Consider the following 288,358-nt stretch of genomic DNA (forward strand, 5'->3'; position numbering starts at 1 on the left):
TCCTGGTTGCTTGACTTACTTTTTAAACAGTTGAAATTTTACGAGTCTTTGTATTTGCCCCCTGTTTTACATTGGCCTAACTTAATCATATTTTAGCGCGAGTGTTTTTGCTGCATTGGGACCCTGATTTTCCTTTGTAGCCTATCTTTTGTTTTACCTTCTTGAATTCTCTGTCCAAATGCCGGTCCGATTCACAGTGCTGCGACCTCCACCATGAGTAAGGCAAGGAGGCAGTTCCTGCATCCACCCCCGTTGGAACTAGGAACAAACCCTATGCTGTAGGCACCTATTTGATCCAGACCAGCCAACTGGCCTCCACAAGGAGGGTAGTTGCTGTGGCCTATTATGACCTGGAACTATGGATAATCACTGTTGCTGCTTCAATATCTTTCCATTGTGTACCAAGAATCTCTCTCATTCTTGACACCTGCCATTGGTATATGTTGGAAGGATTCACAAGTTGTTACCTGTTTGACTGAGATATGAATGCACCTTCCTTGACCAAGAAGTTCTGGAGTGGGACTTGAACTCAGAGCTTCTGACTCAGAGACAGAATCACTACCACTACACCACATGAGCCTCTTTTAGCCGGTGTACTTAGTTTGTTGTGCTGTAATATCTATGTAATTCTGTGTATTCACTTTTATCATTCTTCCCTTCAACCACCGATCTAACCTATTCTTGAATGTTGACTTGGTCTGTGCTTCAAATATTACTTTGTTCCATACCCTCACAATGTCCCTTTTCTTTTAAAACGAAGTTCATCTGACCATCTGTTTTAAATCTCTTTCATTTAATCTTTTATGTATATTGCCTTATTCTAGACCCCTCTGACTAGAAAGTCTGCTTCATATACCTTGCAACAACTCTTCATAAATTCAAATACTCTTGCCTAAACTTTCCTCTAATTTGCAGCCTCAACTGCAACTACTGTGACTTTACCAAGATTTTGCACAGATATTGGGCGGGATTCTCCGACCCCCCCGCCGCGTCGGAGAATCGCCGGGGGCCGGTGGGAATCCCGCCCCTGCCTCCCTCCAAATTCTCCCGCACCCCCCCCAAAGATTGCCCCGGCATGAGTCGTGCTGTCTGCCTCGGAGAATGGCGGGGTCCAGTGTAACTCAATGGGCCCCGGGGCTCCATGAATTCTCAGGCCCGCGATGGGCCGAGGCCCCGCACGTTCGTTGCCAGACCCACCGGCGTAAATTAGAGTAGGTCCCTTACCGGCGGGACCTGGCGGCTCGGGCGGGATCCAGGGTTCTTGGAGGGGGGGGGGATGCGAGGGGATCAGGCCCTGGGAGGTGCGGGCGGGCCTGTGCCGTGGGGGCACTCTATCCTTCTGCACTGGAGGCTGTGGTCTTCCTGGTGCGGAAGCGAATCCCTCTGCGCATGCGCGGGGCTGACCCCAGCACGCGCTGGCGCTCCCACGTATGTGCTGACTCGCACCAGCCGGCGAGGCCCATCGGCGGCGGTTGGCGTGGCACCAAGCCCCTTTCCCACCGGCCGGTGGGGCACAAACCACTCCAGGGTGGGCCTAGCCCCTGAAGGTGAGGAGGATTCCGCACCTTTGGGGCAGCCTGATGCCGGAGCCACTCCGTCCTGCTGGGACCCCCCCCCCGCCCCGCCGGGTAAAGGTGAACCCGCCCATTCACTTTAATATCTATGCCCTCCCTCTTGCTGACTGAGAAAGACAAAACAATAAGCGAAGACAATTTCCATGTGACAAATGAGAGGGCTCTGTTAAAATATAACTACTTTTCATCATCTAGTTTTGAAAAATGTCTCTGCACTGAAAATAATCTGGCTTTCACTGGGGAAGTACTCACGATGGCATGATTGAAATCAGAAACCCTGTGCATGGGCAAATCTGTTTGAGCATTTACTGGAGCTGTTACATTTCAGTATTCCAGCAGTTGGATCTCAAGCAAGTCAGTGTTTATGAGTATGGCCGTCAATTCAAAGCTAGCAATATTGTGAAGACGCTGAGGGTGGGATTCTCTGGCTGTGTTTGCCTGGCGACCGGAGAATCCTGCCCGAAGTCAATGGAATTTTCCATTGTTGCCGTCTTGCCCATGGCATTCTTGCGACAGGTGGGGTGGAAGAATCCAGCCCTGAATATATCACACTTAGTTTTCATCAATGCAGATTCATGCAATTGAGGAATGAGACAGCACAAAAGGAGATCACTCATTCCATTGTTACCTAGGTTACCTCTTTGAAAGAATTATTCAATTATCCACTACCCTGTTCCTTTTCATATAATTCTGCAATATTTTCCCCTAAAGTATTTATCCAACTTTTTTTTTAAAGCTACTAACCGGCTTCCACCACTCATTCCATAACTCACTGAATATTCTTTCCTCGTGTCACCTAGGATTCCTTTTGCTTATTATCCTATTTTTGTGCCACTTGGCTACTTGTCCTGCCATTGGAAACTTCTCCTCATTTACTCTCTTAAAGCATGATTTTGAGCAACTGTATTAAGTCACTCCTTGTCTTCCCCAGTCTAAGAAGCACAATCACAGATTCCCTAGTCTCATTATGTTGGGCTGATAGTATTCCCGTGTGCTTTAGTCTTGACATCTTTCCTCAAGGGTGGATGTTCAAAATTGTCCAAAATGGTGCAGCTAGGGTCTAAATGCTGTGCTTAGCATAGTTTCCTTGCTTTTGCACTCTGTGCTTCTATTCGGAAAAATCAATGCACCTTTTTATCAGCCATCCTAACTTGCCTTGCCACCTTCAAAGATTTTTTATGCACACACCCTCCCACGTTTTTCTGTCCCCGCACCTCTTTTAAAACTGTACAATCTAATTTCTACTGCTTGCCTCCTCTTCCTGCAAAAATGAATCACTTCGCACTTCTCTGCATTAAATTTTATCTGTCATGCGCTTGCCCATTTTATCAGTATCTCTGTGTCCGTCCGAAACTTGTTGCTATCCTCCATTGCTTACTGAGTTTCACATCATTTGCAAACTTTGGAAATTGCGCCCCGTAAATCCAAGTCTGCTCATCAACATAAGTTGGAAAGAACAGTAATATGCCGCAAAACTGTTAATAGGAGAATTATGAAGTAAAATATGATGCTGAACCACATAAGGAGATGTTGGGTAAGATGGCTTTGCAAAGTGATATATTGTGAGGAGTGCCTTAAAGGAGGAAAGTGAGGTAGAAAGACAGAGAGGGAATTCCAGAGCTGAAGGCCTAGGCAACTGAAGGTGTGATGGAGTGATTATAATTGGGAACCCTCTAGAGGCCAGAATTGCTGAAGTGCAGGTATTTCTGAGGGTGTGGAGCTGGAAGAGATTACAGATATAAAGGGGTGGAAGGGGTTGTGGCCATGGAGGGATTTGAAAAGAAGGATGAGAATTTTAAAACAAGTATGTTGCTTAACTGGGGGCCAATGTAAGTCATGAGCACAGGGGTGATAGATGGACAAGTTTTTGTATGAGTTAAGACACGAGCAGCAGATATTTAGATGACATCAAGTTTGCGGAAGGCAGAATGTGGAAGACCATCCAGGAGTGCATGGGATAATTGAATCTAGAAGTAACAAAGGTATGGAGGGGGTGGGTGTGGGGTGGGGGGGGGGGGGGTGTAAGGCAGCAGATGAGCTGAAACATGGAAAAACCATAAACATTATGCCTTCTGGAAATCTAAATATAGTACATCAACTAATTCCCCTTTAACTGCATCACCCATTATTTCTTCAAAGATCTCCAATAAGTTGGTTAAATATGCTTTCTTCTCAGAAAACCACATTGACTCTGCCTGAGTACCTTAAGGATTTTAAGTGCCCTGCTATAACGGGCGGTATTCTCCACTCCCGGGCCTAAGTGCCTGCGCCATCGTAAACGGCGTCACGTTTCACGACGGCGTGAACAGGTCCCAGGCACGATCTATTCTGGCCCCCACAGGGTGCCAGCATGGCACTGGAGTGATTCACACCACTCCAGCGTCCCTACGTGGAGCCGCGCCAACCCGCGCATGTGCAGTTGGGCCGTGCCATCTTGCGCATGCGCGGGAAACTTCTTATGCGCGCCCCCCCCTCACCAACATGGCGCCGGTGTTCTGGGGCCGGCCGCAGAAGGAGATAGGCCCGGGGGGGAGAGACTGGCCAGACCCCATCGGAGCCCCCCCCCCCCTCCCGGTGAAGGAGCCCCCCCTCTCCTCCCCCACAGCGTTCCTGCACAGTTCCCGCCGGTAGCGACCAGGGGTGGACAGTACCGGCGGGAACCTGTCATGTCGGAGCGGCCGCTCGGTCCATCCAGGCCGGAGAATTGCCGCTTGCCGTTTGCAGCGATTCTCCGAGCGGCCCGGCGCGATTCAGGTTTTGGGGGGGGTGGGAGAATCGTGTGCGGGTGTCGGGGCAGCGTGGCACGATTCGCACGACGCACCGGTGATTCTCCCACCCGGCATGCGGAGGGAGAATACCGCCCAACATCTTCAATAATAGCTTCTATCATTTTCCCCATGACAATCTTATGGAGCCTTCCCTGCATCTAGGGAATTTTGGAAAATTAAAACCTTTGCATCAACCATCTCCTTTAAGACCCTAGGATGAAGTCTATTAGGACTAGGAGACTTGTCAGCCCACATCTCTAACAATTCATTCAGTACCACTTGCTTGGTGATTGGAATTTGCCTGAGTTCCTTCTTCCTTTCCTTTTCCTGATTCAGAATTACTTCAGGTCTAGACAAGAAAGCAGAAGCCAAACAGGTCCAATAGCCAACAATATACTTGTTCAACAAGAATCAATGAATCCTCTGCAAAATTTGATGAAGTTTAAATATCATTTGACACCTATTTTAATTTGAGCAGGAACAAGATCGTCGGAGGAGCTAAGTTTAACAAACATGTTCTACTGTCGAGGGAACCTGTTGACTTCTTCATTAATAAGCTGAACAGAATGGCTGAAGGCTGTGACGACAGTGACCTGAAATCAGAACTAATCTGGGGCAGACAATACCCTCTCAGAAATCCTTCAAGCTAAAGGAAGATTTGACCCTTGAAAAGACCATTCATATTGTCAGGCAATCTGAAATCTGTTTGCAGGACAGATCCATCTTTTTTTAAATTGAGAGTACGCAATTCTTTTTTTCCAATTAAGGGGCAATTTAGCGTGGCCCATCCACTTACCCTGTAGAGAGCCACAAGGAGAATGTGCAAACTCCAAATAGACAGTGACCCGTGGCCTGGGTCCTCGGTGATGTGAGGCTATCTATGCTGTACAGATCCATCTTAAGTGGTGAAAGCAAGCCATGGTACACAGCAGTCCCTTCTGTCCAGCTAACAAAACAACAAGAGGAGCAGCGACGCTCCAGGCCAAGAGATGCAATACCCTAACTGATCATTAGAGGGTGGACGACCACATCAGCTCTGTGGAGCCAAGCGACCCAACAGGTGTGATAAATGTCTACAAATCTCAACATTAATTGCAACCATGTAGAACACTTCACAAAGTTATGCCAAGGTAAAACAACCATATGTACAGATGATTGCAAGATGATTTATGAGGTTGAGGTAGCACACCAAGTGGAAACACAACCATGCTTCCTAGGTGAGGTCAAAGTTCAGGGATTTTTGTTCTCAATCATGGACTTCTCGGTTAATCACAAACTTTAAATTGGACACGGGAGCAAGTGTTAGGTCCTTTCGGATAAGGGCCCTGGACTGAGAGGCCTCTGGCTATGAGTGACACCCTTCTCCCTCCACACTCTACAGGCCCGGAGGAATCCAACTTCGGGTTATAGGTATGATTCATCCATAACTAGTCTTTTCCCTTCTGAACAAAACTTACTGTGTTGACCTGAACTTTCTTAAAACAGCCGAATATGTCTGAACAATGATGATGCCAGTTCCCATGAGCTCCAACAGAAAAGATACTCTTGACTGGGACTTCAGCTCAGAATTGTCTTCACTCTTTGCAGAGCCAGTTTGTCCATTTTCTTTGCAGGTGCCAGAAACTCCTTGTTGGTCAGAGCAACCAACCACTCAGATGGTTACCATGACACCTTTAGTGGAAGCCAGCGAAGAGATGAACTAGCAGTAAGAACAGCCTCAACCTTTGACTCTGACATTTGTTGCTAAGATACTTCCATGCACAGACATTACAACTTCTGGCTTGCATGACCATTAGTCAGGTGATGCTTGAACAGTGAAGCAGCCATCGAAAAACCACAGTACATCTCCATGAGGCAGAAAATGTCATTGCACAGAAAGTTAAATTGCAAGATGAGCTTGCATCGATAAGTCACACTAGCACAATAGGAAGAGACACCTTGCATCCCAATGTACATCTTGGTGAACCGCATGTGGAAGGAAAACAGAATGAGCATTATAAGCAAGCAGTGAGTTCATTCTTCCCATAAGAAATTGAATAAATTGGTAACAACAGATGAGGACTTGAGAAGGAGTAATTAAACTCCTAAGAACGAAATAAGAAAGTTACGTCCAACTAAGCAAGCCACAGTCAAAGCAACCACCTGTCGTCAAATTTTGCCAAGTGCAACAGAGTCTACGACGCTTCCAACTGCTTTAAAGACAAGATCTGAAAGAATTTGAAAGCCTCTAGACTGCTTGAACCTGCAAACACAGAGACTAGGGGGGGGGGGGGGGGGGGGGGAGGGGGGGGGGGGAGGGGGGGGGGGGGGAAGGAAGGGAGAAGGGTAGTAGAAGTAATGTAAATATGTTGGGTCAACAGGAATGCATTGTAAACACGTTGGATAAGGATTTGGGTGGAAATGCAATATAAGGATTCAGCATAGAAGAGTTAATGTGGGACTGGGTACAGTACCGCCCACAGTGTGATGTTAAGGAACACATGACCCAACTTTAGAGGGCAGTCTTGACTGGACAGAAATATATGTAGATGCAGGCATGGAGCCATCTCCTCGGTTAGACCTTTTACTGTACACAGTTACTACCAGTTAATAACCATTTACTATTAAACTATACAAAACTCAGAACCTCTTCAAGAGACATATAGATCCACACAAAACATCTTACAACACTCCTGAGCTCTCATCAAATTCTCCTCACAAGCACTGCAACGATTTGCAGACTTGACAATACTCATGTTGTTTAAGCATCTTTTGATGATATCTCACCTGTCTTCAAACAGATTATGTACCCATCAAATAAACTCCATCTCCTGATTCCACACCACCCCACATTCCAGGTTATTCATTCCCCTCACTTGTGGCTCAAGTGTCATTGAATACAGTAAGAAAAATGACTTTTGCAAAACAAAGACAACTTTTATTTCAGTTAGTCCAACTTGAAAAAGGGAAAACAATGATGTCGACAAAATATCAGCTGTGACTGGCCAGTATGAAAGAAGGTCTTGGGAAAATACATCTACAGTGAATAATATCGTAACTGATTACTATTGATTAATTATTTTATTTAAACAAAGCATAACAACACTTAATTTTAAATTAAGGCCTACAAAGTAACTTTACAAATATTCAAAAGGCGTAAAATCAAGAGCAAAGCATAAATAAAGTACAAAATTGCAAAGGTTTGTGTCTTTGCTTTGTTTGGCCACTCAGGCTGTTTAATGATTCACCCATACATGTTCTCACTAAGCTGTTCTTGTCTATCACCATTGTGATCTGTGATGGGAATAGCACATATGTAGTTCGGAAAATGGGATTATTTAAAGATCCGGCTTTTGGTCACCAAGATGGGTAGTTTGACTTGGGAAGTTTCCAGATTTGCTGGACCCGTCTTGGTAAAAAGTGTCCCAAATGCACTATTTGTGTTCTGGGGATAGGGTGTGTTGGACACTGGCTTGTTGATTCCAGAGCATAGGCGTCCAGAGGGGCATGTGAGTACAAAGTGGGTTGGTTAGAAGGCCTGCCTTGGTTCTCTGGGATTTCTTCCCAGTTGTTTTAGAAGTTGTTAGGCCATATAGCCCTCAACCCTCACACTCCATCAACCCCTCTTACCACCATGTCATCTCAATGCTAATTCATGCCACCAAAACCGCCATAGCTTCTCATACCCTCACACTTAATGCTAATTCATGCTTCACACCCAGCCCCCATGCCCCCTCATACCCTCCATGCCAGCTCCATTGCCACTCACCCAGTGTCCACCATAGACAGACCTCAGGAGCCATGTGGACATGAAAAAAAACCTAATCTAATACAGCTCTCACTCCTAAACACTTGCACACTTGACAGTGAAAAAAGACTGATTCATAGAACCTATTCAAAGCTTTTTTAAATCTCGTGAAGTTGTTAATTTCTTTCAGAAACAAACCAACTTCTATTCAAACCCCACATCAAGGACAGCTAAGCTTTTAAACTGTTGATAAAACTATGGACTCAGAACCCTCCTGTTACACGCAGAAATAACATTAATTTAAACACCCTGATTTCTCCTATCGCTGCCGTGTGTGAAGAAAAAGGTGTTTGTAATTCTGATTTCTCCCATTATAAGTGATGGAGTATTTTCCCCATCTCTTCAATTTGGAGTTTTCCAAACCTCTATTAAGATAATTGTTGAGATAATTGGGGCCTTTGAAGCTCAGTCAAGCATTCTTAATGACATAATAATAGCCCTTGGGGAAATTTCAACAAAGAATTTTATTGAAACTTCTCGACCAGATGCTATTTTCTTTCCCTCTTATTTATATTTGTCATGAGATGTGGGCATCGCTGGCTGGGCCACATTTATTGCCCATCCCTAATTGTCCTTAAGAAGGTGGTTGTGAGTTGCCTTCTTGAACCTCTGCAATGCAAGTGGTGTAGGTACATCCAAGGTGCTGTTAGAGAGGGAGTTCCAGAATTTTGACCCAGTGACAGTGAAGGAATGGTGATATATTCCAAGTCAGAATGGTATATGGCTGGGAAGGGAACTTGCAGGTGGCAGTATTCCCCTGTATCTGCTCCCCTTGTCCTTATTAGAAGGTTGTGGGTTTGGAATGTGCTGTTTAAGGAGTCTTTGTGGGTTCCTGCAGTGCATCTTGTAGATAGTACATTGCTGCCACTGGTGGTGAGAGTGAAGGTTGCTTTTTTCTTGATGGTGTTGAACTTCTTGTTTGTTGTTGGAGTTCCACTTATCCAGGCAAGTGGAGAGTATCACATCACATTCCTCATTTGTGCCTTGTAGATAGTGGACATGGGGAAGGGGTTATCAGGAGGTTAGTTATTTGCTGCAGGGTTCCTAACCTTTGACCTGCTTTTCTAGCCACAGTATTTCTAAGGCTAGTCCAGTTAAGTTTCTGGTCAATGGTAACCCCCAGGATGTTGACAGGGAGGGATTCAGCAATGCTAATTTTATTGAATGTCCAGGAGTGATGGTTAGATTCTCTCTTGTTGGAAATGGTCATTATCTGGTACTTGTGTGGCAAGAATGTCACTTGCCATTTGTCAATCCAAACCTGGATATTGTCTAATTCTTGTTGCATTTAGACATGGACAGTTTCAGTATCTATGGACCCACGAATTATGAAATGATCAGCAAACATCCCCACTTCTGACCCTATGATGGAAGGAAGGGTATTGATGGAGCAATAGAAGATGGTTGAGCCTAGGACATTACCCTGAGGACCTCTTGTAGCCATGTCCTGCAACAGAGATGATTAAACCAGGCCTGCCAATTAAAGCAGTCCAGCTCAGTTTTTAAAAACTTTTTGTTTTATTAAAGTTCAAAGACTGAGGCATTTAAAGAATTTCATTTCATGACAATTATACAGATCTCACCCACCCTCAAAGAGCATTTACATCTACTCCATCAATGTATGACTCCCACAAGGCAGGATAAAGCCTTTGTAACATTAAAACTAGGCAGCATGAGAAATCCATTATTCTGCAGGGAATGTGTGGGTTTGTCATGATGGAACAGCGACAACAACAGTCATGTGCTAGAAACACTTGGTAGAAAGTGGGAATAATCTGTACACAAGAGAGATGTACTTACCTCCTAGCTTGTCAGGAATATAATGTAAATAAAGTAGTTCTGAAGAAAGCTACCTGTATCAGACCTCAGTCACTCATCTGGAGTGGGAAACCTCTCAGTGTAGATTAGGCCACAAATTAAACCACAAAACAGCAAACAGGATCCTGACAGGCTGCCCTATCAGCATCAGCAGCGCCTACCTCTCCAGGTGGAGCAGCCGGCTGTCCTCGGCTGCAGGTTGTTGATTGGGCCTCCAGCCTCAAGATCCTGACCACTGTCCTTGATTGCACAGCAAGCTTTGTAGCAGCCAATTAGGTGACCATTTCCTGGAAGGTTGCAGTGGGTGCATTGAGCTCATGGGCAGGCTGCAGATTCGCTTATGGGCCTGATGTCAGGGTCCCCTTGTCCACCAGAATATTCAGTCCAATGTTTCAGGTCGATGACCTTTCATCAGAACCTTTGTTACATCCAATGTTTTACATCCCACTCTTGCCTTGTGGGATCAGTAAGCGTTCCTGCTTTTTAAGATTATAAATTGACTCCTGCTAGAAAATGTATTTGTGTGGATAATTGTGAGGAGGGAATAGGGCTCAGCTGTTATGCTCTTTATGCTTGTATAACGTGCCAACACCCACAGTATAGCCGCTCAGACAAGGTTCGTGAGGGCTGCCTATGCCCATTCAACAACATCCCAGGAAGAAGCAGAGCGTTCAGCAAAGGGTGGCATTGAACTTGTTATAAATTTTGCCTTGTGACACTGTTTACCAACAGCTGCCATGATCTAATATATGACAAATAGTTGGTGTCTAGTCCCGTGTACCACCACACTGTCAGAAAACAAGCTGCCAACTCATCAGTTTACCAGTGAAAACATCACAGCTGCTTGGAGCCTGACAGCAAATGCGATAGAAAAACTGAAATGATAATTCACCCAATAGAATGAAAATATACAAGCTCTCAGAAGCCTTATCAAGTCTTCAATATGATTACATTGAAACAATTTAGATGTCAAGTGGGATTCTCATTTGTCATACTGTTTTGGTTTTATCTCTGGGGTCAGTTTGAAGCCACTCCGGATTTCTCAGGTTAGTGCTCGATTCTGTAATGGGAAGACAGAGGGACTCTTTGAGCTGAAGGGCCTTTGTCATCTAACATTATCTGATAATGGTGTGGAGGTGCTGGAGTTGGACTGGGGTGAGCACAGTAAGAAGTCTTACAACACCAGGTTAAAGTCCAACAGGTTTGTTTCTAACACTAGCTTTCGGAGCATTGCTCCTTCTTCAGGTGATTATTATCTGATAAAGTTTCTGCTTTGTTTTTATCTTTAGAATGCAGTAAGATTCACAATGTAGATTAAGAAACTAAGGAAAAGTCAATATTGCCATAAGAGCAGAATACTTTACAAATTAAAAAATCTGTGGGAATATTCAAGAATGTGATTTTTTAAATAATATTGATGTTTGCATTCAGAGGTGTGTCACATTAAATTAGTTACTAACTGAAGTTACGTTTTCTGGTCAAGGAATTCTCCAAACAGCAAAAGAGGCTCGTCATGCACACATTTTGTGTTAATGCAGTGTATCACTTGGGTGTGAACTGGGAGTATCTTATATTTTTGGAAATGTGTACAGGTGTCACAGTTGTGCATGATCCTGTCCACTTTCTGTTTTCAAATATGCACACTTTCTGGTGACTGGGGAGTGATTTATATCTTTGGATAAAAGAAATATGTCAGGATATCAGGGTGGCACGGTGGCACAGTGGTTAGCACTGCTGCCTCACATTGGCAAGTTTCAATTCCGGCCTTGGGTGACTGTGGAGATTGTCACTGGAGTTTGCACTTTCTCTCCGTGTCTGCGTGGGGTTCCACCGGGTGCTCGGGTTTCCCCCACAGTCCAAAGATGTGCAGGTTAGGTGGATCGGCCATGATGAATTGCCCTTAAGTGTCCAAACGCTAGGTGGGGTAATGGGGATAGGGTGGGAGGTATGGGCCTAAGTAGGGTTCTCTTTCAGAGGGTCGGTGCAGGTTCGATGGGCTGAATGGCCTCCTTCTGCACTGTAGGGATTCTATGATTTTCTCTTTCTACCAGCCCATAATTCTCCGCCAAGTTCTTTATATGAAAGGAGATGTTTGGAGAAGTGGAAAATCCCAAGCAATGGGTGAAAACACTGACTGAGGTTCTTTCCTAGATAGTACTCCTGGGACACAGGAGGCAATACTAGCAATACCTGTCATCGTTGCTGAGATCAGCGATGGGGAAATTTAACCTTAAATCCTTTAGATTTGAGTCCACTTCCCCACTCCAGAACTCCATCCGTACCCACCCGCATACAATTCATTGATCTTACTTTCTATTTTTCAACATTAGAAACTCATTACTTGACGACCAATGTTTATTTCCACCCAAAGCACGAAACGGAAACCTCCTTTCACATCTCTCCCTAGTCTGCAGTGATGACTTGAGAATCTGACACTAAATACCGCGGGCAATGTTTTAAAAAAATTAAATCATATGACATGCACATCACTGGAAAGGCCAGAATTTATGGCCCATTCCTGACTAGACTTGTCACCTTCTTCAGCTGCTTTATTCTGCGTGATGTGCTTATTCCCACAGGTACAGCTAGGGAAGGTGACACTGAAGAATTGACAATGTATGTCCAGGTAGGATGTTGTGTGGCTTAGAGCGGAGCTCTAATGTGTGGTGTTCACATGTGCCTGTTGTTCTTGTCCTGGTTGATAGATTTTGTGGGTCTGAAAGGTGCAGCTGAAGGAGCCTTGGCAAATTGCCACAGTGTGTCTTGTAGGTGGTGCACAGTGCAGCCATTGTTTACAGTGGTGGAGGTAGTGATGCTGGGCAGGCCCTGCAGATTTTCGAGGCATATTTCAGAGCTACTATATACAAATACAGTGAGTCAGTGAAGATTTTAATCAGAAATGGAAAATGCTGAACAATCTCAGGTGGTCTGACAGCACTCTGTGGGGATGGGTTGGGGGAACTTATTTTAAATGCAGATTGGGGTGCCCTTTAAAAATGGTGCCCGCATCTCTGTGGTGCCTCCCTACTGGTTCTATCAGTCCCCATTGCACCAGAGTGACAACATAAGCCAAGTATTTTATAGAGACAAGGGAATGTCATTCTATGGATATTTTCTGTGCACTAAGTGCCAGAAAATCTGGGGCCAGATTCTCTGTTTCTGAGTCTAAGTGCTGACGGCAACGGAGAATTCGTGGAGTTTTACGTCAGAAAAACCAGTGCCACACCTGCACCAATTCTGCTACCGGTGAGGGGCTAGCACCGGCACCGCGTGGAACACCATTGAAACCCACGGAAAACGGTGCGGGAATCGCTGGGTTCGTGATGGACACTTGCAGGGCTGACAAGCTGCAACCACGCTTAAACATTACAGCCCCTCCCCCCCCCCCCCCCCCCCCCCCCCCCCCACACACACTGATCAGGAGCTGAAAAGATAGGACAGGTTGTGCTGGAGCGCCCATACAGCTGATGGGTCAGCTGCAGTCAGAGGGTACCCAGGGGGATGCCTTGGGGGGGGGGGTCACCTATATGTCCAAGCACACCAGGTTTAAAGCAGGCGGTCAGTGGCATGCACAGCCGCATGTCTGCCTTGTCGGTTGTGGTAATAATGTTGCGTACCCGTCCACCCCGACCACACAGCCTATCTCCTGGCCACCCCCGGCTACTTCCCCCAGCCCTGGCAGAAGCCCCCCCCGGCCAGCGGCATGGCTGTCAGCAATGTATGACGATGCTGGACACTGTCCGTATACCCTCTCTCTCTTTCTCACACCAGGTTCAAGATTTGTTAGAGCACAGGTGGACCGTGCCATCTGGAACTCGGCCCATTGGAGGAGGAGAATCGCGGGTGGGCCCACTAATGATATGCTAACGGTGTTTCAACTGTGCGCGCCGTGCGTCGCATCGACGCCTTTTTCAAAGAGGAACATCGCGATTCGGTGTCAAACCAGCGCCTGCCGTGATTTCGCCATCGGGAGCTATTCTCCACCTGATCGCAAGGCCCAATATTGGCGTCAGCCAACGGAGAATCCTGCCCCAGGTCTGAAAACTCAATTGTGTTCCTGGCGAGAAACACGCCGGTTTTCAGCCAGAGCCTCTGTGGTGATCTACCACTTTATATATATGTGTGTGCTTGCATTAGGGGATGTACGACAGTACCTGTATTACAGGTTTTCCGGTAAGCCCCTGCCGGCTAGCTCCGCCCACAGGGAGCAGTATAAATATTCATAAGTTTCCCTGAGATGCCATTCTACAGCTGCAGCCGAAGGAATAGCATCTCACTGTAATAAAGCCTCTCTTGTACCGATTCGAGTCTTTGTGTGCAATTGTTAGCGCCACAATTTATTACAGTGAGATTTTCCAACATCATGGACATCAGAATTAAGCCCGATCGCCTGCTGCTGGATCCGCAGTCGCCGCAAGCCAGGAAAGACTTTAACCACTGGCTGGCAGTTTTCGAGGCCTACATAACCTCAGCGGACTCTACACCATCGGAGGCTCGGAAGGTACAATTCAGGATTCAGGACGCGCCTAACTACGCCCGGGCCATGGAACTTCTCAAAGAGAATTACGCCCAGTCGACGAACACTCTGTTTGCGAGACATGTACTCGCCACTCGCGTTCAGCAACCGGGTGAGTCGATTGAGGACTTCTGGCGGGTCCTTATCCCTCTAGTACGGGACTGCGACTGCCAGGCCGTCTCGGCCATGGAACATTCGAATCTCCTCATACCCGCCTTTGTGACGGGTATTGCATCGGACCCCATCCGGCAACGAATGCTGGAAGGGGATGCTCTCGACCTTGCGGCAACAAAGACTTTAGCGCTCTCAATGACAGCCGCTTCCCGCAATGTGCAATCCTACCCCGCCCGCCGCATGGCCCATCCATCCTACCCCTCGTGGACCCCGCAACCGACCCCCCCGACTGGGGCCGTTCCCGCGCAGTTTGCCTGCATTGCTTGCCGCACTGTGCACCCTGGGGGTCCCCGCTGCTACTTTTGCGGTCAGCAGAAGCACCCCCGCCAGCGCTGCCCGGCACGCACCGCAACCTGCAAATCCTGTGGCAAGAAAGGCCACTTTGCAGCGGTGTGTCCGGCCCGCGCAGTTGCCGCTATCGCGCCCGAACTCTCCACCTCGCCTCAGCCGATCGTGCAATGGGCCCTGCCGTCCGCTGCTCCTGGGCCACGTGCGATCAGTGGGCGCCGCCATCTTCCTTCCCCGACTCCAAGTGCGATCAGTGGGCGCCGCCATCTTTCGCCGCCCCCGCCATGTGTGCACCATGGGTGCCGCCATCTTCATCCACCGACTCCATGTGCGTTCCATGGTCGCCGCCATCTTGCCCCGCCCCCACAACATTTGCTCAATGGTTGCCGCCATCTTGCCCCGCCCCCGTAACATGCGCTGCATGGGCGCTGCCATCTTCTTCCCCGCAGGTACTTTGGATGCCGCCATTCTGTCCTCCCCTCGGAACTGGACCACGGGATCCGGGTCGCTCCCGCTACTCATCGGACTCGTCAGACTCTTCGGTCGATCGCCCGCTACTCGCCTCCATGATGCTCGACCAATCCAGTCCTCGCAACCTGGCCATCGCTTCTACGACGGTGCTTATCAACGGCCACACGATCTCCTGCCTCATCGACTCTGGGAGCACGGACAGTTTCATCCATCCGGACACGATAAGGCGCTGCTCCCTCGCGGTCCATCCCGCCAACCAGTGGGTCTCCCTGGCCTCCGGATCCCACTCTGTCCCGATCCGGGGCTTCTGTCTGGTCAAACTCACTGTACAGGGTGTTGAATTCAACCGTTTCTGCCTGTACGTTCTCCCCAACCTCTGTGCGACACTTTTACTGGGCCTGGACTTCCAATGTAGAGCCTCACCCTCAAATTCGGCGGACCCCTACCTCCCTCACCGTTTGCGGCTTCACGACCCTCAAGGTTGACCCTCCCTCCCTCTTTGCCAATCTGACTGCAGATTGCAAGCCCGTCGCCACCAGGAGCAGACGGTACAGCACCCAGGACAAGGCCTTCATCAGGTCCGAAGTCCAGCGGCTGCTTCGGGAGGGTATTATCGAGGCCAGCAACAGCCCCTGGAGAGCCGAAGTGCTGGTGGTTAAAACTGGGGAGAAACACAGGATGGTCGTGGACTACAGCCAAACCATCAACCGGTCCACGCAGCTCGACGCTTACCCCCTCCCTCGCATATCTGATATGGTCAATCAGATTGCACAAAACCGGGTCTTCTCAACAATTGACCTGAAATCCGCCTACCACCAGATCCCCATCTGTAAATCGGACCGTCCATACACTGCCTTCGAGGCGGACGGTCGACTCTATCAATTTCTTAGGGTTCCCTTCGGCATCACTAACGGGGTCTCAGTATTTCAGCGGGAAATGGACCGAATGGTTGACCGGTACGGACTGCGGGCCACATTTCTGTACTTAGACAATGTCACCATCTGCGGCCATGACCAGCAGGACCATGACGCCAGCCTTGCAAAATTTCTCCACACCGCATCTCTCCTCAACCTCACTTATAACAAGGAGAAGTCCAAAATGGACTACTGGGGCCCGATCCCGACCGCATGCGCCCCCTCATGGAACTCCTCCTCCCCCACTGCCCCAAGGCTCTCAAACGATGCCTAGGGTTCTTTTCTTACTACGCCCAGTGGGTCCCACAATACGCGGACAAGGCCCGCCCACTGATCCAGTCCACACAATTTCCCCTCACAGCCGAGGCACAACAGGCCTTCGCTCGTATTCGCTCAGACATAGCCAAGGCCGGGATGCACGCAGTAGACGAGACACTGCCCTTCCAAGTAGAGAGCGACGCTTCAGATGTCGCCCTTGCCGCCACTCTAAACCAGACTGGCAGACCCGTGGCATTCTTTTCCTGCATCCTCCATGCCTCCGAAATCCGACATTCCTCTGTTGAAAAGGAGGCCCAGGCAATCGTTGAAGTGGTGCGGCACTGGAGGCATTACCTGGCCTGCAGGAGATTCACTCTCCTCACTGACCAACGGTCGGTAGCCTTCATGTTTAACAACACGCAGCGGGGCAAGATCAAAAACGACTAAATCTTGCGGTGGAGAATCGAGTTCTCCACCTATAATTACGAGATCCTGTATCGCCCCGGCAAGCTCAACGATCGCCAGACTCCCTCTCCTGAGGTACATGTGCCAGCGCACAAGTGAACCAGCTCCGTGCCTTGCACGAGAGCCTTTGCCATCCGGGGGTCACTCGGTTGTACCATCTGGTCAAAGCCCGCAATCTGCCCTACTCCGTCAAGGAAGTACGGACAGTTACCATAGACTGCCAGGTCTGTGCGGTGTGCAAGCCGCACTTCTACCGGCCAGACCGCCCCTTTGAACGCCTCAGCGTGGATTTCAAAGGGCCCCTCCCCTCCACTGACCGCAACACCTACATCCTTAGTGTGGTCGATGAATTCTCTAGGTTCCCCTTCGCCATCCCATGCCCGGATATGACGTCTGCCACCGTCATCAAGGCCCTTGATTCCACATTCGCTCTGTTCGGTTTCCCCGACTATATCCATAGTGACAGGGGATCCTCATTCATGAGCGATGAGCTGCGTCAGTTCCTGCTCAGCAGGGGTATCGCCTCCAGCAGGACGACCAGCTACAACACCCGGGGAAACGGGCAGGTAGAGAGGGAGAACGGGAGAGTATGGAGGGCCGTCCAGCTGGCCCTCTGGTCCAGGAATCTCCCAGCCGCTCGCTGTCAGCAGGTCCTCCCTGACGAGCTCCATTCCATTCGGTCACTGCTGTGCACCGCAACTAACAGTACACCCCATGAACGTCTTTTTGCCTTCCCTAGGAAGTCTACATCCGGGGTGTCGCTCCCGACTTGGCTCGCAGCTCCAGGGCCGGTCCTTCTTCGTAGGCATGTCAGACTCCACAAGGCAGACTCTCTGGTGGACAAGGTACGCCTGCTCCACGCGAACCCTCAATATGCCTACGTGGAGTTCCCCGATGGCCGCCAGGATACAGTTTCGCTCAGGGACCTGGCTCCCTCGGGTGCCGACCCCATGCCCACACTCTTCCCTACCCACGCGCCACCCTCCTTTTCCCCGGCGCCCCCGACTTCAGCCCCACCAGGTCCATCCCTCGTTCCCCTGCCCACACTAGATGACATGGAAGATTTTGGCTCACTCCCGGAGTCATCCAGCCACTGGCCAGCACCAATACCGCCAGCACCAACAGCGCCAGCACCTACGCCCTCGACGCCGATACCGCCTGTGCAGACGTCGCCACCACTGCTGCGTCGCTCACAATGGAACGTCCGACCGCCAGTCCGACTCAACCTGTGATGGGCACCGGGTTGCCCGATGGACACTTGGTTCTTTTTTTTCCCCCCTCTGTAATTAGATCATGTTTATGTATTATAGTTTCACTTCACCCCCGCCGGACTCATTTTTACAGGGGGTGAATGTGGTGATCTACCACTGTATATATGTGTGTGCTTGCATTAGGGGATGTACGACAGTACCTGTATTACAGGTTTTCTGGTAAGCCCCTGCCGGCTAGCTCCGCCCACAGGGAGCAGTATAAATATTCATAAGTTTCCCTTAGATGCCATTCTACACCTGCAGCCGAAGGAATAGCATCTCACTGTAATAAAGCCTCTCTTGTACCGATTCGAGTCTTTGTGTACAATTGTTAGCGCCACAGCCTCTAATAAATTTTGCGAAAATTCCATCTGCCAAATTTAGTGTCCACACCTACTACGCTTCTGCCACTGATGGGAGTGGAAAATTTGACCCAAAGCATTTGGGGAAAGAACTAGCAGATAGCCCTGGCACAGGGACGGGTTGGATGTGCCTCCAACACTAACAGTTCTATAATTATATAAAACTCAGCCTCTCAAAAAGAGGGGAAAGATAGGTGGAAATCAGAAAGAAAATAGCCGGCCTGAGCAAGTATCAGGTTGTGGTTTTGTGGCAATCGATGGCATGCAGAGGAGACAAATCAGAGTATAAATGTCCATTGTATCCAAGCGCGTGTTTGCTTGGGAACATTACATGCCAGCTGCAGCTGCTGGGGAAATGAAAAAACAAACATTGTGTGGAGAATGACGAGAGCTTTCTCCAGTGGACTGCTGGTTTCCATGGAAACACTGTGAACGTGCTTCCCACTCATCTGATATTTCCATATCCCGTTCAGATTTTAAAAAATTACTATTTTGCAGATCAGAAAAATAATTCAGGGCCGAGGGAGTAGAAAATTTAAAATGCAACACTAGTTAAGTACACATTCGTTAAAATTCATAGCTTTTTTCTTGAAAGGCCATCATTTATCATTCAGTTCCTTTAAATAGAATGTTTTTTTTACATTGGTAAAAAACAGGTTCCTCAATAGCTAAAAGGAAAGAATAGATTGTTTTGGGTGGAGATTATTTCTGCTGAGGAATCACATCCAAAACAATAACCTATCTTTTCTCTTTTAGATGTCATCTCTTCTGCTGAGCGTTTCCAAAATGTTCTGTTTTTATTTCAGATTTGCTGCATTAGTGGTCTTTAGATTTGATCTGTTCAGCGTTTAAGTAAAATTAATTTACACAAGAATATTGTAAATCAGGATGTTTTTTTTCAAAAATCTCTCTCCCTTCTATTAACTTTATTACCACAGGCTACGACGACTTATCATTGCTTATGTAAGAGAATATCTCCGAGTAATTCAGAAGCTGCGAGTTAAACACTGAGCAGGAATTCAATTGTAGAGGAGGCCTGGTTGGAAAGGCAGGCTTTGTGAGAGGGTTAGAGAGAGCATTTCAATTGGAACGGGCATATTGGTTGAAATATAATCCTCTGATTGAACTCAAGCAGCAATGTGGTTTCAGAGGAGCAGAGGGAATGAGCTGGGAAGCTTGGTTATAAATGACCCTGTAGTTAAGGTGGGGCAAGTCTATTGAGGGGCTGGATTCTCTGTTTTTGGGACTATGTCCCCACGCTGTCATAAAAACGATGGACTTGCATGCCAGAAAAACTGGCATGAAAGGGCCACATATTCCGAGCCCTGCAGATAGCTGGCAGGGACCCAACGTAAAACTGGCAGCTTTTGCTGCATTTACGGGCCCCCACACTTCCAGACGGAGGTCGCGCATGTGCACGAAGGCGGCCTCCAGCGGCCTCGCCATGCTCCATGGCGGACTCAGATCGCGGAGCAGGACACTAAAAATAAATCCCCCGATTGGGGCGCGCCCCTGACCCTGACCACCTGCCCGAACTTTGCCCGGACGCATATAAAACCCCCCCTCCCCTCCGATCGGTCCGCCCCCGGGCAGGGTGGCCGCGGAGTGAGTCCGCAGCAGCCACGCTAGTATCCCGACCGGCAGGATCATATTAGATCCACGGCATTGGAACTCCGGTCAGTCGGGGGCGGAGAATGGCGGGGCAGGCCACCAGCAATGGCCACACGTAGGTGTTTTGTGGCGCAGTATGCTCTCCGTGTTCGCCGCTTTTCGAGGCCTGGAGAATCGGGGAACCCACGCCAGTCCCGATTTTGTGCATAGAAATGAATTCTCCGCCCCAGCGCCGGCCGCGAAAGGCTGGCAGTGGCAAAGTGCCAGGCTGGCATTTTCTTGTGGCGGCCATTGGGCCAGGGTGCGCCCTGCGAGTGAGAGGTGGGGTGCGGGGGGGGGGGGGGGGGGGGGGTGCCTGAGGACACCCCTCTTGGTGATGTGGGGCGGGTATGGGGGTTGAGAGATCAGACGGCATTTACAAATGGTATTCCGATCTCTTCCTGTACTGTGGTGTTCTGGCGAGTGGAGCGGAGCAGGAAACGGGACTACATGTGGCCTAGGCGGGGCGTCCCCTACTGAGGTATTGAACTGAAACAAAGACCCGAGAGATAGTCAATTTTTCTCGGCACTGCAAGTGCCAGGAAATAACCGGCTAAATGCGTTTGTCATGGGACTCTGTTCCAATTTAGTTAGATGGCGCCCACAGACACCAAAAATGGCTGAGCATGACTAGTCAATGATAGGAATAGCTGGAAGGGGTTTCTCTAAGGAACAATGGAACCCCTCCCTGTGCTTTCAGACAAGGCACTTGTACAATCATCCAAAGCCTGGTTCAACCTCTCGTAAGGAAGGACAAAAGCCATAATGGCCCTCCCATCTCCAAGACCCTGGGTATAATGGCCCTCCAATCTCCAAGACCCTGGGTATAATGGCCCTCCAATCTCCAAGACCCTGGGTATAATGGCCCTCCAATCTCCAAGACCCTGGGTATAATGGCCCTCCAATCTCCAAGACCCTGTGTATAATGGCCCTCCAATCTCCAAGACCCTGGGTATAATGGCCTTCCCATCTCCAAGACCCTGGGTAAAATGCATGGTACATTTTGGTCCTCTTGGAATACCCATGCATGTGGGCAGCACTGTAGCACCATGGTTAGCACTGTTGCTTCACAGCTCCAGGGTCCCATGTTCGATTCCCGGCTAGGGTCACTATCTGTGTGAGGACTGCACGTTCTGCCCGTGTCTGCGTGGGTTTCCGCCGGGTGCTCCGGTTTCTTCCCACAAGTCCTGAAAGACATGCTGTCAGGTGAATTGGACATTCTGAATTCTCCCTCTGTGTACCTGAACAGGCGCCAGAATGTGGCGACCAGGAGCTTTTCACAATAACCTCATTGCAGTGTTATTGTATGCCTACTTGTGACAATAAAGATGATTATTATTATTAAAAGCCTGCTTGTTCCAGCCTGTGCTGTTCTGTCTGTCTGTCGGTCAGCCTGGGTGTTGAGAAAAATAGATGAATGTTTGCCACACAGAAATGTTGCATAAACATCTAAAACGGACTCTCTTTCTGTGAAAGTCGATAAGCCACCAGAAGGATGTCAGTTGGAAAAGAACTGAAATCTGTACCAAATTACCGAACAACAGCTCACCTGAACCAAAGATTGGCAGCAGATACCAACTATACTGTAAACAATTGTAACAGCCGCAATGCGCCATCATCTACTCCGCACAACTGAAAAACTGTTATGTATAACTTCAAAACATATATTTACTTACTAATGGATGCAATTCGTATCCTTAATCCATAGACTTTAGGTGCGCATGTTTTACCATCCCCCCCCCCTACCATTAATAGTTAATAAATTTACAATGTCGGAACTCAAGAAAGCTCGGTCAATGTGGCTGCTTTTGAACATAACTATTGGGCCTGGAAAAGTTATCCAAGGGAAAGCAAACCTTGTTATATTAAACGTTGTTGTTATCAGCAGAGGGTGAGTTGAATAAAGACATGGAGCCCCCCCCCTCCCCCCGGATTGGTGACATTTAGGGGGTATCCTAGTCGGACGGTGACAAATTGAGGTGACTCACCCGGATTAATAACTTTTGGGGAACACCACCCTGGGGCTGGTCATAACAGGATGAAAGTTGGCAAGTTGAACATTTGAGAAATCAATCCTCAGCATGATGAAGGCACGGATGTTTGTTTCAACACTCTGGCCGTTCGCTGGTGGCGGGATTCTCTGGTCCCGCCCACAGCGCACCCCCGCACACAGGAGAATGTGTGCCTGGGATGGCTTCAATGGGAATTCCCATTGAGAACTATGGGAGTAGAGAATCCCGCTGTCACAAACAGCGCGCTGCCTCCCATTGCCGAGAAACACAGGGTCAGAGAATCTCACTCATTGTGTCTGAGAGACCGAGGGGATGGGGGGATGGGGGATGGGGAGGGGGGGGGGGGGGGGGTAGCAGTTGGCATGGCAAGGCCTGTCAAGAATGTGTCTTTTAAAAATTATTTTACTGGCTGTCTGGATGTGGGCATCACTGGCTAGGCCAACAATGTTCCACATTCCTGATTGCCCTTGAGAAGATGGTAATGAGATAATCAATTGAACTGTTGCAGTCCAGGTGTTCTAAGTACACCCACAGTACTGTTAGGAATGGAGTTCCAGATGCTTTAGAAGGGACCGGCATTAATTCTACTTTTTCGGCCCATCTGCCTTGCATGCAGGCAGTAAGGTTTTTATTAAAGCCAAGGTTTCAGAGAGGATTCGGTGAGCCCTACTGCATCACCTAATGTCATCAGGGAGACCATTTTGGCAAGAAGATATGGGCGCGATTCAATGGGAACATTTTTCTGAGGTTTCCAAAGATCGACATTTACACCAGCATTGGATTGGATTGGATCTGTTTGTTGTCACGTGTACCGAGGTAAGTGAAAATATTTTTCTGCGTGCAGCTCAAACAGATCATTTAGTTCATGAAAAGAAAAATAAAGAAAATATGTAACAGGGCAACACAATGTACACAATGTAACTAGACACCAGCATCGGGTGAACCATACAGGACTGTAGTATTAATCAGGTCAGTCCATAACGGGAGTCTGGTAACAGCGGGGAAGAAGCTGTTTGATGCACTATCAATTACGACGAGATGAGAGTAGAGTGTAATCGAGGCTTTATTACTCAGAGATGTGTAGCCTCCTGCAGCTGCTGCCGAAATGGCTGCAGCTCGGTGAGCATACACATTTATACTCTGCCTACTGGGTGGAGCCAGCAGGCAGGGATCTGTACCTGTAATACAGGAGCCTTACCGTATTACATCTCATATGCGATATATACAACACTGTTTTTGATTCTGTTTTTGTGTGTTCTCAGAATTATGTATCTCCAGCCTGCTGGAAGAAATTGAAGAGTGAGTAAGCTGGGTGGGAGGTTCTTTGACTATGCTGCCCTCGTTCCCAAGGCAGCAGGAGGTGTAGACAGAGTCAATGGATGGGAGGTGGGTTTCTGTGATGGACTGGGCGGTGTTCACGACTCTATGAAGTTTCTTACAGTCTTGGGCCAAACAGTTGCCATACCAGGCTGTGATGCAGTCAGATAGGATGCTTTCTATAGTGCGTCTGTAAAAGTTGGTAAGAGTCAGTGTGGACATGCCAAATTTCCTTAGCTTCCCAAGGAAGTATAGACGCTGTTGTGCTTTCTTGGTGGTAGCATTGACGTTGGTGGACCAGGTCAGATTTTTGGTGATGTGCACACCTAGGAATTTGAAGCTGTCAGCCATCTCCACCTCGGTCCCGTTGATGCTGACAGGGGCGTGTACAGTACTTTGCTTCCTGAAGTCAATGACCAGCTCTTTAGTTTTGTTGGCTTTGAGGAAGAGATTTTTGCCTACACCACTCCACTAGGTTCTCTATCTCCCTCCTGTATTCTGACTCATTATTGTTCGAGATCTGACCCACAATGGTCGTGTCGTCAGCAAACGTGTAGATGGAGTTGGAAACAAAATTTGCCATGCAGTCGTGTGTGAATAGTGAATGTAGTAGGGGGCTAAGTGTGCAGTCTTGCGGGGCCCTGGATTTAAGACTATTGTGGAGGAGGTGTTGTTTATTCTTACTGATTGTGGTCTATGGGTCAGAAAGTCGAGGATGCAGAGGAGCCAAGTCCTAGGTTTTGGAGCTTTGATATGAGCTTGGCTGGGATTATGGTGTTGAAGGCGAAGCTGTAGTCAATAAATACGAGGCTGATGCAAGAGTCGTTGTTGTTGAGATGCTCCACGGCTGAATGTATGACCAGGGAGATGGCGTTTGCTGTGGACCGGTTACGGCGGAATGCGAATCGCAGTGGACCCAGCAACCCTAGGAGTATGGAGTGACGTAGTTCATGACGAAGCTCTTGAAGCACTTCATTACGATCGATGTCAGAGCCACCAGACAGTAATCATTGAGGCAAGTTGCCTGGTTCTTCTTTGGCACCGGTATGATGGTGGTCTTCTTGAAGTGGGTGCGGACCTCGGAACGAAGTAGGGACAGCTTTAAGATGTCTGCGAACACATTTGCGCAGACTCTGAGTGCATGGCCAGGGACCCCGTCTGGACTCGTCGCCTTCCGAGGGTTCACTTTCAGGAAGGCCAATCTGATTTCGGAAGCTGTGACGATGGGTATGGGTGTATCTGGGTCTGCTGGGGCACTCGACAGCGGATTGATGGTTTCCTGCTCGAACCGAGCATAGAATGCACTGAGTTCATCGGGGAGGGGTGCGCTGCTGTCGGAGATACTGCTCGTCTTCGCTTTGTAGTATATTAGATAAAGGAATTCTGGGATTCATAAATGTGAAAATATTGGATCAGGCATTTCTGTTTAGATTCAAAAGAATGTTCTTTAAATTTTTTCTTTCCAAACTCAAGGAAAAGAGGGGAATCTGTCAATGTACTATTAATCACCGCGTATGCGCGTATACCTTGCTAAGATTGCTAGTTAAACCTGTAGCATTGATTATCCTGCAAACAATAGACAACTGGAACACTTTGGTGTGAGAGCTTGTTGTGAGTTAGTAGCTATGAGGCAGTGTCCTGCGAGACACCTGCTTGAACCTAAAAGACCAGACTGGGTTGATTATTTCACTGTGCAGCCCCTGGTTGTAAGTAACAATACCCACAATAAATTTTAAAAATGGTGAGTTACTTGTGGCAGAATTTCTAGCCTCAAACCTGCTCCTGGAACCATAGTATTTATATGACTGGTCCAATTGAGTTTATGGAAAATGGTAACCCCCAAGATGTTGATATTGGGGGATTCTGCGATGGTAATGCCGTTGAATGTCAAGGGAGGTGATTAGATTCTCTATTGTTGCAGATGGTGATTGCCTGGCACTTGTGTAGATTGAAGTTTATTTGCTATTTATCAGCTCAAGCCTGAATATTGTCCTGGTTTTTTAATAATAATCTTTATTGTCCCAAGTAGGCTTACATTAACACTGCAATGAAATTACTGTAAAAATCCCCTAGTTGCCACATTCTGGCGCCTGTTCGGGTAAACAGAAGGAGAATTCAGAATGTCCAATTCACATAACAGCATGACTGTCAGGGCTTGTGGGAAGAAACTGGAGCACCTAGAGGAAACCCACGCAGACACGGGGAGAACATACAGACTCCGCACAGACAGTGACCCAAGCCGGGAATCGAACCTGGGACCCTGGCGCTGTGAAGCCACAGTGACCACTGCATTACTGTGCCACCCATCTATCTCTTCTAATAGAAGTTGGCAGATCTTCTGAGTTTTTCAAGTGTCCTTTGTTCTCGTTTCAGATTCCAGCATCTGCAGTATTTTCCTTATTATAATGTTGACTGATTTATGCAAAATAGTGGTGTTTTACAGCATGCTTTGTTCACAGCATCAAGGATAGGACTATCTTATCTCTCAGTCTTTCAGTAATCTTTTTTCTTTCTCCAGGCTACCTTCTGAAGATTCTGCAGAACCACACGGTTCATGCTTGTGACAGGGATCGCCTCTCCGTAAGCTGTCCGCCTCAGACATCCATTAGCATTCTGTCGGCTTTCTATGGTCGCCGTGTTCCCAGTGAACACTTGTGTCCGAGTACAAGAAATACTTCCGCTGAAAGCATTAATTGTGCTGCCCTAACTGCTATACCGGTGGGTAATGTAACTTCATGCAGGTTAAAAAAGCAAATTAATTGTTTGAGACGCAATTTCTAAATTTGTGGAAGACAACAAATTGGTAGGATTGTCAATTCTGTACTAGACTGAAAGAAGACGCGAATACACTTGTAGAATAGGAATATAATTGGCAACTGAATGTCAACAGTTGTTTGAGGTATTACAGTTTGGCAAGTACTTGGAAAGCGGATAGTGTATGATAAGGTTAATTGAGGAAAAATGGGAGAACACTTGAATGGTGCAGTACTGTACATCTCAAAATCTGAACATCTTGCTATATTGCCCTCTCTGGGGAGGTGTAAATAAAGTTAGTTCAATAATGGCTGCCTGCTGCGAGTCAGCGTAATCATTTCTCATGCAATACACAACAGAACGATAATGAAGAGATAGGATAGATATTTTTGCACTTCATTACTGATGTTAAGGACTGAAGAATATTGTGACTCACTTGTCGAAACTCCTGTTGATTCTGAGGAGGTATGAGTGATTTGAAAGATTTCTCCATGTGTGCACATTTGTACACAGTAAGTCAGCATGGTATGTAATGGGGAAATGATGGTACTGGAGGTATATTTATGTATATTGGGGAGAATTCAGCCCTAAGAAAGAGAAACAGTGTTATTATAAAGTTTACATATTTGCCTGAAAGGAAATAAAATAAGGATAAAGTAAATGTTGTCCTCAACGTGATGGAGCCACATGATGTTGTTTGTAACCAAGGTTGTCTGAGAGACCCCAGTTCGATGGAATATGCTGAAGCAAATGAAATTCTCGATTGATGTTATGGTGCAACTGATAATGAGGTTGCTCAGAATTGCATTCTATGAAAGGAAGCAGTTGCCAAGTGACACTACGGCAGGTATATTCTTGAATTTAAAAAAAACTCTCTTGGCACTGTGGGTATGGCCTGAACCTGGAAAACAAACATTGCAGTAGGAATGTAGGAGGCCTGGAGGACCATAAAATCCAAGCTGGCTTTTTGAGTAAAGGCAATAAGTTGATGTGGAAGGAGGCCTGCAGTGAGGGTACAGTTATGGAAATGGCAGAAATTGCTAGTTGCAAATTGCAAGGGGTTCTTTACCTGAGCTGGCAGGGAGATTCACTGGTTTTCAGTGAGATCCCGGCCATGATAGTAAAATTCACCATCTGAGTCAAAGATTTAGATGCTACCATTGCCATGGTAGCCACCAACCATTTAATATTTGTGATAGAATTAGCTGAGGTGAGATGAGAGGAGGACAATTAACTGGATCATAAGCAATGGCCTGGACTGGCTGGGCTGGTTTCTGTGTCATACATTCTATGGAATCTATGTAAATCTATGCAAACCAATCACCTGGATACAACTTAGCTCTCTCAGTTGCTGCATTAAACTGTAGCAGTGGCAAGTTGCTATTTACTGTTATGACGTCCTGGACTAGTACATGGTCAATTCCAGCCCCCCATTTAACCCATAGTTGCAACATAATTGAATTATCCAATAATTCTTAGAAAAACACCCAAAGTCTTTGGCCAAGCCCAATAACTACAGTCACCGGGGCGAAATTCTCCGACCCCCAACAGGGTCGGAGAATCGCCTGGGGCCGCCGAAAATCCCGCCCCCGCCATGGCAGAGATTCTCTGCCACCCGGGAATTGGCGGGGGTGGGAATCACGCCACTCCGATCGGCAACGCCCCTGCGGCGATTCTCCGGCCCGCGATGGGCCGAAGTCCCGCCGCTGGGAGGCCTCTCCCGCTGCCAAGGTTTGAAGCACCTCTGGTGGCGGCGGGATCAGCGCCGCGAGCGGGCCCCCGGGGTCCTGGGGGAGCGCAGGGCGATCAGACCCCGGGGGGTACGCTCAGAGGATGGGCCCGTGTCCTGGGGGGCACTCTTTCTCCTCCGCCGCCGCCACGGTCTCCGCCATGGTGGAAGCGGAAGAGAAACCCACAGAGCGCATGCGCCGGTGGTGACGTCAGCGGCAGCTGGCCGCTGACGTCACCGCCGGCGCATGCGCCAACTGGCGACAGCCTTTCGGCCAGCCCCGCTGCCGGGTGCGGGCCTGAAAGGCCGCTGGCGCCGGTGTTTGCGCCAGTCGGCGTGGTGCCAACCGCTCCGGCGTGGGGCTAGCCCCCAAAGGTGCAGAGAAGTCCCCACCTTTGGGGAGGCCCGACTCCGGAGTGGTTGGCACCACTCCCCTACGCTGGGACCCCCGTCCCGCCGGGTAGGGGAGAATCCCGCCCCTGGTTTGTAAATTTTAACACAATTAAGTTTTTATTAATAACAGTAACTATGATATATGCGGAAAATGCAACATGTTGACTATTATCTAATTCCTAACCCCCCCTTCCACTTAAACTCATCCCACCCTCTACACACTCATAAGACAGACAAACACAGGGGGGTGTAAGAAAAAAAAATGAATAATGAAAGTAAAAGATGAGGGTCTCGTTTCTCCATCCCTGGGACACCCGGAATGCATTCCCAATGCAATGGAGAATCGGACATTGGAGGAAAATCAAAATAAATGCAGATGGGTTTTATTGACCCACTTGCAGATATTTAGCAGATCTGGTGCCCTATGCTCTGCCCTCCCACTTTTTGCAGGTACCCGCGGTCGGGAATCAGGTGAGCAAGGTTCACTTGTGGTTTCGGCAATTATGGACCTGATATGGCGGACCTCGCAGTGGGCCAAATGGGCCCCTTGGCCCACTACGAGATCCACCCACCAGAACCACTCGAGCCCAGCACCCCATCACTGCAAATCAACTCCCAACATATTCTTCCCCCCCCTCCCCCGCCCCCACCCACACACACACTGTACAGCAGCCTGAAGCCCCGGATTGCCTGGGTTCTGTCTCCCTAGGAGCTCTGTGATATAGAAACAACTCACAGGAGCCTCACTGAGAGGGAGAATCCCCAGTGGGTCCTGCGATAGGGAGACTCACTACAGGGACCTCATAATAGGGGACCCCACCCATCAAAGGATGCCCAGCCTAAAGGTACCCTCTGTGCCCCCCCCCCACCCCCCCCACCAAGAAAATCAAACCTTGGCGGCGGGAGAGGCCTCCCAGCGGCGGGACTTCCCTGACTGGAAGCTGGAGAGCAATCCAGACAGGAGCAGTGGGAATTATAGCTATAATACTTACCTTGCAGCTCCATTCCTCAAAGGAGAGTAGCTGTGCCTGTGTCTGGTTCGCACAGATCCACCGTCTGCAACCCATTCATGGCTTTCAAGTAGTGGTTTGTGATTGACAGCTTGTAAAATTGATCTGCAGCTTTGATCCATTCATATCCTCTCATGACTCAGTGGCCTTTGGGATAAAACCCCAATGTTTGTAAACATTTACCACATCAAAGAGAGGTAAGTGCAGTGAAATCACACCCCTGAGTGATTGGAATGCATTCAGTGCACTTTCATTTCTGGAGAGCACACAGCATTTCTGGAGAGAGAGAGAGAAGAGTAGGAGAGCAGGTACTCACAGTTCTTTCATCCTTAAGTGTCCAGGACCAACTGGGCTCTCCTTGGATCTCTGGAAATCATCCCACTCAGGCAGGATCTAATCACCACCGCCTGATACCAGGCAGAATACAGCCCTTTGCCAATTCACTGGCCACCAGCCAACCAAGCGTACCAAGCCCACCCTCCCCCTCAACCCCTCCCCCCGCTCACATCTCTTGGGTGCTGAAAAGTTTTTGTTCTGTTGTGCAAAGCCCAGTGTAACTATGTTGTGACTTTCAAGTTCCTCATATCCACGGCTTAGCTCAAAGATATATGTCCATGAAGTATCCATGGGCAAAAATTATAAGAGCAAAAATACAGAAAGGGGGGAATAAGGAAATAAGCAGGAAGGACCCTTCCATTACACAGTAGAGAGGACCTTGTTCTAATATCTAATCTTTAAAAAGGCCAGGTTTGATTGTTGATAGGAGCCATACCCCAAATAAATAGCAGTTAATGGAGCAATTATTCCGCTTGTTAGTCCATGACAATTTGAGACCCTCGATCTGACAAATTCAGATGCTGACCCATCCCACAAGGAGATGGTCGTGGTGGTGGGATGGAAGAGAACAGCTAGGGAGGGTATTATGTGTCGAAGGTTGAGCATAGAATGGAACCCACCTGTAGTATTTTTAAGGAGCCCTTTTCCCTTGGCTCCAAAAATGTGCACAGAATCACCTTTAACCTTTTCTTTAGTGAAGTCCTTGGCCTTTGGTTCCACCTCTTATCAAGGCTATGAGTACACAAATGTACTGTGGCAAAAATACAGGCAGCAGGATGCCCCTTGCTGTGGGGTTTAGGAGATATTTATATCTACTGAAATTGTTTCAGCAATCTTTAGCCAGTACTGAATAAACAGCTAATGCTTCAGAGATTTTTGCTGTGAGGGCTATTATATTAAAATACATTTTTGTTATGCATTGACTCAACTGCAACAAATTGCTGAGAGATTACATGTGCAGAATGCCACTGGGGGTTCCAGGCACAAACATAGAAACATATCATTCACTCATCTCTTGCTTCATCTGGGGCCTGCCTGGGATAAATGAGGAAATGTTATTTGCCCTATTGGCAGTTTAGGCCATCACGATCAGATTTGTTTCCTCATGCACACTGCCTATTTGTTGTTTTTACAGAAAGTATTTGATGAATGTCAGGACCAGAGCTCCTGCCAGTTTTCCGTCAACAGTCGCATCTTTGGTCTTGACCCCTGTCCTGGGACCAACAAATATCTGATTGTTTCATTTAAATGTAAACCTGGTAAGTACAAAGCCAGACAGTGACTTTTAGCTCTGATCTCACACAGCTTTATCCCAGCTCCTGGTGCCGCCATATTTACATTGCATCAGGGACCAGGCTTTTTTTTTCCACAAAATGTGCTGCTATCATAAAATGTTAGCAAGCATATTGTTTGAACATCAGAGAGTCTTGATTTCAAGTGCTATTATCCTTATTCGACCTTTAAGAATATTCCCTCGCAGTTTAATTCGCTATACCTATTGGCCTGGAATTTCTGGAAAGGTTCTTCCCTTATCATTGGGAACTCTGGAGAAATTATTTCAATGGAAATTCTACCGCATCATGTGCACATCCAGTAAAAGAGTCTCCCTTAAATCTAAGGATCAATTTTGCCGTCGGCACTGCTGAGACCCAGTTCTACCTCATTCTTCCCCCAACCCTCCCCCTCTTGTGACCTTTCAATCCTCCAAGTCCTGCCAGACACTGCTTGTATAACATCAAGGATGGGATTTTCCCGCCCTTCCTGTCAGTGCGATATCCCAGTTCCTCTGTATGTCGCCCCCGGAACAGGTTCTCCAGCGGTAGGACAGGTGAGCCATACAAAATGCCATAGTCCTTGGCAGGACTAGTCTCACCTGCAGCCAATGGCGAGCCCCCTCTGCCACTGGAAAGCATGTGGCAGAGGGGCTGAAAAATTGTGGCCCCAAATCTTTGGTGAGACATAATTTCCTTCACCTTAACATTGGGAAAAACAAAACCATTGCCTGTGGCCTCTGCCACAAAGTCTGCTTCTTTGCTTCTGACTCCATTCTTACCCAGCTGCTCTCTCAGACTGACATGTAGTGTTGTAATATAACTTTAAATCCCATATCTGATCCAATAGCCAGACTACTTCCCTCCACCTGTGAAGCATTATCTTCCCAATGCAGCCATCCCTCCTGGGGGTGGGGGTGGGGGGGGGGGGGGGGGGGGGGGGGGGTGGGGGGAGGGGTGGGGGGGGGGGGAGGGGTGGGGGGGTTGCTGATGCTGTGAGTCAGCAGTGCTGAACAATGTGCCAACATGTCGTGCTTCACCACTTCTAGCACATTCTTTAACAATCTCAGTCCTTCTCTTTGGAACTCTCTCCATAAACCCATCTCCCAACTTTTAAAAATGTGATTAAAACCCACCACTTTGTCCAAATTTTTGGGTCATTTTTAATAATGTTAATTAAAATTTAAATGTTTGGATAACGTGGTTTATATTTCATTTCTTTTCCTTCTTTGAAGGGTTGCACCACAATCTCACAAGGCAGTTTTATACAGTCCAGGGTCCCATAAAAATGTGTTTTTCCTGCTCTTTACTCACCTGCCCCCTACCTGGCTGTGATGGGGTGGGGGCTTAGTGAGGCTCACTTGAGCTAAGGGGCTGGATTTTCTGGTCGCCGACGCTGAAATCGTGTTCAGCGATCGGCCGGAGAATGACAGTTCCCGACCAAATGGGGGGCAGCGCTGCTTTCCCAATGCGGTGCCCCCTCCAAAGCACGCCGCGCCATGTATCGACGGCCTCAGGACAATGCCTGAGACCTGCCCCTGATGCACCGCCCCGACCAGCTGTGTTCCCGATGGCGTCGATTGTGTGTGGTCTCATCTGTCGGGAACTCAACGTGGTGGCTGCAGACTCAGTCCAGTGCTGCCACAGTCAGGGGAGGGCTGATCTGCGGGCAGAGGGGGACTCTATTTGGGGCTGGGGGCACTGTGGGGGGGGGGGGTCCGGGGTAGATAAGCTGGCCAAAAGGGGGGCACTATTTTATGGGCCGGGTCCACGGGCAGCCTCTGCCATGTAGCACGCACGGCCGCTGCCATGCGCATGTGTGGCCATGGACCCGGCAATTCTTCGGGCCATAATGGCAGCTAGAGCTGGGTGCTTTACACTGCTGGCATGCTTTCCCCGGGCAAAACGGAGAATTGGTGGCCATTTGACACCATTTTGTCACCGTTCCCAGGCTGGCGTGGGGACATAGCCCTAGAATGGAGAATCCAGCCCAAGGCCTTTAATTGACCAATAAATGGTCACTAAGAGCCACTACATGCCTGGCTGAAATTTTCAGGCTGGTGGGAGGTGGTCAGGGGAGCGCAGGGAGCTTCAGCATGTGTGGTGAATCACAGTCCGTGTAATTTACTCTGTTATTATATATGATTGACTGTGTCTATGTAAGCTCGACATACGAGCAGTTGCGCGGCTCTGCCCATAGGGGGAGATGAGGAGTTTGTAGTGGGCTCCACCCGTGTCTCCGCCCATGGCTCCTCCCACTAACCGGAAGTATCAAGCTTGGCAGTCGTGAGCTTGCCTGCCAGTTCATCTCGTCACAGGCAGGCTCTGTTGAAAGACTATTAAAACCACTGTTCACTTCCAACTACGTGTCGTGTGAATTGATGGTCACATCAATTTAATAGTCTTTGGAAACAAGAAGAGATCAATGAAACAACTATGGAATCAGCCCTCAAACCTGACCAACTAGAACTCGACCCGCAGGCTGCAGAGGCAAGAAAAATCTTTCAGCACTGGCTCAGATGTTTCAAGGCCTACCTGGCCGAATCAAGTACTGCTGAAACTACAGAGGAGCAGAAACTCAGCCTACTGCACGCAAGGGTGAGCCACCGTATATCTTCTCAACTCAATAGTACCAACTCGTATACGGGGGCCCTAGCCATGCTAGATCGAATGTACGTGAGGCCCATCAACGAGGTCTATGCGCGCCATATTTTTATGACCCGCCGCCAGCGCCCCGCTGAGCCGTTGGAAGAATTCCTGCGGGAGTTAAAGACTTTAGCTCAGGACTGTAATAACCAGGCTGTTTCAGCCAAACAGCACATGGAACTTGCCATTAGAGATGTGTATGTGGCAGGCCTCAGATCGAATTATGTGCGCCAGCAGTTGCTAGAAAAAGGGGCCCAGAACTTAGAGGACACAGTTGAACTAGCTACCACTATGGAGGTCTCATTCCGCAGCCTCACCTCGTTCCCCGCGGACCAAGCGACCCCATCCTGGGCCCCCGACCAGCGACTGCCCCTGGCCTGCGCCGCGCGGCCACCCAGCCATCACGCAGCCCCAGTATGCTGTTTGTGCGGACAGCCCCAGCACTCATGGCAGCACTGGCCGGCCCGCAACGCGACCTGCCGCAACTGCGGTCGCAAAGGACAGTATGCCCGGGTCTGCCTGGTGAAGAAACCCCCCTCTCCAAACTCTGCTGCAGCCCAAAGCACTCGCTTCCAAAACTCACAGGCCTGCAGGCCCCAAAATGCTGCAGCCTGTATGTCGACTCCGCCCCCACCCGACGTGTGCGACTCATGGGGGCGGCCATCTTGGCAATCCTCCTCCATGCGGCCGGCCATGTGCGACTCATTGGGGCGGCCATCTTGGGATCCATCCTCTTCAAACTCTGAAACTCACCTCGACGACTACGAACTCAGAGGGCAGTCATCACAGGGCCAGTCCAGCACAGCTGATCGAGCCGCCGACTACCCGCAACTCAGCGCGGTCATGCTAGTCGCGTCCAAAGCACCTCCGCAACTCAATGATGACCGTTAAAATCAACGGGTACAGGACGCTGTGCCTCTTCGACTCCAGGAGCACCGAGAGCTTCGTACACCCAGAACTGGTAAGGCGCTGTTCGCTCCCTATTTTTCCTGCACGGCAAACTATCTCCCTCGCTTCGGGCTCCCACTCTGTTCACCTCCAAGGGCACACCGTCGCGACCCTAACGATCCAGCTGTATGTGCTCCCTGAACTCTGCGCCCCACTCCTACTGGGACTCGATTTCCAGTGCAACCTGAAAAGCCTCACACTCAGCTTCGGCGGGCCCTTGCCCCCACTCACTATTTGCAGCCTCGCCACTCTAAAAATCGACCCCCCTCCACTCTTTGCCAATCTCCCGCTGGACTGCAAACCCGTAGCACTCGCAGCAGGTGATACAGCCTGCAGGACAGGGTGTTTATCAGAACCGAGGTCCATTGGCTTCTACGTGAGGGGATCATAGAGGCCAGTAACAGTCCCTGGAGAGCTCAGGTGGTGGTCGTCAAGACCGGGGAAAAACTCCGAATGGTAGTGGACTATAGCCAGACCATTAATCGGTTCACGATCCTTGTCGCGTATCCACTCTCAAAATTGCAGACATAGTGAATCAGATCGCCCATTATAAAGTCTTCTCCACGGTGGATCTGAAGTCTGCATGCCACCAGCTCCCAATCCGCCCGGAAGACCGCTACTTCACGGCATTTGAGGCCGACGGCCGCCTCTTCCACTTCCTCCGGGTTCCCTTTGGCGTCATTAATAGGGTCTCGGTGTTCCAACGAGCAATAGACCGAATGGTGGACCATTACGGGCTGCGGGCCACGTTTCCGTACCTGGATAACGTCACCATCTGTGGCCACGACCAGCAGGACCACAACGCTAACCTCGATCGATTTCTCCAGACGGCCCAGAAGCTCAACCTCACGTATAACACGGAGAAATGCGTTTTCCGCACGACCAGACAAGCCATCCTCGGCTATGTCGTGGAGAACGGAGTCCTGGGCCCCGACCCGGACCGTATGCCCCCTCTTAGAACTCCCTCTCCCTCATTGTCCCATTCACCTCAAAAGGTGCCTGGGATTTTTCTCTTATTATGCCCAGTGGGTCCCTCAGTATGCGGACAAAGCCCGCCCACTATTTAAGGCCACACTCTTCCCTCTATTGGATGAGGCTCGTCAGGCCTTCACTCATATCAAGGAGGACATCGCCAAAGTGGCCATGCGGGCGGTGGATGAATCCGTCCCTTTCCAGGTAGAGAGCGATACCTCAGAGGTAGCTCTCGCAGCCACACTAAACCAGGCAGGGAGACCAGTCGCCTTTTTCTCCCGAACCCTCTCCGCTTCGGAACTTCGACACTCCTCAGTCGAAAAGGAAGCACAAGCCATCGTGGAAGCTATACGTCACTGGAGGCACTACCTCGCAGGTAGGAGGTTCACCCTCATCACCGACCATAGATCGGTTGCCTTTATGTTTGACAACTCTCAAAGGGACAAAATCAAAAATGATAAGATCCTACGGTGGAGGGTCGAACTCTCCATCTACAAGTGCGACATTATGTACCGACCGGGGAAGCTCAACGAGCCCCCAGATGCCCTGTCCCGCGGCACGTGCGCCAGCGCGCAGGATGACCACCTGAAAGCCATCCACAATGACCTCTGCCACCCGGGGGTCACCCGGCTCGCCCACTACGTCAAAGCCCAAAATCTGCCTTTCTCCACTGAGGAGGTAAAAGCCATCACCAGGGATTGCCCGATCTGTGCGGAGTACAAACCGCACTTCTGTAGATCAGACAGGGCCCACCTGGTCAAGGCCTCCCGGCCCTTCGAACGCCTCACTATCGATTTCAAAGGGCCACTTCCCTCGACCAATAGGAATGTGTACTTCCTGAACGTCATCGACGAGTTCTCTCGCTTTTCCTTTGCTATCCCGTGCCCCGATATGACCTCCCACACAGTCATTAGGGCCCTGCATAGTACCTTCACCCTGTTTGGTTTCCCCAGCTACGTACACAGTGACAGGGGTTCGTCCTTTATGAGCGATGAGCTGCGTCAGTACCTGCTCGAAAAGGGCATTGCCTCGAGCAGGACTACCAGCTACAACGCCAGGGGGAACGGGCAGGTGGAGAGGGAGAATGCAAAGGTCTGGAAGACCGTCCTACTGACCCTCCGGTCCAGGAAGCTCCCGACCTCCCATTGGCAGGAAGTCCTCCCCGACGCGCTCCATGCTATTACGTCCCTCCTATGTACGGCCACCAACCAGACCCCTCATGTGCGGCTATTTGTTTTCTCCAGGGGCACTACCACGGGGGCTTCGCTCCCAGTATGGTTGAAGACACCGGGCCCGGTTCTCCTCTGGAAGCATGTCCGGACTCACAAAACTGACCCACTCGTAGAGAGAGTGCTCCTGCTCCATTTGAACCCACACTACGCATTTATAGAGTACCCTGACGGCCGTCAGGCACTGTTTCCCTCCGGGACCTGGTGCCTGCAGGATCCAACTCCGACACTACCTCCGCTGAGATACCCCTCGCACTATACCCCTCCCAATCCCCAGTGCCAGGCGCCCCCATGCCTGCAGTTTCGCTGCCGGTGCTCCGCGCACCCGCGCCCTTGGGTTTCCGGTGCTCCCCGTCACCAGTCGAACCAGTCGGATACGAAGCTCTGACCGAATCACCCCTGGAGTCCGCCATCGTACCCTCACCGACCGCCACCACCCAGCCACCAGAAGAGGCTGCAACTCCGGTGCTTCATCGATCCCAGAGGACGACGGCTGCCGGATCGATTTAATTTGTGATTTATAACCTGTAAATTGTAACTTGTAACTCGTAATTTGGATTTTGTAGACACATCACCCCAGCTGGACTCAATTTTTTACAGGGGTTGAATGTGGTGAATCACAGTCCGTGTAATTCACACTGTTATTAGATATGATTTACTGTGTCTATGTAAGCTCGGTATATGAGCAGTTGAGCGGCTCTGCCCCTAGGGGGAGATGAGGAGTTTGTACTGGGCTCCACCCGTGGCTCCGCCCATGGCTCCTCCCACTAACCGGAAGTATCAAGCTTGGCAGTCGTGAGCCTGCCTGCCAGTTCATCTCGTCACAGGCAGGCTCTGTTGAAAGACTATTAAAACCACTGTTCACTTCCAACCACGTGTCGTGTGAATTGATGGTCACATCAGCAGGTTGGCTTGCTTGGGCTTAGAGTGGAATTGTTGTGGTGCCACCCTCTTTCCTGATTTCTAACCCCTGCCCCGCCTTCCACTCATGGGTGCCTCCTCTATTCCTGATCTTTGAAACCCATCCCCCCCACCCTGGTGAGTGCAGACTGAAGAAGGGATGGAGCCAGGATCCCAGAGTACAGACTGAAAAAGGGATGGAGCCTGAAGCCATGAAGAGGGAGCAGCAGCAGGCAGAAGAAGCAGGAGCCCTGGAATTTTGAGCTGTGCAGTAGTAGGACGAAGAACCACTTGGAGCAGCCCAAAGTCTCTGGAGATCTGGGGAGAAGAATTGAATCAGATACATATTTGTAGAGACTAAAGAAGACCGTCTGGACGGCAGAGAACCCCCCTTTTCTCATCTCCACCCTCCTCCACCTTGGAAACCCTGAGGTGAGGTACCCCGAGACACCCTTTGTGGTATGAATAGTGAGTTGTGGGTTTCAAGCAGATGAAGGCTGTAATAATAAGAGTACCACAACTATGGTGGCTCCCAGCCTTGTTTGTTTGCTGTGATCACCACCATCATTTCTGCCAGAGCCGAGTCAAACCTGCTTCCACTGATCTCGAACCAGCTCTGATACATGGCTGATTAGAGACCAGAGTTGAGCTCTCAACATGTGTCTAGGGCCATGATCGGTCCATTATAAAATGTTCTCTAAGTGAATCTTTTTTATCTGATGCTGGTAGAATAAAGGATAACAGGGTTGAACTTCCATACGTTCCATGTACTTAAATCCCTTGTTGAATTTTGATGAGGGAAGTCTGATTCTATAATGCAGGCAACCCAACCTCTTGTGTAGTACTCAGTGTCATGATGGATGAGATGGAAAAGCATTTGGCTGAGATGGAGCAGATAGTAGAAAAACAGTAACTAGATCTGCCCATGAGGGAGGCTGAAGCAGCTCCTGTTTCTTTGGGAGCACAGACTTTGTAGGAGGAAGTAGAGACCAGAAAGGGGTTGTCAATTTGTCTTCCCTTAACCTAGTCAAAGAAGGATGAAGTATCCATTTACAGATATTCTTTTACCAACTGATTGAAAGTTGGATATGGAAGGAGGCTGGTAATATCAAATAGTCGTTTGAGCAAAGACTGGATGGAAGATGCCCAGATGGTCATGGCATTCAAGGGCATCAATGAGACCGAGCAGATGGTGTTCTTGATGGAGCATCTATTTAAGGTCATGGGGAAAGATCAGAACACTAAGGCCAGGAAGGAGGCCACCATCAGGCAGGTGACTGTCGGCACTGATGGAAGTGTAAATATCATGGAGAGACAAGAGGAGCAGATTGTTACACAGCAAATTCTGATCCAATCTTTGCTGCCCTGTCTCCAAAGCAAGCTTCAAGGTCCATCATGTCAAAGGGATACTTCCAAGAGGTGCTGGAACTGCAATGGTGCTGGACAGTTTAAATGAGATTTCCCCAGCAACTTCAGACCTCCCATCCAACAGGACTACACACCCCATCCACTGCAAATGTATTCCTTCTCTCACACCAGGGGCGGCATTCTCCCCTACCTGGCGTGACGGAGGGTCCCGGAATAGGGGAGTGGCACCAACCACTCAGGGGTCGGGCCTCCCCAAAGGTGAGGAATTCTCCCCACCTTTGGGGGCCAGCCCCGCGCCGGAGCGGTTGGCACCAGAAGACTGGCGCTAAAAACCGGCGCCCCCGGCAGCGGGGCTGGCCAAAAGGCTTGCGCTGGTCGGCGCATGTGCCGGCAGTGACGTCACTGCCCCCACCCCCCCCCCAGGACCCTGGGGCCCGCTCGCGCCACTGATCTCGCCATTCCAGAGGTGGTTCAAACCTCGACGGCGGGAGAGGCCTCCCAGCGGCGGGACTTCGGCCCATCCGGGCCGGAGAATCACCGCAGGGGCCTCTTCGATCGGAGTGGCGTGATTCCCGCCCCCGCCAATTCCCGGGTGGCAGAGAATCTCTGCCACGGCGGGGGTGGGATTTTCGGCGGACCCAGGCGATTCTCCGACCCTGCTGGGGGTCGGAGAATTTCGCCCCAGATGTGAAACTAGGCAAACTTTCTACCGAGAGCTAGGGGAGGACGAGATTATTTTGGGAAGAGGCTCAGTTTACAAACAGGAACTTGTCCAACAGTTGATATGAGTCAAATTGACATATGAGCAGAAGTATTGACCATTACCAATCACTTCTTCAGGAAGCACTTAACTGAAGAGTGCGGCTGGTAGACATTTCCCCTTCACCCAAAGAAATCTCTGCTTTGCAAGGGATGGACATCCCATATCACACTATGTTGAGCTTTCCACCTCTGTCTTCAGCCACACCTTCTGCAACCTAGGGATTCTGGAGGTCTACGACCTAACGGATACTCTCATAGAGGTGTGGAAGTTGAGGATACCTGTTGAGTTAGGATCAATTGTTCTTCCCTTGGAAAGCATTTATGGTGAAGTACATGGATCATGTTAGGAGCTTGGCAGGAGGACCAAGGATTCTCAACCTTCCTTCATGCCCACCTGAGAACCACCCGAGTAGCTGAAAATCAAGTTTATTATTTTACCGCCCACACCATCACAATCCTTGAAGGATCATGCTAGGCATCACCAACTGGTGTAAAACTAAATACTCAATGACTCATGCTATCTTATGAAGGAATGCAAACAGGTGCTGAAGGACTAGAAAAGGATCAGTGTTGGACATAGCGTTGACTACAAAGGCCATGAATTCCCAAAGCCTTTGCAGTGTTTTTCTGGAGGGCTTTCTGTCCCCCCGCCAAGGGAAATGGCCATTTCACCTGTCCACCTGCTGCATCAAGTCCTCCAGTGCTGCATTAGAGTGTCTTGGAGCATGCTCTCTGCCCTGTTTCACCATATGCACATACTTGCAGACCACACACTTTTCTCAACCGCTTCCCACATTTAATTAATTAATCTTTATTATTGTCACAAGTAGGCTTACATTAACACTGCAATGAAGTAACTGTGAAAAGCCCGTAGTCGTCACACTTTGGCGCCTGTTCAGGTAGACAGTGGGAGAATTCAGAATGTCGAATTCACCTGACAGCATGTCATTTGGGACTTGTGGGAGGAAACCGGAGCACCCGGAAGAAACTCATACAGACACTGGGAGAACGTGCAGACTCCACACAGACAGTGACCCAAGCTGGGAATTGAACCTGGGACCATGGTGCTGTGAAGCAACAGTTATCCTGCTGCCCTTGCTGCAGTCAGATTGCATCTTCCCTTTAAGAGGTGCAGACTGCCTTAAGTGGTGCTAGCCTCATGTGAACTTGGGCCCACTGCTGAACTGCACATCCACTCAACCATATATTTCACTCTGCGCTACGCTACATGCTACTGTCATTTAAATTACCAGGCAGCACGAAGTTTGGATTGTAAGAAATCACTCATCCTAAATCCCAGTCCTATACTGTATTCTACTCTAATCCCATTGTTCCCCCTTTGTTACAGATGGACATAGAAGCAAACTTGCATGTGAGAATGAGGAACTACTACTCCAGTGTCAGAACCAAACCATCCTTGTCATTTATGCTGCAAGGTTTGGACGAGTCCTCCATGGGAATATGGAATGCCCCTCAGTAAACAACACTACGCCAGATATTGGTGAGTATAACCAGGGACTCCAAGTGCTCAATGCTTCCAGCACTTTGTTTTACTTTCAGGTTTCCAATATCTGCAGTATGTTTGTTTTTATTCCCATTCTGCTGTCACACAGGCACTTTCTGGCAAAGGTTACTGACCACCCGGAGCAAGAATCCTTCTGTTTATTCCCTCTTTTCCTTAGCCCTATTACCACCCTTACTGAGATCAGCCAACTCAGAACATTTTGGGTACTGAGATCTGAAATCTGTTTGGTCCATGTACCTCAGTGTTACACCAAGTGACATAGCTCACCGAGTGAATGAGCAGTTCACAGCTTTACTAACTGAGGACTGCTTTTAAACTTAATTATACTTTTTCTAACAGTGTACAATTGTTTTTTCATTTTTTCCCCTTATAACTGCTGCTCTGAAATCAGGAGAATGAAATAGGTGTTAAATGTAAGTGGTACTGGCACAGTGGTTAACACTGTTGCCTCTCCGTGCCAGGGACTGATTCAATTCCAGCCTTGGTGACTGTGCGGAGTTTGCAAGTTCTCTCACTGTCTCTGAGGGCTTCCTCCGGGTCCTCCAGTATCCTCCCACACTCCAAAGATGTGCAGGTGGCGGCGGCGGCGGGGGGGGGGAGGGGGGGGGGGGGGAGTTGGCCTAGGTAGGGTGCCCTTTCGAAGGGTGCAGACTCGATTGGCCGAATCGCCTCCTTTAGCATTGTAGGTATTCTGTGGAAATGGTGAAATAGTACAGTCATTCTAAAAGTGTAAAAGGTTTAACAAACGTGACTTAAGACGGTGTTCGGTGAGAATGAGAGAACTCTTTAGAATTCACATTGCAGTAAGTTTGTTGGTTAATTCTGTATCATAAGGCTGAATCTTACACCCCGTCCCCACCCAGTATTTCATATCACCCTCCCAACCCCAAGGTAAAAATGTCAGATAATCAAGAACCCACTTTAAACAAGGCCACCCTGCCCCAGGGCAATAACACCGTTTGGGTGGCATGAAGGAGATGAGACGGGACTTTCACTCCTCAGTGGGTGGAATCACCACTCTCAAGCGTTGTCAGTCAATCTGATTGGTCAGCAGCTCTGGCAGTCCCAGCAGTGCCTGAATGCAGGAATGGACGCTGTTGGGGCTGCATGCAATCCCACCATTGGAGAGAACATGGCCACTTTGGAGAGGTAAGTCAGGGGTTTTCAAGGGGAAGGATTGGAAAGCCCAAGGAGGGAGACTCATTTTGAGGGGCACGGGGCATCTTCCGAAAGGACATATCCCCCTGCCTTTTAAGCAGCTCGTGGTTTTTTTAAAAAATGGCCTGCACTCTTACCCACCAGCCCACACCAACTATTATCTGGGTTAATTGACTCGGTTATGCTATTTTGTGTGAACAATAAATCCAGAAATTAGCCCTAAGTTTGCCTTTCCTTGCTGTCGTGTTTTCATTTGAAGTAGTGTTCTGGATTTACCTTTTAACCTTTTAAACTGTTTCATACCTTATATTTAGGAAATCCTTCTAAAGTAAGCCTTTTCAAGACAGAGAGGTACAAGTCTATACTGGGGCAGGATGACAGACAATAAGCCAACTGATTATCTAATGTCCAGTACAGGATGAGCAGAAATAACAATTAAATATTGGGAAGACAGCGTGTTTCCCAGTCCCCTAATTACCGACACCATTTCTCTCCTAGCTGCCAACTGTCAGGCTAAACCAAATTGTTAGCAGTCTTGGTAACATATTTGATCCCAAGATGAACGCCTGACCAAATATCGGAGTTATCATGATGACCACATATTTTCACTTCCATAACATTGTCCGATTTACACCATAAGACATAGGAGCAGAATTAGGCCATTTGGCCCATCGAGTTTGCTCCACCATTCAATCATGGCTGATATTTTTCATCCCCATTCTCCTGCCTTCTCCCCATAACCCCTGATCCCCTTATTAATCAAGAACCTAGCTATCTCTGTCTTAAAGACACTCAAGTCATTTGGCCTCCACAGCCTTCTGCAGCAAAGAATTCCACATATTCACCACACTTTGGCTGAAGAAATTCCTCCTCATCTCTGCTTTAAAGGATCGTCTCTTTAGTCTGAGATTGTGTCCTCTGGTTCTAGTTTTTCCTACAAGTGGAAATGTCCTCTCTACGTCCACTCTATCCAGGCCTTGCAGTATCCTGTAATTTTCAATAAGATCCCCCTCATCCTTCTAAACTCTGAGTACAGACCCAGAGTTCTCAACCGTTCCTCATACGACAAACTCTTCATTCCAGGGATCATTCTTGTGAACCTCCTTTGGACTCTTTCCAAGGCCAGTACATCCTTCCTTAGAAATGGGGCCCAACACTGCTCCCAATACTCCAAATGGGATCTGACCAGAGCCTTATTCAGCCTCAGAGGTACATCCCTGATCTTGTATTCTAGCCTTGTTGACTTCTCCCTTGCCTTCGATCATCTGCTGCTGAAAACATAATTTGTGCTTTTGTTACTTCTAGATTTGGCTCTTCCAACATAATCCTGGCGACCCTCCCATCTTCTACCCCATGTAACCTGCTCAGGTTTCCTCCGGGTGCTCCGGTTTCCTCCCATATGTCCCGAAAGATGTACTTGTTAGGTGAATTGGACATTCTGAATTCTCCCTCTGTGTACCTAAACAGGTGCCGGAGTGTGGCGACTAGGGAATTTTCACAGTAACTTCATTGCAGTGTTACTGTAAGCCTACTTGTGACAATAATAAAGAATATATTGTAAACCTGGACCATCTAAAACTTTGTGTCCTGACTCACACCAAATCCCGTTCCTCTATCGCCCCTGTCTTACTGACTTTTATTGGTTACCGGACAGTGTCGAGATTTTAAAATTCTCATCCTTGTCTGTCCATGGGCACACCCTTCCTTATCTCTGCTCTCCTCCACCTCCACGAACATCCAAGATATCTGAACTCCTTTAATTTTGACCTCTTGAGCATCATGATTTTAATTACTCCCCTCCTGGTGGCTGTAATTTCAGCTACCTAGGCCCTAACAATGGAACCCCCTGTCTAAACCTCAACTCTCCCTCCCTCTTTTTCCTCCAATCAGACACTCCTCAAAACCTTCCTTTTTGATCAAGGTTTTGGTTATCCAACCAAATATTTCCTTAAGTGGTTCGGTCATATTTTGTTTCACAATACACTTGTGAAGCACCTTGGGGTTTTCTATTTATGTTAAAGGTGCTATATGAATAGAAATTGTAGTGCCATTACAACAATAAACCAGATTAAGGAATAGCAAAAAAAATAATTAGCCAGGAGTCACGTAGCTGATTATCCACTGACCTATGCTGCAAAGCCCTCTTGTGCAGATGTTGGTTAAGGTTAGGATAGGGCAGCACAATGGCGCAGTGGGTTAGCACTGCAGCCTCACAGCGCCGAGGTCCCAGGTTTATGGCTCTGGGTCACTGTCCGTGTGGAGTTTGCATATTCTCCCCCTGTTGCGCGGGTTTTGCCCCCACAACCCAAAAAGGTGTGCAAGCTAGGTGGGATGGCCACACTAAATTGCCTCTTAATTGTAAAAAAAAATGAAATGCGTACTCTAAATTTAAAAAAAAAAGGTTGGGATAAGAAAACTGAAGCATTTGTGTCTTTAGTCTTGCTTGGTATTGATTTCTTTGAGTCATAGTGCATGAGGAATTTTAAAACAGCTTCATTCCGGGAAATTATAGCCCAGCATAAATGACATAATGATGAAGAAACCAGTCTGGAGGAAGCTTGCTTCAAGCAGAAAACAAACAACATACTCTAGGGGCATGATTTAACCACCGCATTGCGCCTGGCATGGATCTGGGCACGCCGGGTCAATAGCGGGAAAGGCCAAAGTTGAGAATCGTGCCGGGTGCAAACCATTTTGTAATTCACTCAGCTCGCTCCCGATGGCAAGTTCCGGTTCTCGCCCAAAAATGAAAATATCATCAGCCCTCATTTGCATTCATTTCAATCTCATTAGCGAGATTGAAGCCGAATGCAGTGGCCTCCCGGGAATTTCCCGACTCCCCAGTGAGAAATCCTGCGGGCGTTATTTAGTATTCCTTTTCAAAAATGTGAAGCTGGTGCGATGGCTTCTGAGGTGAGTTGCCATTTCCATATCCATATGCAGCTCAAGGGCACCATAGCTGATGGCCCAATGCTCGCCCCAGGGGGTTGAAGTATTCTAGGTCGGGAGTCGTCCCTGAGCCGGGGTGGGGGGGGCAGTGTGAGGGACTTTGCATCTGTGAGGCCTTCAAGCTATCTTTAAATATTGAGGAGACCCATAACAGGGGCAAATACAGCTGCAGCTTGTCAGTCCTACCAAACACTTTCAGGACAGAGCCCCGCTGTGGCTTTTATCTTGAAAGTCAATTTTACCCCCTTTGACTGTGAGGAGCCTCTAGCATCACAGCCGGAGGCTATTTCAAATGACAAATTAGGCTTGTTAGTTGTGAGAGCACTTCACAGCTACAGGCTGTGTTTGCTCAGTACTCCTGTTGGTGGGTGCAAATGCCTGGAGGCTGCTGTTGTTGTTCTTTTCTTTTTTTTTGGAGGGAAAGAAGGACCATTTTTCTAAGATACATGGGTCCTGGAACATGGGGTTCAGGGGACAAGGCAATTTGATTTGAATCAAGAAGGCGCTGCGGAACCTAGCGCATGTCTTTGATCCAAATGGGCCACCAGATGTTGCCATTAAAGAAATGCTTTTGCAGATTGCTGACGCTTTTGTTGCTGGTGTGGTGAGTGCTGCATGTAACTGGCACATCACCGCGGGGCAAACACGCTAGAACTCAAGGATGTTCAACTGCACCTTGAGTGCCAGTGGAATATGTGGATGCCAGGATTTGGTTCCTGGCTGTGTGGGAGGGCCTACACAGTTGTGGCTGCTGGATGGAGAACGGCGCTGATACGTGGAACAAGTCATACATTGATATTCTGTCTGCTGCCCTTGAGATACGCCAGTATAAGGAGGGGGATATTTGGAAGAACTGGAGACCGCCGTTGTCTCCATGGTGGCAGGCCCTGGAGTGGCCTCCTGCACTTCCTCCTCCATCATGCCCGTAGGACCCTGGGGGGCACCATGGGATGGAGGGAGAGCTGGACTAAGCTCCAGAGGCGTCTGAATTATCTGGTTCTGCCAGTCCTGGAGGCTCCCCATTGTCTGCACCATGATGTCAATACCTTTTGAACTGCAGAACACAGACTTTTCAGCATCCAAGAGATTGGTGGGACTCAGTTCGATTGGTTGGCTGGTGGTCAAAGAATTAGCCAAGGCTGTATTTCTATCCGGTAACAGGCAGTTATTGGATCCTGCCCGAGTGGGATGATTTTCAAAGAGCCAGGAGAAGAACAGTTGGAGACCTGGACACTTAGAGGAGGACCTGCTCTCTCTCTCTCGTGTTTTCTCCAGAAAAGCTGCTGTATTTCTGAAACTGCAGAGACCTGAATGAATCTATAGTGAAAACCATTACAGACTGGAACCCGAGAACCTTGAACTGAAAGCCTAGATTGAAGAAAGGTGCTAGAAACAACCATATGGAGCAAAGACCCTTATCTTTTTATATTCATTATTATTTTTAATCCCCCTTCTCCCCCCCTTTGTCTGTCTTGTGTGGGTGTGTAGAGGGTGGGGTGAGTTTACGTGGGGAGTAGGAATTAAATAGTTAACCTGTTGTATTTGCTGCATATTTGATTATAGTTACTGTCATTAATAAACTTAATTGTTTTTAAATTTACAAACCTGGTGACTGTTGTTATTGGACAGCTAAGGGCCAAAGACTTTGGGTGTTTTTCTCAGAAATATTTCTTTCTTTCAATTATGTTGTGAATCCTGGTTAAGTGGGGCTGAAATTGACCGCACACCAGCCCAGGGGGACGTAACACCTGCGAGACAATGGACATATGGTCAGTGAAAGGGAGGGATCATTTTGTCTGGCATGAACAACTCACTTGGGGCAGGTCATCTGGGTGAAGGGGCAGTGGATCCTCACCTTTGTGGCACAGGCCTATCTTGCTGTCAGTGTCTGCTCTCTCCTGGGAAAACTCTGTGATTTCCAGCGTCTGTTCCTCATAGGGGGTGAGGACTTGGATCTCTGGCATCCTGCCCCCCTTCCTCTGTCTTTGCCTTTTCTTGCTTATTATGGGATATCTTTTCCTGAGTGGAAAAATAAAGTGCATTGTGAGCCATACACTTGATTGGTCAAGGTGGTCTATAGTAGGTGGCATATAGTAGGGGACATGAAGGGGTTGTGCTGGTGTGTGCCGAAGGGTGCTGAGGAACAAGCATGAAGATAGGATGTGGGGACAATCTGGAATGTCAGCCAGTGATTTGGGCGGGGTTGGGGAGGGTTTGAAAAGTGGAGAGAGTGGTGGTAACATACCCTAGAAGGTCATTAGTCTTCTTCCAATATTGGACGGACGTCCTCCTGGTCATGCTGCCTGCACTGACAGCCACTGTCTCCCAGGTGGCAATGCTGACCCTGCTGCTGGTCCTCCAACCTTCTCGGGGGAATAGGGTGGCCCACCTCTCATCCATAGCATCGAAGCCTGCCAAGCTGGCATCCTCAAAGTGAGGAGCCGGTCTGCGTGCTGCCATGCTTGTGTGTTAACTGGGAGTGAGTGGTGAGGGAGTGTTTAAAAGCAGCTCCCGCGTGTTAGCAGCGAGAACTGAGGTGCAAGTCAGTCAAATCAGATGGCAAGCGAGCTAGTAATGGCGCGAGCACATGGGGACTCATTTTTGGCACTGTGCCGTTGAACATGAACAAAAGAACAAAGAAAAGTACAGCACAGGAACAGGCCCTTCGGCCCTCCAAGCCTGCACCAACCATGCTGCCCATCTAAACTAAACTCTTCTACACTTCCAGGGTCCGTATCCCTCTATTCCCATGTATTTGTCAAGATGCTCCTTAAACGTCACCATCATCCCTGCTTCCACCACCTCCTCTGGCAGCGAGTTCCAGGCACCCACAACCCTCTGTGTAAAAAAAACTAATGGGCCATGATTTCACAAAAATGGCCATCAAGAAACACCCCGGCAAACGCGCCTTGAAATTTTTCTGTTGAATTGTGGTGATTCAAGCATGAAGTTGGTATATAAGTTGACCTTTGGTAACCGCAGAAAAATAGGTATTAGTTTCTTTGCAGAGTGGAGAAGTAACAGTTGGTCTGAATGGTCACCATTTTAAACATGCAAAGAGCAGACCTGTTTTGAACTCCAGCATTTCACTTGCAGCCCATATTGCCTGCTCTTAGAATTAGAATTGCTGCAGTGCAGAAGGAGGCCATTCAGTCCATCGAGTCTGCACTGACCCTCACCCTACCTATGCCTACTCTCCCGGCCTATCCCCGTAACCCCACCTAACCATCACACCGCCAGACACTAAGGGGCAATTTAGCATGGCCAATCCAACTAACCTGTATATTTTCCAACTATGGGAGGAAACCAGAGCACCCGGAGGAAATCCTCGCAGACACAGGGAGAACGTACCAACTCCGCACAGACAGTGACCCAAGGCCGGAATTAATCCTGGGGCACTGGCGCTGTGAGTCAGCACTGCTAACCGCCATGCCATCCCAAGCCTTGACCCAAGGCCGGAATTGAACCAGGGGCCCTGGTGCTGTGAGTCAACAGAGCTAACCACCATGCCACCCCAAGCCTTGCTCACTCCCTTGCATAAGGTGCCAGATAGTAAAACATGTATTTTGTGAGGTGCACAATCAAGGCTAATTACTAGAGTAGAGGACGTCATAGCCGAAAAGGGTGGGGGTGGCTGATTGATGTACTGAGTATATGCAAAAACATAATTTTTGGGGCTGGGAAAATGGGGTCGGAAGTATGCCAGGTCGATGTTTACACTGCAATTTATAGTAATTGAAACAACCCTTCTGTTTGAGTTGTTCACAGTACATGTTTGACGCAACAGAATGATGTGTGTATTTACAAAGCTCTGATAACAATTTTTAGTGGTGCTCATTAGCCTGCATTTTCACATCAATGACTGTTCCCTGAACTTCAAAGGCACCCTGAACTTCTGAAAAGCTACCGAATGAAACCCAGTAACTAACATAATCAAGAGAGTCGTTTTTCTTTTTGTTATTCTAGGTAAGTTATTAAACTTTGCAGGAAATCAAGGTAAGCATAGACAGGCAGGACCACAGGAAGTGAAGTTTTCATTTGTGAAAGTAGTTTGAAAGGGGAAAGATAAAAATATTGAGAGTAAAATGATCTAAAATTATCACTGCAAAATTGATCTTCACTATACAATAAACTGCCAATATTTACTGCTTAATATAGACATATGGAGTTATTTAGGGTAAGTAGTGCAGGTGCATGGTTGCACAGTGGTTAGCACTGTTGCTTCACAGCGTCAGGTCCTAGGATCGATTCCCGGCTTGGGTCACTGTGTGTGTACAGGAGTCTGTTCTCCCTATGTCTGCGTGGATTTCCTCCGGGTGCTCCGGTTTCCTCCCACAAGTCTCGAAAGACGTGCTGTTCGGTGAATTGGACATTCTGAATTCTCCCTCTTCTGTACCCGAACAGGCGCCGGAATGTGGGGACACGGGGATTTTCACAGTAACTGCATTGCAGTATTAATGTAAGCCTGTTTGTGACAATAAAGATTATTATATAGTTGGCTCTTACGAAATGCCTTGGCAAGAGAACAGAGGAGGGGCGGAGATAAGTAATTGTGAAGAAATTAGATAGTGCCATGTTTTGATTAACTTCCATTCCTTCCAGAGTGCTTATCACCTACAGCTTTGAGACAAATGTCATCGAGGTGCCATGGCAAACCTAATTGTTCGGTCATTGCCAGTGTTGTGAATTTCGGTGATCCCTGTTTCCCAGGAGTCCGCAAACAGCTCCAAGTATCATACACGTGTGGTAAGAAATTTAGAGACTTATAAATAATACTCGCAAAACAGATAAATAAAAACCATTTGTGTAATTATTTATTTTTTTAAATTTCAGTTCCAAAAAAGCTGTTTGAAGAAGCTGGACAAGGTGCTGTGAAGCCATTCTTAATATCCGATTATACACATGGTACAAATTCTAACATTTGACTTTCTTTATACAATTGAATAAATGGAATGCTTTGCACGATATTTAGTTACTGAAAAATGGTGGTGCTACATAATAGTATTTATTTTTCAATAGTTTTGTTACACTTGAAGAGTGACCCAACAAACAAATAGTTCTTGTTGCAAATAATTTTCCATCTCCAAAGCAGAGGAAACAAATAACTTGCATCAAACATAATAATTTCTGAAAGCTATTTGTCATTGAGCCATACGGGGGATGGGATCATTTAAATTATTGTGCGGGAAGATTGCAGTTGATAGCGAATTGGTAGCCTGTTTTACACTTTTTCTCTTTGGAAAAGAAAATAGAATATATACATTTTTCACTTGACGGCAATTAAAATTCTTCTGATTTCTGCCACAAAGGTACGGGTTCAACTTGACAATTAAATGATCTTTCTAAAGTCAATAGCAAGATGCTAGTTAACTTCGCTGGCCTGTACGTGGGAGGGGGAAATTTGGCTAGGTTTCTCAGACCGGATTGCTGCCCAATGATCACAACTACAAGGTGTTCATGTGGAGATGGTGGATAGGAGAGGATTGAGATCAACGCAATGCCTTTTATTTAAGATTGCATGGTCTGCAGTACTCACTATTTTAAAAGAAATCCAATTAAGGGGCAATTTAACGTGGCCAATCCACCTACCCTGCACATCTTTGAGTTGTGGAGGTGAGACCCACGCAAACAAGGGGAAAATGTGCAAACGACACGGGCAGTGACCCAGGACCGGGATCGAACCCAGGTCCTCACGCCGTGAGGCTGCAGTGGTAACCACTGTGCCAACATGCCGCCCCAGTCCTTACTATTATGGTCACATGAAGATAAACTGCTCGAGCAAAGCACTACAGGAATGCTGATGTTTCATTCCAGTAAAGAAGTGGAAAGAATTGGAACAAATATAAAAACATGTCGAGGAGCTCATGTACAGCTAATTTCAGCAGTTGGCATTGTCACAGCCCACTGAAGAATGAGCACTGGGTCAGAGACTGGAGGGCTGCTTCAAATTGTATCCTGGGCAGAAGCAGCACCTTTATGTAGGGAATAGAAAAGAGCATAAGAACAAATGTAATTGTGATTATAAATATATAAACTGTCTATTAGAAAATTTGAAAGTAAAAATATATACTGATGCGATCTGTAGAAATGGAAATGATGTCTCAATTCAATTAATTCTTCAAAATTACCCATATGAACAGTAGGGCACAACTACTTACAAAATCCATATACAATTCATTTGTCTGCTTTGTTAAAGGAAATAACGAACACATGTATTTTAATCCATTTCATTCTGTGCACAAACGTGCTAACCTAACATTGCAGAGCATAATTCCAAGTCCATACACATTGTTTTAATCTTTTTCATCCTGAAATTGGTTGAGACAACACTCTTCAGAGAATCCATTGGGCAGCACAGTACTGAACAGTGGAGATGGTCAGTTTTGAAAGCACTGAGTTAGTTTGTACTTATTTGCTGCAGGTGGTTGGTATAATGGCCCAAGAATATCCATGCTTTATGCCAAAGATGTCGCGATTGTTAGCCGTTCTCTGGCCACTCTTGCCCACATTAGGGGTATGTTTCTCTGTGCTGCTAATGAGCTTTAATTATGCTTTAAAATGAAAAAGACTAAATTCATTTGATAAATGGTCAAATTTTTCAGTAATTTGACAATATTCATTTTACCGCTAACATTCTTCTTATTTCCATCTATATTTTGATCTATTGTTTCTAGGTTATTGACAGCAATTCCAATTGTTTTAATATTCCCTTCAAAAAATGTGCCAATAAAGGTATTTTTTGTAAGAGAAAATGTTTCAAGCAACTAACTTGATTGTAATTTGAATGGGCCAGTCTTTCTTTTTTGCATCGTTCCAAGACTTAATGATATTATTTGAATATCCATGCCCAAGATTCCATTGACAGACCAAAAGTATAGTAATAATGGCTAAAAGTAACAATTCTTTCCAATGCTGCCATGTTTGCCCAAATCTAATCCAAATAAAGTTCAGGATAGAGGTGGGACAGGGGGTGAGATCCTAGCTGGGTTTTAATATTTTCTTTGTCATCGAAGCAAACTAATTGAAAGCATTAATAACTAACATCATTACATTGTTTGTGAGCAAAGATAAATATGCTTGAGCCTGAGTTTTTGCAGACAATGGGGGTGGGGTGGGGGAAGGGAAGGGGAGTTGGGGCGAGGAGGAAGTCAGTTTTTATTCCAGAATCTGGGAGGAAGAGCTTTCCCTTTGGTTTAGCTGAATTTAAAGCTGGACCTGATTAAAATGTTTTGTTTTTTCCTGGCCACGGTACCAGCTTAGTCAGGAAGTAAAGAGGAGAAAGAAAAATCAAAGGCTGGTGGGGTGAAGCCAATCAGAGACCAGAGTTTGGGGGTGCGGGAGGTGGTGCAAAAAGATAAGATAGGCTGGACAGGTGTGGTTTTCACCAGGATCACAGAGGAGGGTGTGGGAAGATACTGGTGGGAGATTATGGCTCAGGGGGCATTATGGCTTGGCATGGTGGAGTCTGGGGTATTAGTTTGCTACATCGGGAGTTTGGGGGGTGGGCTGGAATAGCCAGACCTGAGGTGGGAGGTGAACACAGGTTAACTTGGTGGGTCAGGAGGAAGTGTCACTTCCTCCAATGGCACTGGAAAGGCACTAATCTGCCGTACAACAGTCCTTGCCTCTTCATTGCTAAGATCCAAGAAACCTGAACCTGAAATGGAGGTAATGATGGAGATATGCACCCTGATTAAAATTTTAACTGGCCAACCTGCCTCTTGGGAATAGGTTGGTTGCCAACCTCCCAAAAACATCTGTGAAAAGTGGAAGTGACAGAGTTCAAGGCTGTTTGAGTTAATGTTTGAGATTGTTAACATTCCACCCAAACCCACCTGTTTTGGGAGTTTGAAATTTCCCCCTTGTCTTCTGCTTTACATTTCAGGAAGGCCATTCAAAAGCTAGCTGGGTGGCATCTCTGTTTACAGATTATATACAAAGGTTTGATTTTTCCCCCTTAATCTGTTTCACCTCAGGTCTCCCGGAGAAAGCAGCCCTGTTCTTTGTTTCGGGCGTATGCTCTGGCTTAGTATTCATCCTCTGTGCTTTTGGATTTCACGTGTTGGTGAGACAAGATATTAGGAAGCTCCTTAGCGAGCTGCAAGACAATCAAGAAAGTGAAAATGGGCGTACCAAGATTTCAGATGATGAGGATGATGCCTCTTCTGATGCTTCATTCCGACGGCTGACGCAACAGTACCGGGCCTCGGACAATATCTTCAGCCCAGAGGTGACAGCTGTGATGGTAGACAGAGTAGAGCAGAAAGAACAAGGGGACAGGGAAATGTGGCTGAATAAGGAGTCTAGTCCCTATGCAATCCAGAACCTGAATCAGCATCCAAGATGAATGGTCAGAGTAATAAATATTTATGTAGAGTCATGAAGTAGTAAGTTAAAGGATAATGGTGACATCAACTTGAAGCTTGAGTAGATTGAGAAGTGCAGGAGTGAGTAGTGATAGTATATGAAAAACATAAACTTCTTGCACATCCTGTTGAATGTAGCAGGAAAAAATGTATGGAAACCAGATATGACTTCTACAATGAAGCTGGGCGCCAACCAATGGGTTACCCTTTTCTGCGATTTCACTTTATTTGCTTTCTTAGCTCATACATTCAGCAATTTTTTCTATTATTCTTTCTCCTTCGGACTGTTTTCTTTCTTCCTTGGATTTCTCACTGCTGCAGTAGGAGTTGCCAACACTGGTTAATAAATTGGTGCCCAAAAGAAAATGAAAGCAAACATTTTATTTCATTGCTGCAATGTTTTTCACCCAGGATGCATCCTTCAGCTGCTTCCAGGAGGTTCATCTTTAATTTCTAGATTCCATCCCACTTCCTGTCACCTGTCTTGAGGCTGAAACAGTCTCTTCATAACCTGGTGCCTGAGACGAGCTTCCGACCACATACCCGCTCCATCGCAGGCCGCCTATTTCTACTTCTGTAATTTTGCCTGACCCTACACCTGTCTCAGCTCGTCTGTTGCTGGGTTCCTCAGCCATGGCTTAGTTACCTCTAGACTTGGTTATTTGAATACACACCAAGGGGAGGCTTTCCATTTTCTAGCCTCCAAAAACTGGAGCCCATCCAAGACGCTGCCTGTATCTTAACTCCAAAACTCTGCCCCCCATCATGCCTGTGCTCGTGGACCTACATTGAATCCTTAAGCAGCCTTTCCATTTTAAAATCGCTCCAAGGTCTCACACCTCCCCCTATCTGTAACCTCCTCTTGTCACAATCCTCTGTGCTCATCTCATTCTGGCCTCTAGTATCCCCGATTTCAATAATTTCACTACTGGTAGCCATGCCTTCAGATGCCTAGGTCCTAAGCTACGGAATTCCTTCCCTAAACTCACCAAGTCTCAACTTCTCTTCTTTTTTTTAAACAGGCTCCCTAAAACCTACCACTTTGACTTTGGCCAACTGCCCTAATATGGTGGTGCAGTGTCCAATTTTGCTTTATAATGCTCTAGTAAAATACCTTGTGATGTTTTGCTATGTTGAAGGCACAATGTACATATAAGTTGTTCTCAAATCTCTCCATGGTCTTGCCCCTTCCTTTATCCGGTTCTCGCCCGACAACCACACTCCTTAACCCCACCCCTGAAGTATCTGTGCTCCTTGAATTCTGGTCTCTAATGTAGACCCAATTATAATTGCACCACTTTTGGCAGCCATGCATTCCGCTAGCAAGGCCTTAAAACTCTGGAAATCCCCTTTTCAAATTCTCCACCATTCCAACTCGCTTTCCACCTTAAATCTCTTTGACCAAGCTTTGCTCCTTGACCTAATACCACTTTGTGGCTTAGTGTCAAATTTCCTTTTATAATGCTCTCGCAAAGCACCTTGGAACATGTTACTGTGCTAAAGATCCTACAAGTATAGATGTTGTTGCTGTTGGGTACTTCAGGACAACCTTGGAATGTTGGCATCCTTATTCCAGAATCAAGATAATTAATTGTACTTATAAAAGTTTATTCCATTGCTTCTCGGCCTTTTGGCTGAGATCACGTGGCAGATTAAGCCCAAGATGAGCTGCAATAGCTTTTCTTGTTAGCTTGGGTCGGTGTGTCTCCCTTATGGAGACCATGAATTGGCTTCAATTTGAATTGGTTTTTGGAGCAAGCAATGAGATGGATTAAGAGCCCTGTCCACTCTGCGCATTGGTTTTGTAACTTTTAAGGATGGGATAAAAATGTAATTAAAAATAAGCTTTATTCCAAATATAAAACTTCCAATATCCAGCAGATATTTCCTGATGTTCCTCTTTAATTGGAAATCACGATTAGCTCACTCTCCGATTGGGAAACAGGGCCAATAAAATGCTTTCACTTTGTGGTATCTCTCCCTGCCAGTGGTGTTGTCTAACTTTGTGAATAAAGCAGGAAGCAGATGGAATTGAGAAGTTGAAATGCATTATGGGGGATTACCAAGAAGCTAATATTACTCATTTTACAGCATTTAGATATCACAATCTGCATGATGCACTGAACTGTAAACTACTGAAGAATGAAAAATACCACAGGTGTAGCTCGCCTGATGCCGTGCAGCTTTAACACACTTTGCAACAGAAAATGTCCAACGTCAAGCTGAAATCTCTTAGCATGGCAAACTGTGCGGTGTAACACAAGAAATAAATGTAAATCATGTAATTTTTGTTATCGCAATAATGCAATTACTGCCATAATTCTGTTTTAGGCAGCTATTCAAAATTGACCCAAATGAATGGCATATGACACTAACACACAAATGCTTAATGCGTTCTTCTGAAAGATTTCTCTGTTGTTTCAATTGTGTTGTCAACCTTGTAAAAATGAACAAATTGTGGCATCTAAAAATAGTGGAATTTAGATGAATGTTCTAATTACCAATTTGTTAATAGCTTCCAGGTGTGTCAATTTATGACCAGAGCTGCTCCATCTGGTGGTTATTGTGAATGGTGCAGTTTCATTTTTCTGCATCAGGGTTATGAACTAAAGTAATTTTCCTAGACAGGTTCCAAAAGGAACCAAGTCATAGAGGCATCAGGAATCTGAGGTTTCTAAAGCGTTTTTGAACTGCTAAAATATAGGCCGATTTATTTGGTAAAATCTTCCTTCTGGCACAGTAACTTCATTGCAGTGTTAATGTAAGCCTACTTGTGACAATAATAATAATTATTATTCTTGCGAAATAAACAAATGCCAGTTACCACCTTTTAAAATTGTGATGTAGGGGTTTCATGTCATTAGCCATTCTGTACTTATTCAATGATATAGTAATTTAATGTGTTCTAAAAATAAAATTAAATCCTTATATTGCATCATTAATGTTCACTATTGGTTGGTTATACTATAATAGCGGGGGCAATTCTCCCAAAAAATGATTAAGGGCACGATCTGCTGGCCATGTCGCACCCCAATGGGAGAACAATGTGGCAGGTAGAGGCCGGGTGAAACCTCCTGTGGGTTTCCCGACAGCCACGATACCTCACAGGATCTACCCAAGTCCCGCGAGGCGTTGGGTACAGGAACCCACCCACACTCTGTGGGACCAAGTCACGCTGTAAGTAGGCCTTAAACCTACTGGAGGCCTACTTATCCCGTATCCACCAGGCTCCCGGGATCTATTGCCCTCCCCAGGGAGGCTGCAGCCTGGCGGCGTTCAGTACTGGCCACACAAACATCAACTAGGCAGAACGATAGGCCATCGAAAGCTCCTGGGTGGCCACGGATTGTGCAGGGTGGCCCGCTGGCCCTCCCCCTGGAACATTGGCACCGCCATGATGCCTGGCTGATCCCAAGCTGGCAGAAGCACTGCTAGGTGCCAGGGCCCGAGGGGGAACATGCCCATGAAAGGAGGATGGGAGGGTGGAATTAAGGGCAGGCAAGAAGGGGCCTCTGGGAAGTTGGGGTGCCCTGGGGGCTGAAGAGAGTGCCCTCAGGGACCACATGCAGGACGTCCTCACTTGGTGGGTGTGGGGTATTGCCCATGGGTGAGGGGTGTGGGGGCTCAAGTTCACTTGGTCATCGGGGTACCCGTTAAAAATTCCAGCCCGATCCCAGTGTTCAGCCCCACAGTGATGAAAAAATTATTTGGGCTAAACAGGTGAGAAACTCCCCAGGACACAGAAAAGTGATGAAGTGTTGTTAGATAGAGATAGGAAGCTTGCTGGCAGAGTTGGCGGGAAACTTGCAGCAAGCTCAGCACCAATGTATTTAGGGGGTTGAATTCTCCACGGCGCTCCAGATTTCTGGTTCAGCACACCAGCGGGATACTCCTTTTCGCCGGCTGGTCAATGGGATTTCTCATTGTGGGGCAGCCCCATGCTATGGGGAAATGCCCGGGCTGCCGGCAAGACGGAGAATTCCGCCGGCGGAGATTCCAGCCCCGGGTCTTTGTTAAATTTCACCCCAAGTGTCATTTTGGGCAAGTTTGGCAGGTGATTCCTGTCGGGATAAGCAAATCACATGTTTGGGATTTGATTTATTGAACGTGCTGCTATTGACGCGACTGCCAAAATCCAACTCGCAAGATTTTGAAATCTTCTCACTCATTTGGCATCAGGAATGCGTACTTTCTCATCCTGCTTACAACCTCAACCTGTATTCCTCAAAAAGATTATTTTGTTAATACCAGGGATGTGGTGGAAGAAACACAAGAATGTAAACACGTCAGGATAAAATAATCCTAATTTGTGTATACTTGCTGTATATTGGAGGCTGGTTTCGCTCAGTTGGCTGGACAGCTGTTTCGTGATGCAGAGCAAGATCAACACCGTGGGTTCAATTCCTGTATTGGCTGAGGCCCCGCCTTCTCAACCGTGTCCCTTGCCTGAGGTGTGGTGATCCTCAGGTTAAATCACCATCAGTCAGCGCTCTCTTCCCGCCCCCCTCCTCCCGCAAAGGGAAAGTAATCTATGGTCAGCTGGGACTATGGCGACTTTACTTTTATACTTGCTGTGTGCAAAGCTGTAGGAATATCCTTTCTCCCATATGCCTGTGAGACATGGACTACTTACTCCAGATACAGATTGTGGTTGGATAGGTTCCATATGAACTAAATTCGTAACACCAGATCAAATGAGTGGGCCAGGTGCCCAACATTGAGGTACTTCAAAAACCAGAAATGTCTGTAATTGAAGCACTCCTGATCAGTGACGAGCTTAGATGGAGTGGACATATAGTATGTATAACTGACAATAAAATTCCTAAGGTGGCCAGGTAATCACAATGTAAATTTGGACACCGCTTTATAGGTGGGCCATGATTGAGGTTTAAGGACGCATTGAAGGTAAATCTCAGGAAATGTGGCATGTTTACCAGGCTGGAAGAAAAATGCATAAGAAAGAATTGCTTGGAGAGCAATATCAAGGACTGGTGTTTCTTTTGAACAAAAGAATACAGGCAGCTAACGACAAAATACAAACTAGAAAGACTGGGCAGTTCTGGCAAATTGAAACAGCTTATGCCCGCTCAGACTGTAGAAAGGAATGCAGATTGGAGGCGAGATTCGAGATTCAACAGAAAAGTATCATTTTGGGTGAATTTGGCGGGGTGTTCCCTGACTGTCGGGTTGTTGAGATCGCGCCCATATTCAATGGCACTTGTGCCAAAAATGAGCCTCCAAGTGAGTCTTGCCATTACTGACTGTCTCGCCGTCTGATTCGCGCTCCAGCGTCTTGAGCTAACAAGGGGAAATTGCTTTTAAATGCTCCCTTACCACTCTCTCCCAGTCAACACATGGCAGTGCGCAGACCTGATCCTTGCTTGGAGATGCCGAGCTGGCCAGGCTTCTCGACGCTATTGATGCAAAATGAGACATCTTGTTCCCCCCTGAGGGGGTTGGAGGCCCAGCAGCAGGGTCAGTAATGGTGCCTGGGAAGCAGCAGCAATGGCTGTCAGTGCAGGCAGCATGACCAAGAGGGCCGCCATCCAATGCCGGAAGACCAACGACCTCCACTGATTTACAAAGTTGCCATCTCTCTCCTGGCAACAGTTCCGCCATCCTCCCTCAAATTCCCAAACACCCCCCACCCCCACACAGATCACTGGCTGACACCTCACACCCACCCCACACCGATCTTCGTGCTTGTTCCTCAGACCCCCCGGCACCCACCAGCACAACTCCTTCGTATCCAGGTGCGGTGCCCACATGGCACCTGTTATAGGCCCATCAGGCATGAGGCTCACAATGCCGTGATATTCAGGAGGGGGTGTCAGGTACATTCCAGTGACTACATAGCCGATTGGAGGAGTCCCAAAGGCTTTGGTTGCAGGCGATGTTACCGAACATGCGTGGTATTGAGGCCAACACTGCTAGGGTAGGGACTGCAGTGGAATGCTTGGAAGGTGGCATCTACATCTTGAGTGATGCCCAAGGGATTGCTCGGTGTGTGCTGACCATGGCTGAGGGCCTCTACATCATGTCACAGACACAGATGGACATCGCTGAGGGCATCAACACCATGGTGTAGACAATGGGGAGCCGCCAGGGCTGGCCTGGCCAGATGACACAGAGGCCTCTGGAGCTCACTGCAACTGCCCCTCCATCCCATGGAGACCTCCAGGGCCCTACAGGCACTCAGGGAGGAGGAATTGCTGGAGGCCAGCCCATGACCTTCCACCAAGGAGACGGTGGCAGTCCTCAATTCTCCTGAATACCCTCTCCTGACACTGGTGCATCTCAAGGGCAGACCAGGGTAGCACAGCGACGCCAGTGACACCCGTGAGTCGACCGGGACCTCCGACTCCAGGCCTTGCAGAGGACGTTCGCCAAGGGTATCGAAAGCCATAGAACACGGAAAGCAACAGGCTGCTTCCATCTCTGATGTGCATCCTGGGGACACACCTCTACCATGAAAGGTCAAGAAATTTGAGCAACACTCTGGGCACTTGAGGGGGGTGGGGGCACAATCTGTAGCTAGTGAGAATGGAAATGTAATTGTTTCACAATTAATACATGTTTCACCTGATACATGTGAAGCCTCTTGTCACATTAGACTTCATGGCGAGCCTGCCTGCACCACCACCCCCTGTTGCCCTCTGGTTTGGGGGAGGGATAATGGTTGAGTGGAAGGACATAGACTCGTCCTCTGTGAATCTGGTGAAGATGATAGCCTCCCTGATTATCCGGGCGTGCTGGACCATTGTCTGTCCTCCACCGTTCGACTGCTCCTACGGCTCCTCCCTAGGCTTGTCCTCCAGCCCCTCCTGATCCGCCTCCTCCTCAGATGAGGCCACATGTCCCTCTTCCTCAACCTCCAGCATGTTGCCCTGCTGCTGTGCCAGGGCACAGCAGACCACCATAAAAAGGGAGAACCTCTGGGGATGTACTGCAGGACACCACCAGAGTGGCCTAGGCATCCAACTGCATTTTGAGCAGTCTGATGCACCGTTCAATGACAACATGGTGACAGCATGGGCCATATTATATTGGGTCTCGGCCTCAGACTCTACACTCGCTTTATCAGCCAGAATCTCAGTGGGTAACCCTTGTCCCCCAAGAGCCAACCTGTCATCCTGGGCTGGTCCTTGAAGACACCGGAAACCTCCGAGTGTCCCAGGATGTAGCTGTCCTATACCACTCCCAGGGTGGCATGCATGATATGGAGGTGAGGTTGTACACAATCTGAGCATTCAGGGAGTGGAAGCCCTTCTGTTAATAAAGGGCATGCCTTGATGCCTCGTACATGCAAGGCGACATGTGTGCCATCTATTGCCCCCTTGACCTGGGGCATCCCAGCGGTGGCAGAGAATCCGACATCTTGGCCGGTGTGGTCCAGATTGAAGGTGATGTAGTTGGATCCCTGGGTATAGAGGGCATCCATGACCTCGCAGATGTACCTGTGGGTTATAGCTTGAGAAATAATAATATTCTTTATTAGTGTCACAAGTAGGCTTACATTACCATTGCAATGAAGTTACTGTGAAAATTCCCTAGTCTTCACATGCCTGCGCCTGTTCGGATACACTGAGGGAGAATTCAGAATGTCCATTTCATCTAACAAGCACGTCTTTCGGGACTTGTAGAAGGAAACCGGAGCACCCAGAGGAAACCCACGCAGACACTGGGAGAACATGCAGATTTTGCACAGACAGTGACCCAAGCCGGGAATCGAACCTGGGTCCCTAGCGCTGTGAAGCAACAATGCTGCTCGCACAGGTCCCCGTTTGAGCCTTGGAATGAGCTGCTTGCATAAAAGTTCAGGGTTGCGGTGACCTTAATAGATAGAATTTACAGTGCTGAAGGAGGCCATTCGGCCCATCAAGTCTGCACAGGCTCTTGGAAAGAGCACCCTACCCTATCCCCATAACCCAGTAACCCCACCCAACACTAAGGGCAATTTTGGACACTAAGGACAATTTATCATGGCCAAGCCACCGAACCTGCACATCTTTGGACTGTGGAAGGAAACTGGAGCACCCGGAGGAAACCCACGCACACACGGGGAGGATATGCAGACTCCGCACAGACAGTGACCCAAGCCGGAATCGAACCTGGGACCCTGGAGCTGTGAAGCAATTATGCTATCCACAATGCTACCGTGCTGTCTTGGGACCAGGTGAGCTCTTACTCCACAGGGTACTAAATCTGCGAGGGTATGGCTCAGGTGCCGCACTGTCTCTCTGCTGAGATGGAAGTCTCCTGCGGCACATGCTGATCGTCATCACGTCGAAAGACCAGCGATGTCTGTACACCGTGGACCATCACTGGCCTCCCCCTCTGGGTTTCTCCTCAGCCTGATGGGCGGCTGGATCTGCAGGATGTGTGGCAACTCCCTTCACATGGGGTGACCCCAGAACTCTGCAGGGAACATTAGGCAGGCTATGCTCCAGTGCCCTCCCCCTTAGGTTTTGATCACAAGAGGACCCCCAATGCTGAAGCCCGATTCTTTAGTGTTTGATTGTTGGTAGCTGTCTCTGTAGTGCTGATGCTCCGAGAGTTCAGGCACAATGTTCAGACTTCAAAGTTTCCTTGAAATCTAATCATCCTCGGAGGCATGGCACGTGTACCGTTGAGTAGGAACTTCAGAGCCGAGAATATTTTGTTTACTAATGGTCAATGGTAACAAAGATTTGAAAATCAACGACGTAACATTCCACATATCACACTAACCATTAAACAAGGAAACACAACAGTCCATATTTGTACCGATACAAAGCTATAACAGCTCATTTTCACAAAGAAAACAAACTTACGGTATTACCCCTCACAGGTTCCTCAATAGAAACAGAGAACAAGTCTGAGAATGTGTTATCATATCCAGAGCTTTGTCGTAGGAATGATCTGTCCTCAATGTGTTACTTGTTCCACATATCAATGCCACTGCCCATCCAGGAACCTCAGCTGTGCAGGCCCTCCCGCCTGGCCCAATCTCACCAGAACTAAATCCCAGCATCCACACATTCCATTGGCACTCAAGGTGCAGTTGGCTTCCGGCGTATTTAACCTGAGGTGACGTGCCAGTTACATGCAGCATTCACCAAACCAGCAACAAAAGCATCAGCAATCTGCATAAAGCATTTCTTTAATGGCATTTTCAGATGGCCCATATGGAACAAAGTCGTGCAAGAGGTCCCACAGCTGCTTCATGCTTCAAACTGGATTGCCTTCTGGACTCATACGTTCCCAAGGGCCGGTGCAGACTCAATGGGCAGAATGGCCTCCTTCTGCACTGTAGGGGTTCTATAAATACTCATTTACTACAGTCCTCAAGTTATTATACAGCCTCTTTGCATCCTTCCATGGCAACAGTATCAAAATATAATGAACTAAAGCAATTGCAGTTGAATATTCTCGTTATATAATGCACAGTGTTGCTTAGGTTGAAAAGAAAAGGAATTAAGCAATTTTGAACAATTCTGAATTTGAATTTTGACATTGTCTGGATTATAACATAACGGGCAGAAGTACCTTTTGTTGCTGACAAATGTATTTGATGCCTTCAGAACGCATACGGTCCAAATGTAGAACTAATGCATCATTTTTAATCAAAATTCTGGCCAAACGTAAAAACTTTACATTAATTAGCTCCAGGTAATCTCGATGCAATTTTACAGGCCAATTTTAGAGAGAATTATTTAGGATACTTAAAATTTCCCTCCCTCAGGAGTTTAAAAAGCAAATCTCTATAAAACACAAAAGAGCTAACTAACCGTTTAAGTATCAGGTCAGGTGATTTGTTGCATCAATTACTTCCTTCCAGTCACAGATGAGCATCTTTATTGCCTCCACAATTGTTCTGACACAGAATTCCAGTAACTAAGTAGGAAATAGTACTACACGTAGCATTATATAGACAGTTTCAGGACCCGTTTGCAGAAATTGTGGAATTACAAGTTCTACAAAACTTATTAGGAAGAAATTATAGTCAAACGTGTTCGTCTTTTTCTTTTGTGTCCTCTAAAACTTGAATAATTTTATCATTTTGTTATGACAAGATACTGAACTGCATATAGAATGTATGCATTTTAATTAAAAACAAAGAAAAATCATGTTCACTCTGAGGCCACAGGAACTGGGTAAATTTCATGAAACAAAAAATTAACTTTTTGTATTATGAAGAGTGTTACATATGGTCATGAATATTCCACGGTACAATTAACATTTAGGGAGTAATTGTGGGTCATTTGTTACAGGCCCGACAAGAACAAAGAAAATTACAGCACAGGAACAGGCCCTTCGGCCCTCCCAGCCTGCGCCAATCCAGATCCTTTATCTAAACCTGTCTCCTATTTTCCAAGGTCTACTTCCCTCTGTTGCCGCCCGTTCATATACCTGTGTAGATGCCTCTTAAATGATGCTATCGTGCCCGCCTCTACCACCTCTGCTGGTAAAGCGTTCCAGGCACCCACCACCCTCTGCGTAAAAAACTTTCCACGCACATCTCCCTTAAACTTTCCCCCTCTCACCTTGAAATCGTGACCCCTTGTAACTGATACCCCCACTCTTGGAAAAAGCGTGTTGCTATCCACCCTGTCCAAACCTCTCATAATTTTGTAGACCTCAATCAGGTCCCCCCTCAACCTCCGTCTTTCCAACAAAAACAATCCTAATCTACTCAACCTTTCTTCATAGCTAGCACCCTCCATACCAGGCAACATCCTAGTGAACCTCCTCTCCAAAGCATCCACATCCTTCTGGTAATGTGGCGACCAGAACTGCACGAGTATTCCAAATGTGGCCTAACCAAAGTCCTATACAACTGTAACATGACCTGCCTACTCTTGTACTCAATACCCCGTCCGATGAAGGCAAGCATGCCTTCTTGACCACTCTATCAACCTGCGTTGCCACCTTCAGGGTACAATGGACCTGAACTCCCAGATCTCTCTGTACATCAATTTTCCCCAGGACCCTTCCATTGACCATATAGTCCGCTCTTGAATTTGATCTTCCAAAATGCATCACCTCACATTTGCCTGGATTGAACTCCATCTGCCATTTCTCTGCCCAACTCTTCAATCTATCTATATTTTGTTGTATTCTCTGACAGTCCTCCTCACTATCTGCAACTCCACCAATCTTAGTATTTAATTTGGAAGGGAACCATAAAATTTGAACTGCTCCAGGTTTCAGTAGTAGAGATTTTAACACTACTGCAGACCAATGACCGTAATATTCTCTGCGTGGCATTCACCGGTAGATAGCCACTCCATAGTGACCTAACCGCTTGACATGTTTGTCCATAGATCTTTGAAGGCAGAAGGGCAGGTTAATAGGGTAGTGAAAAAGGCATATGGGGCACTTGCCTTTGTCAATCGAGGCATAGATTGCAAAAGCAGGGAGGTCATGTTGGAGTTTTATCGAACTTTGGTAAGACCACAGTTGGAGTACTGTGTGCAATTCTGGTCGCCACATTATAGGAAGGATGTAATTGTACTGGAGAGGGTGCAAAGGTGATTCACCAGGATGTTGCCTGGGATGGAACATTTAGGTTATGAAGAGAGGGTGGGTAAGTTTGGGTTGTCACTGGAGCAGAGAAGACTGAGGGGTGACCTGATTGAGGTGTACGTGATTATGAGACACATGGACAGGGTGGAAAGGGAACAGCTGTTTCCCTTAGTTGAAGGGTCAGTTCTGAGGAAACACGAGTTCAAGGGCAGAAGGTTTAGAGGGGATTTGAAAGAAAACATTTTTACCCAGAGGATGGTGACGGTCTGGAATACACTGTCTGAGAGGGTGATAGAGGCAGGTTGCCTCACATCCTTTAAAAAGTCTCTGGATGAGCATTTGGCGTGTCATAACATTCAGGCTATTAGACAAGTGCTGGCAAATGTGATTAGGTAGGCAGGTCAGGTATTTTTCATGCGTCGGTGCAGACTCACTGGGCCGAAGACCCTCTTCTGCGCTGTATAATTCTGTGAAATCTAAAGCCTCTGTCTAACCTGACCTTCTTGACTGAAGCAGGGTGAGACTGAAACAGCGAAGCAGTTCAGGGGCCCAAGCAGCAAAGTGTAAAGGAGTGGAGCGAAGGGATGGGGGAGGGTGGCAGCGGCCTCTGGGAGGCCAGGGGTGTGGGGCTTGGTTTAGGTTTTTAAAAATAATTACTCTAAAGTTAGAAAAGTGTTTTCCCTTCAACACTTTCAGAGTAACTCGGAGTGAAAAATTAGCAGAACCATCTGAAGTTAGCAATTTAAATCGCTTTGTTGGATGGTTTCCAGCCCTGGGCAATTGTCGAGGGGTTTAGCCTTTCTTGACAATTGCCAGGGAAACCCTTATGTGGGAACTTCCAAGAGTGATTCCTCAGCGCATCTTTGGGTACCCCACAAATGCAACACTGGGGAACCGGAAGTTATGGCCCATAATATATATTCTATATCTGGCATTATTGGAATAGGCTTGCTCCAGTGTGAAAGTTAATTTGTTTAGTATGGTCGACGAAGAGAAGTTTAATTAACTTTTGATGTCTTAAAGTTGCTTTTCACTCTTTGGAGTAGCCTGAATTGAGCCAGATGTCAGCTACAGGCAATATAGTCTTGCTATGCTTTGAGGCTACAGATGCGGGTCTATCAGTTGTCTCTCTTTTATGAAATCATCTCACGCATTAGCCTTCAGTGGAGAAAGTAAATTGCTCCCACAAGACCATCTCATGCTGGGAGCCACTTTTGCCAGTCCTCCCTGCTCTCACTCTCCTTTCCCGCAGTCATGTTTAATTCCTAGAGGAAGCCCTTTCAAGTCACCCAAGTCTGAAAGCAACACTTGTTTCTGCCCAAGATTTTAAATGACCAAAAATAATTTCAGCACCAGTCAGACCACTCCATGCTGTTCGTTTTCAGGCAAATATAGGAACATTTGAAAAATTTCACCAACGTTCACCAGCATGCTAAAGAAATGATCAAAGAGTGAACCCAAGTTTTCATGATTCATTTAAATAATTGGTGGGGGGGGGTGGGGCAGGGATCCATTCTGTTTATTAACATTCAGCTGTGCAAAATTAAGATGGAGCACTGGTTGGAATGTGCAGTTTGAAAATGGCAGTATTAAGGCACATATTCACATAATGAGCTGCCATGTTGCCATCAGTCATTAGGTGTGCATATCCAAATCTCTTTATTGCATTGGTACCCTGTGAACTCCATCTTGGGCCCAGCTCTTGACTATTAGGTGGTCAGGTAGCACATAAAAACAGGCACTAAAAAGCCCAATGTTCTCCATTCCCCAGTTTCTTTAATCTGATAAACTTGGTTGGTGAAAATATTAGCTTGAAAGCTGATTTTCTTTGTATGTGAATGACTTTGAATGGTATAAAACAAGTGAGGAAAACTTCAAAAAACAATTATTTTCTCCCTCCATTGGGATGAATGTTGGAATTCCAGATATATATTGTATTATATGCATTTAGTGCAGTGAGGCCTAAAAGCCTGGGTTAGTGTGTGTATGAGTGCCTAACTGCTGCAATAATTGTTAAAAAGTCCTAGTTTAAAAGACGGACACTTTGGCTACAAAGGGACAGCATCATAAAAGTTTGGCTAATTAATTTTGTTTATATGAAGAAGGTTCCCTGAGGAGTAGATATTTAGAGACATTGTATTCATCTTTAGTACGATGATGTAGTTAATGGGAGGAGCCTAGGGTTGAAGCAGTCAGTTTTATAGTACAGTGCAGAAGGAGGCCATTCGGCCCATCTACTCTGCACCGACCCACTTAAGCCCTCACTTCCACCCTATCCCCGTAATCCAATAACCCCATCTCACCTTTTTGGACACTAAGGGCAATTTGGCAAGGCCAATCCACCTAATATACACGTCTTCGGACTGTGGGAGGAAACCGGAGCACCCGGAGGAAAGCCATGCAGACATGGGGAGAACGTGCAGAGTCCACACAGTGACCCAGTGGGGAATCGAACCTGGGACTCTGGCGCTGTGAGGCCACAGTGCTATCCACTGTGCTACCATGCTGCCCAGGTGTGAGTAGAGTTTTGATCTGTGAGCAGATTAGCAGTTTCTGGAGTTTCAGTTAAGTTAAAGTTCTGACTGTGGACAGACGGGCGGTTTCTCTCAAAACATTTTAGTTAAAAAGATGTTGCCTGTGAACAGAACATCAGTTTCTGAAAAGGCTGGTATGTTAAACAGTAGCTGACACAGGCAAGAGTCTGCAGCTGGTACCTGAAGGATCTCTCTTTCTCAAAGTGTCTTTATCCAAGACATCTCTTTATAGCAAGTATTCCCGAATCTGCTAACTGTATTTAAACGTGGAGTTTGACCCAAGATGGATTTTGCTTGAGTGGAGATAAAATATAGCAGTTAGGATTTAGTGTTTCATTGTCATCGTTAAGCATTGTTTAACTGGTAATTATAAGCTATTTTCTTTATGATGTTAAAATTAGTAATAGGTGCTAGTAATAAAGTTTGTCTTAATACACCATATCCCTATTTGTGCATGAAATCACTCCTGGAGCGAAATATCATTTCCTCACAATCTTACAAACTAAGTAAAATATTGGGGTTTCTGTCTGGAATTCTAGCAACTGTTGGGGTCTGGTCCAGGATCAGAATACCATAATTGAAAGGAAAGGGTTTATTTTACAATTTAGTAGGAAAATGGAACCTGTAAATGTAGCGGAGGTTTCATTGTTTGAATCAGCTCAAGTTAACCAAAGTGACCCTCACCACATATCCTTTCCAATCAACATAATTCACACATCGATTTATTTTTATTCTTAAGGTGCATTCAGTGCAAGATGCTTTGGTACGATGAGAGAAAGAATTACATTTATATAATTATTTTCACAATGTCTCAATGTGCCCCACAGCGACTGATTGCCATGTTGGAAATGCAGCAGCTCAGCTGCACGCAGCCTCCCACAAACAACAATGTAATAACAATAATCTGTTTTTTGTGAAATTGATTAAGGGATTATTGGGCAGGACACCAGGGATAACTCGCCTGCTCTTCTTTGAGATTGTGCCATGGGATCTTTTACATCCATCTATGCAGGCAGACAGGGCCTCTGCTTCAGGTCTCACCCGAAAGGTGGCATCTTGGCCTCGCAATGCTCCCTTAGTGCTGCATTGGAATGTCAGCCTTGATTTGTCTGGTCATGCCCTGGACTGGGATTTGAACTGTGAACACAGAGCTATACATGGCATAAAGGAAAGTATCATCTCATGGATGAGTGCCGAAAAATGAAATTGAAGCTGTTCAGTAAGATACAGTGGAATTGCATATAACATTTCAGTAAATTTGAAAACCAAATTTGAAACAGTGTTTATTAAACATCATGCAACTGACTAATAACTAGGACTTATTCCATTTACAGTAAGACAGACTGAACAGTGCTCTACACGACAACTTAGACAAAGTTCTGAAGCTCGCCTGGAAAGTGATGTTCAGTATGAGAGTCGTAAAGCTCATTGCCAAGATGTAGGTTTGGCCCTCTACCCTGTTCAGTGCTAAGCTGAGCAGAAGCTGCAGTACCTCTCTACAACAGGATGGGAAAATGGACACCCAGCTTGCCTTTTCAATTGCACAGATATGGGTTCTTGAATGAACTTAAAGTTGCAACTTTAACTTAAATAAAAGCAATCGATTTCAGATTTCCAGGACCCGCAGTAAAAAGTGAAAGTGCGGGAAATACTCAGCAGGTCTGGCAGTTTCAGTCAAATGTTACTCTTCTTCAGAACTGGAGAAGGATAGAAATGTGATGGATCTCATGGCATTGAAAAGGAGGGAGGGGAAGGAAGAACAAAGATCTCCTGGAACACCGCTTACCAGCCTATTGGCTAAGATCAAGTGTAGTATCTGCTCTGCCTTTTGGCTCAGATCTTGTGGGGACCATGAATTGGATTCAATTTGAATTTGTATTGGTTTTTGGAGCAGGCAAGGAGCTGGATTAGGGGTTGGCCCTGGCTTTGTAACTCAGAAAAAGTAATTTAAAAAGATGTCCTTGAACAACAGGTAAAAGGAGGAGTGGTTGCAGTAAAGAAACAAAGGGCAGACTTCTCCAAAAAAAATGATCAAAGTGCCTTTTCAGGTGGGAAATGCGGTGAGAATCCGGCTGACAGTTCCAGCACGATTCCTGTCACAATCCACCCACATGTATTCATATGTTTAGAGCCTGGGGAGACTGTCACTGAATTCTGCCACACTTCAAATTTCTTTTTGGAGTGGGAACCTAAAAACGCTGGGAAAACAGACTCCTCCAATCTCAAAGTTATGTTGATCGTACACCACCCCTGCTCCTCCCCCAACGGACATTGTGACCAACCGTAAGGATGGGCAACACCCCCAATCCTTGGCCCTTGGAGGCAAGCCCTTCAACACCGCAAAGGCATGAGGATAACCTGGAACTTCCCCCCCCCCGCCCCACCCAACATCCTCTCAAAGCGAGTGATATCCCGTAATGAGGTCGCCTAAGGCCGCAGCCCTTCTGACCCTGTCCCTTGCCAGTATCAACTTGGCAGTACCACCATGGCAGTGCCGACAGATTGGTATTGGCAGGGTGCAATGTCAGGGCACAACCTAGCCATATCGCATACCACCTGGGAGCTTTAATGGACTCAGAGCCCCCCGGCATGACCATCATGACTGGTTTCAGTTTTTGGAAACCAGTAGTGATTCCCGCTGGCCTTACACTGTGCCGGTGATTCCGGCAGCCAGGAGACTCCAGCAAAACCTGGAAATGCATATTTAACTAGTTTAAATAGTGCAAGTCTGGTTTACGCTCAGTAAGGGCATGAATCAGATTGCATCCAGTGCCAGGAGCATCTTGCTCCGTTCGACACTCGAGGTGCAAACCCTATTTAGGGGCTCTCCTGCTATTCCCGAAGAATAGCGGGAGGTACGTTGGCCGCAATAGAACATAGAACAGTACAGCACAGAACAGGCCCTTCGGCCCTCGATGTTGTGCCGAGCCATGATCACCCCACTCAAACCCACGTATCCACCCTATACCCGTAACCCAACAACCCCTCCCCCGCCCCCCAACCTTACTTTTTAGGACACTACGGGCAATTTAGCATGGCCAATCCACCTAACCCGCACATCTTTGGACTGTGGGAGGAAACCGGAGCACCCGGAGGAAACCCACGCACACACGGGGAGGACGTGCAGACTCCGCACAGACAGTGACCCAGCCGGGAATCGAACCTGGGACCCTGGAGCTGTGAAGCATTTATGCTAACCACCATGCTACCGTGCTGCACATTACCGTGCAATGTGGGGGGAGAATCGCGCCCAAAGTATTAGAGTTTGAATCTTAATTTTCATGATTTGACTTTTGGACGGAGTTGTTCATTTTTCTTGTATTTACATTCACTCTGAACAAATCCTTCCTTCCTTCACTTCATATTTGATTTGAAACATTTAACAGTTTCTCTCGCCATAGATGCTGCCAGACCTGCCAAGTCTGCATCACTTTCTATTTTTATTGCAATTTTAACTTATTGAGGGAGAGAACATGACAAAGGCAATCTGCTTCAGCAATGAGCGGTAAGTGCCAAGTTGACCAAGTGCTACCCCGAAACTTGGCTGTGTAATCATTTTAATTGTGTCTCAATTAATTAGTTTTGTAGGTTGAAGCAAGCCCTCTGCAAATACCATGCGAGATACTACAATACGCACACATAATACAAAGCTTAGTTTGTTGTTGCCATTCAATTTTTGGATGACTAATAATTATGCCAAGTTCAAAATACACTGTCACTTCCATCCACAGAAGATAATTCAGCTATTTTACCCAGCTTTTGTCCTGCATCTGCTTTATAGATAATTTAGTCACCTCAAGGGCGAGTCAATAGACTCTTTAAAAATTTTCTTCTTAAACTTAAAGCAGAAAATTATTAACATTTTTATAAAACATTATGTTAAAATAAGCTTGGCACTTCTAAGGTATTAATTTCTAGGAAGTCCCAGTATCGTAAGAGCAATGATTGGAGTTTGTTTTAATCAACAGCTGAGATTACTGTACCTATGTAATAGAAGTCACCAAACTATTTGAACTTGACAATGTAATGTGCATTTAATATGGATTGCAAGCTTGCTCCTTTTACTGTTGAGATAAAATGGATTTTAAGATAGCTCCATATTTATAGCTTATATAAAAGGAAAACTAATATCTACAAATGGAGTTCAATAAACAATCTAACATGGAATACGATGGAGCGGTGACTGATTGCTATTGCAAATGCACAATACAGTATAAGGGAATGTTTGCACAGTTAAAGCACAGCATCAAATCATTACTACTTCTAGATGGGTCATTAGTACGAATAAATATATTAAACTTTAACGTGTTTAAAAAAATCTGATCATAAATACAGAGCATTAAAAACACAATTTAAAAGATTTTCTCTGTACTGAATATCAGAACTGAACACAGGCCCCATTTTTGTTACTCAAAGTAGTATCAAGAATGGGTCAGGGCGATGTTTAGCAATACAATTAACAAGCAGAAACACTTGCATCAACTGTAATATCATTCAATATTATTACAATCCAATTCTCATGAGAAACAATTTAACAGTAAATATTTTAGATACATCAGAATGTAACAATTACTGTATATTACTTTGTACCATTTGAAAAATGACATTGTTGGAATTTGCTGTACTTCATTTTCATTTGCCAAATTAATTGTCTGCATAATTAACATAAGAAAGGCTGCATCTTGTCGATGTCACACAAAAACTTCTGGATAGTGAATATTCATAATAGTTGCAGTTCAACACACCTACTGATTCACAATTTGATAAGTAAGGAGGCTTAAGCTGAAGGAGCAAAGGGGTCATACCAAATGCACCAAAAGGCCCAAATAACAGAAACAAAAACTATATATTTTAAATAAATGACAAATGATGCTATCTGGATATAGATTTAAATTGATTTTAATTGGAAAATTTAACCATAGGATAAGGAAATAACCTAGCGATTGAAATATACATTGTAGTGTATTACAGAACAATTGTGAATCATAGATTTGCATCTAAGTACCTGCCCTCTGCACCAATGACATTGAACACTTTTTGTAAGTGGTCTTTTTGATTAGGCCCATCTTTTAGTTTTGCGAGTCTGTTGAGTTACACCTGACACTACAGTGATAAAAAACAGAAAAGATAAAACCTTCAAACAACAGATCAAGACATTGCAATAGTTCAATGCACTCAAGGGCAGGAATTTAAAGGACTTCAATTTAATTCCTGGTTTTAACGGTTATCAATTGTTTTAATTTACCATGGCCAGCAATGGCTGGCAGAAAATATCAGCCCAAAGTTCACTCATTAATGCTTCTGATTTACTTGGTTATAGTGAATTTGGAAATTGAGCCACTTGATTATATTTAATTTTAACTGGTGTGTTAATCTGGACTGATTAACTGACTTGCACCTTTCAACTCAGAGTCAAGCCAAATTGTATGAAAAGTTAAAGTTAATTTGTACAAATGTAGTTTACTATTCATTTCATCGACATAATGCATTGATTGGAAAACAAGGACATTGAAATCCAACACAAAGGTTTGTAGTGTTGATATTCTCAGTGGAGTTACTCCTTACCGAATGTGGAGATTGAACACAAGGTGTCTCTACATACATTTTCAAACATTGCATGTGAAGTGGGAGGGTTTTGTATTTGAAAAAATGATTTTTGCACCTTACTCAGGAGAATACATTATATTGAAAGTATTCTCGGCTACACATAAATTCTTCTTTAAAGGACACACTGCCATAGATTTTTAAATATATGTACACATGCTCATCTCCCCATGGCTGGGATCTGGCAACAATACATCAGCCTAAGTTGATTATCACATGGCTTTTTACGAGTGATTGAATGATACATGGATCCAACCTACAACTATCCCAGTTGAATAAAAACATCGAGTACCATTTGTTTAACATTGTTTCTCTGATCGAAGGACAGAGTTTTCTATGGCACTGCAATATTACTTTGATTGGCAAACAGGTTGTATGTGTCTGGAAGGTGAGCTAAAAATGGACCAAACAGGTATTCAATCAGGTTGAATTAAATACAAATTCCACATCCATTAGATTAGGAGTTCAGTGGTCTATAACTGGTTTGGAATCAAATATTACATTGGCACTATTGCTCATTCCCTCTTGCATGACAAATTAGGCTTTTATGTCATCATATAGAAATTACAATGCACAGCTGCACTGTTACCTTAAGGGTAAAGCGTATGCTATTTGTATCACAAATTGAATCTTCAATAAATAGGAAAAATTACATATAAACCTTGTTCTGTCCTTTCTTGAATAGCATTTTGCAAAACACGTGTATGGGTTATCTATATGATCTTGGTAGACAGCTTGTATAGTTGGAGGTCAAAATTATTTTGAAGGGCATCTAAAATGTTGGCAATTTTATAAGACTTTATGCATTAACCGTAATATTTCAGACAACGTTTTGATATATTAACTTTGTATCTCTAAAAATCAACCCATTATTTTATCCTTACCCTAATTTAATCCATTATCTCCATCTAGCCTTCTTGGACTTGAAATCTATGCTAATATCTTGCCAAAATAACAATCTCTTATCCCTTCGTGCAGCAGGACATAATGGAACTGAATTTTATCTTGTAGATAAAAGTCTCACACCAATTGTGGGAACTGAAGCACTCAATAGGAGTAAGTAACTGTTTGTGCTCAGTTATTGCTGTTTTAACTATTTTCTGTTCACATGCTATAATTACGACTGAGTACTGTGTTTCAAAGATGGAGGCAACTATGGCCTTTATATGTTGTGATATAGCAATTTATTCCTTGTTCAATCTAAGGCAGCCTCCCTTGCTCACTGCAGCCCTAGTCACCTTGGACTACATAAAAGATTCTCACTCTAACTTCCATTACCGGGGAGTAAACACAGATGTTTAGATAAAATGCTGGAAATAAATGACAGTAATTGCTAATAAAAATTCAGGTTGACAAGAGGTTATGGGAAATTACTGGAAATGTGAAAGGTTATGCTGGGTCACTATGTGACAAGCATTCTAAACTACTTGTTGAGAAAGGATCAAGGAGCTACCTTCATTCACTCAGATCAATACTGAAATGCATTGAACAAAAAACAGGTTTCATCATCTGTATCATTCGATCACCATTTTAACACAACTAATACAGCTACTGTCACAGTGCAGTGAAGATGTTATCAGAAGTATGCCCGACATTTAGTCATTGTCTCCACTTATCAGGAAACCATAGATGAAATCCACAGCACGTTGTCGATCGTTCTGGGTTTGCCGTCCAATTAAGTTTGGTGGTGGCCTCAACAGGAGACTTGCAAAGAGGGTAGCTGTGGATTACAGGCGAACAAACAATTATATAATATGCTTGTAGTGAAATGCCAATGCCTTCAACGTAATTTTTATCACTTATGTAAAAATGTTGGTCTTCAAACGTGTGTTTAATGACTGAGTTATGGAAGGCAAACTAATAATTAGATTTGCATGTCAGAACACTTGCCCAAGTCAATTTTGTAAATATAGAATAGACGGATCATAGAATCCCTACAGTGCAGAAGGAGGCCATTTGGCCCATCGAGTCTGCACCCACCTCTGAAAGAGCATTCTACCTAGGCCCAGTCCCCTTGCCTATCCCGTAACCACACCTAATCTGCACATTCCTGGACACTAAGGAGTAATTTTAGCATGGCCAATCCACCTAACCTACACATCTTTGGACTGTGGGAGGAAACCGGAGCACCCTGAGGAAACCCAGGCAGATACGGAAAGTGTAATCTCCACACAGAGAATCACCTGGAATTGAACCCAGGTCCCTGGCGCTGTGAGGCAGCAGTGCTAACCACAGTGCCGCATGCCACCTCATATATTTGGGAATCCCAGATAGCCTGGAGACAGATTTTGTTGGGCTGGTGGAATTCGGAACCGTCGAGTAGGGGTGTGGGTGAGCAATTTGGCAGAGTTCCTGCACTTAGAGAAGTTCAAGTTCGCCCTTAGTGGGGCAGAGGAGAGGTTCACTTTGAGGTATAAGCAGTTCACTGACTTGTTTAAGGAGTATTGAGTCGTCAGCGGGGGGGGTCTGTTCCGGTTGGGTTAAAAGTTAAAAGTTAAATAAAGGGGGGCAGTGGATAGAGTGGGGGGGGGGGGGGGGGGGGGGGGGAGCAGTGTGTGTGTAAGGATGTTTAGGTTGTTTGTTGTTCCGCAGTTGTTTTTTGTGTTGTTTCTTCTTTGTTATATATATATTTGAAAATGCCTCCAATAAAATGTTTTTCAAAAAATACATATATTTGGGCAAAGCAGACATAATTCAAATTTGGAAGTCTTGTAAATGCTCACTTGGTTTAGATTATCCTCAACTGAAACAGGCAGTGGAAGCAAACTAAAAGACTTGGTGTATCAAAACAAATAGCCACCAATGTCCCACTGGCATCCTTCCATCTGTGAGGAATGATGGGAATGCAGCTTCGGTACTTTGGTGTGGTCAGATGAGATCATCTGCTTTGCTTCTTTTGATGGCTGAACAAGATGATTCTAGAAAAGCAAATTCTGCCACAAATGCAACACAGGAAAATTTCCCCCTTGCTGGTGGAGTGGTATGATCTCTGCTGACGCGTTGTTTGCAGTGCTTTGGAGCTTTTGAAATCCAGGTCGTTGTGAAGGTGAATTCCTGCACACAGATGGTGTTGCCATTTGCATTGATCAACAGCTAGAGTTTCTCACTTTCCATGACTTAACTGTCAGAGTTAACAGCAAAAACCACTGGATGTATATGGTTTACTTTTGTTAGCCTGAATTTTCTCCCTACTTTTGCTTAAAGTAGTTACCCTTGCTAGGGGTTGTTTCCACAGCTGCTAACAACCCTGCCAGCAGTTATTCTTCACGTTTGAACTTTGTTAGAGTGTCTATAAGAAAGTGGGATGGATGTGGAGATATGTTTATGAATACAATACAAATATAGCAAAATATTAAATGAAATTAAAAACACAAAATAGTGGCTTCTGCAGAGGGGATATGTAGGCTTGCTTACAAAGCAAAAGGATATGACAGCATTACAAGACAGCTATTTAGGTAATTATACTCAAAGGACAGAGTGTACACAAATCAGAAAAAACAACTAGGGTCAAAAAGAGAAAAAATGATATCAAGATAAAATTAATGGTTCTTTACTTAAATGCATGCAGCATTTGGCACAAAATAAATGAATTAATGGAACAAATTGAGGTTAGTGGGCATGATCTTATAACCATTACAGAGACTTGGGGTACGAATCTCAGGCCACGTTGGGCTCTTGCTTGAGCACAACGCAAGGTGAATGCCGGGAAAACCCTCCACCGAGCCTCCTTGCCTCCCGGGGCTCTCCGATGCCTTGCGAGATATCAGATTCGGAAACCCACCCCAAATTGGCATGATTGAATGATGCTCGCGGGGGAACCAATGGCCTTCTTCGATTCACCAGCCTCGCCAGGGAGGCTGCAGCCGGGCGCCGATCAGTGATGGCCCAAACAAATGTAGACGAGGCAGAACGGCACCCGAGGGGGGGGGGGGGGGGGGTGATTAAGGTAAGTGCAGGGTTGTTCCCTGGCCCTTCCCCTGGAACATGGGCACCTTGGTACTGCTACTGCCCAGCTGACACCATGGCACTGACACCCTGGCACTGCCCAGGTGTCCAGATGACACAGCCAAGCCAACAGGAGCACTGCCTGTATGCCAGGGTGGGAGTGCAAGGGTGCCAGGGTGGCACTACCAAGGTCTAGGGGGCACAAGGGTCCATACCCATTAAATAAGGATGGAGGTTGGTTTGAAGGGTGGAGTGCAGGGCAGGTAAGTAGGGGCCTTTGGGAAGTTGGGTATCCCTAAGATGGGTGGGTGCCCTGGAAGGGAGGGGGATGCTATAAGGGGGCTTGCGGGGGCCTGAAGAGAGGGGGCCCCTGGGACCCCATAGTGGGGTGTCCTCACTTGATGGGTGTGGGGTAGTGCCCATGTGTGAGGGGGGTGACATTGCCCATGGGTGGGGGGTGTGGGGGACTCACAAGCTCACTTAGAGATCTGGGCACTCTTTCAGAATGGCGGCCCAATTTCTGAATTTAGCTCCCCAGTGCTAAAAATATTTCTGTGGCTTAATCAGGTGAGAAACTCCCCAGGGCCCAAAAAAGTCATTAAGTGTCATTGAGTAGCAGTGGGGAACGCGCAGGGAGAGCCGGCAAAAAACTCCCTGAAAAAGCCGCCACAAATGAACTTGGAAATGTTTTGGGAGAATTGAGCCCTTGGTTACAGACAGGGAGTTCAAAACTGGGATTTAAATATTCAGAGGTATGTGACTTTTCTCAAGGAGATGCAGGATGGAAAGGGTGGTGGGGTAGCTTTGTTAATATGAGATGGAATGAGTATAATAGCAAGAAATGATCTTGGATCAGAAGATGTAGAATCCATATGGGTGGGGGTAAGCATAGAATTTACAGTGCAGAAGGAGGCCATTGGCCCATCGACTCTGCACAGGTTCTTGGAAAGAGCACCCTACTTAACCCCTTCACCTCACCAGTAACCCCACCTAACCTTTTGGACATTAAGGGGCAATTTATCATGGGCAACCCACCTAACCTGCACATCTTTGGACTGTGTAAGGAAACCGGAGCACCCGGAGGAAACCTACGCAGACACGGGGAGAAAGTGCAAACTCCACACAGACAGTAAGAAATAACAAGAGGAAGAAGACACTGGTTGGAGTAATCTATAGGCCCCAAAACAGTGGCTATACTGTAGAATGGAGAATAAATCAGGAGATAATAAAGGCATATAAAACAGGCAGTCCTTTAATCATGGGTGGCATAAATTCTTCATGTAGAGTGGGAAAATTAAACTGGCTTGGCAGGCTTTTTCGGATTTGGTAATGAGGAGGTTTAGTAAATAATCTCAGGGGTGACATGGTGGTACACTGCTGCCTCACGGGTCGAGAACCCGGGTTTGACCACGGGCTTAGGTCACTGTCCATGTGGAGTTTGCACATTCTCTCCGTGTCTGTGTGGGTCTCACCCCACAACCCAATGATGTGCTGGGTAGGTGGATTGGGCACGCGAAATCGCCCCTTAATTTCAAACAAAAAGAATTGGGCATTTTAAATTTATTTAAAAAAGTAAACCATCTCAGAGTATCCCCCAGGAAGCAGTGACCATAACATGGTAGAATTTAACATTCAATTTAAGTGTGAGAAAACCGGGTCAAAAATAACTGTGCTTTACACTTAAATATAGAGGAATGAGAGCAGAGTTGGCTGGAGCAGATTGGGAGAGGAGATTAATTGGAAAGATAGTTGATCAACAATGGCAGGCATTTCTGAAAATAGTTCATGATTCACAACAAAAATTCATTCCAGCGAGAAGGAAGAATTCTAGGAAGGGGATAAATCAACCAACGTTAATTAAAGTGAAGAAGAGTTTGAACTGAAAGAAAAACATACAACGTGGCAAAGATTAGTGGTAAGCCAAAGGTTTGGGAACGTTTTAAAAACCAACAAAAGGTGAGCAAATAAAAAAAATAAAGAGGGAGGAGATAGTAATATATAAATGGACAGCAAGAGCTTCTTTAAATATATAAAAAGAGAGAGGCCAAAGTGAACATAGACCCCTTAGAGATTGAGAATGGGGAAATAACAGGGAACCAGAAAATGGCAGAGGAGTTAAACAAATGCTTTGCGTGAGTCTTCATGGTGGAAGATGATGTGTTGGGTAAGCTGGGTCTACGAGGACTGCGTGTGCTGCAGTAGTGAGAGAGACAGGCTTCCAACGCTTGAAGGAATGCAACTCGATTTTATTGAACACTTAACTATAATACATGCTTTAACTGTGGGTTGACACTATGCTGACTTGACTGGAGACCTGAGGCTAACCTGACCAGACTATCTTACTACCACATGGTGTTTGTTCTAGTTGCTGCTCACGAGCTCTGACTGTCTCAGAGGCTAGATCCCGAGAGAGCGAGAAAACTAGTGCCCTCTGGCTTTATAGTGGTCGTGTCCTGTCTGGTGATTGGCTGCTGTGATCTGTGTGTTCACTGTTCATCCTGTGTGTCAATCACTGCCTGTCTGCACACCATCATATACCTGGATGTAGATTACGACATCTCCCCCCTTTTTTATTTTTATGTGTTCAGGTCAATAAATAGTGAGTATGTGTACAGGAGCCTGACTATATACAGAATCTGCTAACTTATTTACATGGGAAGGTGTCTAGTGCAGATAGAGGGCAGATAACACATGATAAAAAAAATGTACAGATGTGTAAATGATGAGATAACAAGGTAATGCAACATTCAGTCTATAAATTCAGCCTCTGTGGCAGGCGACGAATTCTGGTTGACCGCCTCAAGGGTGGGTCAGGGGACACCTGCACTTGAATGGGCGGAGCTGCCTCCAATGTAGCGGTCGGTAGAATAACTGGCAGATCGGTGATCTCGTGGAAGGGCGTGTCCTGAGGAACCAGTGTGCGAGGCGGGACATCACGGTTAGGTGGCGGGCGTGGAAGTCTACGCAGTGCCTGCCTATTACGCCGAAGGAGCCATCAGGCATGCAAATGAGGAACGATCTCGGGGCCATTTGCTTGACCACCACAGTAGTGGTGGACCAGGCACCGTCAGGTAGCTGAACACGAACTTGGTCAGCAGGGACCAGGTCGGGGAGATCTGTGGCATGGGCGTCGTACGCCGACTTGAATTGGGCCAGAGGCTGCTGCATCCTCTGTAGGACTGGGAAGTTGTCAAGGTCCGGAATGTGGATAGCCAGCACCGTCGTTCGCAGTGTGCGGTTCATGAGGAGCTGCGCTGGGGACAGCCCAGTAGACAAAGGAGACGCCCTGGAGGGTAAAAGCGCCAGATTGAAATCAGAACCCGAGTCAGCAGCTTTGCACAACAGTCTTTTAACGATGTGGACCCCTTTTTCAGCCTTCCCATTCGACTGGGGGTAGTGGGGGCTGGATGTGACGTGCCGAAAGTTGTACAGCCGGGCAAAATCTGTCCACTCCTGGCTGAAGAAGCAGGGGCCGTTGTCACTCATCAATGGCAGATGGAATGTAAATGTCGGAAAATGTGAAATTATGCACTTTGGTGGAAAGAATAAATGAGCTGAACATTATTTAAATGGAGAAAGACTGCAGAAAACTGCAGCGCAGAGGGATTTGGGGGTCCTCGTGCAAAAATCACAAAAAGCTAGTCAGCAGGTGACTGGGGAGGTAAATGGAATTTTGGTCTTTATTTCAAAGGGAATGCAGTATAAAAATAGGGAAGCCCTGCTAAAACTATACAAGGCACTAGTCAGACCACAGCTAGAAATCTGTGAATAGTTTTGGCCCCCTTATCTATGGAAATATAGATTGGCATTGGAGGCAGCCCAGAGAAGGTTCACCCCATTGATCCCAGGTACAGAGGGATTTTCTTGTGAGGAAAGGTTGAGGAGATTGGGCCTTTACTCATTCGAGTTTATAAGAATGAGCGGTGACCATATTAAGACATACAGGACTTTCAGGGGGCTTGACAGGGTAAACGCTGAGAGGATGTTTCCTCTTGTGGGAGAATATAAGACCAGAGGACAAAATCTCAGAGTAAGGGGTCACCCATTTAAGACAGGGATGAGGGCGAATTTCTTCTCTCAGGAGGGTATTGAATCTGTGGCATTCTTTAACTGTAGAGTGCTGTAGAGGCTGGGTCCTCAAGTATATTCAAGGCTGGGCAAGACAGTGTGGAATGTTCTGTCCTTTGGAGGAGCCCCACCTCCTGTTTCAGGTGCATGGCACTATTTCGAAGAACAACAGGAAGTTATCTCGGGTGCCCTGGCTAATATTTATCCCTCAATCAACATAATTAAAAAAGATTATCTGATCATTCTCATGCTGAAGTTTTTGGGAGCTTGCTGTGCACAAATTGGACGACACATTTCCTACATAAAACAATGACTATACTTCAAAAGTATTTAAGTTCTTGTGAGGCGCTTTTGGATGCTGTGATGGTCAAATGGTGCTATATAATTGCAAGTCTTTCATTTATTTTTAAGTTTGTGACAGTATTCAAATCATTACATTTTGATACAGTACTTCTAGAACCATAGAATTCCTACAGTGCAGAAGGAAGCCATTCAGCCCACTGAACCCCCACCGACCTTCTGAAAGAGCAACCTACCCCATAACTTCACCTAACCTCTTTGGACATTAAGGATCAACTTAGCGTGGCCAATCCACCTAACCTGCACATCTTTGGCCTGTGGGTGGAAACCGGAGCACCATGGGGAGAAAGTGTAAACTGCATACAGACAGTCACGCAAAGCTGGAATTGAACCTGGGTCCCTGGCCTGGATTCCAGAAAACAATAATATGTTATGTTGGAAAGGGCTGTTTTTAAATATACTTGGCATAATTCTTTCTGGCTAGAATTCACTCATAGGTGGTTAGTAGCTTGTTTGATTAGCAGTTCAACTGGTCAACTCTTGGATATGAAGAGCTGCGAGAGGGGGGATCAGAAGTTACACTTTGGTCTTACAGCCCAGCTGAGAAAAGGAAGCCACTGTCTGGGACAATCTGAGGTCTGGTAAAGATTCCATACTTACAAAGAGGAAATTATGTTCTTAGGTACATGGCTGACTGTCCTGGTCCACTCACATTGATGCAACAGTCAAGAAAGTCCATCATCTCTACTTTCTACGGAAGCTAAAGAAATTCGGCAGGTCTGCTCGACTCTCACAAACTTCTACAGATGCGCCATAGAGGGCATCCTATCCGGCTGGATCACAGCTTGGTATGGCAACTGTTCGGCCCAAAATTGCAAGAAACTGCAGAGTGGTGAACTCATCCCAGCGCATCACACAAGCTTGCCACCCTCCCATTGATTCTGTCTACACCTCCTGCTGTCTCATGAAAACAGACAGCATTGTCAGAGATCCTTCACATCCAGGCCTTGCACTCTTCCAGATGCTTCCATCAGGCAGAAGATACAGAAGTTTGAAGAATCGCACATCCAAACATAGGGACAGTTTTATCCCCACAGCTACTGGACTCCCCAACAACTCTCCCTCGGGCTGATCTGTTCCCTGTAAGAACACTATTCATGATGCCCTATGCGGTTCTTACTCATGTATTTGCTTTGTTTGGCCCTTGTTCCGCACTGCAACCAATCAATATTTGTCGATGTACTTAGTGGATTATTCTTTTTGTCGACTGTGTAAATACTGTGTACGTCCCTTGGCCACAGAAAAATACATTTCACTGTACTTTGGTCCATGTGACAATAAATCAATCAACTAAATTTAGAAAGAAGGATGATCAGGAAAAAAAGACTTTACCCCACCAACAAGGACAGTATGGTAGGCAGTATTTTTGGATTTACGCCAGATACTATGAATTAAGTTGTACTGATTGTAATGGTTACTTTCTTCATTAACATGGACAAAATTAAATAAATAAGTTTCTTGATTTAGATTTGGTTTTGTCTCACTAAAGTATTCATAAGACCATGTTTATTAAACCTGGAGACATGCATGTCTCCCATGCATGCATGGTGACACCCATTCACAAAATGAGAGGTTTTCCTTGTTACTATCTCAAGCCCGTTATTATATTAGAAAATAAAGATTAGCACATGATCATAAGGTACACAAATCCACAAATGAATCAGAGAGAAATTTATATTGCCAACTAATCCGTTTTGATGATATTAGTTGACTAACGAATGTTGGCCAGAGTGTAGGGCGAACTCCCTAATTTCCAACAAAAAACAGTGGCACAATATGTTTTCTTGCATTCACCCTAAACATCCAGGTTACATCAGTTTACTGTTGCACTTGACAGTACCACACTGACGTGTTGTCCAAGATTATTTAATCAATTCCTCGAGTGTGGTTTGAACCTTTGGCCTCTTAAATCTCTAGAGGCAGGAATAGCACCAGTTCAAGGCATTATTCAGGAGATCAAAGTTATTTTTAACATCAGGTGTTGGCAAAAAACAGTCAATAGCACATTGGCCACCCATGATAAGACCCTGCCTGATTTTCTTTTCCATAATTATAAAAGCAAAATTAGGCAGACAGTATTTGCTTGGCCAATCTACAATTACTTGCTTTCCATCACTGCCAGAAGTTAAAACTGCCTCTCAAGTTCCATATTATGACATTACATAGATTAGGGAAGAATTTGTTTTCTATAAATAATGCAACATTAGTTACAGAACTGGCCTGCTGGAAATCTTCCAGGTTTTGTATCAAATTATATAATAATAATCTTTATTAGTGTCACAAGTAGGATTACATTAACACTGCAATGACGTTACTGTGAAAATCCCCTAGTCGCCACACTCCGGCGCTTGTTCGGGTACACAGAGGGAGAATTCAGAATGTCCAATTCACTTAACAAACACATCTTTCGGGACTTGTGGGAGGAAACCGGAGCGCCCGGAGGAAACCCACGCAGACACGGGGAGAACGTGCAGACTCCGCAGACAGTGATCCAAGCCGGAGATCGAACCCCGGTCCCTGCTGCTGTGAAGGAACAGTGCTAACCACTGTGCTACCATGCCGTCCATATTGCCAAATTGTCAAAAAGATACTTTGAATAAATTATAATACACCAAGATATCAGAGCTGTAATTCTCGAAAGAAAGAATGTACAAATTGTGCTTGATCATTTTCAGTCTTATTAAAATATGTTAACAAGATCAGAGTAAATAATGCAATTTAACACATCAGCAATCTCACTCAGATGTACAGGGCCATGCTGCAGCTGAGAAAGAAGGTTTTAGGACCTGGAAAGAGTGTTCCATAATTTCTTACCTAGCATCTTAGCATCAAGCTTGTTGTCTTCACTATGCTTTAATAATTCCCGCAGAAATGCCATTAAGTATTTAAACACATTTCTGTGACAGCGTGGCAATTGGTCTATCAACTGGAGAAAAAGCAAATTTTTATGTAAATTCAAAGACTTAAAAAATCATTACCACAATAACTTGATATTAAACATTTAATGTGGCACACAGTGTAAAAGTCTACAACAATTAAAAATGGCCATTAAAAAAATCTAATTCTCCAATAAATCCTACTTGTCGGGAGTCTGGGATTCAGATAAATTTGCACTAAATATACAGAGGTTCAGGGTTAATATTTCTCTGCACCATGTATGGACAAACGACAACTTTATTTATGCAGTGCGATTAATTTGGCAAGAGGTCCTAAGGCACTCAACAAAGCACTTAACTGACTTTGATGTGGTCCAAGAGCTGTCAATCATAGCTAGATGTTCACAAACATTGTAGTTAGTTTCACGCAAAAAATCCACTCAAATGTGAAGAGAAATGAGATTAAACAATCTAGTGTGTGTGTGCGCGTGCGCGGCGCACACACGTTGTTAATTACAGCCTAATAAAATCAATTTCATATGGATACGAATGAAAACCTTGAAGATCAAAGATCAGAGTGGGTTTAAACCCAGCTGATGTGGTTTTCTTTTTCCAGGAATCAACCGGTGCTGCTTCCTCTGACTGAGCCAGCAGTTGTATTGCACAGCTGAGTTTTAAAGCTGTTAATTTTTCACTGTTTCTATATGGACTGCTCTCTAGCTTCCAAGCAGGGGGGTCTCTGCATTGGGGGTCTCTGCATTGGGGGGGGGGGGGGGGGGGATCCAGGCAGGGTGGGGGAGATCTTTCTGATGAAGGGGGAGGAGTTACTTTCTGGTGGGTGTCTCTTATTGGTGGGGTTCTCTTATTGGGCGAGGGTCTCTTTTGAGGGGTTTGTCGTGGGGATCTCTGTAATGGTGGGGTTTAAGGTATGGGTCTCTGTAAAGGGAGGCTCTGGTGGGGGTCTCTGCAATGGGGCGTTATGGGCAGCACGGTAGCATTGTGGATAGCATAATTGCTTCACAGCTCCAGGGTCCTAGGTTCAATTCCGGCTTGGGTCACTGTCTGTGCGGAGTCTGCACAATTCCCCGTGTGTGCGTGGGTTTCCTCCGGGTGCTCCGGTTTCCTCCCACAGTCCAAAGATGTGCAGGTTAGGTGGATTGCCCTTAGTGTCCAAAATTTCCCTTAGTGTCCAAAATTTCCCTTAGTGTCCAAAATTGCCCTTCGTGTTGTGTGGGGTTATTGGTTTATGGGGATAGGGTGTTGACCTTGGGTAGGGTGCTCTTTCCAATGCCGTTGCAGACTTGATGGGCCGAATGGCCTCCTTCTGCACTGTAAATTCTATGTGGGGATCTCTGTAATAGAGTGGTTATGGTGGGATCTCTGCAATGGGGGGTTCTGGTGGGGATCTCTGTAATGGGGGGGTATGGTGGGATCTCTGCAATGGGGGGTTATGGTGGGGATCTCTGTAATAGGGGGGTTATGGTGGGGATCTCTGTAATGGGGGGTTATGGTGGGATCTCTGCAATGGGGGTTATGGTGGGGATCTCTGTAATGGGGGATCTCTGTAATGGGGGGTTATGGTGGGATCTCTGTAATGGGGGTTATGGTGGGATCTCTGTAATGGGGGGTTATGGTGGGATCTTTGTAATGGGGGGTTATGGTGGGATCTTTGTAATGGGGGGTTATGGTGAAATCTCTGTAATGGGGGGTTATGGTGGGATCTCTGCAATGTGGGGTTATGGTGGGGATCTCTGTAATGGGAGGGGGTATGGTGGGATCTCTGTAATGGGGGTTATGGTGGGATCTCTGCAATGTGGGGTTATGGTGGGGATCTCTGTAATGGGAGGGGGTATGGTGGGATCTCTGTAATGGGCGTTATGGTGGGATCTCTGCAATGCGGGTTATGGTGGGGATCTCTGTAATGGGGGATCTCTGTAATGGTGGGGATCTTTGTAATGGGGGTTATGGTGGGATCTCTGCAATGGGGGGGGGGTTATGGTGGGATCTCTGTAATAGGGCGTTATGGTGTGATCTCTGCAATGCGGGTTATGGTGGGGATCTCTGTAATGGGGGATCTCTGTAATGGTGGGTTATGGTGGGGATCTCTGTAGTGGGGGTTATGGTGGGATCTCTGCAATGGGGGGGGGGTTATGGTGGGATCTCTGTAATGGGGAGTTATGGTGGGATCTCTGTAATGGGGAGTTATGGTGGGGATCTCTGTAATGGGGGATCTCTGTAATGGTGGGTTATGGTGGGGATCTCTGTAATGGGGGTTATGGTGGGATCTCTGCAATGGGGGGTTATGGTGGGATCTCTGTAATGGGGAGTTATGGTGGGATCTCTGTAATGGGGAGTTATGGTGGGGATCTCTGTAATGGGGGTTATGGTGGGATCTTTGCAATGGGGGGGGTATGGTGGGGATCTCTGTAATGGGGGTTATAAGAACATGAGAACTAGGAGCAGGAGTAGGCCATCTAGCCCCTCGAGCCTGCTCCGCCATTCAATTAGATCATGGCTGATCTTTTGTGGACTCAGCTCTACTTTCCGGCCCGAACACCATAACCCTTAATCCCTTTATTCTTCAAAAAACTATCTATCTTTACCTTAAAAACATGTAATGAAGGAGCCTCAACTGCTTCACTGGGCAAGGAATGCCATAGGTTCACAACCCTTTGGGTGAAGAAGTTCCTCCTAAACTCAGTCCTAAATCTACTTCCCCTTATTTTGAGGCTATGTCCCCTAGTTCTGCTGTCACCCGCCAGTGGAAACAACCTGCCCGCATCTATCCTATCTATTCCCTTCATAATTTTAAATGTTTCTATAAGATCCCCCCTCATCCTTCTAAATTCCAACGAGTACAGTCCCAGTCTACTCAACCTCTCCTCATAATCCAACCCCTTCAGCTCTGGGATTAACCTAGTGACTCTCCTCTGCACACCCTCCAGCGCCAGTACGTCCTTTCTCAAGTAAGGAGACCAAAACTGAACACAATACTCCAGGTGTGGCCGCACTAACACCTTATACAATTGCAACATAACCTCCCTAGTCTTAAACTCCATCCCTCTAGCAATGAAGGACAAAATTCCATTTGCCTTCTTAATCACCTGTTGCACTTGTAAACCAACCTTCTGTGACTCATGCACTAGCACACCCAAGTCTCTCTGAACAGCGGCATGCTTTAATATTTTATCGTTTAAATAATAATCCCGTTTGCTGTTATTCCTACCAAAATAGATAACCTCACATTTGTCAACATTGTATTCCATCTGCCAGACCCTAGCCCATTCACTTAACCTATCCAAATCCCTCTGCAGACTTCCAGTATCCTCTGCACTTTTCGCTTTACCACTCATCTTAGTGTCATCTGCAAACTTGGACACATTGCCCTTGGTCCCCAACTCCAAATCATCTATGTAAATTGTGAACAATTGTGGGCCCAACACGGATCCCTGAGGGACACCACTAGCTACTGATTGCCAACCAGAGAAACACCCATTTATCCCAACTCTTTGCTTTCTATTAATTAACCAATCCTCTATCCATGCTACTACTTTACCCTTAATGCCATACATCTTTATCTTATGCAGCAACCTTTTGTGTGGCACCTTGTCAAAGGCTTTCTGGAAATCCAGATATACCACATCCATCGGCTCCCCGTTATCTACTGCACTGGTAATGTCCTCAAAAAATTCCAATAAATTAGTTAGGCATGACCTGCCCTTTACGAACCCATGCTGCGTCTGCCCAATGGGACAATTTCTATCCAGATGCCTCGCAATTTCTGCCTTGATGATAGATTCCAGCATCTTCCCTACTACCGAAGTTAAGCTCACTGGCCTATAATTTCCTGCTTTCTGCCTACCTCCTTTTTTAAACAGTGGCGTCACGTTTTCTAATTTCCAATCCACCGGGACCACCCCAGAGTCTAGTGAATTTTGGTAAATTATCACTAGTGCATCTGCAATTTCCCTAGCCATCTCTTTTAGCACTCTGGGATGCATTCCATCAGGGCCAGGAGACTTGTCTATCTTTAGCCCCATTAGCTTGCCCATCACTCCCTCCTTAGTGATAACAATAGTGGGGATCTCTGTAATGGGGGGTTATGGTGGGGTCTCTGTAATGGGGGGTTATGGTGGGGTCTCTGCAATGGGGGGGTTATGGTGGGGATCTCTGTAATGGGGGGTTATGGTGGGGATCTCTGTAATGGGTCGTCTCTGGACGGGGCTCAGCCGTCGTACCTCACTATTGAGCTGCCTGCTCAAAATGGTGGGCAACGGAATCACATACAATCTCCACAATCATAAATTTGCATTGCAAGGGATAATGAATCGCCTCCGATTTGCACTCGTGCAACATACAGATCGATTGGGAGACTATGGACGGGTTTACTGGCTGTTCACGCTGGTGGGATATTCCCATAACGGCGCACAGACCACCTCCACCACCGAAAGACACACAGCGGGTTGTTCGGTAAATCCCGCCCAGTTCTCCCGCCAAGGCAGAATTGCAACCGATTTACGTTCCCCTTGGGAGTGCAAATCGGGAAACAAGTCCATATCCCTTGCCATTAAAATTTATTGGACCTGTTTGTTGGACTTTAACCTGGTGTTGTAAGACTTCTTACGGTGCTCACCCCAGTCCAGCGCCGGCATCTCCATATCATTAAAATTTATGCATGGTGAGGAATATGAAGGATTCCAGAGGGAATCCCACTATCAGGCAGCCATTCTGAGCGGGCAGCCCAATATCCGCATATCATTTGCTGGGAACAATACTGAAAGGGATTGGGAAAGAAATAATCTTGGTGCTATTGTGCACAGACTGCTGAATGTTCATGATAAATGAGGAGAAACTGTACCTAAAAGTGACAAAGGTAAGGTTGTTTAATAGAATCATTCATACAAATCAAAGGATTCCATTTGACACTGCATAGTTCACTGGTCAGACCACATCTAAAATATTGTGCCCAGTTTTAGTTCCCTCTCACATTGCGCGTAATATGGTGGCCCTTAACAAGAGCAGAGTAGGGAGTGCTACAAAAGTGATTCTTAGCTTGAAGAGCTACTCAAATATGTTCAAGCACCTCAATCTATTTTCTTTAGAGCAGTGTATGTTAAGAGCTGACCGAACAGAAGTCTGTAAAATAATTAAAGGCTTAGATACACTCCCTATGGATAGCATTAGGATCCTGGACAAGAACCAAACTATTTTCAATTAGTAAAACTGTGAGGAAATGTTATTGCATCGCAGGAGTGATAACACTGCCAATAGGTATGTTTTATGTTCAAACAAACCTGAATTTAATCACAGAATTAACCACATTAGCAACAAAGAAATTGCTTGACAGCAGTTCTTAAGTAAAAGAAGAAACCTTAACTTACATCCTAAACCTGACACTACATTCCAATTAAACAAACCAATATATATTAAATACCACTCATTAATAAAGTTAACAACTTTAAAGTTAACATGCTTTTCTCTGTACAGAATCTTTGAAGAGAGAATCTTTCAGCACCAAACTGAAACACCTCTGTTCAGATTAGAGTTTGAGGACCTTCTGACTCTTCAGACAGACCTGGATCCTCCCATAAATACATCACCTGTACCTAAAGCAGAAGGCAATCTTTTGTCTCTGCTTACAACATGTCCCTTGACTTGTTTAGCCAGGACCAAACATAATACCCCTCATAAACTATCTACATCCCAGGGGTTCTTCAAACCTAACAATATTCCATTAGCTAGCTATGTGTAAACATGTAAATGGTTTCAAGATCTATTAGCACAAAACTTCACCTGCAAATCAAAGATTACCTTACGACATCTTAATCATTGCTTTAGCAGCCATACTGTCTGTATGCATCTTAACCCAGGTTTTAATAACATTACTGCAAAAAATATAAAATATGACAATTTCTTGCATTCATCATAATAGATTATTTCAGTTTAACAGATGGGTAGGGCTAGGGAACACAATTTTAAACTACGCAAGAGGAGAACTGGCATGATGTTTGACTTTTTTCTTTCTCCAGGGAATTGAGAGCAACTGGAATATTTTGCCATTGATTGCTGACACTCAGGACTCTTCAGGCGGGAGCTGGGCCAGTCCCCTATAAGAGCAGAGATCAAACCATATAGAAGTAACTCGATATGTTAGTCCGATCTAGTTAATTGTCTTAACTAGATTGCTTATCTATTTACTTTTACTAATGCCCAATTTTTCGGGTTTCCTTTGCCTCTCCCAGGAGATTATATGGCTGAGAATCTGGGTGTGATAGGGAAAGAATATTTAATCATGAATGTCTAGCCATGTAGGGTGAGATAGACTTGATAAATCAGCTGTTTTTTTCTGGGCTGTCATTTTCATGCTTGTAAAGTCTGGTTACATTGCAGGCTGCACTTTCTCTTTGAACAGTAACATTTTCTATGCTACTCAAACCTATCATCTTGTAGGTGATGAAATGTGACTCATCTTACTGTACTTGGGGCCAATCTCCCTGAAGTTGAACGCTTCATTCAACAAGCAGCTGAGATGCAGCTTACAACTGAGGTTTCCTCAATATATTTTAGTTTCTGTCACAAAGTATTAATCTCAACATCCAGGAACAACAGAATATAAAGAAGGACCATGGCCTTTGGAGATGTGCTTATAAGTAGGTTATGCAAGACCCAGGATTTATAAATAATCGTTCATCTGAATTTTACACCGCGTGGTCTGGAGGAAAGAACTCCCAACGATAGCAACGATAGTTCCCTAGTCCGGAACCACCTAAAAGACACGCTACATCGGGTCTAGCTGGGATTTCTAATGATTGACTCAGAATTCTAACCTTCCTGATAAAATCAAGCCCCAGAGGATTTGGCATCTATGCAACATCTTGAAATGAGTCAGCATTCTGTATATCTGGATATAGAGAAAGCTGTAGCATGGGAAATCTGCCACTATGGCCAAGTTCCTTTTGAAATGAGTGTTACGGCACTAGTTATAAACTAAGACTGATGTTGATTATTGATTTGTCAATGATAATGTTACTTTTCTTAACTTATTATTCTACTTTACTTTCCACACAAAATCTCCAATGATGCAAGTTTATTCCAAACCACACAGCTGCAAATTGTGCTTCTGTGAATTACTTGGGCCACACTGATCCAAAGGTAAAGGCGCCATATAAATGAAGCCTAGAACAAAAGATATCTGTACAAATTATGAATTGTGATTAAGCAATTGTGATCACATTTTATATACAGTATCATAATAGTCACACAAAACAATTATAAAGCTGTAACTCTTACATGTCTACAGCTGCGACTATCAGATGCAATTTCTAGACAGCGAAGATGTAGCTCATAACATATCACAGGCTCTGGGAGGGCTTCAAGGAAGATGAGTAAAGCTTCAGCCACTGAATGGTTACTGCCAGCTAGTATACAAAAGTCAGGAAATATAAACAGCACTGATTGGGCTTGACTTGAGTACCTAATAGTAGAGACAAATTTGGCTTTGCACAGAACACCTAAATGATTTGCATCTGATGTCGAAATAATTGGGATTGTTATAAATCTGCACTTTTATAAAAATGAGGGAGCATTGAGTTCAAGGTAAATGATGAAGGTGTGACAAGTGAAATATAGCCTCCTAAAACTCTCAATTGAGTGAACACAACATCCAGCAGCCTTTCATCCAAAATTGGTCAGCTTTTTCTATTGAATATTTTACTGAAATCATTATCAAACAAATGATGTGCAGAAAAATGAATCACGTAGCCTCTTTTGGAATCCTTTTTCCCCCTCTCATCCCAAAAACGTTAGGAGAGGTTATAGGGATAGGGTGGAGGTGTGGGCTTAAGTGGGGTGCTCTTTCCAAGGGCCGGTGCAGGCTTGATGAGCCGAATGGCCTCCTTCTGCACTGTAAATTCTATGATTCCCTGCATCAAATACTAATTTGAAGGCAGGTTCCTATACTTTACAATGCTGCTAAAAGGATTACCACCATAGGCGCATAAGAGCAACTTGGTTCCCTTACATAAAACACAAATAAGATGGACAACTCCGTGACAATGAGGTTACAGCTGAGAAGTTTTTTTAAAAAAAAGAGTACCCAATTCATTTATTCTAATTAAGGGGCAATTTAGAGAGGCCAATCCACCTACCTTGCACATTTTTGGGTTTTGGGGGCGAAACCCACGCAAACACAGGAAGAATGTGCAAACTCCACACAGACAGTGACCCAGAGCCGGGATCGACCTGGGACCTCGGCGCCATGAGGCCACAGTGCTAACCCTCTGCGCCACTGTGCTGCCCTACAGCAGTGAAGTTATGTCCTCCAACTCTATAACACCACACATCTGCCTACTCAAAAGTCTTAAATCTTGAGATAACGACTCTCATCAGTGGCAAAAGGGTTTATGATGACCTTGTTTTGAGTGGGCAGGGTAGGGGGATTATGAGCGGTGGGGGGGGGGGGGGGGGGGGAGGGGGGCACGACGATTTAGAAAGAGAATAGAATAAAAGATTTCCAATGAACAAAGAAGCCACAGAACTGCAGTAATCATTAGTATGGATTCCTTAACTTCTACTGAGTACTTTCTGAAAATCATCAGCACTTGATTTTCTATTTAAAAAACAGCTTCTCTTGGACATAAGGTGGCCAAAGGTTTAAACTCATTTATCCATAATGATCATTCTCCATTAATCTAACTTTCATCCCTTTCATTAGAGACTGACATACATTTTAGTTTTTATAGCAACAGTGCCTGTAAAATAATACTCATATCCCCCAAATGAATAAAAAAAAACACTTGACCCCAGGGAAGTTATGAATGCCCTGGACATTAAGGCAGCATCTGACAAGAGTATGGTATCAGGGAGACCTAGATAAAAATGGGAATCATGGGGAAAACTTTCGACTGATTGGAGTCATACCTAGCACAAAACAAGATTGGAGCCAATCATCTCAATTCCAGGATATTGCTGCAGGGGTTCCTCAGGGTAGTGTCCTAGGCCCTTAAGCTGCTTCATCGACCTTCCCACCATTGTAAGGTCAGACATGGGAATGTTCACTGATGACTCAGTGCCATTTGGGACTCCTCAGATACTGAAGCAGTACCAATATGCAGCAAGACCCGAACAACATTTAGGCTTGAGCTGATAGGTGGCAGGTAACTTTATATCATACACGTAAGGCAATGATAATCTCCAACAAAAGAGAATAGAACCATTTCCCCATGATATTCAACAGTATTACCATCACTGATTCCCCCACTATCAACATCTTGAATTTTGCCATTGACCAAAAACTGAACTGGAAAAGTCATATAATAATAATGCAACTCATCCTGACTCCCCAAAGCATGTCCACCTTCTACAAGGCACAAGTCAGGAGTGTGATGGAAAACTCTCACTTGCCTGGAAGAGTGTGGCTTCAACACCACTCAAAAAGTTCTACATCATCCAGAACAATGTGGCATGTTTGGTAGGTACCCATCCTACATCACTCCCTCCATTACTGACATTGGCAGCAGTGAGAACTACACACAAAACGCACTGTAGCCACCTTCAACAGCACCTTGCAAACCTGCAACCTCTACCACCAAAAGGGCAAGGATAACAGACACTTGGAAACCCCATAATCTAGAAGTTGCCCTCCAATGCGCACAGCATTCCGTCTTGGGAACTATATCGCCGTTCCTTCACTGTAGCAGGATCAAAATTCTGCAACTTCCTCCCCTGCAGCACTATGGATGCAGATGCACCAGAAGGACTACAGCTGTGCAAGGCAGCAGCTCACCACCATTTTCTCCAGCGACTTTTGGATGGACAACAAAAGCTAGCCTTGCCAGCAACGTCCACACCCCAATGAAGAATAAAACAAAACTTGACTCTGCCTCCATGTTGTTGTGTAAAGGATACGAATGGTTTGTGGAATGCTCGTGTCCAAGCAGTCAAAGATCTGTTGAAGTTCCTCCTGTGTACCAGGTGTCTGGAACAGGTCCTCCTATCAAAACATCAAAAAGTTAATGAAAACTTAAGTTATCTGCACTGGTGAAAACTCACATTTCAAACTCATCTGCTTGGTTTTCTATACAATGCTCTAGAAATTTGAGGATGCTCATTTTGAGGAATGCAAATCAAAAGTGCTACACAGATGAACATCTAGGCCCAGTCTGCATGTCTCATTGCTACAAGCTCGGCAGGTAGCACTAAGAAGAAAGGCCAGTGAGCTTGTTGCATCAGGAAGGCATATAGTCGAGGAGGTTCAAGGTACAACTATGTGTAGCTCGTAATTCATCAGGAGGAAAGGTAAATGGTGGGGGGTGGGGGGCAGGGAAGTGGCATTCATTTGTTTCTGAAATTGGTTTCTTTTAACTCCTGGATGTGTTCATATTGGGACAATATCAGGTTTCACTGTGAAAGCCTTAATTGTCTTATAGCCTAGCCTAGCAACATTGCTTAGATCTGATATTAAGAATGACTAGAACACCGAATCATATCCCAGCAACAGTCAACAACTTCAGGGAAGGAAGGGGAGACAAATGCAAAAAATAATTAAAAGAAAATTATTCGAGGATCATGAAAACTCTGTTGGAAAGGCTACAGAAAGACCAACTTAATCCTAATGCATCCAAAACATAGCATCATTATTATTGTTTTGCAAAATCGCAAAAGCTCTGATAGAATTCCTTTCATTATCCAGAATTAGCATTTAATTAACCATTTTCTTTGTGTATCACAAGATGCAAACTAAAAGCTCACAAAGCTTTGCCTATAGTCATGACTCCCAACTGCACTTCACTATTGTTTGAGATATGATAGATGAATTGTTAGGAGTGAAAACTTACAGGTTGAACGGATGGAAAAAAATTTGTATCACCTACCTGTCGACTTGCATTTTTAAAGAGATGATCCACCAACAACCAAATTTCTTTCGGAATCTGTAGAGGTTTATTGTCAGTTGTTATATTATCCATCGAGACGAGCTCAAAACGAGATTTCTCCTAGTCAACACAGTAAAGAATTTGGAAAATTCAGGGTCAGCTGCTGGAAAGCGACAAGTCCTTAGTCATTTCTGACTGGTACAGCCCATTCAAATCCAGACTGGGATTTAGGTTTTAGTTGATTAAGTACGACAACAGGACTTTGCATCATTTTAAAATCTTTTATAGTTATAAAATTGATATTCATCATGAAAATCAAAGGTTTTACAAAAAAGTTTGAATTGTGACTTATTTGTTTTTTAAAACAAAAATAACTAGATTTTCTTTTCCAAAAAGCCCTACAGAAGTTCGAAGTTCTAAGAGATACTGGTGCGCTATGGCCTAATGCTATGTTCAGAAATTACGTTAGTCCTCTAGTTATCATTAAAAAAGGCTTGAACTCGGGAAAACTGTCACTTTTTAAAATTCCAAGAGTTATTAGAAAATTATATGTTTGATTACATTATGCCACAAGGAATGCAGTGATGATGACTTTACACCAAGCTTACTTCTAGCTTACTTCTTGATCAGTAACATATTCATTTATTAACAATGCATGGATGCACTATTTTCCTGCTTGCACATGGTTATCTGGGTGCCAGTTGCCAGGGGAGCAATGCTTTAAACTGAGTTGTGGGAAAGAAAGAAATGCAGGGAGGGGAGAGAACGACAAAAACTATCGAGGGAACTGAAGAGTGGGAGGAGTGCCTGGAAGAAGAGTTGGGCTCAGATTGAACTCCCCAGTAGTAGAAATGTTAAATTCAGATCCATTCTTTTTGACTATGTCTTGAAGTGCTGGAACTTTCTTACATCTTCAATTTTAAGTTTTTAATTCGTGAAAAAAATTCTAGAAATAATTTGGATTAAATTTTATTCAAATGTAGGTAAAATTAGGAATAAAAAATAATCCACATTTTGTTGGAAATTAGAAAAAATAAATCACTTACATGGTTGAAAAGTGGGCATTCCATCAGTACTCATCTCAATGTGCTTGCTGTATGTGTGAATATGTAAAGGATTTCCACTAGCACTCTTAATGGATCTTAATTACCCATTTGCATCCATTTAGCAGGCCCGGCACCTGGGATTCTCTGGTCCCCATGGTCGGGAATCACGTGGGCGCAGATCACTTGCGGTCTCTAGCAGCATGGCCCAGGCATGGTGGACCTCACGGTGGGCCAAGGGGGTACCTCCCGAGGGGAGTTGCCCTCAAAGTCCATGCAAGGGCCAACTCCCCTGCACAGTGCACTACCTGCCCATCGCTCTCTACCAGGACAGCCCCTCACCCCCCCCCCCCCCCCTCCAATCCACTCCCCCCAACACTCACCTCAGGGAACCCCCATTAACAGGAAGACCCCTCCAGGGACACCTGCAATGGAGGAACCCCCCTCCCCAGTGATCCCAGACTACAGGGCGGGGGGGGGGGGCTCTCCGACAGACCATTCCCCATAGACAGCAGGCCATCCTAGATTGGGTATTGTACAATTAGAGGATTCATTAGCAACATTGTGGTGCGTGATCCTTTAGGAGAGTGACCACAATGTGGTAGAATTCTTCATTAAGGTGAAGGTGACACAGTTAAGTCTGAGACTAGGATTGTGAACTAAAGAAAGTTAACTTTGATGGTATGAGACGTGGTTTGGCTAGGATAAGCTGGAAAAGGATACTTAAGGGGTTGACAGTGGATAGGCAATGGCAGACGTTTAAAGAACACATGGATGACCTTCAACAATTGTACGTCCCTGTCTGGGGCATGAGTTAGATGGGGAAGGTGGCTCAACTAAATGGGTCCTTTTCAGAGTGGAAGGCAGCTGTTCACAATATACATTAATGATTTGGCCGAAGGAACTGCATGCAATATCTTCAAATTTGCAGGTGACACGGAGCTGGTGGCAGTGTGTGCTGTGAGGAAGATGCAAAGATGCTGCAGGGCAACTTGGACAGGCTGGTTGAATAGGCAAATACTTGGCAAATGCAATATAAAGTGGGTAAATGTGAGCTCATCCTCTTTGGTGGCAAAAACAGGAAGGCAGATTATTATCTGAATGGTAGCAGTTTTGGAAAAGGGGAAGTGCCTGGGTGTCATGGTGGAACAGTCAGTGAAGGATTGTATGCAGGTACAGCAGGCACTGAGGAAAACTAATGGCATGCTGGCCTTCAGAGTGAGAGGATTTGAGTATAAGAGTAGGGATGTTTTGTTGCAGTTATGCGGAGCCTTGGTGAGGCCACACCTTAGGTATTGTGTGCAATTTTGTTCTCCTAGTTTGAGGAGGGACATTCTTGCTATTGAGGGTGTCCAGCGAAGGTTCACCAGACCAATGCCCAGGATGGCAGGACTGACATGAAGAAAGACTGGATCGACTGGGCTTGTACTCACTGGAGTTTAGAAGAATGAGAGGGGATCTCATAGAAGCATAAAATCCTGTGGGAGTGAACAGGCTAGTCGTGCGAAGAATGTTCCCAATGTTGGGGACATCCAGAACTAGGGGTCACAGCCTAAGAATAAGGAGTAAGCCATTCAGGACTGAGATGACGAAGAACTTCTTCTCTCAGAGAGTTGTGGACTTGTGGAATTCTCTACCACAGAAAGCTGTTGGGGACAGTTTGTTCGATATATTCCAGAGCGAACTGCACGTGGACCCTGCAGCGAAAGTGATCAAGGAGTATGGAGAGAAAACGGGAGTGGGATTCTGAATTTGCATAATCAGCAATGATGATACTGAATGGTGGTGCAGACTCAAAGGCCGAATGGCCTCCTCCCGCACCTATTTTCTATGTTTCTACGAGGAGACTCCTGTCCGGAAGCTAGAGAGCAGTCCAGATAGCGCCAGTGTAAACAGATTACAGCTGTAACACTTATTTGGAGGCTCCACATGTCCTTCTTTGAAGGAGAACAATTGTGTCCTGTGTTTTAACCCCACAGATCCATTAGCTGCAAGCCATTCAAAACTTGCTAGTAGTGGGTTATGATTGACTTCCACAAACCAGCTTCAGCTTTGCTTCATTCATATCCCTTCATGGATCTGTGGTGACAAATACTAACCACATCAAAGGGAGATAAGTGCATGGTAAGCACTAAGTGCATTCGAATCACTCAAACGTGTGATTGCAACGCACTTACCTCTCATCAACGTGGTCAATGTTTGTGAACGTTGAGGTTCAATGCCTATAGAGTCACTGATCCTGGGGGTGTTTAGAGGTCTCCCTATTACATGGATTCCTGGGGGGGGGGGGGGGGGGGGGAGTGGGTCTCCCTATTACAGAGGTCCTGTAGGGGGGGGGGAGATGCCGGGCTGACGGGATCACCCCCATACTTGGGGGGAGAGGGTACCTAGACAATCTGAGGGTGAGGGGGCTGCTTTGCGTTGCTGGAGTTGGTTGGGAGGGGGGTTCAGGGCTTATTTGCGGTGAGGGGAGTGGATGGCTGCGGTACATTGCTATCGGGCTGCCTGCTCGAAATGGTGGCCCAATAGTGGTATTCCCTTGGGAATCCCGTGTATTCATCGGCAGCAATACATTTGCAAGGGATACGGAATTGCTTCCCAATTTGTATCCTAGGGGGATCGTAAATGGGTGCAATTCTCCTCTGGTGGGAGAACATACGGCAGGATTCTCCGTTGCCTGACTCCGAAATCGTATTTGGCAATCGGGCGGAGAAACCCCGCTTGCGACCGAATTGGGGTGGCCACCATTTTTCAGGTGCTCCGCCCCCTCCAAATCGGCATCATCGAGGCGCGCACCGCATGCCGTTGTGATGGATTCAGTGTGTCGGTTTGAGGTCCTCCCCCAATGCTCCGCTCCCGATCGGCTGAGTTCATAAACCCGGCATGGCGGCTGCGGACGCCGTCCAGCGCTGCCTCAGACGGGCAGGAGCTGTGATGCTGGGGGGGGGGGGGGGGGGGTTCAGCGAGTGCTGGGGGTACTGGTGGGGCGGGGGGGCGTCCAGGGGGTGGTGAGGGGGTGTCCAAGGGGCATTATTTGGCAGGCCAGTCGCCATGTTGTACAGCGCAACGGCTGCAGGTCATCACTGTGCGCATGCGCAGCCATGGACTCGGCAATTCTCCGGCTGTTTTTGTTCGGAACGTCGGGACTTTTACGTGGCGTGGCCCTCCATCGGGTGCAGCATTGGTGCGGGGGCGCCGTAGACTTTTCATTGTAAAACTAGACACTTCCTCCTGACATAGCCGGAAAATAAGAGAACCCAGCCCATAATCTCCCAAATGGAGAATCCACCCCCTGATATTTAAGCATGCCAATAAGTCTTTTTTTGTTATGTATAAATGAATTGGGTGTTGGAATACAGAATAAAATGTCAAAAGGTGCCAATGATACCACACTCGGGTGAATGGCAAACAAGGGAGGATGATACTAATTGACTGCAACAGGACATAGATTGGCTAGCAGAAGGGCAGACAAGTGGCAGGCAGAAATTAATACAACAGTGTTTGAGGTGATGCATTTTGGTAAAACAGAGGGAGTGCACCAATGGGTGCACGTGCACTGATCTTTGAAGGTAGAACATGTTGAGTGAGTGGTTAACAAAGCAGATGGAATCTGGGGCTTCATAAACAGAGGTATTCAGTTTACAGTCTAATTATGCTGAGCCTTTATAAATCTTTGGCAAGGCCACAACTAGGGTAGTGCAACCAATTCTGGTTGATGTATTTTGGGAAGGATGTGAGGGCCCTCGAGAGGTGCAGAGGAGATTAGCCAGAATGGTTCCAAGGGTGTGAGATTTTAGCCACAAGATTAAGTTTGAGAAGCTGGGGGTTTTCTCGTGAAGCTGGGAGCAAAGGGAATTGAGGGGCGATTTTACAAGATGATCACAGCTTTGGATAAGGTAGACAAAGAAAAACTATTCCCATTAGCTGATGGTAGAAGGAGTAGGGGGCACCAATTTAAGGTTTTGGGCAAAAGATGCAGGGAGAACTTCTTTTAATGCAGCAAGTGGTACTGACCTGGAACTTGCTGCTCAAGAGGGTGATGGTAGCAGAGATAATCAATGATATCAAAAGAAAATTGGATATTCACTTGAAGTAGATAAACTTGCACGCTTGTGGGGACAGAGCAGGAGAATGGGACTGACTGGATCACTCCATGGAGAGCATGCATGGACTCAATTGGCCGAATGGTCTCTGTGCCATATTCTACGACTTAGAACACGAGTGCTGTGAAAATTTAAACTGTGTATTTTACAATCTTTTTTATACCCCATCTACTTACATAAGCTTTAATCTGGAACCAGCAGTTAGAGTTTTTCAATTTAATATTTATCCATCGATTCTTTATAAAGTTTTCTATTTTTACTTACACCCCTTTTCCCCTAGAATAATGCCCTTTGAGATACCTTAGCAGGAGGCCACATCATTGCAAACAGGAATGTTTAATCAGATTGGTATGAAAGTAGATTTGCATCATGATGAAAGCAATTTAATGCCATATGCTATGCAAAGTCCTGCAAATCTCAACACTTAACAGTATATGTGGAACAATTGGCTGATTGAGTATTGTAATACTGCAGAGTCTCTGAAGGAGTAAAAATGTTCGTGTGAAGGCAAACATATCACTTGGTTCACCAGCTTACAGATACTTCAGACAATGAATTAGTTTTAGTTTAATAATAGCAAAATTAATCCATAAATATGTTAGTTGATAACAGGGTCAGATTTGAAATGTAGAAGTTAGTCAGCCTTCCTTGGAATTCTTAAGATTCCAGTATTATAGTTTAAAAATCACACAGAAAAAATTTGTGCCATGTTAAGTATCTGTGGGTCATTTTGTAACAACTGGTGGATTACATTCACTAGAAATGCTCCCGAAATATATTTTGACAGGCATCAATATTGCACCATTTTATTTTGTATTAAGGTGATGCATAGGAAGCTTCTTGTCTGGGCCAAAGGCTCTCTATTTTCTTATCCAAGACCATGGCTTTATGCTGAGTTAGCTCGTTTCAGCCATGGCATCCGTTGGGACAGTGCAATTAGTTTCAATGTCCTAGGGATATGATGGAGTGGGAGAAAATAATTCAACCAGGGTGTTCAACCCTTCTTGCTCTTCGGTGGTTCCTGTGCACATAGTTTAGGAAAGAATAGAATTGGACTCAGATGGGGTGCTCAGCAAGGTCAAACAGCCAGTTGCCAGATACTGTGCCGGCTCATAACTGAATGGTCATTTCATTGAGATACCAATACCCAAGCAACCGCCTCCGAGGAGGAGGAGAAAACTTCCAGAGCCCCTTTACCATCCACCAGTTACTTGAGTACTTAAGCCAACAGTAAAAAAAAAAACTTCCTTTACCGGTATTTCTGACCCAATGCTATCTTATTAAAAAAATCATTATCCAGGGGTGTAGGGAATAGCGTTAGACCAAGTGTAATGGAATAATTCAATAGAATTGGAAATAAAACATGACATTTTCTGGTTTATCTGGTTCAGTAATACACCAGTGACTTTATACCCAAGGCCACTGGGGAAACTCAGAACAATTCTAACTTTCAAAATCTGTGAAATATTTAAAAAGGATTAGATGTAGTCAACCAGTATTAGTCTAACACTTTCCAAATGTACCATTACCTTCAGTAACATGTGGTCATCATCCTGAACATGGCACAAGAGACAGAAAGAGAAAAAAAAGCATCAGCCAGAGAAAGATTTCTGAAAAATATCATGTGCAGATTCAACAGAACTGAGATAAGTGTAATAATAATTACTTCTTTCCCTTGGAGTGTTGTTCACGACTTTTAAAATATGCACATTTAAAAAACCCTACTTCAGAAGTGAACCTGAGAAAGTACAATTCAGCAACTGGGAAATGCGTGTATTTTTGAAAAGCTTCTGTGTTTGAGAATAAAACATTCTTAAGTCAGGTAGAGGATAGGAAGATTCAGGATAAAGTTCCCTTTATTCAGTTCTAAAAACATAATTCAGCTGCAATTTCAAAAGAACTCCCTATTGCTGCTGTGTGGCATTTTGCACTATTGAACACCAACCATCCTTAGCCCAAAGTGACACTAAATTAGTGCAAAAAGACAAGCTTTATATTTTATACTTTCTGGCACTAATCAAGTCAAGGGATATGAATGTTAGGGAATTGAACATCCTCCATTTTAGGAAAAGGGTGTTAACAGCTCATACTTTAAGGTCAGACATAGCACATTAGACTCTGTAAATATCTCCAAAGTCTATCAAAGTTGTACCAGAGCAACGTATTCCTATTTCCCACAACAACTACCTTGTACACCCCCACCCACCATGGAGTGGGATTTCCAAATTAATATCAATTCATTTTGTGTAGTTTTATGACGTGGATCGATATTTCCTCATCTGATTTCATGTGAGGTCTTTGCAAAAAGCAGACATTAATTCTGGCTAGATTTGATTACAGAGGTGAAAAGCTGGTGTTTAAACCAACACAATATCTGACTGGAGGCTAAAACATCATTGCTAAGAAATGATAACTTTCAATAGTTCCTAAATGACAAACTGGGATAAACATGACTTTAGTGGCTCCTGGAGAAGGTAGAGCAGAAAGAAAAATTCCTGAGGCAAACATTCCAGCATAAAAATTAACACTGCCACATACAGTGCCACATATGAGAGATGTATGGGTTTTAAACACAAAATAAACAATAAAAATGCCATATGAATAAGCCATCCACCTAAACATTATTCTCTTGGTCTGAAATTAGCTTCTCCATTAATAGTACTCTCCACTATTGATCCTCTGAAGGTGCACAACACACCTAACACAAAAAAAGAGTGGCGGATAGTTTTGCAGAAATTGCGGGGAGATTCTCTGACCTCCCTGCAGTGTGCTTCTTGCTGGCGGGAAAACGACCAGCTATTGGCAGATGGTGGGATCTGGTCCCGCCACTGTCAATGGGATTTCTCATTGAATCCACCCCCTACCGCCGCGAAGCCCACGTCAGGGGTGCGCCATCAGCGGGACCAGATGTTCCTGCTGGCACCATTTCTTTTAACTTGCGCAGTTGTTTACCATTCAGATCATCAGACATTAAAATAAGGGGTTAAAATTTTCCAGGGCATGCTTCATGTGCTTTTTCATTGTGTGTCTCTGCTCTACACACATAAACAGATCATTATTTGGAGGTAACTAAAAAGCAGTGGAAACACCATTGCTTCGATCAGAACAAAAGTTCAACATTAGTTTGTTAGTAACAACTAAAGGCCAACTATTCGGTGCTTTTTCTAGCATACCCATTTCTTCATAGCAAATACCACATGCATGGGTCTAAATCTTTCACTCTATAAATAGAGCCACGTTGAATCAATGAAGAGAATGTATTCATATCAGCCACATTTCCCTAGGGTAGCAAAGGTTTTTTGTTTTTCATAGCTGTCAGTGTTGTCAAACTGAAAGAAAATTATAATCAGATTGAAGGAAAAAAAAATCAAATCGCAGGACTATGAGAGTAGGAAAATGGTGCAAATGTGATAGCCCTTTCAAAGAGCCAGCATGGGCATGATGGGTTGAAGGGTCTATTTCTTCGCTGCATCATTGTCTGATAAAGAAATGTAACTTTGGTCACTCAGTTTAAATCAGGACAGGAGAAGAGGGATGGAGTGCACAATAAGGATTTGCAAGGAGCAATGTCCAAAACAGTAATAATGTATATTTTATTTTAACATTAATTTAAATTCTTACCAGATCTATAAGCTTGGTGATGGGCACTTCTCTAATTGGCTTCTTCATTCGACACAGTGATTCAAGTGATGTACCAAAACAACTCGGCAAGTAGTTCCCACCAATTGTTAGGAAATAATCCTTCCCCCGATCCAGATGCAAAACCAAGATGTCCTCAATTTTATCCTCAGCTGAGTTTAATAATGTCACAGAGTCCTTGCTAACATAAACTTCAAGTGATATTTCAACAGACTCATCTGAAAGAGAACATTCACAAGTATTCAGAAACCCTTCTTAAAAGGAGAGTTAGATAAACTCATAGCTACTTGTATTTATATGATACTTTCAAAAGAGAAGTCCCAATTCACAATTAAACTAAGTCAGGGAATAGCCTGGAGTGAGAAATCAGAAAAGATGACAGAATTTACTTGCAATGCGGAGTTTTACTAGGTGGAGAAAAGTGGAAGAATTGAAAGAATCACTGCAAGGAGTTCTCTTGTGCAAAGGTGGGACTTGAAAGGGGAAATAGCACCAAGGTCAAAAGCAGAGAGCCGAAGGGTACAAGAGAAGAAACAAGAAAGCAACACATCTACACAATTTACACACCTCAGGACATCTGAAAATGCTTCAAATCCAATAAAGTACTTGGAGAGAAGGTGGCTGAGAGGGGATATGACGGAGATGTTCAAAATCATGAGGGGGCTGGACAGAGTAGATAGGGAGAAACTGTTCCCCCTCATAAAAGGTTCAAGAACAAGAGGAGCAGAGATTTAAGGTGTTTTGCAAAAAAGCAAATGTGACGTGAGAAAAAACTTTTCACAGAACGAGTGGTTTGGGTCTGGAATTCATTGCCAGTAAAATGTGGTAGAGGCACGTTCAATTGAGGCATTCAAGAGGGCATTAGATGATTACCTGAATAGAAACAATATACCTGTATAGGGGCATGGGGAAAAGGCTGGGGAATGGCACCAAGCCATAATGCTCATTTGGAGAGCCCGTACAGACATGATGGGCCAAATGGCCCCTTTCTGTGCCATAACAATTCTGTGAAGTACAGTCAGTGTGCAACATAGATAAACACAGCAGCCAATTTGCAGACTTATGATTCCACAGGCAGCAAAAGGAATAAATGTCTGCCAGGTCACTGGAGAATGTGCCTGCTCTTTCAATATTACTATTGGGTCTTTTATATCTATCCTCTTTAATGTCTTAACTAAGAAAATGTATCTAGAATAGTACAGCATTCTCTCGGCACAACAAATGTGTTCAAGTCTATGAAGTGGGGGTTAAACCACAACCTTCAACCTTAAGAGGCAAGAGTTTGATCACTTGATCAAGGTTGAGAAGGGATACAAGTATGTGAGAGGGTTATAGGGGAGCTATTTTGATTTAAGTTTTCTATAATTCCAAATGATAAAATTGTCACCGTTTATTTTAATGGACCACATATTTACTGGTGTTCTCTCTTTAAAGGATTGTAATGACTGCTGTAGGGCATGGTTTTCCTAATTCACAATTCTATTGATCTACTATAAATAGGATCATTTTATATTACAAAAGTTTTAATTAAATTCCTCCAACTTTCAGTTTAACCCAACCTTTGCACTGGGTAAGGAAACTGAAGGATCACTTGATGGGTTTCCTCCTGGCCCTGCACATCTGCCAATCTAGGTACAGAATGCTATAGCTTTAGTGCTCTGTGCTTTTGAACAGTCGGAAGCTCTCACCCATTATTTTCTCCTATAATGTTCTTTAGCAATCTTTAGTTGCATTTTATATCCCTGTATCTTTAAATATTCATGATTTTATTTTTAAGGATTCTTCTAACCACTTTAGCAAACTATATTGATTGGCAAAGGCAAGAAATTTAGGGACTGCGGCTTAATACTGGACAACATAAGGATAAATTTGAGTTTACTAACAAAATAGTTTGGCAAGTCAACCAGGAGGACATCGGAGGAAATCAGTCTTGAGGTAAAAGATTTGTACGGTATTACCATTTCTGATGTAGTGACAGAAATCGGCAATGGTAAAAACGAGCAGGCTTAGTGACGGATAGAATATGGGATTGATCAGGCAGGGCAATCAGTATAGGAAGGGGAATGAAGTTGGAGTTACGAATATAGACTTTTGCTGATGAGACACTTTGGGCAGAATTCTCTGTTAATGGGGCTATCTCCCCACGCCCGTGGGAAAAAGGGCGCGAATCACTGGACTTTCCTGGAGAAAGTCCACAGTGATTCACTTTTTCAAGGGGGCTTGCGGGGCCCCGGAATACTCCACGCAGCTTCCGATATGGGGCCCTGCACTTCAGGCCACTGGTCCACGCATGCGCGCGGTGGCCCCGCACAACATGGCGGACTCACCCAGCAAGCCAGCCCCAACTATATAGGTACCCCCTCCCGCCGATCGGTGGCCCTCGAACAGACCCCTGGCCGTCCTGGAGGCCCCACCTCACACCAGGGCGGCGATGGACTCTACTGCAGCCGCCACTCCGAGTGTCCGCCAGGTGGAACCATGAGTGAACCACGCCAGCAGGAACTCGACCAGTTGCTTGTGTCTTTCAATGGCCCCTTACGGGCGCTGCGTCGATCGCGCGTATGCGACTAGCGATGATCCTCCGGTCCACGGAGAATCATGGGAAGGCATTGAACCCGATTGCGGGTCTGATGCCTCATTCCCCGCGCCAAGCGCAATTTCAGCGCAGAGGCTCGAAGAATCCTGCCCTTTGTTTTCCCAGTGCTCGAATGGAGAAAGCTTCTGGATTTGATTTCTAAGTATTCCTGAATCATATTATTTTTGACCTTAGCTTTGATGGCACAAAGCCTGCCAGCTCCAAAGTGCTTAATTGCTCTCCTGACCTGCTGTGCTTCTCCACCAGAAAACTATCCTTTACTGTATAAGCAAATTTGTATTTCATATCTCCCTTCTATTGGTCTCTGGCCTAACCATTCAATTTCAAAGATGTTAACATTTTCCATAATTAACACATAACAAACTTCCACAGCGGTCTTTGTCTGCAAACTTACCTTTGACTAGTGGTCCTTTAAGTTAATTAATAGTTGTTAGGTTCTATTCACATTAAGGGAGATACCCCTGTCAAGTGCTTATAATACTGATGGTCAAGAGATTGTGGGTCTGCAGTTCTTGATTTTCCATTTATTAATTTACATGTTAAGCAGCTCTTCTCCTCAAATGGTACCTGAATGAGGAAATTAGTCCTATTATTTTGTCCTCATCTCCTTCTACTATCTCGTGTCAATTTTTTAATACCTATTAAATTCCTTATCAATAATATAATTCCTCCACCTCTCTTTGTACAGCTATAGTTTAAATGGTTTATAGTGTCTTAGTTCTGGTTCTTGGTCATCCACTGGCATTGGCCATAATTCCGAGATGCCAATATACCACAAACTCTATGTTCATTATTTTGAGTAAATATAAAAACAATTTAAGCACACCCTTCACAGGGTATATTTTTTTATCTTATTTACATCATTCATTTTCCTTTGCTTTCTTCATCTCACCCCATATGAAAAGACTCATTTTTTTTAGGACCTCCCATATCACAGCACAGCCCGTGAGGAGACTGCTGCTGTGACACAGGAGTTAAAGAAGATAGCCTCTGAATTTGGATTTGGAGAGAGTATCCGCATAGTGGCAGCTTTGGGGTGGGTCTTGAATGATGGAAATGACTGTTCAGGCCGTTTGAACAAATAATTTGTTGACCGCACTTTTTTTGACTATGGATAAAGCCACATTATTTTTTTTAAAACATAAAAATTAAATAAAGATTAAGGGATCAAAGCGTTTCGTGGGGACCTAGAGGGTGAGGTGGTTGGGGCTGGTTTAGCTCAGTAGGCTAGACAACTGGTTTGTGATGCAGAACAAGGCCAGCAGCATGGGTTCAATTCCTGTACCAGCTGAGAATTCGGAATTCTCCCTCCGCGTACCCGAATGGGTGCCGGACTGTGGCGACTAGGGGCTTTTCACAGTAACTTCATTGCCGTGTTAATGTAAGCCTACTTGTGACAATAAAGATTATTTATTTTATTAATTTAATTGGTAACTGCAGATACAATCTTAACAGTGTTACCTCCACCTCTCTGTACAACAAAGCAGCTTGGGAATATTTTCAGCATAAGCATTTTGCAATTTTAGTATGGTCCTTTTTAGGTTACCAAGGGAAAACTCTCTTCTAAACATTATTGGCAGGATTTTCCAACCCTCACCCCAACCATTCCTGCTGGAGGGATCCTCTTGTCCCACCAAAGACAAACCCCCCTGCAATGGGTTCCCTGGGGGGGTGCAAGCACATTCGCCAACCGAAGGCCTGCTGCCCGGGGCGGGGCCGGGGGGGGGGGGGGGGGGGGGAATCCTGGTCAGAGAAATAATTAGATCTTAATTTGTCAGATTTAGTTTCCAAATAATATAATAATTTATATTTTTGTAGCACTGTTCAAGTACTGAAAGATGTAATAACATTGGCCAAAAGATGAACTCAAAATCCACCAGCTAATTTGTGCACCAGCTTTTGCTCATTATGATGGAGATTGAACAGGATTACTTTAGTCGAGATGGAAAACAGTCATTGGAAGTAAAAATAGGTTTTCCCATTGATCAGATTGAAATTAGAACCTAAATTTCTCATGAAAACTAAAATTAGCATTCAAGTGATAAGAGTAAAAATCAATAGTTTACAACATGTGGAACAAATGTCAGAAATTTTATTCAAGACTTTTTCGTTCTCAACATTACTTGTGGCTGTCATGTGTGAAATAAAACAGTTGTCATTTATCACAACATAACATTTTGGGGATTTCTTTCAAGATTAATACTAAAATATGAATGATGGGGGAAAAACTGTAGGGATATGAGAAAAGGACATGGGCTTGGTATAGGAATTGCTCTTTCAAAACAACCTGTACAAACACTATGGGTCAAACAGCCTTCTTCTGTACCGTGTCACATACAGTATGATTAAAATTTGGAAATTAAAGGCTAGGACTGAAACTAGGAATAAATTCACTCGCACCCCACAAATAACACTGACGTTTTAGAGACTAAACGTAACATTGAAATTATTTCTAGGTATAATTCGACTTGGGCTGATACACATCACTGACCTATGAGAAAACCATTGCATTAATAGACCACTAAATGGTGGCTATTATACTTACTAGGTTCAAGATATCCTTCACAAGGTTCTGCCCGTAGCCACTGTTTGCTGTAATGGCTGTCATTCAGTTTGGGAATGAAGGAGAAATGACAGGGCACCTGTCCATCATTGGTTATCTGAAACTTTTCCCTTTGCAGCTGCCGGAACTTAACGTCCCCAAATGTAAACTGTAATTAAGAAAATAACACAAGTCTTTTGTTGATGCTTTATTTTGGTTGAATTATTCCACATATTTTTAATGAGCTCAATGAATTAATTACTTGTACCTTTTTTTAAAGTTACATATACACGGTATCTCAAAGTTTCTGGAACAATTGTCCGTAGCTTTTTAATCAAATATATTATTTCCCTATTGCGTCCACTTTGTTACTTTCATAAAGCTCAGAAAGAATTAACCATTAATCCTGTACAAACTAAGATGAGATGCCCATACTTTGTAAGCCAAGTGGAATGTGAACATTTTCCAATTCCATGGTACAATTTCCAATCCATGGTTTAAGAAGTTGTCTGACAATTGTAAATGACAAACATGTTACATTGCAACAAGGAACATTACACTGCTGCATCAAGCAAGGTAGCTGTAGAGTGATTCTAAACTCGCCAATGAATAGTACTTTGCTGCTAAGTTGGTTAGTTAAACTATTTTCATTAATATATTAGACCTTGACACCCATTGCACTTTTGAAGAATTAGGAATATCGAATTTTCGATTTTGAATTAAAAATGATTAGTTGGTACCGCAGTGGAAAATATCACAGGAAAAAACATGGGCTGGGATTTGATGCCCCAGCAGTGCCACCAGGAGTGGTAACTAGTCCACAGACCATGCCAGTGATGGATGCTGGAGAAGGCGGGGTGAACTTTCCAGGTTACCAGGTGAACCCCGGCAAGGGTGGGAAATGGTAGATTGACAAGTGAGGGCGGGGGGAGTCTTTTCAGGCAAGGGAGGAGGTTTTATCCTTGGGTGGCCCTTCCACGGGCACAAAGGTCTTGATTAGGAGGGTTACTCCCTCTCAAGCCCGCAGAAAAGCCCCCAAGGTATATAACCCTGGCAATGTAGTCTGGCTAAATACCTAGTAGCAGAAAGAGGCCCTTAAGTGGCCACTTAAGGGGATGCAATTACCTAAGGGAAAGTGGGCTGCCTGACACTCTCTCACTACTGGTAAATACCAGTGGGAGTGGGTAGATGATGGGCATGGCATCACCTGCCATCCCACCCGATTTCATGCCCTCCCAACCCCCTCCCAGGAGGGCAGGGGGTGGCATGAAATTACAGCAATGCTGCTAAACCAAAGAACTGCTTTATTACATAAAAAAACCTTTCCCACCCTAGCGCTACTTGTATGATGTATTCTCCCCTTACTGTCATTAAAAACATTACATCCTCCTTTGAATCTTATATTTCGAGTATTCTGTATGGCACACATATTAGTTCAAAATGTTAAACTGTATTAGGAGTAGAAAATATGGCACAGGCTTATTTTGTATCCTAGAAACACTGACCAAAGAACAGAAATTTAATTTTAACTATAGCAGAATGATTTAAATGGTAGACATTTAATATTCCAGGCACAGATCACAAGTGATAATATTATAGTTGCTATGCGCTTCTCCCAATTGCTTGGGCCTGCACACACAGATATTCTGCAACCATTGAAGCAACATTCTGGTAACCAGAATAGAAAAATAATCCATTGGAGGGGCATTGAAGGAAATTATGTTATTTTATCAAAATCAAAGTACTGCATTTGAACAAAAGCAGAATACTGCAGATGCTGGAAATCTGAAATAAAACAGAAAAAGGTGGGAGTATTATAGGTCAGGCGATGCCCTTTAAAAGAACTGGGAAAAGTTAGACATGTAGTACGTTTAAAAAAGTGAAAGGGGTGGGGAAGGCAGGGGGAAACAAGAAAAAAAGGACTGTGATGGGACAGAGAACACCACCACCCTTTTCAATGACAGCTTTCCACACAAGTGCAGGAAGCATAATACCCACCCTTTTACCTTCTCATCATCCAAGCTGATAAAAGGTCATCGACTTGAAATGTTAATTGTTTTTCACTCCAGATGCTGTCTGATCTGCTGTGTATTTTCAAACATTTTGATTCTATTTTAATACTTTTGAATGTTGCATGAAAAATAACCTGGGATCTGTTTTCCACGTTGAATGACATTTAATGGATCGAGGGGCTACAATCCTGATACGTTCAGTTGCAATACTGGCAAATTCAATTCACATACAGTTACATGTGCAACAAAGGGAGATTTTCACATAGGTCACAGGCAATTTAGAACAAATTATACCAAAAATGCTACCAATATTGTAGCTGATCAAAGGGTTGCTAATGCTATAGTAGTTATGCACTTACATCTCTTCTACTAAGGGATAAAGAAGGTAGGAACTCATTCTCCATTCGATCCATCACTCGAACAATATCTTCAAACACCTTCTTGTACCTCTGTTCATCTACAATTTTTACCTTAGACAGAATGGAAGAAGTAAATCCAATATTTCTCTTACATACACACTCTACACATACTTACAATTTTATACAGTGTGCACTTCAGATTTGCAGGAAGGTCACATCACACTGTGACCCAGTGTGTACTTCAGATTTGCAGGAAGCATCACATCACACTGTGTCCCAGTGTGCACTTCAGATTTGCAGGCAGGTCACATCACACTGTGTCCATAATGCATGAAAGAACAGGGGCTGGATTCTCCATCAGCGGGATCCTCCACTTGGTCGACAGCGCACTCATGCCCACATGGCATGGGGGTGCCGCAATGGAAAACCCCATGGCTGTCGGGCGAGATGGAGGATCCCATTGCCAGCTGGGGCATGCTACACCAGAAAATGATTGCGGCGGGACGAAGAGTCCACCCCCTGTATTTATACACTGCTTTTTAATGACACTTTGGATATCCAAACAAGTTCTTCTGAATTGCAGTTAATATTGTAATGAAATGTGTAATCTAATTTGGTGCACATCAAGGTCTCACAAACAGTAATAAGATAATGATAAGATATCAGATGAATCTAACTGGACAGGAAGATCCCAGATCGGACCCTGGCTCAAAAGACTGTGGGCTGGATTCTTCATTCCTGAGACTCAGTGCTGACGCTGGGGCAGCATTTGTAGACTTTCACGACAGCAAACTTGGTGCCGAACCTGGAACGATTCAGCGATTGTTAGCACCGGCGCCACGTGGAACACAATCGATTCCAAAGAAAAGCGGCTGGAGATTTGCCGGGTCCATAATCGATACTCGGGAGGCTGACAAGCTGCAGCCACATATACACATTGCAATTCCCACACACAAGATAGCACTGGTTGTGCTGGAGCACGCCTATAAAGCTGAAGGGGGTAGCTGGGGCCAGAGGGCACCTGGGGAGAAGAAGATACCTTTACGACCTGTGGCCCTTATTTCATAGTGGGTTGTCAGCAGTGTGACGATATGCATAAGGTAAGGTTGTGCATGATGTTATGCATAACCTCTGACCACAAGATGGCAGTGTAAACCCATCATGTGGCCCGGGAGTTGGGAGTAGATCGTGCTGGAGGATAGACGCATATTGCAGTACTTCCACGATAGTTAATTAGTGTTAGTAGTTTATTATTTTATTTATCCTAGTTATCTTGTCATGCAGTTGTTCTACAATAAATTATTTAAACTAAATGTTCTGTAGTTCATCATTCACTTCGGCCAGTCTACAGAACATGACAAGCAGTGTGCGCAGCTGCATGGCTGCCTTTCAGGTTGCGGCAATGGTGTTCCTTGACCGTCCACCCCGACCCCACAGCCCATATCCTGGCCGTCACCTGCTACTCCCCCAGCCCTGGCAGAAGTCCCCCGGCCAGTGGCACAATTGTCAGCAAACTATGGCGCTATTGGACACTTTCCATACCCCCTCTGTCCCATCAGCCACGATGCCGGTTTCATGATTTGTACAAGCACAAGTCAACCTTGCCGTTGGGAACCCGGCCCATCAAAGGTGGAGAATCGCGGAGGCCCCATGGAATTCCGGGTCAGGCCTGCTAATAATAAGCAAACGTGCGTTCTGGACTATAGTGACGCCGTTGGAGAGGTGACGGAGAATTGCACTTTGGGTTCAAATGATTTAGCATAGCAATTCCACTGGGTAGACAATTCGAAAGATCCACAACCCTCTAAGTGGAGACATTTCTCCGATTTCAGTGCTAAATAGCCAATCCCTTAATTTACGACGATACGGTCTAGTTCTGGACTCTCCAGCCATGGAAACGGTCTCTCATTTTCTACCTGGTCAAGGCTGCTCAGGACCATAAAAGTTTTCAATGAGATAAACGCTAATTTTCCTAAAGTCCTGGTTAATTCTACTCAAACTCTCCTCCCAGGACAACTCTCTCAGCCAGGAATCAATGCATGTACACAACCAGACCCCTTATCCAGCGTCCCAAAATCTGGAAGGACCCAAAATCTTCTACATTCGAAGCCGGCACTCTGGATAGCAATTTGAATAAAACCCTTTTATTCTTAATACTTCATTTTATGTATTATAAGTTTACAACTTCCCAGATACTGGGTCCGGTACCTGCACCTTCTTTGCACAGCTTCGAAGACAAATATATATTTTCTTAGGTACATACCAAACCTTATTCTAAGCACTTTTTCATTTAAGTCCTATACAACAGACTTCATTAGTTTTGTTTTCTAATTCTCCTACAATATTGGCAACATAACATTTGCCTTCCTAATTGCTTCCTGTACCTGTATGTTAACTTTGTGTTTTTCTATTTGTTAGTGGGATGTGGACAGATCATGTGGGATGATAACTGGCTAAGCCATCATTTTTTGCCCACCCCCAAATGTAGTGGTGGTATGCTGCCTTCTTGAACTGCTGCAGTCCACCTCTGTAAGAACACCCACGGCGCAAAGACCAAAGAACAATACAGCACAGGAACAGGTCCTTTGGCACTCCGAGCCTGTACCGGTCATGATACCAACCTTTGCCAAAACGCTCAGCACTTCCTTGTGCCGTAGCCCTCTATACCCATCCTGTCCATGTGCTTGTCAAGATGCCTTTTGAACGCTGTTAATGTATCTGCTTCCACAACCTCCCCGGCAACGTGATCCAGGCCCTCACCATCCTCTGCGTAAAAACCTGCCTCACACATTTCCTCTAAACTTTGACCCACAGACCTTAAACCTATGCCCCTTGGTGACTGACCCCTCCACCCTGGGAAAGAGTGCCTGCCCATCCACTCTATCCATGCCCTCATAATCTTGTAGACCTCTATCAGGTCACTCCTCAATCTCCGTCTTTTTAATGAAAACAGTCTGAGCCTATTCAGCCTCTCCACATAGCTAACACCCTCCAGACCAGGCAACATCCTTGTAAACCTCCTCTTGCACCCTCTCCAAAGCCTCTATATCCTTCTGGTAGTGTGGCGACCGGAATTGTGCACAATATTCAAAGTTTTGTACAAGGACACCCAATTTCCTCTGAACAACATCATGCAATAATATTTACTGTTCTTCCCACTAAAGTGAATAAATTCATATTTCTCTACATTAAACATTATCAACCACGTTCTTGCTCACTCACTTAAATTATCTATCCTTTTTTAATCTATCCCCTTTTTAACTTATTTACCCATTGCAAACTTTGCACCCTGCTCAAAACTTATTCTCCCACCTATCTTTGTATCATTGTATCACTGGCTAAAGTCATACTGAGCAAAAAGGAAGATAGTTTTGGTTTCTGGAAGCCAATCACCCCAGCCTGGCAGGAGTACTGCAGAATTCCTCAAGGCTGTGTGCCTGGCCCAACCATCATCAGCTGCTTCAACAATGACCTTCTCTCCATCATAAGGCCAGGAGTATGGATGTTTGCTCTTAACTGCAGTATTCAGTTCCATTCGCAACTCCTCAAATAACAAAGCTATCTGTTCCCACAAATGAAAGGCTTGGACAATATTCAGGTTTGGGCTGATCATTGACAAGCCTGGAAATGACCATCTCCAACAACATAGAATCTAACCCCGTTGGGGACAGGGTAGGGTCATTCCTGCTGGCACATGGGTACCTTGACACTGTCAGCCTGGCACCTGGGCAGTGCATCATGGTCGCTGAGTGGCAGGGAGGTCAAAAGATTAAGGCTGCCTTTAAAAATTGCATCCTGATCCATGGATAGTCTTCCTGCGCTGGTGAGCTGAGCATGTCAGTACAGGAAATGACAAAAGTGCAGCCTCGACGGGACGTTCCCTGCTGAGGCAAAACAATCTGGCAAAATGCTGTTGACTAGCGGGGTCTTGCTTGGAGCTACAGCTGCTGAGAAACACTCGATTAAACAGGCCCGAAACCGGGCTCTGAAATGCTCTCGTTAAATTGCACCCTATGTTGTTTCACAGTTCAAAAACTTGAACTTGCCAAGTCAAGGGCAGTTTGTTCCAATATGAAAGAAACAAAGTTTTGCATGTGCTCACCCACTGAACTTAAACCACCCCAAATTGCTTCTTGTTAATTCAAAATCGGCATGTGCTGAAGGTTCTGTCTCATTCTTCCAAATTGGATTCAGCATCCCTTTTTAAATTTAGCCCATCAGCTCTTTGATGTCTCAACCTGGGCTCACAAATTCTATTACTACTCTAATCACTATTTCAGATTGTTAAATGAATGTGCTGAACACCAACATTGAAAAGAGTATGAACAAAGACATCTTAACGTAACCCTAGAAGCAGAGATCAAGTTAAAAGACTGGAGGATGAAAGTGGTATGAAATTTAAAAGAATTGATTTGGAAGGACACATTATAGAACTACAGCGGGAGATAAAGTACAGATTTGGCCAATTTTGTTTTGGGCACAATGGTTGGAAAGATATTTATGTACAGTAGAAAAGTAGCACATGAAAGAGAGAGAGGGAGAGACAAAGACATACAAACAATATATACCCCAACATCCAAGAGTGAGCTGACAGGCTTGTGATCGCTGGTTCGAAGCTCTGTGTGACTTCGATAACTTTCCTGATGTACACTTTCACCTCTCCAGAGCACACGATCACACCATGCTGGAACACGGCACTTGCCACTGCCAAGGAGAAAGTCAGCATGATACATTGGCACAACGTTAGTACAATAAACAGGAAATATTTGCAGTAGGCAAAACATCAAAACCTATAGAAAGTGTATGTAATTTCTGAACACAGAAATATTTCATCGTTCACATGATTTGACAACATCTTAAAGAGATTTAACATTTCTTTGATTTTGTGGGCAAGGTTTGAGATAGAGGAAGGGAGGGAGTCATGAGGCTAGGAGAGAGGAATAAACAATGTCAGTTTATCTGTGATGTCTAACAAACATACCCCAATTAAAGGAAGTTCTGATAGCCCTCCTGCTGGCATTCTCAGCCAAGATTGAGTTTTGCACTTTTGGTAAAAAACTAACATTGATGTCCTTGGAACACAACGTTAACATTGGATAGTTAAAAACGGCACATAGGTAAAGTTTAGCATACATTGTCTCAACTTCTAAGAGGAGTTATACCCCTATGAGAACTCTGTTTCCACCTCTGACTTTATTTCCTCTCAAAGATGATAAATCACTGCCAATGGTTGTGACAAAGAAACAAAACGTTTGTACAAAGTATGAAGGAAAAATAATGAACAGTTCTGTCTGAAAGCAAAAATCATGAAAAATAAATCAAACTCGGGGACAGAATTCGTGATCAGAAATTGTTGAACTCAATGTTGATTTCAGAAGGTGGATTAAAATGACACGGAGCTGGATATTTGGCATCATGCCTGCGACAGAGTGGAGGTGTTCTGCAAACTGATCACTCAGTCAGTGATTGGTCTCTGCAATGCAGAGGAGACTGCATTGTGAGCAGTGAATACAGTATACTAAATTGTAAAAAAGTACAAGTAGGTCGCTGCTTCACCTGGACATAGTGTTGAGTCCTTGAACAGCGAGGAGACAAAAGAGCAGGCATTACTCGTCCTGTAATTGCATGGGAGGGTGCCGTGGGAAGGGAAGTGGATGAGGTTGGGAATTATAGAGATCTCCAGGGTGTCATAGAGGAAATGGTCCCTTCCATGCTGACAGGCTAGGGAAGGTATGTATGGTGATGGTGTCATGATGGAGGTGGTGGAAATGGTAGAGGGTAACCTTTTGAATGTGGAGACTGGTGGGCCATTCGATTCAAACTGTTAACTGTTTCTCTTTCCACAGATGATTTACAAACCTTATTTTTATTTCAGATTTTCAGCATCTGATTATCTTAGAATTTTCAATTTTTTTGCCCCAATTGAAGGAAGTAAAGTGCTAGAATGCGGAATATCATTTAGACTGAAACGTAAAGAAAGAAGCCAAAATGAAACCGGTAGCCGCAATTAGGTGACACCCAGCTAGAACTGTAAAATTAAAATGGGCGTAGCAGGGGTGGGAAATGGTTGGTCACGATATTTAACCAATGCCATCATAAAATCTGTGAATGACGACAGGCAACTAGAAAGCATCTCTGCGATTGAGATGCCATTATTCACAACTTCATAAACAAATCCATCAAGATTAATTACCTTGAGTCCCACTGATCTGATTTAGTGTCATATTTGTAAGTTGGTTTGAATTTAATTTCTCCTTCATTGAAGTCTGCAAAAGCTTTCTTAGTTTTGCGTTGAATATTCAACTGAAAAACATAAGAATGAAAAACAAATAAATTGTTACCATCAAATATTAGACGGGGTGCATTCTCCGCCTGCCCAGCCACATGTTCCTTGATGGCGCACCCCCCGCCGGCAGCTGGATTCTCTGTTCCCGCTGCCGGCAAATGGGATTTCCCATTGTAATCACCCCACGCCGCCAGGAAACCAATGGGTTGGAGTGCGCTACCAATGGAACGGAGAAACCCACCAGCGGAAAATTCAATCCGACATATTTTTTTTTAACAAACAATTTTATTGAGGTATTTTACGCATATAGAAAAGGTGACAATGTACAGTACAAAAAAAAAATCAAGACACAAATTACAAAATAAACATTGTGCAAAACACGGCAAATCCGACATATTTTAATCAAATAATGCTCCTAATTAAATTCAAAATAAAAGTGAAAAATGCAAATGGCACACATCTCCAATACTGAAAAACTAAAGGATGCAGAAATCACTGAATTATATGTGAAGACAAAATACCAGATTTCCCCAAACTGCAAAGCAGTAAAGTTTATATTGTTAGCAGGACTTACTTTTCCCATTAAGTACCTGAAAGGTAAACTTGTTTCTGAAGCAAAATCACAATTTCCAAATATAAGCAATTATTCAATAATACAAAGGAATAAAAAATATTGTGCTATTGCAAAAAAGCTCCTTCTGTTGTACGGCGCGGCCAACGCAGGCCGCCGCCTTGCATATGCGCGGCCACGGACCAGGCCATTCCCCGGCTATATCCACAGATAAAGTCGGGGGCTTTATGCTGCACAGCTGCTACCCCCCCCCACCGGACGGTGGATCGGTGCGGAGGCAATGCCGACTTTCTGGTCGTAAGACCAGACGGATCCTGTGGACATAGCCACAGGATCGGAGAATCCAGCCCCAGAAATTTTGGGCGCGATTCTCCCCCCCTGGGCGGGGCTAGCAGTGCGGCCCTGTGAAGCACGGCATCACGGGCTTAGCGACCGTTGCTAAGCCCGCGCCAAGCGTCACGGCGGCTGACACGCACGGTGACGTCACCCGCGCATGCGCGGGTTTGACGGCTCCAACCCGCGCATGCGCGGATGACGTCATCGCGCACATGCGTCAAACCCGCGCATGCCATGCCAATCGGTGCCATGGTTGTCCGGGACGGCACTTTGCGGGCGTTTTCACGAACGGTGAGAGCAGACGTGTTTGCGTTCGTGAAAACGGGCGTAAAGGTCTGGGAACTCGGTCCATCGGCCAGGGGAGAATCGCTGTTCGCCGTAAAAAACGGCGAGCAGCGATTCGTGTCGTGGGGCGGCCGTGGGAGGGGGGGGGGGGGGGAGAATAGCGGGAGGTCGGGAAAAATGTCGGGAAGGCCCTCCCGCTATTCTCCGACCCGTCATGGGCAGCGGAGAATCGCGCCCTTTGTATTTTGCTGCTCTTCTTTCAGTATTCCACATATACTCCAAATGTTTCCATTAATAGAGGTTAAGTGTTGAAACAGGTTGCACGTTTAATCACCAAATCTGGACATTTTAGTAACTAGTCACAAAACATAATATTTGGTATTCTCAATTATAACAACATAACATGTCAGCAGTACCAAGCAAAATTATCACAGTTTAAATACATTACTCATAATTGCAGTTCTCAGAGTTAAACTGAAATTATTAGTGGCACTATTTTCACAACTCTAAGGTTTCAACAAAGGTGGTATAAAATCAGAGAGACTTAACTTTCCTTACCTGGTCGTATTCCAAAAGTTTCTTGAAATCACTCTTCTCTATCAATGCCTTCACTTCGCTGGCATCTGGCAGGCAGAGTCTGTAATTCAGATCCCCCAGCCAAATAACAATGCTGAGACATGAAATATGAATAACACAAGGTCTTAAAATTCTGCAACCGATCTTGAAAGGTGTAGAAACCACATTACATGCAAAAATTCTCTGTACTGCACGAGGTAGGTTTATGATCCCCATTCACAAAGGAGCACTGTGCTCAAATAGGAACGTGTCTTGCACTGTGCCGTAAATATGTGAAAGATCGTTCATCGCACAACTTTTCCAGATAGACAGCAAGTGAACTCTGCCTTTTAACTCTACCTGTAAAACTCCTGGATTACTTGGTTTGCAGTAGCAGTTCACATTAGCCACATTATCCATTACACATTAAACTAATTGTGCTTTGATTCAAATGTTTGCACTTATTTTCTTTACAGTTTTCCTGTGTTATGTACCCAGATAGCTTTCAACAGACTTGTCCAACCAGATGTTAGGAAAAGCCCAAAAATACTGTGCGTTGTTTTACAACAGAAATTATGTTTATTAGGTTTATCTACAAATTTATATTTCTTCATTATATGTTACTTCTTGGAAAAATAAATCTGCATTGTATTTTCCACGGATAGAAAATAATCTGAAGGACACAATGAATAAACTTTACAATTTACAATGCACACACAAATAGTGAGTGTTCATTTTTCATTTCTTGGCATGCTTTCTTAAATATTTCCAAGTAAATTCATCACAAGTACAAGCTTCCATATTGTAGTCAACTTGTTGCATTAAGCGCAAGTAAAAACTATACTGGAAATGTTAAATTGGAACACAGCATTGTTTTTCTGTTTTTTTTTAAGTGCCTGGCCAATTGTCCAGCCTAAAATTAAGACCAGGGAACTGGATGCTTCAGTGCCTTTTACTTCTGCAGTCTGGGTTCACATTTAAAGGGACAAAAGTTCCCTTGTATTCACTTCAGAAGAAATCTATATAGAATTTGTTTAGTCAGTCTCATTCCAGTTTCTGCATGGAATTACAGCAGAAAACATGGCATGAATTGGCAACCAAAGTGAGAAACAGGTGCAAAGAATGTTTCAGTGAGGTAAGAGAGAATGCTCTGCTGAGATTGAACATGACAACACATTGCTGGAGCCAAGGAAAGGGAGAATTATACTGCACTTGAACATGTTATTTGTCACTCTGAAGTGCTAGACTTAGAAACTTGAGTGTTTGAATTGAAACAGTACCTTACGACCCAGTGCAAATATTGCTAACCCTGGTGAGCACAAAATGTACATACACACATTGACCCAAAATGAAGGTTGTGTTTCCATCAATACACAACTCTTCAATACTGTCCCCATTAGCAGATATTCCTCAAACCTTTTTCCATACTCACTCATGTTTACTAATGTTTATAGAAGGTTGATTCTGCTGAGATACTTGGAAAGTCATGCGAGCGCAGATATCTTTGTAATCTTGATTTCGTCTCTCAAAGTCCTCCACATGAGCAGCTAGGTGGGAGTTCACTATGCAGAAACTTGTGTTGTGAAAGACAAACCGCACTGCCACTCCACCTTTATTACCCTGAAAAAGGTGGACACCCATATGTTAATTAGTCTTTTGCAATTCTGGCCCACTCTGGCAGAAACTTGCACATTTTATAGCAAAGGTAGACCGTGTGATATTTTAATACAGGGATAGTGACTTTGTTTATTTTCATAGCCATATAGCACAAAAACAATTCTAAACAAGTTGAGCATATCCTAATGGAAGGTTGGCAGTGCATCATGCAAATACTAGATCAATCTTAATTGAAGTAGCGTGGTGTGGCAAACCATTCTTTTCTAGGCCTAACTTGACAGTAAACCCTAGATACTCCTTGACGAGGAGTTGAGGTGAGTTTCCAAAATTCACTAGATACCTTTGGATTAATAGTTTATTAATTCCAATAATATTAAATACATTCCTTGGAATTCTAACTGAGTGCAGCAACTCCCTCCACACACTTTTTTGTGGCACTAGCTGCCATATTCTGGTAAGTAGAGTTTAAATGTCACAAAGCTTCTTTGAAAAGCTGCAGAGTGAAGGTTAAGTGGATAAGGTGAGTGGCTATTAAGGTGGGGTGGGTAAGGCATATGGGATATGAGTATGGTTATGGTGGAAAAGGTAAGTGGCTAAAGCAGTTGGATGGGTAAGGGGATAGTGTGGTTGAGGTACGTGGGTAGGATGGCAGGTGAGCAGGCTGGCAGATGGGTAAAGTGGGTCGGTCAGATTGGAGGCTTGTCCGCTGGTTGGAGGGAGTTGGGTAGTGAGGGCTAGTCAAGTCGGATTGGGGAGCGGCTGGTGAAGGGTGGGGTGGGGTAGGGAAATTGGGTTGGATTGGGGGGGGCAGTCGGGTCTGTGGCTAGTCAAGTCTGGTTGGAATAGGGGAGCAAGTCGGAGGTTGAGGGGGAGTCGGGGTCAGTGTGAGGTACTGGATGGTCAGTTATGTAGTTACCCTGTCACTAGGCTAGATTTCTTTTTTGTCCAACATTTCCTGGGTAACTATCCAGGTAAATAAGATGGAGCCTTCCAAAGTCTCCTTCTCTAACTTCTTTGGAGGGTCCTGGGAAGCATGGGAATTGCTCATCGGAAGTTCAAACCTCCTGGGCAATTTCCTCAGTGTCTGCATTGGAACTGCTGAGGGATCTCGTATCACAACTTTTGGGGTACTTCCGATCTCTGGACCCATGATGTGAATTGTTTTGTATTACATTTTAATGCAAAAAATCTTTCAGTATAAAGTAAAAGAATTGCTGGAAATGTACAGTTCACGTGCATATCCTTCAGTGATATCATTAACTTTACTCTTACCATCTTTCCCATGATTCCTGTCCCTACTGTCTCTGCTTCTACATCTCTTATGTGCTTTTCATGTTCCTTTTTTACAAATACGATCATCATCATTCCAACTAAACGAATGAGTTTAATCTAAAACGTGGGAAACAAAGAGGTACAATTTGCATTTGTGAGCATCTATGAGTGATAGAAAAATATACAATAGGAGTAACAGTGGAACTTGCAGTTACAAGATAACCAATTCATTCTGGCATAACAAAAAATATACCAGCGAAAACTCTTCATATCCAATAAGGGTGCTTGAAGGGAAAATTACACCGATGGTGCGCAATTGTTAAATACAGCCTCCGATTTAGAAATTTAACTTGAACCCTACCTGTTCAAAAAGATTTAATTTGCTGCAAAAGGTTTTGGGACTTAGAGCAGTGTATTAATGCTTATTTTTTAAATGTGGTTTACAATTGCTCTTTCCAGTTTAGTGTGTAGGTTATTACCCCCCCCAATCCCCAGTCAAAATTTATTTTGCTGAGACTTTAAAATTCATAATAAATATGAGCTTCACTACTTCTCGAAAGTCAGGGTTTTTCAATTAAATGCACTGGAAGCAGTTCAGGGAAGATTTATTAGATTAATGGTCAGGATGCCCTATGAGGAAAGGCTGGGCAGGCTAGGCTGGAGTTTGAAAAAGTAAGAAGCAACATGATTGGAACATACAAGATCCTGAGGGGACCTGACAGGGTGGAAGTAGAGAGGATGTTTCCTCTTGTGGGAAAATCTAGACTTAGGGAGCATTGTTGCACAATGAGGGGTTGCTCACTTAAGGGGAGGAATTTTTAAATCTCTCAGGTGTTGTGAGACAAAGAACAAAGAAAAGTACAGCACAGGAACAGGCCCTTCGGCCCTCCAAGCCTGTGCCAACCATGCTGCCCGTCTAAACTAAAATCTTCTACACTTCCGGGGTCCGTATCCCTCTATTCCCATCCTATTCATGTATTTGTCAAGATGCCCCTTAAACGTCACTATCGTCCCGGCTTCCACCACCTCCTCCGGCAGCGAGTTCCAGGCACCCACTACCCTCTGTGTAAAAAACACTTGCCTCGTAAATCTCCTCTAAATCTTGCCCCTCGCACCTTAAACCTATGCCCCCTAGTAATTGACCCCTCTACCCTGGGAAAAGGTCTCTGACTATCCACTCTGTCTATGCCCCTCATAATTTTGTAGACCTCTATCAGGTCGCCCCTCAACCTCCGTCATTCCAGTGAGAACAAACCAACTTTATTCAACCTCTCCTCATAGCTAATGCTCTCCATACCAGGCAACATCCTGGTAAATCTCTTCTGCACCCTCTCTAAAGCCTCCACATCCTTCTGGTAGTATGGCGACCACAACTGAACACTATACCCAAAGTGTGGCCTTACTAAGGTTCTATACAGACTTTGCAATTCTCTTCCTCAAAAGGTGGTTGAGGCAGAGTCTGTGAATATCTTTAAGGCAGAAGTAGATAAATTCTTAATAAGCAAGGGGTTGAAAGATCATTGGGGTAGGCAGGAATGTGAAGTTGAGGTTAAAATGAGATTGAACATTATCTTATTGAATGGCAGAGCAGGCTCTAGAAGCTGAGTGGCCCACACCAGCTCCTACTGCAAATCTTCATGTGCTGTACGGTTCTAAAAATTAGTCCTTCAAAATAAAAAGTTTGAGTTTGAATCTTTATTGATAACTAATCAGTGACTTACTTTCAAGCATTCAGGTACTAATTTTCTGCAATTTGGAGCCAATATAACTTACTTTGTAATATTTGGATTGGCGATGCAAACTCTTTTCTGCAGCACTCAGCCATTCTTGCTCCTTGTTGGAATCAAAGTAAAAGAAGGCTTCGGTGCTCAGATCCAACTCCTGAAAGCTTAAAAACAAGTAAAAGAACCAGTGATTGAAGTTAATATTCAAGTAAAGTCCATCAAAAATCAAAATAATTCCTGCAAGTTAGCGCGCTTACTTTTCATAAGATTCCCATTAGATTTATTCACTACAAGGAATTCTAGTAAATAAGTCATAATTTGGTACATTACTTGACCTCATCCTCACCCTTACCAATCTATCTGTTGTAGATGCATTTGTCTATGACAGTATTGACAGAAGTGACCACAGCACATTCCTTGTACAGACCAAGTCCCGTCTTCACATTTAAATTCCATCTAAGGGGTTGTGTGGCACCAATGTGCCAAATGGTACAGATTTAGAATAGTTCGAGCAACTCATAACCGGGCACCCATGCAGTGCAGTGGGACATTATCAACAGCGGAATGGATTTCAACTACAACCTGTAACCTCACGGCCCAGCATATAGGGCGGCATGGTGGTACAGTGGCTAGCACTGCTGCCTCACATCTCCAGGGACCCGGGTTCAATTCCGACCTCGGGTGACTGTGGAATTTGTACTTTCTCCCGTCTCTCCGTGTGCTTCCTACGGGTGCTCCGGTTTCCTCCCACAGTCCACAAACCTGTAGATTAGGTGGATTGGCCATACTAAATTCCCCCTTAGCATCCAAAAGGTTAACTCGGGTTGCGGGGATAGGGTGGAGGCCTGGGCTTAAGTAGGATGCTCTTTCCAGGGGCCGGTGCAGACTTAATGGGCTGAATTGCCTCCTTGTGCACTGTAAATTATATAATTCTATGATCTCCATTCTACTAATACCATAGAGCCAGGGGTCAACCCTTGCTCAATGAAGAATGCAGGACAATTTGCCAGGAGCAATACCAGGTACACCAAAATATGTGGTGTCAACTTGGTGAAGCTACAACAAAGGGCTACTTAAGTGCCAAACAGCCAAAACAGCACGCAAGAAACAGAACTAAGTGATTCCACAGCTAACAGATCAGATCAAAGTTCTGCAGTCCTGCCACATTCAGTTGCGAATCGTGGTGGACAATTAAATAACTAACCTGAGGAGGAGGCTCCACAAGTATCGCCATCCTCAATGATTGGGGGCACCCAGCACATCAGTGCAAAAGACAAGGCTAAAGCATTGGCAACAATCTTCAGCTCGACGTGCTGTGTGGATAATCCATCTTTACCACCTCAGAAGTTCCCCAGCATCTCAGATGTTGGACTTCAGCCAATTTGATTCACTCCATATTATATGAAGAAATAATTAACGGCATTGGATACTGTAAAGGATATGGGCCCTGACAATATTCTGGCGATAGTACTGAAGCTCTTTTGGGGGCGATATGCTCCACAACGAACCACACTCCCAGACAAGCTGTTCCAATGTAGCTACAATATAGGCAACTACCAGACAATGTGGAAAATTGCAACCATGCCCTGAACACAAGAATTTTTTTTATTTTTTTTTTTAAATAATTTTTATTGAGAAATTTTGATTTTATACAACAATAACGCACCTTAGTAAAATACCGAAAATAACAATAATATTAACAATCATATACATTTGCCCCATCCCCATGAACAACCCAGCATTTTAACAACAACACAAATTAACACACTATAAAGTTACAGAATAAACACTACAATAATGCACCCCCCCCGGGTTGCTGCTGCTATTGACCCAGTTACCTATCTCTGAGCCAGGAAGTCCAGAAAAGGCTGCCACCGTTTATAGAACCCTTGTGTTGATCCTCTCAGGGCAAATTTGACCTTTTCCAATTTTATAAATCCCGCCATGTCACTGATCCAGGTCTCCACGCTTGGGGGCCTCGCATCCTTCCACTGTAGCAGAATCCTTCGACGGGCTACTAGGGACGCAAAGGCCAGGACCCCGGCCTCTTTCGCCTCCTGCACTCCCGGCTCCACCCCAACCCCAAAAATCGCGAGTCCCCACCCTGGCTTGACCCTGGATCCAACCACCCTCGACACCGTCCCCGCCACCCCCTTCCAGAATTCTTCCAGTGCTGAGCATGCCCAGAACATATGGGCGTGGTTCGCAGGACTCCCCGAACATCTGGTGCACCTGTCCTCACCCCCGAAGAACCTACTCATCCTAGTCCCGGACATGTGGGCCCGGTGCAGCACCTTAAATTGGATGAGACTAAGCCTCGCACATGAGGAGGAAGAGTTGACTCTCTCCAAGGCCTCCGCCCAAATCCCGTCCTCTATCTGCTCCCCGAGTTCCTCCTCCCATTTAGCCTTCAGCTCCTCCACTGACGACTCCTCCACCTCCTGCATTACCTTATAGATGTCAGACACCTTCCCCTCTCCTACCCACACCCCCGAAAGCACTCTGTCCATCGTCCCCTGCGAGGGCAGCAAAGGGAATCCCTCTACCTGTCGCCTAGCAAACGCCTTTACCTGCAGGTATCTGAACATGTTCCCCTGGGGAAGGCCAAATTTATCTTCCAGTTCCCCCAGGCCCGCAAAGCTCCCGCCAATAAACAGGTCCCTCAATTTGCTGATGCCCGCCCTTTGCCATCCCCTGAATCCCCCATCCGTGTTCCCCGGGATGAACCGATGGTTGCCACCCAGTGGAGCCTCCATCAAGCCCCCTGTTTCCCCCCGATGCCGTCTCCACTGTCCCCAGATTCTTAGGGTCGCCGCCACCACCGGGCTCGTGGTAACCCTCTTGGGGGAGAGCGGCAACGGTGCCATTACCATGGCACCCAGGCTCGTACCTCTACATGACGCCATCTCCATTCTTTTCCACGCCGCCCCTCCCCCCTCCATCACCCATTTACGCACCATTGACACATTGGCTGCCCAATAGTACCCCAGAAGGTTGGGCAGCGCCAGCTCGCCTCTATCCCTTCCTCGCTCCAGGAACACCCTCCTCACTCTCGGAGTCCCATGTGCCCACACAAAGCTCAGAATACTGCCGGTCACTTTCCTAAAGAAGGCCCTGGGGAAAAATATGGGCAGGCACTGAAAAAGGAACAAGAATCTCGGAAGCACTGTCATTTTGACGGACTGCACCCTCCCCGCCAACGACAATGGCAGCATGTCCCACCTCCTGAACTCCTCCTCCATCTGATCTACCAGTCTGGTAAAGTTATGCTTGTGGAGAGTCCCCCAGTCCCTGGCCACTTGCACCCCTAGGTACCTAAAGCTCTCCCCTGCCCTCCTAAGCGGGAGCCTACCAATTCCTTCCTCCTGGTCTCCAGGGTGCACCACAAACACCTCGCTCTTGCCTAAGTTTAATTTATAACCTGAGAAGGTCCCAAACTCGGCTAGTAACTCCATCACTCCCGGCATCCCTCCCACCGGGTCCGCCACATACAGTAACAGGTCGTCGGCATACAACGACACCCTATGTTCCTCTCCACCTCGCACCAAGCCTCTCCACCTCTCTGAATCTCTCAATGCCATCGCCAGCGGCTCGATTGCCAGTGCTGAACACAAGAATTAGCACAAATCCAACCCAGCATCAGTGTACTCTTGATCTTTAGCAAAGCGATGAAAAGGTGCAATCAACTGTGCTGTCGGATGACACCTACACAGCAACAACCTGCTCATTGCACCTCAGTTTGGGTTCCCCCAAGACCATTCAGCTCCTGACCTCAATTCAAACTTGATCCAAACATGCAAAAAAGAGCTGAACTCCAGACCTGAATGAGACTGACTTGCTCATGATATCGAGGTATCATGATATTGAACTCTTCACTGGTTGAGGTCTTACCTAGCACCAAGGAAAATGGTTGTGGTCGTTGGGAGGCAAATGTCTCAGAACATTACTCTGAAGAATTTATGCAGCAATATCCTCGGCCCAAACATCTTTAGTTGCTTCATCAAAGACCATTGCTCCATTATAAGGTCAGAAGTAGGGATGTTTGTACAATGTTCAGTACATTTGCGTCTCCTCAGACATTGAAGCAGTCCATATGCAGCAAAACCAGGACAACGTTCAGTCTTGTCTGATAAGTGGCAAATATAACATTTGTGCCACACAAGTGTTGGGCAACAAGTATTTCCAACAAAAGAGAACGTAACCATCTCCCCATGATATTCAATACCATTACTATATCCCCCACTATCAATATCCTGGAGGTTACCATTGACCAAAAAGTGAACTTAACCATCCATGTAAATACTGTGGCTACAAAAGTAGGTCAGCAGCTGGCAATTCTACTCAACTCTTGATTTCCAAAGCCTATCAACCATCTCCAAGTCAGGAGTACAATAGCATACTCTCCACACTATCCAGAACAGAGCAGTTTGCTTGGTTGGCCCTCTATCCAGCAACATAAACATTCACTCATTCCTGGCAGCAGTTTGTATCATATAATATGAAATGCACTGCACCAACTCACCAAGGCTCCTTCAACAGGGCCTTTTAAACCCGCAAACTCTATCACCAAGAAGGACAAAGGCAGCAGATATTTCAAAAACCAACACTTGAAAGTTCTCCTTCAAGCCACACATCATCTTTTTTTTTATAAATGTTTTTATTCAGTTTTCATATTTTATATTGAACAAATTACAAATTGTTAGGAGAAAAAAAACAACAAACAAACACGCAAAAATTAACATACATATTTACAGGTAAAGCCACACATCATCTTGACATGAGATATATACTGCCGTTCCTTCACTGTTGCTGAGTGAAAATACTGGAACTCCCTTTCTAATAGCATTATAGGTGCACCTACACTACATGGACTGCAACAGTTCAAGAAGGAGACTCACCATCATCTTCTCTAAGGCAATTTGGTATGGGCAGTAAATGCTGGCCTAGCCAGCAATATTCTGTAAAGAATAAAACAATACATTTGCTTTATTTATGCCAATTTACTTACCCTAAACAGTACACATCAGGTGAATGAGTGCCAGTACAAAGCCAGGGATCCAAACTAGTATCAGGAGATTGTCCGTTCACATTCCAGGTGCCAATGAAAAACCTGGAGACAGAATCATACACAAAATTCTCATCTAGTCACATAACATATGACCTTTCCAAAGGGGAATTCAACATCTGATTTTTTTCAAACTTACATCAGTTCTATTCTAAATATGCTGGCAAAATATACAAACGTGAAACTGCTTTAGGCACTCAAACTCTTCTTTTACATTAGCCATTTTAAATCAGCCTTGGGCACAGCTGGTATGCAGATTCAAAACACTCAATAATGTCTTAATGAGACATTTATTGGAGCTATGTGTATTAGCTACTGAGGTGGCTTTGGTAAGATAGTACTTCTGGTGTATGCCCACTGTGTCCGCTTTATTTACCTCACAATCTTTAAGGGGACTGGGTAGATATAAAAATCCACCAAAAAGTCAAATAATGATGAAGGCTTTTATGCACTGGAGCATTGAATATAAAAGCAAGGTAACAATGTTGAACTTGTTAGTTCATATGATGCCCACAGCTACCTCAACTACACTTCCTCACACCTTGCTTCATGTAAGGACTCCATTCCATTTTTCTCTCGGTTTCTTGGTCACTGTTGCATCATTAGAACAGTTGCGACCTTTCATACCAGTGCTTCAGATGAGCCTTCCCTTTCCCTTAATTAAGGAAGCTATCATCACCAGGGCCCTTGACCATGTCTGCCCATTTCCCCCACTTCTGTTTTCATCCCTTCTCTTCTTTCCCAGAATCATTATATGGTTTCCCTCTACTTCACCTCCCATCTGACCAACCTTGAGATTTGACCGACAATCCAGTCTTTATCACCTGCTCCAGCATGATGCCACCATCAAAAATATCTTTCTCTCTCCTCCACTTCAATATTCTGAAGGGACAATTTTCTCTGTGAATCACTGTACACTCCTCAATCACCTCCCTTTCCCACATAACCTTTCCATGCAAGCACAGGATATATAAGACCTGGCCTTATCATTGTCCAAGCCTCTAAATACTCCTCCTCCCTGCACTTTTTCCAATTTAGAATTCCGTGTTTGCTGCTCACAATGTCGTCTGTGCTCCAATTGGAAGACCAAATGCAGATTGGTGACAGCTTTGCGGATCCCCGTTCAGTCAGCAAATGTAACCCCATGTTTCCGGTCATTTTAATTTGCCACCTTGTTCTCAAGCTGACTTCTCTGCCCTCCGAACCCTGCACTATTATAATGAAGCTCAACAGAAGCTTGAGGAACAACACCTCATCTTTCGGTTTGACGTTTTACAGCCTTCCGGACTTAAGTTTTCAAATTCAGAGAATAACCTTTGCCCCAACTTTGTTTCCTTTTCTTGGCTGGTTTTGGTTTAATTCTCAATTTTCTCTTGTTTTTACTTATGGTCAGCAGCTTGTTCATCATTCTGCCATTCACTCCTCCCCATGACACATCTTTTGTTTTTTTAAATTGTCCCTTTGACTTTGCACCAACTCTTTTGTAATTTAATCTATTTTATCTTCCACTCTATCAGATCTTCATTTTGTTCTCCTTTCCATCCTCGACCCATCACTTGATTAAAACATTTCTAGCCTTTTCATGTTCTGATGAAAGGTTATCAACATGAAACACTAAACTTATTTCTCTCTCCACAGGTGTTGCCTGACCTGTTGCATATTTCCAGCATTTTTCCTCTTATTTCAAATTGCCCACAACTGCAGTATTTTAGCTTTGTATTTGTTAATTCAGAAGTTGCAGCACTGTATGCAGTTGAGCATCCATTATGGGAAATGGTACAGGAAAGATTTATTAGAATGATGCCAGTGATGAGAGATTACAGTTGGCAAAAATGTGGAATCTTGTCTCAAACCCTTTTTGAAGCAGAATCTATCATTTATTTTAAAATCAGATCATTGTTTGACAGAGGAAAGTTAAAAACTGTTAATGACCTGAAAATCTTTTGATTACTTCACACTATTCTCAAAGGTGTGAAAATGTAAGAATAAAATGGCTCAACAGGAAAATAGTATCAAAGAGATAGATGAAAATCATCTAGATCCACAAGTCCTTCTGAGTAGCTTGTCTGGCTGTAGATACTCATTCGAATACACGTTAGACAATTGCAGCCCATTCCGTGACCCATCCTTCTCAGACATGATCATGATTTATCGCTTCTCAAGATAATAAATAAAGGATTTTTGTTCTGTAATTTTAAGCTCTTGAAATAAAACAAGCCTAGAATGAAGAGACAAAAATATACTCTCTGTAACAAATGTTGGAAAGATTAAATTAAACGAGCCATTAATCCAGAATCCTTGGCCTAACATTAAGCTCAGAATTTCATAAAATGAAATGGAAGAACAATTCTGACCTGAAGCTCTGAATGTTGACATACTCTTTTTCACGGCGTGCAAGGTAGTATTTAATCAGACCTTCTCTGGCCACAGATTGATTATTTGGCTCGAACAACTTCCGCATTGTGTTGGATACTCTTGGCTGCCCATTCCGTGACCCATCCTTTTCAGTAGTTGGTCTACAGCAAAACACAAAATTAAATTACCGATCTTCCCAAAAGGGAACAAAGTCCTCTAGAGAGCACTGAATCTCGCGAGGTGCTGCGAGCCAGGTGGATCCCGGGAGCAGGGTCTCCCGATTTTCACCGGCCACGCTGCACAGGAGCGAACTGCTTTACCAAAGTACTGCTTTAAAGTGTGCATGAAAATTAGTCAGAAAGAGAGGAATATAAACTACTATAAGACCTTGATATGTGACTAACAACTAGTATGAACTTGTATTCTGCAGGTCAATGACAAAGACAATAATGGAATTCATGTTGTCACTCTGTTTGAGATTTGAAATCATAGCCGTAAACGATTAGTTTACTCAGTGGTAGGTACCTTCAGGTTTTACCGACATACGAAAAAACATTTTTGTGGATTAGGTTAAGAGCACCATGCTTAAAAAATAAAACACGCAAATTGAAGAAAACCATGAAGATAGCTAACTGCTTTTAAGGAGTGGCATAATTGGCACTGCGCAGTCAAACAGTGATTCAGAATGCAAAATAAAGTAACTCCAGGTTTGATTATTGCTCTCCAGATGACAGAGAACGTGCTAGAATTTGCCATGGTGTCCTTTATTTATAGGAGTAGAAAAATTCATAGTAACAGCCCACACATTAATAACACCCACTGAGGCAAAAAGTGGTAGTGGAACTAGAAGTGAACATTTGAGAAGAAATGAATCAGAGATTGATAGATTTAATAGAAACATAGAAAATAGGAGTAGGCCATTCGGCCAATTGAGCCTTCTCTGCCATTCATTATTATCATGGCTGATATCCAACTCTGTCCCTGCTTATACCCCCCCCCCCCCAACCTTTCCTGTGATTCTTTTTTCCCGGTCGGCATGGTAGCACAGTGCCAGAGTCACAGGTTCGATTCCCAGCCTGAGTCACTGTCTATATGGAGTCTGCACGTTCTCCCTGTATCTGCGGGTTTCCTCTGGGTGCTCCGGTTTCCTACCACAAGTCCTGAAAGACGTGCTGTTAAGTAATTTGGACATTCTGAATTCTCCCTCCGTTTGGTGGGGTGCTTGCAGGCACGCAGCATAGAGCACCCAGCTCTAGCTGAGGATACGGCCAGAGAATTGCCAGGTCCGTGGCTACGCATGGCCTGCAGTGGCCACGTCGTGCAACATGGCGCCAGCCGCGCACAGACCCGGCCTGACAAATAGTGTCCCCGCTTTGGCCAAGCTCGCCGCCCCACGGACCACCCCCCACCAGTGACCCAGCCCCCGCCAAAACCCCCCCCTGCCCGCAGACCGGCTCCCCCATACGGTGGCGGTGTTGGACTTAATCTGCAGCCGCCATGCTGAGTTCCCGAAAATAAAGGATAACGCGACTGACGCTGTCGGGAACTTGGCCCATCGTGGGTGGAGCATCAGAGGCTGGGCCTCAGGTAACTTCCTGAGACCGTCCCGACGGCGTGCAGCGTACCCCTAGAGTGCGCCATTTTGGAGGGGGCAGAGCATTGCAAAAGCAGCTCGGTCCCCTATTTCGGAGCCAACGATTCTCCGGCCGATCACCGAACGAGATTATGATGTCAGAGACCAGAGAATCCCGCCCACAGTGTTTTGGACTCAACTATTTTCTGTGGTAGCGAATTCCACAGGCTAACCACTCTCTGGGTGAAGACATTTCTCCTTATCCGAGTCTTAAATGGTTTACCCTGTATCCTCAGACTGTGACCTCTGATTCTGGACTCTACTGCCGTCAGGAACATCTTTCCTGCATCAACCGTGTCAGAATTTTATAGGTTTCTTTGAGATCCCCCTCATTCTTCTAAACTCCAGCAAATAAAATCCTAACGGAGCCATACTTCAGTCCTGCCATCCAGGGCCGGCTCAAGGCACCGGCAACTCGGGCAGTCGCCCGGGGCGCCATGTGCTTGGGGGCGCCATACTCGGGTCCCGCGCATGCGCAGTTGGGCCGGTGCTAACCAGCGCATGCGCGGTGGCCGCCCTCCCCCAGGGCCGCCCTCCCCCTGGGCTGGCCCCCCCTCTGTCCGCCCCCCCGCGGTCCGCCCCCCCTGCCCCCCCCGCCCCCCCCTCGGGTCCGCCCCCCCCCCCCGCCGGGTCCGCCCCCGCCCCCCCCTCGGGTCCGCCCCCCCTCGGGTCCGCCCCCAGCCCCGCCCCCCCTTGGCCCCGCCCCCCAGGGCGCCGAAGTTCAGCTTGCCCGGGGCGCCAGCAACCCTAGGGCCGGCGCTGCTGCCATCCCAGAATTTAGTCTCGTCAACCTTTACTGCACTTCATTCACAGCAATAACATCCTTCCTCAGATAAGGAGATCAAAACTGCACATAATGGGCGAAATTCTCCGACCCCCAGCAGGGTCGGAGAATCGCCTGGGGGCGCCAAAAATCCCACCCCAGCCGTGGCAGAGATTCTCCGCCATCCGGGAAGTGGCGGTGGCGGGAATCTCGCCACTCCGATCTGAGAGGCCCCTGCGGTGATTCTCCGGCCCGGATGGGCCGAAGTCCCGCCGCTGGGAGGCCTCTCCCGCCGCCGAGGTTTAAACCACCTCTGGAACGGCGGGCTCAGCGGCGCGAGCAGGCCCCCCGGGGTCCTGGGGGGGCGATCGAACCCCGGGGGGTGCCCCCACGGTGGCCTGGCCCGCGATCGGGGCCCCCCGCTCAGACTCCGGGCCAGTGCCCTGGCTGCACTATTTTCTTCCGCGTCCGCCACGGCCTCCGCCATGGCGGAAGCGGAAGAGAACCCCACATCGCGCATGCGCTGGCAGTGACGTCAGCGGCCAGCTGCCGCTGACGTCACTGCCGGCGCATGCGCGGACCTGCGAAAGCCTTTCGGCCAGCTCCGCTGCCGGTGGCGCCGGATTTTTACGCCGGTCCTCTGGTGGCAACCGCTCCGGCGCGGGGCTGGCCCCCAAAGGTGGGGAGAATTCCCCACCTTTGGGGAGGCACGTCCCCTGAGTGGTTGGCGCCACTCCCCTACTCCGGGACCCTCCGTCACGCCGGGTAGGGGAGAATGCCGCCCAATATTCCAGATGTGATCTCAACAAGGCTCTGTATAACTTCAGGAAGCCATCCCTGCTTCTGTACTTGAATTCTCTTGCTATGAAGGCCAACATATCATTTGCCTTCTTTACCACCTAATGAACCTGCATGCTTACGTTCAGCGACTGGTGTTCAAGGGCACCACCCTTGTCTTGCTCAAGGGATATCTTATGTGGGAAAATGCTGCTGAGGCAGAAGATCAGCCATGGTCGTTGAATGGTGAAGCAGGCTCGAGGGGCCAAGAGAACTATCTGTGTTCCTATTAACGAGGAATGGAAAAAATCCAGTTTGATTTTTCTACTCCATATAGCACGAAAGACTCACACTTGAATCTGAACGTGATGAATCCTGCTAATTTGCGTTCCCCAAACTTAACTGTGGGTATCAAAGTTAATTTTAGTAGCCCAAATGTGGTCCCAGCTAATGGCACATGATAGTTACATTTGTTACTCACTCTATACGAGAGGGCACTGCTACAGATGCAAAACTGCTTCCGGTTTGATTCTGTTGATTCTTCTTCTCCAGATTTAAAATATCAGTGAAATCATCATCAAACCTAAACTCTAACAGAGAAGAAAACTGCTAAGTAACTAACACGAAAGATTTTTATAAACTTCATAATCCATCTAGAATTGCAAGAACCTGGCAGATTTAACTATCAAACACAAGAGTCTTGAAGCAGTATGAGTCAGGAAACCCGGAGGCCCTGTCATATTCGCAGCAGGACCACGTTAGTATTTGTGTTGCTCTATTTTCCACCTGGCAGCAGGTCAGATTGAGAGGCTGGTCAGCTGCAGGTCAGGAATGTCTGCAGTTGATGTCTCCAGCTATCAGAGACAGTGGGGGCATTACAGAAGGACTCAGAACAAAACAAGAGACCATATACTGGGTGGGGGCGTACCAATCACAGGGTTATTGATTTATTCCCCCCCTGCAGGTTTGGGGTGGGGGGGGGGGGTGGGGGGGGGGGGGGGGGGGGGGAGAGAGTGGGGAGGTTAAAATACCCTCTAATGTAAAAGGAAGTAAGCCATAAACGCTGTTTCACAGTAAATCTAAATACAATGCTATCTCTGCTAGTAGATTCATTACAATTCCTGTTGCAGCCTTCAAATATTTCTGGGAAAGCTGCATTGCTGACATATGGAGACAGTGACATGAAATGGAAAAGACAAATTGCTACTTTACAACCACTTCACACGACACCACTTTCATTCCAACCGTCAAGACTAGTTGGAGGGGTAGTGATAAGTAAGGTGCTGAGTTGCGTCATCCCATGTCGACACTCAAGAGTAGGTTTTTGAGCTTCCTTTAATTTTTGTCTATAACTTCTGAGTCCTCTTCACATTGGGATTACCAGCTTCGGTTTAGTTGGTAGCGCTCTCACTAATGAGTCAGAAGGTTGTGGGCCCATTCCATGACTGGAGCACAAAGTCTGATATGCCTGTGCAGTATTGAGGGACTGCTGCACTCTCTAACACTGAATACTCTCTAACATACTGTCTTTCAATTCTGTGTTGAATTGAGGCTCAGTCTGCCTCAGGATGTGAAAGATCACATGGCATTAACCCGAAGAGGAGCAGGTGCTTTATCCCCCCCAACCCACACCTCGCACTTCCAAGTGTCCTGGCCAATACATGTCCCTCAATTAACATCACACAAACAGATTATCTGATCATTATCACATTGCTGTTTGGAACCTTGCTGTGTGCCAATTGTATGTCACATTTCCTACATTATAACATTGACTACACTTCAAAAGTTCTTAACTGACCGTAATGCATGTTGGAAGTCATGAAAGGCATAGATTAACGCAAGTCTTTCTTTGGCAAACATTAGCAGAATTTGTTAAATGATTCAGGCACTTTCATTTGACTATATCCAACCAGTAGAATTTCACCCAAATGCATTTTTTTCTTCTCTTGCCACAAGCATACTCCATGTACATCCACAAAAATGCATAGGTATTATGCTGACCTTGTAAAACTACATGCAAACAGGATATTTCAATTTGAACCCGTCTAAAACCTACTTCTAATGATATGGATCTAAACTCCGCCCAAAGCAAACATTTAGCTGTAACATTTAGCATGGTTCAAGGTAGTGATTTGCATCAGGAGGAGGCCCGAGTCCTTGAAAATATGATAGCAGACTCAATCAGGTCACTGTATTAGTTCAGAACCCAGCACAATGACACTGTGACATTCAATACGCTTGAACTTATCTAAAAAAAAGCTAATTGTTTTAAGAATTCTATCGTCATGTAAAATATATATATATATTTAAAACTTCAAGATAAAGAAGCACAAATGTGATGATTTGTGTAACACTGTTCTACACTGTGCAACTCTTTCTAAATCTTGAAGCTGAAAATGCTTCATACTCTATTCACTTGCATATTTTATACATTATTTACAAAGCTTCATACGACATACAAGTAAAAAGTTGGAAATGTGATGAACTGGTTCAATATGACTGATCTGATGCATTCCTTTTGAGGCAGACCATGCCCAGTAACCTGACTGGAATTGTTCACAGGTGTAGCGGTTTCCCACCAAAGATGGCAATTCGAGGAATTTATATTCTGAGTTAATGGGACACAATGTATCTTTACTATAAAACCTCACTGAATCAATGTAATGGATTGATATGGGCCAGGATGAGAAACACGGAGCAAGATTTTAGCTCACTCAAAATCCATTTGCTTAGATAGTTAAAATTTAGATTAAATGGACCTGATTTTTAAATACAAAAGAAGATATATTCTAATGTTTACAATGTTAATAATGTTTACAATGTTTCTAATTTTATTAGAACATTAAATAGTTCTCTCTTATCATCTCTCTTTTAAAAAAATCAACATTTGGGTCAGTTAATGTCAAGATTTCTTGCTCCATTTCACAGCTCGGCAACAACAAAATAAGCTACTTAAATATTTTACAGCTGTTCTGAGTAAGCAGGTTCAGGCAACTGCTTGGTGTGTGCCCAATGTTTGCCATTTTATTTCCAAAGCATTTGTTTGCCAAGTAATAGCTTGAACCACTTACCTGAATTAACTGCTCCACTTGGTTTGCCATGCAATGGGTCTAATACTTGGGGCCAACTTGCTGATTCCATTCCAAATGGATCCTTTATCACTTTCTCGGCCACAATGCTTTTAGTTAAGGCTTGTTGAATGGGGGAGAAAAAAAAGTCATATGATTTCTTCAAACAACTTAAGAAATCTCCTTCAGCGATTTCTTGACAAGAGAGCAAGATTTGACTTAAAAATAGACTTTTCTTTCGTTTAATGTGCAGTTGGTAGGCTGTTTAACCATTTATCATCAGCTGATTTTACAAAAATTACACATAAATTCTAAGTTGTATCGATAGCTTATGTGATGGTCAAGATTCAGCCGTGGAAAAACATGTACCAGAAGAAATCTAAACAGTTTCACAAAACTCAAATTATGCACTTAGAAACGGAATGGTTATAGCACAGAAGGAGGCCATTCAGCCCTTCAAATCCATGTTGGATTTTTAGAACAAACAAATCAGCTGTTCCCACTCTACTACCCTTTCCCTGCAGCCTTGCAAATCTTCTCACTTCAGTTGAAAGTTACAATTGAATCTGCCTCCCACCAAAGTGTCAGGCAGTGCATTCTAGATTCCAATCACTTGCTGCATAAAAAATATTTTCCTCCTCCCACCATTAGTTCTTTTGCCATTTATACTCTGCCAAAGGGAACAGTTTCTTTTTGTCTAGGCCCCTCTTTCTTTTTAACAACTCTATCAAGTCTCCTCTCTTCTCTAGCTTCTTCAATCTAGCCACATAACTGAAGTCCTTTATCCTATCCCTGCAATCATTCTTGCAAATATGTTCTGCACCCTCTATAATTATACACAATATACCTGAGGCCAAATCAGTGTCTTATAAAAGGTTTATCATAACATCCTTGCTTTTGCACTTTATGCTGCTATCCTATGCCTCTATTTGCCTCGTTTCTAACCATGACTTTGGCAATAGCTAGTGGTATAACTAGTACAGAACAAAGCTGCGATATTCTAGTTATCTATTGAATTCTTCACAAAAATCGTTCCATAAAAATTTAAAAACCGGTTTGTGAAATCGAACTGAACCCACAGACAAATTTTTGAATAATCTCTTCAACATTAGTAATACCACCTTAATTAAAATGAAAAAGGCAAATTTTAATTAATGGATTTCATAAACTGAATAAAGTTATGTTGACTTTCAAAGAATAAATATGTCTATTCTTTTACAGTATATTAAATCAATTTCTTTTTAACCATTGTTATGAAATGCTTCGTGCCACACCATCAATTGAAATTACTAATTCCAGCTTCAACAGTGCACCTGCCTCCCCAAATATATTACATAAGGAATGTCTCAGGATGAGCTCTATCAACCTGATTACAGCACAGAAACGCTGAAATTAAAAGCAATCCACAGATGGCAAAATCAACTTGAGACACCTAGAGTAGAGTAATGTAGATAGCATGTTTACAAACAGTAAGGTAACAATAACAAAGTACAGGTTAACTTTGTTTAATTGAACCATAAACGTCCATGTTTTTAAAAGTATCTGGACACAATTAAGGTATAAAATGCCAGGGTGTTATGAGTTATAGACTTTGCGCAGGAAGCCCATGTGCATCCATTCTGGCAGTATATGCTACCTACAAAACAAAACAGGGCAATTTAATTTTGCACCACTCACAACTTAGGGATATTTTAATGTCTGCTTGGGCAAATATGTTAGGATAGCTCATCTGAAGTATTTTTCAAGTCAGTTCACTGTGTGGAGAATAAATCAGGTTATGGGGGCAATCTACATGCCGAAGTTAATGAAGAATGCAAACCAGGGAAAACTCCCTCTTCAATTTATGCTATGAATCTTTAACGCTTGCTTCAGTCAGCAGATCATTCAAACGTGTTCTTGGTTTAAACATCGCAGCCAAAGGATAGCACTTCCAACAATGCAGCACTGGATGTAGAACGGCGGTGTTGTGCCCGAATGGCGGGTGATGTGGCCGGGAGATGCCATGAGATCCCTCTTCCGGGAACTACACAGCTCACCGCGCCTTGCGAGACCGAACAGAATCTTTTCAGACGTCGTGATCTGAATCCTGCCCATTGTGGGCGGGACCACTATCTGGCAAAACTGCATATTAGTGTGAGAAAGCTATGCGCTCGCCTGATCTACCGAGGCCCTGGCATCTAACTCTTTCGCCTCGGAGATCTCGGATGAGCGCCATTCAGTGCGGAGCCCACAAACGGGGACCAAATGAATGAAACTTTGGGGGGAGGGGGGTCTCCCAGGGGATCAGAGACCCCAAGGTGGTTGCCCTATGGCAGGGTGGCACCCTGGCACTGCTGGTGCCACCTGGATTTTTCCCGCGCCGGGGACTGGCCCCGGGGTGTCCTGCCCATTTGAGGTGATGTGTGGGGAGGGGCATGCAAGGACCCTTTATAGGTGAGTAGATGGTTCGGGGGTCGCATCGGAGGGGAGGGGGGGGGAATTGTAAGAGCCAAACACTATTTAAAAATGGCACCCAATCTTCCTGCACTGAGGAGGTCCGGCGTGGCGTTGCCCGCTGAGGGTCCTGAATTGCAATAAAGTCTCGATAGATAACTGGGAAACACCCGGCTAAACCCGCTCATCACAGGACTCTGTTGCAATTTGGTTAGATCGTGCCCCTTATATTTGCTCCAAAGGAGTTCACATCTCCCGATATTACATCTCAAGTGGTTTGTCTACCTTGTTGAACCTTTTTCACTTCAGTGAGGAAGCTGAGGCAGTACTCATCATCTGGCAACTCAAAGAGGTAGTTCATTTGGTCCCCTTGTATACGGATCCTACATAACCCTATAGAAAATGATCAAATAATCAGTCAGTCACAGGAACTATTGGCTCACAGTTCTTAAGAGTGCAGTTTGGGATACCAATAAGGAAAGCAGTTGAATTCAGAGGTAACAGAATCATGCTTTGGGCAGTAAAACAGGGAAAGCGGCTTTGGACTGAGCAGGGCTGCAAAGACTGCCTTAATCCTGTCTGGTTCAGCCCAAAACAAGTAGTTAGGGAGAGAGGAATAACAATGCTAAAAGAACATGTTCACATTTATCTAACATCTTTCATGTCCTCAGGGCATCTTAAAGTGCTTTATATGTCAAATGAATTATTTTTGAAGTGCAATTACTTCAATGTAGACAATAGTGTCATTTATGTTGCACAAGCAACGAGGCAAAAGATCAATAAATCTTTATTTTGGCGAAGTTAATGAAGAATGCAAACCAGGGGAAACTCCCTCTTCAATTTATGCTATGAATCTTTAATGCTTGCTTCAGTTAGCAGGTCATTCAAACGTGTCCTTGGTTTAAACATCGCAGCCAAAGGATAGCACTTCCAACAATGCAGCACTGGACTGTCAGTCTAAATTATGTGCTGAAGTCCTGGTAATCTTCAGAGTCAAATGTGCTACTAAGTGAACCATACTAAGTGAACCACTAGTAATGCATCATACAGCTTAGAAATTCCCATGTGGCTGTCCATCAATTGGTCTCAACCCAAGGAGACAAGCAAACATTTTAATAGTGGAAAAAATTGTATCAGCTAAATTAGAAGCACGCTGATTAATGGTGACAATTCACCTGCGGTTAAACAATGCCATCATTAACAGCATTCATGGGAATAAATGGTTGGGTACAACTCAGCATTTGTGAACAGTGAAGTGCAGCAGAAGATGCATTTCCCCTTAAAAGGTGAAGCTGTAAAAAAGCTGAACATATCAACAGGGACCTTGCTTGGAAGATAATGGACTGGATTATCTGTCCCGCAACGTCCAAAAAGTGCGTTTCCAAATGGGACGCCGAATCGGGCATCGGAGGAAAATCGGGATCAGCACCAAACTGAACGTGAGGTACAAACCCTCCCCCCCCCCCGGATCCAAGATCATGACCGCGCATGCCAGCGGGAGGATATAAATGAATCCATTTAGCGGGCCAAGCACACTACTCTCCAGCCCTCCATGATTCTCCAGTCCCCTGGGCCAGGAATCACTTGGGCACAAAACTCTTCTGGTATAGAAGGCTAGATGTAAACCGTTGCTGGGCAAACTGACCAGTGCTTTTAAGATCCATGAAGAGCAGAAGTTGAAATCTAAATATTAATTGTTCAACGTTTCCAATCTGGGAAAGCCGAGCTTGGGACAAGCCGTGTACTGAGCTGGAAGTCCTTTCTCCCATATTTAGATAGGAGCAATCAACTCATAGTTTCCAGAGTGATAGAAGATATCACCTTCTCTCCTAAGAAGGAAGTAGGATCTCATTCTGACTAGGATATTTCGGTAGAGTGGCTGGTCCTTCACTTTTGCCTTATTCGACATTTTTTAAAAGAAATTTCAAGGGCTGTAGGAATCGTTGCCAGCATTTGTTGCCCATCCCTAATTAACCTCAAACTGAGTTGCTTGCTAGGCCATTTCAAAGGGAAGTTAAGATTCAACCACATTGCTGTGGGTCTGGAGTCACATTAGGCAAGACTAGGTAAGGAGGACAGATTTCCTTCTCTAAATGACATTAGTCAGCCAGATGGGTTTTTACGACAATCAATGAGAGCTGTCATTGTCACCATTATTGAGACTAGATTTATATTCCAGATTTATAACTGAGTTCAAATTCCACCAGCTGCTGGGATGAGATTTGAACCTCTGTGCCCAGAGCACGAGCCTCAGGATTACAGGTCCACCACGTCGACTATGTCATTGTCTCCCTGCACCGAGGCAAGAATTTAGCATTTAGATAAATTGAGAGTTGGGAAACTATCTCTGCCATATATTAGATCACTTTTCTTGCATTAATTTACATGCTTAAATCAACATCATGTATTATAGCTCAAAGTCCAAGATCAGAAAAGAAAGTTCTAGGTGATGGACTGGAGTAACTGGGATGCTGAGAACTTAGAGAACCAGACCAGATGTGGATGCAAAAGACCTGAGCTACTGTGTGAGCCCTGGGTCTTAATACATAATAGGAACAAGGAATCATGTGTTGGGAGTGGAGAAGTCGTTTTGTTAACAGCTACACTGAAATGTCAAATTATATCTCCTAGAATCAATTAAGACTGATCAAACTGGTACAGTGCTTGCGGGATGAATAACTCTATTTGGAGTATACTTGTTAAAAAATGAATAGCGTCTGCAAGCAAAAAAGCTTTACAGTTCTGCCTTTACATTAAAGTTTTATAAAAATTATTAAACAGTACTCACGAGTAAAAGGGTCATCTATTAAAAGTGCCTCCTCGGCCTCTGAAAGTAAGCAAAATATTTTTAGGTTATGGGACAGTATCTGACAGTTTATTGCACAAGACATACAGCTGAAAATTTCCTCACCATTAGAATGTGTCATGCTGAATGTCAAAGAATGTGCGTAAGGAGAGACTTACAGACAGTGGGATCAATGCAGCTCAAGGCTTTGTGATCAACGACAGTGGAGTGAGGGGCGAAACATTAAAGATCAGTGCTGTAGGACTGAAGAATGTGGCCGAGGAGGAAAGATCAAGGATAGGGTGGGAGGGGAGTGGCAATGGAGAGATTTGAAAACAAAGTCTGATTCTAACTCAATATGCTGACAAGAAGTCAACAAGGATGGAGGTAATAGGTGGGTTCATCAGGAAAAGAAGAGCCATATTTTCAAGACGTTGGTGGGTTCATCAGGAAAAGAAGAGCCATATTTTCAAGATGTTGGAGTCAATTATGGGGGTGGGAAATGTGAGTGGTTAACAAGGAGAACATTAGAGAAACTGAGGCTAAGTTAACTAAAAGTTTCATTGGTAACAATAGTGAGGCACAGCAATGTGTGCAGGTGAAAGACCATCAGTGGACCTGGAATTGGAAAGCATTGGATTTGAAACTCAACTCTGAATTGAACATGATACCATGGTTTTACATTGCTTAAACAAAAGTGGCTTTAGTGAGATAACAAAGGAACAACTTTTCCCACTCGGTATTGAAACTTTGCTAATTTTCAGTCAAAGCAAACTTTGTTGTATCTGTAACTTAAATGTCAGACAGGCAGTCACTAGGTATGAAAATTACTTTTTAAAAAGGCCAAGCAATCAGCATACATACAGAAGTTGATCCGGTGCATTCAGGTGGTGTTGAAAAAGAACATCTCGATCATCAAGAAAAAAAAAAATGGGACAAGAATAGATTTTTGGTGGGTTTCTGGAGAGGATATTGTTGGTTTGGAAAGAAGTCACGCTGTGTTTGAACATGTAGAAATGAAAACATATGGGTGTATTTGGAGGGAAAATGGAAACACTGAGTGGTTGACTATATGAAATGCTGAAGGTATCATGGAGAGGAAGAAAGGATGATTCAACATGGTCAACAAATAATGTAACCCTTGACTTTAGTCAGGTGACCAAGGCAGACAGAAGGATTTTGAGCAGAGTGTTTTGGGAGACTTTGGAGATGCCATCATGCTCAAAAGGACAGTATTTAAGGCAGCAGTTGGAAAGAACATGTAGTTTGACTTGCAGGTTTTTGAAGAGAAAGCATTGATAGTAGCTTTGGAATTGACAGGGCTGTTCACTAAGCAAAGATGTGGTGAAATGCCAGATGCAATTTAAGTTTGCTTGCCTTAGACGTAGGAAGCAGTGACAAAAGGTATCGCGGGAATAGTAGTAGCAATGTGGAAGGATGGAATAATCTGGTGGAAACAAGAGCTATCATGGAAGAGTCAAAAGGAAGCTGCAGAGGTCAGCAGTAATAGTATTATGATGATCGGTGGGGCAAAGGAGTCTCAAAATGAGAGTGAGGTGGTTGGGGAGTGGTAGGGATGGACAAACTTAGAGGAATGTGGTAGTAGGGTTTTGAGAAAGTATTCATTGATAGCCAGAACAAATAGTTTTGGCATATTTTCAAGATAATTCCTGCGTCTGCTCCTTATCAATCTACCTACTCCCATTGTACCCATAACCCATGTATCTAAGTCTCTTATTTCTATGCGTATCAAGGTATCCCAACAATTTTAGGAATAAAAAAAACAGTTAGTGACCTCAATTAGTGATATAGCAAGCAGTTTTATTTTAAAACTAATTTAAGGGATGTGGCACCTCTGGCTAAATCAACTTTTATTGCCCATCCCTGGTAACCCACGAGGAGGTGTTGATAAGCTGCCTTCTTCAACTGTATTCCACATGATGGAGGTACATCCACAGTGCTGTTTGGGTGGGAGTTCCAGGATTTTGACACAGCGACCGTAAGGAATGGCAATGTATTTCCAAGTCAGGATGGTGAGTGACTTGGAGGGAACTTCCAGGTAGTGTTCCCAGGTATCAGCTGCCCTTGTCCTTCGAGATGGTATCGGTCGTGTCTCCTGTTATGTATGAATTCTCATTTATGTAATTGAAGCAAAGATGGTCTTTCCTTCTGCCAACTTTGGTTCATAGAGAGAGGGCAGTGGTTCATCACGTTGATTTCAGACAGATGTGGATCCATGGGTAAAAGATAAATACAAAGAATCATTGCCAAATATCCTTTTTACTGGTCACGGCGCTAGTTCCTATTTTTTCCCCAAAGTCCTATGATTAGCCAAGAAGATTAAAAGATTGCTTCAAATATGCAACATTCGCAGTATACAGGCAGGCAATCTTCATTCAGGTCTCTGTCAGAACTATACTAACTGGATGCTGGTGTGATTAAGATTGAGGCTTTATGCCCTACATTTTCCTTCCCCATTAGTTTTGGAGTGAAGTATTGTCTTATGCTCAGTACCTGCTCAACGATATAGCTGAGGCCATGCAGGAATTGCAGGTCCAAAACACCCACATCTTATTTCTCTGTCTCATATTACAGCACATTACATCACAGCACTAACATCAACTCATTAGTTAATTAACTCAAATTGGTCTAAATGGAAAACAATGGTATTAATATTAGATCACAATTATAAAAGGCAGAGTAGGATTAAAATGAAGAACATTTTTCCCCACTGCATCTTCGGGCAGTATTCTATATTTAAAAAATTATTAATCTACATTAAAAAAATTATCAGAGCTGCTGCTTCATGTACCTTGTATAATGTGAAACTGGTTATTAATGGGGATCACTGTCTGACCCGCGATGGTTCCAACATTAGCTTCTGAAGTTGCAGATATGGATAATCTAGAAGAAGAAACAGAACCACCTTTATTAAATTAACGAGATAAACAATTGCAACAAGTTAATAAAAATTTCCAAGATCCCAGCAGCATAAAACAGGATGCTAATGTAAGAACTGTAAATGTTAGAAATACTTAAAAGGCTGAAGCAGGGTGTGTGGAGAACGATGTTTCCAGTGTGTGACCTTTCATTCACAGACCTGAAACTTTTAAACTTGAATGTAATTTAATGCTCCCCAGAAGTGGACAGGGAAATGGGGAAGGATGTTGCAGGGTGGAGACCCCATTGCCTTCCTCATTTCCACCGATTAAGTCTGGTGCGGGAAGGATTGAAGACGGCCTTTCAGCACAGAGGTCAATTGAAGTCCTTACTTAAGGACCGCCCAGCACCACTGGTATTCAACCTGCAGTAACAGGGCCACACACATGCCAGTAGCTGCTTCAGCTATACAAAACCCTAGTTAGACCCCCACTTGGAGTACTGTGAGCGGTTCTGGGCACCATACTTTCAAAAGGATTATATTGGCCTTGGAGGAAGTGCAACATAAATTGACAAAACTAGGAAGCATAGTCTGAAAATTAGCCTGAGACCATTAAGGAGAATTGTTAGGGGGAACTTCCTTCACTCAAAGGGTGGTAGAGGTTTGGAATTCTCTCCCATAAACAGCAGTTGAAGCTAGAACAGTTGTTAATTTTAAACCAGAGACAGATTTTTGTTCAGAAAGATATTAAGGGATATGGGCCAAAGACAGGTATATAGAATTAGGTCGCAGATCATCCATGATCTCATTGAATGGTGGGACGGGCTCGAGGGGCTGAATGCCTACTCCCAATCCTATGTAAGAGAATAAATAGAGCTCAACCCTACTGAGCATGTCTGTGGCTTGGAAGAGGGAGATGGGATAATCCAGTCTACTTGGGTATTCCAGTACAAAGGAGAGGCTGCTGGTGGCAAGCAGCCTCTTACACAGGAAGACCCCTGCCTTTTAAACTCTCCACTGCTGAGTATTTCCAGCATCTGCAGTATTTTGCTTTTGTAGCAAACTGATTACATACATGGGATAAATGGCACCCAACCAGATATTTTGTGTTGTACCCCAAAATATGTTTCAAAATGTTTATCTTATCTGTAATACAAAAATGTTAATTTAGAAACCCATTAATCACATCTGTTTCTTTTGCAAGTTCTTCACTGTACCAGAAAGTGAAAGCAGTTCAGCAGTCAGACCATAAAATGTGGAAAAAAGACAAGGTCTCGTATTTCAGGTGGCAATTGAGATGGTACAAAGCTATTTTTTATCATAGAGTCCCAGCGCAGAATCATAGAATTTACAGTGCAGCCCATCGTGTCTGCACCGGCCCTTGGAAAGAGCACCCTACACAAGCCCAAGCCTCCATCCTATCCCCATAAACAGTAACCCAACCTAACTTTTTTGGATGCTAGGGGCAATTTATCATGGCTAATCCACCTAAGCTGCACATCTTTGCTCTGTGGGAGAAACCGGAGCACCCACCGGAAACCCACGCACATAAGGGGAGCATGTGCAGACTTCGCACAGACAGTGACCCAAGCCAGGAATCGAACCTGGGACCCTGGAGCTGTGAAGCAACTATGCAACCATGCTGCCCAGAAAGAGGGCATTTGGCCCATCGAATCTACTCTGACCCTCCGAAAGAGAACCCTGGTACAAAGGCCCACTCCCCTGCCCTATCCCTGTAACCCCACCTAACCTTTGGACACTAAGGGCAATTTAGCATGGCCAATCCACCTGACCTGCACATCTTTGGACAACGGGAGGAAACCGGAGCACCTGAAGGAAACCCATGCAGACACAGGACGAACAGTCACAGAGAGATATCAAAAAAGTCATACAAAGGGGAGTTTTAACCCAGTTTATTAATTACAAATAAAATGTTTGCCAGTTATATTTGTGGCAAAGGTATCCTTTTAAGATCACCCGCCATTGACAAGAGCAAGTTTCCTCAGGAGCTGTGAAGCAGCAGTGCTAACCACTGTGTCACCGTAGGAGCTACTGAAATGTAAATCTTAAATAAATCATTAACAAGCATTTTATGACTCAATCCGTTACTTTACCATCTCAAGGCATTTTCCTCCCAGGCCTTGAACAATATGCCATTCCATGACTTTTGCCAGTTTCTAATAGTGGCCTAATACTAATTGTATAGTTATTATGACCACTTTAATCGCTTGAAGCTCAGCCATTGTTTTCTCTTCAATAATACACAATTTTAATAAAATTGAATTCACTATGTTAAAATGATAAAACAAATTGGCATCATTGTGTCAGTCATGTGGTGTTATCTTGAGCTCCGAATTCAATTTCAAATTGATTACATAATATTTTTTTTAAACAAAATATTTTTATTCTCCTCCTTTTTCACCTTTTCTCCCAAATTTACACCGACCAACAATAAACAATAATCAGTAATGAATGTAATGTCAATCCCCATATCAATAACAACGATCCCATCCTCCCACCAAACCCCCAAACAGCATCCCGCATGTTAACAAACAAATGACAAAAAGGAGTCAGGGATCACCCATGTCACCATTAACACAGTCATTTCCCCTCCCCCAACCCTCCTAACGCTCCCCCAATGTTCAATGTAAACCAATTCTCGAAAGTGCATAATGAATAACACCCATGAATTGTAGAACCCTCCATCCTTCCCCTCAGTTCAAATTTGACCTTCTCAAGAATCAAGAATTCCAGCAGGTACCCACGCCATGCCAGGGCACAAGGTGGAGAGGTTGATTTCTATCCCAACAGGATCCGCCTTCGGGAGATCAACGAGGCGAAGGCTACAACATCTGCTTCCGCACCCGTTTCCAATCTGGTCCGACACCCCGAATATGGCCTCCCAAGGGCCCGGGTCCAGTTTCACGGGCACCACTTTAGAGATTACCCTAAAAACCTCCTTCCAGTAATCCTCCAGCTTTGGACAGGACCAAAACATCTGAACGTGGTTTGCGCCCTCCTCCCCCCTCCCGCAACATTCACACACATCTTCTACCCCCTCGAGCTGGCTCATCCTTACCCTTGTGAAGTGTGCTCTATATACCACCTTCAGCTGTATCAGCCTGAACCTCGTACACGAGGTGGAGCCGTTCACCCTCCGGAGCACCTCAGACCAGAACCCCTCCTCCATACCATCTCCCAGCTCTTCCTTCCACTTTGCCTTGATCCCATCCAGTGGTGCCTTCCCCTCTTCCAAAATAGCCCTGTAAACCGCTAACACTACCCCCCTTCTCGAGTCCCCCTGTCGTCAACACCTCCTCCAGCAATGTGGAAGCTGGCTCTACCGGGAAGCTCTGTATCTCCTTTCTGGCAAAGTCTCAAACCTGCATGTATCTAAATATTTCCCTCTGCTCCAGCCCATACATCGTTCCCAGCTCCTTCAATTCTCAAACCGACCCCCAAGAAACAAATCTTTTAGTGTCCTAATTCCTTTCTCCTCTCATCTCTGAAAAATTCCACCCCACTGCCCTGGCTCAAACCTATGGTTCTCCCGAATCGGCATTTCCCTTGACCCTGCCCCCAACCCTAAGTACTGCCGAAACTGCCTCCAAATTGTCAACAAAGCTATTACTACTGGACTCCCTGAGTATTTACCCCGGGGGGCCGTCGTGAGTGGTGCTGTTGCTAGTGCCTTCAATCCCGACCCCCTACACAAACTCTCGTCCACTTTGGCCCACTGGGAGTCAACCCCTCTGACTCAGCTCCGTACCTTCTCCACATTTGCCATCCAGTAATAATACATCAGGTTCGGAAGACCCAAACCCCCTGCCTGCCTTCCTCTCTGTAATAGCACCTTTCTAATTCTGGCCACCTTCCTTCCCCATGTGAACGAGGTAATCATTCCTTCAATCTCTCTAAAAAATGCCTTTCGGCAGGAAAATCGGCAGGCATTGGAAAATAAACAGAACTCACGGCAACATGTTCATTTTAATCACTTGTACCAGACCCGCCAGTGACAGAGGGAGACCAAGCCACCATGCCAGTTCAGCTTTCACCATCCCCACCAAACTAGAAATGTTGTACCTACAGAGGCCCCCCAAATCCCGAGCAAAGATTGATTACATATATTACCTACTTTACAACCTACAGCTTAAAAAATAAAATTGGTCATAAGCGCCATCAGTCATTCAAATAAACTTTAATAATGGGCCAGTCATTGATTTATGTATACCGAGAGGGTGGTTTCAAAACATATTGATTCAAATGGTGCTTAAGCCTTGTTCAATCCTGGATGCATTTTATTTCTTCAAACGCAGTACTAACATTGGGTCTTTACTTCATCCAGACAGGTTTAATGTTTCATCCAAAAGAAAACACCTCCAAGAGTGTAGCTCATTATTAACTGAAGTGCCTGACTGGAGTATGCAATTAAGTCTCTGGTTTGTAGCTTGCACCATGGTCTAGGATACTACCATTGATTTCAGGATGGCACCTATTTTTATAGATCACTGGAAAAACAGAAAAATTTGGGAAGCACTAACGAAGTAGATCTGCGCAGGGCTGAGGCACTGGGAGATACAAAACTAAGGTGCTACTCTGCACAACTCATGGAAAGGTGCAGCTAAATTTACAGTTACCACAGACTTCTTTATGCTCCTCACATTATTGAAAAAGGTCATTCTCTATTTAAATGAAACGTCTCTTACAACTAGATCACTTAACTTATTTTGTTTTTCAATTTAGAGTACCCAATTCATTTTTCCAATTAAGGGGCAATTTAGCGTGGTTAATCCACCTAGCTTGCACATCTTTGGGTTGCGGGGGCGAAACCCATGCAAACATGGAGAGAATGTGCAAACTCCACACAGGCAGTGACCCAGAGCCGGGATCAAACCTGGACGTCGGCGTCGTGAGGCAGCAGGGCTAACCCACTGCGCCACCGTGCTGCCCTTGATCATTTAACTTCTGACTAGCCTATTCAATGTCCAAGTCTCTGACTTATCTCAGTGCTATGAATTGAAGGTCTGAACAAATGTAAACCTCTAACTAGCAGCTCTGAATTACACAGCTGCTTATCAAACGGACTATGAGTCACAGACGTACCCCTACTTTAGTTCTGACTTAAGTCTTCCCCAAATTCTTTGGGTAAAGGAAATCATAATGGTCCTGCTTTCACAAACACATGGCAAGCTGACCAAAGTGAATACAATACTAAGATATGTCATAAATATTTTTTGAGAAATAAATGGTTTTGTTGTAACTTTCGCACAAAAACCCAAAATTTATAATCTTGCCAGCCGAAGGAACAGACTTTTTACTAATTTCATATTACAAGAATATTAGGCTACTTCAGGTCAAATCTCAGTTTGGAATCTGCTACTTATCTGAAATGGGATTAATTTAATTACACACTAAGAACAATATTCTAACATCCTGGAATTTTTAAAGAATATTAGCTTTTCCGAAGCTGCTCCTCGCAAATTACAAAATTAAAGGAACCAATGTGGAGGACACCAAAAGTTTTCAAAAGAGGTTCATAAGATGTAAATAGTTGTAAATGTAATAATGGTTCATGCATGTCATATGACAAAGCATATTTTACAAAGCATGTGGTGTACAAGAAAGGGCATTTGCGTATTATCCAAATGTAATATTTAACTTTTAAATGATTGCGTTTTAGAGCTACCCTTCCACTTATTAATTTGAAAGTATAAACTTAAAAACCTCAATATCATTTGAACTACTTAGAATTTTAACAGCTCTCAATATTTTCAGTTTACGCCTACGCAATATAAATTGTAGCTGACCTGGGTCTGGATTTTCAGTGTGGGAAATGAAGGCTTAGATTCACCATTTGGGAGACTGAGGGCTGGATTCTCCGATTTTGAGGCTATGTCCGGAGCAAGTGTCTAGTTTTACGATGGAAAAGTCAGCGCTGCCCGCACACCGATGCTCTGCCCGATGGGGGACTAGCAGTCACGCCACGTAAACCCCCCAGCGTTCCCAACAGAAACAGCCGGAGAATTGCCGGGTCTGTGGCCACGTCTGCAGCAATTGCGCTGTACAACATGGCGCTGGCATCGCACGGACCCGGCTTGCCAGATAGTGCCCCTGTAACTCCCCTTGCCACCCCCTCTGGCCAGCAGAACAAATCTCTCCCTCCCCCCCACCCCTCACCCCGACTGTGGCGGCGCTGAACACAGTCCGCAGCCGCCAGGCGAGATTGACGAAAACTCAAGAGCACAGGTATCCCATGGCGTTGGTAAGTCGGCCCATCGGGGGCAGAGCATCGGGGGAGGGCCTTCAGACGACATCATGCAGCCGTCCCAACGGCATGCGGCGTACTCACCAATGACCCGGGTTTGGAGGGGGGCGGAGTATCCGAAAACAGGCACCGTCCCCGATTTCGGCGTCAAAAGGGATTCTCCGCCCGATCGCGTATCCCGCCCTGAGAGTCCTCGCTGGAACTGAATAGTGTGCAATTCGCGTTTCCAGTGGGGGTGCTATTGGTTCTGTGATTCAGGTCATGGAAATGGGCCAGCACTCTGCCCACGTGAATTGAAACCAATTCGCAGCCCACTGACAGCTGGAGCTGTTTTTAAATGTGCCAATCACCACACACTCATTGCAATCACCAATCACCACACACCTAATGGGCTCCCATATGACCAGAGGCTCTATGAATACTTACAGGACACGGAAGCAGTGAGAGCAGCCTGTAGGTACCACCAGTGGGGTGTGTTTAAATACTGCAGGAAGGACGGTCTGAGTCTGGCCACCCTTATCCCGAGGGGGACACCCCAAGTGCACGGACCTGGCACCAAGTTGTCCCCCCGCTACTTCCCCCAGCCCTGGCAATCATTGACACTGAGTTTTTCTGTTACTCTCTCCCTCCTCCTCAACATCTGTGGCATCCAGGCCCCGCTTGTAAATGCCTACACTACTTTGCACCCGCGTGACATCTGCCGGAGAGTGGTGGAGCATCATGGAGGGGTGGGGCATGTAGTGTCCAACCTGCTAATGAGATTTAAATCTAGGCAAATTATGGTTTTGCATGGGCCCACCAATGCGGGGCGCAAACGTCATTAATGCTGCCAAGGAGAAAGGGACCGGGGCATGGCGTTGGAATTGGCGCCAGGCAAATGATGGTTTTGCATGGGCCCACCAGTGTGGGGCGCAAACGTCATTAATGCTGTCAAGGAGAAGGGGACCGGGGCATGGCATCGGAATTGGCGCCGGGCACAAATTGATTTTTCTATTGAGTGGTATTCTCCGCCTAATCGCAATTCTCGCTGCCTGCCTTGGGAAATGGAGAATGAAGCCCTTGTATTATGGCTGAAATATTACAATTCAGAGGGTTAATCATCTACAGCATGAAACCACTGATTGGTCATTTTCAAGTTGAGGCCTGCTTTAGCAAGTGTCCAATTGATTAAATGTTAATAACTCTGCAGAGTTTTGATTCAGCATGAGGAATGATTCAGCAGGAATAAACAAACAGCTACATTTTTCAGTGTAGACATTGAGAAGCAAATATGACAAAAGCAAATAAATTCCAGTTTTCCTTGTCAACCTTTCTCCTTCACTAAGTTGAGAATATAGAACTAAAAATAACGTTGTCACTACACAAAAATAAGTTTTAAAATGCACTACATCTTACCCATGAAATTGGTGGATTAATGTTAGGAATATTTGCAAGAAGTTTCCCTCAGAAAGGCAGGCTTATCGGTGAAGAGCCCAAAGTGGGATGGGCTGAAGTGAAATATAAGGGAATTGTTTGTACCCTCCTACACTGGAACTACAGTGCCCCAAGCACAGCAGGAGACCCATATCACATGCCACCAGATTGAAGGGACCAGAAAGTTCAAGATCCTGTGGAGAAAGACAGAAAGAGGTGGGTGGGGGGAGAAGACAGGAGAGGGGAGAAAAAGGAAAGAAACATGAGTTGTTGTTTTCATGCTGTTCTATTGTAGAAAATTTACAAAATATCAGATGCGAAGGAGTGGGAAAAAAATATCTTTTCTAATTTACTATATCATTAAAGTTAATCAACAATTCATCAGAACAATGGTATTCAAGGTGAGGTTCTTTTTGTGCTGCTCACAGAGGTTATTTTGTACTCTGGGTCCAAAGGGGACTTAAGGGTACCATCTCGACATTCACCTAGGATGTTGCAACTATATTTAGATGCTAATCATTTGAGATATGGTGGTGGAAATATTTTCACCTGCAGTGTTACAATAATTTCTTCAGAAATAATTTATCACTGGAAAGGAAAGAAAATGTCTTATAGTATACAAACGTAGGAGAGAAGGAAGGTTTTATGTAGAGAAGAACAAACAAAACTACTTGCAAATGCCACAAATTCACTGTAGTAGAGCAAAACAAAATATTTGAGTGCAAAGGGAAGAGAAACAACTTATTTTTTTGAGGAAGAGATATTTCACTATCTTTTGATCTCTGTAATAAACAGAAGTTTAAGTCCCATTTCAGGACTTCAGCACGGAAGTGGGATGCAGAATGTTAACCTGAACTTGAGAGTGAGGAAGAAGGCAAAGGGGATAGCGAGCATGATCAATAATAGGGAGAATAAGAACATTAGTATTAATAATCTTCTGGATGGGATTAAACTGAAGCCCCATTTGCCCTCCCAAATGGATCTAAAATATCCTGGGTACTATATCGGAAAAATATCAGGGCCATTTCTCCAAATGACATGGCAGCACCTATTCCTCAAATAACACAAATAGAACAAATTATTTAGCTGGTACCTTTCCCCTTTATTACAGCAATTCAAAAGTAATTATCTGTGAAATACTTGAAGTCATTAAGCTCGTGAAAAGTGCTGCAATTTAATTCTTTCATTAACCCATGCTGCCATTCAAATACAGTGTTCAAGGTGTCTTCTTCACTTTTGGCATAACAAGTATGATTGTCCATCTAAGAAACTCTGCGTTACTGGTCACGGGCTCTGTAGGTCCTTGCATTGCTGACGAGCCCGATTCTAGAGCCGTGTCTTTGACCGCACACTTGGCAGGTGTTTCCATGTTGTGGGATCAATCCTTGGACTCTAGATCGCCGGTATTCCTCTCTCAGGCTCTCTTTCCAGGCTTCCTGGTGCCATCGGGTGTCCTTGAAGAATTGTGTCCCTTCAATCAGGAAGTTCCCCCAAGTAGTTCGCTTCCGAGAAAGGTTTACATCTATTTTGAGAGTCTTTGACGACGGTGATATTCCTGCAGACACCAATATTCCTGCAGATACCAAGATCCTCTTGTACAAGGAGGTTGGCCTCCCAACTCTTCTATATGGCTCAGAAACTTAGATTGCATGCAGATGCTACCGCAAGGCCTTGGCAAAGTGCCACCAGGAACCAGAGGAGCCACTGAGATGGACTCTCCGCATTAGCTGAAGGGGTGCAACATTATTGGACCCACCTTCTTTAAAAGAAAACCTGAGATTGAAACCCAAAGTGCCTGTTCATTGGTGGAGAAGATTCTATGGCTCTATTTGATCAACAGTAGGTAATTCAAAGGGTTTACGGAGAGATAGGAACAAGATGCAAATGATAATAGTAAATTCATTGCAATAGTTCATACATGTTGACTCTCCAAGCACGTGCACATTTTACACAGCATGTAGTACAAAAGGGCACATTTATATTGCATTATTCCAACTTCTAAATATTTTATATTTAATGTTTATCTTTTAACTATTTCAAGATTATGCTTCAAGTTATTACCTTGAGGCTATTTAAAACCATATCATAAAGTACTTTAACTTCAATCACACTCCTAGGGGCTGTTTAGCACACTGGGCTAAATCGCTGGCTTTGAAAGCAGATCAAGGCAGGCCAGCAGCACGGTTCAATTCCCGTAACAGCCTCCCCGAACAGGCGCCGGAATGTGGCGACTAGGGGCTTTTCACAGTAACTTCACTGAAGCCTACTCGTGACAATAAGCGATTTTCATTTCATTTGATAGCTAAGTTTTCTAATTTTATGCAGCAACAGCCTTGTTACAGAAACTGAAAACTAAAAAGATGATAAGAGGGCAGCACAGTGGTTACTAGCGCATTTAAAACAATGATAAATCGACATTCATATAATTTTCTACTTTTTTTTTTGCTGAGCCCCCAATCAGAGATGTTTCTCTATGAACATTCTCCCTCCAAGATATAGCCTTTTTGCTTAATTAATACAGAAATAGCCGATAACTCAGAATACTGAAACAATTTTGTCACATTAGCTATCTTAATTCTGCACTTCTCTTGCACTTTTGGGATTTACTACAAAGTTTAATCATTCACATTCACTGGCCAGGAAATTCCACCGAACTGCTCCTGCTTCCTGAGCACATAAAGTTTGTTCCAAAAAGTGGGTTTAAAAGGAATAAAAGTGAGGTGTGCAATTTTAAAAAGAAGTTGCAGAGTTTTGATTCTAGTCAACTGAAGATATAATTATCAATGCCAAAAACACTTCCGGTTGCGGCTATGCCTAGGTAGGTCGCACGGTCGGCAGATCCTGCCGATAACGGACTTTTGGGCCCTTTTAAGGATCTCCAGTGGCACTTTGGCGACGATTCCCAGTGTGGGAAGGAAACAGTGAGGGTCCCCCAGCGCTGTATGGAGTGGACCAGGAGTGAGGCGGTCAAAAAAGCGGCTTTGGTGAAGAGGAGAAGGGGCGCGAAAAAGCAAGATGGCGGCTGGCGGGGATCAGGCAGCGTGGGTCCAGTGGTCACGGGAGCAGCAGGAGTTTTTAAGAACCTGCTTTGCGGATGTAAAGGCGGAGATGCTGGCCCCTATGAAGGCGTCGATTGAAAGGCTGGTGGAGACTCAGAAGATGCAGGGGACGGCGATCAAGGAGGTGCAGCAGAAGGCCTCTGACAATGAGGACGAGATCCTGGGCCTAGCGGTTAGAGTGGAGGCGCACGAGGCGCTGCACAAAACAATGGCACGAGAATCTGGAGGACCTGGAGAATAGGTCAAGGAGGCAGAACCTGTGGATTCTGGGTCTCCCTGAAGGTGTGGAGGGGTCAGATGCTGGGGCGTATGTGACCACGATGCTGGGTACGCTGATGGGCGCGGGGTCTTTCCCGCGGCCCCTGGAGCTGGATGGGGTGCACAGAGTCCTGGCAAGGACACTGACACCGCTTCACCGACAAGGAGTGTGTCTAGCACTCCTGAGCGAAGAAGGAGCGGAGCAGCAGGTGGGAGAACACCGAGTTCTGTATCTATCAGGACTGGAGTGCAGAGCTGGCCAAGAAGCGTGCGGGAGTCAACCGGGCCAAGGTGGTCCTCCACGGAAAGGGGGTGAAGTTCGGGCTGTTACAAACGGCGAGGCTGTGGGTTAAATACCAGGACCAGCACCACTATTTCGGCATGCGGATGACGCGTGGACTTCAAGAATGAGAAGCTGGACTCGAGTTAATGGACTGCAGTATGTTGTGGGGGTTGCTGGGGGGGGGGGGAGGGCAATGTTTTGTTGGGGTTTTCCCCGTGTTTTCTTGTGTTTTTGTAGCACTTTTGCCCTGGGCCCTCGAGGCTCTGGGCGAGGTCGCAGTTGGGAAGAGCTGCGTCACAGGAGGTGGGGCTGGCCCAGATAGGGAGCGCGGTTTACCACAAAATGGTGGGGGTGGCACCTGAAACTGGGGGTTTGAGTGTACGGTACATTGTTTTGTTTTTCTCTCTCTGTTCACACGGGGTGTGGGGGGGGGGGGGGCACTCTCTACCCCACTTATGTGGGGAGGAGGGGTTGGAGACTTGTAAGGGGAACCCACAGGGAGTTTGGAGGTGGAGGTGGGAGCGGCCGGGGTCAGCATTAGTCAGCTGACTTACGGGAGTGCAATGGGGGTAGGGGTATTAAGTGGATGCTTGACTGGGGGGGGGGGGGGGGGGGGGGGGGGGGGGGGGGGGGGTGGGGGGGAGGAGAGGGGAGGGGTTAAGGGGGGTGCTGGGATGCCCTCCTGACCAGGCTGATCACGTGGAATGTGAGAGGCCTGAATGGGCCGTCAAAAGGACCCATGCGTTTTCGTACTTAAAGGGGCTAAAGGCAGATATCGCTATGCTACAAGAAACGTACCTGAAGATCGCAGATCAAACCAGGCTGAGGAAAGGATGGGTGGGGCAGGTTTTCCACTCAGGGCTAGATACGAAGAACAGGGGGTTCGCAATTTTGGGGAGCAAGCAGGTGGCATTTGAGGCGGCGGGTATTGTGGCGGATAAAGAGGGTCGATATGTTATGGTGAGTGGCAGGTTGCAGGGGGCCTGGGTGGTGCTAGTGAATGTGTATGCTTCGAACTGGGACGATGCAGGGTTCATGAAGCGGATGTTGAGTAGGATTCCGGATCTGGAGTCATGCAGCTTGGTAATGAGGGGGGGGACTTTAACACGGTCCTGGACCCGGCACTGGATCGGTCTAGGTCGAGATCGGGTAAGAGGCAGGCAGCGGCCAAGGTCCTGAGGGGGTTCATGGACCAGATGCGGGGTGAGAGTGGATCCATGGAGATTTGCCAGGCCAAGGGCAAACGAGTTTTCCTTCTTCTCTCATGTGCACAAGGCGTACTCGCGGATTGATTGTTTTCGTGGTAAGTAGGGTGCTAATCCCGAGAGTGGAGGGGGTGAAGTATTCGGCCATTGCGATCGCGGGCCATGCCCCGTACTGGGTGGAGTTGGGGCTGAGGGAGGAGAGAGGCCAACGCCCTCTGTGGAGAATGGACGTGGGACTACTGGCGGACGAGGTCTGTGGGCGGGTTCGGTGGCGTATCCAAAGCTATGTGGAGAGCAATGATAATGGGGAGGTTTCGGTGAATGTGGTCTGGGAGGCGCTGAAGGCAGTTGTCAGAGGGGAGCTAATTTCTCTAATTTTGGAGAGGGAGAGATTGGTGGGGGAGATACTTAGGATGGACAACAGGTATGCTAAATCCCCTGAGAAGGGGTTGTTGAAGGAGCTCCGGAGCCTGCCGGCAGAGTTTGACTTGCTTACCACAGGGAAGGCTGAGGCTCAGTTGAGGAAGGTACAGGGAGCAGTGTACGAGTATGGGGAGAAGGCAAGTAAAATGCTGGCGCATAAGCTGCGGAAGAGAGAGGCGGCCAGGGAGATGGGGGGGAGGGGGGAGGGGGGGGGGGGTAACATGGTGCTGAGCTCGGCAAGGGTTAACGAGATCTTCAAGGACCTTTATGGCAAACTGTACGAGTCAGAACCCCGGACGGCGGGGTGATGAGGCAGTTCCTGGGCCAACTGAGGTTTCCACAGGTGGAGGAGGGGCGAGTAGAGGGATTGGGGGCCCTGATCGAGATGGAGGAACTGGTTATGGGGTTAGGGTTATGCAGGCGGGCAAGGTCCCGGGACCGGATGGGTATCCCGTAGAGTTTATACAAAATTCTCGGAGCTGCTAGGTCCGCCGTTGTTGAGCACTTTCAATAAGGCTAAGGAAAAGGGACTTCCAGGACGATGTCGCAGGCTCTGATCTCGCTTATCCTCGCTTAACCAGGGGCTGGTTTAGCTCACAAGGTTAAATCGCTGGCTTATAAAGCAGACCAAGCAGGCCAGCAGCACGGTTCGATTCCCGTACCAGCCTCCCCGGACAGGCGCCGGAATGTGGCGACTAGGGGCTTTTCACAGTAACTTCATTGAAGCCTACTCGTGACAATAAGCGATTTTCATTTCATTTCATTTCAAGGGAGATAAGGACCTGTTGCAATATGGCTCCTAAAGGCCAATTTCGCTCCTTAATGTGGATGCCAAGCTGTTGGCCAAGAGGACTGTGTCCCGGGAGTGGTTAATGAGGATCAGACGTGGTTTGTGAAGGGCAGGCAGTTGAATACGAATGTGTGGAGGCTCCTGAATGTGATCATGATGCCCTCGGAGGGGGGGCATGTAAAAGTGGTAGCGGCAACAGACGCGGAGAAAGCCTTCAATCGGGTGGAGTGTGAGTACCTGTGGGATGTGTTAGGCAGATTTGGGTTTGGAGAGGAATTTATAGGGTGGGTCAAATTGTATCAGGCCCCGGTGGCGAGTGTGTCGATGAACCGGCTGCGGTCGGGGTACTTTAGATTACATCAAGGGACGAGGCAGGGGTGCCCCCTGTACCCCCTGCTGTTTGCCCTGGCAATTGAGCCACTGGCCATGGCGTTGAGGGAGTCCAGAAACTGGAGGGGGCTGGTTTGGGGGGGGTGTCACTGTATGCAGATGATCTGCTCCTGTACATTGCGGATCCGGTGGAGGGGTTGGGGGAGGTCATGCAGATTCTTAGGGATTTGGGAGACTTTTCGGGGTATAAGCTGAATGTTGGAAAAAGCGAGCTTTTTGTGAAACATGCGAGGGGCCAGGAAAAGAGACTGGGAGAGCTATCGCTTAAGATGGTGGAGAGGAGCTTTCGCTACTTGGGCATTCAGGTAGCTAAGAGCTGGGGTGTTCTGCACAAGCTCAATTTAGCGCGGCTGGTGGTTCAGATAGAGGAGGACTTTAAGAGGTGGGACATGCTGCCGCTTTCCCTGGCAGGGTGCAGTCCGTAAAGATGGCGGTCCTCCCCAGGTTCTTGTTCGTCTTCCAGTGCCTTCCCATTCTCATCCCCAAGTCCTTTTTCAAGTGGGTAAATAGGATTATTGTGGGATTTGTGTGGGCAAATAAGACCCCGCGGGTTAAGAGATTGTTCTTGGCGCTGCCGAACTTTTGCAGCTATTATTGGGCAGCGAATATATCCATGATTCGGAAATGGGTAGTGGAGGGAGAGAGGGCGGCGTGGAAATGGTTGGAAGCGGCATCTTGTAAAGATACTAGCTTGGGGGCACTGATAACGGCACCGTTGCAGCTTCCGCCGACGCGGTATACCACGAGCCCGGTGGTGGTGGTGACATTGAGGATCTGGGGTCAGTGGAGACGGCACGGGGGGAGGGGGGGGGAGGGCGGGGGCTTCAGCCTGGGCCCCGATACGGAATAACCACAAGTTCGTCCCGGGTAGAATAGACGGGGTGCTCATAAGTTGGCACAGGGCGGGTATCAAAAGGATGGGGGACTTGTTCATTGATGGGACTTTTGCTAGTCTGAGGGCGCTGGAGGAGAAATGTGGACTACCCCCGGGGAATACCTTTAGGTACATGCAGGTTCGGGCGTTCGTGAAAAGCAGGTGGGGGAATTCCCGCTGCTGCCTGCCCGGAGGATGTAAGACAGGATGGTCTCGGGCATGTGGGTAGGGGATGGCAAGATATCGGAAATATATCAGGAGCTGCAGGAGGCCTTGGTGGAGGAGCTGAAGGGCAAGTAGGAGGAGGAGCTGGGTGAGGAGCTGGATGAGGGCTGACGCCCTGGGTATGGTGAATTCCTCCTCATCTTGTGCCAGGCTTAGCCTGATTCAGTTTAAGGTGGTGCACCGGGCGCATATGACAGTGGCAAGAATGAGTAAATTCTTTGGAGTGGAGGATAGGTGTGTGAAGTGCTCAGGGAGCCCAGCAAATCATGTCCATATGTTCTGGGCATGCCCGGCACTTACAGGATTTTGGAAAGGCTTTGCAAAGGCTATGTCCAAGGTCTTGGACACTCGGGTAAAACCGAGCTGGGGGATAGTGATATTTGGGGTATCAGACGATCCAGGAGTGCAGGGGTTGAAAGAAGCCGGAGTTCTGGCCTTTGCCTCCTTGGTAGCCCGGAGAAGGCTCTTGTTAATGTGGAGGGATGCGAAACCCCCAAGCGTAGAGGCTTGGGTCAGTGACATGGCGGGATTTCTCAGGTTAGAGAGGATATGGTTTGCCTTGCGAAGGTCCTTGCATGGGTTCTCCAGGCGGTGGCAGCCGTCTCTTGACTTTCTCGCGGAGCGTTAGGTGGAGGTCAGCAGCAGCAGCAAACCAGAGGGGGGGGGGGGCCTTTGGCGGTGGATGGATTTCATTTGTAAAGGGCAGATACCCCACCTTATTTTGTTAAATGGTTAAGTTGTTTTCTGTTTTATTGCTATGTTTTCTTTTCGTAGTTTTTCTTTTTGTAGTGGTTTGTAAAAATTATTGAAAAATTTTGAATAAAATCAAATTTTAAAATAAATTAATGCCCAAGACAAATTTACTCTGTAAACCCCACAGATACCCCTCAAAATGTCAATGACGGGGGCAAAAGGTTCAAGAACACTCAAAGTACCGTTTGGAGAGAATGCCTGCCCCCCCCCCACTGCAGTTTAACATCATATCCTGCGCTGAGGAGCTATGCTCGTCAGTGCAGGATGAGATCTGGGTGCCATTTTTAAATGGCGGCTTGATCTCTCAACCCCCCGTGACCCCTGGACCTAGCAATGCCCCAACACACCTATATGGAGGTCCATGGGGTCCCCCAAGAGCCTACCTCACAGGGCACCCCCGTACCCGATCCCCAGCGCAGTCAAAATGCCACCCAGGCACTGCCAAGGTGCTAGTGCCAAGGTGCCCAGGTTGGCAGCAGTGCCAGGATGCCACCGTACCCCGAAGTCGTCCATCCGCAGGACTCTGATCACATGGGAGACCTCCAGTGCTAAATGGCGCCCGGCTGCGGTCTCCTTGGCGAGACTGGTAGATGCTGGGTAGCCATTCGATCCAGTGTATACATAGTTAAGTGGGCTTTTTAAGCTCAGTAAACTATGCAAGATTATGTCTCGCCTACTGTGGGCGGAAGCCAGATCATAACATCTCACAGATCATGCCAGGCATAATTTGGATTCAATCCCTTCGCCTCAGGGACCTCGGGCGAGCGCTGTTTGGGACAGGTCCCCACAAACGGGGACCAGACGGAAGTGCACTCGTAGGGATCTCCAAGGGGATTGGAGGCCCCCAGCTGCATGCCCTTTGGGCAGGTGGTGCGATCGGGCAGGGGGGAGGTTGGGGATTTTTTGGGGGGGGGGGGCTCGGTTGGGACTCCTACAATGGGGAGTTCCAGCGAGCAGAGCTCCCTATTGTAAAAAACTGGGCAACGTGAGGTCTCGCATTCTCCGTTTAGGTCCCTTATTCAAAGTGAGTTACATCGAATAGCCATGTGTTTTGTGGCACTGTGAGTACCGGCAGCGCCGGCCCTAGGGTTGCTGGCGCCCCGGGCAAGCTGAACTTCGGCACCCTTCCGGGCGGGGGGTGGGGGCGGAGTGAGCCGGGGGGGGGGGCGGAGTGACCACTGGCGAGCCTGGATCCATCCGGCATGTTTGTGCGGGGCGGCCTGAGGGAGGGCGGCCACCGCGCATGCGCTGGTTGGTACCGGCCCAACTGCGCATGCGCGGGACCCGAGTCTTTTACGCGGCGCCGGGTCTCTGACGCCGGTCACGCACTCCTTCATGGCGCCCCCTAGCACATGGCGCCCCGGGCGACTGCCCGAGTTGCCGGTACCTTGAGCCGGCCCCGAGTACCGGTGAACACGCGGTTAAACACGCTCGCTCGGGAACTTTGTTCCTTTTGGGACGATCGCGCCCACTGTCACTCAATTTCACACTCACAGCAAACAGCTCACTGTTACTGGGTGTAACAGTTTATGAGGTTGACATAGAGGTGGGATTTGCATGCGGTGAGACACCATCATTGCGTGCTCTCACCTAGGGGAATGCAGTTGCCAGCTTGCTGGAGTGCTAGATTGCTCATAGGTTCTGCTGAATAAGACTCAGGTGAGCACTTTGATGGGACAGGCTACAGAGCACTATGCATAATGAAATAATTGATACATTAACAAGTCTTCCACAAAACCCGCCTGCAAATTCTAGGAACATGGGGATTTGCATAGAGATTGCAGCCCTTCTGTTCCAGAAAGTGCTGGCCTATTCCATTTTCACACTTGTGAAACCAACCATGATGTAGCGTATGATGGCCAATGTCTAAGCTTCCATTGCAGCACAAGTAAAATCCATTCAATGTTTTGTGCAGTGGAAGTTCAGGCTAAAATTATGAATGGTCAGCTTGCTGTCATGCAAACTCAGACTTCTCTTATTATGACTGCAGACAAGACGTTTCTGGGTGCAATAGCAGCCCAGTAATCTGTCCGTCAACAAATTACTAGGATTGTTGAAACACCACGCTGGGGGAGCAGCCATGAAACATGAAGGTGAAGTCCTCTGTCAGAGGAACAGCATTCGTCCTCCCACAGTTGCCACTCTGCCAGTGGCCTTGCTGTTGTTTGTCAGCCAACCAAACCAGACTATTGCCACCAGTGGCAAGATGGTGAAATCAAAATCCTGGATTCCTCCGGCCAGAGCTACTCAGCGGCATCCTGAAAGGTTAACTTGTTGTCTCCCCTATTCAAAGTCATAAGCCTTCCACCAGTCATGATGCAGCCACTGTGGTAGCAATGCATAGCAGCAACAGGACAGGAAAAGCACACAGTAGATACCTGGGATTTGTTGTCTGTAAACAATATAGTGGGACTTGACTTATAAATTTTGTTTAGAATGTTTATTGGAATGTGTTGTTTTTTGTTAGATTGTGCCCAAGCAGATATTGTGACGGCTAGTAACAGAGGAATGGTATTGAATGTGACTGTTAACAAATGAATAATCTGTTGCTTGACTGATATCACAGTAAAATGATCATTCATAAATAATCTGCCCAGAAAGGAGCTGCACAAATTCCATTCTCCATCTTTTTTTGGTTGCTTCATTGCTCACAGCTCCAAATTTTGATATCCACTCTCCCCAAGTACTGCTGAGCTCCTCCAGAGCAGTGCAGGCAGTGGAAGATCTGTCGGGTAGCATGGGTTTTATTGTATGTATGCTGCCGCATATCCACGTGATACACACTGGACTCAACAGAATACCCTTGTCACCCTGAAAACGGTCACTGACCTGCATGATTCATTGCATATGTTAGCACACCTGCTGGATGTTGAGGGACTGGAATCCCATTTGGCTTCAATGGGAGAAAGTATCGTCTTGCATCTTTGACTTTGTGTACATATATGTTTCTGGAACCTACCTTTTCATTCACCCGAGGAAGGAGCAGTGCTCCGAAAGCTAGTGATTCAAAACAAACCTGTTGGACTTGAACCTGGTGTTGTAAGACTTCTTACTCTACAGTAGGTGCTTGATTTTGGGATCAAGGTCTACCGGAAATAATTAAGACTTCCTGGTCTGCTGAACAAATTTCTGCAAAGAAAACCCTTAAATTGTACAATGCAGCAAACTAGAGTTACTGCCGGTTTCAATTTGTCAGTCTTTGAACTTACAAAAGGCATAAAGTAACCATAATCTGCCGTAGGCAGCAATGCTAACCACTGTGCCACCATGCTGCCCATGTGGAGTCAGTTTTTAATGCAACTGCAGCATTCCTGAGATTTTCAGTGCAGTCCATTTGCATAAGCTGTGAACACTTATATCTGGGGCTCTATTAATAAAGTAAACAATTACAGCAAGCCAGTTATATTTGTTTTTGAAAGATATCAAAATATATAAAAACAAAACTTGCACAATAGTATCCTGTGAACCCCAAAGAATAATTGGCTGCAAAGAACTAATAATGGCTTCCATGAGCAGTTTTTTTTTGTTAATATTTGCTCATCAAGAGAGTGTTAATGTTGGGAAATACACCACCTTCAACTTCACCCTATACCAATATTCGTTAAATTAATAGAATTATTCCATTATAATTTCAACAATACATCCCTCAGCCCTAAACTCATTAAGCATAGCATTTGTCTCTTACCTTGAATGAGACTGTCTATTTAATACGAAGTTGAGTTAATTTTAGTGCAGTGGCATAGGACTATTAGGAACAGGACCAAGACTTCGCAAAACCCATTTCACAGAATCGAGGCGAACAGAGGACACTTCCATTCCTCTGAATGTCTGCCCAGTAGTGAACTTCACTGTGCCGCCGTTTGATTCCCTTATCATTATTTTTATCGGCACTTCCAGGAATATTATGACGGCGGAATCCATGTCATTGTATGCAGCTTATGAGCAATGCTGCTGAAATACATAACAATCGTGGCATAAATCACCCTATAACTTACAGAGAAATCTGCAGTTGAACGGAAAACTTCAGTGTAATTCTTTGCAATTATATTTTTCATCAATGCAGCTGTTGTGGTGGGGGGGGGGGATTTCCGCTCCCGTATTTGTCGGACAGGATCGGTGACGGGAGTGGAAAACTCTCGCAAAATGTCCAAATTTTGTTTCATGCCGACGTAAAAGTGTGATGAAATTGACCCCCCCCCCCAATGTAACGCCAATCCTGATGTACTGATGTAACACCATTTCCATAGATTTATCAGGCCTCCTTAGCCTGAATCAACCCCCGGTACAAAAGTTCATTGACATCGGCAGGAGGGCAGACTAGCATGACTCACGCCTGCTCTCCCAAGGCGTGCACCTGCGAGAAGACCTCTCAGAGAAGCTCAGGTGAGTATTTTGCTCGGGTAATGGGGGAGGGGGGGGGGGAAAGAAGGTCATGCCCGGGCACTGCCCCCTGGCACTTGTGCCATGGATTTTGGGGGGGGTTCCCATATGAAATTTAGTGCTTTTAAAAAGGCGTCCTCAAAAAAACGAAGCTTCTGGCAGGGCAGGCTCAATTCGAGCCCACCCCAGCAGCGTGATGTTATGGGCCCCACCCCTTTAAGTTTGTTGCACTATGTCCCAAACGATGTGACGGCGGAAGCTGCCGTTGGTGCCGATGGCTTCAACATAGATTTTCCAGCCTGCTATCAGTCTTTGCTGATATTCAACTAAATTCCACCCAATGTATTTTGCTATAACACACAAAACAATGTTTGAAATTGATACAAGTGTTTAAAATTGAGAATACGACTTACTTTTCAATATTCTGAGGAAAACATTTTAAAATGTGAATTAAATAAACACGAGGCACTAAAGTTTACATGGAGAGGAATGCATTAAACACTGGTAAAATGATGTGAACATGCCAATATTATTACAAGCATTACATTAAGATCAAACCTATATCCATCGCTGTATTCAGAGAGGAAACCGCTAACGCTAGGGTGTAAAATATGGGGCAATGTACCACTAAACGATCACATTTCAAACTGCAATATAGAAGTTATGACATAATTTCCTACTCATCTTGTTTTAAGCTTCCACAGTTCTAGATAATTATCCCAGAATTTATGTACCAAAAATTACAAAGAGTTTAAATATGTTTGCAAACTTCAAGTTCCTTTATTTTCTCGGTATTATAATACCATTTACAGCGTACAAATCAATTTAGTTAATTCCAGTACTTTTTAAAAAAAAACAAAACATGCTGCAAGATCAATTTTAATTGGGAAATATCTTGCATAAATATGTTGGGCCTCAATGCTAGAATTAAAACCAACCGTAAAATTACAAATGTCTGCACAAAAGAACACTGATCAATGTTCCCTCCAAAGTTTTCTTTAACAAACAAGGCATGTACAACAAATATGCAATAAATTCCAGAACAACTGCTCAGCTGAAAGGGAACCCTGAATAAAGATGAAGGGAGACTAAATGAGCTTTTTTTTAAAAAAGTGTTTTTTATGCAACACCCAAGAGTGATATTAATGATCTACACTTCAAAGTGCCAAGAGTGAAGTTAATGCAGGAAAGTCAATTCACCATGAGATAAGAGACATCATCAATCTAAAAAAAAGCTACACAAATGCAAGAAGTGGATATTCAGCAGAGGTGGAAGACTTATAAAAAGCAACAAAGGGAGATGGAGAGAGTGATGTGGCACCAAAAAAAGGTGTTAAAAACCCTGCAAGGAATATTAAATCAACAGTTTTAATAAACTACTATTAATAATAAGGAAATGACAGACTTGCCAAGTGAGCAAAGGAAAGGAATTTTCAGGATGTTTCCCCAAATTGTCCTGGTATTTTCTGAATTAGTTTTTTCAGCTTTTCCATAAGGTTACTCAAATGGGATAGGAGTGTCTTTAGTGATGTAAATTAAAGGGCAGCACGGTGGCCTAGTGGTTAGCACAACCGCCTCACGGCGCTGAGGTCCCAGGTTCGATCCCGGCTCTGGGTCACTGTCCGTGTGGAGTTTGCACATTCTCCCCGTGTCTGCGTGGGTTTCGCCCCCACAACCCAAAAATGTGCAGTGTAGGTGGATTGGCCACGCTAAATTGCCCCTTAATTGGAAAAAATAATTGGGTAATCTAAATTTAAAAAAAAAAAAGTGATGTAAATTATATTACAATTGTGAGGGGCACGCTGAATGGACATTTTCAGGATCCTTTTTAATGGGCACGATTCACAGCCTGGTCGCGCTCGACTTGGTGTTGGGACGAGGCTGTTGAACCTCGCAAGATTTGCGATGCTTGAAACACCTTTCCAGATTTGATGGAGTCTTGCGAGATGTCATAAGAGTCATAGATGAACAGCATTGAAACAGGCCCTTCGGCCCAGCTTGTCCATGCTGCCCAGTTTCTATCACGGTTAGTCCCACTTGCCTAAATTTGGCCCATATCCCTCTATATCCACCCTGCCCATGTAACTGTCTAACTGCTTTTTAAAAGACAAAATTGTACCTGCCTCTACACTGCCTTTAGCAGAACGTTCCAGATGCTCACCACCCTCTGTGTGAAGTAATGTCCCTTCTAGTCTCTTTTGTCTCTCTCCCCTCTCATCTTAAATCTGTGCCCTCTAGTTCACGATCTGAATCTCATTGGGCGTGATCCAGATCAAAAATGGCTTGTATAAATATGTGTTTGTGGGATTCACCCAGTGCTCGGGCCTGACAGCCACGACTGGGAGACCTTGGCAGGGTGGCATTCGGCATTTAGTACTGGTTTCCACAAACCTGGACCAGTCATAATGGCACCTGGTGGGGTCCCCCAGGCCATTAGAGACCACCCCCCCCCCCCCCCCCCCCCCCCCCCCCCCCGGTGTTCGGGACATGGCAGGGTGGCAACCTGATACTCCCTCTGGCATCTGGGCACTGCCATCCTGACAGTGCCACTAGAGCACCCTGCAAGTGCTAGCCTGGCACTGCCAGGGTGCCTGCGTAGCACTGCCAGGCTGACCTTCGAGGAGCCTTTCTTGCTGGCGAGCTTCAATGACTCTAAATGCAGCCTCTGCGGCGAGAAACTCCCTGAAGCCAAATAAACCCAGCAATGTACTGTTCAATAGCGATATGTTTCTTGGTGCTGCAGCTGTCGAGAAACACCCCGCTAAACATGCCCAAAACCGGACATAGATTTTTTTCCCCCCAGTTAAATTGCGCCCAATCTTTCATTTAAGAATACTTTGCATCAGTTTTCAGTGGAGGAGCACAGCAAAATACCAACAGTACAAGCAATTTAAAATAAACAAAGGGGATTAATTTAGTTGAGTTAATATAAGTTTGAATAATGGTAACAAAACAAATAAAAGAGGACTTAAAATTGACAAATCTGCAGAACCTCGTGGTTTCCACCCCAAAGTATTAAAAGAGATTGGATGACAGATAAATTTTGCCTTAATTTTAAAATTTCTTTAGATTTAGAATTGTGTATTTTGATTGGAAAATTGTAAATGCTATTATTTAAGAAGGGAGGGAACAGAGATGTCAAACTACAAACATGTCAATTTAACATTAATTACGTTGAGGTTATTGGAATCTATAAGATTTAGAGTTACTGTGCACTTGGACAAGTATGAACTAATCAAAATATTAGTCTCAATTTGTGAAGGGTAGGCCATGTCGGACACATCTAGTTGCATTTTCTAATGTCACTGGTATGGTGGACAGGGGAATGCCAATACGGACCGCCAAAAAGGCAATTGATAAGGTGTCCATTAGAAAAATGAGAGGGTATGCAATTAGCAGTAACCCTCTGGCAGGGGCTGGCAATCGATTTGGCAATAGACAGAGAGACTGGAAACGAAGGGCTTTTTATTTGTTGGCAGAATTAAACAATGTGTTCCCAAAGATCTGCACTATAACCTCAATTTTTCAGGATCAATTACATAAATACTGTGGCCACAAGTGCAGGTCTGGGACTGGATGTTCTGCAATTACTGACTTGCCTCCTGACTCTACATAAAACTCTCCACATCTACATGTCCAAATAAAGAAGGGTGTGATGGAATAATCTCCACTTGTCTGGCTTTGTAGAGCTTCAGTAACGCTTGAAGTTTGACACCACACAGGACAAGGCAGATAGGGTCTGAACCAACAGCTTGACCATTCATTCACTCCACCAATGGTGCACCAGGACAATAGTATGTACCATCTATAAGAAGCACTGTAACAACTGGCTAAGCCTTCTTCGAAAGCAACTGCAACTTCCACCACCTAGAATGACAAGGGAGATACAGCAATGGTAATCCCTTTAAATGCCAAAGGGAGGAAGATAGATGCTCTCATTTTGATAGTGTCATTGCTTAACAACTAACAACTATGGGCGGGATTCTCCCCTACCCAGCAGGGCGGGGGGTCCCGGCGTAGTGGAGTGGCACCAACCACTCCGGCGTCGGGCCTCCCCAAAGGTGCGGAATTTTCCGCACCTTTAGGGGCCAAGCCCTCACATTGAGGGGCTAGGCTCGCGCCGGAGTGGTTGGCGCCACGCCGACTGCCGCCAAAACCCGCGCCAACGACTTTTGACGCCCGCCACCGGGGCTGGCTGAAAGGCCTTCGCCAGTTTGCGCATGCGCCGGTGCTTCAGCTGCCGCTGACGTCACCACTGGCGCATGTGCGCTGGGTGATTCTCTTCCGCCTCCGCCATAGTGGAGGCCGTGGCGGCGGCGGAAGAAAACAAGTGCTCCCACGGCACTGGCCCGCCCGCCGATCGGTGGGCCCCGATTGCGGGCCTGGCCACCGTGGGGGCACCCCCCGGGGTCCAATCGCCCCGCGCCCCCCCCAGGACCCCGGGGGCCTGCTCGCGCCGCCGATCCTGCCGCCACCATAGGTGGTTCAACCCATGGCGGCGGGAGAGGCCTCTCAGCGGCAGGACTTCGGCCTATCGCGGGCCGGAGAATCGCCGCGAGGGCACGCCGATCGGCGGGGCATGGTTCCCGCCTCCGCCAATTCCCAGGTTGCGGAGAATTCCGGCCACGGCGGGGGCGGAATTTTCGCTGGTCCTGGCTGATTCTCCAACCCTGCGGGGGGTCGGAGAATTTCGCCCCAGGTTGCACATCAGCTCAAGTTTGAATGCCTTACTCAAGTGGGCATAGACTGCTTTGATATCAGAGGAATTGCAAATGACCACACACGGTCCTGACTTGGAAATTACACCAGTGTTCATGCACTGTTGCTGGGTCAAAACCCTGGAATTCACTCCCTTATTGGGTGGATCTACACTGCATGGACTGCAGTAGCAAAAGAAAGCTGCTCAAGAACAATTAGGGATGAGCAATAAAAACATGCCTTATCAGCAACATTCACATCCCAAAAACAGATAGAAAAAAAAAGTGTACACATTGGTGAGCATTCTAACTTCTAACCTTATGATAGAGAGTCACCAATGAAACAGCCAAAGATGATTGGACTAGGACATCGCATTGAGGGACCCCTGCACTGTTGTCTTGGTGCTGAGAAAATTGTTCTCGAATAACCACAGCCATCTTCCTTTGTAATGTGGTTTGGCAGAACCCAAACCAAGCACTGATGAATAGGTTATTAGTGAGCAAGTAGTTCGTACTGTCGATGATATCTTCCATCACTGAGAGTAAACTGCTGGGGTACAATTGACTGGATTGAATTTGCCTTTTTTTTTAAGACAAGACATATCTGGGAAATCATCCACTTTTCACAGGTAGATGTTTCTGTTGCTTTATTGAAGCAGCTTGGCTGGAGACACAGTTAGTATGGAAATACAGGCCTTCAGCAATACAGCTAGAATGTTACCTGGGCGCACTGCCTTTGCTATATCCAATGCACTCTACTGTTTCTTGATATTACAGAGCATATCAAAATGGCGTCATTGGCTTCTGTGATGGTGGGAGGTCCAGCAGGAGTCTGTGATATATTACCTTCTCTGTATTTCTACCTGAAACTAGTTGCAAGTGCTTCAACCTTTTGGACTCGCATGCTGAGGATTGCTATCAGTGAAAATTTGGATTTGTTTGTTTATTGTCACGTGTACAGAGGTACAGTGAAAAGTATTTTTCTGCGAGTAGCTCAACAGATCATTAAGTCCACTGGAAGAAAAGGGAATAAAAAGAAAATACATAATAGGGCAACACAAGGTATACAATGTAACTCCATAAGCACCGGCATCGGATGAAGCATACAGGGTGTAGTGTTAATGAGGTCAGTCCATAAGAGGATAATTTAGGAATCTGTTAACAGCGGGGAAGAAGCTGTTTTTGAGTCTGTTCGTGCGTGTTCTCAGACTTCTGTATCTCCTGCCTGATGGAAGAAGATGGAAGAGTGAGTAAGCCCGACGGGCAGGGTCTTTGATTATGTTGCCTGCTTTTCCCAGGCAGCGGGAGGTGTAGATGGAGTCAATGGATGGGAGATAGGTTTGTGTGATGGATTGGGCGGTGTTCACGACTCTCTGAAGTTTCTTGCGGTCCTGGGCCGAGCAGTTGCCATACCAGGCTGTGATGCAGCCAGATAGGATGCTTTCTATGGTGCATCTGTAAATGTTGGTAAGGGTTAATGTGGACATGCCGAATTTCCTTAGTTTCCTGGGGAAGTATAGGCGCTGTTGTGCTTTCTTGGTGGTAGCATCGATGTGGGTGGAACAGGACAGATTTTTGAAGATGTGCACCCCTAGGAATTTGAAACTGCTAATCATCTCCACCTCGGTCCCGTTGATGATGACAGGGGTGTGTACAGTACTTTGCTTCCTGAAGTCAATGACCAGCTCTTTAGTTTTGCTGGCATTGAGGGAGAGATTGTCGTCGCTGCACCACTCCACTAGGTTCTCTATCGCCCTCTTGTATTCTGACTCGTCGTTATTCGAGATCCAGCCCACTATGGTCGTATCGTCAGCAAACTTGGTCGATGGAGTTGGAACCAAATTTTGCCACGCAGTCGTGTGTGTACAGGGAATAGAGTAGGGGCCTAAGGACACGTCCTTGCGGGGCCCCAGTATTGAGGACTATTGTGGAGGAGGTGTTGTTGTTCATTCATACTGATTATGGCCTGTTGGTCAAAAAATCAAGGATCCAGTTGCAGAGTGGGGAGACAAGTCCTAGGTTTTGGAGCTTTGATATGAGCTTGGCTGGGATTATGGTGTTGAAGGCGGAGCTGTAGTTAATAAATAAGAGTCCTTGTTGTCGAGATGGGGATGTTTCTGGAGGCGTTGCTGTCCCTTGGTTCACCACCATTCACAACGGGATGTGACAAAATGCAGAGCTTTTATACGATTAGTTGACTACAGCATGCTGTTGCCGCTGTTTAGCATGTATGTAATCCTGCGTTGTAGCTTCACCAGGTTGGTGTTTCACCTTTAGTACACTTGGTGCTACTCACTCCTGGCATGCTGTTCTACACTCCTCACTGGAACCAGAGTTGGTCCCTTGACTTGATGATAATGGTAGGGAGTTGCAGAAATTGTGGTGGAGTAAGGTTCCACTGCTGCTACTACTGATAGTCTTACAGACTCTCACGTCTAGTTTAGAGCTGGTGTATCTTCCCTATCTCATTTAGCACAGAGGTTATGCTACACACATGATGGGACTTAGTCTCCACAAGGGCTGTATGGTGGTCACTCCTATGATATCCAGATTGGTGGTGATGAAGTCAAGTAGCTTTTTCCTTCGTTGGTATTCTCATCTACCACAAGGCCAGTCTTGAAGCTATGTCCTTTGAGGCTTGGCCAGCTCAAGTCAGCAGCGTGCCACCGAGCCACTCTTGGTGATGGGCATCGAGGTTGGGGGTGGTTGGTAAGTGGTAACCAAGAGAAGGTTTTCTCACCCATGTTTGACCCGATGTCATGAAATATGTTGACTGCTGGAGTCAATGCTTAAGTCCAAAGATGTGCAGATTGAAGTGGATTGGCCATGCTAAAATTTCCTCTGAAGTGTCCAGGAATATGCAGATTAGGTTAAGGCGTAGGCGGGGAAGTGGACCTATGTTGAGTGCTCTTTCGGAGGGTCAGTGCAAACTCGATGGGCCGAATGGCCACCTTCTACACTGTAGGGATTCTAAGATTCAGTGCTAGGGCCACAATCTCCTGACTGCACTAGCACCTCCGGTAGTCCAGGACAGGCCAAAAGCTATGATGCTAGTTTCCACTTGTAGGAAAAACTAGAACCAGAGGGCACAATCTCAGACTAAAAGAACAAACCTTTAAAACAGAGATGAGGAGGAATTTCTTCAGCCAGAGGATGGTGAATCTGTGGGACTCTTTGCTGCAGAAGGCTGTGGAGGCCAAATCAATGAGTGTCTTTAAGACAGAGATAGGTTTGGTTCTTGATTAATAAGGGGATCAGGGGTTATGGAGAGAAGGCAGGAGAATGGGGATGAGAAAAATATAAGCCATGATTGAATGGTGGATCAGACACGATGGGCCAAATGGCCTAATTCTGCTCCCATGTCTTATGATGCTGTAAGATAAGGTCAGACTGTTGGTCCCTTTTTCCCCCAAGCCCCCAGAGGATTTTGAGAAATTTTGTGAGGCTCAACTAGGATGAGCCTTTGTTATATCAGAAGCGTAGGTTGCTGCTGAGTAGGCTGTCCAGTTTAATTCTTGCTATGTAACAGTTTTGTGCAACCATGTGGCTAAATCAAGCCACCTGAAAGGGCAGTTAAGGATTAACTGTGTTGCTGTCACTCTGAAGTCACATATACTTGGAATTAAAGGGTGGACAAGAGTTCCTTTCCTAAAGGACATTAGGGAATCGGTAGGTTTCTATGACAATCTAGTGCAGTGTTTTTCAAACTTTTTTTCCGGGGACCTATTTTTACCAACCGGCCAATCTTCACGACCCACGCCGGCTGACCTTCACGACCCACGCCAGCCGACCTTCGCGGCCTACACCAGCTGAGCTGCACGACCCACCATTTTCTCTTCCCGTGTTTGCTGCTAACAAAAATGGAGGAAATGGTTTTGGGTCCCTCTGACCCTCGTACACACTCCTCCAATGGAACCTGTTGGATGAAAGTGAAACCTTCCGCTGTCGGAAAGCATAGAATCTCCATCTGTCCAAAGTTCTGCATTTTTCCCCTGTAAAATTTTATCAAATAAAACCCCCCTGAACTTGTAAAAAAAAATGAATAAAATAAATGAAAAAAATTAAATGAATAAAATAAATTAATAAAACCCCCTAACTTGTAAAACAAAATGCTGCGACCATTAAAAAAAAGCGGCCGCATAGTTTTGCGCATGTGCGCCAATGATCTGGCACGCATACACAGTGCGGCCGCATTTTTGTTTTACATGTTCGCGGCCATTTTGAAGGCCGCTTGCATCTGGCGTTATTAATAGCCGCTGCTACAGCTGTTGCGCACAGATTTGCACGATCGGGAGTGCCGCAACAGACGGCTCTACGACCCTCCTGACACCCGCCAGCGATCCACCTGATCTAGTGGTTGCAGTCACCTTTACTGATACTAGCCTTTTATTCCAGATTATATTGAATTAACTGAATTCTCCAACTGCCACAGTGGGTAATGAATTCACATCCTTGGATTAGTTCAGACCTTTGTGCTACCAGTTCAGCAAGGTAAAAATACCAATACACCCTTCATATTCAAAATTGAAATTCAAAAGTGTGGAAATGATACTTCAGTTGTATGCAGTATTTATCACACCCCAACTGGTTTAATATGTTCCAGCTTTGGGAAAGAAAATGTACTGCTCTTGGCAGTGGATATGGCAGTATGAATTGTAAGGACAAGTTGCATAAAAATGTTTTGTATTCCGGGAGTTTAAAAGATAGAAATGTGATGCAATTGCCATGTTTAAAATTAACATTTAACTTGATATGTTAGGAATAAATATTTCTTCAGGTAGGAGAACCCAGGACAGAGACCGTATTATAATTTGAAACCTTCTCTCCCAAAAGATTGTGCAAGTTTTTTCAAATTGAAAAACTGAAGATCGTCATTCACAGATTTTTGTTGTGGATAGATAAACTAATCAAGGGATGCAATGGTGTGGAGATGCCGGCGTTGGACTGGGGTGGGCACAGTAAGACGTCTAACAACACCAGGTTAAAGTCCAACAGGTTTGTTTCGAATCACTAGCTTTTGGAGCACAGCTCCTTCCTCAGGTGAATGAAGAGGTGGGTTCTAGAAACGCATATATAGACAAAGTCAATGATGCATGACGGTACTTTGAATTAGCTTTGAAGGGACGCAAGAGAAACAAGTAAATGGGATAGAGGTACCAATTAGACATAATCTAATGATGTTGGAATGGGTCCAAAAGGCTGAATGGCCGACTACCGTTCCTATATTCTCGTGCACCTAGTCTGCCAACAAATCAGATCTTATCAGAATACAATAAATACATTAATGGCTGCGTAGAATTCATGCATAAATGAGAAAGTGGGTAAATAGGGATTGCAAAATAATTTCACCAACTTTCACACCACACCATAATAATAACAATATTATTATTATTACCATCCGCGAATGAGGTCTTCAAGGACTTTTACGGGGAACTGTACCGGTCGGAGCCAACGGGGGAAGAGGAGGGGAATGAAGAGGTTCCTCGACGGGCTTTCTTTCCCGAAGGTGCAGGAGGAGCAGGTGGAGGGGTTGGGTGCGCCGATTGAACTGGAGGAGCTCGTTAAGGGGATCGGGCAGATGCAGTCAGGGAAGGCGCCGGGGCCAGATGGGTTCCCGGTGGAATTTTATAAAAAAAGTTTGTGGACCTAGTGGGCCCCTTGCTGGTGCGGACACTTAATGAAGTGTGGGAAGGGGGACTTTGCCCCCGATGATGTCGCGGGCGCTGATCTCGTTAATCTTAAAGAGGGACAAGGACCCCCAGCAGTGTGGTTCATACAGGTCCATATCTCTCCTCAACATAGATGCCAAGGTGCTGGCAAAAATCCTGGCCACCAGGATAGAGGACTGTGTGCCAGGGGTTGTACACGAGGACCAGACAGGGTTTGTGAATGGAAGGCAGCTGAACACGAATGTGCGGAGATTGTTGAATGTCATCATGATGCCGGAGATTGAGGAGGAGGCAGAGATAGTGGTGGCACTGGATGCGGAGAAGGCCTTCGATAGAGTGGAGTGGGGGTACTTATGGGAGGTGTTGGGGAGGTTTGGATTTGGTGAAGGGTTTATTAGATGGGTGAGGCTGCTATATGAGGCCCCAATGGCGTCCGTGGCCACGAATGGGAGGAGGTCAGAGTACTTACGGCTTTACCGAGGGACCAGGCAGGGTTGCCCCCTGTCCCCCTTGTTATTTGCATTGGCAATCGAGCCGCCGGCGATGGCGTTGAGGGATACAGAGATGTGGAGAGGTTTGGTGTGAGGTGGGGAGGAACATAGGGTGTCGCTGTATGCCGATGACCTGTTACTGTATGTGGCGGACCCAGTAGGAGGGATGCCGGGGGTGATGGAGCTGCTAGCTGAGTTTGTGACCTTTTCAGGTATAAACTAAATTTAGGCAAGAGTGAGGTGTTTGTAGTGCACCCTGGAGACCAGGAGGAAGGAATCGGTAGGCTCCCGCTTAGGCGGGCAGGGGAGAGTTTTAGGTACCTGGGGGTGCAGGTGGCCAGGGACTGGGGGACTCTTCACAAACATAATTTCACCAGACTTGTAGATCAGATGGAGGAGGAGTTCAAGAGGTGGGACATGTTGCCATTGTTGTTGGCGGGGAGGGTGCAGTCCGTCAAAATGACGGTGCTTCCGAGGTTCTTGTTCCTCTTTCAGTGCCTGCCCATCTTTATCCCCAGGGCCTTCTTTAGGAGAGTGACTAGCAGTATCTTGAGCTTTGTGTGAACACATGGGACTCCGAGAGTGAAGAGGGGTTTCCTGGAGCGAGGGAGGGATAGAGGCGGGCTGGCGCTGCCCAACCTTTTGGGCAGCCAATATGTCAATGGTGCGTAAATGGGTGACGGAGGGGGGAGGGGCGGCGTGAAAAAGAATGGAGATGGCGTCATGTAGAGGTACGAGCCTGGGTGCCATGGTAACGGCACCGTTGCCACTCTCCCCTAAGAGGTTTACCACGAGCCCGGTGTTGGCGGCGAACCTAAGAATCTGGGGACAGTGGAGACGGCATAGGGGGTAAACAGGGGGCTCGATGGAGGCTCCACTGGGTGGCAATCATCGGTTCATCCCGGGGAACAAGGATGGGGGATTTAGGGGGTGGCAAAGGGTGGGCATCAGTAAATTGAGGGACCTGTTTATTGGCAGGAGGTTTGCGGGCCTGGGGGAACTGGAAGATAAATTTGGACTTCCCCAAGGGAACATGTTCAGATACTTGCAGGTAAAGGCGTTTGCTAGGCGACAGGTAAAGGCGTTTGCTAGGCGACAGGTAGAGGGATTCCCTTTGCTGCTCTCGCGGGGGACGATGGACAGAGTGCTTTCGGGGGTGTGGGTCGGAGAGGGGAAAGTGTCTGGCATCTATAAGGTAATGCAGGAGGTGGAGGAGTCGTCAGTGGAGAAGCTGAAGGCTAAATGAGAGAGGGAACTTGGGGAGCAGATAGAGGACGGGACTTGAGCAGATGCCTTGGAGAGAGTCAACTCTTCCTCTTCATGTGCGAGGCTTAGTCTCATCCAATTCAAGGTGCTGCACCGGGCCCACATGTCCGGGACTAGGATGAGTAGGTTCTTTGGGGGTGAGGACAGGTGCACCAGGTGTTCGGGGAGTCCAGCGAATCATGCCCATATGTTCTGGGCATGCCCGGCACTGGAAGAATTCTGGAAGGGGATGGCGGGGACGGTGTCGAGGGTGGTTGGATCCAGGGTCAAACCAGGGTGGGGACTCGCGATTTTCGGAGTTGCGGTGGAGCCGGGAGTGCAGGAGGCGAAAGAGGCCGGTGTCCTGGCCTTTGCGTCCCTAGTAGCCCGGCGGAGGATCTTGCTGCAGTGGAAGGATGCGAGGCCCCTAAGTGTGGAGACCTGGGTCAATGACATGGCGGGATTTATAAAGTTGGAAAGGGTCAAATTTGCCCTGAGAAGATCAGTACAAGGGTTCTATAAACGGTGGCAGCCTTTTCTGGACTTCCTGGCTCAAAGATAGGTATTTTGGTCAATAGCAGCAGCAACCCGGGGTGGGGGTGGGGGTGGGTGTTCCTTACTATAGTTTCTATATTTTTTCTTTTTTTTTTCTCGCTATGCTTATGTAACTTAACACTGTGTTAACTTAAGTTGTTGATAATATGTTGGGTTGCTCATTGAGGAGGGGCGAAGGTTCATGATTGTTGTAATTACTGTTATCGTTGGTATTTTAGTATGGTTTGATGTCGTTGTATAAATTCAAAATTTTTCAATAAAAATTATTATTTTTTTTAAATTATTACCGTCCACACCTTGCACTCTATCAAGTGTAATTTGCTATGGGTTTTTTTCTGCTGTCTCAGAAGTCTTCAGTTGTGAAAAATCTGGATTCCAAAACTTTCTTTTAGTCTTCATTTTTAGTACCTCTCTCCCCTGTTCCCAAACTCCTCAAAACTTATTCGCCAATTGAGCTTTTGGTCACCTCCCCTACAATTCTACAGTATTCACAAACTCCGGAGAGATTTGAAACATTTTGTTTGATGAAAAATGCTATAGAACCAAGTTGTTTATGGTGTAATTCAGTAAGTGAAGCATATTTTCATAAATTATACAGTGAACAATCCTAATTTTCTCATTATCTGCATTCTCCACATACCACAAGAGTCTAATGCAGTAGGCATCAGAAGAGTGGCATTCCCGGTTCACAGAATAACTACAACCAAATAATCTCCCAATATCAACTCTGAAATAATTCCAATAGGCTATTTGAAGATAAACAGTAACTAATTTTGCTCGGGACAAATATAGACAGGGTCCAACATGGGAAGACAGTCACGCAGTCCAGTAAGCTTTACATTCATGCTTTTATCCACTCAACAACAATGAAAGAACGTAGCCAGGTCATTAGTTCAACACAAGATAACTTTAATTTCCTTTATTGATTTGAGTGCCGCTCAATTTATTGTTCATCCCCAGCTGCTATGGTCACAGTGGTTGGCCACCTTATTGATAAGCTAGTATTGACTTTGCACAACTGAGTAGCTGGCCAGGCCACTTGAGACTTAAATGTCAATTACTTTGATGTCGGGCACGAGTCACATATAGGTCGGGCCAGAGAGATACACCAGATTTCTGTTTCTAGGTAAATAATCACACATTAATAGGTATAAACATTGTGAAAAACTGAAGATGAAATATACCTTGGTGTCACAAAGCGTGTTTAGAGTTTAAAACAAATACAGGTTTCTATTCCAACAAAACTATAATTAATAGCTTGAATCAAATAACTAACAAACCTCACAACTAACGAGACACATCAGAAAAAAAACTTATCATCCTTTTCTTCACTGACTGAGCCTACAAAAACCTTGGTTGATTAACTTGAAATATTCCAAAAAACTATTATCATATGTTAAGATAAAAGAAGCACTGGCAACAAATTCTGTTATCATTAACAACCAGAAGTGCCTGTAGCAATTAGGGACATTTCTTTATCTTTAAAAAACCCCAGAGAAAAACAGAAGCTGCCTTCATTTACCAAGTTACATCATAATAGGCAGAGACTCAGTGTGCAGGAAGATAAATACTTGTGCAACTGTATTTTGAAGGTTGCAGCCGGTGGTGGGTGGGATGAGGTGGCGATGGAGAGGACTTGTCATTGTAAACAGCCTTTTGCAGAGCTCATCAACAAGATTAAAAACCTGCCGAGGGGCAAAGAAACTAAGGATGTGGAAATGTTCAGCTATTTCTACTTCAGAAGATAGAAAACCGGTTAAAATATAAATAGGAGCTGGAGAAGGCCATATTGTTCCTTGAGCTTCATATACCATTCATTAAGTGCGTGGCTGAATTCATACATCAGTCATGTCCAACTCATGGACTAGGTCATCTAGCCTCTTTATCTTGGCCTGCGAACCAAGTGTTCAAAATGCCAGTAAGTGAAGTTGAAGATTCTGCAGGAGCTACTCTGCCAATTACAGACTGTTTCTCTCCAGTGTTTGCTTCTGATAGGCTCATTAAGCAAATATGGGAGAGAAACAGTCTCCGATTGGAGGAGCACCGAACAAGTGTGCTTCCTTTGGCATGAGACATGAACAGTGGCAACAGTGAGTCTGCTTGGGAGGGAGGGAAGTTTTAAGGAGGGGGAGGAGAGAGAGAGAGAGAGAGGGAGAGAGTTGGCAATTTATCGCTTTGATATTGTTTTATTCTTTCTCAGCAAGTTGCCTCTTTTCTTCATGCCTCAACTTTCTGTTGAAATTCATATTTAAAATTATTTAATCTTCCCAAATTGTTTAATCTTCCCAAAATTCTCTCATCGGCCCCTTGGGTGAGAAAACAATTGAAATGTGGTCCCTTGCATGAAAAGGTTGGACAAGCCTACTATGCATCAACTCCACTTTCCAACACCATCCCCATATCTCGCGATTCCTTTAGTGTCCAAAAAATCTATTCATCTTAGCTTTTACCGTACCCATCAACCAGGCAGTCCTTTATGGTAGCGAATTCCACAGATCAATAACCCTCTGAATGAAGAAATGTCTCTTCATCTCAACCCTAATTTGTTGACCTCCTTATTCTGGCACAATGTCACCACGTTTTGGGCTATCCAAGCTCAGGGAAAATAATCTTTCTGCATCTATCCTAGCAGCCATCACTGTAGGAGCTCTTCAGGCTAGTGTCCTAGGTCCAATGACCTCCAACTGCTTCATCAATGACCTTCCTTCCATCATAAGGTTAGAAGTGGAGATGTTCACTGATGATTGCACAAACTTCAGCACCATTCGTGTCTCTTCTGACACTGAAGCAGTCTGTGCACCAATACCCAGACAATATTTATGCTTGGCTGATACGTGGCACGTTAACATTCGCAAGTGTCAGGCAATGACAATTTTCAACAAGAGAGAATCTAACCATTTTCCCTCACATTCAGTATACATTACCATCACTGAAACCCCACTAATACCATCTTGCAGGTTTCCATTGACAAGAATCTGAACTGGAACAGACACATAGTTGCTGTGGCTACGTGAGTAGGTCAGAGGCTGGGAATTCTGCTGTGAGTAACACACTTCCCTATTTAGGGAGGGGGGTCACCCCCTATTTATGGCATGCCGGGGGGGGGGGGGGGGGGGGGGGGGGGGGGGGGGGGGGCGCAGCCACGAGAACTTACTTTCGGGCCACATAAATTTGTTTGGTGAAGGATGTTAAATTGCTTTATGATTTGTTCTCCCGCAAGCATTTCATCTACCAAAATACAGATCACGCCCATGTTTCTTTCTAAACTTGAGGCATTCTAGCCCACACAAAGCCGTGAATAAAATACGTTGAGTTCATGAGAACACAGTCTACCTATGCAAATTGGTGCTATTATGAAAATGGTCACACAGTACAACAGCAAGTGTTAGAAAAAACAAAATGTAACAGAACCATTTTGACAAAATGAAATGCAACTGCCAAAAGCACTCTTGCAAAAGGCAAGTTATAGTCAAGAGACAAGTGCTAAGCAGGAACTAGAAATATTTTTGACTGCAACCTGCTGGAACACCAATGTGCAAAATAGCTGTTACTGTTGGGTGGGGGTGGTGTTGGGGAGAATGAGAGAGAGGAAGTCATTCTTAGACGACAGTAAAAAAGCCTTTAGGCAGCTCAGACAACAAGCAACAGCCTGGGAATAGATTGCCGACTCTGCTGTTGGCAGTGAGATGTCGATGACATCCTTGGAGAGAAGTGTGTGTGCGGGCGACAGTGAATGCATGCGTACGTGAACGGGGGCGATGGAGAGGGGGCGGGGGTGACGGCAGAGAGGGGACTGGCGCGGGGTGGCGGCAGAGAGGGGACGGCGCGGGGGGCGGCAGAGAGGGGACGGGGCAGGGGCAGAGAGGGGACGGGCGCAGAGTTGTGGCAGAGAGGAGACAGGCGCTGGGGCGGCAGAGAGGGGAAGGCACGGGGCGGCAGAGAGGGAACGGGCACCAGGGGTGGCAGAGAGGGGACTGACACGGGGGCAGCAGAGATGGGACGGGCGCGAGGGGGTAGCAGAGAGGGGACGGGCACGGGGGGGTGGCAGAGAGGGGACGGGCGCGGGGGGCGGCAGAGGGGGACGGGCAGGGAGGGCAGCAGAGCGGGACGGGCAGGGAGGGCAGCAGAGGGGGAACGGGCGCAGGGGGCGGCAGAGAGGGGACGGGCACGGGAGAGAGGGGATGGGGCAGGGGAGAGGCGGGAAGCACCTGAACTGCTGCAGGCGAGGGTCGGGAAAAGTGTCTGCCGCGTGCGCGCGAGGGACTGGCACCAGATCAAGGGTTTGGGTGTCTGAATGCGTGGCTGGGTGCGCGTAAATGCAAGTGATGGGACGGGTGCACTTGGACACGGGGACCGGTGCGCATGTACGAGGATTAGCCTATGAGTGAGGATGAGTGCACGTGAATGAGTGCGTGTGTGTATGAGAGACAGAGTGTATGTGCATTCGCGAGAGAGGATGCGTGTGTGTGCGCGTCCAGCAGCAATCTTTCCATTTAAATCAAAGGAGCAGCAACACTCCTTCCATTAAAAAAGGACAAAAAGATGTGGCCCACATATCTAACCAAGAGACAAAATTACTGGTATTTTCTTTGGGACAGTAGTTAAGGTGACTCTACAAAATCAACTTGAATATATCACAGCAAACACATGAAACCAAATAAAAACATATGTATACTTACTCATATTCACCTTTGTTTTCAGTGAGATACAAAACCCTGGGTACTTTCGTTCCATCTTTCAGCTCCGAACCATTGACAGCTTTTCAAATTATTAAGGAACACTTCAGATCAAGAAGAAAAAAGCAAACATAATCAAAATGGTACTAATTGCCAGTCATCAGCAATTGTATGCCAGACCTTTCCCTTAAGTACAGATGTGCAAATATTGAACTCAAGTGTCGGGATGGAGTAGGGCGGGTAAAAAATGGGGAAATTTCAAAAAAGCAAATGAATCAAGGGTTACACCTTAATAGGACAATTTGATTAGAACCTTGTAATTAATCACACTTTCACTGGTGTTGCATGAATGTATGTCCATCAAACCTCCCACTTGCATTTGACTAACTCAAACTTCATATTTACAAAGTAGCAAAGAAATAGGGATCTACCAATCAAAAGCGAGAGAGCTCGGCAGGCAGAGCAAGAAGCTGCTGTGACCATTCCCCTGCAAAACAGAAGTACCACTTTGCATACTGTTGAGGGGTTTGACATCTCAGGGGAAAGCAGCAGGAGCCAAATTTGTGGCACCGCGGTTGGTTCTACTACAGAGGGGAGGAGTAAGAAGCGTAGGAATAGTTATTGAGGATGAAAGTGCAAGGAGAATAGATAGGTGTTTCTGTGGCAGTAAACAAAACTCCAGGATGGTATGTTGCCTCCCTGGTGATAGGATCAAGGATGTCTCGGATCGGTTACAGGATATTCTGGAGGAGAGAGTAAACAGTCAGTGGTCATGGTACACGTTGGTACAAACAACACAGGTTTAAAAAAGGATGAGGTCATAGAATCCCTACAGTGCAGAAGGAGGCCAGTCCACACTGTCCCTTCGAAAGAACACCTTACCTAGGTCCAATCCACCCGGGGCAATTTAGCGCGGCCAATCCACTTGGACTGTGGGAGGAAAGAGGAGCACCCGGAGGAAACCCCCACAGACATGGGAGAACGTATAATCTCTACACAGTCACCCTAGGCCGGAATCTAACCTGGGTCGCTTGCACGGTGAGGCAGCAGCGCCACCCTAAAAGCAGAACATAAGGAATTAGGAAGAGAGTTGAAAAGTCGACCTCAAAAGGTAGTGATCTCAGGATTACTACCAGTGCCACATGCCAGTCAAACTAGAAAAAGCAGGATATATCAGGTGAATACATGGCTGAAGAGATGGTGTGAGGGGGAGGGTTTCAGATTTCTTGGGCATTGGGAAAGGTGGGACCTGTACAAACTGGACGGGTTACACCTCAGCAGGACCGGGCCAGGACTGGGGGGGTTATTTGCTAGACTGGTTGGGGAGAGTTTAAACTAATATGGCAGGAGGTTGGGAACCTATGTAAGGATTCAGAGCAGGGGGGGAAATCAAGAACAAGAGAAAAACACAGCAAGGAGAATAGGAAAAGTGATAGGCAGAAAGCCAAGGGCCTGCATCAGACAATGACACTAAAAAAATAGTTGTGACGGCTCAAGGATCATTAAAAGAACTAGCCTTAAGGTTTTGTACCCGAATGCTCAAAGCATTTGAAATTAAATGTATAAATTAGTTGCACAGATAGATGTAAAAGGGTACGATATAGTTGGATTACGGGAACATGGCTCCAAGATGCCCAAGGATGGGAACTAAACATTGAGGGCTATTCAGTTTTTAGGAAGGAGAGACAGAAAAGAAAAGATGGAGTTGCATTGTTGATAAAAGTAAATATTGATACAATATTGAGGAAAGAGATTAGCACAGAAGATGTGGAATCTGTATGGAATTGTGTTAAGAAACCTCACGGTACAAACAAACATTTGTAGCGGTGATATACATGTTGGGAATAGGATTAGGCAGGAAATCAGAGATGCATGTGATAAAGGAACATTTGTGATCATGGTGACTTTAATCTGCATATAGATTGGTCAAATTAGTCACAGTGCAATAGAGGAAGAATTTCTGGACCAATACACTGAGGAACCAACAAGGGAACAGGCCACCTTGGATTGGGTGTTGTGCAATGAGAAAGGATTAGTTGGCAATCTAGTTGTCACAGAACCCTTGGGGATGAGCCACCATATGATAAATATCTTTATTATGGTGGATAGCGAGGGTAATTGATTCTGAGACTCGGGTCCTAATCTCCACATGAATTGGCTATAGGTATGTAAAAATACTAATGCAGGTCCCTCCCTTAACAGTCAGAAATGGGAGAATTCATAAAGGAAGACATGAATGATGTACCGGAAGTTTTGAGGTTTAGTGAGGAGCTGAAGGAAGTTAGTAATAGTAGAGAAACGGTTTTGAAGAAATTAATGTGATTAAAGAAGGATACATTTCGAAGGCCTGATAATCTTCATCCTAGAATACTAGAAATACTAGATCCATTGACGGTCATTTTCCACAATTCTTTGGTCTCTAGAATGGTTCCTACAGATTGGAACTAATATAACATCGCTATTCAAAAAGGAAGTAGTGAGAATACATGGAACTACAGATTAACGCAAGTAGTCGGGAAGTTGCTACAGTCCATTATCAAGGATTTCATAGCATAGCATTTGGAAAGAAGTGGTATAATCAGACAAGGTCAGCATGGATTTATGAAAGGGAAATCATGCTTGACAAATCTACTAGAATTCTTTGAAGCTGTAACCAGTAAAAGGGAGAACTGGTGGATGTGGTTTGGAAAATGAAATGAAAATCGCTTATTGTCACGAGTAGGCTTCAATGAAGTTACTGTGAAAAGCCCCTAGTCGCCACATTCCGGCGCCTGTCCGGGGAGGCTGGTACGGGAATCGAACCGTGCTGCTGGCCTGCTTGGTCTGCTTTAAAAGCCAGCGATTTAGCCGAGTGAGCTAAACCAGCCCTGGAAAGTTTATTTAGACTTTCGACAAGGTCTCACATAGCAGATTACTATGCAAAGTTAAAAGGCACTCAGCCTGTCTAAATCCTGCTGAAGCATCTCTGCATCCTTCTCACAGTTCACCTTCCCACCAACTTGATGTCATCTCCAAATTTGCACATACTAAATTTATAGGATTATGGATAGTGTTTTGAGATGGACAGAAAGCTGGTTAGCAGACAGGATGCAAAAAGTTGGAATAAATATATTTTTTTCCAATTGGCTGGCTGTGACTAGTGAGGTACTGCAGGGATCTGTGCGAGAAACTCCAACTGTTGGCATTATATATTAATGATTTGGACGAGGGAACTAAATTTAGTATCTCCAAATTTGGCCTTCATAGTTTAGATATAGGAATGCGTTACTGCAATTGTATACGGCATTGGTGAGGCCACACCTGGAGTATTGTGTGCAGTTTTGGTGTCCTTATGTGAGGAAGGATGCTCTTGACATGGAGGGAGTGCAGCCAAGCTGATTCCTGGGATGGTGGGATTGTCACATGAGGAGAGACTAAGTCGCTTAGGATTATATTCATTGGAGTTTGGAAGAGTGTGAGGAGATCACATAGAAATGTATAAAATGCTAACAGAATTAGACAGAGTAGATTCAGAAAGAATGGTGGGGGACTCTAGAAGTAGGGGTCATAGCTAGCAGATACTGGGTAAATCTTTTGGGACTGAGGTGAGCAGAAATTTCTTCACCCAGAGAACGGTGAATATGTGGAACTCACTACCACAGAAAGTAGATGAGGCAAAAACGTAGTGTAATTTCAAGAAGGAATTAGGTCAGCTCTTTGGGCTAAATGGATATGGGGGGGGGGGGGGGGGGAAAGAGGTGAGATCAGGGTATTGAATTTGATGATCAGCCATGATCATAATGAATGGCACAGCAGGCGTGAAGGGCCAAATGGCCTCCTCCTGCTTCTATTTTCTATGTATGTTTCTGTATAATAAAGCTGGCAAAGTGATGTAATGAAAACTGTTAGACATATTCAAATAGCCAATGAAAAGTCAGAACACAATATTAAAAAAGGGCCACAAATAAAGCCTTTTCCAGTTTGGATCCTCACTTGGTACTGAAAATATGGAACGTATCATAATATACCAGGTTAAATGTATAGAACAGAATTTTCTTTTTTTAATAAATTCACAGTACCCAATTATTTATTTTTCCAATTAAGGGGCAATTTAGCATAGCCAATCCACCCACCCTGCACATCTTTGGGTTGTGGGGGTGAAACCCACGCAGACACGGGGAGAATATGCAAACTCCACACACAGTGACTCAGGGCCGGGGTTCGAAGCCGGGTCCTCAACGCCGTAGACAGCAGTGCTAACCACTGTGCCACCATGCTGCCCCAAATGTATAGAACAGCATTGTATGAGTTTTAAATGTCACCATGATTTTCTGGTTCAAATAGACAAATCTAGGTAATCAGAATAAATTTAAACTAAAGTCACAAGTCAATTAGGTTTTCTGACTTTCTATTTAGTAAAGTGCATTTGTCATGCTGCTGCTTAGGCAAGTCAGAGGATGTCTGTAATAACGAAAGGAGTATGATACAGTATGATTGAGATAGGGAGCCGGTTTAGCTCATTTGGCTGGACAGTTGGTTTGTGATGCAGAGTGCAGGCCAACAGTACGGGTTGAATTCCGCCGAGTTCCTGCCTTCTCAGCCTTGCCCCTCAGTTGAGGTCTGGTGACTCCCCAGGTTAAATCATCACCAGTCAGCTCTCCCCTCAAAAAGGGGAAAGCAGACTTATGGTCATCTGTGACTATGGCGACTTTACTTTGATAGAGTCAACTATATGTCTGAAAAAGGGCACAATATCTTATTTATTAAAATATATTGCTGTTTTTCCTATCATATAGAATCATAGAATTTACAGTGCAGAAAGAGGCCATTCGACCCATCGCGTTTGCACCGGCCCTTGGAAAGAGCACCCCATTTAAGGCCATACTTCCAACCTATCCCTGTAACCCCACCTAACCTTTTTGGACACTAAGGGCAATTTAGCATGGCCAATCCACCTAACCTGCACATCTTTGGACTGTGGGAGGAAACAGGAGCACCCGGAGGAAACCCACGCACACACGGGGAGAACGTGTAGACTCCGCACAGACAGTGTCCCAAGCTGGGAATCGAACCTGGGACCCTAGGGGTTGTGAAGCAACTGTGCTAACCACTGTGCTGTGCTGCCCAACTAGTTTAAAACCTTTTCATCGCCTCAACCTGGATCCAAAATCGAGGATTTCACTCCTTTCCCCAAAAATGACTGGATCTCCCTATCAAATGTGTATTTTGAATGCAAACAATTTTCAGAGATTTTTAAAAATGCATTAGTAACCTTCTTGATGCTTTCCCCTCATTCTGCAATAATAGTGAATCTCAAATCTGTTTAAACAAGATTTGCATTAAAATATTAACAAGTTATTTTCTGTTCTGATTTATCCAATATTAAGCTTGATTGCAATACCTGCGATTTATTTTGTTGATATTCAAAATGCTACGCACAGACATACTTAACCTATGCATTCCCCCCATAATCAAGCACACCCCTCACTCCCCCCCACAGCAGTATTGTTTCCTCTTCTTTCCTTGAAAAAGTAATTTTCAATAATGTGGATGGGTTTCGCCTTAAAAATACTTTCAGTATCATAATATACAGAGAGCAATTTAAGCCTATTCCCAGTCAAAGGTAGGAAAATGGCTTTTTCTCCGGTCAGGTTGGGGTCCCTGTTGGCTTCCGAATACTCTACGCATTATTTATCACCACTATAAAAAGGCTTGCGTTCTGATGTGCAATCTAAGAGTCAGTTAAATTTAGGTTCAATTGGTAGCAGTTTAATTGGTAGGAGTTGGTCTTTGCGACTACTGTATCAAGGACAGCGGAACATATTGCACATAACATTGCACAATGCTTTCATGCTTCTGGAACAGTGTATCAACTGAATTATTACAAATAGGATCACTGAAGTTTTCCACAATTTCTGAAGGAAGTTTTTTTTTCTAAAAAACACACTTCAAATACAATTATGTTAACATGAATTTGCCAAAATCAACAAGTATACATAAAAATTTAACTTTTTTCTATCTCATATATACCAACCAGAGTTTACAGAAATTTGCTTTGATATGTTCATTGTTATAATTCCCTTGTTAAAAGATCAATTGTAATTCAGTTAATAAAATAATGTATTGTTTAAATCAATTTATTTTCTTAAACTAGGTAGTAACATTTTCAACAATGTTTCCTCAATTCATGCCATTTGTTGCCTCTCTCCAATTAGTTTAACTCCTGTAGCACAATACAAAATGTTCCCACCAGTTGCCGAGAAATAAGATCAAGTCATAGAAATTAATAATACGACCAGTCTGTACACACGAATAACAGTAAACGTAGAAGATTATTGTTTTTAAAATTACTTGCAACATTCTGACATCTATTTAATAGAATTACAAAATAGCTACTAACAAGTAAAAACAAACTATATCCTCTTTCACTCCTGGATAGTCTGAGAGAAATTAAAATCCTAACTAGTAGTAGGAAAAATTTGCACTTTTAAATTTGTACATGACTTTTCTCTCACTTGGTTGCACAAACGATAATTGAATAAATGACCAAGTATTCCCTTGTTGGTACTGATTGAGGGGTAAAGGATGGTCAGGCTACCAGGAGAACTCCCTGCAATTTTTTTGAATTGTGCTTCTCAATTGAGCTGGCAGACAAAGCTTCAGTTTAATGTCTTGCCCGAAAAATACCTCAGACATCACACCATTCGCTCAATTATTACACAAGAGTGTCAACTTAGAGTATGTATTCAGTGAGATTTAATCCCAACACCATCTGACTTAAGAGGTGGAGAGTGCCATCACTGAACCATTGCTTTCCAGGCTGGTAACCAGCTTCAAAATTTGCATCGAGAAGCTAATTAGATGTCCATTCACTAAAATTTGGCGTGGTGAATACTGCCAAGTATTGTACAGGGAATGCAAATGTAAAATATATGCATCGTCTTAGTAAAACTTAGAAAATAATAGAAAAGGTACCTCAATCATGGAGGAGACCATTGGATAAACCAAAGCTCAAAAAATAATGAACACCACCATAACTCCTACCCCCGTTCCTCTTGTCAAATATCTATCCTCCCGAATTTGATGTAATTTTTTATTTTTCACAGGCAATACATTACATATATTCATCAAATGATGGCAAATATACCAAAATCTAAATTGTTCAATATTCTCCCCTGAACTGGAGCCTGTGATCTCAACTGTCAAATATATGCCTGCAAAATTATTAGCACTCAACTTACTTATGCATTCACCCCTTGAAGATATGAAGATATCCCAAATGCTGACTTTTCTAGCAATTCTATAACCTATTTTTGTAGTCTATATTTCTGACCCATGAGATTAATTTAGATGTCCTTGACTGTATTTGCTCCAATGTCTAAATGAGAAGCACCTGTGAGATCATATAATCCATTTCAACAACTACAAGGTGTATTGGTATGGCTTCTAACCCATGCTATCACATTGAATGAAGAAGGCAGTCTTCATAATAGAACCGTGACTGGTGATGCTGAACGTATACCCAACAGAAGACATTGATCAAAATAAAGCAATAGTTGCTGGTTAGCTGGATGAATATCTTTAATTCCCTCCAATTTTATTTGGAGTGTACTGCCAGTGAGTTGGTACATAGAAAGTTATAATTAGTTCGACTCAATTCGGATCACTGTCCAAAAAGCATTGTGCAAGGTAATATTTCTACCAATTCTCTTATTGGTGTCTGCTAACCACTAGGTATTATCCATCAACAACTTAGCAGGGATCAATATGATCTCAGATTCATAAGAAATTAATTCATCATAAAGTCAACCCCTCATCACCAAAAGGATGACAAAAAAATTGTACACATTTCATCTGTTTAACTTAGTCTTGACTTTGCAATCAGTGCGTTGATACCCAGCGTCAGTTTTGCAGTTAAGAATAACCAAATACTGCAAAACCAAAAAGCGGCTACCTCAGTTTAAGGTACGGGACTGTATCCTGTTCACGTGCATAACGTGTAACTGGCTATCATCTGAGACTGTCACTGCTTACCCTACTTCTGCCCTGCTGGCACCTTCGACCACTTCTTTCTGTGGGTTTGTACCATGAACAACACCGCAGCAGATCCACTAGCGTAAAGCAGTTGTGAAAAGCAAGGCAATTACATAACATCTTCTCTATACCAATTAATAAATAAGGAGCTTACATTTTGGGGTACAAGTACATTTTTGTTTCAAGATCACATCTGGTAAATCTACTAAAATACTTAATTTTCATTTTAAAGCTGTGTGATCGAATACATTTAAATACATTTCCATACTATTCACTCACTGGTACTTACACATCAACAATTGGAATCTTTGATTCCGAACATTTAGATTGAATTTTTATTAAAGACACGGATAAATGCATGGCCCATTTTGTTATTTGCATCAGGATGTCTGTCCATTGTAAACATGCATTCCAGCTAGTTATCAAACGTATTACGTGTGAGGTTACATTAAGCTCTACACAGGCCAGGAGGTCTGCGAGTTAGCTGATCCTGGGCTGGAAAAAGGCAGCAAAAATAAATAATCAGAAATCCCACTCCCGTTTGCTATTCCGCGATTCCAACTGCACGGACTGACATCAGATGAGGCCAGGATGAGGCTCAACTGTGTGACCTATCAACACATTTTTTAAAAAAAAATTTGCAAAAGTTGGAGAGTTTTAAACAACGAGCGATTATTATGTAGTGGGCATCAATTTTCTTTCGGTGGTTAAAAAGCAAAGCGAAAAGGGGCAGACTGCGGAGTACCAAATTCAGCAACACACATTTTCTGCATACAGGGAGAGCACAGCGTTTCCAGAAACCACCGAAATAAATCCTGATCAAAAATAATCACACACATATAAGATGAACTAACTGTACAGTTAACAGAGCAGTCACTGTACGTCTTACAAGGCTGCGAGGTTGGACAAGTTGCAGTGGTGCAAGGAGCGCTTTGGCGCCGTTTGGTGACAGCCAGCAGCGGGATCCGGGATCCCGGCCCCGGCACTGGGGCTGGAGCTGCCTCTGCTCCTCGAGCCGGCCCCGGGGATTGTTTTTAAATTGTGTTTCTCGGTTGCCAAGATGCCGGCCCTCCCTATGCTGCACCCCGCCGCTGATCTGCCCAGTTTAAAAGGATATTATCACGGACTTCCCTCTCCCTCTCGGCGTCGGTCTTTCCATAGGAATCTCCCCAAGCGCGGCTCCCGGCCCCGGCTTGTTCTAATTTCGTCCACAAGCCTTCGGTGCCTTCACCTCGGCGACATTGCTTCAATCAGCCAACGCCAACGAGTTCGACCCTCCCACTAAGGCAGGACAAGAGCAGCAGCAGCGCCGCCTCCCCGCCCGTCCTCTTCATTGATGGGATGTCAGTGGGCGTTACGGGCTGGGCCCCATTTGCCCTTAAACTGACAGTGTGGCATGGCTGGCTGGGCCATTTAAAAGGCAACCACATTGGGACTGCAGTCACACGAAGGCCAGGTAAATATATCACATTTTCTTTCCTTAAGCGACACAAGGTGAGTTTTTAAACACGATCATTATTGGAGTTTTAATCCAGATTGCTGTTGAATTCAATTTGAGGGGAGATAGACATAGGACAGATGTCAGAGGTAGGTTCTTTACTCAGAGAGTAGTAGGGGCGTCGAATGCCCTGGCTGCAACAGGAGTGGACTTGCCAATATTAAGGGCATTTAAATGGTCATTGGATAAACATACGGATGATAATGGAATAGTGTAAATGGGCTTTAGATTGGTTTCACAGGTTGGCACAACATCGAGGGCCGAAGGGCCTGTACTGCGCTGTAATGTTCTATTGTTCACCATCTGCCTTGCGCTGTAATGTTCTATGTTCTATGCTCTGGTGGGTATTGAACCCAGGTCCCCAGGTTTACTCGTCCAGTGACAATACCACCATGTCACCACTTTCCCTGCAGCACTGTTGCCCTCCTGAGTGATACGCAGCAATAGGTTGGCAGGATTGCTACTCGGCAGAGCAGGTCACAATTTAAATATGACATATTTTCCTGTCTCAAAATAAACAACTGATTATATTTTAAGGAGTCAGCAAAACTTGTTGATTTCGTAAATCTAGTCACTAACATTTTTCTGCTGGTGACAGCTCTCACATTAATTGCATCCTTAAGGAGACATTAAAAACAAAACAAAAGGGCTCTTTTTTGGAAGGACGTACCTAACAAACCTCAAAAGACAAAAAAAATAATTAACGCTGAATTTACACTGGATCTGAAATAAGCACTGAATCTTCTGAATTTACTATACACTTTCAGGCCCTGAGGTGTCCACTGGTCTCCGAAGTCTCAAGCATACTGGATAAATCACATGCCCCTTCTCTAGGACCACCCAAGTGCAGCCAAAGCTGAAAAAAAGCAGCAGAGAACTATGTGATCAACCCCACAGACTGCATCTAAACTGGTTCCTTGCCCAGGCCCAGCAGCAGACCCAGGAGAGGTGCCTGATGTTCCCAGCACCCAACCCTCCTGCACCAAGTTTCCAAAGATCAGGAATGTGCGACTGAATTGGAGCCACAAGTTGAGGAGCAGGCTCTCTAATGGAACAGGGGCTGTAACCTAGCATACATCATGCAAATGAGAAACATGGATTCATTCTGGCTGCAAAGGTTACTGACACCTGGAAGTCTGTGAAGTGTCATAAAAAATGGTTTGACAGGCTTTCACGGTACAGTACTCTCCACCCTAATTCCCAAATGTGAGAAGAGATCAATGATTTGTATTAACCTTTGTCACGATATGCAAACATGCAGCTAATGAACATAGAATAGGACATGACCAATGAGCAGTCAGGATACTCAGGGGTGGTATCTCACTATAAAAAAGGGATGAGGCACTCACACCCCACCTCTTTCCACAGACCAACATCTACAGAGTGAGACAGGGTGTATTAGCATGGTGGTTAGCATAAATGCTTCACAGCTCCAGGGTCCCAGGTTTGATTCCCGGCTGGGTCACTGTCTGTGTGGAGTCTGCACGTCCTCCCCGTGTGTGCGTGGGTTTCCTCCGGGTGCTCCGGTTTCCTCCCACAGTCCAAAGATGTGCTGGTTAGGTGAATTGGCCATGCTAAATTGCCCGTAGTGTCCTAAAAAGTAAGGTTAAAGGGGGGGGGGGGGGTTGGGTTACGGGTATAGGGTGGATACGTGGGTTTGAGTGAGGTGATCATGGCTCGGCACAACATCGAGGGCTGAAGGGCCTGTTCTGTGCTGTACTGTTCTATGTTCTATGTATCCTCAGCATCACACCCCAGCATGTAGCTTAGAGCAAGGCTAGTTCAGTTAGATTGAGTTACTACATTTAGATTAGCAGAGTCAAACTCATTGAGAACTGTTCTAATAGTTCAATAAAACACATTGAACTCACATCAAAGTCTGGAGCATCTTTTACTCAAAACTACATCAAGTGGCAGCTTGTGTTATTCCAAATTACATAACATGACAACCTTTTTGTCAAGTACCAAATTAGACTGGAAATTCAAAGGGATGAGTCAACATGTGAGAAAATAAATTAAGTTCTGCTTTTTGTTGGAATCCTTATTAACAAATGGCTGCACAATGTTGGGGTACAAAACAGGCAGAAAATTGGACATCTGTTTATTAGAAAAGCTGAGTTTGGTGATGTCACAACTGCAAAGGGAGCATTTCCCACTGTAAGCATCAAAAATGCTGCTGATAGAACAAAGACAGAAAAAGGGAAGGGCAGTGTCACAACCCAGCATTTTTCCTTCCATAGCAAACTGTCCATATGCAATAGCTCTGCTCTCACCCTCACTGAGTCTAACTCGGCATAGATCATTGTACCATGTGCAGATGCTCTGCACCACATCACTATATTTGGTAGGTAGGTGTTACATTGGCAAAGTACAACTGAGTTTAGTGCAGTTAATAAACCTAGGGGCTGGTTTAGCTCACCGAGCTAAAATCGCTGGCTTTTAAAGCAGACCAAGCAGGCCAGCAGCACGGTTCGATTCCCGTACCAGCCTCCCCGGACAGGCGCTGGAATGTGGCGACTAGGGGCTTTTCACAGTGACTTCATTGAAGCGTACTCGTGACAATAAGCGATTTTCATTTCATTCTGATAATTTGTCCAAGATAAACAAGAATTAACTGTGCATTATAGCACACTGAAAATTGTTGACCAAATTAGATGTACCAGAATTGTCACTTCTACCTACAAGCAAACAGCAATTATACAAGCACTCCCAAATGTACGAAAGTTGGTTATTCTATACTACACACCATACATGCTTCAAACAAAGTATTAATGCTTAAATGCTGCAATGTGAAAAGGTTAGAGGCATCAGTTGAACTGCACCTATTTCTCAGACACAAATTGACATGAGAATTCTGTGTGCGGGTGGATGCAGTATCAGCCGAGTCCAGGTGTACAACTGTTGTTGGTTCCTGACTGGAAGCCCACCTGGGTTCTGAGTGTGCCCAAGAAATTTTGTTGACTGTTGCCCACATTCCGCTGATTTCTAGCTGCATAGTTTTTTTCTTACTAGGTTAATGTAAAACAAGGGCTAGTGAAATGAGGTGCATGCTGATTGCACACAACATTGACTGTGAGAGAAATGCACTCTCTATGCATCCAAAGTTTAAATGTTCCTTTTTTTTAATCATTCGAAGCTGATGACATTTCTATTAATATATGAATGATTAAGCACTTTCTGGAACTCATTATGAAGTATCCAGCCTGTATTAAATGCATTCAATCTTATTCATAGTCAACAAGCATGATTCCAATCATTTGGTGCACTGGGATGAAGAAGGACCACTCGGCCTAGGTTACCCATCCATGTGTTAAAGGTTTTGATTTTTGTTTGGTGTGTACTTTTTAATGAACAATTAACAACAAAGATGAACTCATTTTCAAATTGTTTTAATTTTCTCCAAGTAAAACTGCTATAAAACATTAAATGGGGATGGTTTCTGAGGGGTCAGTTGAATGGAGATATTTTATTGAATCAGTTCTCGAGAAAAAAAATAGGCTTAAGTTTATGTAACACCTTATCATCAATATTGTCTTGAAAATATTATTGTTGTGAGCACCAGTTTCTCAGTGTGCAGTAGCTTTCATTTTTGAGATATTTCTGATAGTGTGATAAGCAAAGTGCTTCACAAGGAAGAAATTACATGGAAACACATTTACACAGTTATGAAAGCATACGTGGCTTTTTGCACACAGCAGGATTCTATAAACAACAAGATGAACGACCAGTTAATTTATTATTCGTGTAGCCCTTTGAGGGAGGAAGATTGGCTGGTACACACTGAACTCCCTGCTCATGTTCAAAAATATACCAGAACCAGCAAAACAAGATAAAACTGGACTAAAATCTCATCTGAAGGCCAACATCTCCAGTGATGTAGCATTCTTTACTCAGTTTCCAAGATTCAAATGTTCAATCTATCCCTCTAAATTTGGGCACAAAAGAATAACTTGGTCCTCGACTAAATCGAGTGATTTTGCTTTCATCTTGAATGCTCAGCTTTATTCTGGGATGTCTGGGGCAACACGCCAATTGCATTTGTTATTTTATTCCTTCAGTTGCCTTGTTCTAGCTTAACAAACATTGTACCAATAAGCTTTTATTTATTGCTTTTATTACTTTTCTCATCTTTACTCAGACTTTAGCTATCGAAAAAGGAAGCTGTGCTACATATTGTAAGCTTTACTTTAATTTGATTAGGAATATATTCGATTAAACCTTTAATCTTTCTTAACATAATTTTCACTCTTTAACACTTTTGTAAGGGCAACGAAGAGTCTACACCGAGTAGGTCGAAACAAAAACTTACTTTATTTTACAAGACTATTGTATACAGCTCCAGTAGTTCTCTACTGGGTCTTCTCTAATCGGTACTTTACTGGCCGACTCTATTTATACAAAGCCAAGTATCATTAAGGGGTGCTTGTATTCTGCAAGATCCACAGGGTAGTTAAACATCCCTACTCCACAAGACCTGTGTGGGTTATAACATTCCACCCCCCCAAGGCTGAAGACCGTGGTGAAGGAGGGCAATGGAATCTTTTGGCGTCTGGCTGGGTGTCGTGCCCCGAGGTGCTGGATCTAGCAGCGTGCATTTCGAAGGTGAACGCCGCCTCCAACACGAAAGACATGGTGGCTCCAATTCCCGAGGCTGTGGTTCCAAGGGTCCTCATCTTTTGAGTCCGAGTCGACGTCATTTCAGCATCTTGACCCCCTTGGGGTTCTGCTGTGGCCTGATCAGGTAGAAGATGTGGTTTTAGAAGAAGTTTCGAAGAAGCAATCGCCTGGACCAAAAATGGGTTTGTACCTGATAAACAACTGGCCAGAGATCCACTGGGTGCTGCCGGCAAAGTTTCGAACAAATACTGAGTCACCTGGTACAAAGCGTCTGGAAGTCGACATTGAGTGGAGCAACACCCTTGCTGCTCCTGGTGTGGCGCACTTTCGCACCTATGCCTGGAAAAATCATGCTAAGGTGGGTACGAAATCTTCAGCCCATCAGTAGTTCCACAGGAACTACTCCAGTCACTGCATGCGGTGTGGTCCTGCAGCAAAACATGAAATGAGCCAGCCTAATGTCCATTGATCCTGAAGACTGTTTCTTGAGGCCATGTTTAATTGTTTACACCGCTCGCTCTGCTATACCATTAGAAGCCAGGTGATATGGGGCGGTGCGAATATGCCACACTCCATTTTCCGTCAAAAACCCGGAAAACACCTCACTCATGAAAGGAGTGCTGTTATCAGTGACAAGTATACAGGCAGGCTGCGCATGCAAAACGATAAACGTAACATCTCAGTAGTTGCCCGGGATGTGGTTCCTGCCATCTTGTGCACTTCAAGCCACTTCACATGGCTGTCAATCAACAAGAGGAACATGAACCCCTGAAATGCACTGACAAAGTCGGCGTGCAACTGCGCCCACGGCCGGCCTGGCCATTTCCAAGATGCAGGGGCACAGCTGGTGGGAACTTCTGTTGCTCTTTGCAAGGCTCGGACAAGATACCTAACTGCGCGCCAGCATTTTCATCTTGAACATGCCTGGATGACCGTTGTGGAGGTCATTTAAGATCAACTCCTGTCCTTTGTCTGGGACGACATGTGCATACCCAACAGCAGGGTACCATCCTCCACACTGAACAGACAGCTTGGAGTTAAATGCCCTTAAACTTGCCCGAGAGCTGTATCAGACCATGTGCCTAACTTTTGATAGGATCAGGTCCACTCATGGATCTGCAACACCGTGAGGATTTGGTCCACTCGTGGATCTGCGACACCGTGACAAGTAAAGAGTCCATGAAATTCAGAGTCGCAAGTCCTGTTTCTACGTCAGGGAAGGCTCAGCTAGCAGTTTCTTCTGAGAGGCCACATTGCTGATGCTGCAAAGCAAGTGGTCACGTAGCATTTCAGATGGGGTCTAGATGGAAAGTACGGGCCCTGGGCTGGGTTCACCTCTACCGGGGCATCTAAACCTCTTGTTCACCTGAGGCCTGCATTCACGCCGGGATTGCCGACTACAAGCTTCAAATCGACCTGGCTCCCCATCTACAGACTCCGGGGAAGTCTCCCGTTGGAAAGGCTTATCCTTCGGCTACCTGGTCAGGCCTTTATGGCCTTAGGCCAAGGACAAGGTTGCTGTTCAAGGAGGGGCCCCTTGTCGGGAAGGGGTGGGCCCTGTTATGGGCCAGGGTTTAGAGAACCCCAAAGTGTATCATGGAGTTCACCTGACTCACAACTTTTAATAGATTGTGGTATGGGGAGCACATGGCCCAATCTACAGGTGTGGTACAGCGGAAATCGAACAGTATTTCTTTTTAAGCAAAACAATGTTTATTCTATGAACTCAAGTAAACCCTTTTAAAACATACAGTGAACATCTTAGCAACCATCAATTCAAATACAACCCCCAAAGAATAAAACACTAAGTAATCCTTACTTTCCTTTTAACATCCATAAAACATTTTTAAAAACTTTTAGCACAAGGACACCAGGTTTAAATTCACTACTTAACTCAGTTATCACTCTCAATTCACCAAATGATCAAGAGATCGTCTTTACATGGCAGAGAGAACAACATTACACCTTCTGTGGCTGACTGCAGCACCAACACGGAAACAAAACCAAAAAGAACACAGACACACCAAAACTTTGCTCAAAGTGAAACTAAAAACTGACAGACAGCCCAGCTCCACCCACATTCTGACACCACTGCAGTAACATTAGCAGACAAATATTTCTTAAAGTGACATTCTCATGACAGCACTAGGGCTTACACCTCCATCCCTTGTATCTCCTGCAACCCTCGTTCTGCACTTTCCCAGGACAGCGTAAGTTGGATGGCCTCTTGCAAGGTCAGTGAAGGCTCGTCTAGTAGTTATTCCTGAGAGGCCGTATTGCTAATGCTGCAAACCAAGTGGTCATATGGCAGCGCCATATTCACAGAATTCTGCAATTTTACGTGATCTTGACAAAACTCCGTGACAAACACACCCGGGGTCCTTTCAGCGATATTAAACCAGTACCATTGTACTATAACAGTCTGGGTCGGGTTCAAATGTTGGCCCACTAAAGCCACAAACTCACTCATCGAAGTATCTGGGGCTGCTGGCAGTCATTCTCTGTAATATCGTTGGCCCGGAAAAAGTAATGTATCCTTTGTGCGTACCTTTGTGTGTATCCAGTCCGGCATCAAACAAGTCCAAAAGCCCCAAATGAAAGAACATTTCCACCCTGTATCCAAGTGATTTGGGGGGGGGGGGGGGGGGGGGGGGGTGGTCAGCAGCGTTGATAGCTATCCAGTTTTCATCCTCGTCGCCAGTTTTTTAAGGGCAATGAAGAGTCCACACTGAGTCGGTTGAAACAAAACTACTTTATTTTACAAGACTAATATATACAGCTCCCATAGTTGCCGTGGGGGGGGGAGAGGGGGGGGTACTAGGGGGGCAGTATATGGCAGGTCGGGTCCGCACATGGCCGGTGCCATGTTCAACACTAGTTTCCGTGCATATGTGTCACTACCAACCCAATGTGAAATTTTATCATATCATCATCATTCTTTCCCAGATAATCCCTTACTATGAGATTGCTATTTCTTCTTCTTTCATTTCAAAAGAAAGATGTAAAATAGCCTTTTCCCTAGTTGCTCCTAGGAAAATATCTCCAATACATTTCATGAACCACTTTTGATGATTGAATTTATCTAGTTTAAAGGAAAATGAAAGCCCCCCTCGATATTTCATTGCTGGCTAGATCCTGAGGTAAAAAAAATTGATGGTCACTGAAAGTGCTGTCCTTGTCTTGTTCTGCAGTTTCGGGTCCACTTGAAGGAGGTCTCACAATTCTGTGACCATCTCCTTGCTGACGCCTCAGACACATAGATAGATAGAATTTACAGTGCAGAAGGAGGCCATTCGGCCCATCGAGTCTGCACCGGCTCTTGGAAAGAGCACCCTACCCAAGGTCAACACCTCCACCCTAGCCCCATAACCCAGTAACCCCACCCAACACTAAGGACAATTTATCATGGCCAATCCACCTAACCTGCACATCTTTGGACTGTGGGAGGAAACCGGAGCACCCGGAGGAAACCCACGCACACACGGGCAGGATGTGCAGACTCCGCACAGACAGTGACCTAAGCCGGAATCGTACCTGGGACCCTGGAGCTGTGAAGTGATTGTGCTATCCACAATGCTACCGTGCTGCCTACAGACACTGCTCTTGCTGAGCCAGAAGTAGGAGATGTGTTATATGAATATTCAGGGCCTTGTTTTGAGAACCCTCCTGTACCTCCCTCTGTAAAAGCTTCCTCTCTCTACAACCTTTTCCCCATCTCTTTGCCATGCTGCAGCCCAAGAGGAACTGCAGCTAAAGCTGTCATGACAGATAAAGCTTTCTGCTCTGAGGCTTTCAAAATCAAATCCTAGCAAAGGTTTCAATAACTTGCACAGAACACAGTATTTCTACTAATGCTGTAGCAACAGAAGTCATAAACATCTCACCTGAAAGTTCCATGGTGAGCTTTAAATACTGCTCGCAGCGAGTGCCCTGGGTATTCACAGGACCCGTTAGGTACAAACTGGCAAATCAGGTGTTAAATCCACGTTACACATAATTGATGTCACATTCTGCACACTCCAAAGGATTCTGATGTAGACATAACTCACCTAGTGTTCCAGCCCTTCCTGACATAACAATAGGTGAGGGGGGCTGCGTCAAATGTTATCAGAAGGGGAACAACCTGCAGTTTTCCATCTCTGGACTCCAATAATGCTGTTGAGACAAATTTTGCAGTGAATTTTAAAAAAAAATGACACTATACATCAGACATCATCACATAGTGTGTAAATTCTTATCAATTTGCACCGTGAAAATGTATAGTCGACAACAATTGCATAAAACATGGTGAAAAAAAACTTTTGGCATCTCGGTGGAATGGTAAATATCTATCTTCTCATTTCAGGGATACATCACAGAAACCAAGAGGAAGCTAATGGTTTGAATGGCATGCAAACAGCTTTATCGAGAAACAGGAACATCGTAAACGAGTAACAGTTTTTTTCTCTTTTAAGCACTTTTTCAAGATGTCCCATTCATTAAGTTCCTCTTGGTAATCTGAGTACACATCACCTTCTTTCCTCAATTCTACCCTTAGCACGAATTTACTTTTATTTATATTTTCAGTTGTTCAGCCACCTGTCTTTCCTTACATGAGCTTGCTTTTCAAACTGAATGATAAACATCGCGTAATGAGAAAATTTTTATTTATTTAGCAAATGCAGACCCTAATCCAAGCAGTTTCTTCCGACCCTTTTCTGTTAAGTGCGGATAGGCTTCCGCTGAGTCTGTTGGTCATTCTCTGTGATACGGTACATAATTTGTTCTCTTCCACAGGCACATAGGGGGCTGGCACTATTGCCCCATCTGTGGAGGTAGATCAAGGAGGGGCTGCGGCTGGTCCTGAACCTATTCACGGTGGACCACTCTTTGCTTGGAAGGTTGAAAACAAGCAGTTGTTAGGTTGGGTTTGAGACCAGGCACTTACAATGATTTCAATTCATTTGCTAGGTGGAATTTGCATTGAAGTCCTGTGTGGGAGGTTTTTTCCAGCTCAGCCTCCTTTATGGGAGTCATACCCTAGGTGGACTGAAGAGATCCGCGTGAAGTGACAGGTCGGGGACATTGCAAACTTTTTCTATAATTTTGGAGGTTGTTGGAAGTCGGCGGATATGTGAAGGAGTGATGTTTGCCAGGTCAGGGAGCCAAGGGAGTGGTGTGTGCACGCGGATGTGTATACAGTATTCGGCTACTGAGTATGTGCGTGCGATTGACCACGTCATCCTCTATGCCGATACCCAGCTATGCCTGGGGAAGTTAATGATCCTACCAGCCGACTAAATTCTCAAGGAAGCTTCATGAGGACAAAATAATCCTATTCAAAGCACCAAAGCTGAAAGGAGAACATCAGAAATAGGATCAGGAAAAGACCATACTGCCCCCAAGCTCGGTGCCATTTAATAAAGATTACTGATCTTCTCTCTCAACTCTACTGTCCCAAATTTTCTTCATATCCTTGATTCGCTGTGAGATCAGAAATGTTTCTACTTCAGCTTTAGCATTCACAAACCTCTGGCATTAAGATCAGGGAACAAGAAGCTCTGCCCGCAGCATCAAACAATTTTGACTAGAGACAAGTTAACCTGATTGCACCAGGTCACCATCATTTTCTGAGCGTCCCAGTTTCCACATCATGGGCTTTCTTACAAAAAATATGTCCAACACTGTTCCTGTGCTGCTATTGCATTAAAAATTATAACTCCTTGAACATCAGTCAAATAAATTTGGAAGATGTTGCAAGATAGGCACATCTTGGAAAAACATTTAAAAAGAAAGACTTGCATTTATATAGCACTTTCCATGACTAGATGTTTCAAAGTGCTTTACAGTCACCAAAGTACTTTTTTGAAATAGTCGACGTACGAAACAGCAGCCAATTTGTTGACAGCAAGCTCCCACAAACAACAGTGTCAACATGACCATGCTTTTAACCTGCTTTTGTGATGTTTGAGTGATAGATGTTGGCCAAGATACCAAGGATAACACCCTTACTCTTTTTAAAAATAGTGTAATGGGATCTTTTAAATCTATTCAAGCAGACCTCGGTTTGCCTTCTGTCTGAACAGAAGGCAGGAGTTCCTGGCCATTCTTGCTGGTGGGATCTGGCCCCACTGAAGTTGATCCCGCTGCCGGACGGGCGAACCATGCAAAACCCAATTGTCTTCGACGGGACCGGAAGTTCCCACTGGCGGTCAATGGTCAGCAGCCCATGTCGCAGGGGGCTGGAAAATTCCAGCTGGAATCTCTGATAGTGCGGCACTAGCACTCACTCAGTGCTGTACTGCAGTGTCTGCCTTCATTTTGTGCTCCAGTCCTGGAGTAGGACTTGAACCCAGAATCTTATGATTCAGAGACAAAAGTGCTACCAACTAAGCGACAGCTGAAGATTTTAGGGAGCGATAAGATTTCACAAAGGTTAAGTTGAAGTACCCAGGAAGTAATAATTCACAAATCTTCTGATATCCAGATTCTAACAATACATGTATGTTAGAGATGTTAACTACAAGTTATATTACCAGCATAGGTGGCCGAAGAAAGCTTAGAAAGTTTAAGAAGGAACTGGACACGTTCTTCTCAACAATTAGGATCCAGTATTCTTCAAAATGAATTAATGGAATACTCGTGGGCTAGGTGGATCAAAGATCTTTTCTGACCCGAGCCTGTTACTATGCCTGGAAATTCCTGCTCCTGTTCGCAGCGTGTTCAGAAAAACCTGTGCTTGCAGCTTATCAGCTCCTGGATCTCCTGGTTGTTTTCATCAAGTGGTTTTGTTGTTTCATGGTTGAGCAGTCAAGCGTCTCTTCAGATGCTGATTTTGGAGGCCCATTGGGCAGACTAGGCGCTGTGAACATTCTGCCTCTGGGTCACCGGAAGTCGTCAGGTTGACAGTGAGGTGCTGGCTGCATAGGGCTCTTTTTTCAGGGTCTTTGAGTGCCTCAGTGTTGACTTTTTGTTACTGTTGCTGCTTTAGGGCTATATTGATGTTGATGAGAGAGCAGATTAGACAGTGATCTGTCCAGCAGTTATCAGCTACTGTCATGGCGTGGGTGATACGCATGTCCGTGTGGTCCCTCTCTTGGATGATGGTGTAGTTAATCAGGTGCCAGTGCTTGGAGCAGGGGTGTTGCCATGAGGAACAGGGTGTTGGTTATGACAAGATTGTGTTCTAGATATTTGTCAGGAGCAGGGTACTGTTGGTGTTGAATTGACCTACACCTTTTCTGCTGATTCCTCCTCCCCAGAGGTCTGTTTCCTTTCCAAGGAAGATCAGCTTGTCACCTGTTTAGGACTCGGGCCAAGGATTGTTCAAGGCTGGAGCAAAATTCCTCTTTGGACTTGTCTGTAGTTTCCAGTGTTGGGGGCATGCGCTGAGAATTGGAGCACACTGCTTCTGGGCTAGTGTCATGAGGCATTCACACAAGAGACACTGCTTGTGTCATGAGGTATTCACACAAGAGAAGTCTGTGAGACAGCCAACTAGTTAAATTTTAATGGTGAAGCCAACCCTGTAGAGGTAGCAATCTTCTGGTTTACATTTCCAGAAGAAGGTGTAACACCCACTTGTTCCTTGAGCTGGACTTCCCCTGCCCACTGGATCTCACTCAGCAATGTCAGTGTTGAAACGCCTCAGCTCCTGGACAATGATAGCAGTACGCTGTTTCGGTTTGTCGCTGTTATGCATTTTATGGAGTTGATGTCAGTGCATGAGTTCTTTTAATGTGGGTTGGCCATTGCACACCAGCTACCACACGGGCTTGATAGAGCCAGGCCTTGGTCCAGTGGCAAGAGGTCCAGGATGCTGGACCAGGCTCCGCTGTATGGTCTAAGGACATACAAGCACACATACTCCTATTGTCCTCCTCTCTCCTTCCCACAGGACCTCTCTTCATGAATTGCAGTAGCTGAAGATTCGCTTCTTATGCCCCACTTTCCTCGCTGATGTTTGGCTCTTTATATACTGCTCTTCTCACTGAAGTCTTGCTCTTTACAGCCACACTCTCCTCACTGAATTTTTGCTCTTTATGCCCAGGCACATCCTCTTTGAAATGTTTTGGGGCTAACAAACGGATATTCATCACAAATGGGATAAACAAATTTAGGAGGAGAATTAAGAGATCTGCGAGGGAGCAAACCTGATGGGAGGGTCCAAGCTGGTCTGGCATTGAGAATTCTGTGCCACCATCTTTCAACCTGCAGCGATTGTATAGTACAAAATGAAAATGAAGAGGAGCTCTGCTGGCGAGAACTCTGTGGGTGGATTGCAGGGCATACACTGGGATGGATTAAAGGAGCACCCAACTGGACTGTGCATTCCCATTGAGGCGAGAGGCACAGCCGAGATATATTCGGAGCCTTTCAATGACAATGCAGGGATTCAAGAAAGTGAAGCAATGATGCACATTCATGTAAGACTAATCCCACAAAGTGGCAAGAATCAATCTCCCTGATTTAACCCCTTGTTCATAGCATGGCCTATCTCCAGAGTAAGAATGAACTCCAGAACAATTGGAAAAGCTTCAGAGGCCCGCTGGAAACTTGGCACTGGACAATTCACTGAAGAGAAGCCTCACGCCCACCTCAAATAATCTAATTTACTGATGAGACATTTTCCCTCATGATTATTCCAACGAGTGTAGTATTAGACTGCAGTAAATGAGACGCCCAGTGCCTGGGCTGAAAGTGGCACATTCAAACATCTGGGTAAAGCAATGTCAAAGCAGTTGGTCATGCTGTGGGGAATCTTTGATACGTACTTCACATTGGCCATCATTTCAGGGGCGAGTACTTTCTGACATGGGAACAAAGCATTTGAACCCACATTTACTGACAAGCCATTGTCAGACAGAGGACCTTTGGAGATTAATGTCCACAGTTGTCTGTTTCCCATTGATGCCGCAAAGAGGAGACCAACTGTCATCAGCGCGCTGACCCAGGAGCAGATTCTTTCTGAAAATCGATAGTCTTCTTGCCAGAAGCAGAGAGTAGGTACACTGACATCATGTGCTCTGGGCGCGAGAGAGATTCCTCCATTTTGTAGATGCCAGCAGGGCTGGTGTGAACTCCTTATATCATCAGCTGAAGTCCTTAGTAGAAATGAGAAAGCAAGTGAAATTGTGAGGACCAAGCAGGCTCAGCTGTCACATTAAAGGTAAGCAACAATGGTGGGTTGTGAAGTTCGGGCGACGTGGGTCACGAAGGTCGACCAGCATGGTCCCGAAGGATGGCCGGTTGGTAAAAATAGGTCCTGGGCAAAAAAGTTTGAAAATCACTGCTGTAATGCACTGACCCAATATTGGTTTGTTGCACCAGCAATAGCTAGCACATTTAATGACAGTTTGTCTTCGGACTGTGAATCAAGTTCCTTCTCACATCCTTTTTGTACCACCTGGACACTTCTTCCTAGATTCAGTTTGCCATTTGTTTTATTCAACTTTTGCTTCTGGAAACGTTTGTCTGAAGCTCGTTTCTTTTTCTAACCAGCGTGTGCAATGTGGCCCTTTCTGCCAAAACTTCCTGCATGTGATGTCTTTGTACTAACAATCTGTTGCTGAGTGCCCGGCTTTTGCACATCTATGGAAAGTGTAAGTCTGTTTTTGAGTTTGAGTTTCAGCCGACATCTTCTGAATTCTTGTGTTTGAACTCAACTGCATTTTGCCTGCTAATTCCATGGATACAGCAACTTCCAAAACTTTCTTTAAGGTCAAGTTGCTTTCAGTTAACAACCGCTTTTGAGTAGCTACACACCTTAAACCACAGACTAATCTTTCTGCATCCCTGAATTCTGAGTGTTCAGCCAGTTTTTTCAGGGTAGCAACACACTGCATTCGATTCACCTTCTTCTTGGTTGCGCTTATGAAACCTCAATCTTTCTGCGATTATTAAAGGCTTTGGTGAAAAATGGTCTTGCAAAATTTCCACTACTTCTTTGTATGTTTTTGTGGCTGGCTTTTTCCCTGACTCCTCAGGAGGTTATAGGCACGGTCTAATGAAAAAAAAACAACCTCTCTGCGCAGGATTAGTGGAGTAATTCCCAGCATTTGTAGCTGAGGTAAGTACCCCTGTTTTCACACAGTACTCTCTCTTTTCTTCGGGCTTCAGCGAGGAATGCCCCACCGAGACAGCACACAGTCGTATTTCCTGCACTAAGGAGCTCTGCTCGCAAGTGCAGGAAGAGATCTCTCGACTCCCCCACCCCCCGATGCAACCCCTGGACCCCTCGCGACACCCCAACTCACCTATTAGGGGGTCCTCGAACCTACCTCATGCAGCCAGTGCACCCCCAGGCCTGATCCCTGGCGTGGGCAAAATGCCATCCGGGCACCTTGACACTGCCAGCCCATGATACTCCCCATTTATAGGGACCATTTCTACCAGCGCCCGGCTGTCGTCTTGGTTGAATTGTACACTGCACAGCCCTTGTGGAAATGCCACATTCCATCGTGTTGAGTGGCACTACCGCCATTGTGTTGTGTGGCTCCACCATCATTTTAAATGTACCCAGAACAGATCAAACATCTGAAAATTGGGCAACCTTGAGACTCTGTGGGCCCACCAATAGCTACAGGCTCATCTCCAAAATCACACACTGTCCTGACTTGGAAACATATCGGCATTCCTTCATTGAAGTTAAAATCAAGAAATTTCCTACTTAAAAGCACTGCGGTTGGACCGATACCACAAGGGCTGTAATGGTTCAGGAAGGTGACTCACTACCACGTTCTCAATAGCAATTAAGGATGGGCAATAAAAGCTTGCCTTGCCAGCAATGGACACACATCGTGAAAGATTAAGAAAAAAGATGAATTATGTAATACAATTCAGACCAGACTGTTAGAAAAAATGTTCAGCTGCCCATGCGAGCTTGGACTGAACGCTGCTAAATATTTGCCAGCCAGGAATGAAATGCTGACAGCTGCTATGAAATTTCACTAGTAGCTGCTATCAAAGGATGTGCCTGCAGCTTTTGTGTCTTCAGCCTTTAGCTATCCCTTATTGCATGGTTCTACCATTCCATATTTCTGTGACCAAACAAGATGATTGATATGTCAGTTTAATTTCTTCCTACCAAAAATAGGCTGTGATATCTATGATCTGATTCCACAAAAACAGCTGCCAGGAGACTTCAAATAGGGATTAAGGGTATTGTAATACTGCACTTTATTACTGGCTATGAAATTCAAAGTTTGGGGGCTATTTAATATCTTGAAGGTTGACAGTGATGTGACTACACAGAACTCATTCTTTGGAAAATGGATTATTGGAGACAAGAAAATGACAAGTTCTTGAACTTTCTGCCAGATTCCCTCAGGATAGAGTGCGAGATGACAATGTTAGACATGCAGATCCCTTTAAGAATGAACAAGGTCATGCTTCAGTGAGTTGAGAGCAGGTGATACTCATTGAAGCCTTACACAAGAGCTGGGTTTTTCATTCGTATGGGGTTGTTTCTGGACAGGTAGAGGATCTAGCAGGGAAGACTGGAAACCAGTATTTATACTGAACAACAGTATGACAAAATGTTTTCTGCAGCATAATTTGGTAAATGGATATTTGCCTGTAAAACACTAGATCCAACCATCTTCAGCTGTTTCATCAATGATCTTCCCTCCAAACTAAGTTTAAGAGTGGAATGTTTGTTGATGATCGCACAGTATTCAACACTATTTGCAACCTCTAAGATACTGGAGCAGTCTGCGTCCACATATAACAGGATTTGCGCAACATTCAACTTGGGCTAGCAAATCTCAAGCAACATACATGCCACAAATGTGCTTGGCAATAGCCAACTCCAACAAGAGAGAAGCTAACAATCTGTTTGTACCATTTAACAACGTTACCATTGCTGAGACTGCATCCCACTGGATTCACAACGTTGCACTCCAGTATCTAATCACCGACACAATTCCAGCTCTTCCAAGCAGAGCCCCACCAGCCTTCGTCTACACCAATTTTACTAACCCGTTGCACAGAGGTTTTTCATTGCTCAACTTCCAGCCCCCCAACAGAAAGTTTTCTTTTCACTCCACTGAGCTGATAAGTGCAGCAGAGCTTCCCTGAGACCCAAGTGCCTAGCAGCACTGGGAAAGTGGCCTTCATCTGTCTCTTCAACAGCAAGGCTAACAACAGCATTTTAATTGCATAGAGCCTCTTCACCTGCTCTCGACTAATTGTTCACTAACTGCTATCTCACTGACCCTCATACTGATCTATGTAACCTATTAAAATATTGCAACAAGGTCCTGCCCCTGCTCCAAGGCAGAATCAAATGTATCATGGAACATTTGATGCATTGAATATTACAACCTCCAGTTAATTGAGCAGCATGTTGTATTGTGAGCAGGAGGTATCATGTGAAGGTGCATTCACTGATTTTGACCACTTATGTATGTCAGGAAATGGATATATAATATGGAAAAATCAAAGAAAGCCAGTAATTTTTAATGTGTTCTGGTTATATGTTTTAAAAAAACTATTTTAAAATGGAAGCGGCTAAATTAATGGAACTCATGCTTTTGATATGGAACCTTTGTTAGATGTTTACCTCAGGCAAGTTGCTAACAATGGAGAATAGGACATGGGGTCTGAATAAGAGGTTAGAGATTCAAAGGAGGAGACAAGGCGTGAATTTTAAATTAAATTCTAAAAAAGTGACTCACAAAATGAAGGTAATTAAGTTGACCTCTGAGGAGGTCAGTTCAGATAAGGGAAGATCAACAGGTATAATGTCTATTACTGGACTTTGCCTATGGTTTTTAAAACCTATGTGATGTTATTTGGGGAGAATTTGCTTTGAAATGATGGAACTAAAAATGTTTGGAACTGGGTAAATTTAGAGATGCATGGCAGGATTTTCCAGTCACGCGCGCCCAGAGACCAGAAATTCCCACCAGAGGTCAACAGACCTTTTAATGGTCCGCCAAATTTTCTGTCCCACCGGCAATGATTTCTGCACCAGGCAGAACCAGAAAATTTACCCAGTTGTGTATCGCCATTGGGTTAGTTAAGTGTATCTTTAGTTGACTTTATTGTTGTTTATTTCCTTGTTTAGTAAACATTTATTTTATTTAAAATCATCACAAAGAAATCTGGGACATCATTCTTTGCTTTCCAAACCTGTCCTCCCATTGTACCAACATGCAAAATACAATTGAGAGCAAGTGTTCCAAGTTTCCCTTCTGGGATTTGGAATATCCTGGTGGTTACCATCAGCTGTTTTCTTAACAGATGAGATAATTGAACTTCTTGCCGCTCTTAACCAGGTCCTTCAGGCCAGACTCTAGGAATTGGCCTCCTGAGCCACTTGCTACCATTCCTTTCTCAGGATTTGCCTCAATTGCCTCCTGATTCCATCGAAGACACATTGCTCTCTCTTCCTTTTTAACTCAAGGACTAATGACTCTTATGCCACATCAGAAAACCTGGCAGTCTTCACTGTGGCCTGCTTTCCATCTGGGGTGATGTCCGACTATCCAAGTCTTCCACAGATAGTCTGCAATAGCTGCTATATAATGAGTCCAGTATCACTTTAGGAGGGAAGATTACCTTTAAGAAGTTTAGATTTGATGGTAAATATGCAAATTGATGGGCACCCTGTTAAGCATATAACCAATTAGAAGTGTGCAAAGGTAGGCAGTAGGTCAGAGGTTGGACAGAACATAAGAAACAGCAGTGGATGACTAAAAAATTAATAAGGCGGGAAACATTTGGGTACGAGAGAAAGCTAGCGAGAAATATAAAAACAGTGGAATTTTCTGAATATTTAAAAAGAAAAGTTAACACAATGAGTTTTGGTCCTGTAGAAAGTTAGTCTGAAGAATTGATAAAGGAAAACAAAGAGATAGCAGATGAATTGAACAGGTATTATGCTTCTTTCTTCATTATGGCGGAAGCAAGTAACATTCCGGAAGCAGCTAAAACCAGGGAATAGAAGGGAGGATGGAACTTAGGAAAATTACAGTTGCCAGAGAAGTTATACTGAGTAAAGTATTTTGAGCTGCGGCTGACAAGAGCTCAGCACCTGATGGACTTCATCCTCGACCCTTAAAATTGTGTCAAGTGAGATAGTTGATACATTGATGCATTGATTTTAATCTTCCAAACTCCTTGGCCGGGATTCTCCGAGCCTCTGCACCGCAATTGCGCTCAGCGCGGGTCGGAGAATGGGGCATCGGACACGCAATCTCCGGCTACTGGAGAATTGCCGGCAGTCGTACGTGCGAGGTCAGCACGGCGCTTGTCTGGGGCCATTGAAAGAGGCCCACGCGGTGATTCTCCGCGGACGGCCGGCCGAGTTCCCTCCCGCGTGGTTCACACATGATTCCACAAGACGGGAGCTCGGAGTCGCGGCTGCGGTGGCCATCCTGGTGGGGGGTGGGGGGGGGGGGGGGGCGGAGAGATCCGTCACCAGATGGGGCCTCCACGACGGCCTGGCCCGCGATCGGGGGCCACTGAACTGCCGGCGTGGGCGATCTGGTGAGGGTCCTACTTCTTTGGTGCCGATCCGCTGTGCGAATGTGCAGGACCCCGTATCGGCAGCTGGAGCTGCGAGGAGCACTCCGGGGCCCTGCTAGCCCCCTTAAAAATGGATAATCACTCCGGATTTTCTAGAAAAAAGTCGGAGTGATTCACGCCCGTTTTCTCGTGAGCGTGTTAACATAGCCCCATTATCAGAGAATCCTGCCCCTTAGATTTGGGGAAGGTCCCATTTGATTGGAAGATAGCAAATGTGACTTCATTATTCAAAAAGGAAGGAAGACTGAAACCTGGAAACAACAGGCTAGTTAGCTTAACATTTGTTCTGGAGTTGGAAAACTGTTAGAAGCTATTATTAAAGAAGTTGTAGCTGGGCATTTGGATAAGCTCAAGATAATCAGGCAGAGTCAACACAGTTATGTGAAAGGGAAATCATGTTTAACCAACTTCTTGGAGTTATTTGAGGAAGTAACATGTGCTGTGGATAAAGGGGAACCGGCAGATAAACTTGGATTTTCATAAGGCATTTGATAAAGTGGCACATCAAAGTTATTGCCGAAAATAAAAGCTAATTTTCTAAAGGATAACATATTGACATGAATGGAAGATTGGCTGGCTAACAGGAAGCAGAGAGAGGGCATAAATGGGTCTTATTAAGGGCAGCACGGTGGCGCAGTGAGTTAGCCCTGCAGCCTCACGGCGCCGAGGTCGCAGGTTCGATCCCGGCTCTGGGTCACTGTCCATGTGGAGTTTGCACATTCTCCCCGTGTTTGCGTGGGTTTCGCCCCCACAATCCAAAAATGTGCAGGGCAGGTGGATTGACCACGCTAAATTGTCCCTTGATTGGAAAAAAATGAATTGGGTACTCGAAAATTTAATAAATAAATAAATGGGTCTTATCCAGGTTGGCAATATGTAATGAATGGTGTGCCGCCGGGATCAGTGCTGGGACCTCAACTGTTTACATCAATGATTTAGATAAAGGGATTGAAGGGATGGTTGTCAAATTTGCTGATGACACAAAGATAGGTAGGAAAGTAAGGGTGCAATTCTCTGGAAAAATTTCTCCCACCCAGAGACCCCTCTGCCCCCACAGGAGCATCTATCCTCCCAATTCTCCATGCGACCCCTAACCCTCTCTCCTTTCCCCCTCCCCCCTTCACACCCCCCAACCCTTCCATCACACACCCCTTCCCACCACCCATGTGGCTAACGATGCCCTCTCTGTGTCTCCTCAGGAAAAACTCCGCACAATCGCCAGAAGAAGGCCCAGACTTCGGCGAATATCCCCTGGAGGTGACCGATGTGGCCAAGGACAGGTCGGACATCAGCATGGAGGCTGGTGGACACTGCAGAGATGAGGAACCACCAGGCTCCATTCGGGGGATCTGTCACACATGAGTTTTTATTGTTTTACTGACCGACCCATCCCTCCCACTGACCACATGTCTATTCTCCCGCAGGTCCATCCTGGGTAGCCCCCCTCTCCAGTCTCCCATGAGACCACCTCTGAGGAGAGCTCTGAAGATGCCAGCATAATAGTCGCGACACAGCTGTCATCCCACCCTCTACCAGCACAGATACACGCAACTCAGTTGGAAATTTTAATGGTCAGGCTTCTGGGGTACAATCTAGTGAGCACCACACTGCTGCTGAAGTACATCAGATGGAGGCAGGAACTCCCAGACAAGACAGTAGTCGGAGGTCTGCTGGATCCCAGGACCCAGCTGGGTCCCAGCCTGATGCTGAACCTGTAGAAGAGGTCACCCCGGAGTTGATGGAGAAGTTAGGGAATGGCTGGGACATTCAGAGGGAGATGTCAGCGTCACTCCAACAGATCCATAGCCGCTTGGAGGAGTCCCAGAGGCTACGGGCTCTGGAGCTGTCATCGGCAATACGTGGCACTGAGGCCAACACTGGTGACCACAGTGGAGAGCCTGGTTTACGACTCCAGCATCATTAGTGAAGGTGTACAAGGCAAGGCAAAGTTGGTGATGGCCATGGCTGAGAGTTTCGGCCTCACTGGGGAATGTCACCCAGAACCAGGCTGACCTTGATGAGGTTCTGTGGGATATGTCCCACTCTCAGATGAGAATGGCAGAGGCGCTGCGGACCTTGTCCCAGTCACAGGTGGGCATTGCCGAGGCACTGCAGAGCATGTCCCAGTCACTGAGGAGCATTGCCAAGGGCATCAACACAATGGTGCGGACCATGGGGAATTGGCAGGGCTGGCAGAGCCAGATGATGCAGGGGCAACAAGAGCTCGAACCAACAGCCCCTCTGTCCCAAGCCGAACTCCAGGGCCTTGTGGGCACTGAGCGGGAGGAGGGGATAACCTGACCCATCCCATGGAGTGGGGATGGTGGCCACCAACTCCCCCGAGTTCCACCCCTCTGATGAGGCCACATCTCACAGCCAGCACACGTTACAGGGTGGTACAGTTGTGTATGTGCCACCGACAAGTGAGCCGGGGCCCTCTAGCCTCAGAACCCACAGAGGACGCCTGTCAGGGGCACTGAAGGCCATGGGACGTGGTAAGCAGCTGGATGCCTCCACTTCAAATATGCACCCTGGGGACATACCTAGACGTTTTGGTCGAGCTAGGAGGGCAAAGCACATCAAGGATCACTGAGTGCACTGGCGGAGGGGGTAGGAATGGGGGTAGGTAAGGGGTGAGGGTTCTGGGTGTGGGGGAGGGGGAAGCACAATTGGGAGGGTGGTGAATTGTAAAGCACATTTGTGCACATCTAGTATGATGTCCCTGTCACTTTATTCTGCAATGGGCACTGACCTCTGAACCCTTGGTCATCTCTCCAGGCATCCCACCCTCCCCGTGGCACTCACCCACCCTCCGACATGGACATGTCCCAGGAGCTGTGTCCCATCCCTTGGACCGTTGGCTGTTGCATGTGGGCCAGGGTTTAGAGAACCCCAAAGTGTATCATGGAGTTCACCTGACCCACAACGTTTACTAGATTGTGGTATGGGGAGCACACGGCCCACTCTACAGATGTGGTACAGCAGAAATGGAAAAGTATTTTTTAAAGCTGAACAATGTTTATTCTATGAACTCAAGTTGACCTTTTTAAAGCATGCAATGAAAATCTTAGCAACCATTAATTCAAATACAACCCCCAAAGACTACACCACTAAGTAAACATTCAAGCTTTCCTTTTTAACATCCATACGACTTGAAACAGAACCTTTATCAGAAGCACATCAGGTTAAAGTCACTACTGAAAACATTTAGAATTCTGAATTCACCAAATGATCAAGAGATAGTCTTTTGACGGCAGAGAGAACAGCAGTACACCTGCTTGGTCTGGCTTCAGCTCCAACACTGAAAACGAAACTAAAACACATCCTTCAGCCTGCTCAAAAACGAAAGTGAAAAGCTAACAGACAGCCCAGCTCCACCCACTCTCTGACATCACTGCAGTAGTAAACACCCATTTCTTAAAGGTACTTTCACTACAGATATTTATATACTCACCCATTTATAAACACCCATGTCTTAAAGGTATTCTCACATGACCCATGTGTGGGGGTTATGGGTGGTCGGTGGGGCAGACGGGCAGGGACAGGAGTTGGCCCTGTAATGGGAACACATGATCCAGGGGTTGGCATGGTGGGGCCACAAGCGGTGGCCCCCCTGGTTGCCCCCCCAGCACCTCCCCCCACCCTCCCATTGCGACCCACCCCTGCGGAGGATCTCCTGCATCGCAACCTGTTTGGCGCGTGGTGCAGTTCTCGCTTTCTGCCTCTCCCGCTATTCACCGTCCTCGCCTTTTAGCTTGAGCGAGACCGTAATGAGGTCCGGAGAATCGCGCCCTAAGTTGTGAAGAGTACGTAAGGAGGCTATAAAATACAGCTAGGTTAAGCAAGTGAGCAAAGATCTGACAAATGGGGCGGAATTCTCCGCCCCCCCGCAGGGTCGGGAATCGCCCAGGCCCGGCATAAATCCCGCCCCCACCATGGCCGGAATTCTCCGCCACCCGGGAATCGGCGGGAGCGGGAATCACACCCTGCCGATCGGCGTGCCCACAGCGCCGATCGACGTGCCCTCCGCTGCGATTCTCCGGCCCGCGATGGGCTGAGTCCCGCCGCTGACAGACCAATCCCGCCGATGTAGTTTAAACCACCTCTGTGCCAGTGGGATTGGCAGCGCGAGCGGGCCTCCGGGGTCCTGGGGGGGGGGGGGGGGCAGGGCGATCGGAGCTCCCGCAGTGGCCTGGCCCGCGATCGGGGCCCACTGATCGGCGGGTGGACCAGTGCCGTGGGGGCACTCTTTTTCATCCGCCACCGCCACGGCCTCCACCATGGCGGAGGCGGAAGAGACCCCCCTACCGCGCATGCGCCAGTGGTGACGTCAGGGGCTGCTGACGCCCCGGCGCATGCGCAGACTAACACCGGCTGGCAAAGGCCTTTCAGCCAGCCCCGACGCCGGCCGGCGAGCGCCAAAGGCTGTTGGCATCGGTTTTGGCGCCAGTCGGAGTAGCTGGATCCACTCCGACGTGGGCCTAGCCACTAAAGGTGCGGAGAATTCCGCACCTTTGTGGAGGCCCAACGCCGGAGTGGTTGGCGCCACTCAGCTACGCCGGGACCCCCCGCCTCACCGGGTAGGGGAGAATTTCGACAATTAACTTTAATGTAGGAAAATGAAAAATTGTCCATTTTGGCAGGTAAGAATAAAAAATAAGCATATAATCTAAATGGGGAGAAATTGCAGTGTTCTGAGGTGCAGAGGGATCTGTGTGTTTGAGTTCATGAATCACAAAAAGCTGGTGTGCAGGTACAGCAATTAATTAGGAAAGCTAATAGAATGTTACCATTTATTGCGTGGGGAATTGAATACAAAAGGATGGAGTTTATGCTTCAGTTGTACAAGGCACTGCAAGACCACATTTGGACCACCTTATTTAAGGAAGGGATGTAAATGCATTGGAAGCAGTTAAGAGAAGATTTACTAAATTAATATCAGGAATTGGTGGGTTGTCTTCGAGGAAAGGTTGAGCTGGTTGAAGAGTAAAAAGTGACTTGATTGAAACATATAAGATCCTGACAGATCTTGATTGGGAGGATGTGGAGAGGATGTTTCCTCTTGTGTGAGAATCTAGATCTAGGGGTCACCGTTTAAAAATAAGGGATTGTTTATTTAAAACAGAGATGAGATAAAATCTTTTCACTCAGAAGGTTGTAAGTCTTTGGAACTGTCTTCCTGAAAAGGTTGTGGAAGCAGAGCCTTTGAACAATTTTAAGGCAGAGGTGGATAGATTCTTGCTGAGTAAGGGGATGATTGAGGGTGGGTGGAATCCAGATTGGAGGTTACAATCAGATAAGCCATGTTCTTATTAAACGGCTGAGTCAGGGCTGAAGGGCTGAATGGCCTACTCCTGCTCCTTGTTCGTATGTTCATAAAATAATTGAAATTATTTAGACTGAGGAGGAAGTGCATAGTATGCAAGTTGCCTATCTCAACACAACAGGTTGCGCGATTGACCTACCCTGAAAAAGGCCTTTTCCAAATTTTCCTCTATGAGATTAGTTTATGATGGTAATTAATGTCACTGAACTTGAAATGCTGTCTCCAGCATGCTCTGAATTTGTAATATACATCTTTAAACAAAGACTTATATGCAATCTGAGTACTTATGTACACAGGGATTTTTAATCATATTGTACAATTATGACATCTCAAACATAGGAAATCAAGGTATTTTTGAAATATGTCCCAAGCATGCAGTAAAATGTGTTCAAAATAAGTACTCTGATCTTATTCTTTTGAAAAACTGCCCTGCTCTACTAAGAAAACATGACATGAACTAATAATAAGGATAGTTGACTACATTGCAGTGCTTTGTTAAATAATTTCTATATAAGCTCTCGTACATTTCAGGACTTCTGGGAATGCCTCACTTCTCTGCCACATACCGATGTGGAGATAACAGTTCCTCCCTCTTTTAAATTTCATTCCCAACCTAAAAAGCAGTAAGTTGACAAGTTGCTCTCTGGACAGTGAGCTTTTTTTCGGATTTCATCCTATTAATGAGTGTTCCATGATTACCCATGGACTCCCAGTCCTGCATTCAGTTACCGGAGTGGCCAGCAGTACTGGTGTTTGGTAAGGTGAGTGGTTACTCTATATTCCAAGACACAACTATGTTTTGTATTGAAGCTGTTAAGGATATAATAGAAATTTATTTTGTGCTTTAGAAGTTGTGCAATCGAATTGTTCATAGGAAGATTCTTAGTACATCATGAAATTTAGACTTGGTGAACCTTGGTTAAGATGGTAAACTCTAATCTCCTTTATCTGTTCCAGTAGTTCAGGAGGATGGTAAATAGTTCATGCTACTATTGTAGGAAGAATAGAGTATTCTCGTGGTGTCTTTACTAATATTTCTCCCTCAACCAAAACCACGAAAAGAATGAGTTTATTTGTTATTCATGATATTGGTATTGATAGGATATTGCTGGTGCAGAACGGCTGTTGTGTTTCCCACATATTAATACGTTGAAAGTAATTTAATGTATGAACCACTTTGAGCTGTTTCAATGTAATAATGTTATATATACATACAAGGGGTAATTTAAGAGGAAGTTAGGTCAACACATGAGAAGGAAAGGCATAGAATTATATGCAGGCAGAGTCAGATGAAGAAGAGTGGGAGGAGGACATCACTGCAGGAATTCCCGATGGCAGTGTTCTGGACCTAACCTAAGCTTCAATGACTTCATCCATGAGAAGATCGGAAGTGGGGATGTTTGCTGATGATTGCAAAGTGTTCAGTTCCATTCTCAATTCTGCAGCATATCTATGTGCAGCAAGACCTGGACAACATTGAGGGCTGATAAAAAAAACAAGTACACTACACAAGTGCCAGGCAATGACCATCTCCAACAAAAGAGAGATTATAACCACCCCTTCTTAACATTTAGCGGCATTGCTATCAACACATTCCCTAGCAAAAGCATCCTAAGGGTTTCCATTGACCAGAAACTGAACTGGATCAGCCAGGTAAATATTGTGGTTTCAGGTAGAGACCAGCAGCTGGGTACCCTGTGGCTAGTGTCTCACCCCTTAGCTCCCCAAATAGATGCCTTTCCAACATCTATAAATTTCAAGTCAGGAACATGACACAATACTCTCCATTTGTTTGGCTTAATGCAGCTCCAAAAACATTCAAGAACCTGAAAACCATCAAGTACAAAGCAGCCCGCTTGATTGGCACCTGTTCATGGTGGTGAATGGGGTGCCAATCAAATGAGATGCTTTGCACAAGATGGTGTTGAATTTCTGAATGATTTTGCAGCTACATTAACTCAAGCAAATGGAGAGTATTCCATCGTGTTTTCATCTCTATCCTAATATCTATTTTGTGTCTTGATGTTCATGCCCTTTGTATGCCTCTGTGAGGCATTTTGTATATCTTTTCTACATTAAAGGTGCTATATAAATGCAAGATGTTTTTGGGTGTTTCTGACATAAAGTCAGTTTACATAACTAATAATTCCAGCAGGCGCTGGCTAAAAGGCTAAGCAGTTTTATTCTCCAACTCAAATAAAGGCACAGCTGCTGCATACACAACCAATGTCCCAGTCCAGGAATATCAAGAACTGCCAGTCCAGGGCTGGGGATCGCTCAACACTGAATCTCATACTCTACGAAGCTCATGGGGAGATCAGTCAGTGGACCTCATGATCTTCGTGTGGGTTATAACATCCTTCCCCCCTAAGTCCATTTCATCCCCTTCACTCCCACAGTGATGGGGCCTCTTCCATCTTTTGACACTAGGTCTCCAGGCTGTGGCAGGTGGAGTCATCGGGGGGCATGAAGGGGACTGGGGACCTCTGCTTCCTCGATGAGCGCCTGAGGGTTAAGGAAGGAGGCTCATCCCCAGTGCTGGCATCCGCAGGCAAACCCGTCTTCTCAGCCTCCATCTCTGAGCCCAAGTCTTCACTGTCAGGGGGAATGACCTTAGAGTCCCCAATGAGCTGAAACCCTGTGCCAGAGATAAGCCCCGACTGGCGTTGGGGCGTAGTTTCTACTGAAGGGGGCTTCCTAGATGGTCCAGGTGCTTATTCACAGCTTTTCCTTGGATCGTTACATCTTCTACAACATGACTCCAGGAATCCAACTGGAACCATCCCCAAATTTCCACACGTATAAGGCATATCCTGTTTTCAATGTTCCCACGGGGCGCCATTGGCACCATAATTCCTCTTTTGGTTCTCCTGCTTGGACTGCACTTTCCCTGCCAAGTGCAGCAAGCTCAGACTGGTGCGCTGTTGCTGCCCCATTGTTCCCTTGGGCGACTCCCCACATAGTGTGAGGCATGGTTTGGTAGTCAGGCAAGAATCAAGTCTTGTCCTTGGAACCCGCTGGCTGTTTCTTCATTCCATCTTGCATATAGAATTTACAGTGCAGAAGGAGGCCATTCGGCCCATCGAGTCTGCACCGGCTCCTGGAAAGAGCACTCTACCCAAGGTTGACACCTCCACCCTATCCCCATAACCCAGTAACCCCACCCAACACTAAGGGCAATTTTGGACACTAACGGCAATTTATCATGGCCAATCCACCTAACCTGCACATCTTTGGACTGTGGGAGGAAACCGGAGCACCCGGAGGAAACCCACGCACACACGGGGAGGATGTGCAGACTCCGCGCAGACAGTGACCCAAGCCGGAATCGAACCTGGGAGCCTGGAGCTGTGAAGCGATTGTGCTATCCACAATGCTACCGTGCTGCCCTAAAGTGATATCTGTATTGTCCGCTCTGTCAGACCATTGAACGATGGATGGTTCGACTTCAAGAACACCTGGAACTCCCCACTGGTAAAGGCAGTACAATTATCAGATTTGAGAACATCTGGTATTCCGTAGGTTCAAATATTTTCTCACAGTTTTTCTATTGTTCCGTGAAAAGTTGTGGACTCAAGCGATGCACTTCCAACCATTTAGAATGGGTGTCGACCATAATGAGAAAGATTGATTCTAAGAATAGACCAGCGAAGTCTACGTGCACCTGTATCCATGGTCTACATGGCCAGTCCCATGAGTGTAAAGAGGCCCAAAGTGGGAACCTCTGGTTCTCCTAGCCCAAGGAGCATTGCTTCACCAAGTCCTCGATAATCTGCATCGAGCATAGGCCACCAAATGTAGCTCTTTGTGAGCATCTTGGTTACACGGGTGACCGTTGTATAATTCCATCAGAATAATAATAATAATAATTGCTTATTGTCACAAGTAGGCTTCAATGAAGTTACTGTGAAAAGCCCGTAGTCGCCACATTCCGGCGCCTGTTCGGGGAGGCCGGTATGGGAATTGAACCCGTGCTGCTGGCATTGTTCTGCATTACAAGCCAGCTGTTTAGCTCACTGTGCTAAACCAGCCTCGTGGCGCTGACCTGGGCGGGGGACGACTACCCGGAATCCCCACAAGATAATACCATTTTCAGCACTTAGTTCTTGTCTTTTCATGAGAAAGGGCTTCATGTCGTCCATGGGATGTCCTCGTATCCCGCTACTGAGGATCATATGGCCATCCTGGACAATGTGGGGTCCTTCTGGGTCCAAGCTCTGATCTGTTTTGCAGGTACTGGCAAGGTATCTAAAAAGTTAAAAGCCATGACCACTTCTTCCAAACGACTAAGCTCATGGGCATCGAGAGGAGACCTCCTTGTTGGCAATACGTGTTCCAGGATAGTGTTTGAGGGAATATTCATAGGCCACCAATACAAGGCCCAATGTTGGATCTTAGCCAAGGCGATGGAGGGGAATTGCTTTATCTTTTTTGAAAAACGCCCAGCAAACGCTTATGGTCTGTTATGATTACAAAATGTCTGCTGTAAACGTACTGGTGGCACGTTTTCTCACCAAAATTAACAGCCAACCCTTCCTTTTCAATCTGTGAATAACATCACTCAGCATCCGCCAGGGTGATGGACACGGATGCAATGGACTTCTCCATGCCATTGTCCCATTGATACGAGAGGACTACACCAACTCCATCTGGAGAGGCATCGCACGTTATTATTATTTCAATTCTGGGGGAATAATAGGCCAGTATATTAGAAGACAGCAGTTGCTGTTTTATGTTCATGAAGGCTTCATCCCGAACAATGGCAGCAGTGCGGGTTCAATTCCCGTACCGGCCTCCCTGAACAGGCGCTGGAATGTGGCGGCTAGGGGCTTTTCACAGTAACTTCATTGAAGCCTGCTTGTGACAATAAGCAATTATTATTATCTGGTTGCTGGAGTCTTGGCAACCATCTCCAGTTTTGCCTTTCTGACTCTTGCTCGGTTCCCTTTAATGAGGAATTCTTCTTTTGAGAGATTCACCCCACCCTGTCTGATTGGTTGTGAGACCCAAAAGTGAGCTGCTATTGCTGTGCTCAGTTAAAGAGCCTTGCAAAATCAAGTCCAGCTGTCAATGGGTTCCTAACCCATTACAGGTCCTGCCGTTTGCTCAGAGAGTACAAGATTAATATAAAAAAAAATAAGAGAGCAATTTCTAACATGGAAAAGCAGATGTTTTCCTATAAAGGGTATAGCAAATTTTGACAACCCAAGTGTCCGTTTCCCAAATAAATGCTTGTACCTCTCAGTTGAAATTAGTCAGTTGAGTGGATTCTGGTAGAGTTAGAAAAGGGCAAGTTTAAAATACAGCCCACTGTATTATGAGGCAGAGTTCACAGACATTTAATGGTTTAATATTGCAGTCTCTACATTCATGTGACACTTGTATATCCAATTTAAGCCTATACAAACACATCTATTAATTATTTACCTGCAAATGATGGAATAATGTCTATTTGTGCATTAAATAGTTGAGAATGTAGGAAATATAGATAATCCTTTTCTTCCTGAAGAGCACTCTTCCTGTAAGCACTCTTTTTGTAACTAAATCTGTAACCACACCCTGTTATATTTCCTTAATCTTTGCATTTCTCTGTGTGATGTATCATATACTAACCAAACGAATGGGCCAAAGACCTGCTTCCATGCCTACGCCGACATTGGTCTGTAGACAACCACTGAGTCATGTAAAAGCCTGACAACCTATTCTAATTATAAAACATTTAAGAGCTGACAATATCAGGAAAGTGCCAGGAGTAAGATTTAGAACCAAAATGAGTGACGTTCCAATTAATTGAGCTCATGGCTGCCAACCATTTTTTTTGTTCCAAGAATTTACTTTATTCATAAAAATTACAAAGTTGACATTCCGTCAGATGTAAGCCAAATTTATTTCTTCTAATACTGTATGTTACTCACCACATTTACAATTACAGTCCATATTTAAAAGATTCATTACCTGCAGCCTGGGGAGTTCTTCAGTTTACAGTCCCTGGGGGTACCAGGCTTAATGTCCTTAAGACAGTGGCTTGTTGCACTGTGCATTTGCAGCAACTGCCCCTAGCCTCATAGTTGTCAACCATCATCTCTGTTACACAAACCTTTTTTTTTGCAAAAACATACCTTATTCATAAAATATCTAAAAGAGACATCACAAAACATTTCAAATTGTCATAACAGGAAAGTTCAAGGATAGATTCTACATAGATCATTTTGCATTGTGAAGTGTTTCAATGCAATAAGGAGAACATTATAAACATTTCAAAATGGTAATTACAGAGAGTGAAATGATGTTCAAATTATCTACATTGGTCATGTTGAACTCTGTGTTGCTTCAACACAGTTGCATTGAATACAAACACTGTTGGCTTTTCCAGTTGTACTGATGCTGTTGTGATCATCAATTTCACTCTCCCCTCTCCGAACTTGAGGGTGGGCCCAAATGATTTCAGTTTGAACTTTCCGGTCATAGGAAATATTTCTTGTGGCAGTAGAAAATGACAAGGATAAGGTTTTTTTGTTTTCTGTTGAGTGATCGGCTGTTTCGCTGCACCAAAAAAGCAATGCTTTCTGCTTTTTCCAATGTTGTATGAGTGCAAGTTGATCACTGGCTAAAGAAATAACAGTTAAAATAAACAGGCTTTGCTGATTGGGAGTGGGATCCAATCCCCCCTCCCCTCACCTTCACATTGATTTTGATAATGCCATTCAAGGCCAAGACAAGATGTGGACTGGAATTCTCAGGCCATTCGCGGTTTCGCTGGCCCCGCCGGCAGTGTACCTCCGCCCGTGGGTTTCCTCGCAATGTGGCGTGGCTTCAATGGGAATTCCCATAGACAGCGGTGGGAGCGGAAAATCCCACCGCCAGCAAACAGCGCGTCACCTTCTGCCACTGGGAGTTGCTTGATTAACGTTGGCCAGAACACCGACATATGTCTTCTTTGAAAATGCCAATATTTTCTCACCTGCTGACTAATTAGTGAAAGGCACCATAGAGACAACAGAACAAGCAGCTAACCCACCACACACCATTTCATCAATCATGGGCGGGATTCTCTAGCCTCCCACCCATATCTTCACTGACCGTGGCAGCTTAATCAGAGAATTTACAGTGCAGAAGGAGGCCATTCAGCCCATCGAGTCTGCACCGGCTCCTGGAAAGAGCACCCTACCCAAGGTTAACACCTCCACCCTATCCCCATAACCCAGTAACCCCACCCAACACTAAGGGCAATTTTGGACACTAAGGGCAATTTATCATGGCCAATCCACCTAACCTGCACATCTTTGGACTGTGGGAGGAAACCGGAGCACCCGGAGGAAACCCACGCACACACGGGGAGGATGTGCAGACTCCGCACAGACAGTGACCCAAGCCGGAATCGAACCTGCGACCCTGGAGCTGTTAAGCGATTGTGCTATTCACAATGCTACCGTGCTGCCTATGCTTCTAACCACACGGCTGAAGGCTATTGCAAACAAGGAAATTGCAATTGTAGTTAAGTGAGCACTTCATAGCTCCCAAGTGGAACCTGTGGGTAGGCTGCCATGTGGCATGTGGGAGTTATTGCCTCGCATCCTAATCAGACTGTGAGGCCTGGACTGTGCCTGAACACTGCAGAAAGCAACACCATGAATACAGCGGCCAACATCCGATCAGCCAGGGTCTGGGTCCCAGCACTGGGGACGTTTCCACGATCAAAGGATGGATGCGGGCAACAGGGATGGGACCAGTGAACCGGTCCAAGTAACATTACGAGCATGTGTCTGGGGTACAGGGTCTGGGGCCCAGTGACCAGGGGCCCTTGCTGTGGATTGGGGTGGGTGGAAGGTCGTGTTGGATGGCACCCTGATATTACAGATATTACATGGGATGGATGATATCTTGGACCTTGTAAAAGCTGCCTTTGCGGTGCTGTTGGCAGGCCCGGAAGCCGGAGAAGGCAGCAGCAGCAGCAGCATTGACAGAGGCTCGATACAACCACCCATGTGGAGGGCCCCGCCCCACACCCTGAGAACCTGACTGCCAATCAGGCCAGGGAGGCCCACGACGGCTCAGGGTGTACAGGTGTCCCTAGTCCTTCGAGCAGATGATGGACAGCGTGCGCTGTAGGTGGCTCCACCTCAATAAGGGATGGTGCGGCACCTGTGCCATATCCTTGCAGACTTGGCACCACGTGGAAGATGAGAATACCTGCTACTGGTGGCCATCAAGGACACCGCAGCACTAAACGTCTGCATTTGTGAAGTCACAGAAATGATGCCTTGTTTGACCAGGCAGCTGACTATATTAACTATGACCTAGACTAGGCCCAACAGGATGCCCGGGGAATAGGATTCTCCGCATCGATGGGATTCCCCAGTTCCGGGGGTAACAGATGGCTCGCATGTCGCCTGCATCCACTGGTGTGTTAGCGAGTGACCTCCATCAAAAGGAAGGGGTTCCATTCCTTGAACATCCAGCTCGTGTGCGACCACCAAACGACGATCATGCATGTGTGTGTACACTTCCCAGGGAGTGTGCATGGCAGCTGCAGCATGGGGCAGTCGGACATCCCAGCCTCTTCAATGACCACCCAAGGATGGCCGGTTGGCCCACTGAGGACCTGGCAGTACGGAGGCTGGTGACCAATGCAGGGACCTGATACAACGAGACCCATGTGGGCACCCGGGCTGTCATTGAGTGGTGCATTGGACTGCTCAAAATCTGGTTCTGATGCCGTGACCTGTTGTGCACTGCAGTAGGGTGGGTTGGCGCCCAGCACGCCCTCCCGGTCGGTGCCCGTAGGACCCTGGGAGTCACCTTGGGACGGAGGGGCAGCTGGATATTGCCCCAGCTGCCCCTGTGACATATAGCTCTTCCAGCCCTGACGGGTGCTCAATAAGGTGTCTATGCCCTCAGCGATGCTCCTTAGTGACTGAGAAATGCACTGGAGCGCCCCGGCAAGGTCTATCTGTGACCAGGACATGTCCCCCAGCAAACGGGACAGGCTCTGGAGTGCCTTGACAATGCCGAGCTGAGACTGGGACATGCTTCCCAACGCTTCAGAAAGGTCCACTTGGGACTGCAACAAGTCTTCCAGCACGTCGGACATGCTGCTGAGGCCCTCAGCCCGTAGCTTCTGGGACTCCTCCAGTTGGCTCTGGACCTGTGGGAGTGTCACTGACATTCCCCTCTGAATCTCACGGCCGCACCTTATTGACTACATCAGCTCCAGGTAAACCTGGTGTGGTAGTCACCATTGTTGTATTATATTGTATATATGAATATTACGGTAAGGCCCCTGTACTACAGGTACGGGGGTAGATCCCTGCCTGCTGTCTCCGCCCAGTAGGCGGAGTATAAATATGTGTGCTCTCCGGACAGCAGCCATTCCGTCAGTTGCTGTAGGAGGCCACACATCTCAGTGTAATAAAGCCTCGATTACATTCTACTCTTGTCTTGTTGTAATTGATAGTGCATCAATTTATTACAGAGATTTTTCAGAGATGGACCTCCGCATCAAGCTGGATCGCCTGCAGCTGCATCCTCAAGCAGACAACGCAAAAAAAGACTTTGAACATTGGCTAGCCTGTTTTGAAGCATACATCGGGTCTGCGCCAGACCTAATCCCAGAAGCACAGAAGCTCCAGATTCTGTACATGCGGCTGAGCTCCAACGTTTATCCTATCGTCCAGGACGCGCCGACCTATGCAGAAGCCATGGAGCTGCTAAAGGAGAATTACGCTCAGCGGACCATCAAGATCTACGCCAGGCATCTCCTCTCCACGCGACACCAACTTCCCGGTGAGTCTGTGGAAGATTTCTGACGTGCCCTGCTCGCCCTAGTGAGAGACTGTGACTGCCAGGCCGTTTCGGCCACTGAACACTCGAACCTCCTGATGAGAGACGCATTCGTTACAGGCATAGGGTCTGACTACATTCGCCAGTGCCTCTTAGAAGGGGCCACGCTCAACCTCGAGGCGACCAGAAAACTAGCGCTCTCGCTTATGGTCACCTCACGCAACGTACAGGCTTATGCCCCCGACCGCACGGTCCACCCCCCCTGTGCATTGTGGACCCCGCCGACGGCCACCCCATCGTGGACCCCATCAGCGACTGCCCCCAGCCAACTCCACGCCTGCGCCGTGCGGCAGCCAATCAACCCCGGGGGAACCAAATGCTACTTCTGCGGACAGACAAAACACCCCCGACAGCGCTGCCCGGCGCGGAGCGCGCTCTGCAAGGCCTGTGGCAAGAAGGGGCATTTTGCTGCAGTGTTCCAGGCCCGCTCAATCGCTGCTATTGTCCCAGCATGCCCCATGTGCAGCCAGTGGGCGCCGCCATCTTCCCCTCCTCAGACCACATGCGGCCCGTGGGCGCCACCATCTTGCTCTACTCACAACACGTGTGACCCGTGTGTGCCGCCATCCTGCTTGCCCCAGAACCAATGGGCGGCACCATCTTGCCTGCCCTAGGACACGTGCAGCCCAAGGGCGCCGCCATCTTGCCTCCCGCAGGAAACGTGCGGCCTGTGGGCGCCGCCATCTTACCCGCCACAGGACCCCTGTCCATCGGGCACCTCATCAGGCCGCTCAGCACCTGCAACTGCCGACGACCTGCCGCGTCTCGCCTCGGTCACGATCGACCACTCTCGACCGCACAACCTCGCGACCGCTTCGACAAAGGTGAAGGTCGACGGGCACGAGATATCCTGCCTTCTGGACTCTGGGAGCACTGAGAGCTTCATACCCCGATACGGTAAGGCGCTGCTCCCTCGCGGTACACCCCGCTAACCAAAGAATCTCCCTGGCCTCCGGATCCCACACCATGCGTGGTGATCCGGGGGTACTGGATCGCCACCCTCACCGTCCAGGGCATAGAGTTCAACGGCTTCCGGCTCTAAGTCCTCCCCAACCTCTGCGCTGCCTTGCTACTCGGCCTGGACTTCCAGTGCAACCTCCAGAGCTTAACCCTGAAATTTGGCGGGCCCTTAACACCCCTTACCGTTTGCGAACTCGCGACCCGCTTTCCCTTTTTGCAAACCTAACCCCGGATTGCAAACTCGTTGCCACCAGGAGCAGACGGTGCAGTGCCCAGGACAGGACCTTCATCAGGTCTGAGGTCCAGCGGCTGCTATGGGAAGGTATTATTGAGGCCAGCAACAGCCCCTGGAGAGCCCAAGTGGTCGTGGTGAAAACCGGGGAGAAAAATAGGATGGTCGTTGACTACAGTCAGACTATCAACCGGTCCACGCAGCTCGACGCGTACCCCCTCCCACGCATATCTGATATGGTCAATCGGATTGCACAGTACCGGGTCTTCTCGACAGTGGACCTGAAATCTGTTTACCACCAACTCCCCATCCGTAAGGCGGACCACCCATACACTGCGTTTGAAGCAGACAGCCGCCTTTACCATTTCCTTGGGGTTCCCTTCGGCGTCACCAATGGGGTCTCGGTCTTCCAACGGGAGATGGACCGAATGGTTGACTGGTACGGACTGCGGGCCACTTTCCCGTACCTGGAGAACGTCAACATCTGCGGCCACGACCAGCAGGACCATGATGCTAACCTTTCCAAATTTCTCCACACCGCCACTCTCCTCAACCTAACTTACAACAAGGAGAAGTGTGTGTTCAGCACGAACCGATTAGCCATCCTAGGCTATGTGGTTCAGAACGGAGTTCTAGGGCCCTACCCCGATCGCATGCGCCCCCTCATGGAACTCCCCCTCCCCCACTGCCCCAAGGCCCTCAAACGCTGCCTGGGGTTCTTTTCGTATTACGCCAAGTGGGTCCCAAACTATGTGGACAAGGCCCGCCCACTCATTCAATCCACCGCTTTCCATTGATGGCCGAGGCTCATCAGGCCTTCAACCGTATCAAAGGCGACATCGCCAAGGCCGCGATGCACGCGATCGATGAGACACTCTCCTTCCAAGTCAAGAGCGATGCATCATACATCGCTCTGGCCACCACCCTCAACCAGGCAGGCAGGCCCGTGGCATTCTTTTCCCGCACCCTCCATGGCTCTGAAATACGGCACTCCTCTGTCGAAAAGGAGGCCCAAGCGATCGTTGAAGCTGTGCGACATTGGCGGCAATACCTGGCTGGCAGGAGATTCACTCTCCTCACTGTCCAACGGTCGGTTGCCTTCATGATTAACAGCACACAGGGGGTAAGATCAAAAATAATGCCCTGTCCCGAGATACATGTTCCAACGCACAAGTGGACTGACTCCGGACCCTGCACGACAATCTCTATCACCCAGGAGTCACCCGTTTTTACCACTTCATTAAGGCCCGCAATCTGCCCTACTCCATCGAGGAAGTCAGGGCTATCACCAGAGACTAGCAGGTCTGCACGGAGTGTAAACCGCACTTTTACCGGCCAGACCGTGCGCGCCTGGTGAAGGCCTCCCGCCCCTTTGAACGTGGACTTCAAAGGGCCCCTCCCCTCCACTGACCACAACACGTACTTTCTCAGTGTGGTCGACGAATATTCCCGATTCCCCTTTGCCTGCCCATCCCCCAATATGACATCTGCCACCATCATCAAAGCCCTCAACACCATCTTCGCTCTGTTCAGTTTCCCCGCGTACTGCTCAACAGGGGCATCGCCTCGAGCAGGACATCAGCAACAACCCCAGGGGAAACGGGCAGGTGGAGCGGGTGAATGGGACGGTCTGGAGGGCCGTCCATCTGGCCCTACGGTCCAGGAATCTTCCAGCCTCCCACTGGCAGGAGGTCCTCCCGGACGCCCTTCACTCCATTCAGTCGCTCCTGTGTACTGCGACTAACGAAACCCCCCCCCATGAACATCTCTTTGCCTTTCCTCGGAAGTCCATCTCCGGGGTTTCGCTCCCAACATGGCTGGCAGCTCCAGGACCTGTTCTCCATAAACATGTGCGACTCCTCAAGGTGGACCCGTTGGTTGAGAGGGTACAGCTACTCCATGCCAACCCGCAGTATGTCTACGCAGCGTACCCCAATGTCCACCAAGACACAGTCTCCCTCAGGTGCCAGCTGGGTCCTCACACACCCCCCCTCTGCCCCGGCACCACCTTCCCTTCCCCCGGCACACCTCACCGCAGCCCCCACTCCAGGACAATCCGTCCTCCCCTTGCTCCCACCCGGGGACGAAGAGCATTTCGACACGCTCCCAGAGTCACCGAAGACCAAGTCGATGCCTGAGTCGCCACTCGCACTGCGGCGCTCTTGACAACAGGGAGCCGGATCGTCTAAATTTGTAACCTTCTCTGTAATTTTTAAAAACAGTCTGTATGTATATAGTTTCCCACCACCCCCGCTGGACTCATTTTTAACGGGGTGAATGTGGTAATCACCACTGTTGTATTATATTGTATATATGGATATTACGGTTAGGCCCCTGTACTACAGGTACGGGGGTAGATCCCTGTCTGCTGGCTCCACCCAGTAGGCGGAGTATAAATGTGTGGGCTCACCGAGCTGCAGCCATTTCGGGAGCAGCAGCTGTAGGAGGCAACACATCTCTGTGTAATAAAGCCTTGATTAAATTCTACTCTCGTCTCGTCGTAATTGATAGTGCATCACCTGGTCCAGAGGCTCGGCATCTGATTGGGACCCATTTCAGTCGGGATCCAGCAGACTTCCAACTTCTGTCTCGCCTGGGCGTTACTGCCTTCATCTGATGTGCCCCAGAAACTGGGTAGTGCTCACCAGAATGTGCTCCAGAAGCCTATCCACTACTGTCACCCACCGAATTGTGTTTCTCTGCACTGGTGGAGGGTGGGGATGACAGCTGTGCCCCAAACATGGTGATATCCTCGGAGCTCCCCTCCGAGGTGTTCTCTTGGGAGGCATGTGGGGAGGAACCATCCCGGATGGGCCGGCACTGTCGAATGGAGATCCTGCGGGATAATGGACATGTGATCAGTGGGGGAGCAGGATCATTCTGTATGGCATTAACAACTCACATGTGACAGGTCATCTGGGTGGTGGCCGGTGGGTCCTCGCCTTTGCGCCATATGCCAATCTCTACATCGGTGACCGATGTGTCCTCTGCCACACCTGCGATCCCCAGGGCCCATTCCTCATAGGGGGATGAGGACTCTGATGTCCAGCACTCCGTCGCCCGTCTGGACCCTCTCCCATCTGTTGTGGGTCAACTTCTCCTGCGTGACACAGAGAGAGGGCATTATGAGCCACACACTTCATTCATCGCAAGGGATCAGAGGGATGGAGGGGAGGGGTAGGCAGCACTGCTGGACATGGGTGGCTGGGCCATGGTATGGTGCTGGTCATGGTCATCGGGGGGTTGCAGACTGGCCTGTGGCAGAGGGCCGGTGCAAACCCACCCGTGCGGCCCGGTGAACGTAGTTGATCTTCTTACAGCACTGGGTGCCGGTCACCCTGGTGACACTTCCCGAGCGGACATTTGCTGCCTCTTCCTTGCAGGTGACACTGGCTGCCCTGTGGCTGAACGTTCGGGGGAACAAGGCATCCTGTCTGGACTCGACTGCATCCAACATTCTGGCCAGGCCGGCATCCCCAAATTGCGGGGCTGGTCTCTGTGGTGGCATGGCTGCGTGCTGTGAGGGGTTTTCTCTGTGGGATCGATTTAAGTGCAGCTCCCCCTTGTTAGTGGGGACCTAGCGGGCAGAGTCCCGGCAAATTAGACGGTGGGGCCTTGTTAAGTGGACACCGGATCAAGTGTTGGGAAGCTCGCGGTTCCCGCTCGGTACCACAGCTAGAAACCTTTCTGTTAAATCGTGCTCATTAAGTCAGATGACCAAAATATTTGGTCGGAGAGGAGGATTTTAAGGAATGCCTGCAGAGAGGAAGAGAGTCAGCGAGGTTTAGAGAGGGAGTTCTGGAACCTAGGGCTCAGGCAACTGAAGGCAATGTTGCCAATGGTAGAGTGATTAATATAAGAGATAAGAATTTGAGTAGTGCAGATAATGTTGGAAGGCTAGAGAGATTTGAGAACAAAATGAGAATTTTAAAGTTGAAGTATTGATTAACCTGGAGCCGATGTAAGTCTGTGTACACAGGGGTGATGAGTGAATAAGAACATATGGCAGACAGGAGGTTAGCCACGATTCATTACAATCATCAAGTCTGAAGATAACGAGGGCATGGATGAATTAAAACAGGGGAGGAGTTAGACTATGTTACAGATATGGAAAGAGTGATGGTGTGGTTATGTAATCAGAAGCTTGAATTAAAACAAATTTTGTGAGCACTCTGATTCCGCCTCAAACAGTTGAAGGATGGCTCAGACTCTGGCTTCAGTCTTCCCAAGATTTGGTGGGAGAAAGTTTCTGCTTCTCCAGTGCTGAATATCAGATAAGTAGTCTGATAATTTAATGACAGTGGAGGAGTTGAGAGAGGTGATAGTGGGGTTGAGCTGTGTATCATCAGCGTATATGTGAGAAGTGATTCTATGTTTTCAGATTATTTCATCGAAGGACAGCATGCAAATGAGAAATAGGGGCATGGATAGGTCCTTGGAGATCTTGATGGTCCGCTGAGCGTAATTCTCATTCAGTAGCAATGTAGGAGCGGGGAGAGAAGCCATTGCTACTCTGGCTGTGACTCAAGAGGTAAGAATGGAACCACCTGAGTGCAATCCCACCCAGCTGGACAACTATGGAGAGGTATTGGAGGCGGATGGTGTGGTCAGCCATGTCAAAGGCTGCAGGCAGGTCAATAAGAATGAGACGAGATACTTTATCACAGTCACATATTCACACAGTTCCTCAGTTATTACCGTGCAAAGCAAGATGACTGGTTTATTTACCTCATTTCATCTTTGTGGAACACTGTTAGGGTGCTTACACTTCTCATTCAGTGATCACAGATATATATTATATATATTGCCGAGCACAGCAGTTCAAGAGGCAGTAAAGAGGCAAAAAGTGGCAGAAATCAAGAGAAGAGAGTGAACGAGATGGTGGACACATGAGGAAAAGAAACGCCGGCCACACCAGAGCGAGAGTAACCAACAAGCTGCACTGGAACTCCCCCTCGCCGGAGGGTGGATGGAGGAAGTTCCTCACCAAGGAACTAAGGGAGCTCAATGAAAATATAACGGCTGACATAAAAGCTGCAGTCAGGGTGGTGGTCTTGGTGGCCCTGGATAAGGCAGAGAGACATTTGGAGGCCCAGGGAAAGAGCCTCAGAGAACCAGAGCGACCGGATCGTCGCCCAAGAAAAGGAGGTTGCGAGGTTGGTGACGATGCAGTGAAGCCTAAATGAGAAAATATAGGACCAGGTGAACCCGTTGCGGCGCCAACCATAAGGATAGTGGACCTGCTGGAGGGAACTGAAGGCAGGGACCCAATGGACTATGTGACCCAGTTGCTGGTAAATCTAGTGGGAACGGACAGCTTCCCAACCCGCCAGAAATAGACAGAGCCCACAGGTCACTACGACCGAAAGCGAAGGCCAGAGAGCAACTGAGGGCAATAATCACAAAGGTGCACCAGTAAGAAGACCAGAAAAGAATGCTGCACTGGATCAGGCAAAAAGAGGCCTGTAACTGGGAAGGACACCAGAACAGCATATATTAGGACATTGGGGAAGACCTGGCCAAGCGTAGGTGGAGTTCAACAGAGAAAAGGCGGCCCTGTACAAAAATAAAGTGAAATTTGGCACGCTGTACCCAGCCAGGACAGGGAGCATTACTTCCCGGCCCCTGCAGATGTGGACAAACTCATCCAAGAGAACAGGCTGGGTAAACGGCAACAAAGACAGCGGTGAAAAGATCACCTGGAGAGACTAAAAAGAACCAAGAGACACTTTGCACGGGACTGTACTGCTCGCTCTGAACCTGGGAGCCAAAATGTAAAAAAGAAGGGGTGAGGGGTAGCGGAGGGCAGGAGAGGGTGATGAGGAGGAAGAGAGGGAAGATATGTAGCAGGTGAAAGGGAGGCTCAAACCAACCCCAGGAGGGGGGAAAGCTAGCGCTAGGAGGTACGAGTGAGGGAGGGCCGCGACAAATCTCCCACCTGAGAGAGAGCACCTGGCAATGGTGGGGAGGAGGTGGGGGGGCGGAGAATAATCATAATAATCTTTATTAGTGTCACATTAACACTGCAATGAAGTTACTGTGAAAATCCCCTCGTCGCCACACTCCAGCGCCTGTTCGGATACACTGAAGGAGAATTCAGAATACCCAATTCGCCTAACAAACACGTCTTTCGGGACTTGTGGGAGGAAACCGGAGCACCCGGTGGAAACCCAGTCAGACACGGGGAGAACGTGCAGACTCTGCACAGACAGTGACCCAAGCTGGTAATCGAACCCAGGTCCTTGGCATTTGAGATACCCTCAATTACGACACAGGAGAGAAGACTGGTAATTCAAAGGCTTTAATTACCAGAGAACCGGACAGCTGCCGAGAAGTGTAGTCACAGCATGCTGCCCAGTGAGCATCACCTTATATACCGTTTCCTGGGGGCGGAGCCTGAGGCGGAGTCCCCCAAGGTTCCAAGCCCGGTCTTAAAGGGCCAATGTATTAAAGGCAAGGTACAGTTATGGCAGTTACCGACACCGTTCATCACAACACTGTGAGGCAACAGTGAAAACCACTGTGCTACGGTGCTGCCCACACCATCACCAGCGGGGGGATAGTTAGGGGAATAAACGGGGTGGGGAGTGTGGGGCCGGGGGGGGGGGGGGGGGGGGAGACAACAATAGGGAAGGGGAGAGGGGAAAAGCAAAGCATAAGGAGAACAAAGGAACAAGGGTGGGAGGGGGGGCTCTAGGCTGGATACAGCAGGCCACACAAGGTGACAAGGAACACAATGGCACCATAAACAGCCACTTTGGAGGATCCTCAAACAAAGGGAAACCCTGGAGTGCAAGGGCTCACCCACATGGTGTACACATAGCTGGTGGCCATGTAGGGTGACATCTGACAAAGAGAAACCCAGAGCACAGGAGACTGGCCTCATGGGGAGTATGGTGACTGTGGCCATCTTGGATGGCTCCCTAACAAAGGGAAGCCCCAGAGTGCAGGTATGGTTGATCCCGCAAGAGAGGAGTGGGGGACAAAAAAACCTTCAACCTCAGGGGACTTAACGGCCCAGTGAAAAGATCCAGAAATATGAAAGCTGACATAGTCTTCTTCCAAGAGACGCACCTGAGGGAGAAGGACCGACTGCAGGTGAGAAAGGGCTAGGTGGGACAGATGTACCACTCTTGCTACGGGACGAGAGCTGGGGGGGGGAAGGGGTAGCCATACACTAAATAAGAGGATGCTGTTTACTGCGATAAGGACGGCTAAGGACCCAGGGGGATGGTATATCATGGTCAGTGGTGTCCTGGATGGGGCACCAGTGGTCCTGGTTAACGTGTATGCTCCCAACTGCTACGACACAAAATTTAGAAAGAAGACCATGATGGAAATCCCGCAAGATTGACCATGTTGCAAACCCCAAATCGGGAAAGACCTCAAATATGGTGAAAGAACGAAGCGCGTTTATGGGGCAGATGGGGAAGTGGACCCATGGAGGTTTGCACACCCAGGAGAGCAGGAGATCTTCTTCTCTCAGGTACACAGGCTATAATTGCGCATCAACTTCTTTGTGGCGGGGAAAGTGGTGTGGTGACATGCATCACTGTAAATACACAAGGGGTTAATGTAAATACAGTACGACTAAGTAAACACTAGAGGGAGCACCAGAGACTTCATGACATGCAGACATACAGCTAATGAACACATGGAATAGGACATGCCCAATGGGCAGTCAAGACACCCAGAGGTGACATTACCACAAGGGGGCATTACACAACCCATATATAAGGACAGGGCACACATGCTCTGTCTCTTTTCACAGGCGACAATGAAAGAGTAGGACAGAGGCAGATCAGAAGCATCACACCCACCACGTGGCTTAGAGCAGACTGGTTATTTAGACTGAGTTATTATAGCAAGATTAGCAGGAGAGCTGAACTCATAGAGAATTGTGCTAATGGTTCAATAAATCACATTGAACTTACTTCAAAGTCTGGAGTATCTTTTGGTCAAAGCTGCATCGAGTTGCAGCCTGTGTTATCCCAGAGTACATAACACAACAAGTGGTGCTTCCAGGGATAGTAAGAGTGGAGTACTCCGCGATTGTAATCTCCTACCATGCTCCAACTACATGGATATGCGATTAGAGACAGGCAGTTCCCGCTGTGCCTCCGTGAAGGTTGGACAAGGCCCTCCTTGCCGACAAGGCCTGTTGTGAGAAAATATCACGTGTATATTACCAATAACCAGAATGGGGAGGTCTCACCACGTTCTGGGAGATGCTGAAGGCTGTGATCAGGAGTGAGATTATCGCCTATAAAGCACATAGAGACAGGCAGGTGAAGGTGGCTAGGCAACAACTAGTCGACTCAATACTGGAGATAGACTGGCGATACTCTGAGGCCCTGACCGTAGAGCTCCTGGAGGAGAGGAAAAAGCTACAAATGGACATTGGAAGGTAGTGCACCAGCTCCGTCAGACCTTCTACGAACATGGAGACAAAGCCAGCCATCTTCTGGCTCACCAGCTGAGAAAGCAGGCACCACGAGGGAAATAGCACAGATGAGGGAAAACAATGACAGATTAATAATCAAACCGGAAATGGTCAATTAAGCATTTGAGGCCTTGTACCGGGGGCTGTACACCTCCGAGCCCCACGAAGGGGACTCGTGAATGAAGGAGTTCCTCGATGGACTGGACATTCCAGTCGTGGGGGAGAATAGAAAATGGGAGCTGGAAGCACTATTAGAACTGGGAGAAATCATGGAGAGCATCAACTCCATGCAGGCAGGGAAGGTTTAAAGGAGACCCGGACAACACCTGAACAGAGACAAATGTTAACAATATCAGCTAACGTGGGGACAAGGTAGGGAAGTTGGAGGGTCAGTAATTTAGTGCAAATAGGATTGAGGGAGAAGCACGTGGGTCTCATGAACAAGTTGAGTTTGGCGAGGGCATGAGGGGAGGTAGGAGAGAAATGAGTTCAGAGCGAGGCAGGTGGAAATTTCGTTCCATCATAGGATCAGAAATATGGATGGTCGCTGATGACTGCTCATGTTCAACATTTTTTGTGATCCCTCTGAAACCAAAGTCCATGTCCTAATGTTGCAAGACTGGGACAATATCCAGGCTTGGGTGAATAAATGGCAAGTAACATTTCTGCCAAAAGTGCCAGACAATGATCATCTCCAACAAGTGTGAATTTAACCATTGCTTCTTGACATTTAACAGAATGATCATCACTGAATCCCCCATTATCAACATATGAGGGTTATCATTGACCAGAAACTAAACTGAACCAATCATGTACCAGCCTACCCGGACAGGCGCCGGAATGTGGCGACTAGGGGCTTTTCACAGTAACTTCATTGAAGCCTACTCGTGACAATAAGCAATTTTCATTTTCATGTCTACAAGAGCAGGTCAGAAGCTGAGAATCCTGTGGAGAATAACTCACCTTCCAACTCCCCAAAGCCTGCCCATCATCTACAAGGCATCAATCAGGAGTGTGATGGAATACTGTCCATTTGCCGGGGTGAATACAGCTCCAAAAACATTCAAGAAGCTACACACCGTGCAGGTCAAAGCAGCCATTTGACTGACACTATATCCACCGCCTTTGAAATTCACACTCTCCACCACTGAAGCACAGTAGCAGCAGTGTGTACCATCTACACTTTGCACTGCAGCAACTCACCAAGTCTTCTTTGACAGCACCAATAAAATCTGCAACCTCTATCTCCTGGAAAGACAAGGGCAGCAGATGCACGGGAACACAATCATCTGCAAGTTCCTCTCCAAGTGACTCACCATCCTGGCTTGGAAATATACCACTGTCACTGGGTCAATATCCTGGAACTCCCTTCCTAACAGCATTTTTTTTTTTAAATTTAGAGTACCCTATTATTTTTTTTCTCCAATTAAGGGGCAATTTAGCGTGGCCAATCCACCTAAACTGCGCATCTTTGGGTTGTGGGGGTGAAACCCACGCAGACATGGGGAGAATGTGCAAACTCCACACGGACAGTGACCCAGGGCCGGGATTCGAACCCAGGTTCTCAGCGCCTCAGTGAAAGGGCTAACCACTGCGCCACATGCCGCCTAACAGCATTATTTCTCTGCTGGGGTGGCCCGAGGCTATTCCTCCCAATTCCATAAGAATTCTCATTTTCGGCGACCACTTGCTAACGAGTATGATTGTCCGCCTTAGAAACTCTAACTTACTGCTCACGGTCTTTGACAGAGGATAGGTCCAGTTTCCAGTGGAAAGGGAACCTCGACGACTGGGGATCTCCCTACTGCTGCAAGCCTCACCCGCCGACGCAACCCTGGTTACCAAATGAGCATATCCTTCCTGATCCGTCGTCAAGGACTTGATTTGGATTGCACTTTGTCTAATTCTTTCCTTCTGACCTTATCATCATGGGTGACCCTGCCAGGAGTTTAAGTCCCTTTATGGCATTGCTCTTGGGATGAGTGGAACATTCAGGCCTCTCCATCACGGCAAGGTGGCAATATAAGGGAAGGCATGGCATTCCATATTTAATCTGAAAGGCATAATTTATTAAAGGTCCCATTTCTTACAGTTTGGAGAATCATAAATGAAATTTGAATACACACCCTGAATTTATTTTAGTGTAGCTTCACATCCACACTTTTTTTACTCTTCCAAGCATTTCCAATGTATTTCTACTTTTAACCAGCAGGTGGTAGTCACAGCATGACAGTAGACATCTGCCAGGCAGAATGCAGTTTAGACAAGTCTGCCCTTTAGTTCAGTGGAACCTTGTTACTTGATAAATGAGGTTGGGTAAAATAGCTACCTAAACTTAGTCTCTGCTTAATCTCTTTTCAGCTGCGTTTTCTGAATCAGTTTTAACCCATTACTATCCAACTTCTCAGCTCCTTCAGGTGAGCTCCATGAACTTGTTCCTGAACCTGAGGGTGGCGGGGTAAGGGGCGGAGGGTTTGGTAGATGATTGGAGGTGAAGAAACCAGGGCTCATCTTTGAATTCCAGGATGATCCAGGAATAGTGAGCATTTTGTTTCAGAGGAGAACAAGGGCTCAGAAGTAATTGATGTGGTCTAACTTGTCATGGTGATGAAGACCAAACTAGTTCTCTGCCTGACATGTTCAAGTTTGTTCCCCTTGAACTTCCTTAGAATCCCTACAGTGCAAAAGCAGGCGATTCAGCCATTCAGTCTGCGCCGATCCTGCGAAAGAGCACCCTAACTGGGCCCACTCACCCACCCTAACTGCGAGAGGTAACCGGAGCACTCGGAGGAAACCCGCCCAGGCACAGAAAGAGCATGCAAACTCCACACGAACAGCCACCAAAGGCTGGAATTTAACCACTCCGGCGTCGGGCCGCCCCGAAGTTGTGGAATCCTCCACACCTTCAGGGGCTAGGCCGGCGCCGAAGTGGTATGCGTCCCGCCGGCCGATGCGGAAGGGGCTTGGTGCCACACCAACCGGCGCCGAAGGGCCTCCGCCGGCCGGCGTGATTTGGCGCATGCGCAGGAGCGCCAGCATGTGCCGGCGTCATCCCAGCGCATGCGCAGGGGGGGGGATCATCTCTGCGTCGCCCATCGCGGAGGACCACAGCAGCCGACGTGGAGGAATAGAGTGCCCTCAAGGCACAGACCCGCCCACGGATCGGTGGACCCCGATCGCAGGCCAGGCCACCTTGGAGGCACCTCCCGGGGCCAGATCCCCCCGCGCTCCCCCGAGGACCCCGGAGGCCGCCCGCGCAGCCAGGTCCATCCGGTAAGTACCTACTCTAATTTATGTCAGCGGGACCGGCCGAAAATGGGCGGCCATTCGGCCCATCATGGGCCAGAGAATCGCCGGGGGGGGGTTGCTGCTAGCGGCTGCCGACTGGCGCGGCGCGATTCCCGCCCCCGCCAAATCCCCGGCGCCGGAGAATTCAGCAGCTGGCAGGGGCAGGATTCACGCTGCCCCCCCAGTGATTCCCCCCCGGCGGGGAGGTTGGAGAATCCCACCCACCATTTGTCACTAGAGCGTTAGTACATATTTAGTAGCATACAGAGAATCAAATGTGCGTTTGTACAGCTGACTATCATATACTTACTTAACCAGCATGAAAGTGAACATTCACACACTAGGTCAACGCAGATAGTGCGTAATTTAAGACGTGTAAAACACAGTCCTGATTTGGGCAGGTAGAGCGGGGTGTTTCATGTCACCTACATTGCTGAGAACGACCCCACTATTTAAAGGGACTCTACCATTTTTTATCGCCTCTGGCAGGAACATCCGACACAGCAGCCTCCGGACACCCCCCCCCCCCCCAATCTTGATTTTTAAAAAATATATTTTATTGAAGCATTTGTAATTTTCACAATTTAATATATTGACATTTCTAAAACAACCGTGCGGGTCGATGCCCAAAATGCCCCCTACAATAGCAACACACGATAAACCACGTGCCTCACTTCTCCCGCCATATCCCCAATTACCCGTATACTAAATTCCCTGTCCTTATTTAACATTACCATGCCTACTATTCCCCCCCCCCACCCCCTTTTTCCCTTTCCCCCCTTACTGCTGACTGACGTTCAGTTTTTGTTAAAGAAATCGATGAACGGCTGCCAACTCCGGGCGAATCCCTGTATTGATCCTCATAAAGCAAACTTGATTTTCTCCAAACTGAGAAACTCTACCATATCGCTGACCCACACTCCTGATTCCGGGGTCTCCAAGTCCCTCCATCTCAGCAAGATCCGTCTCCGGGTAACCAAGGAGGAGAAGGCCAGAATATTGGCCTCCTTCCCCCCCTTTGCCCCAGGATCTTCCGACACCCCAAATATTGCTAATTCTGAACTCGGAGTTACCCTACCTTCCAGGACTTCTGACATAACATCTGCAAATCCCTGCCAGAATTCCCTCAGTGTCGGACATGCCCAAAACATATGAACATGGTTGGTTGGGCTACCCCCAAACCACCCACATCTATCCTCCACCTCCTCGAAGAACCTACTCATCCGGGCTACCGTTATGTGGGCTCTGTGGACTACCTTGAACTGAATCAAGCTGAGTCTAGCACAGGACGAGGATGCATTTACCCTTTTCAAGGCTTTTTCCCACAGTTCAGTTTCCAGCTCCCCTCTAAATTCCAATGAATATAATCCTAACCGACTTAGTCTCTCCTCATAAGACAGTCCCGCCATCCCAGGAATCAGCTTGGTAAACCTTTGCAGCACTTCCTCCACAGCAAGAGTTTACTTCTTCAGAGAAGGAAAGCAGAACTGCACACAAAACTTCAGGTGTGGACTCACCAATGCCCTATACAATTGCAGTAAAACATTCCTATTCCTATACTCAAATCCTTTTGCTATGAAGGCCAACATACCATTTGCCTTCTTTACTGCCTGCTGTACTTGACTGATGCATGAAGACACCAAGGTCGTGCTGAATATCCACCTCTCTCAATTTACACCCTTCCTATTTTTGCTCCCTAAGCGGATAACCTCACATTTATCCACATTGTACTGCATCTGCCATGCATATGCCCACTCACTCAGCTAATCCAAATCCCACTGAAACATCTCTGCATCCTCCTTGCAGCTCCCCTGCCACCCGACTTTGTATCATCTGTAAATTTGGAGATAATACACTTATTTCCCTAGTCCAAATCATTAATATATTACGTGAACAGTTGGGATTCTAGCACTGTGGTAACACACTAGTCCCTGTCTGTCAATCAGAAAAATACACATTTATTCCAATTTTTTGCTTCCTGTCTGCTAACCAGCTTTCTATCCATCTCAAGACACTACCCACAATCCCATGTGCTGTAAAAGCCTTTAAAAGCCTTCTGAAAGTCTAAATAAACCACATCAACTGGTTTTCCCTGGTCAACTCTCCTAGTTACATCTTCAAAGAATAAAGTGAATATCACTGCATTACTTATGTATAACCACTTCATATTCAAAATTCCATTATTTAAAACAGTTATGAAATTAAAAATGTATGACCTCTGACAGTAGTTGTGTAAAGGGTTTAAAATAATCAGGAGCTTCAGTTGTGTCAAGCTATTCATTGTGTGCATGAACAAATAAGGACAAAGTCCTTTATGGATTAGGTTTGTGTATCAGGATTACTTTCAATTGCTCTAAGTAATGAGTATATGTATTCTTGTTGCAGCGAGGTCTTAATTCTGTTGAGAATTTAACGTTCTGCATGAGCTAAAAATTTGATTAGGTCCATTCGTGGACATGAAAGTTGTGATCAATGATAATTCCATATCTGGTTATTCGAAGCAGGCAAAATTCAAACTTTGTGCTGCATGCTCATCTCAATGGCTGCTGACTGGCTGCACATTCAGTGAGGTGCTCGAGTACAGGCATGGCTAACATAACACTCCCAACATGCCTTAAAGGGGAGGTGCATTTAGGCTGCAGCAGCTGGTAGAACTATGTAAAGGGCCTTTGAGGGAAGGAATAAGGTTATTAGTGGAGCAACAGGCCAGGGACAGGGCTCCAGGTTTCGGATGCATCAATGGAGACTCTAGTCCAGGAGATCAAAAGAGGCTTTGTTTCTGCCAGAGGTCAGGTGACCTTCAAGGCACACTTCACAAACGGAATGGGAGGGGAATGGCAGTAGGTGGCACTGAAGACCTGGCTGTCGTCTTGCAAAATTTTCAATGACCTCATAGAGAATAGGTTAGTGTATCTTTGAATGACACCTCTTACCCACTGCACTACCAATTTCTCATGTTGCTCAATGCACCTCAACCCCATCACTCATCCATCAGTAGTCAGGACTCATCCCAACATTCAGATGCTTCAACTCACCCTTACATGTATCAATGCTTCCCTGCACTTCCAGCTATTCAGCTATGGCACATTACCAAACCTACGACACACTTAGTCACTGATGTTCTTTCCTCTCTCTTTCAGGACAATATTGCACATAACCCCAGTGAGCAACAGAGAACCAGTGGGAGACAGATACACCTGCATCTCCTAAGCCCTTTGAAGCAGATGGTACTCTGCATTAGTGGGCAAGAAGTGACTGAAGTAATATTTCATCTGGCGTCACTGAGAACATTGTGTTATTCCAATTGATGTCTGAGTTCTCAGTGAAGCCTCATTATGCAGGCTTAGCTGAGAGCCGAGACATCTATCAGAGCAAGCATTTTCAAAATGGGGGTCGTGACCTGTGGGTGGGTCACGGGCGGGCATCAGGAGGGTCGCGGAGCCAGCCATTGCGGCGTCCCCGATAGTGGGAATTCACATGCAACAGCCACAGCAGCCAGCTTTTGACAATGACGGCTGCGATCGGGCTTGAAAAATGGCGTCCGCAACTAGCTTAAAAATTGCAGGCTCACTGCGCGTGCGTGCTCGCTCATCAGTGCACATGCGGCTCGGGAGTGTTAGGACCTGAACCCAAGGTCAAAGTGCAATTGCGGCATGGCGGCAGCTGACTGCGTGGTGATCACCGATGATGAACCTTGATCTGTTTTGCATCCCTAAACATTACTCCAATGATCTCGAGACAGCATATATTCCTCATGGTTTAATCATGGACAGAACTGAATGTTTGGCAAGGGATATAATGAAAGCCATGGGAAATCATCACATCGTCGCCCTCTGTGTACTGAAGGGTGGCTATAAGCTTTTTTGCTGACCTTTTAGACTACATTAAAGCTTTGAATCAAAACAGTAACCAGTCAATCCCTATCATGGTGGACTTCATCTGCTTGAAGAGTTACTGTCATGATCAGTCAACAGGGGAGCTACTCTGAGTTTATGAACTGAGGTACGGAATCCACACTTTCTTCCTTGAGAAATTGTCCTCTCTGACTGATTTGTTTGCTGATGAAACTTGGATGCTAACTATGTCTTACCTTGCAGACGTCTTTTCAATTCTAAGTGAACTGAACCTCAAATTGCAAGGGAAGGATGATGATTGCTTTCGGCACTGTGAAGAAATCGCAGCTTTCCAAACATCACTGAAAGTTTGGCAATTGCAAGTGCAAAGCCAAAATTACTACATGCTTCCCACATGGAAGAAAACAGCATTAGTAAGGAATCTGTAAATGGACTGGCAGGCCTGACTCCAAATGAAGCTGACTGAACTTCTGCGCCTCAGCTTTGACAGCACATTAAGAACACAACAAAAGTCAATGAAACTGTCAGCATTCTTGAGTAGCGTCTCCGAGAAGTAACCAGAGCTGAGTAAAACAAGCATTTTGGTGCTTTTGTCCTTCACAACGACCTGCATGTGCGAGGTTGGATTTTCCGTCCTCACAAAGATGAAGATGGCACAAAGGAACTGGCTGAATCCTGCACCCGATATGTGCATAGCTCTCTCCTGTGAACCTGATTCGAGTGACATCGTGAGGTACAAGCAGGCTTACCTCATGCATTAAAGGTAAAAGAAAATAGTGCGTCGCGAATGTCGGCTGGCATGGGTCACGAAGGTTGGCCGGCGTGAGTCGCGAAGGTCAACTGGCGTGAGTCCCGAAGTTCGACTGGCGTGGGTCACGAAGATTGACCGGTTGGTAAAAATGGGTCCCTGGAAAAATGTTTGAAAACCACTGTATTAGAATAACAGAACCCCTGTTCCCCAGAGGAAACATAGTTTGATTGACTACTCCAGCTCTCTGATCAGGGTGGCATGGTAGCACAGTGGTTAGCACTGCTGCCTCACAGCTCCAGGGACCAGGGTTCAATTCTGGCTTTTGGAGTTTGTACATTCTCCCTGGGTCTGCATGGATTTCCTCTGGGTTCTTGGGTTTTTTCCCACAGTCCAAAGATGTTTGGGTCAGGTACATTGGCCATGATTAAATTGCCCCTTAGTGTCCAGGGATGTGCAGGTTAGGCTCTGGGTGAGGATGGGGTGGACGGAGCAGTGGAGATAGATAGAGTGCTCATTTGAAGGGTTGGTGCAGATTCAGTGGGCTGAATGGCCTTCTTCTGCACTGTAGGGAATCTGTGATCACTACTGTCAATTTCACAATGTTTGTTGACATAAATAAAGTCGTTTGTGAAGTGTTTGTGGTTTTTGAGATTTCAAAAGGCCTGCATGGTTGATACGTTTAATAGCTGCACATCCAGACTTTTTTCCATGGGCGAAAGTATTTTTTGAAACTTTTATTTTACACATCTCACTTTACACTGTGATGTTCGTTGGTTTTAGACATAGACATCGAATTTACAGTGCAGAAGGAGGCCATTTGGCCCTTAGAGTCATCACAGGAAAGACAAACCCATCTAAGTCCACATCTCCACCCTATCCCCACAACCCAGTAACCCCACCCAACCTTTTTTTGAACACTATGGGCAATTTAGTATGGTTTTAGAAAGTGTTCAGTGGGTCAATGGTCGAAGTGCCAGAGCCTGGAATGAGAGCATGAGGCGCCTAGAGGGGTGGATGGAAGGGCAGTGCCTGGCATGGGGCATGAAGGACATAGCAGTGGGTGGGGAAATGAGGTGGCATGAATGGGGCATGGGCAATTTTTGGATAGTGAAGAGGGTATTGGGGTGAAGGCTGGGAACCTTCTTCATTTCCACAGGGGAAAAGTCGCATGGCACTGAGGCAGATCTTTTAAACAGCCTGTCTCTGCACCCGGAAGCACCTGTGGCTGCCTCTGCACTTGTTCCCTGGTCTGCTCCAATTCACACACCGCCCCAGCAATGAAGACCCCATCTTGCTGGACATTTTCTCCTAAGATGAAGGAATTTTCTTGACTCGCTCTATCCGCCTCAAGAATGCAAATCCAACCATGTGAATTTGACCAATCATTTTAATAAGTATTTTCTAAGTGTTATTATTTGTCCTCTTTATTAGGATGAGATAATTACTCGGACCAATGCACTCTTGAAAGAGCTTGACACTCTGAGATGGAAATATAAAGGAATTGTGAAAAGGTAAAAGCAGGCAGAAGAGGAGAGGGAGACATTGACAGAAGTAAAACAACCCTTCCTTAATTCTTTTCTCTGGTGATATGACTGCCAATCACCTCCTTGTTCAGTAACTGCAATTGCCCTTATCTGTTTCATACAGGATGACATAAAAGCATTGCATTTTACTACGTGATTGGAGAGTGCAATTTGCTTTTGAAAAAATCTGCTGATGGTAAGGATCGCAATATTTCTGCATATTTTGACAAATTGTGATGTGAAATTAGACATTGATTTCAGCAATTGGGCAGCACGGTAGCATAGCGGTTAGCACAGTTGATTCACAGTTCCAGGGTCCCAGGTTCGATTCCCGGCTTGGTTCACTGCCTGTGTGGAGTCTGCACGTTCTCCCCGTGTCTGTGTGGGTTTCCTCCGGGTGCTCCGGTTTCCTCCCAGAGTCCAAAGGTGTGCGGATTAGGTGGATTGGCCATGCTAAATTGCCCTTCGTGTCTAAAAAGGTTAAGTGGGGGTTACTGGGTTACAGGGATAGGGTACATACGTGGGCTTCAGTAGGGTGCTCTTTGTAAGAGCTGGTGCAGACTGATGGGCCGAATGACCTCTTCTGCACTGTAAATTCTATGAATGTGTCTCCCACCACAGCGAAGGACGATCTTGCCATAAATATACTTTTGTTTGTTTCAAAATGGCTGTCAATGTCTGTTGCACAATGTGAAAACATTTCCCGTTTAATGGAAATATTACAAAGCTCTTTGTCTGTACTAAGGTTACATTAGCAACATTTAAGAGGCATCTTGATGGGTATATGAATAGAGAGGAAATAGAGGGATATGGACCGAGTAAGGGCAGAAGGTTTTATTTTAGTTAGGGCATCATGATCGGCATAGGCATGGAGGGCTCAAGGGCCTGTTCTTGTGCTGTACTGTTCTTTGTTCTTTTGTTCTAGTACTGATAGGGAAAAACCAACCTACCAGAATTCTAGCTCCTGATTCTCATTTAGTAATGCACTGGAAAGTTTGTATAACGTAAATAAATAGGATTGACCTTGGTTATCGTGTTCATTATAGTTGTATCGTCACTGACATGAAGATTGACTATTTGGGCAAAGTACCAGAGAAACACTTATGCATGTATGGTATATTACAACAAAGGTCAACACAATTTGTAGAGGAGGGAAGACAACTTGGAAAAATGACAACAGAAGTAATTAGAGAAGATAATGGAGTCTCTACCACAGATTGCAGTTTGGATGAAATCAAATTCTCAAGAGGTTGGTGATTTGTACAAATGTGACATATTTAATAGTACATGGCTTGTAGAAATATTCACTGGTCTTGATCCAATAGCCATGCTGCACCTGAAAAGCAGCTCGCCACAGCGCAGTGTGGCTGATGGAAGCTGGGAGACGCTGCTCCCGGGATCTATCTGGCTTGCAACACCTCGCGAGTCCAACAATGTAAATCCCACCCATTGTGGGCAGGATCACATTTTGGCAAATGTGCATATTAGAGCGAGATAGCTAGTCTCACTTTAATAAGCAGATTCCCGAGGTACCTGAGGCTTTGGGATTCATCCCCCTCGCCTTGGAGACCTCAAGTGAGTGCCGTTCAGAATTGGCCTCCACAAAAGGGGACCAGATGGAACAGCACTTGTGGGGGTCTCCCGGGGGATCGGAGCCCCCAGCTGCATGCCTTTTGGGCAGGGTGGTTCCCTGGCACTGCTGGTGGCACCTTGGCAGTGCTAGCCTGACACTGCTATGGTGGCATTACCAGCTGGCATGAGGCACTATCAGGTTGGCACTGCTAATGTGCAAAGTTGGCATTTTTTGCATGTGCACGTGATCGGGCTGGGGCTACCTTGTGTGGGTGTTGTGGGAATAGGAATGGGGACATTTAAAGATGGCATCCAACCTCTTGCTACACTGGGGAGTTTCGGTGAGCAGATCATCCCAGTTTACAAAATGTATGTGCGGTCTTGGCTACGCGATCCCTGCTGAGGCCCCTTATATAAAGTGAGCCACGTTTTATAGCCATGAGTTTCTCGGCGCTGTGAGCGCCGGGAAAGATGACCAGGAAAGACGTGGCTAAATGTGCTTGCTATGGTACTTTGTTCCCAATTAGGTGAAATGCGCCCATCATGTTTTAAAAAATATTTGGATGGGTCACAATCTTCCATCTTGAAATATGTTGAAAACTATTTCAGGCTTTGTCAATGGAAAAGAAAAACTTTTTAAAATGTGTAACCATTTGCCTCCAGTAGTGTTGGTGCACTGTGGTTGGTACTTATAATGTTAAAAGACCTGTTGCATATCCTTAGCTCTAAACTTGAGTTTTGGCTGGAAAAATCAGCGCATGTGTCTAGAAGTGTAGTTTCATTAAAATCCATTGGGTGGCAATGCAGAATAAATTTTGGAAAGAGGAAATCCAGTCACCTCAACGCATCAGAAATGAAGCTATGAGCAGTCTCTCAGTGCCACTCAGGAAGTGGTTAACCAACTAACAAATAAATAAACATGCTTAATAGGCTTCTGGTAAAACTACAGTTCTCTGCCCCCCATGATTTGGTCTTCCAACCCTTTCTGAAGCATATAGCAACACTCATCACCCACCCAATGGTATTTTGGGGTCTCCTTTACCATAGTCAAGACTACTTGAGGCAGCCTCTTCCCTCTTCTCCCTCCTCCGATTGACCTTCTGGTACTGACATACTCTCAGCCCTTGCTGCCTGACTTTATTTGCTGTCCCCTGTCATTCCTCTTTTCAAGGTTGGAAACCAAATACTCCATTGAAGGGATTATACTCCTGCTGATCTTTACTGGCCATGAACCTACTACCCCACCCCCTTCCTTTTTGAGTCTTAATGTATCCCTGCACCTTTACACCAACCCCTCCTCATCAAGCTGATGGCCTATCTGCATAACCTGGTCCTGCTGAACATTATTTTCTTATCCTCCATGCCCACATCCAGTATCATTCTGAGGAAAGGTCACTGACCTGAAATGCTGTTTCTCTCTCTATGCATGGAAGCTCACCATAGCTGCTGAGCATTCCGGCATCTTTTTATTTCAGATTCTGCAATATTTCCTTTTTTTCAGTACTTTCTGCTCTGATACCGCTTATCTCCTTACTGATGGACCTTTTGGACCAACCACCTCCATCACTCACCTGCAGGTGAATCTTTAGTCGCTACTCTCACCCTCCCCTTTGACAAACATCCCCTTCCTTTCAGACGTTCGTCAAGCATTCTTTGCCCAATACTTACCCCCACCCACTTTCCCTCTCTCCCCCCTCTCTCTCCTACTCACTTTCCCCTCACCTTCACTTCTCCTGTCCCCCTTTCTCCTTCCTCCTCTTCCTCCCGATCTCCTTTCCCTCTCCGCTCCCCTGCCCATTGACCCTCTCCAGTTCCTCCCTTTTCCTTGCCCCACATTGGTCCAGTGTAGCCTTCGTCTCAAAAGCTGCTTAAACAGATACAACATCCCATGTGCAATGCCATGAGAGGCCATCTTATCTCAAAGTAAATACCTAAGAAACTATGCTTTAACACTGGATACGTTCACAGCCTCATTCACCTCAGGCCGGGCACGCAGTTCCAGCAAAACCAGACTGCGTAACATTGTTTTAACAATTTTGAAAAAACGGCACAATGGGAGGAATCCCACTGGGGAATAGATTGAAATTCAGTTTACCTTCCAGAAGAAGGTAAATGACAGAGCTTGAATGGACAGATTTCACCCTTTCTGGACTTCTACCTTCCCATCCATTCTTCAGAATGTTGATTCATTAAAAAGTGCAACTCACCACACACATTCATCAAGGTGTAAGCATTTTGTTCAAAGGACACTGCTCACATAGATTGCTTGTGGAGAGTTTTAGACATTTTCTGACTGCAGAACTCGATCTTTCTTCCTTTCCTTTTTCTTTACTCTGGAAGCTTCCCTCCATACTCGGCTTTATTTTGAGAAAACATTTTTTCTTTCACAGGAATTACTGAGCTAGAGTTTAAGAGCTACACAGTGGATTTCCAAATGCAAATTCCACTCTTAAGGATCTAGATGCTGGATGAAGGGGAGCAGTAGAATGTTGCAAGATAAGCCATATGAAGCAGGCATTCCCAGAAGAGAGCCATTCATATATTAATTATACTTGTTGAGTATAATGTGCTGCTGTCTGCTTTGTGCTCTACATAAATGGTTTGAATACCAACAGTACGGTACAATTGCAAGATTTGTCACAGGGTGCTCGACTGTCTTTTAGATTTTACTACACTTTTGAAATGGCTTATGGTAGGATTTTGTACACAATATGACACCTCATATATGGGCGGCACAGTGGCACAGAGGTTAACACTGTTGTTTCACAGCGCCAGGGACCTGGGTTCGATTCCCGGTTTGTGTCACCGTCTGTGCGGAATCTGCATGCTCTCCCCGTGTCTACACAGGTTTCCTCCGGGTACTCCAGTTTCCACCCACATGTCCCGAAAGATGTGCTTGTTAGGTGAATTGGACATTCTGAATTCTCCCTCAGTGGACCCGAACAGGCACCGGAGTGTGGCGACTGGGGGATTTTCACAGTAACTTCATTGCAGTGTTAATGTAAGTCACTTGTGACACTAATAAAGACTTATTATTCTATAACTGTGACAGTAATAAGTAAAGGTTTGATGCTTGCAAGAAATTTGAAATGGAGATATCCTTTATTGAATGGAATAAATCTAGTTTTCAGGCATATTTCAAAGTAACTCTGTATTTTGACAGCAGGAAATCGCACTGATGTTTCACTTTGACAGCAGGAAGTGTACTGAAGTCACCTGCAGGGTTTCAAGGTTTTTTTAAAATAAATGTTTTTTATTGGGTTTTTGAATAAAGTATATTTACTGTTATGTACACAGGATAAGAAACATATATATATATATATATATACACACATATATAGAAGAGAAGGGCACACCCAAACATACCAAAGAAAAGAAAATAGTAAATAGCTTTTAAAAAATACAATGAAAAATAAAATAGAATAACTGGTAGGGTATTGTGCACCAGCTCAACAGCAGCAACTCTGTAAACCTGGCAAAATTATTTACAACACATAAGTAGGCGACCATTTGCGGGGGGGGGGGGGGGGGGGGGGGGGGTGGGGAGGAAGGACAGCTATAACCAAGTGGATGTGCCACTGGTCAGTGGAAATAGTAACGAATAAAATACATTCCTGAGGCAGGCTGTTTTTTTCTCGAATGAATACTTTCAAAGTGTAATTAAGGGATTTCAGTGAGTGTTCAGACAGAGATTAAGCACTTTATGACTGGATGCATTGAATTCCATTGATCAAGGAGGCACATTCCACTGCTCTTTGTAGGCTAAACAATGAAGGAGCAGCACTCAAGTTGGCCCTAATTTCATTAAAATAATGTTCTTCCATCCATTTACACAGTGAGTGAATTGGAACCGTGAAGTGCTTTCACTATAAGTGGCGTTCCACTAAGACAAACGTCCCTTCTAATGGAAGGAAAACATCAAACAGGGACGACTGGCATTCGATAGCTTGGTCCACATTTGCTTTTCAAGTTTAGAAGGAGAAGAATCACTTATTATCACAAGTAGGCTTCAATGAAGTTACTGTGAAAAGCCCCGAGTTGCCACATTCGGGGCCTCACGGTAGCATGGTGGTTAGCATCCATGCTTCACAGCTCCAGTGGTCCCAGGTTCGATTCCCGGCTGGGTCACTGTCTGTGTGGAGTCTGCACGTCCTCCCCGTATGTGCGTGGGTTTCCTCCGGGTGCTCCGGTTTCCTCCCACAGTCCAAAGATGTGCGGTTTAGGTGGTTTGGCCATGCTAAATTGCCCGTAGTGTAAGGTTAATGGGGGGATTGTTGGGTTACGGGTATACGGGTTACGTGGGTTTAAGTAGGGTGATCATTGCTCGGCACAACATCGAGGGCCGAAGGGCCTGTTCTGTGCTGTACTGTTCTATGTTCTATGTTCTATTCCGGCGCCTATTCGGGGAGGCCGGTACAGGAATTGAACCCGCACTGCTGGTCTTGTTTTGCATTACAAGCCAGTTGTCTTAGCCCCTACCTGATTATTTTACACGATTATTGTTTACAAGTTGACTGAAAAGCAAACATCTGTGTTTCTTAAGGCCAGATGCACAAGACATGGGGTAAATCGTAGATGGAACAAAAACAAATTCAGGAGTGCCCAAAGAATATAACTCATGATGGCGCAGAACGTGCGCGGGCACTAGTGATGCACTGTGCTGGAGCGGTTCACGGTCTAGCCTCACTTCCTGGTGCGCACTGGGTGCAGCGCCAACCTGCGCATGCGCAGTGATGATGCGCAAACCCGCACATGCGCGGTGGCTTTACGGAACGCGCCGGCCCCAACGCAACATGGCGCGGGGGTTCTGGGACCAGATGCGCAAATAAAGTAGGCCCGGGGTGGGCCCCAATCGCGGGCCAGACCGCATTGGAGGCCCCCCCCTCCTCCCCCTCCTAAACAGGCCGCCCCCGACACTTCGCGCAGAGTTCCCCGCCGGCAGCGACCAGGTGTGAATGGCGCCGGCGGGACGCTGCTTTTTCTGCACGGCCGCTTGGCCCATCCGGGCCGGAGAATCGACGGCCCGGCCTCGTACACCGGCCCGCGACCGGCGCCCATTCTCTGCACCTTGGAGAATCGCGCGCCGGCGTTGGGGCAGCGTGGCGCGGTTACGGCGATTCTCCAGCGTTGGGCTGGGAGAATCGCACCCCATAAGTCTAACTTATTTGCATCACCGCAGTGATGCCACTGTTCTACTTACCTTGTATCTTTTTTAAAGTTGCGCCTAAAGAAAATCATATAATTGTCACTGGCTTTATATGATCCCTTTCAACTGTTTCACTCTCAGTGACAGAGTCCTCGATCATCATATCACATCACCCTGGAGCTATCTAACTCTTTTTACTTTAAAAGAAAAACTCCTCAAAGCAATCTTTTCAACAAGCTTCCATTTAGTTTCCTAACAATTACTCTCAAACTCTCTTGGCATCTATTTGCTATGTTATAATTTAATAATTTACTACTTCAGGACCTCAAACAGGCCACCCTAGGCCTCACCCACCCCACATAAAATTGCGGATAGATTGGGGCGGGTCTGAGGGAGTGTAAAATTCTAACATTCTGATAAATCTTATAAAAAGGGCATAAAGGCACTGGAGAGAGTGCAGAGAAGATTAACAAGGATGATACCAAAAATATATCCATTTGTGGATCCCTGTGGATTTGGTTATTGTCACGTGCACCGAGGTACAGTGAAAAGTATTTTTATGCGAGCAGCTCAAACAGATTATTTAGTACATGAAAAGAAAAAAAAATGTTTCCTCTTGTGGGAAGAGCACAAGTAGGAGCAATTAATATAAGATAGGTACCAAGTATTCCAGTGAGGAATTCAGAAGAATCTTTTTCGCCCACAGAGTGGTAAGAATGTGGAACTCACTGCCACAGTAGTGAACAGTATAAACATGTATTTAAGGGGAAATCAGACAAGCATCGGAGGGAGAAGCTTTCAATTGTCAAGTTAGATGCGGATATATGAGAGGAATCTCGAGTGGAGCATAAACACCAGCATGTACTGGGTGAGCTGAATGACCTGTTTGTGTGCTGCATATCTTATTTATTTCAATGTCATCTTATGAAACAGTGTGAATAGATTGTTCAACCATGGAAAGGACCATATCCAAGTTTGATCCTGTTTCCAGACAGTGGCTGCACATTTTCAAGCTTGTGGTTACCAAATAGTGATCAGGATCATGAAATATGGCATATTCCGCACCTCTGTGGCCAGTTGGGTGCTGTGGTCAATTGCATTGCCCTATACTCATAAGAATCTTCAGGAAATGAACATAGTGCACAGTATGAGCTAGATAATGAAATCCAAATGGCGAGTAATTCATGTCCAGCAGCCAACATTCCCCAGTGTTTGATATCAGTAACAGTTTGATATGGGCAGCACAGTAGCCCAAGTGGCTAGCACTGTGGCTTCACAGCGCCAGGGTCCCAGGTTCGATTGCCGACTGGGGTCACTGTCTGTGCAGAGTCTGCACATTCTCCCTGTGCCTGCGTGGGTTTCCTCCGAGTGCTCCGGTTTCCTCCCACAGTCCAAAGACGTGCAGGTTAGGTGGAGTGGCCATGCTAAATTGCCCTTAGCGTCCAAAAAGGTTAGGAGGGGTTATTGGGTTACGGGGACAGGGTGCAAGTGAGGGCTTAAGTGGGTTGGTGCAGGCTCGATGGGCCGAATGGCCTCCTTCTGCACTGTATGTTCTATGTTCGATGTTTGAGAATATAGGGCGAGATTCTTTTCTTTCTCGACGATGGGAGACGGCCCGTTGTTGGCCAGCGATAGCATCTTCTGGTCCCACCACTGTCAATAGGATTTCCCATTGAATCCACCCTACACCGCGGGTTTGGGTGCACAATCGATTGATCTGGAAGATCCCGCCGGCAAGAACAGCCAGAAGATCTCGCCCATGCATTTATCCATATCTACTACATTGTGGTGTTTTCATGCAGCTTGGTATGACATGATGCTGACCTGATTTATTCTGGTTAACTGGTGCTCATTATATGAAGGAATATTTTTCCAATCATCAGTTTATGACAAGTATGTTGAATCTTTTGGAAATCCCTTTAAAATGCATTATTGATTGACAATGTCTGTTAATTTACTTAAATTTCCTATATGCACCATTAGCTTAAGGAAGGAAAAGTTCAAATTACCAAATATTCCTGTTCACTATGAAGAGGACTTCATGTAAAATAAATATTTTTTAAAGATAAGGTAAGTCTTTAGCTAAAGTGCAAGTTCTCCAATTTGCTGGAGCCATCAGAACTTTTCACTTAGTAGCAGTAACGTATTTTTATTTGACAATAAGATGGTTTGTACTGTGTAGAAATCGGGGGCGGAATTCTCTGACCCCCCGCAGGGTCGGAGAATCGCCGTGGGCCGGCGTCAATCCCGCCCCCGCTGTAGCCCGAATTCTCCACCACCGGGAATCGGCGGGGGCGGGAATCACGCTGCGCCGGTCGGCGGGCCCCCCGCAGCGATTCTCTGGCCCGCGATGGGCCGAAGTCCCGCCGCTGACAAGCCTTTCCCGCTGGCGGGAATCAAAGCACGTCTGGTGCCAGCGGGATTGGCGGCGCGGGTGGGCGCTGGGGTCCTGGGGGGGGGGCGATCTGGCCCCAGGAGGTGCCAACACGGTGGCCTGGCCCGTGATCGGGGCCCACCGATCGGCAGGCGGGCCTGTGCCGTGGAGGCACTCTTTTTCTTCCGCCTCCGCCACAGTCTCCACCATGACGGAGGCGGAAGAGACCCCATCCCACGCACATGTGCCGGGATGACGTCAGCAGCCGCTGACGCTCCGGCGCATGTGCGGACTTCCGCCGGCCAGCGAAGGCCTTTCGGCCCCGACTGGCGGGGCTTCAAAGGCCGTTCGCGCCGGCTGGCGGAGCGGAAATCACTCCGCCGCAGGCCTAGCCCCTAAAGGTGCCACTCCACAACCCCCCCCCGCCCCGCCGGGTAAGGGAGAATCCCGGCCCTGGTTCTTGAATCTTTCAGGTTTAAGGAGGTAATATTTATATCAGTAAAATAAATTTTAAAAATAGGTATGCAGTATTTGTGGTAAGCAGCTGTTACATTAGGTACACAGTATGTGGCATTCATTTTGCTTGTGTCACCTAAGAGCCCAATGCTTTGCTGCAGACCACTGTCATTGAACAACAAGATTCAAGCAGTTGTGCACTGGTGCCTAGCAGCAGGCAGCCAGCTGTAGCCATAGCAACTTTAACTGGAGAACAGACACTGAGTTTTCTGCAAAAACCCGAACTGTCTCAAAGGCAGCTTTCAGTGTCTAAAACTGCTGCAACCATTACATAAAACATAAGCAAGAAAAGCATGACAGCAGGTGGAAGCTTTTACTACAAAAATAACAAAACTGTACATTGTACAAGAATACTGCAGGGAAATTTGCTGAATTGGAGGTTTCTTTCTTTCTAACCTTTCCCCTTTTCTCTTTTCCTCTCTTGTTGGTACTAGCTTAATGAAGCCAGGTGCCACATGTGCCTTAGTCCGAGTGTCATAGAGTCACAGAGCTTTTACAGCACAGAAAGAGACCCTTTGGTCCATTGTGTCCCTGCTGGCCATTATGCACCTAGTTACTCGAATCCCATCTTCCATCACTTGATCCGTAGCATTGCATGCGATGGCATTTCAAGTGCTCATCTCAATGTTTCTTAAATGTTATGAGGGATTCCGTCTCTACCACCCTTTCAGGCAATGAGCTTCAGATTACCACCACCCACTGGGTGAAAAAGGTCTTTCTATACCTCCTACAAACCCCCTGCCCATTATCTGAAATCTATGCACCCTGGTTATTGACCCCTCCACGAAGGAGAAAAGTTTCTATCTATCTCTGCCCCCTCATACTTTTATTTATTTATTTATTTTTTAAATAATTTTTATTCAAATTTTCACATTTTCACAAAAAAGAAAACAGTAACAGAAAATTCTAAGAACACAAAAAAAGGAAAAAGAAACAGAACCCCCCCCCCCGTATACACAAAATAGAAAAGATAAATGAACGCCCGTCGTTGGCAAAGATTCAACCCAAGACAAAAATAAAGAGACAACCTGGCTGCCACCACCGGGCTCGTAGTATACCTCGTTGGAGGGAGCGGCAGCGGCGCCGTTACCAGCGCTTCCAGGCTCGTGCCCACACAGGATGCCATCTCCATCCTCTTCCATGTGCCCCCTCCCCGTCCATCACCCACTTACGCACCATCGCTACATTGGCAGCCCAATAATATCCACAGAGGTTGGGCAACGCCAGCCCTCCCCTATCCCTGCTCCGCTCCAAGAACACCCGTCTCACCCTTGGAGTCCCGTGTGCCCACACAAACCCCGTAATGCTCCTGTTAACCCGCCTAAAAAAGGCCTTCAGGATAAGGATGGTGAGGCACTGGAACAGGAACAGAAACTTCGGGAGCACCGCCACCTTTACTGACTGCACCCTACCCGCCAGAGACAGCGGCAGCATGTCCCACCTCTTAAACTCCTCCTTCATTTGCTCCACCAGCCTTGTGAGGTTAAGCTTATGCAAGGCCCTCCAGCTCCTGGCCACCTGAACCCCCAAGTACCTGAAGCTCCTCTCTGCCCTTTTCAGTGGGAGCCTCCCAATCCCCCCCTCCTGGTCCCCCGGGTGTACCACAAACAGCTCACTTTTCCCAAAGTTAAGCTTATACCCTGAGAAATCCCAAATTCCCGGAAAATCCCCATCACCACCGGCATTCCCCCCACCGGGTCCGCCACATACAACAATAAGTCGTCCGCATAGAGCGACACTCGGTGCTCCTCCCCACCCCGGACCAGCCCCCTCCAATCCCCCGACTCCCTCAGCGCCATAGCCAGGGGTTCAATTGCCAGCGCAAAAAGTAGGGGGAACAGGGGACGCCCCTGCCTCATCCCTCGATATAGTCGAAAATACTCCGACATCCTCTTATTCATGGCCACACTCGCCATCGGGGCCTCATACAACAGCCTCACCCAACTGACAAACCCCTCCCCAAACCCGAACCTTTCCAGCACCTCCCACAAGTACCCCCACTCGACCCTATCAAAGGCCTTCTCCGCATCTAGCGCCACCACTATCTCCGCCTCCCCTTCGACCGCCGGCATCATTATAACATTCAAGAGCCTCCGTATATTAGTGTTCAGCTGCCTCCCCTTCACAAACCCCGTTTGATCCTCATGGATAACCTGTGGCACACAGTCCTCTATCCTCGTGGCTAAGATCTTTGCCAACAACTTGGCGTCCACATTCAATAGTGAGATCGGCCTGTATGACCCACACTGCAGGGGATCCTTGTCTCGCTTAAGGATCAAAGAGATCAGCGCCCGAGACATCGTCAGGGGCAAAGCCCCCCCCCCCCTCCCTTGCTTAGTTGAAGGTCCTAACCAACAGGGGGCCCAGCAGATCTGCATACGTCTTGTAAAATACCTGGCACCTTCCCAGACTGCATGTTCCTTATCCCTTTGACCAGCTCCTCAAGCTCAACAGGCGCCCCCAGACCCTCCACCCGTCCCTCCTCAACCCTCGGGAATCTCAGCCGGTCCAAAAAGCGCCCTATCCCCCCTCCTCCGCCGGAGGTTCGGACCGATACAATCTCTCATAAAAGTCCCTGAAGACCCCATTAATGTCTACCCCCCACCGCACCACATTTCCTCCCCGATCCTTCACACCACCAATCTCCCTGGCCGCATCCCGCTTACGGAGCTGGTGTGCCAGCATCCTGCTCGCCTTCTCCCCATACTCGTACACCGCACCCTGAGCCTTTCTCCATTGTGCCTCCGCCTTTCTGGTGGTCAACAAGTCAAACTCAGCACGAAGGCTGCGCCGCTCCCTCAGCAATCCCTCCTCCGGGGCCTCCGCGGACCTCCTGTCCACCCCCACCATCTCCCCCACCAATCTTTCCCTTTCTCTCTGCTCACTTCTCTCCCTGTGGGCCCGAATGGAGATCAACTCCCCCCTCACCACCGCCTTCAGCGCCTCCCAGACCATCCCCACTCGGACCTCCCCATTATCGTTGGTCTCTAGATACCTCTCGATACATCCTCGAACCCGCCCCCTCACCACCTCGTCCGGCAGCAGCCCCACCTCCAAGCGCCACAACGGGCACTGGTCCCTCTCCTCACCCAGCTCGAGGTCCACCCAAAGCGGGGCATGGTCAGAAATGGCTATCGCTGAGTACTCAGCGTCTACTACTCTCGCAATCAGCGCCCTACTCAAAACGAAAAAATCGATCCGGGAGTAGGCCTTATGCACATGGAAGTATGAAAATTCCCTGGCCCTCGGCCTCGCGAACATCCATGGACCCACCCCTCCCATCTGGTCCATAAACCCCCTCAGCACCTTAGCCGCCGTTGGCTTCCTACCCGTCCTGGAACTGGATCGATCCAGTGCCAGATCCAGCACCGTGTTGAAGTCCCCCCCCATTATCAGGCCCCCCGCCTCCATATCTGGAATCCGGCCCAACATGCGCCGCATGAAACCCGCATCATCCCAATTCGGGGCATATACATTGACCAGCACCACCTGCTCCCCTTGCAGCTTGCCGCTCACCATCACGTACCTCCCGCCGCTGTCTACCACCTCACTCGACGCCTCAAACACCACCCTCTTCCCCACCAGGATCGCCACCCCCCGGTTTTTTGCATCCAGCCCCTAATGAAACACTTGGCCACCTACCCCTTCCTCAACCTGACCTGATCCGCCACCTTCAGGTGCGTCTCCTGAAGCATAGCCACGCCCTCCTTCAGCCCCCTCAGGTGCGCGAACACGCGGGACCGTTTGACCGGCCCATTCAGTCCCCTCACATTCCAGGTGATCAGCCGGATCGAAGGGCCACCTGCCCCCCTCCCCTGTCGACTAGACATCACCCTTCCATAATCCGCCACGTGCCCGCACCCCCTGCTCAGCCCGTTCCCCACAGCGACAGACCCCCATCCCGAGCCCCTCTACACGCTCCAGCTCCTTCTTGGCCATTCCAGCAGCAACCCGGTATCCCCCCCTCTTCCCCCCCACCCCCCCCAAACCTCCCCCCCCCCAAGCTAGCCCCCCCCCCCAGCTGCGTAACCCCGGTCATTGTACTTCCATAAGTCAGCCGACTCCTGCTGACCCCGGCTGCTCCCGCCACCCTAATTACCCTCCCCAGTGTCACACAACCATTCCCCCAATTCCGACTCCGCCCCCTGCTTCTCCAGCGCGGGAGAAAAGCCCGTGCCCCCATCCCAATCCCCGCCCCGACCCAAAACGCGGGAAGACAGGCACATGACCCAACAGGGCCGTGAACCACACCCAAACCTGCAACCAGTGAAATAATAAAAATCCCAACATGATATGATAAAACACCCAAGTAAACAGATAACAGTCCCAAAAAGCAGAAAAGAAAAGGCAAAACAGCAAAACAAACCATCGTCCAATAGAACCAAAGAGAGTGAAAGGATATCAAGGAGGTGTAGCCACCTGGGTTGACCACTTCCTCACACAAAATGGAAGAACGCAAAGGTTACAGGGAAAAATGGACACTAGCAAAGAAACAAGCAATTTGCAGAATCCCCTGTATTCTAGCTGCTGAAGAAACCAGGCAGAATTGTAACTAACGAGCTGTGCATATTAAGTGAGCGATTCACGGTGATTCCCAGGCACAATGGACACAACAGTTAACTGCAATCGCTACATTCTATAGAAGGTCAGACATCCCGGCGCCAGTGGAGTCTGAGACAAAGGACACCAATAAGGTGTAAGGAACCGCCCGGTGATCGAGGAACAGCCCCGTTATTGGGGAAATTCAAATCAATCGATTGGGAAGAGACCCAATCGATTGTAAGTTTATAGAGGGTCCGCCCAAAAGGACGGGAAGCCCCTGGGACCTATAAAAGTCAGGTCCCAGGACTGATTCGTTCTTCTTGACCAGCCGGCCCTCCCAGCAGAACACCTTTGCAGCAGAAGACCTTCAGAAGGAGAGGCCTGGTCAGCCTCCGCCATCAAGTAAGTGTCATACAACGCACGCTACGAGAGTAGACACTCCTGACCCCTTTAGTCCACACCAACTGGAAGCCTGCGGATCCAGGACAAATCAAGATCCCATTGTTCCCTGATCGTGCAGATCCCTTATTCCAGATAAGTATTGGCCTGTTAGTGGTAGGAATAGCCTAGTCTTTTACTGTTATATGCATAAGCAGTAGATAACTATTATAATAAACGTGTCTTGTTTGAACTTACTAACTGGTGTATTGAGTTATTGGTCTGAACTTGAACTTGAATCTTGTGGCGGTATCATAAGGATACCTGGCGACTCTAGAGCTAAGGAATAAAACAGAGCCAAATTGAGTGTAAAGCACACTCACCCAGAATGAGCAACAGAGGACAAAGCCTCCAGGCTGCGTACAACGTTCCCCAGCCCCCAGTCCTCAGTTCAAGTCCAGCTTCTCTGCCTGGACAAAAGTCCAGGCCTCCTCCGGGGAGTCAAAATTTAGTTGGCGGTCTTTATAAGTGACCCACAGGCGTGCCGGCTGTAACAGGCCAAACTTGACCCCCTTCTTATGGAGCATTGCCTTCGCCCGGTTAAACCCAGCCCTTTTCTTCGCCACCTCCGCACTCCAGTCCTGGTAGATCCTGATCTCCGTATTCTCCCACTTACTACTCCTCTCCCTCTTCGCCCAACGAAGCACACACTCACGGTCGGCCAAGCGTTGAAAGCGGACCAGCACCGCCCTGGGCGACTCGCAGCAGCACCCGATGGGCACTCTCCAGCTCCAGGGGTCCCCGGAACGACCCCGCGCCAATCAGCGAGTTCAGCATCAGGACCACGTAGGCCCCCAAATCCCAACCTTCCAGCCCCTCCGGGAGGCCCAAAATCCGCAGATTCTTCCGGCGGGAGTGGTTCTCCATCTCCTCCATCCTTGCCAACCATTTCTTGTGAAGTGTCTCGTGCGACTCCACCTTCACCGCCAGGCCCAGGAGTTCGTCCTCGTTCTCTGAAGCCTTCTGCTGCAGCTCCCGAATCTCCGCAGCCTGAGCCGTCTGAGTCACCCCGAGCCTATCCAGCGATGCCCTCAACGGCTCCAGGATCTCAGCTTTTGGTTCCTGGAAGGAGCGCACCAGCAGCTCCTGCTGCCCCTTCGCCCACTGCTGCCACGCTGCCGGTTCCCCGCCTGCCGCCATCTTGTCCTTTTTGCCTCGCACCTTCTTCTGCTGCAAAGTTGATTTTCTGGTCGCTCCACTTCTAGTCCAGCCCATCCACCGGCCGCCAAGCACAGAGGCTGCGTTCCCATCCAGGGAAAAATCAAATCAGCGCCGTTACGGGCCCTTAAAAGAGCCCGAAAGTCCAAAAATCTCTGCTGCTAGAGTTCAGCTTTCATAAAGGCCCTCAAGTCAGCTTGAGGCCTTTAAACTCACCTTCCCCCACCTGCATGCTGGAAGAGGCTTTTATCTCTGTAGCTTCAGCCAAATCTTTCACTGTTTCTGCAGGTCTGGTAACCAAGAAACATACCATTCCTGGGGGAAAGTACTCCTCCAACATTCACCTATGCATTTTCATCAACATTCCACCCCATATTGCTTAAAAAAGAGCTCTTTTCTGTAACCTTGGGCAGAAGCTGCCTTTTGTGTGACCACTTACTCCATAGTGCACACCGGAAGTCCCCTCATAATTTTATATACCTCAATCAGGTCCTCACCAGCCCTCTGTGCTCCAAGGGAAACAACCCCAGCCTGTCCTCTACCCTGACTGTTCATTGTTGATGTACTAACCCAGAGATTGAGTGTTAACAGGCTTTTCTGTTCCAGAACCCAATCATATTTTGTTATCCTTCAAAAGTCACACTCAAGCACTTGACAGAAGGGATCACTGATTGGCCATCAAGAGAAATGTCCAGAGCAGCGTTTTGATTTGAGGCCTGCTAGACCATTGAGGGTACTGTGATAATTAATCAACTTGAGGAAGAGACCCGTTTAACTCACTGCCAACTTTTCTATTCCCGTGTTTTGTGGAATTCTTCGCTGGTGGAATTAATATTATATTCAACAATTTTCTACGTTATTATTTCTGAGCAAGAATTGTTTCTATTTGGCAGGACAATGTTTTACTTTTCTCGGGAGTTGCTCTGTGGAGCGCTTCACCTACCAAGTGCCATGCACCCCAGTACTAATACATCAAGGAATCTGTTAGCATTTAATTAAGAATAGTAAGGGGGAGATAATATCGAAATATATTGCAGATCAGGGGCGAAATTCTCCAACACCCAGCAGGGTCGGAGAATCGCCTGGGGGCGCATAAAATCCCGCCCCCGCCGTGGCAGAGATTCTCTGCCACCCGGGAAGTGGCGGCGGCGGAATCTCGCCACTCCGATCGGAGAGGCCCCTGCGGTGATTCTCCGGCCCGGATGGGCCGAAGTCCCGCCGCTGGGAGGCCTCTCCTGCCGCCGAGGTTTAAACCACCTCTGGAACGGCGGGCTCAGCGGTGCGAGCAGGCCCCCGGGGTCCTGGCGGGGGCGGGGGGCGATCGAACTCCGGGGTGTGCCCCCACGGTGGCCTGGCCCGCGATCGGGGCCCCCCGCTCAGACTCCGGGCCAGTGCCCTGGGTGCACTATTTTCCTCCACGCCCGCCACGGCCTTCGCCATGGCGGAAGCGGAAGAGAACCCCACATCCCGCATGCGCCGGGAGTGATGTCAGCGGCCAGCTGCCGCTGACGTCACTGCCGGCGCATGCGCTGACCGGCGAAAGCCTTTCGGCCAGCCCCGCTGCCGGGGGCGCCGGTCTTCTGGTGGCAACCGCTCCGGCGCGGGGCTGGCCCCCAAAGGTGGGGAGAATTCCGACCCCTGAGTGGTTGGCGCCACTCCCCTACTCCGGGACCCTCCATCACGCCGGGTAGGGGAGAATGCCGCCCCAGGTCTGAATGAGAAAGAAATTGATTTTGTGGGAACATCCTGTATTTCTTGCTTTTATATAAGAAGGGAAAATAATAACATTCCTCAAAAAGCAAGCTATCCAGGCAATCCAAGTTTCCATCCTACTATAGGCTGTCCACTGGAGCTGAAGAGAGAACTTACTGAAATAAATGAAAAATATCTGTACATAGAGAGAACATGGATACAACACTTTGTTCTAAAGCTCAGTTTGTCTTTTTTATGTACTGGTAATAGCTACAAATATCTAATCAAATGGTTTCAATCAGAAACTACCATAGTATAAAATGAATATCTCGCTGGGTAATGATTCAATAAGAAATTTGACCGCATTTTCTGTTTCTACGACTAAATGATGACAGCAGCGGAGCATCTGCGGATCTCTACGACAGGAGAAACGGCGCCGCACTTGCGATTCCACTACCGGTGAGGGGCTAGCACTGTGGCCACGTGGAACACCATCAAATCCCATAAAAAACAATGCGGGTCTGTGTTCGACAATCGCAGGGCTATCAAAATATTTTACAGTGAATTATATACCTTTGAAGTGTAGTTACTGTTCCAGTGAAATGATCATTTTTCCTTGAGGGGGTGTGGCACGGTGGCACAGTAGGTAGCACTGTCTACGGCGCTGAAGACCCAGGGACGGGATCGAACCCGGGTCACTGTCTGTGCGGTGTTTGCACATTGTCCCCTTACCTGCTTGGGTTCCAACCTGCAACCCATAGATGTGCAGGTTAGGTGGATTGGTGATGCTAAATTGCCCCTTAATTGGAAAAAAATAATTGGGTTCTCCAAATTACAAAAAAACTTTTAAAACATTTTTTTCTTTTAGTGGCATTGGCTGAGAGATAACATTGGCCCCGATAATTCCCCTGCTGCTCCTCAAATAGTTCCATGGAATCTTTTACATCCACCGTGTTGAGCAGATGGGGTGTCAGCTTAGTATCACATTTGAAAGACAGCACCGTCAATGGTGCAGTATCTTTTGGTACTGTGCTAAAAGCTCACCCTGTATTTTGTGGTGGCTGAGATCTTGAACCCGCAACCTTTTGACCACCTTAAAGAAAGACCTCCACAAATCATGATTCTAGCATGAGATGTGCTCTGCTGCTGATGGCATTTTCCAAATCGTTGTATCAGCGTAATTGATCATAGAAGTTACAGTGCAGAAGGAGGCCATTCGGCCCATCAAGTCCGCAACGGCCCTTGGAAAGAGCACCTCACTTAAGCCCAGGCTTCCCCGTAACCCAACCTAACCTTTTGCACACGAAGGGGCAATTTAGCATGGCCAATCCGCCTAACCTGCACATCTTTGGACTGTGGGAGGAAACTGGAGCACTCGAGGGAAACCCACGCAGACACGGGGATGAAGTGCAAACTCCACGCAGACAGTCACACGAGGCCGGAATTGAACCTGGGACCCTGGAGCTTTGAGGCAGCAGTACTAACCACGAATTGATGAGTGACAATTGTGATGATCCCCTATAAATACTTCCTTATTCAATGTATTCTTTGTCTAAGTAATTTTCATACTTTATATGTGTGATCATTATGCTGTTGACCGTTAAACCTTAATTTTGCTGATGCACATGAATGGTATATCCTGAGAATTGCATGTGTTAGTACTATTCAGCTATTTGCTGGCATTTTGTATTCAACCTTCTAGTTGGGAAAAAGATGACTATACCAAATATATTAAAATAATTTTTGTTGATAAACGGGGGAGATAGTAAACTTGGTTGCTATATGTAAAGAAAAAGAGATTTCACGACATAGCAATCTAAATCATATATCCCTTTTCATATATAATACCTTCATATTTGAATGTGTGCTTCTTATCATTCCCTGGCATGAGCCCTATGTCACTTCGAAGAATTCTCAAAGTTCCTTTAGAAAATTATCCTTGTGATGTGTGGGTTTTGTTTCCAGTTTTCTCATTGGGCAAGGGCCGGGCGAGATTGATTCATAGGATCATAGAATTTACAGTGCAGAAGGGGGCCATTCAGCCCATCGAGTCTGCACCGGCCCTTGGAAAGAGCACCTTACTTAAGCCCACACCTCCACCCTATCCCTGTAACTAAGTAACCACACCTAACCTTTTTGGATACTGAAGGCAATTTAGCATGGCCAAATCCATCTAACCTGCACATTGTGGGAGGAAACCAGAGCACCCGGAGGAAACCCATGCAGAAACTGGGAGAACTTGCAGACTCCGCACAGACAGTGACCCAAGCCGGGAATCAAACCTGGGACCCTGTAGCTGTGAAGGAACTGTGCTAACCACTGTGCTACCTGCCACCCTCATTCAGATTGCGGTGCCTTCCAAATTCAGACAGTTGGAGAACATTCACTGTCCCGTTTTATATATGTAGAACAACACTCAGGATAGTAAGTGAGTGGTAATTGTGAAATTATTTCCTAATATGAGTTTACACCATCCTGAGAGAAAACCATGCTGGGACAGTTCCCCAACAGCATGCACAGCATTGTGATCAGGGACACTGACTGCAGGACTGTTTTCCCCTTCCTGCATGGAGGGGGCAACTGAGGTTAACCTTGTTGAAATGAGACAACTCAGCACTGGCCAGGATCAAACCGAGGAAGTTGCTGGGATTTGGATGTTCCGATGTAAATCCTTTGTTTCATGTGCATTGGGAATATGGTATAATTTGTAAACATTTCAATCGGCTCTTGATTTCAGGACTAACATCTGGCTTGAGCCCAGATTCCATGCAGATGCAGGGAGATGCCAATAAAGCTGGATATAACTCAATAAAGGAACAAGAAAGATCAGCACTAAATGGAACTCTTGTTGGTACAAATTCTGTTAAATTGTACTTCTTAACTTTGGGTTATTTATTATTGCTTTTGAGAATTATCATGGTATAGAATTACGGAATCTCACTGAATGTTTCCATACAGGTGAGGCTCAGAGAAAATGCTTTTCAACAAGGGTAGAAACCATACTGTGTGGAAATAGGGGGCCAGGATGCTGGGGAAATTAAAATAAACAAATTAGATAACCAAAGCAGTGCTTGAGAGATTATTTATCAGTTAGACAAGGATAAACATTTGTTTTATATCTTTGAGTAGATATCAGAGGTGAAATTAAGTTTCTGTTCCATACACATGGAGTACTCTGAAAGACGCTATTGTGCAAACACTAATAAGAAATTAATTTAGTGTAATCAGAATGAGCTGATGGATAACACCACATAAAGATAGATCGGAATCCACGTTTGATGAATTTCCTGGGTTCTGAACTATAAAAATTTTATAAACAGCCCGCGATGGTCCGAGCTTCCCGTTTATGGCGGGTCCCACCGGCGCAAAATACATCAGGTCCGTACCAGCGGGACCTGGCTCTGCGGGCGGCCTGCGGAGTCCTCGGGCGGGCGCGGGGGGATTTGGCCCCGGGCGTGGCCCCATAGTGGCCTGGCCCGCGATCAGGGCCCACCGATCCACGGGCGGGCCTGTGCCGTGGGGGCACTCTTTCCCTTCGCGCCGGCTGCTATAACGGTCCGCCATAGCCGGCGCAAAGAAGAACCTCCCTGCGTATGCGCTGGGATGATGCCAACACATGCTGGCGCTCCCGAGCATGCACCAAATCGCGCTGGCCGGCGGAGGCCCTTCGGCGCCGGCTGGTGCGGCGCCTAGCCCCTGAAGGTGCGGAGGATTCCACACCTTCCGGGCAACCGATGCCTGAGTGGTTCACGCCACTCCTCGGCGCCGGAACGGGGCGCCCCGCCTGTTCTGGGATAATCCTGACCAAGGTGGCAGGTTCTGATTGAAAACCGGCATGTTTCTCTCCAGAGGCGCCGACAAATTTTCAGACCAGGGGTGAGATTCTCCGTCCTTCCAGCCACCTGCTTCTTGGCGGCAGGAGGCGGCGCGCGGTTCACTGGCGGAGGGATTCTCTGCTCCAGCCGCTGTCAATGGAAATTCCCATGGAAGCCACCCACATCACCAGGAAATCTGGGGATGGGGGTACGCTGTCAGCGGGGCCAGAAAATCCTGCAGCCAGGGAACAGCAGGAGAATTCTGGCCTAGATCTTCTGGCACTCTGTCAAAACAAAAATCGGGGGCATGGTTTGCACCATCACTCTGGCAGGGCTATGCCTGATAGAGTCAACAAGCCTGGCTCCACAGATATCAGGGCACCATCTTTAAAGGTGCCCCCTTCTGCAAAAAAATAAACTTCCTCCCACTCCCTCACGGCCATCAAGGACCCCCTACAAGCTTTATGGTAACCACCACAGAGGTATCGGGGGCACTCTCCCCCCCCTTTCCCCTTTCTCCCCCTCTTGTCTGTTGATTGGCACGCACACCTCTTCCACACAACACACATAAGGGGAAGCCCTACCTCTCCCAATGGAGGAGGGTTACCACCTGGCAATGCCCACTGTCAACCTGGCACTGGGTACTTCCAGGATATCAGGGGGCAAGGCCCAGCCTCGGCCCTCAACCCTGGGCCCTCCAGGCATCTCTGTATCCCCAGTATGGTCATCACGACTAATTTTGTTTTTGAAAACCAGTCGAGATACCCGTCGGGGGGCATGAGTTAATGATATTTAATAGTTTTGTGGGTGTATTTGTCTCATAACAACGGTTGCCATATTGTTACAAAAACAATCACAGCATGGAATTGGAGCAGAAACTAGCATTGCAGTACAATAGCTCAATTTTCCATTTAGATTCAACATGCTGTGATAATGGACTTTAATTGCACTCAAGCAACCTCCCTATGTCATTCTTCCCATTTACCTTCCTTCATATCTACTATCTCCGATCAAGATCAACTGAAAGCACCAAGGCAATAGAATCTGCTACTTACTTTTAGAGGTAACTGGAGATCTAGTAAAGATTGCAGTATCAATGAAAATATGGGATTACTTTGTTCACTGGTTTATATCAGACAATGCCATTGACATTATTAGTGTGATGCACAAATACAGCACTTGTCTCAATACAAAAGTGCAGAATCCAACTGAAGTATAACATTTGACTGAGACATATATCACCTATCATTCATCATCATTAGAGAAAAATCCTGGAATTCCAAATTGTTGATCATCATTAGAGCATCATCACCTCAAGAACTGTAATGGTTCAATAAGCAGATTTATTCTATGTAATGTTTACTCTAATATTCCCTTCTCAGGGTCACTATTGTTATCTCTATCCTGTGAACATGCTTTTTTCTTAGTGGTCCAGTTTGGAGAATTGAAAGCAAAATTATGGCTTTTTAAATTTATTAGACACCAGGCCAGTTCACAAAAAGTGGCCTCCTCTACCACAACAGTAATACTACTGCAGTGTCTGTACTCACCACCACCATGATTATTAACTCAAATTGCTTTTCCAACAATGCTGCTGTGCAGAGGGACCTGGGTCTCCTAGTGCATGAGTCGCAAAAAGTTGGTTTACAGGTGTAACAGGTGATTAAGAAGATGAATGGAGTTTTGTCCTTCATTGCTAAAGGAATTATGTTTAAGACTAGGGAGGTTATGCTACAACTGTATAAGGTGTTAGTGAGGCCACACCTTGAGTATTGTGTGTTCAGTTTTGGTCTCCTTACCTGAGAAAGGACGTACTGGCGCTGGAGGGTGTGCGGAGGAGATTCACGCGGTTAATCCCAGAGTTGGATTACGAGGGGAGGTTGACTAGACTGGGACTGTACTCGGAATTTAGAAGGACGCAGGGGGGGCGATCTTATAGAAACATCTAAAATTATGAAGGGAATAGATAGAGTAGATGAGGGCAGATTGTTTCCACAGGCGGGAGAAAGCAGAACTAGGGGACATAGCTTCAAAATAAGGGGAAGTAGGTTTAGGACTGAGTTTAGGAGGAACTTCTTCACCCAAAGGGTTGTGAATCTATGGAATGAGGCTCTTTCATTAAATGTTTTCAAGATAAAGATAGATAGTTTTTTGAAGAATAAAGGAATAAAGAGTTATGGTGTTCGGGCGGGAAAGTGGAGCTGAGTCCACAAAAGATCAGCCATGATCTCATTGAATGGTGGAGCAGGCTCGAAGTGCCAGATGGCCTACTCCAGTTCCTAGTTCTTATGTTCTTATTATGTTCTTATAATACACAACAGCTCAGATTGTGTCATTGAATGTTTGTCACAGTTCAAATGAACATGATATGACAAAGTCACCATTAAGATTGACTAAAATCTCAATGATAATAGCACTATTTGATATATTTGATGAACTCATTGGTAGACTTCTGAATAAAAACAAGAACTAGAGGTTCTCAAGGTGAGAAACGTTTTTTGCAAAAGTATACTTTATTTGTAAGATTTGAAAGAAATTTATAAACATATCAAAATGGCCATCGCGCAACGTGCAATAATATTTAGGTTCTCCACATACACACATCATGTTGCACTCTTGAGGCACTTCAATACAGTCAAAGAAACATAGACATTTCAAAATGGACATTGCAAATGGTGCAAAGGTATTTAAGTTGTCTGTCTATGTCAAGTTGCACTCTGAGGTGCAATTGTGATACATGTAATATTCACTGTATACGTACAATGTATACATTCAGTCATATAGCCCGAGGAGTTTCTACACAATTTCGAGCCCCTCAGTTCACTATAGCTGAAAGGTTTTAGACAGAGACCTTCCTCCATTGCACCTCTGTGGCAACTGCCTCAAGCTTTAGTGCATCCTTCTGCTCGTAGTCCTGGATTTTGGAATATAACAATCTGCAACACTCAATCAGGGGCAACTCTTTGCATTGGAATCCGAACAAGGTTCAGGCAGACCAAAGAGCATAATTTACCGAGTTGATCCTCTAGCAACAGCTGATTTTTGTCTCGGTGTGCGTCCCTGAGAACAGCTCGTAGAGCACAGAGTCCTGGGTTATGCAGTTGCTTGGGATGCACCTCAACAAAAACCACCTCAGCTTTTTCCAGACCTTCTTTTCAAAGGCACATTCTGCCAGGAAGTGGGCAATTGTCTCGTCCCCACCACAATCACTTTGAGGGATTTGAGTTGATTTGATTTATTGTCATATATACCGAAGTACAGTGAAAAGTATTTTTCTGCAGCCAAGGGAACGTACACAGTACGTACATAGTAGACAAAAAAAAGGAATAATCAACAGAGTACATTGACAAATGGTACATTGACAAACAGTGATTGGTTACAGTGGGGAACAAGAGGCCAAACAAAGCAAATACATAAGCAAGACATAGGACAGCAGAGGACATCATGAATAGCGTTCTTACAGAGAACAGATCAGTCCGAGGGAGAGTTGTTGAGGAGTCTAGGAGCTGCAGCGAAGAAACTGCTCCTATGTCTGGATGTGCGTGTTTTCAGACTTCTGTATCTTCTGCCTGATGGAAGGGTCTGGAAGAAGGCAAGGCCTGTGTGGGAGGGGTCTCTGATAATGCTGTCTGCCTTCCTTGGGCAGCGGGAGGTGTAGACAGAATCAATGTGCGGGTTGCAAGCTTGTGTGATGCCTTGGGCTGAGTTCACCACACTCTGCAGTTTCTTGCTATCTTGGGCCGACAGTTGCCATACCAAGCTGCCGAGCAGTTGTCACACCAAGTTGCCATGCCAAGCATACAGATGGTGTGAGACTCCAGGTGTGTAGGAAGGATCTAACGGGGAGGGCCTTTCTCGCCACCAGCCAAACTAGGCCTTGGCGCTTGTTTGAAAGTTCTGGTGATGAGGCATTCTACCAAATTGCTTGACAGTTTGCTGAGGGAACCAACTGACAGGATCCACCATCTTCTTTTCCTGAAGGGCCTCCAGGACCTTACGTGCAGACCACCGCCTGATGGACTTGTGGTCAAAGGTGTTTCAAGGGTGAGAAACATGGAACCTAATGCTGGGATTGAAGAAAGAAAACGGCTTCATAATGAAACCACCTGTATGAATATTCACATGTATCTATGAATTAATGCATAAATCAGTTTTTAGCTTTTTCTAGGAAGTATTTTATTCTCTCTATTATGTAATGTTTTCTCTGCAGGTTGCTAAATGTTGTCCCCCATGTCACTCTTTTGCTTAAATGTATTCAGCTGCTGGTTTGTTTTCTCATTTTATTTGGCCCACGTTTTGCTGTGGTAATGACAGTGAAGCTGTCCATGTTTCCTAACATTACCGCAGCGAAACTGATAGTAACTTGGGAAATCTGCATATGCACAGAAAAATGCAGAAATTCAGACGTTGCTGTCAACAGTTTTACACTCATTCAGAGGATGCACCATTGAAGTTCCACAGAATACAATCCCTAAGCAATTAAATTGCCAAAAAACTTCCTCTTTAATGCTGTCAATCTTGCTGTAAAAATCCTTGTAAGGCACACTTTGTTAAACGAAATTCCATATGGGACGGGGAGGTGGACAACTAGGTGGCTGGAATGTCAGGTGCTGAATTCTCCAATGGGTTTTCAATGGCATAATAATTTCACAACTATTGCCAAACATCCTCTGTGGTCCTGAAATGCTAATTTAGAATTGTATATTTTTTTCCCTTTATTGTAAAAAATTCCACATATTTTTTAGATAGTATTTATTTTTAAAAAGTTTCAGTTATTTTAGCTTCTATCTTGATCCCATGTTAACCATTTTTAAAAATCTAAACAAAAATTAAGGATAAAAAATCAGCACTTTAGATTTCCTATTTTGCTGTCTGTGAGAATATTTCAATGTGAATGGTTGCTTACCCTGCTTACTGATATCACTGCTTTTGGAAGGATAGAGATCCCCTTTACTTGGTACCAAATTTAAATAGCCACCAGTAAAAGGGAAATCCACGCCAGAGATTTGTGTAGCTTTGCGAGCAGGTTCTTTGAGGTCAATGATAAGCAGTTTTGCTTCACCACTGACCATAAAATCAAGCCTTAAGAAAATGAAAAAGCATCAAAGGCAAATACAACATCATTCCACTACCAATAGCTCCAAGGGATTACAGGCTTATTTGATCACTATTTTAATAGTAAGTTTGTAGCTCACTTCCTATATGGTGTAATTTTATGGAGTCACAGAATATTAGGGCATAGAAGGAATTATGAAGTCAATACTGACTCTTTATAATGCAATCCAGTCAGTTCCATTCCCATGCTCTAACCCTACAAGTTGACTTTCCTCATGTACTCATCCAATTTTCTTTTGAAATCATTGATTATGTCCACTTCCACCACCTTTGTAGGCCGCGAGTTCCAGGTCATTACCAATTGCTGCAAAAATAAGTTCTTCTTCACGTCTCCCCTGCATCTCTTTCCCAAATCTTAAATCTGTGTCTCCCCCCTCAATCGGCGGATCATTAACTAATGGGAACAGCTTTTCTTTGTTTACTTTCTAAAGGTACCATAGGACCAAATGTTACACCCCCTTGCTGTTGAATTTGAAGGCAGGGGGTAGGCATGGAGAATTCAGCACCTGACATTCCAGCCACCTAGTTGTCCACCTCCCCGTCCCATATGCAATTGGTGGTGGAGGCGCCTGGTGGCTGGCCGATCATGTTGATGCTCTTAAATGGCCATTATTTTACTCACAGCATGGGGAGGCCCAAGCCATGTGTGAAGCTCAACAGTTTAGCCACGCGGCTGGTGTCAGGCAAAAGGTCGGGGAACCTCCATTGTGGGTCCCTTTGTATCAATGGAGGCCCCCCTCCCCTTCAAGATCACACTTCCCCCTTAGTTTACCCTTCCCCGCCTGCCGAACTTGGCCCCCACCACCACCTTCACCCCCTCGGAGGCCTGCCAGCTTGACACAGGCATATATTCCCCACTCACCTTGGTGTCTGACTCCAGAGAAAGTTGCCATTGGGAACTGTCTGAAAATTGCCATTGGCCACCGCTCCTGTCTAGTGCTACTGGGCCCACAGAACTGCTGGCCATCTGATTTGCCAGAATATCTCCACGGTGGGGCTTACAGTCCTTGATGGGAGAAATTCTGCCTCCAGTTTATTAGCAGCTAACTAACAATGGGGCAGCCATTTTTCCCTCTGGACGGGACCCCACTGACTTATTAGCTGGCCATCTCATAAAATCCAGCCCATTATCTTGTTCAGCTCTATCAGATCACCTCTCAACCTCCATTCTTCAAGGAGAACAACCTCAGCTCCAATCTATCCTGGTAACTAAATTCCCTCATCCTTGGAACTATTCTGGTAAATCATCCTCTCAAGGACCCTCAGATCCTTTCTAAAGTGTGGTACCCAGAACTGGATGCAATACTGTAGTTGTGGCCTAACCCGAGCTTTGTAACTATTCATGGGCGGGATTCTCCCCTACCCGGCGTGACGGGGGGTCCCGGCGTAGGGGAGTGGCGCCAACCACTCCGGGGTCGGGCCTCCCCAAAGGTGGGGAATTCTCCGCACCTTTGGGGGCTAGACCCGAGCCGGAGCGGTGGGCACCAGAAGACTGACGCAAAAAACCGGCGCCAGTGGCCTTTCAGGCCCGCCGCCCGGCAGCGGGGCTGGCCGAAAGGCTTTCGTCAGTCGGCGCATGCGCCGGCGGTGACGTCAGCGGCCAGCTGCCGCTGATGTCACCACCGGTGCATGCGCAATGTGGGTTTCTCTTCTGCTTCCGCCATGGCGGAGAAGAAAGAGTGCACACAGGGCACTGGCCCGGAGTCTGAGCGGGGGCCCCCGATCGCAGGCCTGGCCACCGTGGGGGCATCCCCCGGGGTCCGATTGCCCCGCGCCCCCCCAGGACCCCGGGGGACCGGTCCCGCCGCCGATCCCGCCGCCACCAGAGGTGGTTCAAACCTCGGCGGCGGGAGAGGCCTCCCAGCGGCGGGGCTTCGGCCATAGAGACAACATCGATTGTATTCACTTCATCAATCTTCTCCCAATCCCTTCTGCCAAACTGCATTGCCTCACAGTTCTCTGCATTAAATTCCCCACTACTTACCCATTCTGCTGACCTATCAATGTCCAACTGCAATTGGTGGGTATCATCCATGTCACACCTCCAGTTTGGGATCATTGGCAAATTTTGAAATTTTCTTCTGTGCTCCAGTGTCCAAGTCATTGCATATTGATATTTATATTATAGTATGATCTTAGCATTAAGCCTTGGGGAAAAACAGTATCTACAAACATCCAGTCTGAAAAATAATCATTTACCACAATTAGCTGGTTTCTGTTGTTAGACCAATTTTTTTAATCAAAGCTGATACTGACCCTTATAAATCATGAGCTTCAATTTTGTTGACCAATCTTTTATATGCTTTGTCAAAAAGTTTCTTCTAATCCAGAGAGATAGCATCGATTATATTCACTTCATCAATCTTCTTTGTTACTTCGCTGGCACTCCCAGACACTACACTGAAAACAACGTAGCATAAATCTTGCACTACCCTGGCACCAGGCTGGAATTATCCAGGCATAAACCTGCCATCAAATTGGCACTACCCTGGCACTAGCCAGTATTTCCCAGGCATGGCCCTCTCCCCCTGAGTGCTGAACAGTGTTATCTCACCTGTAAGCTGTTAATTCAATATATAGAGACTTTTTTGCTGTCAGCAGGTCCTCGTAGTCTACCAAATGTGTCTTTATACCCTCATTAAGCAGATGCAATTTTTCCCATCTCATGAATCTGTTCCTAAAAGATTGCAACAAGTACAAAGAGAGGTGATAGGAAGCACTGAATAATTGATGAAGATTGGCTGGTGCAGCAGAACATTTTTATAATGTATCTAATTTCCCACAGTTCATTGTATCAAGAACCGGTTGATTAAGCATTGCAGACTGATGAGAGAAAAAGTAGCAAGTTAATAATTATAAAGCCATGTGGGTGTTTATTCATTCAGTTTCCCTTGCACTCGATAGGCCATTGATCAGTGTACTTGCATCGCAATGTTTTAATGCCTCACAGATGAATACAGTCCCATCTACTGCAATGTCCACATTAACGCTTCATTAGCTAGAAATCCAGCCTTTAGTTTTATTCAACAAAAACACCTTTAATTTTTTTTAGCCCAACCGTCAAGTTGGAGAGTAAAAGCCAGAAGATGGATGTTGAGTTGGGCCCGAGATCAGGGTAGCCAGCCTCAGCCCAAGCCACATTTGACTTCTGGCTTCTTTTAAATGCAGCCAGAGTGCTGTGAACAGCAAGCAGGAGCCATGCTGCAACTTGTCCGTCAGGATGGGTAGGAGATCGACCAATCGCAGATTTGAGCCAGCTAGCAGGTTGGATCTAGAGGTGAAGGGGAAGCCAAACACAGGGACCTCAATCCTGCTGACAGAGAATCAGAGTTTTGTGAGAGCCCAGGGTCACATCAGGGCCATGGGTCACACCTGTGTCTAGAATACAAATGGCCCAGCGAAGAAGAACTCCCTCACTGTTACGATGCATGACAGGCCTGCTGCAGCTGTCATTGTTGATTTTGAAGTTTAGTTTTTTTAAAGTATTGCTTAGCTAAAAAAGTTGTGGTATAGGTCAGTACTGATGACATAAAGAGAGCAAATATTGAGGTCTTATGGTCAGATATACACGTGCTGGGCAAGAAGTTTAAAAAGTTGGACCTCAAAAATGAAAACCTCTTGATTACTCTCAGTGCTCCCTATCAGCGAAAGTAGAACTTGGAAGATAGATAGGCTCAATGCGTGTCTTGAGCCGTTGCAGAAGGGAGGGTATCAGTTTTTTGGAGTAATGAGACCAAATCTGGGGCAGAAATGAAAAATGAAAAATCGCTTATTGTCACAAGTAGGCTTCAAATGAAGTTACTGTGAAAAGCCCCTAGTCGCCACATTCCGGCGCCTGTTCGGGGAGGCTGGTACGGGAATTGAACCGTGCTGCTGGCCTGCCTTGGTCTGCTTTCAAAGCCAGCGATTTAGCCCTGCGCTAAACAGCCAAGACGCCTATTATACATAAACATATAAAATAGGAGCAGAAGTAGGCCATTTGGCACTTTGAACTTGCTCATCCATTCAATAAAATCACGCCTTATCTGTTGGTGTGTTGAGTTCCACATTCCCATCTACCCCAAAAACCTTTGATTCCCTTATCTGACGAGAGTCTGCCTTTGACTTTTGAAGGCGACTTATTGCAGACATCGATAGCATGACGCAGATATTAAACTGAAAATTGGAAAAACTTGCATTTGTCTTTTCCCATAATCTTCTAATCTCTGGAGTGAGGCATCTAGGTGGTGTTGATGTTCTTCCTCATTTTTTCCAGTATTCAAGATATCACCTAAATCACTTTGGACTCCATCTAATCTGCTTAAAATTTGATCCATTGCTCATTGGAACTACCCTGGTACAGAGTAATGCCAAATAGTAATCTTTTATATCGAAATAACCCTTTGTGTGTCACAATCATCAAGCACTGTTATGAATCCTGATCCACATTCATTTGAGGATATGCTTGACTGAGGTCAATTTTACTGAAGTGTTGGCCTACAGACAACCCAGTGAATACATCATCAATCAAGGGCAGAGGTCACTGCTTTGCACACAGCACAGGATTAATAGTGACTTTAAAATCACCACAAATACATATAGATCCATCTTTGTTCATCATGGCTACAATTGAGCCCAATCACTCATGTTAATTGCTTCAAGGACTCCTTTTCTGACCAGCCATTCTAACTTAGCCTCTACCTTGGGTCTGAGTGTGCACAACACTGATCTAGCCTTTAAGCAGCTCACGTGACTTTCTTCCTTGATCTTCAGCTTCACTGAGATATACTTCATGCTTCCATTGAAGACAATGGCATGTTTCTTCAAGATTTTGGGTAGACCATATTCAGAATCTGTCATGAGATTTACCTTGGCCAAATTTAATCTGATCCTTTTCCAACCAAGTTCTTCCCATTAATGCTGGATAATTTCCTTTGACTATAAGAAAGGACAAATCTGCCGTCTGTTCATTTAATTGCAATGTTACATTAATATGACCCTTCAATTAAACCACTTTTCTGGTGTAGGTTTTTAACACTATCTTTGCGGATTATAGAGCAATATGTCAAAGCTTTCTTAATAAACAGTTTTTGGTACCAACAAGACGGCTGCCCCATTGTCCACCTCAATCTTCACCAGCTCACCGCTGTGGTTTGTTTTACCAGCAATAGCCAGTACCTTTAATGACAGTACATCTCTGGACTATCAATGAAGTTTCTCCATAGATCATTTTGGTACCATGTGGATGCTTTTTCCTTTCTTCAGTTTCCCATATGAATTATTCAGCTTGTTTTTTGCAAATTTTGCCTGAAGCTTTTTCTTTTTCCAACAAGCATGTTTAATCTGGCCCTTTCCGCCACAATTCCTGCACATAATGTCTTTGCATCAACAATGTGCTGCTGTGCCTGGTTTCTGCACACCTATGGCAGTGCAAGTATGTGGCTGTGTTTGAGTTTTGGCCCCCATCTTGTGAATTCCTGTGCCTGAACTCAACTGTTGAGCTTCTTTAGCTGCCAATTCCATGGATGCAGCAACTTCCAACAATTTCTTTAAGGTCAGTTTACTTTCGGGTAACAACCGCTTTTGAATAGCTTTTCTCTTTATACCACAGTCTAATCTATCTCTAATCGTATCATTTAACGCTTCCCCGAATTCGCAATGTTCAGCACTATTTTCAAAGTAGCTACAAAGTGTATAATCGATTCACTTCTTTTTGGTTGCGTTTATGATACTTAAACTCTTCTATGATGACTGAAGGTTTCCATAAATTGTGGCCCTGCAATATTTCCACTATTTCATCGTGGGTTTTCATGTGTGGCTTTTCCAGCTGTACCAGCCATCTCAGGAGGTTGAACGGTTTCCCTCCCATTATGCTCAGCAAAGTTGGGACTTTTATATCTGTTGCTATCTTGATTGCTTTAACAAAATAATAAACTCTCACTGTATATGAGACCCATCGTTCTATATTCTCATTAAATGGCTCCATGGCGTCAAAACTTCCTGCCATTTTCACCATGGAAGGATCCGCATGTGCAAGATGTACCACAAATATTTAGCATTGCCTCGCTTCCTTTCCCCCCCAAAACAAGACAAATCTGAGCTCAGTCTGTTTTCTTTTTGTGTTTTCCAACGCCCCCAGCTCTAAATTTGTTATTGCAGGATACTTGCTCCTCACGGCTACTGAGTTCATTTTAGGTGGAGCAGGTTGTGGGCTTTTCTTCTTGTTTCCTTGACGATATTTCAGTTCCTCCAGTGGCTGCAACTGGCGTTTGGTTCCCTCACCACCAGCTTTCATGTAGCGCTGACTTTAGTTATTTCTTTTCTACAAACACTGTTCAACTTTTTTTTCAGGTGCCTACCAATGCTGTTCACTTACCTCGTTGCTAGTTTTTAAGTGGTGGTTTTAAAATCAAGTCTGCAGACCTCAGAGGTTCAAACACATGAAGAGCTTTATTTAGGACATGCAAACACTACAGGCTGCTACGTTACACGACTCGTTTGCCAGCTCAAACGGCTGATAATATCATCCCTGATTACGTCACAAAATCAGTCTCTTCATGTACCCTGTTCCACTGCACAGCTGCCAGTGAGGAAACACAGGAAATACCATCAATTCACAACACAATTGTTATTATCTAAACTATTACATATGCTCGGCACAACATCGAGGGCCGAAGGGCCTGTTCTGTGCTGTACTGTTCTATGTTCTATGTTCCATGCCACATTCACCTTCTTTAACAATCTGTTTAGATCAATATTTTCCATTTCTTTCATATCTTTGAAAAATTAAATCAATTTATCCAGATTAACAACACATGGCTGGTATAAGTATCATTACAATTGCTTGAGTGGAGAATTTTCATAATTCCTATTGTTCTATCATCAGAATGCTAAAAATGTTGCTGGTACAGATATTAAACAGCAATCATTAATGGGCAGCTATCCAAACAATGATAAGGTTGAGATCAGGTAGCATACTGACGGTGTTACAAATACAGAATTGGTCCCCAGATATTGATAGTGCCCAGACTAGTACATGCGTGGTCTGATTCCTAATATTGCCACTCTTGCAGATCTGGTTTAATTATCTATAGTTCTGGCACCATAATGGCTTTGCAATTTATACTAATCATTCCTTAACTTTTTTCAACAAAGTTTTAAGATTTTCTTTTAATGTGTTTTATGCTAGGAAGTTGCTGACTTGCTATCAGAGTTATTTGTAAAAGGAAATATCTGTCAGTGACTATAAAAATATTAAGGTCGGTAATTCTTAATCTCCAATGCCAGATGCATGGCAGCAACCATTTAATTTTCTTTCAAAGCACAGAAAATCAAAAATAGCGTCAGCCTTAGTCATGCAGCTTTGTCATCAGCAGCAGCCAAGATGGCATTGTTCTTTTATAAAGCACAACCTATGCAATCAAAGAATTGGATGAAAATTCTTGCACATGAGCAATGTGCTCATTCACCTGAGTACCAACAAAAACAGGAAGCCCACAGTGACGCAAGTATCACATCTGCAAAATATAATTCACTTCCTTCATAACAGTGAGACACGTAACGGAAAAGGTGAGCAGAATTTGCTGTCTGATTGCAGCTGAGAGGACCAGTTGTAACTTATTGATGGCTGGCAGATTCCTTCGGCATGCAAACCAGCATTCGGGTACCAATGGCACATTCTGACTGGTGGTTGCCATGAGAACCTTTCATTTTGCAATAACCTCATATCAAAATGCATTCCAGGCAGTCCCAGTGAGAAAATTGAGTTTAAAGATACACAGAAAATGTGAAACGTTAGTTTAGAAATCGGTGCTTCGGAGAAAATAGGGCAACAAAAACATTTTTTCTTCAAAGAGTGATCAGCAGATTGAAATGGACTTCTGAGTAGAGTGACGAAGAAGGAAAAAACAATCTTTGAATAATTTAAAGGACTGTTGGATGGTGAGGGCTGTATGTTTTTAATGGTAAAATGAGCTAAGAAGAACCATACAATCTTCCTCATTTGCATTTATTTTTTGAATTTTAGGAAACTAGTCTGGATAATTGAAGTGCCACATTGGAGTCAGACAAAAGGGTATTGGTTGGAATGGGATTATACAACACTCAACCTCTGTGTACAATGTTGTTTTACTCTTGTAGAGTAAACCTAAGACTAATAGTTCTATAATTTCATATTGTATCATTTTAAACTTTTTTTGGAAGCTGGAGTAACAAAGATCTTTGAAAAACCATGGTAGTTATTTCCTCCTTAACTTTCTTTCCATATTTCCAGGGAATATATCGTCTGGACTTTGCAATTTTCCTTTTTATTGTAGTCTTTTTGAAGTGGGACTTCCATGTCTTCCACTTTGGCTTTCACTGTAAAACCAGATACAAGATCCTTATTGGGCATTGATGTAAGGGTTGTTTGGTGACTCACAGAGAGACCTGGAGGCTTGTATGGTTGAATATTAAGTGTTTATTAACAATTGATAACTATATATATTTCCACTTTATAGCCCTGCATGTGTACTGTCACCATGCTAATTTCTGCCAGACTATCCTATATACAGTCTACCATCATGTGACTCTCTAGATAAATAAGTGGGGGGTATTTTTTCCCCAGTCCCACATTAACCCTTGATCTTCCTGAAGACCCTTACACTACACTACTCCCAAATCCTTACTGAAATATGTTTACAATACAATCTTGGTACCCCTTCCGCTGCCTGAAGATATGACTTCATGAATTCAGATGCTCTGGAGGCTTGAGGATTCTTCTAGATTAGGTTATTTTCACATTCTGAAGAGTGGTAGTCACAGTTGTTTTGAGTTGACTTTGTTGGTTCAGAGTTGACATCGCAGTATTCTGTGTTTCTAGCAAAGATTGAGATACCCCATCCCTAGCAGGGGGGTAGGGGGGCTTGTACTCCGCAAGGAACATGGGGAAGATGAGCATTTCCACTCCGTAGGTCCCATGTGGGATATAACATTCCTCCCCTCAACGTCCGAAGTCCCCCCTTCATCAGCGATAAGGTAGAGGAGCAGCAGGCAGAGGATGCAGGAGTCTTGTTGCCTCCGGGAAGTCATCATTGAGCTGATGAGCCGGAATAGTCGGCATATACCTCGCCGGTGAATGGCGACTGCGGCAGGAACGTCATGGCGGATGATCAAGAGTCAACTGAACTAGGGAGTCAGCATTCGAGACCTCAGAGGTCTGCGTCTCCATTTCAGAGTCGGAAGATACAACATCAGGCATGTTGACATTAAGAGAGACTGGAGGCGTCACAGTAGGCTGGTTCAGCAATGGAGCTGGAGGATCCAGAGCAGGCTTCCTTTGAGGCACTTCATGAGGGAGCAACCTCCGTGAACAAATATGATCAAGATGCTGACTCATTAGGTGACCCCGGACTTAAACGTGGTAAGAGAGTGGCCCCGTTTGACAGGTGATAATCCCAGAGAGCCAGTGAGCACCGCCGTTGAAGTTACGAACGAACACCGTGTCATCATGTGCGAAGTGTCGAAGAGGCCGACGTCAAACTGGGCAATGACTTGCAAATCTTGGTTATGGAGCAGATTTCCGGTAGAATCAAAGTCAGTCATGTACGAAGCCTATTAACACCTCAGCAGGGGGGCGACCCTAGCTACTCCGTGCGGCGTGGTCATGTGCGAGAATAAATTTTTTGCCTGTTTTGTGTCCATTGAGCCAGACATAGGTTTCTTTAGCCCCCATTGAACTGTCTGCATGGCCTTCTCTGCCAAACTTTTTGATGCCAGATGGTAGGGGGTGGTGCGGACATGGTGAATCCCGTTGCTTTTCACGAAAGTGGCGAATTCTTCACTCATGAAAGAGGCCCCGCTATCAGTCACGAGTACCTTGGGGATTCTGTGGTTGGAAAAAGAAATGCATAATCACTGGATGGTTGCCCAGGAAGTCATCAACGTCATCTTGTGGACCATCAGCCACTTTTGGTGGGCGTCCACCAGAATAAGAAACATCGAACCCAAGAAGGGACTGGTGAAATTGGTGCGCGCGCAAACCCAAGGGCACCCCGGCCACTCTGAAGGGTGTAGAAGTGGGGATCTTCTGGTGTTCTCGACAGATGGATCACTGCCAGACAAACGTCTCCATATCCATGTACAAACCTGGCCACCAGGCATAGATTCTCACCAGCATCTTCAATTTGCACTCTCAGGGATGTCCGTTCTGTAGGTCCTTCAAGACGATACCCTGTCCCTTCACTGGGACAACAACCCCATGCCTCATAGGAGGAACCCGTCATCCATGTCAGATCTGACAATTTGGAGGAGAAGGTCTTCAACTACCCGAGTAGTTGTCACTGCTGCCCACCTTATAGCACTAGATGTCACACCTGGGCTTGGCAAGTACAGGGTTGGTTTGCATCCAGTCACAAACACACGACAGATAAGGAGCCCATGAAATTCAGCACAGCAACCACTTTGTCTGCCGTAGGGGGGTTTGCGGATTTCGTCTGCAGGGGAAGACCGCATACGCAATCTGGGTCCCTGGGCAATGCTTGAAAGAGTATTCGTAAGCAGCCAATAATGAAGCCCAGTGCTGAGTCCTCGCAGATGTGATTGGTGGGATCGCTTTATCTTCACTGAGAACGCCTAGCAACGGCTTGTGACCGGTGACGATAATAAAATGGTGGCCATAGATGTCTTTGGTGGCCCCCAGGTGCATGCCCTTTCGGCAGGGTGGTACCTTGGCCTGCTGCTGCCACCTGGTCACCCTGGCATTGCCAGCCTGGTACCCTGGCAGAGCCATCTGTGTGCCAGCCTGGCACTGCCAGGTCAGCACTGTCAAGGTGAAAAGCTGGCATTTTCTGCGTGCTGGTGATTGAGCCAAGGGTGCCCTGCGCAGGTGTTGGGTATGCGGGGGTCGGCGAAATTGTGTTGGGGCTTGGGGGGACGCGGCGGGGGCTTCAGAGATCGTGGCGCCATTTTTAAATGGCGTCCTGATCCATCACTACACTGGGGAATTCTGGCAAGCGGACCGCCTCGGTGTAGAAAACGGGACTATGCAGGGCCTCGGCCGAACATTCCTCCCCTTATTTAATGCGATTGGCGTTGTATAGCCATAAGTTTCTCGGTGTTGTGAGCGTCCGGAAACACATGGTTAAATGCACTCACTATGGGCCTTGGTTCTGTTATTTGAATCGCCATGGGCAGGATGCAGACAATGGGAAAGTCCATTGGCCTCGGGCGGGATTTCCCGGTTGCTATGCGGCTGCAGCCAGAGAATCCCGTCCTCAGTCACGTTTTTGGGCCCGGGGGAGTTTCTCACTAATTTAGCCCACACTTAGAATGTTTTTAAGCACCGGGGAGCTGAACTCAGAGATTGGGCCGCAATTTTGAAAGGATACTCCAATCTCTAAGTTTGCTTATGGGTCCCCAACGTCTCCACCCACGGCCAATGTCAGTGCCTACACACATGGGCACCAAGTGAGGACACCACACTATGGGGTCCCTGGGGGGTATCCATCTTTAGGCCCCCCACTCCCTTTACAGGTCCCCCCCGCTTTGAGGATCCATGCCCCTCACCCCCCAACCCCCAGAGGCCCCTACTCACCTGTCATGTACCCCCCACTCTTCAAACCCCCCCTCGACCCTCCTTTCATGGGCATGGCCCCTCTCGGGACCTGACCCTTGGCAGTACCACCCAGGCACCCTTGCACTGTAACTCTTGCACCCAAGCAGTGCTCCTGTCAGCTTGACAGAGTGTCAGTGCCAAGATGCCATCTGAGCAGTGCCAATTTTAGGGGGAGGTCCAGGGAGCCACCGAGCACTACCGCTGACCAACCCTGGGTCTCCATTGGCCTGCGAGACCCCTCACGTTTATGTGGACCAGTGCTGAACGGTCCCCAACTGTAGCCACCCTGGACAGACTGGTAGATCCCTCGAGGCTGGTAGATCCCGAGTAAGCATGCCGGGCAGGTGGGTTGGGTGTCGCCACTGCGCATGCGCGGGTTGGTGCTGCCCCCAGTGCGCGGCAGGAAGTGAGGCTGGAGCGGCGTGAACCGCTCCAGCGCTGTGCTGGCCCCCTGTGGGGGGCAACGGCGTTCATGATGGTACGGACACGATGGAGAATCGCGCCCCTTATCTAAGTTTACAACTTGGGCATTCGTTATTTTTTCCCCGATGTCCTTCTTCTATGATTACTGGCTGCTCCTTAGACTCTTTTCAATTTAATCACTAGCTCCTCAGTCTGTTTCTTCAAATTTTACTTGTCTGCTGTTAAAGTCAGAATTTGTTCTTCCATACTGTGCATCACATCTTTCACGCTCTTCATATTGGATCAAAGTTCAGGATTTCATCAGCTTTGGTTGTTAATTCTGCATTAAATCAACTCTTCTGATCCACCATCAATTTATTTTCCTGTTCCAACATTGACTTCATGCTGTTTGTGTTAGCTTGAAGCTTGTTATTTCTGAGTTTCCTATTGCAAATTCTTCTGTACTATCCTTCCGTAATTTACTTTTGCCATGTTTCTGAGGCTCTTCCGGGGTTCTTTCCTGAGAGCTATGGCTTTGTGTTGCAACTGTTCAGATTTTTCTTGACATTCTTTCTTGATTTTCATTTCAGCCATTTAATTTCTCAATAACTTAATTGTTCTCATTAAATTTCAGACACCCAATGCTTTTCTTCGCTCCCCAGCATTGGAGTTACATTTACCAATCTCATCCCTGTCTTTTCTTTCTCTGTCTGCAGCAGTGCTTTGCCCTTTATTTTGGTTTCGCAGTTGCAAGGTCTCCAATGAAGTCCTAACTTGTTTCAGTTCCGTAATTGTGCTACTCATGGCTTAATTATTTGCAGCAGCTTGGAAAGTTAGAAGGCTTTTCCTCTCAATGCCTCCTCTTTTCCATTCAGCTGGCTCTTCAGTATCTGTCTTGTAATTCTTAGCTTCACCCTGTAATCTAGAACATTGCTGAGTCTTCTCTGTCAACTGGTTCTTCAGGTCATACAAAGTGGCATTGAATTAATTTGCTTCACTTTGTAATTTTCCAGTGAAACAACCTTTGACCTGAGGGATTCTTGTCGTGTGTGAAAGTCCTTCAACAGGTTTTTCTTATCTTTGTGAAGCTCAATTGCTTTGTCATGAGTTTTCTTGCAATTCAACTGAATCTCCTCAACTTTGTTCTGCTGTTCTTTCATTATGAGATTCAAGATAGTCTTCACTGATCCATGCTGGTGAAGGGCGAGATACTCCTTTTGCATTTTATCTTGAATGACAATATGTTGTTCTTCCAACTGTTTATTTTCTTGTTGACCTTTTGCCAACTTACTCTGCATGTCAGTGCATTTCTTTTTTTACTACTGTTGGTTCCAACTTAGTATTTTCTGAAGTAGCATACAACATCATTTTTAACTCCTCATATTTTTCCAGGACTGCATATTGTATCTTCAAAGAGTCTTTCAGGGTAACAATTTCTTTGAATACCTTTTCTTTAAAAAAAAAATTAGAGTAACCAATTTATTTTTTCCAATTTATAGGGCAATTTAGCGTGGCCAATCCACCTACCTTGACATCTTTGAGTTGTGGGGACGAAACCCACGCAAACACAGGAGAATGTGCAAACTCCATACGGACATTGACGCACGGCCAGGATCGAACCTGGGACCTCGGTGCCATGAGGCAGCAGTGCTAACCACTATGCCACCATGCTATCATTCTGAATACAGCCTGCAGCTGTGTCTGGCTGTATTTCTGGTTGAGCTCTTCCAACTCAGCTTTGATGGAAACATTTTCCTGTGGAACAGCTTCATTTTCTTTTTGAAGGCTTTCTTTCTTTTGTGTTATATAATATAGCTTTCCTTCATTCACAGCTATCTGCACATTCCACACTGCCACCTGCTGTTGTAATTTGGATATTACAACATAACTTTAAGAAAGCTCTAATTTTAAGCGCTTTGGCTACTTCTCAGCCTTTTCATTCTTCTACACTAAACTCTGTGGCTCATGCATTTCATTGTGCTAACATGGTCTGTAACCAACTTGTGATTTGCTTAGGTGTTGTCTCCTTTGGCTATGGTGCCTTCTGTCACCCTCCCTCTGGGATCTCCTGTCTGCCTTTTTCTGGGGTCCCCTTGCCCCTTTGGTGCTGTATAGTGGGTTTTCCAGACCTTTTTTTCTAAGGTCTGCACTCTCCACAACTTGAAGTTGAAAATATTTGTCAAATGCTTTTTAATATCTCACTAAATGTGGTTGAGGATTCATCTTCAACTATTTTTGTGACTGTTTCTTCTGCCCCTGTAATCTAAAATATTTCTTCTCTGCAAACCCCAATTTTGGATCTGGTTTGACTCTTGCCTTCACCTAAATTGGTTTTAAGAACATAAGAACATAAGAACTAGGAGCAGGAGTAGGCCATCTGGCGCCTCGAGCCTGCTCCGCCATTCAATGAGATCATGGGGCGGCACGGTAGCATGGTGGTTAGCATAAATGCTTCACAGCTCCAGGGTCCCAGGTTCGATTCCCGGCTGGGTCACTGTCTGTGCGGAGTCTGCACGTCCTCCCCGTGTGTGCGTGGGTTTCCTCCGGGTGCTCCGGTTTCCTCCCACAGTCCAAAGATGTGCGAGTTAGGTGGATTGGCCATGCTAAATTGCCCATAGTGTCCTAAAAAAACAGTAAGGTTAAGGGGGGGGGGTGTTGTTGGGTTACGGGTATAGGGTGGATACGTGGGTTTGAGCAGGGTGATCATTGCTCGGCACAACATCGAGGGCTGAAGGGCCTGTTCTGTGCTGTACTGTTCTATGTTCTATGGCTGATCTTTTGTGGACTCAGCTCCACTTTCCGGCCCGAACACCATAACCCTTAATCCCTTTATTCTTCAAAAAACTATCTATCTTTACCTTAAAAACATGTAATGAAGGAGCCTCAACTGCTTCACTGGGCAAGGAATTCCATAGATGTTTTGTAGTTACTTTGCCAGTCACTGATGTTTCTCCACACAGGGGAGAAAAGCTTTAATTGTTTTTTTGTTCAAGGTGACTGCAGCAACTTTTTTTTTCTCTCTTCCAAGATGGCGCTGACATGCTCTTCTTCACAATAACATTTCCCACACTCCCCGGTTTTGGTGGGCTCCTGCAATAATAGC

At 46.0% G+C, this 288,358-nt stretch overlaps 2 protein-coding genes across 10 annotated transcripts; one reads left to right on the top strand and one right to left on the bottom strand.

Moving 5' to 3' along the window:
* Positions 1–10,720: 10,720 nt before the first annotated feature.
* si:ch73-335m24.2 (protein eva-1 homolog C) lies at positions 10,721–56,868 on the top strand. Of its 6 annotated transcripts, XM_038775590.1 has the most exons (9): positions 10,722–10,993; positions 26,143–26,342; positions 30,982–31,105; positions 41,291–41,443; positions 50,177–50,320; positions 50,408–50,479; positions 51,996–52,088; positions 53,551–53,804; positions 56,032–56,868. In XM_038775590.1, the coding sequence occupies exons 1-9, from the start codon at positions 10,891–10,893 to the stop codon at positions 56,062–56,064; spliced, it is 1,176 nt and encodes a 391-aa protein (XP_038631518.1). In that variant the 5' UTR covers positions 10,722–10,890; the 3' UTR covers positions 56,065–56,868. The 6 variants fall into 6 exon arrangements, with proteins under 6 accessions (XP_038631520.1, XP_038631518.1, XP_038631517.1 ...); XM_038775589.1 differs by lacking the exon at positions 56,032–56,868 and having other exon boundaries at positions 10,723–10,993; positions 53,551–55,769; XM_038775592.1 differs by lacking the exons at positions 50,177–50,320; positions 56,032–56,868 and having other exon boundaries at positions 10,721–10,993; positions 53,551–55,769.
* A 15,997-nt stretch (positions 56,869–72,865) lies between these two features.
* ocrl (OCRL inositol polyphosphate-5-phosphatase) lies at positions 72,866–193,373 on the bottom strand. Of its 4 annotated transcripts, none has more exons than XM_038776188.1 (24): positions 193,188–193,373; positions 184,061–184,140; positions 146,338–146,429; positions 143,529–143,567; positions 141,026–141,133; positions 138,311–138,430; positions 135,721–135,829; positions 132,066–132,227; positions 129,655–129,756; positions 124,696–124,810; positions 122,923–123,039; positions 121,466–121,653; positions 120,037–120,148; positions 118,194–118,303; positions 116,569–116,704; positions 112,001–112,111; positions 109,633–109,798; positions 104,474–104,709; positions 102,382–102,405; positions 95,707–95,826; positions 94,742–94,826; positions 92,126–92,253; positions 84,774–84,885; positions 72,866–75,306 (listed from the first exon to the last, which is right to left on the bottom strand). In XM_038776188.1, the coding sequence occupies exons 1-24, from the start codon at positions 193,227–193,229 to the stop codon at positions 75,182–75,184; spliced, it is 2,739 nt and encodes a 912-aa protein (XP_038632116.1). In that variant the 5' UTR covers positions 193,230–193,373; the 3' UTR covers positions 72,866–75,181. The 4 variants fall into 4 exon arrangements, with proteins under 4 accessions (XP_038632116.1, XP_038632118.1, XP_038632117.1 ...); XM_038776190.1 differs by lacking the exon at positions 193,188–193,373 and adding an exon at positions 154,067–154,278 and having other exon boundaries at positions 184,061–184,156; XM_038776189.1 differs by lacking the exon at positions 102,382–102,405.
* Between the last annotated feature and the right edge of the window lie 94,985 nt (positions 193,374–288,358).

The sequence above is a fragment of the Scyliorhinus canicula genome, chromosome 17 (genome assembly GCF_902713615.1).
Source record: "Scyliorhinus canicula chromosome 17, sScyCan1.1, whole genome shotgun sequence".
Lineage (NCBI taxonomy): Eukaryota > Metazoa > Chordata > Chondrichthyes > Carcharhiniformes > Scyliorhinidae > Scyliorhinus > Scyliorhinus canicula.

Bases quoted from the DNA above. Each gene is read 5' to 3' on its own strand.
- si:ch73-335m24.2 (XM_038775589.1), top strand. From the start codon at position 10,891: ATGATTACATTGAAACAATTTAGATGTCAAGTGGGATTCTCATTTGTC. The intron at 31,106-41,290 runs GTAAGTACAAAG...CCTTTGTTACAG, and splicing joins TTCATTTAAATGTAAACCTG to ATGGACATAGAAGCAAACTT. The intron at 52,089-53,550 runs GTATGTTTCTCT...GTTTCACCTCAG, and splicing joins CACTCTTGCCCACATTAGGG to GTCTCCCGGAGAAAGCAGCC.
- ocrl (XM_038776188.1), bottom strand. From the start codon at position 193,229: ATGGAAAGACCGACGCCGAGAGGGAGAGGGAAGTCCGTGATA. The intron at 109,799-112,000 runs GTAAGTGCATAA...TCTTAATTACAG, and splicing joins TATCCCTTAGTAGAAGAGAT to TTTACATTTGGGGACGTTAA. The intron at 104,710-109,632 runs GTAAGTATAATA...GTTCTCTTTCAG, and splicing joins TGAAGGATATCTTGAACCTA to ATGAGTCTGTTGAAATATCA.